General features: G+C 39.0%; 6 protein-coding genes across 30 annotated transcripts; 3 read left to right on the top strand and 3 right to left on the bottom strand.

Annotated features, from left to right (window-relative positions):
* Positions 1-37858: 37858 nt before the first annotated feature.
* Positions 37859-46850, top strand: LOC101173598 (ryncolin-1-like). Its single transcript, XM_011491937.3, has 9 exons — positions 37859-39225; positions 39447-39691; positions 41675-41890; positions 44097-44216; positions 44290-44404; positions 44485-44622; positions 44741-44957; positions 45039-45234; positions 45520-46850. Exons 2-9 carry the CDS (start codon positions 39533-39535, stop codon positions 45664-45666), a joined length of 1308 nt encoding a protein of 435 aa, XP_011490239.1. The 5' UTR covers positions 37859-39225; positions 39447-39532; the 3' UTR covers positions 45667-46850.
* A 1214-nt stretch (positions 46851-48064) lies between these two features.
* snx9 (sorting nexin 9) lies at positions 48065-64171 on the bottom strand. Of its 9 annotated transcripts, XM_011491931.3 has the most exons (21): positions 64070-64171; positions 63820-63962; positions 62199-62285; positions 61519-61593; positions 59697-59822; positions 58288-58365; positions 57482-57644; positions 57145-57174; positions 55361-55493; positions 55160-55247; positions 54880-55005; positions 54595-54712; positions 54384-54514; positions 53466-53569; positions 53282-53385; positions 53039-53116; positions 52855-52931; positions 50295-50384; positions 49389-49503; positions 49223-49314; positions 48065-49146 (listed from the first exon to the last, which is right to left on the bottom strand). In XM_011491931.3, exons 2-21 carry the CDS (start codon positions 63829-63831, stop codon positions 49099-49101), a joined length of 1875 nt encoding a protein of 624 aa, XP_011490233.1. In that variant the 5' UTR covers positions 63832-63962; positions 64070-64171; the 3' UTR covers positions 48065-49098. The 9 variants fall into 9 exon arrangements, with proteins under 9 accessions (XP_011490233.1, XP_011490232.1, XP_011490234.1 ...); XM_011491930.3 differs by having other exon boundaries at positions 63820-64144; XM_011491932.3 differs by having other exon boundaries at positions 55160-55244; positions 63820-64144.
* Positions 64172-67355: 3184 nt separating this feature from the next.
* On the bottom strand, positions 67356-74687 carry LOC101173354 (phospholipase ABHD3). Of its 4 annotated transcripts, none has more exons than XM_023953102.1 (10): positions 74423-74687; positions 74229-74340; positions 73904-74064; positions 73625-73807; positions 73496-73541; positions 72416-72528; positions 72158-72331; positions 72040-72088; positions 71793-71958; positions 67356-69525 (listed from the first exon to the last, which is right to left on the bottom strand). In XM_023953102.1, the coding sequence occupies exons 1-10, from the start codon at positions 74458-74460 to the stop codon at positions 69296-69298; spliced, it is 1272 nt and encodes a 423-aa protein (XP_023808870.1). In that variant the 5' UTR covers positions 74461-74687; the 3' UTR covers positions 67356-69295. The 4 variants fall into 4 exon arrangements, with proteins under 4 accessions (XP_023808870.1, XP_020570179.2, XP_004083914.2 ...); XM_020714520.2 differs by having other exon boundaries at positions 74229-74337; XM_004083866.4 differs by having other exon boundaries at positions 74229-74686.
* Positions 74688-81838: 7151 nt separating this feature from the next.
* On the top strand, positions 81839-98833 carry senp6 (SUMO1/sentrin specific peptidase 6). Of its 5 annotated transcripts, none has more exons than XM_023952739.1 (23): positions 81839-81974; positions 85098-85191; positions 86704-86761; positions 87052-87158; positions 88489-88641; positions 89197-89267; positions 89724-89815; positions 90075-90438; positions 91075-91316; positions 91399-91539; positions 92547-92580; positions 92709-92897; positions 92990-93183; positions 93276-93442; positions 94228-94344; positions 94431-94553; positions 94631-94723; positions 95394-95707; positions 95869-95954; positions 96048-96136; positions 96267-96335; positions 96823-96973; positions 98066-98833. In XM_023952739.1, the coding sequence occupies exons 1-23, from the start codon at positions 81944-81946 to the stop codon at positions 98297-98299; spliced, it is 3213 nt and encodes a 1070-aa protein (XP_023808507.1). In that variant the 5' UTR covers positions 81839-81943; the 3' UTR covers positions 98300-98833. The 5 variants fall into 5 exon arrangements, with proteins under 5 accessions (XP_023808507.1, XP_023808508.1, XP_023808506.1 ...); XM_023952740.1 differs by having other exon boundaries at positions 81840-81974; positions 88492-88641; XM_023952738.1 differs by having other exon boundaries at positions 81840-81974; positions 86695-86761; positions 88492-88641.
* Positions 98834-100725: 1892 nt separating this feature from the next.
* Positions 100726-230355, top strand: myo6 (myosin VI). 10 transcript variants are annotated; one of them, XM_011491913.3, is made up of 36 exons: positions 100726-101050; positions 118482-118616; positions 123180-123249; positions 124589-124662; positions 126573-126702; positions 127283-127388; positions 127621-127676; positions 127757-127854; positions 129791-129955; positions 135443-135523; positions 140554-140734; positions 147986-148130; positions 165718-165875; positions 166989-167080; positions 167850-167922; positions 175281-175408; positions 176139-176234; positions 176626-176805; positions 186201-186239; positions 186519-186612; positions 190754-190884; positions 190976-191053; positions 191813-191942; positions 194820-194910; positions 196844-196994; positions 197874-198082; positions 200493-200571; positions 208510-208670; positions 208915-208953; positions 210251-210286; positions 212072-212110; positions 213395-213498; positions 217814-217945; positions 221642-221668; positions 226106-226324; positions 228102-230355. In XM_011491913.3, the coding sequence occupies exons 2-36, from the start codon at positions 118500-118502 to the stop codon at positions 228299-228301; spliced, it is 3909 nt and encodes a 1302-aa protein (XP_011490215.1). In that variant the 5' UTR covers positions 100726-101050; positions 118482-118499; the 3' UTR covers positions 228302-230355. The 10 variants fall into 10 exon arrangements, with proteins under 10 accessions (XP_011490215.1, XP_011490214.1, XP_011490218.1 ...); XM_011491912.3 differs by having other exon boundaries at positions 226103-226324; XM_011491916.3 differs by lacking the exon at positions 212072-212110 and having other exon boundaries at positions 226103-226324.
* A 2006-nt stretch (positions 230356-232361) lies between these two features.
* Positions 232362-265284, bottom strand: LOC105357209 (interphotoreceptor matrix proteoglycan 2). Its single transcript, XM_011491911.3, has 17 exons — positions 264963-265284; positions 262151-262378; positions 260708-260874; positions 259686-259723; positions 258315-258361; positions 257830-257951; positions 251350-251499; positions 248816-248874; positions 248393-248413; positions 247465-247649; positions 245730-245776; positions 242541-245193; positions 241652-242283; positions 240939-241158; positions 239431-239638; positions 235306-235388; positions 232362-233241 (listed from the first exon to the last, which is right to left on the bottom strand). The coding sequence occupies exons 1-16, from the start codon at positions 265024-265026 to the stop codon at positions 235349-235351; spliced, it is 4881 nt and encodes a 1626-aa protein (XP_011490213.1). The 5' UTR covers positions 265027-265284; the 3' UTR covers positions 232362-233241; positions 235306-235348.
* Positions 265285-288358: the final 23074 nt, after the last annotated feature.

Genomic DNA, 288358 nt, shown 5'->3' with positions numbered 1-288358 from the left:
TTAACCACCGGTCTACAAAATGCTTGTAAAAAGAAAAATAACCTCTATGAAAAATTCTTAAAACAGAGGACAAGAGAAACTGAACAAAGATGTAAGTCATATAAAAATAAACTAACTGAAATGACACAGCACAGTAAAAAAGTGTACTTCAATAATCTACTGAATGAAAATAAAAACAACGTAAAGCGAGTTTGGGAAATATTAAATAACATCATTAAAAATGGGACAAAAAAACGAACATATCCAGATTACTTTACAGATGAGAAGGGTCAAAGCTATAACACCAATGAAGCAGCAAACGGCCTCAATAACTAATGTGTAAACGTGGGTCCAGAGTTGGCAGCAGAAATTCCAAAATGCAAAACCAGCAAAGACAATAATCCACCCATCGACAGGATCCCACACTCAATCTTTCTCTCTGATGTTAACGAAAATGAGCTGATATCAATTGTAAATAAATTCAAGTGTAATAAGTCAAAAGATTGTGAGGATATAGATATGAAGGTGGTGAAAAAATTAATTAATAGTATCTCTAAGCCTCTAACATACATAACTCATCATTACGAACTGGGAGATTCCCAAACCAAATGAAAATTGCAAAAGTGATTCCTATCTATAAGAGCGGAGACAAACACCAGTTTATAAACTATTGACCTGTTTCTCTTCTTCCACAATTCTCAAAAATTTTAGAAAAAATATTCAATGCTAAATCAGTTACATTTATTGATAAACATAACATTATAAATGAAAACCAATATGGTTTTAGAGAAAACAGATCAACCTTATTGGCTATCATTGATGCTGTGGAGGAAATCACAAATGCTCTCGACAAAAATAAATATGCAGCTGGAATTTTCATTGACTTAAAAAAAGCATTAGACACTCTCAATCATCCAGTTTATCATCCTACTTGATAAACTGGAAGTGTATGGGATAAGAGGACCAGCACTAACTTGGGTCAAAAGCTATTTAACGGGAAGAAAACAATTTTTCAAGATTGACGAATTTACATCAAAAACCAAAAACATAAGTTGTGGTGTCCCACAAGGATCAATTCTGGGCCTGCTGCTATTCAATATTTACATAAATGATATATTCAATGTTTCAAAGCTTATGAAACTCATATTATTTGCTGATGACACGAACATAAGAAAACGAAGGAGGCTACAAACTGAGGGAATGTTGGAACTTCAAGATCAAATTGATAAGAAGCACAAAGAAAAGTTTCTGTGTGTCGGTGTGTGGCACTAAACTTTTGAACGGGTTAAGTAATGAGCTAAAAAAATGTCCAAATATCCAAATATTCCAGAAAATGTATAAATAAACTCTGATTTCACAATATGAAGATAAGAGGATTTAAGGATCAACAGGTGTTTGAATAATTCCAAATACTTGTGTGAACATGACTGTGGTGAAATAATCAAAGCTCTTTTAATTAAACACCTAAGAGTGTTACATTATAATGTGCAATAATGATTACTGAAAGGTTTGAATTACAATCAATAAGCTATTGATTTTCTTTACTCGATCTGCAATGTGAAGTAATAATTACTGGTTTAATGTGAGCATGTGTCCTAATGATAATCAATGATTATTACAACGGTTAATCGTTACTGTTTACTGAAATCATGAATGAATGTTTTCTGAAGATAATCAATCATTATTAGATTAGACACTGGATTTTATTACTTGAAAAGAATCTATCGGATCAGAATCGGATTACAAAACTATGTAAAACTATCAAATGATTGAACTCAGTTGGGGTGGGATTATATAAGCTTGCTTCTTCCCACTCCTTTTCAAGCAATAAATCAAGCTCTACTTGACTTTAGTTAATGATCACTGTATTTAATTAAGCAAATGTGATTTAAGTGACGTTTTTGTTTTGTTTTATTTTCTGTCCTTTTAATCTATGCATTTCATCATTTCTGTAATGAGTTTGATAAATATATGTAATTTCTTTATTGCTTTGACTACAAAGCTTGAAATAAATCAATAAATCAAATCAAATCAAATCAAATCAAAGCCTTCACATTCAGAAACAGCTGTCTCCGACTTTTCATTACGTTCAGCCGGACGTTACACTGGTGTCAGAAGTCAAGCACGGGATTTTGCGGCTAGCTGGGTAAAGCTAATCCTGCGTGCGACATGGCCGTGCAGCGGGACAGGACCCGCGTTTGCCCGCAAAATAAAGGAGGACAAGGAGTATGGTGATTATGCGACTTGTCCTGGACGTGAAGCAGATTTTTTCTCCAAAGGCAGAATGAGTACGAAATTAACCTGAAAGAGGCAGGCAGGAGGCTGGCTTCAGAGGCTGGACTCGGTACACATGAAGCCCATAATGGCGCAGGCGCGAAAACGCTTTAGTGCCCTGAATCCAAATGTCAACAAAGATGGCGGCACTCTGTGCAACCACCTACAAAAGAAGACGCCTAATTACTCCGCTAAAGCCGACTGGGAAACCTTCTATGCCCAATTTGAAGTGTTAGCTCGGGCCGCGGGCTGGTCAGAGGACATTAAAGTGCTCCAGCTGGCCCTGTGCCTCACGGAGGAGGCCTCTCAGTGTCTGTTGCTGCTTAGTCCAGAAGAACGGGGTGACTTCAGGGCTTTGGTTGGAGCTCTGCAGCAACGTTTTGGACAGTTTAACCAGCCTGCTGTTTTGCACTCGGAGCTGGGAAAGCCAGCAGAGAGTGACAGATGATTTGCTACGGGTTTTGACCTCTGACATTGAAGCATAAGAGTGGCCTACCCTCACATTGCAGCTGCAGTCCAGTTTAGATGCAACTGGGCCATCCTAGTACCCTTCAAGAAGCCTTGGAGATAGGGCTGGAGAGAGAATTGGTTGGAGCTGCCGTGGAGAATAGTGATATTGGCTACAACCCGTCGCAAGGGCTGCGCAAAAGAAGACCCAGAGCCAGAGAAGCCAGTGTGAGTCCATGAGCTCACGGAACTGATCCGGGCTGTGGCTGTGCAGACTCCGCAAAGTAGCAACCGCCCTCGGCACGGTGCTCCTGTCTGCTGGGTGTGTGTGGCCAGAAGGGGCACATCAGCATGCAGTGCCCCAAGTGTGCTGACCATCAGGGAAACGGCCCAGGGTCCGTGTAGGACGGACGACACAGACCCATTCTTACATTTCCCGTGTGTGCACGGAAATTGAATGGGGGGACAGCGTCAGGGCAAGTCTTCCGTTTCAGGCTGTGTTTGTGGCGGACAGCAACCATTTAAGCTACGTTAAAGGCTTCACATTGGGAAAAAGCCGTCTCCGACTTTTCATTATCTCTAGCCGGACGTTACACTACCAAAATTGACCCAAATATTAAGGGGCATGACGGGGGCAAAGCTTTTTGCTGAGGGAGGCAGGTGCCTCTCCTTGCCCCCTGTAGCTCTGCCCCTGGGAAATCTGTTTATCACTTTGAAATTGGTCTTTTTTTAATCAGTATTTATACATTTTATCCTGACCTTTCCCTTAATTCCTGCTGTCAATTAGAAGGCTATTTCTCCAAAATGCACAAGATTTTGACTCAGAAACCATTATCTATTCATCCATCCATTATATGATGAATATTTTTTACATTTAATCGATATGCAGAAAGTAATGGATTGGTTGCATAATTTAAATGTTTTGGTTTTCATGATCGCCGCCTCTGCACAAGGACGTTTCTAGCAAACATAGTCAAAGTTTTTCTATTAAAGATAATGTAACCAGTCCGCTTCATCATAATCTGCAAACTATGTGACACTGATGTACACTTTTTTACAAAGTATTCACTAATCTTTTACTTGCGCATAAATAAAAGTGGCATCTCATTCATAACCCAAACATATTAAAATATGCCCCACACTTGCAGCTGCAGCTTCCAGTCTTCTGAAATCTTCCAGAAACACGTGAGAATATTCACATTCACTTTATGTTGGCTTTAGTTTTTGTTAGCTGGCTGTTCAGAGGAGGGTTGTATTTTTCCATCTCACATGATATGATCCGCATCTCAATACAAGGACCACAAATCAATAGATTTAACTAACTTTGTGGCAATACAATGCAGTCCCATTTTATTAACTTAAATGGATACAATCTTAATCAATATTATTAATTTGGCATTAAAACTATAAATTAAAATGCCTTTTAAAACTGATTGTTTTAAGCAACAAAGAAAAAAACTTATAGGACAGAACAGCTTCAAACATTTAAGATCTGACATTTTAGGTCTTTCAGACTGTTTCATTCTTTGTGGTTAAAAAATTGTGTCTTTAATTTGTTCAGATATTGTGTGGAGTGATGTGAATGAAGTGTTTTCGTATGTTTAGTAAACACAACACACATCGCTGACTTGGTAGAAGCGAGATTGTGATTGTTTGTCTTTTTGTTCGCATCACGCGTCCATAAAAAGACAAAAGGCAGTAGAAACACAACAGGAAGAGAAACGGACAAGTTCGACAGAAATCGATTATTCACTTCCCGACCGATTCTATACCTTTACAATCTTGTTTGTATCTGTGATTTTCAACCAAAACTGCTGTTACTTCCCGTGCTCCATCGAGTTTCCGACTGGTGTCTGTATCCTATACATCCCTGATGTTCAGAGGTGGAGGCCTATCATCTTACCTGCACAAAAACACAGGTGAGCTGGAGCTGGAGTCTGTCGCGGCAACTGTTGGACAAAGGTGGGGTACACCTTGAACAGGTCGCCAGTCTGTTGTTGGACACCAAAAACACCAAAAACAGTATTTTAATCAGAGTCAGAGTTCTTAAGTTAAGAAGCATCTTTAATCGCATTCAGCTTCATTCTGATGTTTATTCAATAAGCTGTCCTCCTTAAAGGTGCTCCACTAATCAAAACATTTTATGTTGTTTTTATCCAAGATAAATTAACTGAATCCACTGAAGCTTGCGTCTACAGACCCCATTCAATGAAAATTGTTGTGTTTTTGGTGTTTTTAACAGGTTCTTGTAGCATATATAGAAAATGTAATTGTGGTAAAACAGGGTGCGGATGAAAAAATATCATTTGAAAAAGCCTGTAGTTGTTACATAAAATCTACACTGAGTGTGCCAAAAGCTCCCTGCCCTGCTCCCTTCTGATGAATCCACTTGCAGACTAACAGATGTACGTCCTAGTTGTCCTTGTCTGAGCTGGAATCTGGATCAAAACTGTTCGGCTGGATATCCCCGATATTGTTTTCCATTTTTGTTGCACTGGTAATGTTAGGTTGGACGTGTGAGGGGCTGTAAGCTAGTGGGAGAGAGTGTGAACAAAGGGATGATGGGAAATGAAAGTAGGCTTACTCCCTGCAAACTCAGAGGTGACTTTCTGATGAACTAATGCTGCTCTGCAGAAACTATGTCCTAGAAAACAACACAGTTTTCTTTTTCGGCTAAAAAATGGCTAAATAAAAGAAAAATAACTCTTTTATAATAGAGAAAAGATTATCTGAGTGGGATTTCAAATTTCAACTGAAGCAACAGGCAGTAAATCCATTGACTTCCACAACCAAAAACACTCTTCTCCAACGTTTTCATAAATCCAAGAAGGTAGCATGTTTCTTTTACTAAGCAGAACAGCAGAGATACTTTCAAATTTCACTAAGCGCATGCTGCTGCTGCTGTAGCGCCCTCCTGTGGCCTGCTTAAGAAATAAGAATTTAACATTTTAACATTTGAGAGGATGTGAATGTTCTCTCATAGGAACAAAAGATCCAAAACTTTAACCTGCATTTCTTTGAAGTATTCGTGTTTGGATGGGAAAATATGCTTTGGTTAGATCTTTTTTTGTCATAAGCCCCTGATAATAATGATGCCAGGGTTACTTCAGCCTTCCTTTTGGTCTCTAATTGAATCTTTTCTGCCCTCAGCACTGCAAATGTTCTGTGAGTCACCGGCTGCAGCCAAGGCTCAAAGCACAATCAATTCACCCACATTTTAAAGACTTTAGATTTTTTCCTCCCACTATAATTTAAAGCTCTTTTTCGAGCACTTGTTCTTTTCAGTTTAGAACACCATGGGCTCATTTATGATCATTGAGAAAAGCTTTTTGCTGCACCGCTAATGTCAGGTTAATGAGGAGCTGTGAGCTAGCAGGTGTAAACACAAGAATGTCGGGAAGTGGGGACAGGCTTACTTCTTTGTCCACACCCTAAAGGTGAATTTCTAATGAACTCCTGCTACTCTACAGAAACTATGTCCTAGAAAATGAGACAGGTTTCTTTCATTTTGCCTAAAAATTGCATAAAAGTAATTAAAAGACCACTGGAAACACTCTTACAAAAGATGATTTGGAGTTGGACTTTTAGTCCTAGTGGTCTGAAAGGCCTCAACAGAACAAAGCATTTTGCTTAAACTCACAGAAAGAGCAGAAACCAGCATTTTTTTTATTTACTCAAAAGCACCTTGTAGAGGTTACAAACATTTCTCCTCATTCATTAAAAGTCTATTCATCCTTGCACTGCCTTTTTTGTCTTGTGAGCAGGTTTTTTGCTGCCTTGGGGTAACAATGAAGAACTTTGTCCTTGTTGCATTGATTTGGTGATTTTTCAACTGAACCCCTGAGGCTCTTTCAAACCTTTTTACTATTAGAAAGATTCAGTCAGATAAACAAAGTTGTAAAAAAAATATTTTTCTTTTTTTTCAAACAGTTAATTGGCTTAATTAGACTTAAGGGCCTTATTTATTCAAGCAGTGTTCGGGGTTTTTAACAGGACAAACAGGAAAGAGTTGAAAAGCCTAAAAGGATCATATTCATTTTTTTTCTGTTTGTCTTGTGTTTCTTAACTCCTGAACTGAATTGGTTCAGGAGTTAAGAAACACAAGACAATTTACAGCAGTACAGCATTGTTGTTTTTTTGTTTTGTAGGCATGTCGCTGCTGACAAACGAGTGCACTGGACTCCAGCCCCAAAACAGAAATGCAAATCTACAAAGGAAACAAGAATGAAAAGCTTTTGGTGACATTTGCACTTAGTTGACTTATCTATTTCTTTCTTTATTTATTTATCTATTTATCTATTTATATGTAATAGTTGGGGTTGCAGCTTTAACAAAATAGTTTCATCAGCCTGTTTGTAGTGTGTTCCTTCCACTGTTTCCACCTCTTTCTTTTTCTGATCATCTCCTCATTTTTCTTCAAATAGCTTTGAACCCATAAAGTCGTCTGTCTCCTACCAGAATGAGATTAACTTGTTAGGACATCTGTGTGTTTTAAATGGGCAGCTGCTCGTTCACTGACATCAAATTCCTGCATAAAGTATAGCAATGCTCTCCATTTACTTTTCTTGTGCTTTTGTTGCAACAGATAAAAACAAAAGCAACTGAATTATTTGTGTTTGATTCATGTTTTAGTATCTAAAAGTCTCTTTCTTTCCTTGAAACATTCATAGGAACTTTTTTTAGTGCCTCTAAGCTCTATATTGTTCTTTGTTATGAATCCGTTTACCTCTTCTTCACACATCATCATCAATGTCGAGTTAAGACCATTTATTTGTCTTTTCTCTGAAAAAGAATTATACTCCTTATTCCCATTATCGTCCTAAAGATTTGCATGGAATAGATGGAGCATACTTTTAGGCTACAATCAGAAATTTTTCCATGACATTGTTGTGTTAATGGACCATATTACTATGGCCATTTTCACTAATGGCACTGCAAAATGATAATGATGCTCCTTTAGAGTTTACCCTTCATCTGCAGGTTTTTACAAAAGGCTTTCTCAGGGAAAATTGGAGATGGAAAGTCTGAATGGTTTCAAGTCATCGTTTTGCATTATCCTCAAAACTCCACATACACGATAACGGCGTACATTTTTAGTAGATTAATGCTTACAATCTGTGTACCTCAAAAAATGTTATTTCATCAGCCTTTGTTATGTTTTTACTGATGCAAAGTTTTCCAAAACAATAAAACCGTGAAGGAAACAATGCTGGCAAAAATCCAAGACAAGATCCTGTGAAGCATCAGCAAACAAGAAATGCTTGAAGATTCATTTCATTATGCTTCTGTATAGGAACCATTTGCACTTGTCTGCAAGCTTGCATTGTAGAGACTCAGGGGATTAGCTAGTTAAAAATGAGTTTAATCTCTGCTCTCAACTCTGCTGATTCTACTCGAGTTGGCTCTACTGACTTTGCACTTTGTTCACCCTGCAAAAAAAAAACCAAAATCAATTGTTTCCTATTCAAAGAATTTGTAGCGTTTGAGGTCATTTCTTTGGCAACTTCCACTTGTGCAGAAATGTCGATCAATCAACTCCTCATCAAAAAAGTTAATTTAAAAAAATGATTTAAAAAAAAAAGACTTTCAATGTTAAAAAGTTTGTGTAAAGACAGCTGCATTAGCATCGTCGCCTGTCAGGCTTCAATGAATCCAATTAGTTGAAGTCTTTTTCTGGGCAGAGTTTTCATATCAGTCAGTGATTAAGTAGACGCTTATGTGGAAAAGCTTCCATATCTTGAGTTGGCCTCAGGCATCTCTGCCCGAGAGAGCCAAGCAGTCAGATGGAGTCAGCAGAGTTGAGGCAGATGCTCAAGGCAGTTTGGTTTTACACAAGGAGACTGCAGCTGTTTCAGTGACAGGAATGAGCAGTGTGACTGATTGAGTTTCTGCGAGTGTTTTGAAAAAAAAAAAAAGAACAGGCAAAAGAAGTTCATGAAGTGTCAGAGTCAGAGCGAGGAGCTGCAATGCCTGCAAGACCTCATGGAGTTTGTACTGCAGTTGCCACAGTAACGGTTCATCTGTAAAATGCAACATTTGACTGCATGTTCTGGATTTTTGCAGTTGTTCAGTTTAATCAGCAGCCATGTAACGTGCAATCCTTACAGGAAGAAACAACGATTGCAGTTCTTTTTGTGGGAGAAAAAAACAGATGAAAGCAAAATATCGGAACATTTTTTGTTATTTTTATGTGAAGATAAAAATGCCTTCTGGCCTGTGACAAAAATGATGATTGTGGCCTTTCCGTGAACGGCCACCTTAGGGGTTTGAGAGCTTGAGTGATCCCAGGAGCTAAGCTGTCAGGGTTTTTTGCCCCTGGTAGGGTCTCCATGGCAGACAGGTCCTGTGTGATGAGCCAGACAAAGAGCCGTTCAGAACCCAATTTTGAGAAGCACAAACAGAGACTCTGCTACCTCACTCACGTTGGCGCCACCTGGGAAAACTCTAGAGCCAGGACTGGGGTTGGGGCTTGCAGCACCTGGCGACCGGGGCTCCTCCCTTGGGCCCCAGTCAGGTTGAACCTAAAGAAACGACATGAGATCACTCTCCTTTGGGCCCACCACCTTTTGGAGAGCTCAGAAGGTGCTGGTGCAATGTGGTCCGGGTGCCTTCGCGGCCCAAACCATGATCATGGAATTAGGCTTTTGGGACATGGAACGTCACATCTCTGGAAGGGAAGGAGCCTGAGCTTGTGTGGGAGGTTGAGAGGTACCTGCGAGATATGGTTGGGCTCACCTCCACATGGAGCCTGGGCCCCGAAACTCACTCCTTCGAGAGGGATAAACAGGTACCGAGGGAGGCTGGAGTCTGAGTGGACCTTGTTATCCACCTCCATTGTCTCTCCTGCTGTTCGGAGCTGTGGTCACTAGGTCTCTGGTGCCTGTCACAGCAGAAACCCCCGAACCCGGTTGTGGACACAGGAAATAAGGGATGCCGTCAAGCTGAAGAAAGAGTTCGATCAAGTCTGACTGGCTTGTGGCACTCCAGAGGCAGCTGACAGCAGGAGCTTGGTGTGCAGAGCCGGCAGTAAGTCAGACCTGTTCCCGGTGCGTGTTGACCTCCGACATGGCTGCCCTTTATCACCGGTTCTGCTCATAGTCTTTACAGACAGAATTTCTAGGTGCAACCCAGACCTCCAGTATGCACTGGAGCAGGTCAGCACTGCTAAGTCTGAGGCCATGGTTTTTGACCCAGTGAAAGGTTATCCTCTCTGGGTTAGTGGAGTGCTGCTGCCCCAGGTGGAGGAGTTTAAATGTCTTGGGGTCTTGTTCACGATTGAGGCAAGATCGGAACGTGAGATTGACAGGCTCATGGGTGCGGCGTCAGCTGTAATGCGGTCGCTGTACTGGTCTGTTGTGGTGAAGAGAGAGGTGACTCAGATAGCAAAGCTCTCAATTTACTACTGAGTTTCAGGGTTTATTAAATAACAATAAAATTCTCTATGCTAAAGTAAACTGGGTGTATTTATGTGTCAGACGCTTGATTCACGTTTGTCTAAAAAAAGACAATCTTCTTCTACTTGGTCTTCTTACTGGTCTTCCAACCAGTAAAACCTGAAAGTTAAGGTGTCGTTCAAATATCTATCTTTTGTTGTGCTTGAACAGATCTGGGTAAGCTAGCATTTAGGTTTTTTTGTAGATTGATTTAAGTTCAATTTCATCTCAGAATGAGATTAAACCGCTGATAAAATCACAAACAGCAGTATGTGTAAACACTTTGTTAGCAAAGCTCAAATGATGTCTGATTGCTCTTTAGTTTTAACTGTGACTCCAGTGTTGGAGTTTATTTTCTTAACTCCATTTTCAGTTTAATTAAAGATGTATTACACTGTGGGTACAAAGGGTCCTGACATAGAGATGTTATGCAAGAGTACTTGACAAGGTTAGACTAAAAGCAGGCTCTTTTCATTCATTAATTATCAGAGTGAAAGTGCCTCTTGTCTCTGTAGAAATATTTTCTTGTAGGGATGGCATCATGTTAGATGTTTGGAGTTCTTATCTCTTATTTTCGTTAAGAAAAACTTGTTTGATTGTGTCTCACATGAAACTGCAGCCTTCAGCTAAACATGTCCATGCTGCCATTTTTTCTGATCCATTCCTGAATCCTTACCACACGTTTCTCTCAAAGCTCTCATTAGAATTTATGTTTGCTTCCTTTTTACCCTCCAGCTGGATCTTAAATATTGCCCCTCTGAACTAGTAACGGATGCTTTTCCACCTGGGTAAGAATTTAAAACTGTAGATCTCTTCGTGCTTGTTTTCTATCGAGCTGCAGCTCCAAAGTTAACAGAGCAACACAACAGTCATGTATGGTGACAAACTGATCAATACATATCGATCAGGGCAGCAATGTAAACACGACACCACAAACATTATTGCAAATTCTGATTTTATTGCCTCAAAAGCAGATCCTTTTCATACAAATGTATGTTTCTTGGGGGCGTTTTGGTTATCCTTTTATCTGCTATAGATGGTATGTTGAGGGTTTTGTATAAGAGTTCTAATAGAAAAATCCCTCAGAAGTCCACACTTGCTTCCAATTACTTGACTTTGTGGTTCCTCATTTCCCTTTGGAGACTTCAGCCCACAGCCGCCTCACTGCTCATTATCTCTGGAACCAGAGTGCCCTCTGAGGAATATACAGTTCCTGAATGTTGGCATCTGTATGCATGTGAACACTATCTCCCATTTTTCCAAATGCAGTTGTGAGGTAGAACTTATTCCAAAAAAGTAACGTGTATTTGTCAAACTTTTATGGTTAAAAAGTCTGTTAATGAAATTATGGACATCTATAAGGAGAAGAAAGTTGTTTTCCAACAAATGTGCTGCTACAAACCTCACATATTTAGAGCTGCTTCTCAAAACTCCCAGGTACAGCAGCATTCCTATTGTATAAAATACTGTCTAACACAGAGATCAGTGGGGATTTTGCTTACTCTTGCTCTCATGGGAGCATTCTCAATGAACGAGAAAAGAAAATCCAATTTCTTTGCTGCATCACAGCAGCTGAAAACTCAACTGGCTCCAAATATTCCAGCTCAACATTTATTGTTGCTAAAGTTCCCTTTATTAACTGTGGTTTTCTCCTGAAGTAGATTTATTTAATTAAGAACAACACACAAACTTAAAGTTCTTGGGGGTCAACTGTCCAGAGCAACAGAAAGAATGCAGGGAAGAGGTGAAGAGGAGAGTGCAATCGGATTAGAACAGGTGGAGGAAGGTGTCAGGTGTGATCAGTGCGAGCATGTGAAAAGTGTCTGCAAGAATGAAAGAAAAGGTGTAAAAGACTAAGGTGAGAGCAGCCATGTTGTTGGTTTACAGACAGCGGCTCTGGGAAAGAGACAGGAGGCAGAGGTGGAGGAAGCACAGATGAAGATGTTGAGGTTCTCTTTGTTCTCTTTGAATCCATCAAAGAGGCAGATCATGGTAGATGTTTTGGAGTTAAACTGTCAAATTAAGGTGGTTTAGAAACGTTCAGAGGATGGACAGTGGTTATGTTGGTAAAGGGATGCTGAGGTTGAAGCTACCAAAAATGAGCCCTAAATGTCATGGTTTCAGTTTGTTGTGTCTTGTTTTTCGTTTTAGTTCTTGTCCTGTCCTGTTTGGTTCTGTTTCCTGTTTTATTTTGAAAGGTTTCCTGTCTTGTCTTGTTTCTTGAGTTTTACTTCCTTTTGTCCCATCTGCCCTGATCGTGTTCACCTGTGTCTTGTCTGCCCTGTCTGTATTTAAGTCTTGTCTCTGCCTTCCTCCTGTGTTGGTCCATTACCCCTGTTATGGTGTTCATGCCTTGTTCCTTGTCCCTCGCCATGCCACAGTAAGTTTTAGTTTTGTTTTGTCATCCTGCTCTGCAGCGCTTTTGTTTCTATTAAACCCCTTGCCCTTGAACCGTGTGCCTCCGCCTCTGCATTCTGGGTCCTACCGGCTTTCGAGCCTCCTCACCGTGACACTAAATGAAGAGCAAAGAGGAAGTTCATGGATGCAGTTAAGTTAAAGGAAGATGCAGGGAGGATTGAATGGGGCCGGAGGATTTGATGTGGTGACCCATATAGGGAGCAAGAAAAAATCAAGAAAATGTTTTTCGTTTTTTTCCTAACTGTCTTTGAGATTAAAAGACCCATAGAAGAATCTCTATTTTAAAGTAAATTGAGCTTTTATTTTCTAAAGCTTTCTCTATTTTTAAAAACTTGTTTGATCATGAAAAGAAAAAAGGAGCAGTTGAGTGAACCCACAACACGCGTTCAAGTGGCCACTTCCAATGATTAGTTTATGTATGCATAAATACACATTTTGGACTTCTGCGTTCAAATTTCTCACACTCACACATCGCTATGAAAGGTTTCTAAGACCATTTTTGGGATCTACATACAAAACTCGCAGCAATTGAATGCGTGTTGCTAGTTAAACCAGAACTCGGATCTGGTAGCGACATTTGGATTAAAGGAAATGCCAACTGTTTGAAAACTAAGCATGGAGAAGAAATTAATAATAATAGTTTGTCCTCGGGCAGAATTCTATGACACCAAGCCTTTCACAGCTGTATTCATATAGGAATACAGCTGTGAAAGGAAAAGCCTGGAGCAAGATTCACCAGATTTTCACAGGTTTAACATTTTGCACCAAGCTTGTTCCCACCTGTAGTTGGTAGACGTGCTGGTAAACAAAGAAGAAGCCCATCTCTGCTTGTCCAGTGTGAATACCATGGGCCATTCAAGATCCCACGTTCAGCGCATTTAGTACGTTTAGCACGTCACATTTCCGGTGTGTCCGTAGCTCTGGAGAAACTCTTAACTGATCTAAACTTCTTTCAATGTACTCTGTATTTACTTGATAGCTACAATTAAATAAAAGACGCAAATGAAACAACACTGTTTTTAGAAGAGGCTATTAAAAGAATTGATCGATGCGCCTGTCTAACGTAGGGTAGTGAAACTCTCCAGTGTTTTGGTGCAATTTCAATTTGACAGTGTTCCAGTACAAAACAAACAAAAACAAAAGCAGCTTCTGCTATTTCTGATGAAAACATGTTGAATCCTGAGGGAAAGGTTGGATTTGTTGCAGGATTTTTCTGCTTCCGTAAAGCTGACCTGACAAAAGAACACCAGCTTCACGCGTGCATTTAAATTTGAAGCATATTGAACATGAATGGAACTCACTGACCTGCGTTTGCTCCTTAAATGTCTCCGACGAAGGCGTCACGGCAATAAGACTTCAACGATTGCGGTTGCAAAGGGTTGCCGGGCAACTGGATTGTTAATCCTCCTGGCTGCTGCAAAGACACACAACGTGAATTGAGTCTAATTGTAGGGAAGCTCTGCACAATGCATCTGTCATGCACTTTAAAAGGGAATACCCTCTCCTTCACTCCAAAGACTTAAAGCATTGATCCCAAGAGGATAGATACGTGTTGCCCAGTTGCTTTCCTGGAAGGGTCCTTCAGAAGAAGTAGAATTGCAAAACACTTAAACTATATAGGGCATTTGCTTGAGTGTAGGTTCTTTTCTTTTTACTAAAACTTTATAAAATAAGAGGTATTTTGGAGCATTAATGAAAGTAGCATGTAAATATCTATCTTTCTCAAGACCTTTTTATCCAGGCTTTTTTTTTTGCATATTCAAACTATTCCTAGGGTTTCATCTAGCCATGGGCCCGTGGAGGTGAGACAGATTGTTCACGCTGATATTTTTGGAAGCCTCTGCCTCACGGCGAGCTGTTGAACAAGAAATCTACTGAAAGTCACACTTACATGCTCTAACAAACGTTGCAGTGATGTCTCTTTCATTTTCAAAACTGGACGGCTGCGCAGACGTTTTGGTGGTAGCTGCAAAGACTCCTGTTCTGGAAGGTGTAGACATCTCTTCCTGTACCAGTTCCTATGTGAAATTAAAAATGCAAGTGGCGATCTACGGTCTGCAGTCACTAACCCGCCTGCCCTCACAGCTCCCTCCTGACCCGCCCTCACTGGCTGAGTGGTTGCTACATACCCCTCACTCTCCTCTTCTGCCCCCAACACAAATTTATGAAAAAGTTTTTAAATGTCAGCTGTCAGATGTTATACGGAATTCCTCCCATATTCGTGAGGCTTAGGGACTGGAGACGAATAAATTGTTTAACACAGCGAGTTTCTTTTCAGAGCAATAGACTAAATAAACTTTTTTAACACACATTAAGACTTTCACTCTGTCTCTCTGTGCCATTGATTGTAAAAACAATGGACGAATCGAGGTGTGATGTCACCCATAGAAAATGCCTAACCTCTAGCTCTCGTAAAATCAGGCAAATCCCTCACACTAGCTTCCTGAGTCATTACAACTATGGCAATGGCAACAGTAGTAGCCATAGATACAATGGCTAAGAGCAACTTGGACCAATCACTGTCAACTGGTTTCAACATGGCGGCGCCTGTTTCACGGTACTTCCTATTTGTGAGCAGGGAGGGGTTGAGCTGTCCATAAGTGTGAGCGGTGTGAGTGTCGGGCACGGCGCGTCAGTCCAGCAGCAGCATGTTGCTTCTATCGCCCGATTTCATCCATCATTCATTCATCCCAATGACAATTATTCAACGCAATTATCTTTTTCAACGTTTCAGGATCTTATCCTGCTTCTTCTGAGTCAGCCGATGCCATTTCTCCATGTAAGGGCACAAACTTCAGTTATAGCGGTTCAGAAACCGGTAGAACAAGCTGTTGCTTGGTGTGAAAAATTCTTTAGCAGCAAACAAGGAAGCCGACGGTCCGGTGTGCTCTTCATCTCCATTCCTCGGAAATTCCTGCAGCACCTTCCTCGGACACAAACGTCTCATACAAGCGTCTTGTGCTGAGTTTTTGTGATGAACCAGAGGAGTCACGTCAATGAAAAAGTCTGCGAATACCTGAAACCAAAAATATTGAAACGCAAATAAGCATATTTTTTTGTTCAGCGTAACCCTTGTGCTATCCTAGGCACTTTAACGTTGGGAGTTGGGTCATCTAGACCCCACTAGACAGTGCTCTGAACCTTTTTTCTTCAATGATTTGTGATCTTCACTGGTGTCCATGGATTACATGAAATCTTTCCACCTTTATCCACCTTTGTCATGGTAGGGAGAACACGTCATTGTAAGGGTGGGGTCATCTAAGATAGCACAAAGGAACACATAAAAGGATTGATGTATTATTTTTCACAATATTCCCGTGAAAAAATGTACAAGCAACAGGGCCATTTTTGCGAGCTCGCCACGCTCACGTTGGATTTTAAAATATTTTTTAAAAACGTATTTTAACTGGGTTCTGTGCGTCCAAATTTGGGTGAGCTTTTGAGTACATGGGGTAAAACTTTTGCTGAAAGGGGCAGTAAGAAAAAAGAATTTAGAATACAATTTGGTCCATGCAGTCCAGGACTGCTATGGGACATAAAAAGATTAGTTTAAAGGAAGGACCAGAAGCTTCCAACATTTTTAAGCTAGTAATATTATCGTCATGGTTACATTATCACAGAAACATCCAAGGAGGACAGAGGAATCTCAAATTTGAACACCTCGTTGAATATTTCTATTGTATTTTGATTAAATGACCTCAAACCACAAACCAAGAAAACACTATCCAACAATTTCTATTTAGAACATTATCTGTACAAAGGATTTAATTTGCTTTCCAGTTAGTGAAAGTGTACAGAAAAGAAGAATATTTGATAGAAAAGTGCAGGCCATGCTCCATTACACAGCAGTACAGTGATCTAGCATCAGCTGGCTCTCAGATCCTGGTTTAAAGGGCCTCCCGGTGATTGCTTGATGATGAGCAGGGACCCTGCAATCAAGGAGTAGCTGACCATGACCCGCTCGCACAAAGATAAACACAACACAGAAAAACAGAAGAAATGGACCTGAAAAACTTTTTTATATCGCTTTATTGCAGGATCTTAAAAAAGAAAGATGCTAGATTGTTATTTTAAGCTGCAATGAAAATGCATTGAAGTAAGAATTCACTCATCTTTTTTTTTTTTATCTAGAGCATTCTTGATTACGGCACAGCTTCTATTATTCCCAATTCTGATCCCAAGTTTAAAACTCAGCTTTAGAAGTGAGTCAGGAAGTTTTCCTTTAAAGCAATCTGACCATTAAGATTATCAAAAGTGTCTTAAAATCCTTTTGCTCTTCTTCCTAATCAAATGCTGCAAAACAAGGTTTGCATTGGTGCACAAATGCCAAAATAGAGAGAAAAAACAAGCTAAAAAAGACTAAACATCACTTATTATATAAGCTGTTTTTATTGAAAGCTTGTGGTTCATTTGAACAAAGAGTAGCTAAATGGAAGGGTAGATTTCCCGCAGTTTTCTTTGCAACAATAACTATTATTATGGCAAATATGAATAGCCAATAATTAAAGCAAAGGTCTAATAGGCTGAGGCAATGGAATCTGTTATTGTTCAAACACACCCGCTGTTCACAAGCACAAATTCCTCCTGTCATTATGCAAACATGAAAGAAAGCACATTTCTGTGTTGCAGTGGCAGCTCTAAATGAAAGAACCAGAGTGGGAGGATGTGCTTTTACATGGAGTGAGACCAGGAGGGTGGGGGTGAGGGTGGGGGGATTGTGGCGGTCCATTACTCTCTGTCAGTCATGAAACACCATGAGTCTGCAGCACCATGCAAACATCCATTCTCAGCTTCTTGTTCCTGCAGGATCTGCAGTGGGGTGGGGGGTGGGATGTAGTTCCCTTTACCATAAATGGATGGGTCGTTGCCATGGTTACCAGATCGTGTCAAGCAAGATGTAATTTGTGACTGCATCCTGTATTTATGACATCCAAAGTCATGTTCTCCAGCCTTGATACTGGTCGCACCCACATTTTTTTTTTCTTTTTATAACCCCCTGTGTTTCACTTCAGCAGTTGTTCTGCAGTTACACTGTGCGCTCACTTGGTGAAATGCATCATGGGTAGTCAGGCACACATTGCTCAGACAGCTTGTCTCATGATAGGTAATATTGTGACTGCAATGATCAAAAAGTCTTCAAACACTTAAGAGCTGATTTCCTTTAATCATATTTTTATTTCCTATTTTATTTCCTTTCCATTTCATTTTGTTTTCATTATTTATTGATGTAGCAAGTGAAAGCTGCTGTACCATTTTTCCTCCTTTTTCTTCTTTTTTTTCTTTTTATCTGAACTGCGAGATTTTAAAAATTTACCAGTAAAAATTGAATTAATACTTGAAAAGCAAAGATGAAGCCTAAACGATAAAGACATTCTTCTTTTTAAAGTTAATATGGCATCTGCACATTTTGGTGGATTTAGGATTTAAATTATAACTTCAGGCTTTTAGAACTCAAAGAGGAAGTCTTTTCTGTCATTTTTATTGTAGTTGCAGGTAAAATTCCTCCACTGGTGCAGCAGCATCCAGTCATCGGTGAACATCAGCAGTTGGCTTCCCCTGTCTACTTGTCATTCCTCTGTGCACCAAACAATGAATAGACAAGCTGACAGTCTGCTAGTTTATTTTTAGTGTGATTCATAGTTGTTCAGCTTAGTTTAGGTCTATAAATCTCTGTAACACTCTGACAGCAGGGACTGGGAGAAAACAGGGGAACTGAACACAATCACATGGGATCAGTGTCCTGCTTTTTCAGTGCATTTTCTTTCTGGTTCAGGTTCTGCGTCTACCTGGAGTTCAGCAGCAGGTTCACTCTTTGACACAATCTGCAGCACCTTATGCAGCTGTAGCATTGAAATTGATGTTTTTTTTAAGGGGGCTTTCATGATTACTGTTTAGTTTAATTTATTTCATTAGAAAATGATTCATTTTGTTTTAGTTTTACCATGAAGGGAATCTTCAAATTAGTTTTTTGGAGTATTAGCCTTTGTATGTTCAAGAGCTGCAGTAAAGGAAACGAGTTTTATCTTCACTTTTCGGCTCGTTGAAGCAGAGTTCAGCAAGAAGGCTGTCGGCTGGGGACTTTCTGGAGGGGTTTTTAATGCTCCAGACTCCCCAATGGCAGCAATTACAGAGCAAATGCAGTTACTTGTCTGCTGTAGAGATGGTGGATGAAGACGGGAGGACAAGGAAGACGGTATAAAACCCTCAAATACGCCTAGTTCAGTCTGAGAGGCTTCAAATGTGTATAAAATCATGCAGTTTCAGCCTTTCCATGCTGTGTTAATGAGCTGGTTGTTCATTGGCTCGCTCATATCCTGCAGAGAATCCACAGCTGCTAATTTACTGCTGTATTTAACATGAAAAACACTGAAATGTGATTAAAGGCACTCATTGTTTGATTACGTATTTTCACTGCCAACATGTAATTGTTTGAATCTTGATTGCATGGAATTTTAAAAGCAGGAGCTTTCTAATGAATACATTTCTCAATGTATTCATTTGAAAATAAATCAGAAATTTTACCAGAAGGGGATTTTCAAATTAATTGTTTGGAGAAAAATGCTTTTAAACTAAAGAACAAAAGTTTTTGTGATGTCAGAGTGAAGTCAAAGGGAAGTCTGCTGATAAATATGCTGTTATGTGCTCAGATTCCAGCTGTCCTCAGACAAAGGGGGGAAATTGTCTTCCGTGAACCCTTTGTTTACACTCTCACCCGCTAGCTTACAGCCCCAACTTAACATCATGGCGAGCAATTTTGGAGCAATCCAGCCTTCCAGTTTTGAGCTAGACGTCAGCTGAGACCATGAAAACAAAGCCGTACATGGATCTATTTGGCTGCAAGTGGATGCATCAGAATGGAGCAGCCTGCCCACATATTTTCTAACAAATCAGCTTGTTTTTCAACAGCATTTCTTCGTCTGTTCCTGATTCCTAACAATGCAATCAAAGTAATACTCAGAAATGCAGCTTTGTTCTTATTTTTCTTTATACATGTCCTCCATCATGAGAAAAATTCTACATGAACATGTCAAAAACACCAAAAACACAGGCTTCACTGGAGTGGGTCTTTAGGGAACTTTATTGAATAAGGATTATCTAAGCTTTTTCTACATTGAAAATTGTTCCCTAAATAATTCATAATTTCAAAGAAACTCTTGGAGTTTCCTCGGGTTAAACTAACTTGTATGTGAGATATAGCTGCGGCGCTTTGATAATAAATTAAATGTATTTTATAGGATTTTTTCCATGTGAAAGGTGTTATATTCAGACAAAGTTTTTTTTATTTTTTACTTCATACTCTTTTAAATAGTTGCGATAAATTGTCTCTGTTACAGTCTTGGGGTATAAAGGTTATATTGTATAAGGACATATGCATTGTGATACATATCCAGCCAGCCCCATTAAATACTCCTATCGGTTAATTGCAAACTGTCAGTCAAGACCAAAAGGCCCCTAACCTTTATGATGCATCCTCATCTTCCATTCCAAAATTTGATGCAAACTATTGCAGTTCTTCAAAGACTACTGGGGGCTGTTTTTTACAAGGGAACACATTGCCATTGATTCCCGACTACTCGTTGGGAAGGAGTGTTTTTTTGTTTGCTGTTTTGTCTTTCATAGATTTCAGATGTGTGAATTATTAGATTAGGGGGGGGGGGGGTTGATTGGCAGGTGAGACTCAACAAAACTCTCACTTTAATTTTGTCCCACCCACTCTGAGACTTCAATACTTGCAGGTTTTTTTATTTTTATTAAATACCTTTAATTCACTTATTTCCCAACCCTTACCGTGAGGCTAGTACCATTGATTTCTATGTTAAAAAAGGACAGAAACACACACACACACACACACAACCAAAGCAAGTCTGGTTTCAAGTATCCACCTATTCATCTATTTTCTAAACTCACTTTGGTTTCTGGAGTCATTTCCAGCCACTGATGGGCGAAGGTGGGGTATAAAAATGGATGGTGTGCCGTCCATCATATGACCACACACACATCCACATTCACACTAAGTGGAAAATTTAGGATCATCAATTAAAATTGGAAGCATAATTTTGACTGTGGGAGGAAACCAGAGTGTCTGGAGAACGCACGCACAGGGAGAGCATGCAAACTCCATAGAAAAGGCGCTAACCGCTACAGGTTTCAAAAATAATAATATTATTTATTATTCATTGGCTTATTAACGATTAATGACAGTTTTTGGGGTTAACTGGAAGACCAAAGGTTTTTGTTGGAAGGAAAAAACAAAATTAGATTTCAGATTCATACAACACTTTGTTTTCAGGTAAGTGCACGTTGTGTCCATAAAGAGCGTTTTATCAAAGTTCTGTTTTAACACATCAGAAACCCATCATTGACTGGTTATAGCACATCCAGCCAAACCCTCAGGATATCTTTCACTAAGTAAAAACTATGTATCCAACTTAAACTGCCAGTCTTGTCTGTTCTCTGTCACTCTGATCTGCTGCTTGGTATTGATGTGCAGCTCACCCAAAGAACCACTGATTCACAACAACAGCACAGAGAGAGTGTTTTTGTCACCATAATGTCTGCAAAACTCCAAAAAGGCATGCCAGCTTTGAACATGATTCTCTCAAAAAAAGTAGCACAGAGTTTAAAAACACCCCAAGGACTGTGTGCTGCATCTAACAATAAATAAATAAATAAAGCCTGGTGACTAAATCTGAAAATGGTATATAAAAAGAAAAAAGCTGTGCTGACACTGAAGTTTAGCTTTAGCTGCATTAAACATCCATGTTTTTCATTACAAACCACTTCACATCAAACTGCTTATTACATAGGACATTTCTGGGATGAAACTAGAGCCACAGCGAAGTCTGACGGTAAAGACTAATAACCCAAAGCCCTCTTGGTGTCCTTGATGTTGCCTTTTCGTCCAGTTTAGTTTAGGTTGTTTACAAAGCATCAGGTTACAGTACTGTTGACCTAAGCAACCCAACAGAGATCACAGGAAAAGCATCAAAGAAAAAGTCAAATTATTTCAGATTACAATTTATTTTTCAATCATATAAGGTTAGGATGATGAAACTAGAGCTGTAACAATAAGTATTAGTAACGATTCGATTCATATCATAATTTGTGGTTCCCGATTTGATTCCCTGTCGATTTTGGTTCATTGTGAAGAATCCGATTCACTGTCCTAAAATGGATCCAGGACATCTTTACCCAAAACTTCAACCAGTGTGACGCAGAGATAAAGACCTGGGGCCTCATTTATAAAACTTTGCGTAGGATTTGCGTCAGAAGTGGCGTACGGATGAAACATAGGACGTGCGTACGCACAGAAATATTCGGATTTATTAAACCGTGCGCACGCACATCCTACGCATCTTTCTCTTAATAAATCACAACCAATTCTAAATGCAGCGCAGCTTTTGCGGCGCCATGACACGCCCATAGTTGCCCATAAATAGTCCGTGAAACGCCCACAAATTAATATTCATGGCTTGCTAAATCTTGGCAAACACAGAGAGGAAATCAAAAAAACGTAACTTCACTCAATGTGAAGTAGAAGTTATCGTTGGCGAGGTGGAAAAGAGGATAAAACGTTGTTTGGAGGGCACAGTGTGGGTATTACTAATGCCGAAAAGGCACGTGAGCGGCAAACGGTGGCAGACGCCGTAAATGCTGTAGCCTCACAACCTCGGACCGTGGCCGAAATAAAAAAGAAATGAAAGAAATGATCGGACATCAAAGTCGAGGCAAAAAAACGTCTAGCGCTGCATCGGCAGAGTGTGTCCGCCACGGGTGGGGGAAAGGGGACACCGGAGCTGACCCCTCTTGATGAGAGAGTGGCGGCTATTGGGGAATCCCTATTAAGTCCCCCTCATCGGCGTCCCCCTCCGCCTCAGTCACCTCGGTGACTGAGGCGGAGGGGACGCCGACGCACCGGGTGACACAGGTAAGAGAAATAATTAAACTGAATGCAGTCAAGTCACATGTATGCAGGCTACACAATTACAGAATATTAATATAGAACAATTTTATTTTAGTTGCTGGGTGTTCCAGCGGGGCCAGTGGTTACGATGCTGAGCAGCCGTCTGGCCCCAGCGTCTCCACGGCACGCGGCTCTTAACCCTCCAGCAGTGGACGTGTCCTCACCGATGCAGTCCTTGAAATGCAGAGGGAAGTCAGTAGTTCAATCAGAGAGGTGGCCAAGGAGTTGGGCGAAATCAAGACTGCCCTGACTGAAATAAACTGCACGATGAGGGAATTCTTAAATAAATAATATTTTCCACGCCTTGTGTTGTTCTTTACAAGCGACGCATCACTTCCAAACGCTGGCGCACAGCAGCAGCATTTGGCTCAAATGCGTGGGGATGGGGTTCAGGGTCGGGGCCAACACAGCAATCGGCGCCAGGGGGTAGAGGCACATTTTTAAGCTGTGCCACATTGTGTAGCACAGCACATGCCAGCACGATTTGGCGCACACTGTCACTTTCACGTGTTTCTTCCATCTGCCGACGGTGTCGCCGTTTCTCATTTCACCCGTTTTTGTGCGTACGCCTGGGTCAGAGCTTGCGTGAAGGACTGCACATTTTCCCGTCAAGTTTGCTTTTTATAAATCTCAACTATTGCGTAGAGAGTGGCGTACGCCTTCTTTTGTGCGTACGCAACGTTTATAAATGAGGCCCCTGATCATGTTCCCTTTGGATTCTTTGGATGTGGAAAAACAACAGTGGGCTGAACTTTAGGAAACTAAAATGTGAATGGATTTGACATTCATTCTTATTTACTTGTTTGTACACATATTTCATTTACACTTGCTTATCTTGAAGAAATATAAGGAGTCTAGAAATTCGGCCACACTTAAGGACCAGGGGCCTCATTTATAAACGTTGCGTACGCACAAAAGAAGGCGTACGCCACTCTCTACGCAATAGTTGAGATTTATAAAAAGCAAACTTGACGGGAAAATGTGCGGTCCTCCACGCAAGCTCTGACCCAGGCGTACGCACAAAAACGGGTGAAATGAGAAACGGCGACACCGTCGGCAGATGGAAGAAACACGTCAAAGTGAAAATGACGATATTGCCTCTCAGAAATAACATGAAGACTTCACAAAGCAAGTCTTACAATTAACAGCCTACACAAACACCCGTTTGATCGATCAGCAGTGAAACAAACAAAAAAATCAAACGAAAATTACAACAGAAATTCAAATGAACACTTATTTGGAAAAAGAAAAGTGAAATATGTTCTGCAATATTGGCATGTTGTGCAATTCATCCTCATAAATAATATAGTTAACAGAACGAAATAATGTACAAAACTGATATTCTCGTCTGTGTGTCCGTCTGGCGGAGCAGATATAGGTGCGGGCGTGCGGACGGACGGACGGACGTACTAATTATCCACTGGGGAAAGTTGTTTTCATATTAAAACATTTCTTCATAAGCTATGGAATTATGGTATTCATGCATATGCCTTTAGTTTGTTTTATTTTTGATAAAACAATGTATGGCGTATGTCTCAACCATTCAGAAAGCAACAAGAAATTACATTTGCGCTGATCAATTTCCCTTTTCCACGTGGATTATTACCGACATCTGTAGCTTGTCAGATGTAATTAAATGGAGGGAAATAAAATGCCCCATCACAATGCGTAATGACGCACAATGGCTGATCTTACGCTCTTAGAAGATGTGGCAAATGGAAGAATTCGGAGTGAACGCATCTTTAGACAGCAAGAAGACGTGCTGGCAAATGAGGACGAGTGGCTTATGAGCCGGTTCTGACTTCCTCCAGCCGTCCTGTTGGACCTCTGCGGGCTTTTGGGCCCGGCGTTACAGAGGAGCACTCGGAGGAACCACGCGTGTCACCCGGTGCATCTGGCGCTCCGGTCCCCCCGGCGCATGCATCTGGCGCTCCGGTGTCCCCCCCCGCCGCCCCCCGATGGAGCGCTGTAGCCTCACAACCTCGAATGGTATGGTTGTGAGGCTACAGCATTTACGGCGTCCGCCACCGTTTGCCGCTCACGTGCCTTTTTGGCATTAGTAATGTCCACACTGTCCACAAACAACACTTTTCTCCTTTTTTCCACCTCGCCAACGATAACTTTTACTTTACGTTTTTTAAGTTACATTTTTTTGATTTCCTCTCGGTGTTTGCCATGGTTCCGCAATCAATGAATATTCATTTGTGGGCGTTTCACGGACTATTTATGGGCAACTATGGGCGTGTCATGAAGCCGCAAAAAGCTGCGCTGCATTTAGAATCGGTTGTGATTTATTAAGGGAAAGATGCGTAGGATGTGCGTGCGCACGGTTTTATAAATCCGAATATTTCTTTGCGTACGCACGTCCCATGTTTCATCCGTACGCTACTTCTGACGCAAATCCTACGCAAAGCTTTATAAATGAGGCCCCAGAACATTCTAGCACATTCATGGTCACATGACTTTGAAAAATTCAAAGTGTTTCCATTGGACTGGAATGATGGACTGATCAGTTTTGTGCTTTATGATGGTTTAGCTCAAATCGATTAACAATTTACCTCAGGCAGATCATTCTGGTTGGATTGTAGGAATAGAAATCGATTCATCGATTAATCGCTAAAACTCTACTTGGAACCTTAACCCTACTTTGACCTACTTTGATCACCAACCTGGTCACCATATGGACCTCATGAGTCGCCTGCTGGCCTGGTCTAAAAATAGCTCCTATTTACCAGTGAGCTTCATCATCTTTTTTTGCTGTATTTATTAAGTCGCACTTGCATTGGTGTGAAATGTACAATAATACTGTATAAAACAAGCACATTCATAAAAATGTGTTTCATATCTTCATATAAGTGAAGGCAAGGATGTGATTTATCCTGGAAAACATGCAATAAAAAGGCAAGAAAACACAGTGAATGGGGGGAAAGGAACTTTTCAACCATTTGAAAGATTCCTGCGTGGGTCTCTGTGTGGCAAAAGAAGAGCAGTCCAATGTTGAGAGACATTTCATTTCAGAACGTGTCAAGCAAGACAACATTCGAACTACCCTTCTGAGTGGAAAAACAAAGTTTTCTTTTATATAAATGTTGTCATCCACATCCAAGTTTTACTTGGCATAAAGTCACATACACTCTGGGTATTTGACTCAGGGAGGGGCTTCTTCTTTTTCTCTTCCTACAGTTTGCTAGCGCAGTGCAAATCTCACAAATCTTGCTTCAGGCTTTTTCCTTCACAGCTCTATTTCGATTTAAGAAAGACTTTGTGTCATAGAATTCAAATTTTTAATTTATCCTATATAATAATTTTCAAAACGGTTGGCACTTCCAAATAATCAAAAGAGACGCCATCCATGCGTCACAACCAAATACAAGTCCCTGATTGGTCAACGTTCAAGCTGGTTTAACTTTCAACATGCATTCATTGGCTGCGCATTTTGTACTTAGTGCCTAAAACCAGTTGTAGAAACGTGGGTGGCAACGCATGAGTGTAAGAGTTTTGAATGCAGAACCCCGAAACACGCATGTTTAGATAGACCTTTTGTTATTAGTCACTTGAACTCACATTGCAGAGGGCAGTGTGAACATAGCTTGAGGGCACCAGATACCCCTTTAGAATAGGTAAGCAAGAAAAGGACCAGTCTCTAAAACTAAAACCTGGTGGGGTTAGAAATCTCACTTCCTTAGCAATGCCTTACAGCTGCCTTTATGGATGAGTAGTACAGGCTGTCTGCGGGTGAAAAATAGAAAAATCTGTACGGAGTAGGCAGGTGGCCCACACAAAAATCTTAGGATCGTGGACTGCTAAATGAACCCATAGAGCGAAAATTATCTTTTTTTTTTCTATGGAAATGCTGCAAGTGACAAGTTGTGGTGAATACTTAAGTTAGAATCAAGTAGGAGAGACTGTGAGGGATTGAGCGGCCAAAAAAACAACTGGAGTTTATCAAAAAATAAAAGTTTAATTTTTCTAAAAAAACTACAAAAAAATGTAAATAATTTGCAAACTGGGCCCTTAAAAGAGGTCAACTCAGGCAACAAACTTAACTTTAACTGAACAGACTAAGTAACAGAACCAACTGACCTACCCAAAGACACAACAGGGGAACATATATAGTGGCTGATCAGACCACCTGACAAACATGGGGGGAAACTAACATGACTACACAGACATTTAACAAAGACTACACAGACAAGACACACAAAACTAGGGGAAAAGAAAAAACATCAAAAGTAGAATCAAATCTTATTTTCCAAGTCATGTATTGACTTACATTTTCTTTTTCCAGGTAAATGTTGATTTGATTTGAAATAAACTTGTTACTACTACTACTAGAACAAAATTCAAACAAAATGAATAATAACTCACAAAAGCAAAACAAATAAACATTAAAGAAGTCCATAGTTTCTCCTCTAAGAATCTTCTGTGGATGGCGCTTGCCCAATTGCCTGACTGGAGCATTTAAAGGCTGTGAGGACTTGACTTCCTCTTTTGTCGGTCACAGCACAGCTCCAGCAGCAGAACCTCAGCCACACCCATAGCGACCAGTAGCACCCTCAGAACTGGCAACTCAAAAACAGGTGACATTAATTAAACAAACCAAAATGAGTAAACGAAACAATATATGTACATGTCTGTGTTACCAATAAATACTGAAACCAAAGAATAAACGTATATTTAGACTAAAATAAAACGTGTGCATTTATTTAAGAATGAAGAATCTGAAATGATAAAATGAAAAAGAAAGTGTGCAGTTCTGGGGGGAGGTTACCGCCATATTGTTGTTGGTGTGGCATGGTATGCTGCCATCACAGAGACGCAGAAACGTCTTACAGATTTTTCATTTTTCAACCTCAACCTTCATGCATAACCTGCACACTCCATGCGTGTAGCATTTGCGCAGCCAGTAAGGCGCCAGTGTGTGAGCCTGATTAATGGCTGTAGTGAGACACAAGCACACTAAACAACAACAAAGTGTGCGTAACTTACATTACCCTTACAAACACTTCACTAATCACTTACCACATTTACAACAATGGTACGTTCCATTTTCATGAAGTCCCTTAAAAAAGAAAAACCCTATGATAGATCATGAGGTTTTTTTGTGTGAAAAATGTCATTAGAGTATTGATTCCCTTTCTAATGATCACACTAAGTTCACCTCAAAAGCCTTTTCTTATTCAGGAACTGATGGTTTGCCGCAGGCTGCTACCTTTCTCTTATGAATAAATTCATGTTCATTAACTTTTAATTTGAGCACTGCCTCTACCTGTAAATGAAACTGATTTAACATATTCAGCTCTTAAACATTTTTATTCTGCGCAGTTCAAAGAAACATGAGAGAGATGTCTTCTCTTTACTGAGAAGTGGAGGTCCAGGGATTCCTTGTCCTCTGGAGACACACAGCAGCTCAAAGGAGAGCAGGATGGACGTTTGCACCAGCCTGACAGAAAACTCAACAAACAGGCTGAACCTGCAGAGGACAGATGCTCGTTAGTGCAAGCATTATTTAAAATGCTGATTAGACCTAGCAATAAGCGTGAAGGTTTAATGGGAGTCCAATTAAAATGAAATACATTAGTTTGCATGCGGATGCTTTTTAAAACAATTCATGCAAGCAGTAAAATATGAAATACAGCGAATATCTCTCTGTAATTCCCAGGGTTCACATCTCTGCATCTTTCGGAGCAATGAGGTTTGCATGGGATCACAGGGATCACATAGTGATAAATGAATCAGGTTAAAGCTCCTCTCTAAGAATTTATCATTATGCTGCCCTCTGACCAATAAATGTCATTGCAGAAAGTAGAGGAAGTGACAAGCAGTGATTGATGCAGCATTGATTGACTGATAGAGAGGCTCAAGGGCTTTGAAGGCTTTCATGATTGGATCCGCCTTGGGAGACAGCTGATGGTTTTACACTAGAGAGGAACCACACAGGAACACAATCTGAGTGTTTTTCTTTCGTTAGTTTTTTAGATCAATCGCTGACTCTTTTTTTTTTCAAATGAAAACAAAAGGCAAAATGTATATTTTAAAATGATCTTAATAATCTCCTAAAGTGTAAAAACTCTGAAGTGTAAAGACCTTATTTTAAAGGAAGTGTTCATTTACACTTTTTACTTTTCATTATTTATACATATTTAATACTCATATTTTCTCCTTTCTGACAATTGGAAAAATATCTGGCCGTCTGTGATGACAGAAATATATGAAAGTCATACATATGTTTATTTAAAGTCACTCTAATCATCTTTTCATCTACTCTAAAGGCGTTCACGGTGGTCTCTTACATAAGAATGTGCTGTTTTTAGCCAAAATCATAAAATCTGTCTGTCTTTTTTTCTAGGACATAGTTTCTGCAGACCGGCAGTAGTTCATTAGAAATTCACCTCTGAGTTGTGGGCGGGACTGTTGGCACAGAATAAGCCCACCCCCCCTTCCTATCACCCATCTGTTTACACTCTTTCTCTCCTGCTAGCTTACAGCCCCTCACACCGCCAACCTAACATTATCGTTGCAAAATTCAAGCTATCCTGTCGTACCGTTTAGATCCAGATTCCAGCTCAGACGAGGAAAACAAAGATGTACATGGATCTGTTTGTCTGCAAGTGGAAGCATCAGAATGGAGCGGAGCAGGAAGTGAATTTTCTACGTCACAAATATGCTCTTTTTCACACCGCATTTTTTCGTCTGCTCCTGATTCACAACGATTTGAATAAAGAAATGCTTAGAAATACAATTTTATTTTTCGTTTTCTGTTTATATCTTTCCATCATGATAAAAAATACCACAAAAACATGGTAAAAACACTTTTTTTGGGGGTCTTAAACTTCCTCTACAGCAGTGTTTTTCAACCTTTTTTGAGCCACGGCACACTTTAACCTTGACAAAAATCCCGCGGCACACCAGCATCCCAAAAAAAAAAAAAAAAAGCAGAAACTCATAGTCTGTTTTGATCTACAGCCCCCCCCCCCCCCCCCCCCCAGCCCCCCGGCAATCTGACGTGCATTTTTGTGATAATTGCGGCAGAAAAAGCAGGAAGTTGCAGATGTTTTTCTAAAAGATGTAATAAAAGTTAAGTTACATACAAACTGTATGTTCGTTGTGTTTTCAAGACGCTGTCCCTTTAAGCCAATGCATCATGGGAGATGTAGTGTGAAAACTGCGACAAAACGGCAGAAAGACTCGCGTCTCTGAGCTTCATGGTTTTGTTAACTTGTTCCACGGTCTGATACCGGATTCTGTGGAAAGCTACACCGCTAAAGACGAGCTTTAGCTAGTGTTTTTGTCGGAACTGACTGAGTTATGAGCTAAATTGGAACAAGGAAGTGGAGACTTTAACCATTTCTGATTGGTCAGACTGATGACATGTGATTAAGCCTTCAAGAATGATTGGTGGAGTCGTGGAGACAGTAAAAGCTGCGGGACTTTTCCTTACACAGTTATAGCTGCAGCTATTTCGCGTTACCGTCATTCTTATCAAAATGTCTTTAATAGAATCAAATAAACACAACGAAAAAAGTATTTTATGATCGTTTATATTCCTAACTACTCAGTGTTTTATCAGGACCTGTTTGGATGAACAAAGAGCTGATTTCCTGGAGATGGTTAATGTTTTTAGATCAGTTAATGAGGGCAATTTTCCACGGCACACTTGACCATCTCCCACGGCACACTAGTGTGCCGCGGCACACTGGTTGAAAAACACTGCTCTACAGAGTGACCTTCTCATTTTGACATAAAATATAAACTCATCATCCTTTGTGTGTGCCTCTTTAGTGAACCGTGTTAATATCTTTTGTAGCTTTTTGGGTTGTGGAAACAAAACATGCAGGCTCAGATAGAGCACACACCCTCCCAGCCCCCACATAGAAACAATTCCATAGAGATTTTAACAAGAAACCCTTTTCCAAGTAGTGACAGCACTAAAAACCATCAATCTTTTGGGTCACTCGTCTACACCTTTATCTCAGTTTGGTCATAATGTGTCTTGCTTTACTCTTTCAAGGCTCGTTTATGCCTTTTATCCAATTTGGGTCAATTTTGTTTCTATCTTTAGTCTAATTGCATCTTTAGATTTTTCCTTTTGCTCTTGTTAGAATCTGGTAGCAATTAGTTTGGGTGATTTTGGATAAGGGCTCTGTAGATAACAGCTTGGTGGTGTTATTTGTCATGTTTTTTTTTCCTTATTTTTGGGATGCAATAATCTAGAGATTTATAAATGAGAAAAACATCTGGACGGATGGGGGGATTCGTTTTAGTGTTCAATATTCTGAGAATTAGGAAAGTTCAGTTTACATCAGCATAGTATACACGGTGTTTTGGGTTATACAGATACCTTATCTTGCTTTTTTGTAACCTCATAATATCTTGTGTTCGTGGAATCCCTGTGGAGTCCTTTTAATAATTTTCTTTAATTAGTTGTTTTTTTAAAGTCTTTAGATTAATAATCTTATTTATCTTTACTGCAGCTCAGAGAAGGTTTTCTACATTGCATCCTGCAGATTTCAGCTGGTTGTATTCAGATCAGATCTTTTTGGCTTGTTAACTACACAAGGTTATAGTGTGTATAGTGTAAGCTATTGTAAAAGGAAGTGAAAGAGAATAGTATCAAACAATCCTAAAGGAAAGCCAACTTCAAGTTTTCAGGAAAAGAGTGGGCTTTTTAAAAATGTTGAAATGAATGTTTACAGAAATTTGCTTTGAGCTCTAAATAAATAGAAAATAATTAAAAAATATTAATGCAAAAAAAGTGAACAGGAAGGATTAAAAATACCCCATGCATGCAACAAAGCACAGATTTTCACACCAACATTAACCTGGCAGCCTCTATTTTTAAACTTTAATTGGCACAGGATCCCTGTGAACAGCTGCAAGGACCATAACATCCAGCTTCACATCCTTTTCACTCCAATCACACCGTTCAGTGAGGTGACCTTTAGTAGTTCTGCAGGCAGCATGTTTTTCCTGTTCACACACAGCTTATAAAAAAATTCCAGTGATCTATTTGCACAGAATTTATACTTTTCTCTATTTGTTAAAAAACTATGCAAATAACACGCTGAGTTTTAGGGTTTACTGCTCAATGAGTGAACCAAAGACATTGTGATTTCTGCAACCGTAGCATTAGTGTTGCCTCCAGCACTTCAAACAAACAATAATGTGTAGACTGCGTCTGTCTTAGATTAATACCATTGAACCTGAAGTCTCTCCAGTTCATCAAATCATAAATTCATCATAATTTTACGTGAAAAGGCAAGCACCAACTTAGGGCTCAAACTTTTCTAAACAGCTTAGATTGGAAAGACACATAGGGGACTTCAGCATGCATTTTTTTGGAGATTAAAGATTTATGATGTCAATAAACATTTAATTCAATTCAATTCTGTTTTATTTATACATAATGTTACAACGTAGTTGTCGCTTCATACTGGTAATTGTACATTCATTCATTCATTCATTCATTCATTCATTCATTCATTCATTCATTCATTCATTCATTCATTCATTCATTCATTCATCTTTTATTCCCGTTTATTCCCTTTCGGGGTCACGGGGCTGCCGGGTTCTATCCCGACCACTTGTGGGCGACGGCAGGGGACATCCTGGACAGGTCGCCAGTCTGTCGCAGGGTAATTGTACAATAACATGAAATACTTCACAAAATACAAAAGGTAATTGCTAGGATTAACTAAACAAACTAAGTCAAACTGGGCATCCCCGCTCTTAGATTCTTCTCCGTAAGGAAAAACACCTTAAAAAAAAGGATTTCGGGGGGAAAAAAGAAGAAATCTCAGGGATGGCACAAGAAAGAGTTATCCTCTCTCAGGATGTTCCGGACCAGGACTCTTAGAGAAGAATTAGCTTATCTAACTCTACAACTACATGTTTAAATAGTGTAGCAGGTGGGCTTCATCAGGATGGAATTGAGGGACAGTTGGGGGTCCAAGACGAGCCAGAGGCCTACTAGCAACTAATTGTTATCGTCATAGAAATTTTATTCAAACATGTTAACAGTAAGTTATGGCAAATATAGCAAATGGTAATAATAATAACAATAATAAAAAAAATCTACATTTAAAGGATATCAATATTATTACAATATAGTATTAATCTAAATGGGAATGGCCAGCTTTATGAAACAACTTTCCCTCTGCGGAGAAACGTGTATAATGAATGTAATGAAAATTTTAATTATTCCCTCAAACTTCATTACAGTAGGTGAGGTAGGAGGAGCAATAAGTTAAATATTCTCTGGTTACTAGCTAGCCTTGCAATAGACTGTCCAATGGGTTAGCCTGTTAGCCTGTGTTAGCCAATAAAAAAGCCAGAGGCTGCGTTTGACTCAGCTGCCATTGCTCTCAACTATTAAAAGACTATGTAACTGACATTCAGTTGGAATTTATACCGAATTGATATGATTAAAATGCAAACTTCCAGTAAAATTAAATTCACCTGGAGAACACGAATATACACATATTGTGCACCCAAAGTGCCTTACAGTCACAGTCCCATTCATTCACACACTGCCAAGCACACTCTGCTGTCGAACACTGGCGCCAACCACCAGGAGCAACGTGGGGATCAGAATCTTGCCTAAGGACAAAATCTACTATTATTATGTCATGATGGCAAAACAAAAACATGCACTATAACCAATTAAAACGGGAACAGACACAAAGGCATGGCAGTGACCAGCTTAAAAACCAAACTATTAAATAGACCAACAAGTACTCAACTAACTGGAGGCATCCTAAATAACTGAAACCTGGTGTGCAAGAATCACAAGAACAGAAATCTGAACTACTAAACCCAATCAGAACTCAATGTATAACTTAAAAAAATATTTTAAATGAAATACAATTTTAAATAAAACAACTAAATCAATAAAAGCTTCACTTCAAATTATTAAAACTTTACAGAAAATCATTTAGAGTTTGATTTTTTTTATTACATACTGCACCTTCAATTAATTTAACTTTTGTAATTGGTTTCAATGTAAGTTTTATTTTACGTTGCCAAAGTTTTTACTTCCCTTTGAAAGCTCCTGAAGTTGTTTATGTGTGTGACATGTGATGTACAAAGCTGGCTTGTCTAAAGCTGATTCAGAAAATGGTCCTTTGTTTATCTGAAAGTGAACCTTGGTGCGTTTCAGTACAGTAGGACAGAAATGGTGTTGGAAGATTCCTATTAGTGTTCAGTTGTTTTTTCCTTCCCATCCAGTACAGTGTGAAAACAGACCAAACCAAATGTTTTAAATTTTCAAACATTTCCTTCTCAGTCATCCATCAAACTCCAGGTGTGAAAGCGCCCCAGGCTCACTTACCAAGTTTGAGTTTCAGTTTCAGTCAAATGAAGAGGAAAGAGCTGAAATCATGTTTTTATATTGAAATCTCTTCATGTTACTCAGTGACACACTTCCCAGTGACATGCTCGCTCCTTCACCTCCATCCCTGCCTCCTGTCAAACTGTCACGTTGCTCTGCCTCCGCTCCCTCTAGCTGTGATGGAAGCTTCCACTTTGCATCGTGACAATGATGTAACATTCTTTTTCCCATGATAAATTATTTAGAAAACTGCTGTACACAATGCCTCATTATGTTTCTAGTGACACATTGTTTCCCTAAAGGTTGCACCAACATGGAAAAAAATGCAAACGGTTTTATGTTTACTTCTGCTTTACTTCAGATGGCAGCTGAAGATGCAGATGGTATCACTGAGGTCAGTTTTCAGGGTTTCAGGTTGAGAATCTTTTCATCTAATTTGGGGTTTCGAGAAGCTGATAATTATCATATTTAGGTCCACTAATGATGATAATATTAATACATTTACACTAACCAGACACTTTATTGGGAACACTTTGCTAGGACCAGGTTGGACCTCCCTTTTGCCTTCAGAACCGCCTTGACCTTTGGTGGCATTGATTCAACAAGTTACTGGAAACATTCCTCAGACAGTTCTGTCCATATTGACATGACAGCATCAACAGTTGCTGCAGGATGGTCCCCACATCCCAAAGGTTATCTATTGGGTTGAGATCTGGTGACGGTGGAGACCATTTGAGTACAGTGAACTCGTTGAAACCAGTCTGAGATGATTCCAGCTTTAGGACATGGCTCCTTATCCTGCTGGAAGTACCATCAAAAGATGGTCCACTGTGGTCTAAAAGGATGGACATGGTCAGTAGGCTGTGGTGTTGGAACCATGCTCAACTGGTACTAAGAGGCTCAACGCTTGCTAAGAAAATATCCCCCTCACCATGACACCACCAGCCTGAACTGCTGACACAAGGCAGGATGGATCCATGCTTTGACGGAGACTCATCAGACATAACAAAGTTATTCCAATCTTCTTTTGACCCGTTTTGGTGAGTCTGTGAATTGTTGCCTCACTTTCCTGTCCTTAACTGACAGGAGTGGCACCCCATGAGGTCTTCTGCTGCTGTTGCCCATCTGCCTCAGTGTTGAGTGTTCAGAGATGCTCTGATTGGCTGATGAGAAATTTGCATTAATGAGCAGTTGGAGAGTGGTGGCTGTGTATTTAGTGCTACAATTAAGAATATACTCTCGGCTGGCCTGGGAATGCCTCGGGGTCCCCCCAGAGGAGCTGGAGGAAGTGGCCGGGGCGAGGGAAGTCTGGGCATCTCTGCTTAGACTGCTGCCCCAGCGACCCAGTCCCGGATAAGCTGAGGAAGATGGATGGATTAACCCTTGTGCTATCTTAGATGACCCCACCCTTACATTGATTTGTTCTCCCTACCATGACAAAGGTGGATAAAGGTGGAAAGATTTCATGTAATCCATGGACACCAGTGAAGATCACAAATCATTGAAGAAGAAAAGGTTCAGAGAACTGTCTAGTGGGTCTAGATGACCCAACTCCCAACGTTAAAGTGCCTAGGATAGCGCAAGGGTTACGAATACACTTTAAAATATCTACAATAAACTGAATTTCTGTTGGAATTATGGAAAGTAAGTAAAGAAAGAAGAAAGAAGTAAGACTGAGTAAATGCCCTTCGAAATCTGCAAATTTGGCTTTTTTACAGCTTATGTAGGCATTTATAATGAGGATTTGTATCCTCAGCAGATATAGATCCAGTATTACGTTTGTGAGACATCCTCACTGCAAAATTTCTACCGTATAACAAATTGGAACAATTACATAAATGAAGTCACGTTCTCTGATAAATGACTCTAATCTAGAAAAAGAGACACTGAGCATCTCTTCAGTTCTCATGAAATAGATGTTTTTAGGGGTATGCTCAGAAATGCCTGATTGTGGGATTGTTTTTTGTGATGAATTAAAATTCTAATGCACTTAAAAAGGTGTTATGCATGACATAGGCCCTTTACACCTATAAACAAACTAATTTAGTTGTTCCGGTTTTGAACATCTACATGTAAACCAAGCACAACACATTTTTTTCTTATCTTTTTTGTACTGAACATCTCAAGCGGTTTTAATGGTTTAATTTTTTTTTTGCACATGCTCATTAGAAAAAATATTAAATGATAAGAAAAGGTAAAAAATCTGACAACTAATGTGTTAAGAGCACAAGATTTCTCCCAGATGTAAAAACGTTTTGAATAAAGCTAATTTACATTTTCTAATATGTTATACTTAAATTAGTCCAGTTTTTTGTATTGCTTAGTAATTTGGGAGCAGTACCTGCAAAGACAACACTGAGATATTACATTGGTGAAATACTTTAAGTGATCACACAGAACAGTGTTAGGCTTTACATTTTGAAATCATTGTTAATGTAAAAATAGATTTTTTTAAATTAGCTAAATGTATTCAGATTATATTTAGAACATTTTAATACAAGAAAATAATAAATAAAAAGTGTTTGTATGGGGGTTTACATTAGACATAATTCATTCGTTCTATAAGATTTCTTGGAAACAACAAAATAAAATAGTGTTAGAAATACTGTTGCAAAAATCTCAGTCTTAATGACTTGTCAACTTGAGCACCAGAACCAGACTATGTCACAGTCTATCTAGTTGTGAGGCTTTGGTACAGTGTCAAAAACAGAAAATCTACCTCACTTCCAGGTACTCTGGGTTTCTGTTACTTTACTCTACATCCTCTCATCAATTAAGCCTTCCCTTTGAAACAATGACTAAATTGTCTGTCAATTCCTCTTAGCCTACCACCATCATATTTTTGCCTTTAAGTTCATGGATGGTTGTCCCTCTGCCCTTTTCCACCCAGTTCTCCACCTGGAGCAGTGTTTAGGTGTGATCTGGTCCCTAACATAGCATCCAGGATGGCTCTGGGGTTTATTAATCTATGGTCCAAGCTCATCCCAAGCTAAAATATCCAAATCCTTTTGTGAATAGAGTATTTCTTTCCTGTCTCGCTCCAACATGTATGTGCCATCCATGTCATTAATTTAGAAATAAAGAGGATTAGCCTTTTTTTTGTTTTTGGAGTGAAGGTTTGGCTTTGTGTCAAAAAAAGAAATATTGGTCTTATGGAAGCCAGTAACATCTGTCTTCAGTGGACTGAGGAAAAATAATGATCGCCTTAGGGATAATTCTCCTTAAACAAAGTAAATGTGTTTTTTTCTTAGTTTCTATGCGCTTGTGTTAAGGATGAGCTTTTAGGCAAACATCCAGAAATCTTATGCTGATTAAACCCCTCCCTCTCTTTTTTTCTTGATTGACCTTTGAGGCACTTTTTCTTTTATTGTGATTTTATATCTCAATATGTCATTGAGTTTAAAGGCTAATGTCATGAACCAGTCTGTTTTTTCGTTAATGACAACATTCTATCTCCACTTTGCCTTCAATAAAATAGTTCCTTAAAAGGAGTCAAAATCTTTTTACATTTGAAAACAATTTGTTTAAACATTAAGAAATTCAGCCACTGTGGTAAGAAAAGTGGCCTGACCAAAAATTCTTCTTTCAAGAAAGAATTCTAGTCACTAAGACATACTTTCTTAAACTAAGATAATTTTGCTAATGAGCAACTTTCTCGATAAGACAACTTATCTTTCAAAACAGAAAATAAGACAATCTTCCTTTACACAAAAGTCTTTTTTTTACCTTCTTGAGATTCAGTTTTTAACATCTTTATTACTCCATAAAGATACATAAAAACACAATTTTGACATGAACCTGGCTGTAATAACTATCAAAATGCACCAAATGTTTTTTGTTGAACATTTTCGTGACCAAAAAATCATGGGACCATGAAGCTAAAATCAACCAGTAACATTACAAAAATACTGTTCAAAAATAGTCATCTTTAATTTTAGTTTTTTTTTTTTTTTTACAAAAAAGAAATCAGTGGCAATAGTAAAAAAATAAAAGAGAATGAAAGTACAGTATATTTAACATATTTATTTGGTTTTTGTTTATGCATCAAATATTGCGTGAAGGATTTCTCAAAACTTCTAAAAATTCTGTATTTTGATGCCTTCAAAGAAAGCTGAAATAAAGATGCAGAAAAAAATCCTGCTACTTTATTTTTCTTAATACCTTTTGTTGGTAGACCCCATATGACATAATTTTGCTCATATTCATCCGGGTGTAATTTTGTATGATAATCTGATAATAGGCTGGTCAAACATTTCTAATAACAGTACACTAAAGAGTACTGTACAGCAAACCAGCGATGCTGACGTCTGTTTTGCAGTCAAAGGGCGCCATCCTGTGGCTTCACTCATTTACACAAACACGCCAGCTTTCAGTTTGACTGCAGTCATATAAAAACATTTGGATTTCCTCCACAGGAGTCAAAGGGCCTGCAAACTGCCAGAACGCTTTTGTATTCATTTAAAATTAATTTATAAGCCTTTTTCTTAACACACAAAAAAAGTATTTTTTTGAAAAAGAATGATTGCTGGATTGAATGTTATGTGTAAAAACTTTCCTTGGAGCCTTATTTTTTCGCTTTTGCTAAATGAATCCTCAAGTTGGTGTGATTAGTTTTTATCGTTTGATCGATCTGGTGATCCCTTTTAAAAGATATTTTCACGCTTTTTCCTGAAGCTCCTTTTCCCTCCATCCAACACATTTCCTATTTTGTTCACTTAGTTGAGAATCTTTTAGAATCTGTTCCACCGAAATTAACCAACATAAGCAGCAGAAGTTGCCCTTTTTTCTATACATTTCCCTGTTGGAACCTGCACGTTCTGCCACATGGCGTTCTCTAAAATGCAAAGCTCAGCTTGCATACTGTAATAGGATCAGCACCCCTCATTCTCCCATTTACACCAGCCTTCATTACCCCGAGCTTATAGCAGGATTACTGAGGCTGCAGGTGATGTTTATTTTCTGTTCCAGCTCCTGGGGATGTTTTGCTCTGCGCACCAAAAGCTGCAGTCCCCCATACTTTTAAAGGAAATTGTGCTTTTATCTTTTTTAATGTTGTAAAAGCTTTAAAAGAAGTCTGAAAGCACAGTTCAGAGAGTTTAACAAGCAAGCTAAAACTTAAGTTCTTCTGATTTTTTTGACATAGAAACAAGGATGACAAGAAAGTTGACCACATAGCTTCTCCATCCATCCTTCTTTCTGGCAGTGCTCCCCCCCTTTTCTGAGTGGAATCCTCTTAAAGGTGGATTATTAAGCTAAGATGTCTCCGCTGAGACTGAGAGATGCAGAGACGCAGCGAGGGAACGCTAGTGAAGACGAGCGAAGACAGCAGGACAATGGAGAAGACCCCTTGGCTTCATGCGGACCAAGGTGGAAGAGCTGGGGTGAGTGCCGCTCATTCACATGTTCCAGGTGTATTCACCCGGAACATAATACCTGTTTTGTATTATTGGCTTTTAGGGTTTGAAATAGGAGAAAATATAACAAAACTAGTTTTCAGTACATTTGAGATCAGAACAAAAGCATGTTAAACCTAAAGACTGTTGGAAAAATGTTGTAGAGTTGCAAGAAAATGTCCCTTTTTTTATTCGCTTCAACTTTGCAGTCAAAGCCAGAGCCTCACACTGTGAAACACGTATTCCTGAGTCTCCCTCCCCCTGTTGAAAACGAGGCGGGGACAGCCTAACCTTCATGACAGCAATGGGCTCTCTGACCCCAACCGACCCACGGAGTTGGAGCTCCGCTCTCTGCATCCTCTTCCTGCTGTTCCAAGAGGCCAAAGTGGACACCCTGGACGCTTCTACCACTCTCAATGGTGGGGGGTCCCAGTGTGGGGAGTACACAAACCAGGTACAACCTTAAAACTGTCAAATGGGAGCTCCACAGGTGGTAGAAATTTCCATTTAGTTTGATTTGTGCCTCAAAGCTTTAGAATTGACTTCAGTTATTTTAAACCTGAAGAACAAAGCTTTAAAGAGAAAGATGCTGCACATCAGTGCAAAGTCCTGCTTCACTGTGAGTTAGACTCTGGAGTTTGTGACTTAGTCAACAACTTTAAATGCTTATGCTTTTCCCCTTAACGTTTGTTTAAAAAAAAAGGATTCAATTCATGGGTTTCATGAATCAATGTTGCCCTTTTTTTTTGCTCATATCTTGCCAGGCAACACATAAGGAGAAAATAAAAACAACTAAAAACAAATGTATATGCATTTGGTTTAGCACTAATGCAACTGCCAGTTTGTGATGGCTCTACAACATGGAAATTCATCACAGTAATAATTAATTAATAAGCATGTAAAAATGATGCCACACCATAAAGCTCTAAGTGTATTTTATATTTGACATTGTCTGTCTGATGCAAATGTTTTAGCATAAGACACTCTTAATCCTGTTAAGAACCATTGCAACCAGGTAAGAGACAAGAATAAAGTTGTTTGTCGCTTCAAAAGGCAGAAGTGTCATCCATTTATCGGTAAAAACATAACAACTGGCATTTCAGTGAAACATCTGATATGCTAGATCATCGCCACAGACAGCTAAATGTGTCATAATGCATGCCAGAGAACAAATAGACTTTTTAAACCGCAGAGCATTTATCCACTTCTCCAAATTGCCAATAAAGCAGAAATAAAGAACTAGAAAGAAAGTTCCAGACGTTGGACCAACAATGTCCTGCTTCACTGTATTTTGTAGAGTGACTTTCAGTTTTGGATGAAGGTCAAAGGAACTTAATTAGTTGTTTTTTTTTAAATGGTTCTATTCACCCAAATTGATAATGATAAAAATACAAGATATACAAGGTTTGAACCAAATAGGTTTATCTGGGTTTCATCAGACCACAGAACATGGTTCCAGTAATCTATTGACTTCAGCAAACTGGTTCTGGGCTTTTTTTTGTGCATTGTGTTCAGAAAAGTCTTTCTTGTGGGATGACAGCCATGCAGACCAATTAGATGTAGTGTGTGGCATATGGTCCGAGCACTGACAGGCTCACCCCCCCCATTCCTCCAACCTTTGCAGTAATGCTTGGAGCATTCACACATATGTGTTTCAAAGGCCACCCTTGGATGTGACGCTGTGAGTTTGCGCTGAACTTCTTTGGCCGACCATGGCGAGGCCTGGTCCGAGTCAAAGCTGTCTGTTCAAACCGCTGGATGGTCTTGGCGACTGTGCCCCAGCACAGTTTCCGAGTGTTGGCCGTCTTCTTATATCCTAAGCCTATCCTATCCTATACTTTAATACTACATTTAAAACACCTGCTACCTATTGACACCTGAGACATTGTTACACTAAAGACTCACATGGCACTGGGGAAGGAAAATGCCTAAGTGTGCTTAGTTTAGACATTCTCACTAAGGGGGTGTACTCAGTTTTGTTGCCAGGGGTTTGGCTATTAATGTCTGTAATAATTTAAAGAAAATTTACATTTTCACTGCTCTACAAGATGAACACTAACTACTTGGGATTGTGACAAAAATTCATTTCTGCAGTGTGAAAAGAGATAAATAAATATCTGCAGAAATGTGAAGGGGGGGGAATCACTTTTGAGAGATTCTGTAGGTAAAAACCAACATTTCTTCCTAAAAATTATTTGTCCGGCTTGATAAAAAGCATTGTGTTTTAAAAAAATCAAGTTAAGATAAATTACTTTAAAAAAGATTTTTGGAGAAAGATTTGAAACGTTGAGGTCCTTGACTCTGTGTATATTATTATATACCAGTTTTTCCTCTACAAAGTCTGATTTTTTTTAAGTGTTTCTACATTTTCAAAAATCCCATTTAAGCTTTTGTTAGACTTTGAGGCATTTTCTGATCATTTCTTCTCATCTGACAGTTGACAGAGGATGGGATGTGTCGCCTAGAGGCCACCCTGCCTCAGCTGGATGAGAGGAGATGCCCTGATATGTTTCGCTGCACAGACGAGGTTTCCTACTGGCTCCACGAGAATGAGGAGAGGAAAGATCAGATTGTGGCGCTCAAAGAAACCATCTCCGAGCTGCAGGAGGATCTGAGGAACCACCGGCATCGCATCAAAGTCCTGGAACTTGAGGTGAGTCTGAAAACAGGATAAGTTTGTTTTTTCGGCCAGAGCAGGAAAGACACAACCTGAACTGCCATGTGCTCTGATGTGCTGCTTGCTCATCAAACTGGCTTCCATCCCGGCGTGTCCTTGACCTCAGTCTCTAACAGGATTACCATCCTCTCTTCCTCGTGTTTCCTCATGCGACCCGGGCAGCTGGCTTATGCAGAAAGAAATAGCTAGACTACATGTGTGCTCACATAGAAAATAACCTACGTAGTTCTGTGCCACAAACGAACCGTAACAAAAGAAGAAGAGTGTGTGGATGGGAAGAAAATTGTTATATTTCCTATCTGTGTAAAAAGCAATTAGGTTTCTTTAGTTTTTTTAGTCTATTCCAAGTCTTAAATCGGATTTTTAAAGAGCAATTTCTGACTCAATTATATATTTTAGGATTTGAAATATATTTATACTTGTTACAATTAAAAGGAATATTTTCCAAACATAATTTATTTTTTAAGTCTTTCCTTTACTGCAGTTTGGTTACCACTTCCCTGATGAGACTCATTTGTATACCGTCAATTCTGAATGGCAACATATTGTGGAAAAAAATACAAAAAATGGTACTTAAGTAAAACTACTGTTAAATTGACAATTAAACACTCAATAACAAGTTGGGGAAAGTAATTAAGTAAAAGTATTACAGAATCCTGTCAAACACTACTGCATGCTAAGTATGCAGAAATAGCAAGCTACTTTTTTAAAAATGTTATCCCTAAGGTGAGGGTCAAAACTCATGGAGAGGCTTCGTTCTGCCGTAACGGTCCTCGCCTGTGGAAAAGCCTACTGGAGAACCTCAGAGCCGCAGAGACCGTAGAGATTTTTAAGGAGAGATTCATGACCCACCTTTTTAATTTAGCTTTTAGTTGATCTCATCTGTTTGTTTATAGTTTTTTTTAATACATATTATTTTATTTATTTTATGCATTTATTTTATTCTCAATTTTACGTTTTTATATATGTCTTTCATTTTAGCATCTTTCTATGATTTTAGCCCCAGTCTGTCTAGCGGGGGTCTTTTCTGCCAGGGCTTGCCGGCTTAGTTGGTGGTTGTTGCCGTGGTCGTCGCCCTTGCTGGGGCGGCTGGAGTTTCACGTTGCAGCCTCATGGCTGTGGAGTGGACCCCTTAGCTGTCCCGGCCTGGGTGGGCTCTGTGGTAATGTTCCTGTGGCCGAGCTGGCTCCTGGTATAAAGAGATTTCCAAACATGGTTTCCTCACAGCAGAGCTGAGCCTTAATTTCTTTTAGAAGTTACTTTTATAAGTAGTCATTGTGTCTGGGGTCACTTGTTAACGGAGGGCAGTGGGAAGGGAGAAGGGTGGGTTTTTATGTTTTAAATGTAAACCGTTTCTAGTTGCGCAACCATGAGAAGTGCTTTTTTATACATAGTTTGATTTAATTTGATTTGAAAAACATTTATCAAGGATTTAAATCTAGATAATCAAATAAATTGAATTATTTTGGTTTTTAACCAATTAAGACATATAGAGGTGAAAACAACTGTTATAATGTTGACCTGCAAGGTAACAGTAACAGGCAAACTTGGGGTTTAATTTAGCATGACACACTCTTAAGACACCTTTGAGGTAAAAGGTTTTAGTTTTTACCAAATTTTAAACTTGACTCTCTTTCTCAATGTAAATTTTCTGCGTTTCACGCACAGCGGGACTTCATAGTTTTATAACATGCATATATTACATATACTGGTATCTATCTATCTATCTATCTATCTATCTATCTATCTATCTATCTATCTATCTATCTATCTATCTATCTATCTATCTATCTATCTATCTATCTATCTATCTATCTATCTATCTATCTATCTATCTATCTATCTATCCATCCATCCATCCATCCATCCATCCATCCATCCATCCATCCATCCATCCATCCATCCATCCATCCATCTATCTATCTATCTATCTATCTATCTATCTATCTATCTATCTATCTATCTATCTATCTATCTATCTATCTATCTATCTATACACACATATACATATTTAATTACATATATAATATATGTGTGTGTGCGTGTGTGTACCCCGTTTCTATATGATCTTTTTCAAATGGCATTTTTTCATCTGCGCCTGCAGAAAAATAAATAATTTCTGATTGTATTCTTGTTTTCCTAAATATAATATCAGGTTTTTTGGTGATTATTATTTTGTCAGAGTGAAGAGCGCCACCATCTGAACATCTCTCTGGAGCTGCATCTCCATGAGCTGGAGGTGCGTTATGCAGAGGCCACCTCCCTGCTGCACCTGCAGGGGACCCTCATCCTGGACCTGCAGGTGGGTTCCGACTTCTCAAATGGGATAGCTTGGATAGCTTGGAAGTCTTGTAACTGGTTCTTAACGTGTCTAGAACCAACTGCACAACCTAACCCTTGTTCTGGACAAGTTAAAAAGAAACCCCGGATGCTCCATTAATATTGTCCGCCCAAATCCTCTTCTGAATACCCAAGATGCTCTGCATCCAGGTATGGAGTCACATGATCACGTGTCAGCAGAGGGCGCCAAATATGTCGGTCCAGCTGAGTGTCTTCTGCTCTTCCCTCAGAGATCCAGCATGTGGGAGACTGTCCCATTGACTGTGCCTCCATCTACTTCAGCGGGGTGAGGAGATCAGGTCTCTACGCTGTGGTTCCATCCCTGTCAGGCCTGCCTGTGGACGTTTACTGTGACATGGACACGGAAGGTGAGGTGCACTAAGCTAATCATAAACAAGTCTTCTGTGTTCACAAGATTAATTGAGAGTCTCCAGCTTCTTTAAAAAGAATCTGTGCTGCATTTAGTGTGTCCTGGGCTCTCCACAGGTGGCGGGTGGACAGTGATCCAGCGGCGAGTTGACGGCTCGGTGAGCTTTAACCGTAACTGGAGGGATTACAGGGATGGATTTGGTGACCTGCACTCCGAGTTCTGGCTGGGAAACAACCACATACATGAACTGACCGCCCAGGGAGAGTACAGCCTCCGCATTGACCTGGAGGACTGGAACATCCAGCACAAATATGCCCTCTACCAGAGCTTCAGGTTCACACACATGGAAACTCTGTGATTGGACGTTTCTACAGAACTCCTAAAGACTTTTGCATGATCTTTCTGCCCGTGCAGGGTGGAGGATGAGGAGCATCAATACCGTCTTCACGTGTCTGGCTTCAGCGGCACAGTGCAAGACTCTTTCAGCTGGTACCATGACAAGCAGAGCTTCAGTACACCAGACAGTGGAAACATCTGTGCTGAGATCTCACATGGGGGCTGGTGGTACAACCAGTGTTTCTACACCAACCTAAACGGAGTCTACTACAGGGTAGGGTATGCCACACTTAAAGACCCACTCAAATAATCTTTTGATCTATTGTTAAATTGTTCCCAGTGGTCTTTTGATCATGATTATGCCGCTTTTATCCAAAGTTTAAAAAAATGTTTTTCCTTTTTTAAATTTTAAGATTAATTTTGTAATTAAATTTCCCCCATCATCAGAAAAATGCTGTAAGAAGATGTTAAAAGCACCAATTTCATCAGAGTGGGTCTTTAAACAAACTTAAAGAAAAAAAACAAAAAACTTTTTGTCTTATCCTTGTTTATCCTGCAGGGGGGCCATTACACTCCAAAGGGCCGGGGCCCACTTGGTCCTGATGGCATCGTTTGGTACTCCTGGAAAGACTCGGATTATTATTCTCTGCGCAAAGTCAGTATGATGATTCGACCACGCAGCTTCCAAACACGCCTGTCGCCCTGACAACAGCTGGGATGCATCTGCATTTTGTTACAGCATCAAGGATAAAACTGTGCAGCAGCGAGGAGCTTTCTTTTCTTGACATTGACTTAATAAAACTGGTCCTATAAGCTGTTACTGACTTTTCAAGACATACATTTTGTATTAAGAGTATTTTTGGAAACCTTTTTTCTCCAGTTATGGAAAAAATCTCATTTTGTACCTACTCCAATTTTTTTTCAAAGCTGGAAATGTTTTGGAAGCAGTGGCTGAATTTTTGTACTCCACAAAGACAAAGCTCCTCACCTGACACTCACATGTTTCTTTACAACTCCTTGTCAGTTCTGTTTAAATATTATTCACCCATAAATTTAACTGAAAGTAAAATTGCTTAAAGACAGAGCACCTTAGGTTCCCTTTTAAAACACTTAAAATCCGTTTTTCCCAAAGTTACCTCAACTATTGTGCTTCTTTTGTAGTCAAGTTGTACATTTTGTAATGGTGTTTTTGGAATATTTGTATTATAGATTTCAACAAATTCTAACTAATGAGCCAAAAAAATGTTTTTTAAATAATAAAGCAAATGTTTTGGAATCAATCAAACCAGTGCCTCTTTTAGATCCAAGAAACTACTTGAAACTTTAAATACTTAAAGTTTGAAAGCTATTTGGATGACCTAACATAGTAATGTATACTACAGTTAATAAACTTGTGGGCTGAGGCTGCAGAAAACCTTCAGGAAGATGGAAAATGGGTTTAAGGTCCAATCAAACATTAAATGTTGATCCTTAACTTTTCAGCACGGTGGTGGTAGTGTCATGGAGTTTTGTAGATGGACTTGCTTTTTCCAATCTAAATAACAGTCAGGTAGTTGCAGCTAAATGTTTGAACATAACACTATTTATGTTATTTCCCAAGAAACTTACGTTTTTTAGCGTTTTATGTTGCCAAAACATTTATCTTTAATATAAAACCCACAAAAATGAAATGTTTGTCCTGCATAGGAACAGCTAAAAATAAAATCAACTGTGAAACCCATTAACTCTTATCTATGTATTACCAATAAGTCTAATTAAAAGGCATCATTGTCTTAGAACAGTGTTGAGCAACATTTTGCTGTTTTAAGATTGTATATGCTTGACATAAACTAACTGTGCAATTAAAAAGATCAAAAAAAGATTTAAAAAATAAAACTGTTTTGTGAATCATTGTAATCATCCTCATTGTGGCCCGATATGACCTCTCTGAAACCAGAACTTCACCAAAAACAAACAAAGCCTAACTATTCAGGGTTTAACAGGTACCCGTCAATTCAAAAACGTGCATGTTTTTGCAGTTTGGTGTTAAAAAGGTTTCTAAAATTCAGTACAGTTTGGAATAGGCTAAAGTAGAGATAACTCATTTCGTATTTGATGAGATTATTTCCTGTTTTGCAGTTGTAATAGGATATGTATGCATCCTAGTACAACAATAATGCCATCTGATTGGATAGTTGGAGGCAGCATGCTGATTTGCTGGAGTTAGGAGTAAACACAGCGCTTCATTTGTGAAAAGGTTGTGCTTTCTATTTCTTTAAGTGTTTTTTTAACAAGTGATCAAATCATTTAAAAAAAAATTAGTTTACATTTATTTAAATCATTTTTTGTGCCCAAAAAGTATTTGACTGGGAAACGTGACTTTTGTAAAAGCAAAATCTATTCTTCAAAACGGACATATTTAAATATTTTTCGCACACATGAAAAATGTACATATTGTGTTCCAACTGCAATTAAAAAACAGCAACTTTATACATGAGGATCTTTTTTTCTGTGATAAAGTTTATTCACTTTATTATGAAATAACTACTTCACTGAGATGCCTCCCATTGGTTAAGGGAAGTGAACTTAAAGCCAGCTTCTTTCATTTTTAAGTCTACTTTAAACTTTAAGTCAGCAGAATCCAGTAACCGCTGTTCAACTTCAAATAACGTTCCAAGATCTTTATGTTGGTAGGTAAATTTTGAGAAATACATCTGACATTAGAATGTGCACAGTTGTGTGAAAGTGTCGACTGAAACCTTTCAGCTACCGTGAAGCAGAAACCACACGCCATGTGTTTGGAGATAAACAGCCAACTGGAGAATGCTGGGTCTTTCCGTTTGACAAAATGTCCTCGTCTGTGAACACATCCAGCTGCAGAGTGTGTGGTAAATGGACTCTTTCACTTCTGGCTGCAGGACCGCACAGAACGCACTTTAAAACGCTGATCTGTGGGCTCATTTTCATTCCCAGCCACATCTAGCAGGCCTGCGCCGCTGAATGAAGGCCTCAGTCTGAGGGAGTTGCTGCTTCACACAAAAATGACAACACAAACGACAGTCCTGTGAATACAAATCATTGTTTAATAAATCAAACAAAATTAGCTTCTCTGTCAGTGACCCCCCCCCCCCCCCCCCCCATAGCAAATACTTCTATACATAAAATATCTTATTCATAAGAAGCACTTTAACAGGTCAAAAAGCACACAGAACAAGTAAAGGGGATTAGAGGCTGATTGGAAACGGGGTGCTGCAGCACAAAAACAAACTTCACAAGTGACAAAATACATAAGTGACCACTCTGTTTACACCTTTGTCTTCAAAATAACCTGCTCAAAATAAAAAAAGAGTAAGATTTGAATTTTTGGGGGGGGGGGTCATAGGAAGATTATTATGAAAATCCTTAGATCTGATTCACCAACCATGTCAAAGGAGAAAACCCTCCAATGTGGACTTCATTTGTGATTCGTCACCTAAAACGTAAAGTTGCATAACATTGTACTAAATTTGAAATGTCAGTTTTCTGATCAGCAGGACGTGTGGCTGGCTCAGGAAAAAGGTGGAGCTTCCTGTTAGCCTTTGAGGAAGTGCGGGGCTGAAAGGGGGTGAGGCACTGCCAGCAGTGGACATGCGGAGGAAACGCATGGACTCTGTTCAGTCAGAGAAAGGCACCTCTGCTTCTGTGAACGTCAACAAGTTCACAGAGGCAGCTCAAAGACACATACAGTAAAGCTTTTATATAAAGTTAAGGCTTCCTATGTGAATCAAACTTCCGGCTGTTCCCCGACTACAGAAGGACGGCTTTGGTTTTGGATTAAAGTTACCAGTACTGACCAACATCCCTCCTTTCGTAGTTAAAAACAGCTAAATGTTGCCAGATAAAAGTCAGATGTAATGCTTTATTGTGGTGATAAACTGTGGCTCACTTCTTAGGATGGAGCCACTCAGAGGGTGTAAACTTCCTGTTTTAAACGTTGTGGATGTTGGACAGAGAAAAGCATTCATGAAATTCACGTGTCATATCCTGCAACCCAGCTCCAGGAGCTGCAACTGCTGATGGAAGAAGTTTAAATTAAAGAAGGGGGGAGCACAGAATGCCATCTATGCAAAAATGTTGCAGATGACGAACTTGCTTGAACTTCCTGTCTCGTAGTGCGCCTTCACATGGTAGTGAACTGACTGTGCGCATGCCTCAGCTTTGCAGCAATCTGGGGGGGTTCAGAGAATGGGTTTCATTAACTCTTTTTAAAGCACAAAGAAAGGACTTTTCCAAAAATACTGTACCGTCTCGTAGAACTTGACTTGCTCCTCCAGATACTGCTGCATGACCCTGTTGTAGTCGTAGATGCGGTTGCTATGGAAATGGTTCATCTCGGCTGTGACACAAACCCAAGAAAGTCAGAGAGGATCCACTTCACTAAGGGGATCTCAGGTTGAGGCAGCTGGATACCTTGCAAAGCATAAGACATGGTGCTGGCCCGTTTAGCCATGGTCACTTTGTCCTGAGCAGTGATTTTATTGGTGTTCACCAGCTTATCAGCCTCCTTCACTTTGTCAATGGCTGCCTGAAGAAAGAATAGTGGCAGAATCAAACTGAAGAGCAAAACCAGCGTCTTCCAGAGTCCATCAGTTCTTTGAGCGTGCAGTTCAGACCTCATTCTGTTAAATTGCAAACAAAACCACAACATTTGCTCCTTCTGAAGAGTTTTTTCCAGTCTGTCATGTGGTTTCCTCCCACAATTTTCTTTTAAATTCACTGCTTGAGCGCTGAAATCCACTTAACTGGCTGCTGTGTGACATTTCTGTTAAACATTTGTGTTGTTGTGCCCAGAAATGATGCAAAATACCCAACAGATACTAGAAACAAGGGCTTGAGTCACACTTAAGTATCACAGTGACTTAATTTTCAATAATTGCAGGCACAACTCCCAGGTTTTTCTTAATATTTCTTTACCTCTGGCACTGATGTCAGTTGTAACTTGCCGTTATTTTACATTTGTAGTTATGCAGCAAAATGTTATGCTTTAAAGTACCACAATTACAAGATTTGACAACAAAACTCTCATTTTAAATTTAGTTGACAGTGAGTAATTTAGGAGAACATGACAGAGTCACACAACTTTGACATTTAATCCAACAATCTTGGTTTAATCTTTCACATTTTCTGCTTTCATGTGAGTCTTAAATCCTTCCGGTAACCAGAGATTTAGCTGATTATTGGCGGTTTCTGTTTAAAACCTAAGTCTGCAGCCCATCTTTGAAAGACAAGTAAGAGTATTTGAGCAGAAAGTGTCATAAACTTGTATCAGTCTTGATTAATTGTTTTGTTGTTGCAATAACACAGAACAAGATCTACCTTATGGACTCCAATAGTGTCTGGAAAGCATCCGAGAAGACCCTTATACTCATTGTTGGTCTCCATTAGGAAGTGCAGATCCTTTTTGGGCTAAAAATGAAGCAAGCAAACACAAACAAGACAATGGAAATTGTGAAAAGGAAACACAAAATCTCCAACAAGAAAGTAAAAATAAGAACGGAAATTCTTAATTTAACTTCAAATCAGGAAACAACACAATCATCTTGATAAGTTGAGGCACATAGAGAGTAACTCGTCACTGTGACAAGAAGAATAGATTCAGATTAACCTTTGGGCAACGGAGACAACACTAGTTCTTGAACAACAGAATAAAAAGCTATTTAGCTTAAAAAAATCCCTTTTATTCTTCTATTTCTTGGTCTTTAGGTTTCTCAAGTAACCCCATGTCTGACCACTGCGTCTCCAACACTAAAATGCATCTTTCACTAACATGAATTGCAGCCAATAGATCTATCAGAGGACTGATGACAAAGAGCAGCACGAGCTTACCCGATGAACCATCCCTCTGAAAGCTGCTGAGAAACCAAAGACGCCAATAATTGTCAATATTACAAACATCAGACTCTAAGAAAATCAAACTTTATGAAGTTCCACGGCTCAGCATTGACAGACATGAACTCTTTGAGCACGGTTTAAAACAATTTCTATCTCATTTAATTACCACAAAGGAAGGCTTTATTCTATTTTGTTTTGTTAAGCTTTTAGTTGTATTTAAAGGCCCTATATCATGACATTCTTAAGTCTTTCAGAGTAGACTATATCCATGAAATATGAGTTGTTTTTAGTTCATTTCCCAACCCGGCAGTAAGACGACTTGAACTCTGAGGCTCCGCCTTCCTCTCTATGTGGGTGTCGCCCATTTCATGACGTCAACCTAGAGTCGGCCTCGGCAACGTGTCTCGCCCACGAAAAACAAACATCCAAACTTTTACAAAGATGGATCTTCATATTGTGTATATTTAAAATTAAAGCGTTGTGCCGATCACCGTTAGCTCAGTGGAGAAAGTGTGTCTGTTAGGCTGGGGGCGGTGCTGGCAGCAAAGACTCCTCCTGGAAAGGGCGGTTCTCATTGGACTACCTAACAATGTGAGAACCCACTTGTTTTCGTGGATTGAGAGGGGCTGGAGCTCAGAGACAAGTTTACAGAGGAATACTCAGAAATTGCACAACTGGATCAAAATATCGCTTTGGAGTCGTTTTGAGTGAAGAACAAACATTATAGTAATCTTAAAAGCTTTAAAAGTTTAATTTTAGTGGTATAGGCCTTTTAAAGCAAAATCTGGGTTCAAAAGGTCATTAAATCAGCAAAATGATGACAAATGCTCAACGTAATCAGGATGTGTAGAGATTCTTTTCACTAACAGATTACACTGCAGTCTAAAAAAAAGACCGTCAGCCCACAGACGTCAGGCAGGTCACATCCTGTGTAATGATTCAAAATAACCAAACAAGAAGAAAAAAATCACATCCGCTTTATTCATCTAAAGAATGAGGTTGTTGAATGGCAAAGAGGATTTTTGATCATGGGCATAACATTGAGGAGCAGGGGGGCAGCCTCTTCGCATTTTTTTTGTATTCTAACTTTCTTCTATTCAAATTTATAATTCCGCAAAGGTAACACCTCACACTCTTGTATGCATTTGTCTATAAATATGAATGCATCTGGTCTGTGGAAAGACAATGTTTCCTCACATGAACTCACAGAAGCACCAGTCAGACTGTTGGCAAGAACACAGAAATCCTGCTAGCATCATGCAAACATGCTAGCAATGATATGCTAACAGTTTAACTGGTTTAAGTACCACAAACCTTCAGGATGTACAATGGCAAAAATTTGGGTTCGGTGTAAATTACCATCACTATTAACTTATGATGGTTCCAAAGATGTAGCAGGCATGTGTGCAACCTATTGACTGTAAAGGAGAACTGGACTGAGTGACCCCTCCCCCAACGTGTTTCAAACAGGAAGTACCTGCTGGTTCCAAGAAGCCAAAACGCCATAGACGTCATCTTTTTTTATGTAGAGCAAGTTATTCAAGTTATAAACTAACCAATCAGATGCCTCCATGAAAGGATGCAGTGCCTGTGGGTCCCCATGTTATACGTTCAAAAGGTTTGATACATTTCATGTAGCTCACTTTTCTTCAAGTGGAAGAGGTGTGGACTTCCAAGATCACTCCTGACTGGTGACGGTGGTCGTCATAAAAAGAAGAAATGGGGACTAAATTGACTTTATTTTCTTGGAGCCAAAAGTAAGCAATTTTCTATGTGACATCACACTCCTTCTTCCAGTTCTCATATGCAGCCAATGGTGCAACCAAAAAAATGGGCAAGAAAACATTAAATTTGAGTTCCACTCTTGCCTGCTTGCCATCTCTGCAGTGACTACATAAGTAGCTTCTCCAACACTACCCATTGATAAAAAAAAATAAACTTTCAATATTGCTGACGGTGATGACAAACTGTTGCAGCTCCAAAGTGAATCTTAAAAAAATATATAAAATTCAGTTGGCAAATGCTCAAAAGCTTCAGAGCCCACCTGCTCTGCCACGATCTGAGCGATTTCCTCGTACGTCTTCCCTGCTGCCGTCATGGCATCGGTCAGAGTTGCCTCACCTACAGTAAAAAAACAAATAATGACATTAAGATTCCTTAGATTTTATAGCATGTGCTTCAGCTCTTTCCATGTCAGTTAGAAATGCTTGCGCGTTGGTGGTCCGTACCTTGGTACCCGCTGCTGGTGAAGACAGAGGAGAGGTTCTGGAAGGCTTTGCCGATTCTCTGGTACTCTTTTGGCAGGGCTGTTGAGGAGAGGGACTTCTTAAATAGACAAATATGAGAAGGAACTGTCCAAGTTGACACCATATCAAGCACAGTGCCAACCGAAACAGTAATTATGGCACAAAGTAAGGAAGTGGGATGTGTGTGTAAACACGTATTATTGTATCAGAGGATCGTGCACATACGTCCTGTACATCTCTTCCAGTGCTCGTTTCCCACTGTGAGGATCTCCTTCACGCCATCATCCATGGCTTTGGTAAACCTGCTGAACTGCTCACATTTCTGTTCTCTGTCAGTGCAAATCAGCATCTCGTAAACATCAGTGCAGCTTCTTCACCTTTTAAGGAGTCGAGGTTTGACTTGACTTACACCTCTGCAAGATCCAGGTCTGGAGCCTCAGCCTCTATTGTGGTAAAGATCATCACTCCAACCGTCTCATCCTTTTCTGCTTTTCTCTTCCCCATCTTCCAGTCCTGTGGCAAACAATTGATTTCATTCAGCACTCTTCCGGAGCTTTACTTACTGCTAACTGAAACAGCAGGGGTGTAACGATTAACCAATGCATTGATTTATCCAACCAGATGTCTGTCTGTAGCAAGTTGTTATTCGAATCAACCTACATCAATATGAAACTGATTCAAAAGGAAATAAATTGATCTATAATCGATCTTGGAAAATACCATTTGGATTGAAGTACAGCAGGTTTATTTCCATATTTTTATACCATAAAACCACAAAGTGGGCTGAACTTTAAGAAAGTAAAATGTGAATGGATTTGTCATTAAACCTTGTTTACTTGTGTACATATTTTATTTACACTTGTTTATCTTAAGGAATCTGGAAAGCATCACGATCACTGTTCAGTACCAGGTACTTCTCTCTGAGTCACACTGGTTGAAGTTTTGGCTAAAGATGGATTGATCTTAGGTCAGTGAACTGAATTGAACCGGATTGTTAAAATCGAACCGATATCAACTATGATATGAATCAAATCACTGTTAAAATACATTGTTACACCCCTGTTAAATATATCAATCTGCCTGCTGCAGCAAAGCCATTTCAAGACTTCATTCTTTTATTAACTAGTCAGGCTTATTTTGGCACCATTCAGTGCAGCTTACCGTAAGTGCTTTATTAGTATAATTGAATTCAAAAGAATCAACAGGAGCAGTTCTGATCAGCCTGTGGTTATGATGGTTATGAAGCGGAGGCACAGCAGAGCCAGCGCTTGTGTTCAGAGTGCGTTTTGGTGGAAGCACACACTTTAACAGGTCTGCTTCATCATACCTTCTCATCTTTGTAGGACAGGAAGAGCTGAAACACTTCACTGCTGGATACAACAGGGTGTCTGCACATTCTGGTCATCCAACCCTGCAACCGCTCCATTCGCATCTTAATGAACTCCTCCTCAAAACGGCCTGAAATTCATGAAGAGACGGTAGAAAATCAAAGCAGAGAAACTTACAGTCACTTTTGTGTGTGAAATTCCACAGCTCACCTGTAACTTGCTTGTCTGGTAAAGAAGGAATTGGGATGGCAGAGCCAAATTTATCCAGGAGCCTCTCATAGAGCCAATCAAAGTGCTTGTATCTGTGATTAACCGGCCGGTTTGTGGTCTGCAAACCAAAATCAGGGATTAAAACTTTGCCTAAAGGTATTAAAAGCAGCAAAACACATTTTCCCATTTGGCTTTCTTGCAGTTTCTCAGCTTAGAGAAGAGCCTAACTCCTTTTGGACGTGTGCAGCTTCACCTGACATCGTGGAAAGGCTTCTCTGTACTTACATTTGGTGTTATCTGGTACTCAATGTAGCTCTTGAGACCGTACATCTTTGAACCTTTCTTTGGATCCGCTACAATACAGTCAAGCTGGGCTTCTGGGTAAAACCAGACGGGACCAACCTCTCCCAACTGAGCAGGAAACACAAAAGATGACAGTCCAGCAACTCTGCATTCTGTGTCACACAGTGGATGAGATGCACTGCTTAAAAGGTTTCCTAATGATGTATGTTATTTATATTTTAAAAACAAAAAATAAAAGGTTATAAATAGGTATATAACTTACATAAATGGATATTTTCTCTTTGCCTTTGGCAGCTTGCTTGCAAAGGAGGAAGAGCTCTGGACCAGATTTGGAGAACCCTGGAAACCTGCTCATAATTTTAAAAAACACAACGGGTCCTGCTAAGTTTCTCCAACTTTTGCAGAGTGGGGGATCTTTCTTTTCACCGTTTAATTTATAAAACATTAAAGCCTGATCCCCTACTTGTTGAGAGATATTTTCATTGAAGAGGCATGCGTTCCACCCCTCTGAATTGCTCCACCTTCTCCTGGTTCTGAGTAACCGCTGGTGGACTTCATCTCATCCCATTCGTCGTCCCACTCATCATCTTCTGCCCCTGAGATCAAAGTTTTGTTTTGAACCATCAGAATTTACTCAATCTGTAAAAGTGATACTGATCGTTCCCGACATGCGTGACAATATTTCTGATAGTCACAAAAAAAGCTTTTCTTGAACCTAGTTTGTTTGTTTTTGATCAGGCAAGAACTTTTCTAGTTTTAATAAAGACAAAAGTACTTAAAAAAAGTTTGAATCCTTATGACTTTCCATGTCTGAATGCCAAATTTAAAGCAGCTCTGGTTAAAGGCCCAAAAACACAGACATGGACTCTAGATCTACAGCTCTGCAGGCAACATCATGCATTAGAAATATTTGTGTGCAAGTCTGATAACCAGACATTTACCCAACTTCAAATTCAAATTATGAATGTTAAATAATAAATAAATGGCAGTAGTACTTTAGACCTAGTTGCATCTCTTTAAAAGTTGTGGGTTTGCTTGATCAAAGTACATTTTTAAATGTAAGTGCTAAGTTTCCGCAAAATTAGACATTTTTTTCTCAGTTAAAAAAAAAAAAAGTTAAAGCCGCAGCTCAGACTTTCAGGAAAACTATTCTAACCCTCTATGAAGATGGGAAGAAGTGAGCACCATAACAATGATTTTGACGAGGTTTTGCTTCATCCCACCAGTAGCATTTTTAAAGCCTAAAATCTGCAGGGACATGCTGTATGATCAAAAAAGGAGCTAAACCACAATAATGCTCCATTTTTAAGATCCAAAGTGATGTGTTTGCATGAAACCATGCAGCAAGGGTTTAAATCTTCGTGGTTTCACGTATTTGAATATACTCAAAGCTCCAGACGCTTGTATGAGACTTCTGCGTCCGGAGGAGGAGCTACGGGGGGGCATGGAAAATATCCTGAAACGCTGAAGAACATAATCGCGCCGAAAATTATCATCCGGAGCAGGTGTTTAATATGAATGAAACCGGCCTCTTCTGGAAGAAGATGCCGTCTCGCACTTAACTGATGAAGGAGGAAACACAGGCTCCTGGCTTTAAGGAACAAAGTGACGGAGTGACACTTCTAATGTGTGTTATAAAGTACAGTCTAGTGCTCTGAATAATAAAAATAAAACACTTTATGGTGAGCAATATTCCAGTGTTCTATAATAAGAGCTTCACAAAGCATCAGAAATGTTTCTGAAGGGTTTTTGATGAGTAAGGATCGGTGACGGGCAGGGGTGTCTCTGGTCCCTCACCTTCACAATAATGGGAGGAATACTGTCAATGCAAACTTATGACACAAATGAACACTTGGACTCTGCTGCTTTTTAGAGCTGAAAATAAAAACCAATTAGTTTTTTTATCTCCAAAAGGTGATAATATTGTCACATTCAAGTTACAATAATGAACAATTTTCCTTTTAGATATATATTTGTTTTCATTATATAATGTGGCTTTAAAGGCTGCTTTTCAGCAGAGCTTCTCAGAAAGGTCTGATGCTGCACCCTCTCTTTTAAATGACAAAAAGTAAAGATGCAATCTGCATTTCCACCAATAAACACAGAGTTAATCCACTGTTAATGTCCCAGTTCACACTCATGCAGGACAACACAAGGTCAACTTTGCAGCAAAACTTCACAGAGTCAAAAGCACGTATTTACTGCCACAAAAACCACAAAAGCGTCAGCAGGCAACAAAACCGATACCTGTGTGATCAATAAGGTATGGGTAGATGTCTTTGTCAAAAAAGAAAAAAAAGGAAAAGGAAATGTTATTCTTTCAAGAAATCTAAAACTAACTAAGTGAGTTTGATCACTTTTCATTTATATAAAAACCACAATGCATTATGGTTCTTCATAAATGCTAGAAAGTATCAGTGTGGAGAGAAAGTGAGTTAAAGTCACTTCTCTTTAATTATGAATTATGCAGCATATTTTCTTTGTAACTTGTATATTTAATAAAGAATCAACACAGTTTCAAAGAAAAGACTTTGTAAATGCCATTTTTTGTCCTTTGTTGCTTTTGGATGCAGATGGTTTGTACCTGGGCCTTGGTAAGCCTGAGGGTGGCTGTGTGTCCCGGAGCTCCAGGGCTCTGGAGCGTTCCTTCCTGTCTGGTTCCCCTCAGCACTGGGTGCCCAGTTATTGTTGGAGCCCCTTGAGGGGTCTGAATTCCACACCGACCACGGATCATTGCCGTTACTAGCCTGGAAGAGACGCAGGGGAAACTGAAGAATAATGGCGGGGAGTGTGAGATGCTTTTTCCATCACAGAGCTGCCATCCAGAGAGATAAATCAGCTTGACGGTAAAGGGGAAATTCTGCTTCGTGGTGCATAAGACATGAAGAAAAAAATAAGATAACGCACATGTAGAATAAGAGGCACATGCTAACACACGGATGCCGCTGCTTCACGGTCTAATGGGCTTAGGTGGGGTGACAAGGCATGCTTGCTGAGCTGCAGACACAGACATGCAACAGAGAAAGTGCTCCTTCGGTGGTTCAAACTGGATTAACGGCATGAGCTGCTTACTGTAGAATTAGAGGTTTGACAGTAACAAACTGTATAATTCTAAACAAACATTCAGCTTCATTTATTATTTAACGCTCTGATGTTCTGTTGGGATGACTTTAGATTTGTCAATAGATCGTTTTAATGTTGGTGTTGATTGTTTAGCGTGGTGATTGTTGCAATCTGCTTGTGACAGTAGTGCAAAGTGAGATCATGCTGTCTGCAGGCAATGTGAAGAGTGTGGGGGGGGGTCACAGACTTTTTGACCAAAACCAGGTGAGGTGGGAGAGCCTTTGGGTCATGCGTTTGATCAGCCCACCACCTCGAAGTGGCAGTTACCTCCTCGGGGGCCAAAAGAATGGGGGGAACTGGGGTGTCAGTGGAGTCCAGCTGGGGGCTCAAACCCCCAGCATCTACCTTTTGAGGGAAAAAGAGGTGACATCATCACAAAGCGACGGCGGCAGTGCAGGTAAATAATGAGCAGTGGGCGGGTTAAAGGGATGGAGACCGAGCGCAAAGGAAAGAAATGGAGAGGTCAAGTGGAACGACACATCTTCTGCCTCAAATATAAATAAATAAAAGAGACGGTCTCGCTTATCCAGCAGCACACTCACTTCGGTGAAAATTCCCGTCTACTGAAACATATTTCTCCAGTTTTATTTTCACACTTCTGCAGCATTTGTACATGACGCAACTTCTGCGAACATTTTCTGCAGCAGCTGCTCTCGCTTCTTCATCTGTGCCATGCACTTCTGCTTTTCTCTTTTTAATAGTATCGCAGCTAAATTTGTGAGAAGATTAATTGGAACCTGACAGATGCTAATTGTGCCAACATCTCCTAGGAGGCTTTCGGCTTGTGAACTTTAAGGGGCCCAGCAGCGGCTGCGCTTGCTGAGGGTTCCGTCTCCCAGAAACTGCTGGTGTCCTCCTCAGTAGGGAGCCTCCTGACCTACAGCATGTCTGTCTGGTTCCCCAGCTGTAGAGCAGCTCAGAAGAAATCCCCCTGGAGAGCCATCAACTCTGCACTGAAGATCATTAGCTGCTCCCTCCAAACACAGGAAGAACTAAACCGAAAGCGGCACAGCTCCATAAAAGACACAACACAACCGGGACATAGTCTGTTTGAACTCGTACCATCAGGCAGACGCCACAAGGCCATCAGGTCAAGGACTGAAAAACAGCTTCAATACAACTGCAATCTCCAAACATATCACTTTGCTAAACTACCAATGCAAATATTATTGAGAAATATTTTCCATTTTATTACAGCTTCTTACTCTGCACAGTGTTTCCTCGCTATATCGCAGTTCACCTTTAGTGATCTTGGGGGTTTTCTTTCAGCACAGCTTTGCATTCTTTCTTTTTTTAATACAGTGCAGTATTTTCTGCGTCCTGATTGGCTCGTGATCTTGTCAATCAATCTTTTCTGTGCAGTCTCCCCTCCAGGAATTCGGCACATGCAGCTTGACAGATTACATATATCTTTATCGCGATCAGATCTTTCCTAACATTCTATAATCCTGGACCTATTTTTCTATGAAGGCTTGAACTTTGAGAGTTTAAACAAGAGAGAAAACATCTGGAATCCTGCTCTGTGAATTCCACCTTTCACTGGTTATTTAAAGAATGTATCCGTCCTGATAAACGAGGAAACGCTGTACTGAATGAAGCTCTGACCTTCGTTGTAAGCTGTACATTTTTTCAACCATTTAATCAGAAGGGAGACGCTTAACTTTAAAGTATGATACCTGTTTTGGTGCAGATGTTGATGTAGGTGCAAATTCATCGAAGAAAGAGAGGTCAGGGACTGCAGCATTTCCCACGTTTGCAGGAGGCGCAGCAGTTCCTGCTGTTCCAGAAAACTGATTACTGTACTGCAGGATAAAGCAAAGAGAAAAGAGCCAGAGTTAAACAACTATTCCACATATTCCACAATGATTTATTCATTTTTTATGGTTTATATTTCTGCAGTAGAGTGAACATCTGCTCAGCAGATCCCGGCTGTCTTTAAAGTAGAATACCACAGTTTTTTTGTGTATATTGTTAAAAAGTAGGAAGATAAAAAATCTATATCTGTACAATTTCTTACACTGCATTCTTAACAAACCCATTTGTTGAAAGTGTGTATGAGGTGTAAAAACAGACACTTCCTGTTCTGTTTCTGATGAAAGAGACAGAATCTAAACTGTGGACATTGCAGACTCCACTTTAGACCAGACTCTTTCTGAATGTTTAACGAGTGAATCATCTCCACATGGTGAAGTCATGTTTTCGGATGAAGTCAAATACACACACACACACACAAAACAATCCTGATCAGCAAATCCACAAAGGAGGAACATCCTGTTGAAGTTTCTTTTTTTTTCCAAGCTAGACACAGCACCAGAATGCAGACGTGTCCTTCTCTACCACGACAAAACTGAGACTCGCCGAGGTACCGATAAATGTGGAATGTTCAAAGATTGTTCAGGCTCTTATTATGATAGCACATATCCTTGACCTGAACAAAATAACGATCAGAAAGTTGGGGCGGCTGTGACGGAGTCATTTCATGAGACTTGAACATTTTGTCATTTTTTAGCAAAATGTTTCTACCTACATATATTCAAAGTCATTTGTTTATCTATCAGAACAAAACATTTCCCACTTCAGGCATTAGTTTACTCCATTAGTTTACTTTTATTACTGATCATTATTTTTACATGTGGCTACATTAATTTTTCAACACTGTTAGTATACTGTGAAAGCTCTCTGAATATTGTCATATTCACCAGATGTAGTATGTTCTTATTAAATCATTACAAACAGAAAATTGGCATTAACTACATGAAAGCATGCTGGTCATTTTTAGGAAAAAAAATAACATTCAATTCAGAATACTGAAACATTGATGTTGGTCAAAAAGGCCTGGCTGTCAGTCTCGGCTTTAATTCATGTTTTTAACAAACATTAAATGATAAAAAAACAAACAAAGAATAAATAATGTGTAACAATGTTGATGTTAAGGGGTTTGAAACAGTCGTTTTTTCCATCTTCATGCCATGTTACGTGTTGAGTTTGAAAAATCCAGTCACACAAACTAAAGGTGGAAGACTTCAGAGCTGGCACTTCCTGATGTATATGTAATTATGGATCATACCATTGGATTTAGCATGGGGGGGATCATTTGTGTTACAGGATTGAGGAGTTACTCATCCACAACAATAAAATGATGTTAATAATAATTAAACGTTAATTAAGACACTCAAAAAAACATTACCAGCAAAAGCTTTACATTAATATAAAAGTGTTGGTTGCTGTTCCTATAGTAAACTTTTATTAAGGTCATGAGGGACCTGACTAAATGGATGGCATTCAATGATAAAACTAAATTATCATTTCTCATTAAAACATATGATTTCATTAATAAAAAAAAAGTATTAAATGATGCATCTCAGTGTGTTTATAAATCAATTTAAATATAAAAGTTTGACAACCTGGCATATTAGGTGCAAACTGGGAAGGAAGAGGATCATTTCTATAGAACGAGTCAAATATCCTAAACAGACATTACTACACTGTCAGATTTACCTCAATGTAATCCTCGGGCACCAATCCAGTTTCCCCCCTGGAGTTCTGAGCTTCAATCCAGCCGCCTCCAATATTCTGAAACATGAAAACACAAGCATGAACTTCCTGAAACATGCAGGAAGGGAACTGGGAAAGGCGGGAACAGAGGAAAGTTTGTACAACTACATCTGACTTTTATTCTTTCAAGCATAAAAGAGTTGGCGTTGTACATGGAGCTAGTGAAATAATCAATGTGGGTTTGTTGCTCCTCAGACTGTTGACTTAGATGTAAAAAAAAAAAATCCTGCTTTCCTGATACATTTTGGAGCGAGTAAATGGAAGCAGCTTAGAAAACTATGTGGGTCAACCGCCAGTGATCTTTGAACTGCTGATAACCGACAGGGGTGACATCATGTTTGCTCAGCCTTTGTTTCCGACATTTATGAGACCATTTTCAAATTAAAATGACAGTCGTGTTGTTTAGTCTCTGTTTTGGTTTCAGTAACCACACTAAAGGAAAGTATTCGTAAACATAGAATGACATCACACGTGTTTGTTGAGGCGTATTCACCATGTTCCACAGAGGATGTAGTCTGTGTAAATGTTTAACCAGAGCGTTGTTTGTAATTGGGATGTCTTGTAAAAATATATACCTACATGTGGTGAAAGACAGAAAGAGACGTCAGGTCATTAGACTTTACCGCGTTTGTGACGGTGATCGTCTCGCCCTCCTTCACTGTCAGCTCAACGTTTCCAGGCTCCGCTGTGAAATCGTATAAAACCTGTGCCTGCCGTTAAAAAGGAGAAGTCAGGTTGACTAGGCAGTTCTTGGATAAAGTTTCTCAGAAAAAAACACATCAAAGAACAAAACAGTGACCTCTGTGATCACCCAACTGTTGTTAGGAGAAATAAGGGCACGGTGCAACAAGCCAGACTCGTTCTTCTGTTTAGGCTGCACTGAAAGAAGATCTAACCAAAGACGAGGAAAAACGGAACATTTTTAGCTTGTGCAAATGTGGGTGTGCAATAAAGGCATGCCAAAATCGTCTAAACAAACTGAGTTAATTCACATTTTTTTATGATTATACCACCTGCTATAGGTAAAGGGACAGACGAGTGTTACTGGAACTCTCAAAAATATTTGCTGACTCTATTTTTCTGTGAAGAGCATGAAAAACATACATGTACTTTATACAAAGAACTTTAAAAAATATTTTATCATTCAGAAAAATAGTAATTTAGTTATCCGCAAAACTTTAACCCCCCTGACAGAACATATGGATGCACACACGTGTAAGTACTTCTTTCTAAAGAAGACTAATAAGTAAGCTGATATTTCTCTTCTCATTTCAGATATTTCTAATGCAGAATTTAGATACCTAAAATAGGAAAAACCATTACCTGTTATGGCTCTAAAGTTTTGAAACTAGTGTAAGAAGTTCGTAAACATTCTGTTTCAGTAAATAATAAAGGTAGTTATTTACAGAAGCTGTAATTACTTTACCTGGCAAAGTATGGTTAATATATTATGGAAATACTAATAGCCTGCATAGAAATAATATGCAAAAGCTGTTAATCAAAACTTTAAGTGAAATGTAGCAATTGTGGACATTTTTTAAGAAGAAATAGGAGGTTGTGGGATTTAAAATATGATATAATAAGGAAATATTCTGGTTTAACTGCAAGTTTCATTCATTTTACCCTGTTGTTTTCTCATCTGCATGTTGAAAAAAAAAAGATTACACCCAAAGTTGCGCAATTGGACACTTATTGTTATTCTTATTATTTTGACATAAATTACTTGATAATAATTAAGACGATCGTTTTTCCAAACTTCTTAAGAAACTAAAGTTTGCAGAAAGATAAACATTACAGAAGTCTAAATAAAACTGTTAACCCGTTCGGGTAGAGTTGTTATTTTACAAACTAGCGAAGCTGACAGAGCCATTTTCAGACACTACAGCATGTCGACTACACTACCCAGAATTCCACAGGGAAAGCTGTGACCCGTAGTGGGGAGGTAGTAAAATGTCACAAGATACCTTTTTTATGAGGAATATTTTCCACATTTAACCCACAAAGTGGCTTTATATTTTACCCAAATACTTTTACCACAAACAGCCGTGACCCCTCTCCTTTACGGTTCAAAAGGAGGGCCTTTTGAGCGAAATGAACCGTGTGAAGCAAGAACTACGAAAACTACAACTTCTGACGTTACGAGCCGTCGGTGTTGTGCCAACTAATGGCAGCAAAAAGAAAACCTAAATGACACATTTAGAAAGCAAGGTCTTAAAAAAAGTCCATTAAAGTTGACGGACCTACCTTAAATGCCATAGTGACAGCATTGATCAGTCATTCCCACAACAGCCCGAGTAGTTTTCAAGACTGCTCCTCAGCCGGACATTTCTTCCCCGCTGTTTTTTTCCCAACTGAAGGCGTAAAAAACACAACGAGCGAACGTCCCGCTGGACATACGTCCCACAGCACACAATAACGTCAGATTAAAAACTTTAAAAAAGAAATAAATATAAAAGTGTGTGAGAGAAGTGACAGTACTACTTAAAATGAGTACCGAATTTGAAAGGCGTATTCAGCTGCTGACAGCGCGGAGGAAGGAATGACCTGTGACTGTGACGGAGCAAAACCGGAAGAGGGGTTCAGGTCTCACGCAGAGGTCCGATCTGCTCCCAAAACTACAAAATTACGCTTTACGGCAATTAGGCGCGACATCATGTTCACAATAAAAGTATTTTGACACTCAAAACATTTTTAACAATGAAAAATAAAACATAACTTGTTATAGATTAGCACCCAAAGTGGAAATAAATGAGGCAATTTATTATTAAAATTTAAAAAGTACTGGTGTGGCGAGAAACAAATTATTTCACTTTTTTTTAGCTTAATTTTTTTTGTATTTTCCACAAACAAACAAAATCATTAAAATGTGATTGATTTTTTTTACAGTTAACTATTGTTTTCTCCAATTATACTACTGGCAAATAAAAAAGCCAACACATTTCAGCATATTGAAATTTAAAATATGAGAATGTAAACAGTCTATCTATGTCATAAAGAACAAGAAGAAAACAAGAAAAAAATTAACTATTCTAAACACCCCCCAAAAAGAAATAGGATTATTATTATTATTATTATTATTATTATTATTATTATTATTATTATTAAATTCTTTTTTTTTATTCAGTCAGTTGCATGACTAAATGAACTCTACATATATATTCATACTGGCCTATAAAAAAGTCAGCAATTCTGTGACTATGTAGTTTGCAGTCAGCAAAATTAATATGCACATTTTCTATCTGAAATTCCAGATGCAGATGCTGCACCATGATTACACTTTTGGTCTTTAGTCCAATTGTAACAATCAGATGTTTGTAAACGTGGAAAAAGAGACCATACCATCTATGACTTTGAGAAGGATTTTGATACAGCAGCAATGTTCACATTTTGTAAAACAAGATTGATTTACAACACATGGGAAAACCTTCTGAACAGCAGATTTTTCATGCTAGCACCGCCCCCTGCTGTGCATAATGTGCTATTACAAGATCCACAATCATCACCTGCTGCATTTAACCAAACAAACAATTTTTTACCTCAAAATAATTAGCTAATACTTAATAAAAACATAAAAGTAGTCAACCTTGCTTAAATATGTCTTTAGTTAAAAAAGAAAAAGAAAAATGTAGAACATTTGCAACATTTTTTTATTAAAAGACGTAAATCTGTGTTTCTGTTTTTCTATTAACTTGTAAAGAACTCACAAAACAATAAGAAAATAAAAGCAGTAGTAAGAGGGCAACCACAAGAATAACATTCCTCCAATAATCCGATTGTTTTGGCTCATGTGGTGTTTAATAAATGAGAAGGTAACAAGTAAAGAGGCCAATAAGGGATACATTGGGACTTTAAGGTCTTCTTCCTCTTTACCTGCTGCTCAGATGTGAAATATCTGAACTCAGCAGCAGCTTTTCTGTGGACCGACTGACAACAGCTGAGAATGGAGCTGTCAGGGACTGTTCTCACTCTGAACTTTGGTGTGAAATCATCTTGTCTACCTGAAAAGAGTTCTTTGGAGATATTTTTTAAAACGTTCTGTCAGAAAGACAAAAAAACATAACTTCTTTTTTTGCTTTGTTTGTTTTGGTGGTATTGTCTGTCCTGATAAACGTTGTACGTCTAAGCATTTGTTCTAGTATCACCTGGATTCATCTGGCAGTGCAGGTGTGGCACTAGAGAGGCTGGTCGGTGCTTGGCAACTCCTCGTGCATTGTGCTCAGTTTGAAGAAGCCCCCCCTCTCATGTCTGCATATTTTCTTTCCCATCCTGCTGGCACTGAAGGAACCTCAGTTCTGAAATGGATCTAAAGGCTGATTCTTTTTCTCATTTACAATGTGTTGTGTGCACACGTAGTTAATCATTTAAATGCATGGACAAGCTTTTACCACATTAATTACATGTTATGACTTCATTTCTGTCTTATGCTTTGGGCCTCTTAAAGGCTATAGATAGAGCTGTCAGTTTGTTTTTACACAAAAACCCCCACTTTATTAGTTTCAATGTGAAAAAGAAAAGAAAAAACAACTTGTTTTACAGAAATCTATACAGAACATGTTGTGGACTGCTGTGTGTGTACGTTTTTTGTCTTAAGTCTGGTTTGTTGTTCCCGCTCATGCTGGTGTCTTGATTCATGCCGTCCTCTGCTGGAGAACAGCTGCAGCAACAGTCTTTCCTCTCATCAGGTCTGTTCTGAAGTCCATATCAAATGAGGGGGAAGTCATGCTTAATCACTTTGAGTCCCTTGGGTGTTACCGTGTTTGGTCAAAAGCCAGAAGACAGATGGACAGGAGGAAAGATCACCCAGCAAACATTAAACAGCACTCAGTCTTTCTGAGCTTCTAAAGTCACTTTAAAGCTCAATGCAATTCTTAAAAAATTGGCCTCAACAGCATGACATAAAAAGGAGAAACTTTGTTTTGGATGGTTAGATTTGTTAATCTGCAACAACAAAGTAGAAAAAATGTAAGAGGCAAAAAACCGTACAATAAAAATGCAATGTCATAAAAGTGACTCTTCTAGACCCACTCTAATGAAAATTGTGTCTTTAAAATGTTCTTGTGGCGTTTTTCTAATGGAGGACATAAATATTTTAAGATTCAAACTGAGTATTTCTTTTTTTTTTAAATCTTGTTGGATCAGGAGATGAAAACCTGCAGTTTAAAAAACTGCCATTTGCCACACACCAACTTTTTAGGGCAAAACTGCATAAAACTGTCTGCCTCAGAGGGGAAGAAACATCCCAGCTCCGCCTTTGATGATTCTGTCATTTCTTTTATGTTTCTGCACACAAATAAAGGTATTTGCATTTCACACAAACTTCTTCGGAGAGTCAGACTCCCAGCAGTGGTGGGAATTCATGTAAAGTGAACTAAGGCAGCTCACAGATTACATCTGCCAGAGTCGGAAACTGCCCGCTTGTTTCTATTTTTCCACACAGGAGTTTTTCCAGGCTCCTGAATGCATCTAAATGAGGTTTCAGGGTAAGCCTTGTGTCAGAGGGTGTGGGCCCATATTGTTCACAGTTAATTATTAATATCTCTCTGATTAATCAGTGACAATAATGACTGCGGGACGCTGAGATAAAAGGCTTTGGATATGTGGGAGCAGAGGAGAGAGTGGTGGCAGGCAGTGCATGAGTTCTGACATTTCCATCAGGATTCGCATGCATGCATTTTTCCAAACATGTCCCAGCTGGGATTACATGTAATTCTGAGTACACTAAAATATGAAGGCCTAGAAATTAAAATGGCTTTAATAACACACAACACAAATGACATAGCTAATGGAGGGGATAACACCAGTTTATTCAATAGAACTTTTTAAAACAGAAAATGTCAAAGTGCATGTTACTACCTCACAAAACACTGCTAGGTTCAAGAAAACATTCATTTTTGAGACATTTAGCACCCCTATCAGTCACAGGTAAAATACATTTGTCTGAAATATTTGCGTAAAATGGGTTTTAACAAGCATCATTTTACAGGTGTAACCTCAAAACTGAACAGTGGCACGCTAGTCTCAGCTAAAAATAACATAAATTACAAAAATGTGCTTAATCTGTTTAATTCTAACAAGAACTGCCAAACTTAGTGCATTAAAATAAGAGCTCTTCAAAGGTAAATCCTTCTTTGTTGAAATTAAAGTCAAGCTTATTTCCTGTATGGAACCCCAAATGTGCCACAATTTGCCTCCATTTTTAGAAGATTTAAATTGAAAACACGTTAGTTTCCACACAAAATCCTACGGGTTTTTGTGCAGCTCTAACTTGACACATCCATAGATGCTTTTTACATTCAATAGGAACCAAATAGGATTTTCTTTTCATTTATATTTAGTGTCACTTTTCTTATTTTCTTACTGACTCAGTGACTTTTTAAACTCAATTTGAAAGATTAAAGAGAAGCTTTTAGCTTTACTGAAACTAAACTACCAGAACATTTCAATGAAATGTTCTGGTAGTTTAGCTTCAGTAAAGCTACCAGAACATTTCAATGAAACCTCAGAGGCAAATGAAAGGTAAAACATTTCCCTCTATTTCCACATCTTCATCTGTTATGAGCTTCAAAAAAAGGCAAACAACAGGCAGATCATAAGATACAAAACAGATATTTTAAACAAAACTCATCAAGTTTAGATCAATTAAAACTTTGTGCTAAAACAAACTACAAAAGATTTTGGCAAATTCTCTTTGTAGTCTTTTACATTTAAGCTACAGTTTTAAATGGCGTAAGCTTCAGTACTTTAACTGTAAAGGCTTGCCTTGCAGTGCTCTGAGTTTTCTTGTTCGGTAAAGATTCTTTATACCATCTTGTGTTCTACAACAGCAAAGCTGCCAAATACCAAACAATTTAACAAGTATCTCAATATTTTTCTGTGCATTTGGTAAAGACTTGATTGTTAGATGAAGGAGATATTTATGCTTCTCCTGTGTGCAGAACAAACAAGCTGTTTTTAGACAAAAGCTCTGCTCTGCTGGTGCTTGATTTCTGTCACTTTATGCTTATTTCATGTGTGGATTTCTACATTCATATTTACTCATTTTGAGAGAGTAAATTTGATTATTTTGTGATTTTTTGGTTACATCATAAAAAATTTTAAAAGAAAAAGAGAAAATAACCGATTTTTTTATGCTTCATCTGCAGCTACAGCGCCCTCTGGTGTCTTGGGGGTGTTACTACAGCTGTTGCTGACATTCATTCATGGACGTCTGTGTGTGTGAACTCCATGTAGGGTAGGTGTGTAATCATTTTAAAGCATAGGGCTGTTCATGAGAAGACATGGTGGTTTTGGGCTCCTTCAAACTGACTGAGGCTTCATTAAATTTAGATTCTGCAACATTCTGCAAAATACAAACGCTGTGACAAAAAATAAACTAATAAGCAGCAATTTTCACTTGGAATCATAATAAATAAACAATAAATTACACAAATGGCCTGTTTCTATGCGATTTCAAACCATAATCTTCAAATATTTGTAATGTGTTTTCTGAGTGGAAAACAAGTTCAGGCGACTATTTTAGGGAAAAAAAACATACTTTTTAAAAAAATGTTTAAATTCCTGAAAGGTGCTACAGGGAATTTGAGAACCCCCACCAGAATGTTTTTTGTTGGCATTTTTGCTTTCCCCTCGCAAATCCTGGTAACAATTTAGCTTTATATTTATTTTGGGTAAATGATTGTCTGGGTTAAGAAATTATCTAGATTGAAGTTTTTTAGTTTTCTCAGGTCTTCATTTCTCCATAGCTACTTTTTTCCTGTTTCTCTTGGATGCCACATGCCCTCTGGAGGTCTCTGGGGTGCTCAAAAGCCGCATGAAAAAACTGGCCAAACAGGCGCTCCATGAAAGTTTCACCACGTGGAAACAATCCTTGCAGGAAGGCGATGTGTCCGCCGTGAGCCGTCACGAGCAGCGCGACGTTCGGCAGGGACTGGACGACGGAGACGGGAAAAGCTGTGAGAAGAAAGAAAGAACACTTAACCCAAACAGGAAAATCACCAATTTTATAAATCAGACAACATGAGGAAACACTATGCAGATATCAAGTTGAAATGACTTTTTCCAGAGGATCATTCTATTGATTATTGGCTTTTGCTAACTTGAGATGAAGAGTTGTATGTAAACCAAGTTGATCCTAAACTTCTTTAGACTGTAATCAAACATAAATCTGACTGAATGTGGTAGGAACTAACAAAAAAAGCATTGACCTACATTGTAGTAGCATGAAACTACGCAAAAACCTGCTAAAATGACAGCTTTTAAACTCCCTCACATGCAGCATGTGCGATTCTGGTGTCTGTTCCAACTGCACTAAAACAAATCCTGGGGAAGGTTTCATCGGGAGGAAATTTGGTGAGAATTCAGTCAAATATTTAGAAAATGAACAGAACGAATAAGCAGACAGAAAAAATGCATTGCTCAAACTTTCATTTTAGCTTAACGTTCTCAAAAAAGTTCAATTTGACTTTCTTAGTCACCTAATTTATGCATTTAACTTGTAAGGCTAAATAATGCTCTGCAGCTGATTAATGATGCAAAAATGGCAGAATGCAGCTCTGCAGCCCACATCTGACCATTGTTAGCATGTTTTACTTTGGTACTATATATTGTTACTATATTTTAAAGAGCCACTCCAATGAAAATAGCATTTTTGATGTTTTCAACATGTTCTTGTAGCATTTTGGCCAGCAGTGGGACTTATCCTCAGGAGTTACTTACTTGTAATCTTTGTCAACATCAATTGTCTCATACATATTCGTTATTTTCCCAATAACAACCAATTGCCTGTTAGTGGTTGTTTCCCACTACCAACCGCTAGAGGGCACTGTTGGTGTACGCATCAGTATTTGCTGATGACAGCAACAGAAGAAGAAGAAGAAGCGCCGTCGGGACGACAATTCATCAAACTGGGTTACAGAGACACAGAAGTGCCACTGAAGGCGCCGTCATTCAGCCGCAGCGCCTGCAGTACAGAAGGCAAGACGGCGGGAGCATCTAGTCTATAAACACCTTTTTGGACAAACATTGAGCAGCGAGTTTAAAGCTCATCTAAAGAGACAGCAGATGAGACTTTGACGCGTGAATGGCATTTGGTGTGAAAGCAGCATTATAACAGTCTTGGTGGATTTGCTCAAAATTGTTCCACTTTTCTCCCCAAAGAGTGACTTGTACTCCATAAAATAAAATATTAATTCATTCAAATCATCAAGATGAAAATATAAGAAACAAATGTTGAGACGGCGTTTTAAAAACCCACTCTGATGAAAAAGATGTTTGTCTTTAAAATGTTCTTGTGTAATTTTTCTCATGGTAAAGCACATACCGGTATATAAAAAGGAAATTCATCTTAAATTAGGATTTCTGAGTATTTTTTTATTAAAATCTTTGTGAATCAGGAGCAGAAGCAAAAAGTTTTTCTGCTCCGCTCCATTCTGATCATCCACTGTCAGACAAATAGATCCACATATGTCTTTGTTTTCCTGGTCTGAGCTGGAATCTGGATCTATACTGTACGACTGGATAGCTCCAATATTGTTCACAATTTTTATTGCTCCCATAATGTTAGCGTGTAAACAAAGGGTTGATGGGATATCAGAAGGGTTACTCTCCAATAAAAGTCCCGCCCACAACTCAGGAGAATTTCTAATAAACTACTGAAACTATGTCTTGTAAAAGAACAGATTTTTTTTTTTTATCTAAAAACAGCATAATCATAATAATAGATCTCTGGAAATGATTTTAAAGTAGATCCAAAGGTGATGAGAGTGGGCCCTTTAGGATAACTAGGATCCCTTACAAGCATGTATGATGAACATACTCTTACAGTTACATAGTCATATTTCATTGTACGTGGGAGCCGTGGGTCATGTGGTTTAATGGAGGGGAGTGGGAAGGGTGAAGGGTGGGTTGGGGTTTTTATTGTAATGTTGTGTGTTTACTGTTTTTAGTGTTAAAGCGCTTCGAGCTGCACAAAGTGCATGAGAAGCGCTATTTTATAAATAAAGTTTGATTTGATTTGATTTGATACATGTTCTCATAACTGACTCCTGACTTTCCACTGTCTTATTTATTAAACTCTAGGCTAAAAGCTCCCTGCAGCACCCCCTTCTGACTGAACATGGAAGCATGAAATGCAGAATTTCTCTGTCACCTTCAGTAAATCATGGAAAGGGTCACCGGCATTTTTGTGCCCACATCTGAACACAGTCTGATCCACTCACCGTTCTTAGGAGAAAACGGGTCGTCTGCTGCGTTCAGACACAGGATGGGTACTGCCGTCTGGGGGAGTTTCTTTCCTGGGCTGGCATCAAGGTAATAATCCACACAAGACTTGTAACCGAACACCACGGAGGTGAGGCGCTCGTCAAACTCCCGGATCGTCCTCGCCTGCAGGAGAGGACGGCACAAGATGGCAGAGAGGAAACACGCGTGTGTGACGACAGGATCTCTTCTAAATCCACATCTTACCTTCAAGACGTGGTCGACATCCACCACCTTCTCTAAAACCTTCCTGTGCCTGTGGGGGAAAAAAAAAAATGTAAATCCACGCATGACACCAGCTTTAAATGCACAGAAGGCGTCTGACCTGGAGACGGCGCGGCGCAGGCCATACGTGAGGTATGTGTTGAAGAGCAGCCAGTTGAGAGGTTTTTCCAAAGAGTTGGAGGAAACGATTGCATCCCAGGCCACAGAGATGGTGATTCCTGCCACCATTCCCGAATCCCCCCGCTTCCGGGCCAGGTAGTTCAACAAGATCATGCTACACAAGGGGGGGCGGGACAAAGTTAAAGATGGAGGAAGCTGAAAGGGAAATTTGAAATCAGATCTTCAGTAAACAACTCACCCTCCTAAAGACACACCAGCCCCGAGCAGAGGAGCATGAGGGTAAAGTCTCTTCACATGCTGGACCACACGCTCCAGATCTGAGGTGTTTGCAGCACAGTAGGTGACTGGAGTCTCCAGAAAAGGAGCCACACAAAAGAAAATGTGACCCACAACTTTTGTTTTTCTGTGGCAGACACTAATATGGTGAACTCCCAACAGACAGTGATATGCATATACCGGTATACTTGTTTCAATACATAAAAACTAAAAATGTTTTTAACCAGTGCCTGTCTTTCCAAACTGCTGCTTGAGCTGAGTGTCAGTTAAATAAAATAAACCTTTACCCCATACAATTAGGATTTTTCTTCTTCTTATAGTTTTTAATATTATGACTTATAAAAAGCTTTATGCAAACATGCAATGGGATATTCCGGCCACAAAAAATAAAAAGTGTACGATCATAAATTCCTTATATCATGAGAAAAGCGTATCATTTTGCAAGAATAAAGTCGCTATGTGGAAAAAAAAAAATCATAATTTTACAAGTACAATTTCATAATTTTACCAGAACAAACTTGTAAAATTATGAAGATAAATGTCAGAATTTTACAAGACCTAATACATACGGACACCATGTTTTTATTTATGAATAAAAAACGTCACACTTCACTTTTTTTTAAAAGTTTTCAAGAATTTGAAGAAGTCTCTGTACGCACAGGACTAGAGTAAAAACATCACAAAATGATTTTGTGACACCATATTTGTGTCTATTTTTATGATAATATCGTTTTTATAAATGTCAATTTCTATCAAATAAGAACTATATTGCACATTTTTGAGAACATAAAAGTGTGAGTGTGCTGGTTTTTTTTTGTTATGATTCTTATTTTAACTATTTGTCTTACTATTATTTATTATATAAAGCCCTTTGAGATGCTTTTTAGCAGAAGTGCTTTCTAAACAAATCTGAATATTTTTAACTGGTAATAGAAAAACAATGTAATTTGGCTTATTGTTTGTGTGTTTATCAAACATTAATTCTAGAAGAAATAACTAAACTATTAGGAATATTTGTGTTGTTGTTGCAGTGAAAACTTACCAACAACTCCTCCCCTGAAACTCCTCTGTTGTTGAACACCACACATCTAAACCAAATCAAAATAATAAAAGACATCGTGTAAAAGCTGCGTCTGCATTTCAGCCTCCACAGGTGAGGGGATCAGCTGACCTGTAGCCGTGGCGTGTGGCCTGAGTGACGGCATGCCGGACGTAGGACTGCTGGCTGTTTCCCGTCAGGCCCGGGAGGAGGAGCACCGTGGGCCGAGTGGAGGATTCTGGGTAGGTCGTGCTGGTCTGATTGTCCACCCAGTCCAGAGAGATCTGACCTCCATCCAGCGTACGGATCAACTCACTGAAAGGTGAAGGTGGAGGAACGGAGATCAGGTAACAGCAGTTGGAGAAGTAATCAGAATACAAAAAAAAAGAGAAAAAGAGAGTTTGCTTTTACTTGCGATAGGACACAGGCGGTTTGGTTTTGAGGAGTACACAGATGAGGGTTTGAAGCCGGCCCTCCCAGCACCATGGAGTGGGACTGAAGCACTCAGAGACCACAGGGCAGTGCTTGCGGAGGAAGGCACTGAAGGGCTGGCTGCAGATCAGGGCTGGTGGCTGAGGAGGAGAGGGATTTAGGGGCTTCTGCTCTTCTGAGTGATAAATGGTTTAGTCCCCACACATGATGTGAATTAAGATGGCTATAAAGTGGTTCTTGGTTGATTGCATTCAGTGGGGGGGAGGAGCCAGACGTGGGCAGTCGTTGCGTAACCTTGACTGACCTGACACCTGCGGCCCCACAGATAGTAGTAGAGCGCGCCAGTGACGGAGCAGAGGAACAGCATGGACGGTCTGGAGACCCCCTCCCACCACGTCATCCACAGCTCCGCACTGCTGAGGTACATGGCAGCCGTATGACGATCCGCTCCCACAGGCCGGGTTCCGCCGACGTGACAGGGAAAAAATATACACTCACAGAATCAAGAACGGAAATGTTATGGAACCTGCCTTCATTCCACCACCAGAAACTGCTCGGGATGTGTGCAGCTTCTCCTCTTCTCTGACATCAGCGTTTAGTTTTTAATTGCCGGCGTTTTGTCGCTGATGCCGCTTCCTCGTTCCAGCTCAGATGTTCAAAGTCCGCCTCGGCGCCTCCTCTAGTTTGCTCTCCTTCGCCTTTTCCTTCGGTCTTCATGGCTTCTTATCGGTTCTTCATGTGGATTACCGCCACCTTCTGCTAGCGGCTCCCAGCCGGAACTACAAGCTGCGCCTCAGCGCGCGGGGCCTTTAACATAGACGCTACGGAAAGCGAAACGCAACAAAACTTCGAAAAACGATTTTTAGATAAGAAAAATGCCCCTAATTTGGGATTAATAAATATGAATTAAATATTGCTAGACTTTAAAAAACACAGTTAAAATTGTTATAAATGTTTTAGGTTGAAATAACATAGTATTATGTCATTTAATAAATAAAAACATAATTAGGTACATATTTGAATCGGTTAGTTCAAAAAGGGGCCCAAGTCCAAGAGGTTTGGTTTTCCAGGAAATGATTTTAATTGCGTAGCTTAAAGGGAGGCTACACCAAATGATTAATACTTTACCCAGATTTAGCACCAGTTCATAGCTTACAAATGCTATAATATGAAGCACCTCACTTTGATCATTGCAGAGGACTAGCAAACTAAAGTCTCTGGACTTGGGCCCTTCTTGAATTAAACAGGGGCGCTGCCATATTGGATAACTAGTGCTGCCATCTATGGGATAAAGCAAAACCCATGCAAGAGAGGCCCAAGTCCAGGAATTTTGCGCTTAATGCATTTTAAATGTCAAGCATAGTCAATACAGTACAGCAGACTTTTTTTGCACATAATCAGATAGTTTTTCCCTTAAAGACCATAGAGCATATAATGTCTCTATTTTGAAAAGATTGTGGACTTGGGCCCCTTTCGAACTAACTGATTCATTTAACTGTTTGTTATGTTTTTTCCTGCACAACCCAGCAGGAGCTACTAAGTGGTTGTTGAAATTAGCAGCTTTTATTACATTTACATTTATTGAAAAATATCCCTGCATTAAAGAATATTGGTTTTTTTTGTTCCAAATGTTGGGATTGAATCATTACACAAATCAGTGACAATTTTAGTTAATCAATATCCTTTTTTAATTTATTATTTATTGGCATGAATATTTAGAGTATGGGGTATTAGGTCCCATGTTGTTTATAAATTAGCTTCATCATTGGTGTAATCACTATATTTTCTTCTTGTCTAAATCTTTTTAAATTTGCTCTCAGAATTTTACAGACAGTAAAATTGTTCAGAAAACATCTGTGCAGCATCTACTCTTCTACAATGTTTTTCTATGTAGTTATTTGACATATGTTTTAAAAAAGTATTTTAAAAAAAATAATAGGGGTGTAACGATTAATCGATCAATAGATCGAACTAGATCAATCTGTCTGAGGCAGAGTCGACTCGACCTACACCATTAAAAATAGCTTCAAAATGATATAAATTAATGATCAAATCATTATTGGAAAATAACATTTGTATTTGGCACAGTAGGTTAGTTAAGGAGGCAGAAATTGATGAATGTAGTGAAAGCAGGACATGAAGTTGTCAGAATATGGAGACAGAGCAAACAAAAGAAAGTTTATGTATTTTATACACTTTTACTCTAACACATTGAAATCTTTCTAATGTTCATTCTGTTTTTTGATTATAAAAGTTTAGCATCCTGCTAAAGCAGAAACTACTGCATTCAAGTCTGGTTCACTCCACAGTTGTCTATATTGCCGGTCTGCAGACTGGTACTGGATCACATGGTACTGGCCACAGAAATAAAAAACTCACATTATTTCCATTTTATTTGTTTTGTGATTCTGGGGGAACCTTCAAGTTAAGGGGAAATCTATCTATATGACATTTTAATGGGTCATACATAAAATGTAGTGTACAATATAAGTTTAAAGCGGCTGCAGATCTCTGAAAATTCAATGAAACAAAGTTTCTGGTTTGGAAAACTTGTTAAACAAGTAAGGATTTTCTTATTGCTAAATTAGAAACCCCCTCAAAGAAACTTTAGCACCAAAAACTTTTGCACCAAAGAGCCAATATTAAAGGACAAATCGAAACTATTGTTAATTTTTTTTCCTTAAAGGAAAATCTGAGCCTGAAGTGATTTGACTTAGTGCTAAAAGACCCACTCCAATGAAAATGGAGTTCACTTCCTCCCACCCCCTTTCAAGCAATCTTAGATTTCTTGTCTAAGTCAATGAGTTATATCGCTAGAGGAGACACACCCACTTGGGGAGCCTGGTGGCGGAGTGTGACGCCATCTTGGTGAGGTAGACGGTGCCCACATGACAATGCTTTCTATAGCCTTTAGTGGCATCTAAGTAGCTTTTATATAATTTATATATATTAATATATATGTATACATATATAAATATATATATATATATATATAACATCATTTGTTGTTGTTAAATAAGAGAAACAGTCAGCCTTAAAAGCTCAGACTTCAGTGAAAAATGCAAATAAAAAACATTACAAAGATTTTTTAGAAATAATTTCTAAACATTTAGAAGTTTTAGACTTCTTTGACATGTAATTTAAATTATTAAAAAAGCCCAACAATTAGTCAATAATAAGTCAAAAATAATAATAATAAATCAATTGAAGGTCAATACATAATAATAATAATAATAATAATAATAATAATATAAATAATAAGTCAACAATAAGTCCAAAAGTCAACAATAGATTTACCCTTAAAAAAACAGAACAATGATGGTACAGATTGTATGGTGCTGGGTTTCAAGCAAACAGTCTGGTCTCTTATCAAAATCTGTTTCCACAAAATGTTTTAAACATAGCCAGACTGCATTGCTAGTTGGTACCACAGTGATCCATCTGGGTTAGCTCTTTTTATTGCTAAGGCCCACTTTTTCCTTAAGTCTGAATCCATTGGAAACCTGCAAGAAAAGTTCAGTCACTGAGTCAGAAATGTATAAATCTATATTACTATAATAGCCTAGTCATAGTATACTGTTTATAGGTTTGACAAAATAAAGTTTACATTTATTCATTCATTCATTCATTTTCTTGACCGTTTTTCCCTTTCGGGGTCACGGGGCTGCCGGAGCCTATCCCGGCCACTTGTGGGCGAAGGCAGGGGACAACCTGGACAGGTCACCAGTCTGTCGCAGGGTAGAATGTCCACAAACACACACCCATTCACACTCACACTCACACCTGTGGACAATTTAGAGTTGCCAATTAACCTATGAAGCATGTTTACATTTTACATTTATGTCAACAGCAAATTATATGTACATCATGCAGCATGTTGATAAGAGCCCTGCAGCATTATGCACTTCACGTGTACTACTATTAAAAAAACAAAACAAAAAACATGTGTACTATTAATGAAGCCCCTGCAACTTTAAAACAATAGAATTATAGTACTTACCTGTGAAATGTTATGCCTTCCTCCTTCGTGGAAAATTTCTCCGATTTTGGCAGTTGAAACCCGCACAATGAACTGGCATTTTGCTCTGCAGCAGTAACTTGACCTCACCAAGATGGCGGTGCTCTCCTCCCATGAGGAACCACGTGATGGAACTCATTGGTCTAACTATCCTATGTTTCAAACATCTTTGTATGACTGCATAGCTGCTGATTGTATTGTTTTTTGCATTATTCTTGATTTGATTGCTTGAAATAAACCATTTCAAATCAAATCAAAGTGGCATTTTTTATGTTTTTAACAGGTTCTTGCAGACTCTTTCTGATGATAGAGGACATAGATTAGAAAATGAGCTTAAAATTGCATTTGTGAGTATTTCTTTATTCAAATTGTAAATCAGGAGCTAATGAAAAAATGCTGTTTGAAAAAGCTTGTAAGTGTGATGATGAAATTACAATGGCAAGACCAAAGCCCCCTGCTCTGCTCCATTCTGATGCATCCACTTGCAGACAAACAGATCCATGAACGGCTTTGGTTTCCTCGTCTGAGCTGGAATCTGGATCTAAACTGTACGGCTGGATAGCTCTGATATTGCTTGCCATTTTTGCTGCACTGTTGATGTTAGGTTGGGGGGAACATTTTATTTCTATAGCATCTTTCACAGAAAGAAGTCACAATATTTACAGACATTTTTAAACTGGATTTAATGAATGAAAATTTTTTTTCTCTTTTTATTTTTCCCACAATAGTTACGAGAATCCAGAAGCTTAGAAAACAAATACAAACTTTAGACTTAGTACAGTGAATCAATTCAAACGCACCGAAAATCTAGATTCTTGTAAGAAAAATCCCAATGTAAAACACATTGACAGTGCATTGTGGGACTTGTAGTTAAAATAGCAGTGCAAGTGTGCCAAAGATAATCACGCCAGGATTAGCCTTGAGTTTGACTAAGGTTTCCTACATCTTCACATTTATTGGTCGCTGAGTTGAAAGATGTTAGCAGCCAAAGCTTTTAACTTTATTGAAAACTTTTTGTAAGCGTTGTACTTTTTATTAAAGTTGTAATTCTTTTAAAATAAAGGTTTAGATTGAATAAAATCACAAAATTAGTTCCTAAAAATCTTTGTTAGGTTCAGACATTATAGAAAATACATACTATAAAATGATTAACAATCTTTATTTGCATCTAGTTCCTCTTTCCATGTAATGTGTTTTTGTGGTAGTTTAATCTTTTCTGAAGCTACACTATATCACCAAAGTACTGGCTCATCTATCAGGTGTATCATATCAAGCATTCAGTCATGCAGGCAGTTTTCACAAACACTTGTGAAAGAATGGGTTGCTCTCAGAAGTTCAGGAAATTCCAGCATGGATCTGTCACAGGATGCCACATGTGCAACAAATCCAGCGGTTAAATTTCCTGATCCTAAGTATTCCTCAGTCAACTGTCAGCTCTATCAGAACAAAATGGAAGAGTTTGGGAACAACAGCAACTCAGCCATGAAGTGGTAGACCATGTAAACTGACAGAGAGGGATCAGCGGATGCTGAAGCACAAAGTGCAAAGAGGTCACAGACTTTCTGCACTGTTAATTGAATCGGTTAGTTCGAAAGGGGCCCAAGTCCACAATTTTTTTAAATAGAGATATTATGTGTTCTATGGTCTTCAAGGGAAAAGCTATCTGATTATGTGCAAAAGTCTGTTGTACTGTATTGACTATGCTTGACACTTAAAATGCATTAAGTGCAAAATTCCTGGACTTGGGCCTCTCTTGCATGGGTTTTGCTTTATCCCATAGATGGCAGCACTGTTATCCAAAATGGCAGCGCCCCTGTTTAATTCAAGAAGGGCCCAAGTCCAGAGACTTTAGTTTGCTAGTCCTCTGAAATGATAAAAGTGAGGTGCTTCATATTATAGCATTTGTAAGCTATGAACTGGTGCTAAATCTGGGTAAAGTATTAATCATTTGGTGTAGCCTCCCTTCAAGCTATGCAATTAAAATCCTTTCCTGGAAAAACAAACCTATTGGACTTGGGCCTTACCTTCAGATTAACCCAAGTACAGAACGCAGAGAGCTTCATGGAAGCAGCTGCATCCAAGCCACACATCACCAAGTGCAATGCAAAGCGTTGAATGCAGTGGTGGAAAGCATGCCGCCACTGGACTCTAGAGCACTGGCGAGTCCAGTTCAGCCACACCAGACTCTGTCATCCATGTCTTTATGGACCTTTGCTTTGTGCACTGGTGCACAGTCATGTTGAAAGAGGAAGGGGCATCACCAAACTGTTCCCACAAGGGTGGGAGCACGGTATCATCCAAAATGTTTTGGTATCCTGAAGCTTTCAGAGTTCTTTTCACTGGAACTCAGGGACCAAGCCCAAGTCCTGAAAAGCAGCCCCACAGCATAATTCCCACATCCCACACCAAATTTCACACCTGGAGAATGCAGTCCAAAATGTTCCGTTGTCCTGGCAACCTCCAAACCCAGACTCATCCATCAGATTTCCAGATGTAAAAGCGTTATTCATCACTCCAGAGACGGCGTCTCCTGCACAGAGTCCTGACCTGAACCCCATAGAACACCATTGGTGTCTGAATACTATTTTAATATCCTATTCTTCAAAGGAATGAAATGACTGCCCTTTTTGCCCCGTTTTAAGCTCATGTTGAGCACTAAACCATTTATTCTCTTGAAAAAGTTTGAATAAAGGTTGCCACACATCTGAAAACTTGTTGAACTTCCATTTTTGGCTGATGATGTTACGCCGCTCTCTTGTCTGCGACCAGGTCCCCCACCATTAACCCTTGTGCTATCCTAGGCACTTTAACATTGGGAGTCGGGTCATCTGGACCCACTAGACAGGGCTCTGAACCTTTTTTCTTCAATGATTTGTGATCTTCACTGGTGTCCATGGATTACATGAAATCTTTCCACCTTTATCCACCTTTGTCATGGTAGGAAGAACACGTCAATCTAAGGGTGGGGTCATCTAAGATAGCACAAGGGTTAAAGTTTTTTATTTTTTTTTATTAGAGCTTCAAAAGATTACACACATATATGCACATGGATAGAACAGAAATAAATAAAACTGAAAAAATAAATGAAATAAAATTAGGGTTGTGGTCTAATACAAAGGTCATGCTATAATACTAGAGATTGTCATACAGCATGGTTTTTTCAATGACAGGTTTCTTGGATTTTTGTTTTTCGTAAACTTTAGTGATTTAAAATATAAACAGATCTCTTTATGGAATGAGTTAAATAATGGTCTGATTTCTAAGAAGCTGCTGTTGTAAAATAAACATTTCCCAGATTTTAATTAAACATTAAATGCTACATCAAATAATTTATCACCAAAAACTACTCTAAATAATACCTTTAAAAAAAATTTGTTTGTAATTGAATAAGGATACGGAACTTTGTACAGCACCGACAACAACAGTCTTCCTAAAATCTATTTACATTTAGACATTAAAAAAACAAATCATCAAATGTTTCTATATTGATCTCACAAAAAGAACTGTTATTTTCTCGAAAAAAAAAAACGCTACTTCCTCCCACATTGAACAAACACTGAAATTTAGACTGTTTCTCATGAATAAAATAACAAAAAAAATACAATAATATAATATATACATATATGTATTATATATTATACGTATATACAAATACACAATTATAAAATATATACACATATCTTCAAATACAACAAAAATCACATTATAACATTTTTTAACAATACCTTCTGTAGTCAACTTACATAAAACAACGAAGCGAAATAACGAGAATTAAATTTGAAATAAAATTACAATTTAGGATTAAAAATGATAAATTAATTATTTCCCAAAGAAATTTGGTTTAATTTGAGTTTTATTTTGAATTTGGGCTATGACATTTCCGGTAGTGACGTCTATTTCCGCTCTAAGGCAGAGGCGCTGGACTCCGCTTCATAGCGCCTCTTTGCTGTCTCAGTCGCTGATGAGCTAGGATTACATACGAGGCAGAACATGACATAAACATGGCCCACAATAGAAGCTTTTTCCTCGAAGGTAAGCTGTGACACTCTATCCCCAGCTTTGGGCCGGCCACACGCCGTTTTATCCGCCCGATTCCTGCTTTGCTGATGCAGGTTCTGGGTGTCCTGGTGTCAACGGTGATCGGTCCAAAATATGTGTGCATCCAAGTCTGCTAACGCTTGTTAGCCCCACATAGTTGACAATCCACTCCTTTCACACAGCAGAATTGGGGGGTAAAGTGAGCACTGCTGGAACGATGGTGGCTCTACAAGTTCCAGCCTGGAAAGGCACTGGAGATAGTGGCGAGGTGGTGCGGTTGGCTTTTAGGTAGATCCTCCCCTATGCTAGCCCGTGTATCGCTGACGTTAGCTGAGTTTGCAATGTGAGAGCTGGACGTAGCCAGCAGAAACGGGCCTTCCTGTAATTGCAACCAGCTAGCCACCAGAAAAACGCTCATCCAACGCAGAAAAATGCGCCAACATTCGCCCAACGGTCACAAAGAAGTGAAGACATGGACGTGACACCCGAGCAAGATGCTAACGACCAAGCTACACTTTTTTATAGCTTATTATGGTACCAAATGTAAACATTGGCAACTACTTGTTTTGCTGCGTTTTTGTTAACGATTTTTATATTTGAAACTTTTTTCTCAAAAGAATAATTCAATATAAATGACATCCAAACCTCTATGTATGTATCTGTTGTGGTTGGTTATGGATTCCAATTATGTCAAACACAACTTAAGATTTCTGAGCTAGCTTAAGAAGTTTCAGAACAGAAACTGAAGGGGTCAAAGTTGAAACCCATTGATTTTGATGAGGGCTGAACTTAGTTGAAGCGTGAATTTTCTTATTATATTAGCTGTAATGATGATTTGCTATAAAAGCTGTTTTTTTTTAAATCACTTTTTAGTGAGGGGCCAGGACACAAAACATGCCATATGGAAAAAGTTTGAGGAATTAAAACTTTCTAGGGTTTTTGATATTCTGGAATAGATGACCTCATCATTGTTCATTTCTAAAATAGAAAAAAAAGGCTCCTTCCCTAATAGTTTATTTTTCGAGTTTAATGTCTCTCATTTGAATTCCTTACTTTCTGCATATTAAATATTTTAATTCTTCCCTAAAGTTTTTCTTTCTCCTAAATTTAGACCAACTGAAAAACATGGGAAGACAAGATGATCACATTGTGAAAAAGAAAAACAGAAATGAGTCTGGTCATTATTATTTCAAACCCTGGAATTTGTTGTTTGCTTTTTCTTTTTAAAATAAAAAGCTTCTACTTATATAAAGATGAGTTTTGTATTTTGCAAAACTTTCAGGGCAGTCGTGATTAAAATGAGTCAATTGTGGGCATACTTTGTCGATGTAGTGGTTGCTCACGACAAATAGAGGATCGATTTAGAATGAGACCAGGAACTTGTGCAGTTAGTTGGCTCTTCAGACCAAATGGACCCTATGAAACTTGGGAGGAATAAAAAAATACCCCCCTTAGTTGTTCTAAACCAGACTGATGGATGGATTGAAGTAGCTGAAGAACGGAGCAAAAACCTGACGTTTCCATAGCAACTCGCTCTAGCATTTTTTTCTTTTTTATTCTTCCATACCTGATCCTATTTTTCCCCACCACAGTGTCTACTAACCCCTAACAGCAGCTGTGCAGCCATTATGCTAGAGGAGAAAAAGCCTTGGAGCTCAAAACTATGGTTTTGAAAACTGAAAAGGCTTTTAATGTCTTTGCTTCAGCAACAAACGTGCAATAGTAAAGGGGAAGTGGTTCCTGCAGAGAGGAGGTTTAAGTATTGTTTACCTGCTGAGCCTGCAGCCAGCCGGATGACCTGCATTAACGTGGTTATGCATGGGGGGGTCGTTGAGGTCACAGATGGAACAAACCCAGTAGCTCTTCCATGAAATTGTAACTATATTCTATAAAGCAGATGGGATTTTTTTTCCCCATTAGTTTGTGGCATCTTGCTGTGCAAATGTCCAGGAGTCGGCAACCTGAAGCTCTGGAGTTCTCTGGCTTTGAAGAAAAATGATAACAATAGATATAAATGTTTGTTTTTGTAGTTTGGGTTGAATTGTTTAATTTACCAAAGTTTTTTCATTGACGTTAGTTTAAGCAGAATTATGGTCAAAAGTTTAATCTATTGTCAGAGTGATTTATTCTTAGATTAGGCTTAAGACACAGTTCAGAGCAAAGTTCAAGTATATCTTTGTATTTAGGTAAAAAAATAATGAAAGAAGAAAAAAGGATGAAAGCTCTGTAATATCATCATGCCGTGTTTGACTCCACTTCTGACATTTATGTCAGCAGGAGGGTCTTTTTGACACGGGGTGTATTTTATTTTGAAAGGGACTTTTCTCTCTTGTTGCCAAAAGTAAAGGAAATTAAAATAGTTACTGATAGAAAAACACATCACATGTATAATTAAATGATTGTAAATCTTAAAAAGTTATATTCAGTGTATGAATGGCCATTAAAATATTAATATACATTTTACATCAGACATTCGCCTGACTCTGTAAACCGGCTTTTGTCCTCACTGCCCAGTTTGTGTGCGAGTTGCACTGTTGTGCAACATTTCTGTCCATTCCTGACCTCTGTCACACATCTGCCATGTGAAGCAGGAGGGGCCACCAGCTTGTTTACCTGAATTTGTGATCCCAGCTTCTGCTTTGACACGCAGAGAGAATCAGATCTCCTCAAGAGAATCTGTGGCTAACCAACAGATCGGATCTCTCTGCTGGTTTGGGAACTGCGTTGTGTCTTCCGGGGAATGGTGAATGGGGGTTTTAGCACCAAATTACACTTGTGCAATTAAACAATTATGAATCAAAGGTCTTTTAGTTTGTAAAATTAGTCATTTTTTTGGTTAAGAAATGTTTGGCATAGAATCGACCAAGCAGCTGATCAGCTATGTGCGTAACATTTAAATAACAAAATAAAAGCCCAGGATATTTGAAGTTTATTGCGGTGACACAAGTGTATATATATTTTTTTGCGGTTGCAGCTGTTTTTTCTTTTAACATTTCTGATTGTTGAAATGTTCGGCCCTCAAGCTTCTGTCAAATGATGGTTTGAGCTGATGCTTGTGTGTTTGTGTCCCTGCACTGATGTGAGTTTCTAACTCTGTGAGCTATTATTCAATTCAAGCCCTGGATAGATCAGAGACCAGGCGAGATGGAGGCTTCAAGCACAGCTGGAGCTTTTCTCCCCCTAGTGACAGTGACGAAGAAAAGCTAAACGAGTAAGCATCTTCTCCTGGCCTCCATTTCAGACGCTGCACCGCATCACTCTACCAGCACACATGCAGAGAAGACATGTCCTTCTGACACCTCTGTTATGGAGCAGAGGCTCTATGATCATTATCCTGCTTCTCTTTTCAAGTTCCACTCCGATCTTCTGCTGAAACGGCATTCCCGGTGGTCTCTTAATTATGCTGATGGTGTTTTTAGCCTAAATCAAAAAGCCTTTGCTGTTTTCTAGGACATAGTTTCTGCAGACCAGCAGGAGTTCTTTACTAATTGACCTCTGAGATGTGGATGGGACTGTTAGTGTGGAGCATGCGTGCCCTCATTTCCCATCATCCCTTTGTTTATACTCTCTCCCGCTAGCTTACAGCCCCTCACAATCTCAAAATAATATTAGCAGTACAAAACAAATGGTGAGCAGTATTGGAGCTATCCAGCCGTACAGTTTAGATCCAGATTCCAGCTCAGACGAGGAAAACAAAGACGTATATGGATCTATTTGTCTGACAGTGGATTATCAGAATGGAGTGGAGCAGGGAGCATTTTTTCTTCTGCTCCTGATTCACAAAGCTTTTAATAAAAAATACTCAGAAATCCAAATTTAAGATGAATTTTTTTTTAATATATGTCCTTTACCGTGAGAAAAATGACACGTGAACATGTTACAGACGAAACATCTTTTTCATCGGAGTGGGTCTTTACAACGTTTGTTTCTCTTACAGATTAAAATAGCTGGACTAAAACATGTAGCTGCAGTTTTAATAATCTATAAATTACAATCTGCATTTTCAGAACTGTACGACAATTTACAACGTTTAAGACTGAACTAGTATTCGCCGCAACACTGAAAACAAATTTAAAAAAGTTTAAAACCTCGAATCTAGCATGATGCAAAGAAAACAAAAAGAAATTCAGATCATGGCTTTTAATTTACTAAGAAGATGAGAAGCCAAAGGAAGCACCAAATAAGAGGGTGCAGTTAACATGCTTGAAGGTAATTTGCAGATTATTTTGTGTGTAGATTTGATGTTTCTTTTATGAAGTTTGAGATCGATTTGACTTTAAGTAGTCTTTTTTTTTGGTTTCCTCTTTTCCTCATTTTAGTCTTACCTCACCTCCAACTACAATCTAAATGTTTTAAATCCTTTTCTCCTTTTTGTAAATTATCTCCTTTCAATGCAGCTTTGAAGAAATTGGATTAGAAAAAAATGTTAACTCTCTTAGTGAACAGATTTATTAATTTTTTTTGGATAGAACTCTACCTAAAAATGGAATGTGGAAAATGTTAGTGTTTCTGGATGTTTTTTCAATTTACAGCTTTAGTTTTCAAGATTAAAAGCAAAATCAATAAAGTATTACAAGTATCGTAACCATGACCCAAAGTACTTGGGTTTAGATGATAAAAGGTGATTGTTTTTTCATAAAAATCCGCCGCACCAGATCAGATGCATGGAGCTGGAGTGCACTCTCATGACCTAGCTTTGTTCTTTTCCTTCTTGATCGGTCAGCGCGAGCGTGATCAGCGTGAAGGAGATGCAGCAGCCCACCTCCCCTGATGAGAAAAAGGTGAGTCTGTAGAGTTGGAGGCCGATGAAGCCAGGACACTCCAGTCTGTTGGATAAAACCTCTAGGGGTTCATTTGGGCGGCTACGGCTTGATATCATCTGTAAGGATGATGTCAGTTTGACCTTTTTTTGTGTTTTATAAAGCCCATGTTAGCAGGTGAATATTTAAACCACAAAACAAGTAAAACTCTCCATAACATTGTCTGAAAATAATATAGTCCCTCCTTTTTAAAGGAGGATTTGTTTCCTCTGAGATGACGTTTTTCTTAACACTTGAACATTTTGTTTTAGTCTCCATCTTTAAGGCACTTCAGTTCCTCCAACTCCATAAGAACCTACGAGAAGAGGACAAATAATCACATGAGGCCTCTGAACAAGCTGACTCCCAAAAGAATCAGGTATGTTTGTCTTTTTTCGGTTTCTAGATTCTCTCTTCAAGGAAGGTTTATCTCTTTTTTTTAAATTTAATTCTGTTTTCTTTTCTATAAAAACACTTGATGTGTAGCAAAGTAGCCTTGCCTGAATTGTCACAGCAGTTTTCAGTCATACAGTTAAAGTGAATAGGAAGTTACAGTTTCATCTTTCAGATCTCCGTCAGGTTACTCGATTTGGTTAGCTTTGGATCCGACGTGGTAAATAAAAAAATGCTTTCACTACCCAGGTTGCATTTCAGTGGGCGGCACATATGGTTTAACTGTGGGTTTATACAACAGTCCTGGCTGATTTGGGTTCAATAAAGTTGGTCAATCACTTTGATCGTCTCTCACATTGATTTATGAAAGCTGTGAAATAACATTCTGTACTTTTTAATGTACAAATTTATTATTTTACTGATCAAAGTTTCACTTTTGTGAAGGATAAATCACTAGATATGTGAAATTCTTTCCATAACCAATCAATATTGTTTTTTTGATTGGAAACTCAACAGTTACATTTGGTGTTTTTAACACGTTCTTGTTCATTTTTCTCACAATGGAGGATATTTATAAATAAAAGAATTTAAGATTAGAAGTGCATGTCTGAGTAAGTCCTGAAAGAAATACGCAAGAGTCTCCTTCTGCAGACTAGATCCATGTGCGTCTTTGTTTTCCTCGTCTGAGCTGGAAACTGGCTCTGATAGCTTTGATGTTGCTCGCCGTTTTTTTCTGCCACACTAATGTTAGCTTGGGGTCTTGAGGGGGCTGTAAGCTAGTGGGAGCGAGTCCAAGCAAAGTAATTATAGTGTATCAAATTCGGGTTACTTCTGCTTCAACAGTCCTGCTCACAACTCAGAGGTGATGTTCTAATGCAGTCCTGCCGCTCTGCAGAAACTATGTCCCAGAAAACAATACGTTTTTTTAAATAATGGCTAAAAACAACATAATCATAATTAAACACCACTGGGGAACAATTTTACAATAGACAAATATAGTTGGAGTGGGATTTTAATGGAATTGAGTTAAAGTGGAAACATATTTGTGAATTTTTTAAATCAGTGGAGTAGTTCTGCAGCAGTAGGTCCGGTGTGGGATTGTCCACGGGGTCCAATGTGATCCGTCTGGGCTGGAATATTATAGGGCTGGAATATTGGTGGGAACCACATTTTGACCTTTTTTTTTAGTCTACTTCCACCTCAAACACTTCTATGCTCGCATGTTGGCTGGGTAATATTTCAAATGTAATTGATTAGAGGTTTCATATTCAGTGTGTGTTGCGTAATCTTGAAACAAAAAATGGTCTTTGCTGCAGCAGTGATGTTCCGCTTGCAGCAGCAACGCCGTCTCCAACACACAACGGAGCAAGTTACTACGTCTTCACTCCACCTCCTCAAGGAATCTTTTTACAAGGCCGGCACTTTCAGCACGCTCAGCTGCCATCAGCTGTGAAGAAGCCCGTCCAAAGGTAAGACAGGCAGGCAGGAGATGAAAATAGCAGCCAAGGTTTAAAGCTGTGTGGGAGTGTTGCACTACTTTATTAAAATGTTGCTTCAGTTGCAGTACAAGTGAAACCTGGTTTCGTGCAGGCATTATATTTTTTTAGGATCAACCTAAAGTTTTATCCAAACCCACATTCAGGTTATGAGCTTTTGGTAAACTATTGGTGCATTATGGGTACTGTAGTCAGGAGCTCAGCAGAGTGTACTGTCCTTCAACATAATGAAAGGAAAAAGTGAGAGTATTGTTTGGTTTTCCAACTGAACAACGTAGTTAAAACCCAGTATTGGACTGTTTAGTTTCAATAATCTGGTGCAAATATACAAAATAGGCGTTCAATCTCCAACATTGCGCCTATAGTTTGAAAAAACATGATAGTTTGCATGTTCAGCAAAAGCTGGGTCAAAGTCAGTTTGGAAAAATGTTTTATTTTTTACCAGGAAAAGCAACATTTGATGCACAGTTTGAAATAAAACCAAAAAGGGTATTTGTCCTTTAAATAAATGCCTTTGTCTTTCTGCAGAAATGACTTTTCACCCTCACAGCAAAACGTAGAAGTGGACAGCATCGTCCTCACCTGCCAAGAGAGCCCAGGTAATACTAGAGCACATTTATGACAGCAAATGCATAAGAGCTGGTGGTTCACTTTGTGCACACTTCCTTCTTTACAGTTCATATATTATTTTATATTATTATCATAAGCATCAAAGACTCTTTTTTTAGGCTTCCCACTCTGACTGGTGTGATTTTTAGACATAAACTACTTTACTACGTCATAACTGAGAAAGGAAGATATTTGACAGATCAATAGGTTATAAGTGAATGAATAATAGACCCATTGTAAGCGCTTTGAGCAACAAGAAAAAGCTCTAATCCATTATTATAAAAAGGTTAATTTTTTAAAAGAACTTCCCTACATAGGCTTGTTAGTAAAAAAAACTCAGTTTGTACAGTTGGTGCAGCTTGTTTTAAATTTGGAAGCTCTATGGGAACCATTAGATTCTTCAGTTTCAGCATCTTTGTAAGAGGATTTTCTTTCCAACCTTTCAGAAGAGGAGACCTTAAATATAAAACGTCGAATCCTGCAGAGGAGGAAGCCGTTGGACGTCTCTAACTCTTCCACACCGGTCAAACAAGCAGAGGTAAAATGAGTCCTTATTTGTTGTTTTCTGTTCAGTTGGGTCAGTGTACAGTTACTGAATTGCAGCTAAATATTTGACACTTTCTCAGATCACATTTTGCTTTGTTGTTTAGAGGCAGAAATGTGTTCAGGCTCCATGACTAAACTGCACTGTTTGAAACAATGTGCCTATACTTTAATGAAGTTGGACAAATTCTGTGTTGTTTAGTGCTCAGACTGAAAATATCCTTAGCTAAACTGCGGTTCTTTTATTTTGACAGGCTCCACAGTCGACTGTCTACTATGCAGTGTGCCTGAAGTGCAACAAGCCAAGCGAGGACAGTACCAAGTGTCATAACTGCAGGAGCAGCGCATCACTAATCCCCAGTCAGCCGGCCACGTTGTCGTCTTTGACCCCCAGACCTCCAATAAGACCCCAAACCTCCCGCAGTCCGAACAGCCTTCAGCAGAGCTTTTGCAAACCGGGTACTACCATTAAGATACCCGGCGGGGAGGCCGTACCTGTGCGCGCCACGAGCATGCTGGGATCCCAGTTACCTTCAGATGACGGCGCGTCAGCTGTGTTGGGCAGGGCGTCGGGGAAGAGGACGGCGGCGGTGAAGCAGCACCAGCTCAATGATCCCAGTAAGTCAAGAGGAGAAACATCAGGGGTGTAACTTCTTTTTTTCCTTTGACCTAATAAACTGTGGAAGTTTTGTATGTAGAGTCAAACAATGTTGAAACTTTTGTCTCTGCTCTTTAATTTTTTTGTCTAGCCCTCATTTATTTCTGTTTTAGGATGTGTGAGGGGGATTTCTCTTAAAACTAAGGTTATGTTCTGCACTTTGATACTAATTTATATATATTATAAAGGCATTTTTCTAGGATTTAATCTACTATTTAGAAGCCTGTATTGTTCGGTGTCGAAGCACTTCAGGAAAAAGACAAAACACAAATCATCTAAAATCATCTTTTTATACAAACCTCTGTACTACGCAGAAACGATAAATTAGGATCTTTTTTTTTTCATTTTCACATGACACTAAATTAGTTTAGGTCACCCTTTTTAAACATAACATCTATGATTCTATGTGGCGTGTTTTGCCTTTATTATAAACAAAAAAAAAAACACGAAAAGAAGAACAGTTGCAACTCCTCATCAGAGTTCCTTTAAATGGTTTGAGTCAGAGAAACGGAAAGCAGAAAGGGTTAATAGGTCACTCCACTGGGAAAGGAAAAAGCAGGAATGTCTGTAAACACCATCTCTTCTGTTGTTTTAAGTCGTTCTTTCCAGCGACGAGGAGGAGGATGAGGCCGACAATGCCAGTACGGGAAGTGTCAACAGACTGGACAGTGTTTCTCCTCGGCCTGCTGACTCGGCACACTCTTCCCCGGTGCCTTCCGGGGGCAGGGGGGAGGCGGAGGTGAAGAGCACCGAAGCTCAGGAAGAGATCGGCTCAGAGTTCTTTGAAGATGTCAACATAAAGATCACAATACCACGGAGAGCCCGGATGAAGGATCAGGTGCGGAGCCACTTGATTAGTTTGAAAAGACTAGACTAGAAGAAAAGTTCCAAGCAGCTCCTTGTTTTTGTGGTTTTTACAGTTTGGAAATCAGCCCCCTGAGCAGCTTCCACCAAGAACCAAGAAGCCCAAAGTCGCATCAAACAGGTGCGACAGCATTATTCTGGAGTGCCGGAGCATAAGAATAGGAAGCCTGCGGAGGATGGTGAAAAAGCCTGTAGTTGTGAGTATTTTCATCATCTCAATAATAATTCTGAGGTGCCAGATTGAAACTGAAATAGGACTTTAAGATGTGAACTAGTGAATGGGGATGTCCCAATCCCATCAGAATGGGATGTTGCATCAGAGATCAGATATGTATTTTACTCTCATCATTATGATCAGCACTATACATTTCAAGCCTATTATCACCGATAAATACTCCACTAGAAGTGTGAATATCGTGAACGGATCACAACATTCTATTCTAGCGGAATACAGCACTAGTTTTAGCAGAAGGTAAAAGTGCAGGAGAATCGCAGATTCAGACTCAATAACTCTTTAAAAAAAACATTTTAGCTGACGGCAAGTTTCTCTTTTATTTTGCCCAAACTCAGACAAAAACCTACATTAAAAAATACACATTAACATTAACATTCTCTAAAAAGAGTTAAACAGAGAGACGAAAGTCTACAAAGTGTAAAGTTTTCTTAAAAACACTCAGAAATAATAACTTGGTTACATTGATGTGAGGTAGTCATGAATACACATCATCATGTACAACAACAACTTTGAAAGAATTCATTAAAAAAAATTAATGACTTAGGATCAAAAATGTTCAAGAGTTCTGACGCTACAGTCAGCAAACTTTCTCACAAGACTAATTATCACTATTATTACTAGTTAACAGTGAACTATATTTTCTAGTTGGTAGTTGCGCTATTTAAACTTGTTTGTTTAAGCTACTTCACAGAGGTTCACTATTTTAAGTGTTAAATGATAAAATAGGTTTAATAAAACAAAAATAGGAGTAAAGCTGATACCAGTCTGTCCTTACAGGAAAAGGAAACATCAGCAGTCATTTAGTCAACTCTTTGATGGTTTATATGCGTTTTTAAGCAAAAAAAAAAATACAAATAAATTTATGTTTTATATGTAGATGTATTGAACATGGAAATTTGTATTAGTGCGATGGTTTAAATACTACCGGTAGTCCCATGAATGAAGAAGTGTTTTTTCTTTTTCTTCTAGTTTTCTATTGACCACATTCAGCTAGAAACACAAGGTAAGCAGCATCATCGTTTTTATGTTTAAAGACTTTTGTTAAAATAGCTTTGAGGTATTTTATCAGAGTAGTGCAATAGATTAGTTTTGTGGGATTATGTCTAAGACATGTTGCTTGTGTACCATCAGGTCCGGTGAACGACAGCATAGAGAAGGTTTGCCTTCAGACGTCCGAGATCATTCTCTGCGAGTGGTGCTGTGTCCGGAAACTTCCCGTCTTGTTCTTTCAAACGACCCCGAAAGAGTGCCTCCGCCTGCGCACGCAGCTCAACATGTCCAAGGAGAATGGAGGCCATTGGTACGACTGCGACGGGAACGGTGAGTTCATCCCTGCGTCCACGCAAATCCACGTGCAGGATGGAGGTACACAGCTAGAAAGAGCAACGCTCTTCTAACTCTTCTTCCTGCAGCGTCAGACGAGAAGTATATTGTTCTGATCTTCGAGAACGGCCTAGCGTTGAAGGAACAGATTATCCTGGAGGACATTTTGACCGCGATAGGCACAACCAACAACCTCAGTGACTTCCCGACCAAATTGACGTTTGATGAGGCCAACGTTCGTCTGGTGAACTACAACAAATCATCGAGCCAGAAGAGCGAGAAGGTCGGTTTGTTAATTCCCTCATGTGATGAGATTCTCTGAGGTTTTTCAGTCTAAATATCTAATCATCTTTATTGCTGTCCTAAATCCTGCAGGAAAAATCCGTTCAAAACTCTCCCAACTTCACCCACGTTCCCTCTGTGTCGCCGGTAAGCATAGCTGGACGAACACGGATGGCCACCCGCCAGACCAGGTCTTACTTTGAGGATGAAGACGAAGACATGACTGACCTGCCTCCCTCTTTCTCTGGACCAATCGTGAAGTAAGTGACCTTTATGCCGTTGTGATTATGAAACTTTATTACCAAATCAGTTGCTTTAATAGAAATTTACCCTCTGCTTTGAAATATCGTCACTTTATGGAAGCTTGGGTATTGAATGAAAATCAGTGTTTCAAAGGCAAAACCATGTGGCACTTTATAATTAATGTTTCTGATTTATTAAGACTAAGGAAAATAGAAATATCCATCAAACTAAATCTGTCATCTAAAGATTTTGAAGGTTTTTTCTTTGTAACATAGTTGAATAGAAACTTAAACTGCAATTTTATGAAAGAGAGTACATAGCCTTGTGGAACGCCATAATTAACGATTTTGTTTGAAGAACATTCAAAAGGTTTGGGATGCCAGTTGTTTGTCTTTAGACACAAGTTTGTGTTTGAACAGCGAACAGTGTTCAGAACAGAAGATTAGATGTGGATCTAGATTCTCAGTCAACATTCCTAAAATAAGTTTTTTGGGAGTTTAATTAGTACAATTTCAAACACAGTAATAAAGAGCATTTAATGTGTTGTATTTTTACCCTCGAATCTAGAAAAGTCTAGTAAAGCTTATTTCCTGAACAGGCTGGGTATTGAGGAATTCCTCATCTTTTTTCTTATTTTTGACAATTTTGTTACACCGATACACAGAAAATTACATGTTTATGAATAGTGTGTTGTTTTTTTTTCCTGCCCTACTTTATGGTAAGAACCTGCAGGAAAAGTTGGAAGTAGGAATTCTGCAAGTCTGCAGTCCCACCACCACTCAGGTCAATGTTTGTCTTCCAGGTTAATGGTTTACCCTCCCCCTCCAGCCAAAGGTGGGATAACGGTAACTAACGAAGACCTCCACTGCCTTAATGATGGTGAATTCCTAAATGATGTTATCATAGACTTTTATTTAAAGTAAGTATGTGATGTGAAGCTGTACCGTTTGAAAAGTTTTCGTCTTAAATTGCCAGCCCTGACACAGTGTCGCTCTGCTCCGTCAGATATTTAGTTTTAGAGAAATTGAAAAAAGACGATGCACAAAGAATCCACGTGTTCAGCTCGTTTTTTTACAAAAGACTGAACCAGAGAGAGCGCAGGAACGCCACAGATACCACCAGCCTGCCGTGAGTGTCAACGTGGAAAGCTTTTATAGGCCGAACGGAAGGATTTTTACACAAACTAAATTCCTTTTTCTCCTCAGAATCCAGAAGAGAAAGCACAACAGGGTAAAGACGTGGACTCGACATGTGGATCTGTTCCAGAAGGACTTCATTTTTGTTCCCATTAATGAATCGTGAGTGAGATTATTCACTGACGCCTCATTTCTTTGCTGCTCCAACAAATGTTTCCCTAGGAGGCGGGTTTCACTGCCAAAGTACTGAATTTATTCCATTTTGAATCCACACTGCAGGGGAAAAGAGCCCATTTTTATTTATGTTTCTAGTTTGAATCCAAAACTTTTTTTTTTGTTTAAAAAAGAACATTAAAAAACGGTGAATAATTTAAGCCAAATTAAAATTTATAAAAGTAAAATTGTTCAATTTTGTTTTTAAAACAAACAGAAATCCCTGTTTTTCATAAAAAACATGGCCACCAAATAGCAATTAGTAAGTAAAGATCAATTCAATTTTTATATATATATATATATATATATTTCTAAAATTCATTCCTATCCACAATTATCTGATCATTTACCACAAAATCTAGTTTTGCTCATTTTTACTGTAGTCTTAAATGATTTCTTGTTTTGTACATGTCTTTAATGCAAATGCAATAAGATTGTTAGCTGATTAAAAATACAGGAATTCCTTCAACAGTTTTCTATTGTTCATAGACCTACCTGTTAAAATAATCCATGTATAGATTTTAAAAAGTTAAAAAATAAATATAAAACAGTTTTATTTTAGATTTGACAAAAAATGTACAAAGCTACAGTGACTGGTTCTTATGATCTTGTTCCTCAGAGCTCACTGGTACTTGGCAGTCATCTGCTTTCCGGGCCTTGAAGGTCCAGTGTTTGACAAGAACCCGCTTTACTGTGGCCCGACGCCAGCTTCCGGCTCAGTGGCGGACTTCCAGTCGGAGGACAGCATCCCAGACCACTGCCGGCCCCTGTCTCCAGATGGAGATTGCCTGGACAGCCCGTCAGAGTTCGAGTCCTCAGAGGCTCCGGGTGGGTCTGCAGAGGGTCAGAGCAACTTGAACCCGGAGAACTTTGCGGAGGACGCTCAGGAGTCGCTGGGCAACAGCCAGGCTGAACCCGAGCAGCACTACTCAAGTTAGTGACCCCGCCCCCTTTATTATCCAGAATGTTCTTCATTTTATCACAACCACTTTGCTTTAATGAGTAACCCTGCTTTAAGAAACAATATCCATGACTTTTAATCATTAAACAAACCTTGATTAGTTATGGGGAATTGCTTATCTTTGTCCCTTAAGGTGAGCTGCACAGAATCAGTCTATGCTATGGTTCAGGAAAAGAAGACGACACTTACACCTTCTCTGACGACCAAAGCTCCTGTCAGGTATTCTCCCTTTTTTCACTTTGTACATTTCATTTCATGCAGTCAGAGTTCCATCCAGTAAGTCAGTTGTTTTGTCTGCCTGTTTGTTTACAGGATGAGTGCAGTGAAGACGGCACTCTGGCTGAAGACGGAGTCCCCTCCGACGTCTCTAGTTTGGCCTCTAAACCAACAATCCTCAAACAGTTAGTAAATGCATTTTGGGCCTTTGACCTGCAGGGAGGGGGGACTGATGTTTTATGATTGGGGGGGTTGGGAGGTGCCTGATTTAGCAGGGATCTTTGCACCTGCTGTGATCGTTGTTTCTCTTTGCAGGCCTTGTATTCTCATCATGGACTCACTACGGGGTCCCACCAGGTCCACGGTGGTGAAAACTCTCCGAGAGTGAGTGTCTGCAGCTGCTCCCTCGCAGTGTGGTTTCACAGCTGGGCTCATCTTTAGAAGTAGTTGACGAGTTTACCCACTAGAACTGCTTCTGACAGCAAAGCAACATCATCTCTTACCTTAAGCACTTGAACAGATTACCCAGTTCTCAGCCATAGGGTTGGTAGTTCAATTCCTGGCCACCATATGTAAATTATTTTAAGGTACGACTCTAGACTATTGCCTCTGGCGAGTCAGGTTAGGCAACAAAGCTGATCCTGTATCAGTGTGAATTTGTTTGAATAAATAGATGGGTGTAAAAGTATCTGCTATTTATTTATTTATTGAAGCCCCTATTATTCTTCTACCATAAAAGGCAAAAGGATACAAAGTTGGCATCCTGGAAGTCAAAACAGAAAAATCTAGACTTGTTTTAAGATGGTTTTCTTTCCCTCGTTCACAGGAGTGCATATGAGAATGCTTGTGCCCATTTGTGTGTTCTCCTTAGGTACCTGGAGGTGGAGTGGGAGGTGCGCAAAGGCACCCAGCGAAGTTTTAGTAAGGAGGTGATGAAGGGCTCCAGTCCATGTGTGCCTCAGCAGGATAACTTCAGCGACTGTGGGGTCTACGTCCTGCAGTATGTGGAGAGCTTCTTCGAGGTCAGAACTTTCCCCAACCTGTTCTTTTTTTTGTTTGTTTTTTCAACCGTTTACACAATTAACAAGATGAACCTTTTTTTCAGTGTTTTTAGCATGTTTTTGTTGCAGTTTTATTAAGGACGGGGACACATTGGAAAAAAAAACAAGCTTATAAATGCATTTCTGAGTATTTCTTTATTCAAATTGTGGCGCAGTGGTTAGCGCTCTTGCCTCACAGCAAGAAGCCCCCCGGTACAAGTCCCGGCTAGGGGACCTGAACCAGAACATCAATGGGGGAGCTTTCTGTGTGGAGTTTGCATGTTCTCCCCGTGCATGCGTGGGTTCTCTCCGTGGATTTCGGCTTCCCCCCACTGTCCAAAATCATGCTTCATAGGTTAACTGGCAACTCTGAATTGTCCATAGGTGTGAGAGTGGGTGTGTGATTGTGGCCCTGTGACAGAATGACGACCTGTCCAGGGTGTCCCCTGCCTTCGCCCACAAGTGGCCGGGATAGGCTCCAGCAGCCCTGTGACCCCAAAAGGGAATAAACGGATTAAAAAATGAATGGATCAGATTAAAAAAAAAAAATTCAGTTTGAAAAAGATTCCAGGTAACAAAGAAGCTGCAATCGGCGGGTCACAAGCTCCCTGCTCTGCTTCATTCTGATGCATCCACTTGCAGACAAATGGATCCACATACGTCTTTGTTTTCCTCATCTGTGCTGGAATCGGAATCTAAACTATACAGCTGGATAGCTCCATGATTGCTCGCTGTTTTTGTTGCACTTCTAATGTTAGGTTGGGGGTGTGAGGGGCTAAGAGAGTGTAAAGCATGATGGGAAATTACTGCAGGCTTACTCCACACCAGCACAGTTCAGATTCAGAGGTGAATTTTTGTTCAATCCTGTCGCTCTGCAGCAACTATGTCCCAAAAAAACGACACAGATTGTATGATTTAGGCTAAAAACAGCATAATCATAATTAGAAGACCACTGGGAAAATCAATCAAAGATGATGATCAGAGCGGGACTTTAATGACCATTTCTTCAAATGTATTTTAGTTATAAATTGGAGTTGTGATGCATTCAAGAACAACTTTTCTTTTTTTTGTTAGAATCCCCCTCCCCGTTTCCATCTGCCCATGAACTTGTCCGAGTGGTTTCCTCAGCAGAGGATGAAGACGAAACGCGAGGAGATCAAAGAGCTGATCCTGACACTGCAGGAGCAACAGGAACTGAACTTGGAGTCAAAACAGGAGGGAACTCCTCTGGGCTCCTCTGAGGAGCCAGACGTTCAAGAGACTTCTGAATTAAAAGGAAAGGTGTCAAAGATGGTCATCAGCCCTTAAAATATCCACACCCCTCCATCACCATGGATGTTGCCCTCTGAGCCCCGCTTGGGCTGGACTGGATCATACGCTGCTGGTTTCACTCAACAACATTTCTCACGTGGTCTCTCGCTGCTTCCACAAGCAAACACATATTCATATTTGTATTAAAGACATAAAATGTAAATATGTTGGAGTTTTCTGCTGCCTTTGTAAAATACTGTTTTATGACTTCTCCATAAGTGACCCGTTAAGTTATATTCATAGATGTTCTGCTCTCTGAGAGGATCTGTGCAGAAGATACTGTTTCATTCTTTGCATTGTTGAGCATTATTTTGATGCTTTCGGGGTGTGTTGAGGAAGAGGAGAGGAAGAATAAAGAGAAAGAATGTTTGCATTTGTCCCTTAACACTCCATCTATCTGCAAGACAAAATAGAAAAGCTGTTTTAGGGATAAAAAAAACAGACTTTCAGCTAAGCGTTTAAGAAAATATAGTTGCTTACTTGTTGTCGATGGGAGGAATTTTCAACAATAAAACAAACTTCAATGCAAAAGTACTTTCTCTGCCTTTTTATTTGTCCATCATTGATAAAATCAAATATTTACATTCTATTAAGAACTTCTAGAGATTATTTCTTTAAACATCGATTTAGGCAAAACTTTTACACAGACATTCATTTTTTATGACCATTTTTATGAAGCATAACTAAAGTTTGTAGAATCCTGCTTGTGACTGGACGTGCTAATTTTTATGTGCATGTTTTTACATGCAAAACCATATTCAAAGCAGTTGTGTTGCAACTGGAAATGAAAATGTATTCCTCTGAAGTTAGGTGTCTAGGTTGGGTTGCATAAATTTCAATTTCTTTTTTGTTTTGTGATGTTAAATAAAAGGTGCTTTTTTTGCCTTGGAGATTCTTCATTGATGCTCTCATTGGCGTCACGTGTTTATTTTTCATAGGAACTCATCAGCTGCTTTGTAAAAAAAAATAATTTCCATGCTCGTGAATCAGCTTTAATGCTGGACAACAATATCAATTCATGTAACAAAAAAAATTTGTTTTTAGATTCAAATCGAAACTGTTAGGTTTGTGCAACCAGAATAAAGGTGAATTTTATCAGAAAGTGGGAGTGTCTATTTACAACTGACCTGTCCCTCTATTCACTGTAGAAAACTAAGACTTCAAGCAGTGTCATCAGGTTATGAATCAAATCTTAGATGTTGACGTTCCCTGTGAGAATGTTCTCACGATGAGTCCAAAGGCAAACAATATCTAACAGAAGAGAAACCTTTTTTTTGTTTTCTTTTATCCCAGAGTTAATTTTTCCCTCCAATGCAACTCTTTGTTCACAGCCGACAATTCTTCTTACAGGTATGAAAAAATACCTGTAATTCTCTTCATAATTGATGTTTTAGTTTCATCTTTGATAGAAAAAGAGATAAAAAAGGCTTGATAGGTATAGGTGGTAGTAACAAGTTACAGAATAGACACACATGGCCATAAACGGTGACAATCAGACCAAAAAAAGACCACAAATGAACATCATATATAAAACTATAGGGAAAAAAAGCAAAAAAGACCACTCCCCCAAACAACAATATTAATAATGTTGTAAAAAAACTTTAACTAAAGAGGAAAAACTACAAAAAAGAATAACAAACAGAAAAAAGACATACATGCTGATTTGTTGTTTTATATGCAGACACATAGGGGTTTTACTGTTAGTGTAGAGCAGAATTTTTTGTGTCTTGACCCTCTGCTGCTGTTGACCAGCAAGTGTTGTGAACCTGTGGAAAACTGGTTTTGGTTCTAGTTCATTTATTATGAAATGATCATCTCGTTGTCCAACAACCTTAGTGTTTGGAGTGTTGATATGTTGATCGTTAAAATATTTGTGGTTTCTAAACCCAGGAAATGCCAGAGTGGAAGTGGCTGACAGGAACTGTTTAACAGTTCATCAAAAAGACCAAAGCATTGATTTACATGCCTTAAAAAAATAGCAGAAACAGTCATAAGAGGCCAAAGTACAGCTGTGGTAAAAGTACAGAAAAACAAAAAAGACAAAGAAGTATTACCCACAAATTACAATCTCATAGTAGTGAAAAAGTTACAAAGAAATAAAACATAAAATTAAGAAAAGAGGAAGACCCTCAAAAAGGCTATCATTTGCTTTAAAGCTGTATGACATGTGATACAAAACAAATGAATATTGCATTTCAGAGTAAATCTTTTCATTAACACTAAAAAAAGACACAAAAATCCCCAAATGCATTAATATCATTAGGCAAACTGCTGCTAAATTTGTCCACAGATTTCCAAGAAACCTGCATGATATTTTTGCAGAAATGAGCCATAACACTGTGCGTCTAACTACAAACAGAATATGCAAACAAGATCACAATATTGGGACACATCCTGGACAGTCACTAAATGTGCATCCCCGCAGGTGGATGAAAGGGTTGTCCCACTTTTCCCCCATTGTAAAAGCTGAATTTGAGCATAGCGCCCCCTGTAGGAATTCTTCCACCGGGCAGTATATAAAGCCGCTGTGACGTCACGGGGCCCGTTCCCAGTGTTGCTGCGGGAGTGGGAGGCTGCTGGACGGGTGGAGTGTGGACCAGGCTGCTGGAGCTGAGATAAATCCCGTGGACACAGCCGGCTCGGCCTCAAGCTCTACTCTCTTTTTAGGGGGGATTTAATAGGAACAAGAAGTATATGTTTTTTTATACAAGCCAACTTTTGGAGTCCCAGGAGCTTCAAGAAGACGAGGTAGGTAGTACCGGTATGCGAACGGAGCGACTCCATGGGCGCGAGCCGACAGGCTGCAGCGTTCAGCGGCGTGCCGGTGCTATCAGCCCCGCAGTTCGGGAACCCGTCCGTCAGCGTCCCGGCCTCACTGAGCCTACAGCCGAACCGCCGACACCCCAATGCTCCCAGCCCCAGCCGGCTCCCTTACACGTTCATTTCGCTGGAGCAGAGTTTGCATTCGTTCGGCTTTGTTGTGGTGAGGGGGCTGACGCCCTCAAACGCACACATTTAAAGTTCTGGGGATGGAATGAAGGCAGGCGCGAGCGTTTTTACCTCGCGGAGGGCAGAGTCCGGCCGGCCGCGGTGGGAAGCTGCTGCCTGCCGCGGGGGGCTGCGGTGTTCTGTACCGATACGTCCGCTCCGAAGCCCGGCTGCGGCCTGCAGACTGCCGGCATACGATACGGCGGCTACTAAAGAGCCACTGGACCCGTTCTGCCCCGAAATGGCATGAACTGGTGGGGTTTCTAATTCTAATATTGCTTAAGCACTGATGGAAAAATGACGTTTGCTTCAGCAGAGAGACAGAAAACAAGCTGCAAGCTGTGTGTTGCATGATTATATAAGAGCTCTCATTGTTTTCATCCTGAGCTTCATGCTTATTGGTGTGAATCCCTGTCATTTGTCTTTTGCTGCTCATGGGTATTTTTCTGCTCTAAGCCTTCACACAACAAGAGATATGATTAGCTCACGTTTGAACTTCAGTATCAGAGCTGAAGTGGGTCTTCTTCAGCACATCCTCCTGTTGGGTGGAGGCCTCTCCAACTCCTGAATCCTGGACTTCTTGTTTATGGCTGAGTTGCCATAAAGTTCATGCACTTCCTTGTCCAATTGCCCCTCACATTGCAACTGGGGAGAACATCCAGAGGTTCTCAGTTCCTGAAATGGACCTGGACCACAGAGGAGGCTTTATAGGAACAGCATCAGGGATGCACAAGCTCATCGGGGTAGTTGCATCATGTCACAACAGGAAATGCCATGTATTGTAGGAAAGTTGGCCTTCCTGAGGCTCAGGATTCAGGTTCTGTTAAGGGAATTATTTTGTTGCTTAGTGGATTATTTGGATCATGCATAACTCAAGACTGGTGCTGAACTAGTTGTTAGTATTGATTAAATAACACTCATTTATGCCCTAAATAAGAATCAGAAGCTGAATTTAAATGGTTAATAGAGTATTGCAGTGGAACTTTTGCATTAAAACTGAACTACAGTTTCTAAAATAAATTGTGAAACAAGGCAGTAAAAAAGTAACCCTTACTCACTCAAATTCCTCCATTAAAAGTATTATTTCGACAGGAAGTACTTCATTGTGGCAAAAGGTTGACTGTTTTTTTTAGTGTAGTGCTTGAGGTCATTTTTTTATTGCTTTCTGGCAGTTTTGTTGCTTATTAACTTTTTTGCTGCAAACTACATACTTCCACTAGTATTTACATACTTCATTAACATACACTGTCCTTTGTGGAGCGCTTAAAGCAAAGAAGAACATGAATTAGCTGCTCTAATACTGTTAATATGTCAAATGCATTTCCTTACTTTTCTTGAGGAAGTATAAAGGCAAATAGGAAAGTTTATTGGGTACAAGGGGTGAATTGTTGCGTATAGAGGTTTATGAAACCATTAGAAATGATGTTCATAAGTGCTGGTGTGGACTTTGACACTTGAGCCTGCATGCTTTTTTCTATCTTCTCCTCCCTACAGAACGTAGACCCTCTCTGAGGTTTATAGTTACCTCCAGAAAACCATTTCCTTTTCAGTAGTTCCCCACTTTACTACTAGAATTTGTTGTAAGATCAACTCCAATAAAAATGTTGTTTTTGGTGTGTTTAACATGTTCTGTGTGGCATTTTTCTCATGATGGAGGACATATATTGGGAAAATTAAGATTAAAACTGTGAGTATTTCTTTATTCAAATAGTTGAGAATCAGGAGAGGAAGAATAAATGTCGCTTAAAAAAGCTTATGTTTGAACTACAGTCGGCCTGCTCCGCTCCATTCTGATGCATCCACTTGCCAACAAAAAGATCCATCTACATCTTTGTTTTACTCGTCTGAGCTGGAATCTTATGCAATACCATTTTAGTGTAAAGGTTGGTTTCTTGGTCTTTTATTCTTTAATTACTTTGCTGTATCAAAAAGAACTAGAGGCATTAGCAATGCAGCTTCTTGTTTCAGTCTTTTAGCTGGAAAAATGTAAAGAAATGTACATTTCAGTCCATTTTTCTTTGGTAGAAATGAACTTCTACTTTTACACGACAATGGAATGAAGGTGGAAAACGCAACTATAAATGCTAAAAATAAAAAAACAAAGATGACTCTGTTAAAGCAATTGGTTCAGAAATCTAACTCTATTGATTTAAACCACTTTAAAACCCACTTTTTGGTGTTTTTACCATGTTCTTGTGACATTTTTTTTTTGAAGATGGTGGATATATATACAGAAAATGAAGATTCAATACTGTGTTTCGGTGTATTTCTATAATCAAATTGTTTAAAGTCAAGAGCAAAGAAAAGCCATAAAAAAGCCTGTAGTTGTTACGTACAAACTACAACAGAGGTGATTTATTTTTATTTTTTTTGATCAATCCTGCTGCTCTGCAGGAACTATGTCCAAGAAAACAACAACACAGGTTTATTGATATTTCCTAAAATCTGCATAATTATAATTAAAAGACTACTTGGGAATGCTTTGAAAATGGACCTAAACATGATTAAAGTGGGTCTTTAACGATAAGGTTGTGAGAGAGCTTTACAAACACAGGAACCTGCTTGAATCTCAATTTTGCCTTGACACCAAAAAAGGAAGTACCGGTAGTCTGTTCTTTTGTAATGATATTATCCCTTTATTTCTTAGTAAAAAGAGGTACAGGTAATTTTCTAAATAGATATTTTTCATAGAATCAGTTGTTGTGCATTAGGTTTTATATCACAAATTGAAGCATTGATAAAGATGCCTGAGGACCCGACGGATCCTGTTTATGAATGACATGCTACATGAAAACAATGACCTACTGAAAGGCTTCTGGTTCTCCTGCATGTTTATCTCTGAAGTGGAGAGGATACAACGACTACTGTTATTTTTGCACAGCTGCCACAGAACATTACATGTCTAGTTAAGAATATGCAAAAAACAAACCAAAATGTAAAGTATGTTACAATGGTAAACAAAAACTAGCCTTATCTAAGCTCTTGTCCTCGCTAACATTTGGTCAGATGTCTATTCGTAGTTGTACCAATCTAGCTGTCGAGCCACACCTAACCTATACATCATGTTACCATGACGACCCACTTAATTAACAATATCTGGGTCCTATGCTCATATTTTTAGAGTACTGTAGATGCTGCCACTTTGAACCACACTTTAAAATTTTCCACAATAAAGGTTTTGACCAGGTTAATGGTCCAGTGGTAGAGTGTCCACCCCCCCAGACACCCAGTCATTGCAAAGACTTTAAATATGGGACTCCTTGCCTCCCTGCCTGACATTCTGCACTAAGGGGTTGGATTGTGGGGTAAACCACCAAATGGTTCCTGAAAGCAGTCTTGACTGTTACCCAGTGCCCACCCACCAGATGCACAAAATGTGGAGAAAAACTATCAAACACTCAGGTTTGTGACGACTAGTGGCACAATAACTTTATCTATTTGGTGTTAAGTTATGGAAAGTCTTCAGGTTTCTTTCTTTCTTGTATCTTGCTTATTGTTGCGTTGTGGGATCTCGTCATACATCAACTAATGGTGCATTTTGCTGCTTCTGTGAATGCTTACAGTAATCTCATGACCTGTATTTATTTATCTCTTCACCCTAATTACACCCAGTGTTAAAGCCTACACATCCGCCCTCTACAGTTGATACAACATAAACCAACATTTATATTATAAGGAGCAGTTGACAGTAAATAGGGTTCAGCTGTCTTAGAGTCACAGTTTGACCTTTTATGTCCTTCAGCTCCACCCTGTGGAGGCTTAACCTGGTCAGGTACTGCCCCAAACCATTTATTAGCAGCAGTGAACTGGGTTGAGATCTTTTGTAAGGTACCAATCCAAGATGAAACAATAAAACAGAGTAGCATCAACTTTCCCCTACCGACAGAGCAGGAAAGTTCAGACGTATCTCGTTTCTGATAGAGTTGCATTAATACTGCTCCCCCAGTCACCATCAGCCTTTGTAATTAGGGGAATGTGAGCTGAATTAGTCACGCCACACTGAGCAGACCTCTTGCTGTTGATGACGATGAGTATCGGCTTACAAGTTGTCTGTGAGCCCAGCTGCCACACTCCTGGGGTCTGGGGTCCTTGGGGGAGCTCAAACGTGTCGGTATTCCTTAGTTTGTTGTGCTTTGACTCAACGCTAAAATACCACCAGATTCCACAGGACAATCATAGCTTAAAGGCAAATGGACTGGGCTAAAGTTGAGGACTAGTTTTGAACAAACATAATTGAACCCTTGTGTCATCTCACATAGCGTAATTGAACAGGTTAACCTTTGTTTTACCTTTTGTTCCCACACCTCTGCTCAACTGAATGACATTTTGGTTATGGAATAAAGTTTTGAGGCCTTGATTTTGTTGTTTTTACTGCACCAATGTGACAATGCTTGTATTGATGTTGGTTAGAATTTGATTATTATTTTTTTTACTACTTTAAATCAAACTCCACAGTTCTGTCCAGGTTAGGGACAGGACTTGCTTGCTTGGTAGGGTAGCGGTTTAGGACTTTAGCCTGTGCCACAACTTGGACGTCATACGTCTGTGACCTGTCATTAAACGAAGCAAAGATGACCACATATTGAATAGAGGGCATTTAGGTGTATGAGGTCTTCTTTTCTTTGCACTAAAATCTTTATAATCTCATTTTTTTAATCCCTTCATGTCTGCGAATTTGCAACATTCCATTAAGTCCAGGATTCCACTTACGGTAATTTGGAATCACCTTGAATGGGAAAAATGTTGAAGAATTTTTTTATAAATATAGTTGGGGGGGAAAAAGGGTTAAACACCTCACCTTTCGTGTTTTTCCCCACAGACTGGCCGTGATGAGATCAGAAAAAAAGGTTTCCACTGCGACTGACTAAAAGGAATTGGGTGTTTGTGTACCTAAAATGGGTAGATCGCTGCTTTTTGAATGAGTTGATACAACAGTGAAAATGTTTTACTTATCAAGAACTAAAAAAGTCAACTTTAACTTGGCGGGATCAGGGTTAGTTGATTTCCTCTAAAAATAAAAGAACAGCTGTGAAACATCAAAGTACTGCTTGGTGTTTCTGTAGCTGACTGGTAATAAAGTTTATCACTTTATTTAAGCGTAAACTTGTAAAGTCTGATGAAAAGTTGGGTTAAGGTTGTGTTCCTGTGGTTTTTTTGTGTGTTTATTCTCTTGATTTAAAGTCTTTAAACTTCAAACACACAACATGACGCTAAATGGTAGCTTTATTCTGCTTTAATAAGCAGTTTTTGTATTGAAGGCACAGTTCTCCCATTGTCTTTGTGAGGCTGCCTAAGCCCAATTCAAAATGTAAAATGTGTGGAAGCCATGGTTGGAAAGCCGTCGTCATATTAGTGGAGTGACGAGGTTGTTACCATGACAACAGAAACGCCATCCATCCATTTGACGGGATCGCGTGCTATTGACCTTTGAAACTAAAAACCTGCCCACATGAAGTCACACCTAGTCTTTGCTTCATTCACCAGCGTCACTGTTTGAAATATAAGTTTATGAGGCTTTATTATGTGTGCTTCAGTATGGCATTATGGGAAAGTCGAAAAAAGGAGGCAGCTTCTGCCCGCTGTTCTTTCTGTTTAGTTTACCCAGAGGTAGACGAGGTGTATTTTTGTGGTTTTCTTGTTCAAGCAGGGCGTTGGCTTCCCGGACTTTGATCTGAGTGGAAGTCTCTCCAAAGGATCCACTATCAAAATAAAAGTATGGCTGCTCCCAAACTTTACCGAGAAACAAAGTGGCAGTTTTTGGCATTGATTGAGACTCGAAACAATTTTAAGGTGCGGCGTCTAAATACAACAGAATAAAAAATGACAAAGTCACCAAAAACAGGTATTCTGGTACGCTCTCTGGTATCTGCTAGGTTGCAACTATATTAGCAGTTTCCTCGTAACAATAAAAGCTTGTTAAAAGGCATATTCCGCTGACTAGGTTTGATCTTACTGTTGCATTAAAGCCATCTTTCCAGTAGACCTCCTGGTATTGTCTGGTTAATGCAGTTTTCTGTTTCAATGTTTTGAAGGCTCCTCTTCTGTCTCCTTACCAGCTCTTTTCTGCACAAAAGAACTTTCCAAAGACGTTTGTTTTCGCTGACTCTGCTATTTCGAGGTTTCCATTTATGTCTTGAGAATGTACCAGATGGCAGGTGAACGAGGCGAGCGACTTGACAAGTGATTCAAAGATGGACATGATGGAGAGACTCCAGTATTTTTCTTAAATAGAACTTCTATCAGAATTGGTACCAAGTGACCCACAGACCAGGACCAGCCCACAACCAGGGGACACCTGATCTAGAATCTCAATCCTGCATTTTGATTTTTATAAATGTTCTCACCTGATTAGCTAAGGGGAACTAAACATTTGTCCAACATGCATTTATAAAGTAAAGTGAAATGATTTGGATAAAAAAGGCCTATAGGAAAAATCCTCCGTTGGATTTTATTAAATCTTGTAAGCAAAATAAACGATCCTAGCTTTTGTTAATTTGGATAATTGTTGTTTAGTTAAAGGAAAGTATTGATAAAATTAAATGATATAATCCCGTACAAGAAAGAATTAACCTTTGATTAGTTTTACGGTTATTACCTCCTGCTTTTACTCTGTTCACCTATGATCACATTGCTTTTAAAGAGCCTTTTGTGTCCTCTGTCCTAATACTGTGTCTGTCCTTTCTTCTCCATTTTGTTGGTAATAGACCCAGATTTCATAAAAAGTCGTTTTATAATACCAGATGCCCTATTTTAATCCATGGTTCCTGGCAGTTAGGTGTAACAAGTTGTTATTGTCTGCAAGCTTGTTTGCATTTTAGGCCCTGACAGGTGTTTATTTTAGATATGCAAAATATGTAAAAGCTAATAAACAGTTTAAAAAAATGTACATAAATGTAAGTTGAACAATGCTGCTTTATAGAGAACCTTTGACTTCTGAGGTCAGGCATTTTTTTGACATCAACACAAACTTTGAATGAAATAACACAGTTTAGCCTGAACCTGGATGAATGATCAGCTGAACATAGAAAAGCCCAAACTTTCAACTCACCAAACTATCATAAAGAATTGACCCAAGCATGTTGGGCGAGGTTCACCTTATAACTGCTAAGGATGTTGGAACAACTAGGCAAATGCTGCCGTTTACATTTCCGTACAAAAAAAAAAGAGAGGGAAACTTTGCTATTTAAACTATTGTCTGTCATGAAAATGTACACTTGTGTAAGCTAGTTGGATAAATAAGGCCTTTGATCTGATTCCAATTTAGCTTTTTTTGCAGATCTTTGCACACATTTAGGTGCATCGTTGCTTCTTGTCTGGTATTTTTCGCTGCTGCTCTTCTGCTCCCATGGACCTGGTTGCTATGGCGACTTTCGCTGATAATTATTGTCATTCACAACGAGAGTTTTTAAGTTTTTTCTCCCTCTGTCTTTATCCAAACACTACATGTCCCTTTAGCTTTTTTTAAGTAAATGAGCCGATCCAACTCTTTTCCATTGACTGGAGCCATTGCCATGCTGGACACTTCCTGCTTTTAACGTCTGCTCAATGTCCTCGTGTGTCGAACCCACACAGGCTGTGAGGGAGCTGCTGTGGGATTACTGTCATGAAGATGGGAGACGGGAGGAAAGCAAATGTTTGTCTTTGCAAAACCTTGACTCACTCGATTGGTATTTTTAGTCGCATTGACATATAAAAGCAAAGGAAACGTCCTGCTGGTTTTGTACCTTCAGAGACTTCCAGAATCTCAGTCTTATCAGCCACCAACTGGAATCGTCTGCCCCTATTTTTATCTTTTTGTTCTTTAATTGGAAATATGTCAAGCTAAATAAAGTACCTTGTAGTCCTGGTTATAGTTTAACTATTTAGCCTCTATTTAAATGATAGTAAGTCATTTTTTCTGCAGAATTTAGGCCAAGTAAAGAAAAACTTTCTTTTAAATTTAGTTAAAATGCTGCAGGGTCTCTTGTTTTGGTTGTTCTGTTAACATCACAACTCGTATACAACCCTCCTGCATATTTTGAAGTGTTATTATCCTAATTAAAGGACAAATTATAGAACAAAAAAGGTGATTATAAATTAATTTTCCCTTTTTTTAACACTATAAAACAGAATTACACTTAAAAACATCCTGAAACAGGCAGGAGCTTGTAGTAGTCACAGTAAAACAGCATTTTAGAGCGCGTATGTGGAATGCTCATGACTGTCCATGTGTTTCTGACCTCTGTTTCCGTCTTAGTGCGCAGAATTTATTAGACTCTGTGAGGAGAGCTGCCGAGAGCGGCGAGCCCGGCGCTCTGACGGGGTCACCTGCGCTCTGACTCCTCTTGTAATGTACAACTTTTTAGCTGCCGGTGTAACATTTTATTGGAGTTAGACTTCGACATGAATAGCATGACACTTGTCAATTTTTAAACTGGATGAGAGCGAGTTTGTCAAAGATCAGCACTTCAGAAAGTCTGTACGTTTGCTGAAATGTTCAGGCGCAGGTTCCAGTCCAGTCCAACAGGCCGGGTCGACCCTTAAAGTTAACACTAAAAATAAAAAAGTCAGGACAAGCTATGGTTAAGAGGCCTTTACAAAGAATAAAAAAAAAAACATTTCCTAAGGATTTTTTTGCCTTATGCAATACCACTTTAGTGTGTTTTGGTTGGTTTCTTGGGCTTTTATTCTTTAATAACTTTGCTTAATCAAAAATAACTAGAGGCATTAGTAATGCAGCATCTTGTTTCAGTCTTTTAACTGGAAAAGTTTAAAGAAATGTACGTTTCAGTCAAATTTTCTTGGTAGAAATGCACGGCTCATAAATCTAACTATTGATTTAAACCACTTTAAAACCCACTTTTTTGGGTGTTTTCATCATGTTCTTGTGACATTTTTCTGAAAATGGAGGACATGGAAACAGAAAAATAAGATTCAAAACTGCATTTCTGTGTATTTCTATAATCAAACTGTTTAGAATCAAGAAATTTGAAAAAGCCTTTACTTGTTACGTACAAACTACAGGTCAGAAGCTTCCCGCTCTGCCTCATTCTGATGCATTCACTTGTAGACGATTACATCCATGTACGCTTTTGTTTTTCTCGTCTCAGCTGGTATCAAAGCTGTGACTGGATAACTGATATTGCTCGCCATTTTTGTAGCACTGTTGATGTTTGGTTGGGTGGGGGTGTAAGGGGGACGAGAGAGTGTAAAGCATGATGGGAAATGAACGCAGGCTTACTCCACACCAACAGTCCTGACCATATCTCAGAGGGGACTTTTATTTTTTTGTTTAATCAAACCTGCTGCTCTGCAGAGACTATGTCCTATAAAACAACACAGGTTTATTAATATTTCCTACAGAAGCATAATTATAATTAAAAGACCGCTGGGAATGCTTTGAAAATGGATCTAGTTGATTAAGGTTGGACTTTGAAGTTTCCAAAGAGTCTAGTACCTTTTAATACAAGACAGAAAAGGTAGAAATGACACAGCACTTTAATTTCTAGCATTCCAGTGATTTTAAATGTCTCCACTTGCATTTGTACCGATTGCGTCAGTGTGAGAACCATTTTTGACTCCAAACGAATCATCTTTTTCTTTTTGTAGTTTGGGTGAAGACAAAAAGACAAAAGCTGGCGCTTCTTGAACACACCTTGCTCAAACTCGTCTGATTTGTAGGTGCGGCTGCAGCCTAAAACTTGTTGCCAGGTCTACAGGACAACGATAAACAATAATGCTGACTTCTGGAAAACGGTAGTTTTTACTAAAACTGACTTCACCCAACGTTGTCTGCCATGTTTATATCATACAATCACTTCTTCTGTTGCAGCTAATCTACATTTGTTAAAGTAAAAGTTGAATTAACGTAACAATTTAGCTAATATATATATATATATATATATATATATATATATATATATATATATACATATACATATATATATATATATATACACATATACATATATATATATATATACATATATATATATATATGTATATATGTATATATATGTATGTGTATATATATATATATATATATATATGTATATATGTATATATATGTATGTGTATATATATATATATGTATGTATATATATATGTATATATATATATATGTGTGAGATCAGGTCCAAGGTTGTTCGTTTGTCTAGTTAGCTCTCAGCTGTAAAGACGCCTTTGAATGACTAGCATTATCTCATTTACTGCTTACAGGAAGGCTGTAAAGTTCTGCAACAACTTTGGTTAAGCAGAAAAAATCCACTGGGATACTTTAATCTTTCACTGAAGCCTCTTTTATTGGTGTTGCTCAATAGTGAAGCTGTGCTGGAGGTGATGTGTGCAGGTTTCATGTATGTAGCGATGAAGTCAAGTCTGATCTAGCCTTTTCGTATTCCTGAAGCCCATCTGCTGCAGCCTAATGAAGACATTGAAATGTTTATTTAGAGAATTATACGGGTTTAATAACCAGATTTTCTGCAATTGAACCGTTTTTACCTCACAAAACACGTTGAGGGGATCTGGAGTGTTCAATTCTAATACATTTTGAAAATATTTAGGTTGTTTTGTGGATGTTAGCTTCCTGGTAATTTGTGTCCACCACTGCACTGCTTATGGTTAGGATCAGGGTTTATGTCGACTTGCCTAAAGATTATTCAAGAATTGTGGAAAAGTTTTGCAGCAGCCAAATTATCAATGGGAGTGTAAACAAAACAGTCGCATGTAGCAGTGGAATGCTAACCCTATAACCAAATAAAGTAAAATCTTGGGTCACATTTTTTTCTTTTCTTAAACAATAAACTTTACCCAACATGGTATATTGTAAATGTATAAAATCAAAAGGTTCTTACATAAAGATGAAAAAATATATATATATTTTTACTACAAGTACTGAGCTAAAAATGTCAAGCAAATGGGGATAAAAGGAGTCAGGTGGGAGTGGTTTAATCTAACCCTTAAACTCTGGAGATGCTTCCAGCAACACGTAAATAACACAGGCTGGAGTTAAAGCTCCAATGTTGAAGGGATTGGTTCAATAACAGTTGAAGGCAAAAAAAAAAACATGAAAGTGGGTTAAAAAAAAGTCCTAAGAACTAATTTGGGGTTGGCGACCCACTAACGTATCCTCTTAGTTTGAGTCCGCCAATGTTATTTACATTACCGTTATTATTGTGGCCGTTTGAGCAAACTCAAAGTAAACATACAAAATGGAAAATGTCAAGAAAAATGTTGGCTGCTTGACATCGTTGTCATAATTAGTTTGTACATACTGTTTTCTTTAATAAAGAAGCAAGCTAGCAACGTCACGGCTCCCAGGTGGGTTTTGCTGACATCCAATAGCAACAAACTGCTGCTGTCCTGCAGCTTCAGGAGCTGCCAGGCTGCTCTGATAAAAGATGCTCTGCATCCAGCAAGGGGGGGGGGACTTTAATATCCTTAATTGATTCTGTTTGTCTGCTAGTGCAAACCTCAGTGCTGCACTGTTGAAAGGTAATTATTTTAAGTTCCCTCGGAAAACTCAGCCGTTATTGAATTTGCAGTTTGGCTGGAGGCCTCATGGGAACGAGCAGCTGTAATTTGTTTCTCAATGGCCACAGTTGTGCGGATGAAGGAATCTCAGATCTGTGTCTATTGAGGGATTTTTTTCTCTTAGCAGTCCAACAACTTTGATGGTTAATATTACAAATGCGGTTTGAACATACATAGATTTTGATTGGGGGACAAATTTCTTGAAGATCCACTCGGCTGAAAATAGTGTTTTATGTGTTTTTAACGTGTTCTTTTAGCGTTTTTGTCACGATGGAGGACGGATATAAAGAAAATCACGATTAACACAGTGTTTCTCAGTATTTTTTTTCCCACTCAAATCATGGTTAATGAGGAGCAGACCAAAAAAATGCCATTGAAAACGATCGTATTTGTTACGTCGAATATACGCTGGGCGGGCCACAAGCTCCCTGCTCTGCTCCATTCATCTGAGCTGGAATATGTATGGCTGGAAAACTCCAACATTGGTCGACTTTTTTTGTTTCTGCAGAGAGTGCCCCCCCCCCCCCCCCCCACACACACACACACACAATTCAGAGCATATCTGAGTTGTTTCTGCGGAAACTATGTCCTAGAAAACGACATGTTTTTTGATTTTGCAGCAAAAAAATTGCATTTCATCATTAAAAGACCACTTTGAACACTTTTACAATAGATAAGATGATTAGAGTGGGACTCTAAGAAATTAACAAAACAAAATGAACCTAAAGTAACTTTACAAGTTTAACTTGACTAAATCAATTTGATAAGCAGCTTAAAGTTTTCATAATTACTATTAAAGTTAAAGTTAAAAGTCCCATTAGTAGTTAAAGTCCTAGGTGTTTGAAATTTGTTCTCTGCATTTAACCCATCCCCTGGGGGAGCGGTGAGCTGCGCTCGGGAACCATTTGGTGGTTTAAACCCCCAATCCAACCCCTTAATGCTGAGTGTCAAGCAGGGAGGCATTGGGTCCCAGTTTTAGAGTCTTTTGAATGACTCTGATGTGAACTCACAACCTTTTAGTCACAGGGTGGACACTCTACCACGAGGCCACTCAGTTGGTAACTACTGTAAATAATATATAGATTGGCTGGCTATGGTTTTTCTATGATTGCCACTACTATATATTACCTTTTGTTATATATTGTTAAATTTTGCTGTACTTACAAGATTCAGATTTTTTTTTTGGCTCTTCATATTTAGCGTATGTGTTTTAGTTTCTTTGAGGTGAAAGTATTTTTCAATTAAAAATAGTTTTCAAACATGGAATAAATAACTTCTTGGAATATCAGCAACTTAAATCAAGTATTACTAAAAAATTTAAATACAGAGACAACGATTTAAAGCTACCAGATGTAGTTACCACTCTGATCAATTTCTCAATGAATAAAACTCTCTCCAAAATATACAAACTTTTATGTAATTTAGATAATAACATTTCACTTCCGACAACAAAATGGGATGCGGATTTGAGCATCAGCACAGATGGAAGCTTTTGGTCAGAACTTTGTCTAAACACCTTTAAACTGACAAAAAGTCCAAATCTGCAGCTAATCCATTTTAAAACCCTTCACAGAATTTACTACACTGGACAGAGGATGTTCAAGATGGGTCTCAGCAACTCAGACATTTGTCAGCACTGTGACAGTAATCTACCCGACAATTACATGCATGCACTGTGGTTCTGCACGCCTGTCCAGGCTCTCTGGCAGCAGGTATGTGCCGATTTATCAGTCTGGCTTAAGGTTTCAATCACAGCTTCACCGTCACTTTGTGTGCTTGGTGACATGAGTGCCATCGATGTAGAAGGAGGATTAGGCTCTATCATTTTCATAACTCTTTGCATTGCTAAAAAAACTATTTTAATAAATTGGAAAAGCAAGAAAAATATAAATATAAGTCAACACAGAAATCTGCTGCTTGATCAGATCAGCTTGGAAAAAATGTCAGCCCAAGGTTCAAGTAACTTTGAAAGAATTCGGTCTCTCTGGTCTCCCATAGCTGACTCCATGACTTAGGGGATGGGGGGGCCTGGTCGTCGCTGCTCCTTGCCCTTCTGCCGTGGGCTGGGGTGGGGGCCGGGGCCTCCGGTGCCTGGCGGGGGGTGGTGGGGCGCTGCGTGGTCCTCTGGGCTTGGGTGTGGGGGTGCGTGGTGGGGGGGTGGGGTGGTGTTCTGGCTTGGCTTGGGGGGGTGGTCCCTTTGCCTGTGCTGGGGGGGGTTGGCGGGGGGCGCTGCTGGGGGGGGGGGCCCAGCGGCACTGGATGGGCTTCCCATCTACGCCTGGGGCTGGGATCAGCCCTTCCCTGGCTCTGGGGCGGGACGGGACAACCCTCTTGGGGCCCCCGGGCGCTCTGGGTGTCATCCGCTTCGGCTGCGGGGTCTGGGGTGGGGTGGGGTGGGGGGTCTTGTCGGCCCGGTCCGGTGGGGGGGCATTCTGGGGGAGGGGGGGGGCCGCTATTGGTACGGGGCAGGGGGGGTTGACGGGTCGGGGTCTCCGCTGAGGCCATCGGCGGTTTCCCCGGCCGGTTGGCTGCCTCGGTCCCGTCGAGGCCTGACCAGAGCTCTTCTAGGGCCGGCGTTTGGGGGTGGGGGCCTGGGCTTGCTCCGGGGGGGGCCGGCGCTTTCTGGCTCCTCTCCCTCTGTGTGGGGTGGGTGGTGCTGGGCCTGGGGTGTCGGCGCCTCCGGGGGTGGGGCCCCTGGGCTGGGTGGGCCTGGCCCCCTTGCTGGGGGGGGGGGCGGGGGACAGCTGTTTGACCACCGGGGGACAGTCTACCAGCTGTCCCCAATTTACCCCCTTCCTCATATAACCTCATAATAGGGTGAGGGGGTGGGGGGATTAGCCTGCGATGAGCCTTGGGGGGGGGGGTTTACTAGGCAGTGGCCCCCCCTCCTATGGTTGCCGTATGGAGTGGTCCCCCCCTCTTTCGGTTTTATTTGCACCTTAGACATGTAGGGCCCTTGGTAGGGGGGGTGCTTGGACATCACTGCCAGCAAGCAGCAGATGTCCTCCTAGCACCCTACCCGCCAATTTTAACCGCACCTTAGACATTTAGGGCCCCTTGGTGGGGAGGGTGAGGGGACATCACTGTGAGTAATCAGGAGATGTCCCCTTAGTGCCCTACCCGCCAATTTTAACTGCACCCCCCTTAGTACACACACCCCTCCCCCCTCAATATATACATCCCAACATAAACACACACACATGCACACACACACCCTCTTAAACACACATATACGCACACACATTTTGCAAGGAAGGTGGGACCTAGGACCATCTGTCCCCTGCCTCTTCCCTGGTGGGGGGTACGGGCCCCTTTGCAGCGGCGGCCGTGTCCCCGGGGTGCCGGCTTCCTGGGCCCGGCGGTGCTCTCTCCGCGCGGTGGGGGGGTTCACATTACATCTGAGCCGGGGGTGTTGGTGTCCCTGGGGGGTGGGTTCTGGTCCTTGCTCCTGAGCGCTGGGCCCCGCCTAACTTCCAACTGTGGCCGAGCCTGGTCGGGCCATATTTACAACACCCCTTGTGGGCCCTCTTTTTTCCCCGGGGTTCCCCCCTCCTGGGCGGGGGCGGCGGGCCCCTGCCTTGCTCCTCCCTGGACCAACCGTGGGCCGGGCGGATGGCTGCCTGGAGTGCGGGGCGGGTCTCCCTTGGGGGGTCCTGGCTCGTACCTGGGGTTGGGGCGGGGGGATGCCCGGAACTCCTGGGTGGTGGTGGGGTGCTCGTCTGGGGCTGTGGGCGTCCCTCTCCGGTGGGGCCCTGCGTTGGGCTCTCCCGGCGCGGCGGGGGGGCTGTTCTCCTGGTTGGGCTGGGGCGGCGCTCTCTTTCCCTCTGTGCCTCCCTGCTCTCTGGCTCTGGGGGGCCTTGCGGCGGTCCTGCTGGCCCTGGCCTGGGTGGCGGGCTTGGTCGCCCGGGCGGCGGTTGTTCCCTGCCGGTTTCCGTGTGGCGTGGGGGGGATTCCGGCTGCCGCTGCTGCTGCGGTGGGGGTCTTGGGGTGGGGATGGCTGGGCGCTCTCCTTCCTTCTTTACACATTCCACCATCCATATTAGAAGAACATGAGCACTCACCTGAGCACGGGTGTTGGCTCACCTTTGCACTGGCGGTTTGCGTGACTGAATGACTGAAATGTTTCACACTAGTTGGTTTTAAGGCATAAGTATGCGTGTGAGCACTATCTGTTTTGTGTACATGTCGACAGATGGACATTTTTGCAACTAGCAGGTGTGTTTGACACTTGGGTGTGTGTGTGGACAGGCTCCGCCCTTTTTGTACTGCATTTGAGCCTTACCATGGTGATTAACAACCAGTAAACTTGTTGCTCTCTTGTCTTATCCCCCTTCCCCTCCTACTATCACCCTCCTTCCCCCCCTCTTTCTAACGTCCCTCTCTCTTCTTCCCCTCTTTCCTTTTCCGTCCGGTCCAACACCAAAGATCTTCAAACATGTTTGAAATTAATAAAGTTTGGCCTCAATTACAAAAGGGGTTTATTCAGACATACCTTTGGTTTGTCTGAAGATTAATAACCCCTCTTGTTAAAGTAAAATATGTCCAACACAAGAGGCCCTCAGCTCTCATCTGTTTGCCCAGCTGTTGGACAGGACAAGGTTAAAAAAAAAAAAAAAAAAAAAAAATAGTTTTCATGTAAATGTCATGTGCATTGATTCTGGGTTTAATTGCCAAACCTCAACAGTAGAGGTTTGTTGGCAGTTACATAGTTTTGTGCCCAATGGCTTTGCCACATTATTAAATATCATTGTTACGGAAATGTTTTTCCACTCCAATAATCAAATAAAATTGCATCTCATGTGCCTTGCTTTGTGCCAGCAGAGGTAGTTTATCCCTCGAGAGAACAACCCTCTTTCTGTAACCGTAGTAACACGATCCACTGCTGTTTTGACTCTGAAACGGTGTGGTCTGTCTTCTAGCCGCCACAGAGCCCTGGAGAGTTGAACACACGGTGAATCCTGTTTATTCCTTTCCTATTATATTTTTTTAGGCATTTTGCAAGAAATAGAAATTAAATATTCTATTAAATCAAAATGCTTTGATGCATTTAAAGTTTAAAAAATAAAATAAAATCAGAGTGTCCATACTCTACAATGAATTAGTGGAATATATATCTTTATTTTCAGACTGTGATACACTTGCAGTAGAAATTAGATTAACAGCAAATACCAGGGAAATAAATTGCATGTAAGGACACAACCCTTTTTAAAACAGGAACTTATTTTTTTCAGTTTTAGCAGTACATTTATTGTGAAAATCTTGTGGAGTCTGTAGCCTTTGTTAAGCAGAAATGATGGCGTTGTTAACCCTTGTGCTATCCTAGGCACGTTAACATTGGGAGTTGGGTCATCTAGACCCACTAGACAGTGCTCTGAACCTTTTTTCTTCAGTGATTTGTGATCTTCACTGGTGTCCATGGATTACATGAAATCTTTCCACCTTTATCCACCTTTGTCATGGTAGAGAGAACACGTCAATGTAAGGCTGGGCTCATCTAAGATAGCACAAGGGTTACAGAAGCTACAATGACAGAAGCCCTTTGTAAATAAAAACGATCTGCATGGAGTTTGATTCTGCCACAGTTTTAAGAAATAGCTACACTACCTCAACTTTAGAGTTTCTGATAGCCCCATCCCACAAAACAGCATTTCTCTAAGTGTTTCTTCTATTTTTTCCCCAGAGCTTTCACTGAAGTGCAATGGAGGATGGGAAGCCAGTGTGGGCTCCCCACCCAACGGATGGGTTCCAGCTGGGAACCATAGTGGACATCGGATCGGACAGCCTCACCATCGAACCTCTGAAACAGAAGGGAAAGGTACAGTTGATGCATGTGGTTAGGCCTGCACAATAAACCCCAAATTATCGTCATCAGCCTGTGAGACATTCGTGTTTCACAAGACCGCTTAAACTGCAACAAATGGTTCACTTAAATGTCCACACACATGCTTGAAATATCTCATGGCAGTTTGAAGTATTTAATGAATCAAATTGAGCCCTTTACACATTCTACCAATTGGATGGACCCCTTTTACGTCATTGACCAATCGAATTGAGCCTTTTATGTTAAATGCCTGCCTTCTATGTAGACGAGGGTCATTTGGAATATAGTTTACGTTATTCTGACTTTTCTTTAAACAAAAATGGTGCAGTGAAATGAAAATATTCATAGGTTGCAAATACTATTGTCATCACACTATTGATCACTATCGCATATCGCAGGTTTTCCTCACATCGTGAGGAAACGTGATTAAGTTACATGTTTTTTCCACAACATGTTTTATACTCTACAACTGCTGAAACAATAAAGCACCAGGACTTTAAAAAAATACCCTCCAGACTGCCCCCGTCTAATGTATTCAGGTACATTTAGTGACTGATCAAGTGGCTTCTCTCAGCAAGACAAGTACTTATTTTGCTCTTTCCATGTCCTGGAAGTTCACTTTTCCACTGAATAATGTCCTATATCGGCTCTGGCAAAGCTTTTAATGTCACCATTAGTGTGGGAGGCAGCACAGCTTCCTGCCTGACAGCCTTTGAACTTTTCCACGTAAAGGCTGCACTTCCAGTCTTTTCTTTGAAAGATGTTCCTCTGTTTACTGTCAGCTAATAAAGCACGGTGCTGCCGTGGTTCAATGCCACTGTGTGTCTCAGGGTGACTTTGTGTTTGCTCTGTCGAATCGTACCTAAAAGGGAAAGTGCATTGATTCTAATTTGTACAAGCCTTTTCCGCCTGCTCTCCTGAATCTGAATTACAGCCTGTCTCCTCATACAGCTGGTGTCGCTGACTATTAGCAGTTTCTGCAGCAGTTTCACCACAGTCTTTTAGTGGCAATGCAGCTGTTTAAACAGTCTTATTATATTCCTGCACTCATGATCACAGACCGCTTTAAACACCCATTCCAATAAAAATTGTGTTTTTGGTGCTTTTAACATGATCTTGTGGTATTTGTCTCACGATGGAGTACATCTGTAACGAAAATTAAGTGAAAAGAGGCACTTCTGAGCATTTCTTTATTCAAATTATTGTGAATCAGAAGCAAACAAAAAATGTACAGTTTGAAAAAGCCTGTAGCTGTGATGTAAGTGCTACAGTCAGTGTGCGGATGTGTCCACTTGCAGACAAATGGATCCATGTACGTCTTTGTTTTCCTGAGCTGAAATCTGGATCCCAACTGTACGACTGAATAGATCTGAAATTTCTTGCCTTTTTTGTTGCACTGCTAATGTTAAGTTGGAGTTGTAAACCAGCGGTAGAGAGTGTAAATAAGCCACGGTTACATGCGCAAAATATCTTGATCGGATCAATGGTCAGATTAAAATCCAACCGTGTACATGGGATCAGAAAAACTTTTTCCGATTAGAACGAACGTTCACATGGTCACACTTTCGGTTGGAATAAATCAGTTGCACATGCGCAGTAGTGTTGAAAATACTGGAAGAGGAAATGAGTCCTGTTGTAAACAAACCTAGCTGCCACATACATTCATGCAGCAGCTCCGTAATATACGAGACGATCTTCCAAACATGCTTTTATTAATGTTATGAATATTATGAAGCGCCTGTTTGCTCATCATTTTATTTTTAATCTGTGTGGTCATTGCTTTTTTTTGTGGAAGAACGGAGCTGGAAGAAGTCAGGACTAAGAGAGGCTAACATGCGCTAACAACATTAGCCTTGTTGGATGAACACAAAATGCATGCGGGAAATGCTGCAATCTGCATCTTGGCTGCACATAAATTGTGGGAATAACATCAGCCTTTATTTAGTCGGGACACGACTGGAAACACAAATCCACGTGATTGTTTGAACGGTCTCTGAGGACTGAGCGGCATTTCTGCTTTGAAAAGCTCACACACCGCCCCAAAGCCGCTGTGTGACATGGTTCTACTGACTCCGGCAGCTGCTAACCCAGAGCGGCTGGACGCATCGCAGTCCGAAGTCTTCCACATGTAACAAAACAAAACGCACACGTAACAAAGCATCCTCCCTTCCCCTCAAACACAAAGTTATAAATCCGGCTGCTCTGCTCAGAGACACCGGCACCTGAGCCCGGACCGGGCAGGGTCCAGACGTCAAGGGGTACGAAGCGCCCCCTCGTGAGGGGTGTAAGAGAGGGGAGAGGCGAAAAGCCAACGCGGCAAGGGCGGAGCGGCGCTTCTCCCCGGGCGTTCGCAGAGCACCCGGTCGGTCCTGTTTGCGCTCCAAAGCTTTCTCTCAGCGAAACACCGTCTATGCATGATGTAAACCAGAGCAGAAGTGACACACGATCGGAATGAACCGTTTACATGAACAACGATCGGATCAACCATCGGCATAACCCACCTATCTCGATCGGAAAAAGACCGAACAAATCTGATCGGGGCAGAGTATTCCAAACGGCGTGTTTACATGACGCATTTTCCTTGCGATCAGGCTTTCTTTCCGAATACTTTTGCCCATGTAAACGCAGCTTATGAAGAAAGGTGAGAATTCAGGGCAGGCTTACTCCCTTTCAACTGTCCCACCCACAACTCAGTTGTCCTAATGAACTCCTGCTGCTCTGCAGAAACTATGTCCTAGAAAACGACACAGGTTTATTGATTTAGGCTAAAATCATACCAATTAAAGATCCACTGGGAACTCTTTGAACATAGATCATGATTAGGACTTTAAGGAAGAACATTTCCAAACACTTGGTCATCTCTATAACGCTGAGCATTTTTGTGTTAGCACCATGAAATGAAGTGTCATGGTACATAAAGTTGCATTTTGCAGACATTTTATGTCTTTAAGGTGAAACTTCCCTACCAAAAGATTCTGCTTTGTGTGTTTTTCTTTGTTTTTTTTTTGGTGGTAGATGTTTTGTCAGAGCTAAATGTTTATAAAGGACTTTATGTGAGAGGAGGCTGTCCATCTGCAGTAGGGTTTTATTGTTTTATTGAATCCTGTAATAGTGTGAAGAAATAAAAACAAAGTCCAGTTTATGCGGCTGCAGCCACTTTGTGCCAGTGTCTTACCTAGTGCTGTGTCACATGCGGAGGAGGATGCTCTTTCAAAATAAAAGCAGAGTCTTTGTCCTTTTGAGGTGACCTTAAAGGTAAAAATATATGAATGAACTTTAGAGCTTCGTTTTGATATAAAGGTCAGTAAAATGCTTTACTGGCAGTAAGTAAAGTACATAATGAAGCTGCTCCTCATGTAAAAGTCACTTTTTCCCGTCTCAGATTATTAGTCTTGCATCATGTCTTCCGTTTTTCCTCACGTGGCTTTTTTACATAGAAAAACCATTTCGTTTTCAGAGACCATTAGGAAAATACAACAACTGGAATGAATAAGAGGACTGTACGTCACCTCAGCACTGCAGCCTTTGGGGCTCAGAGGCCAGTTAAAAAGGCCTGGAAAAAAACAACCTTAAGCCTCTAGCAGCAACTTTTTGTTTTTTAAGTCATAGAAATGCATCGCAGCCCTGCGTTCAAAAACTCTGGGGTCACATGTCCTCCTAAACCCTTCAGAATGAGCTCAGCTTGAAGAATGTGAGCTGCTGAAAACCAGAGCAGCAAAGAGTTCAGTCAATGCAGATTATGGAAGAAACTGCTGCACTTCAGCTCAATGTTGTTCTTCCTACCAAAAACGTCTGTTAAATGTCAAAAGCTTAGCAACCGATGAATTACAAAATACAGGCATGAACCTTAAGTTTACAGAACATTTTGCTGCAACCTAAAACGTATGGAGTTGTGTGTGGATTGTTACTATAAGGAAATATCGGATTGGTCCAAAACGAAACAGACTTGTTGGTGAATAGAGAAATAGATTTTTGTTTTGAGCTCATCGTACATTACGTTATCTAAAAATGTCAAACTTTTTGCTTTATTTTTTAAAGATGAGCTTTCTTTTAAAATGATAGATTATGGAAGGTAAAAAACAGGAAAAGTAAAATAAAATTTATTGTAGAGCAATAATTCTTTTTATGGCTTTTTAAAAAAAAATTCCCCTTTAGATTCAAACTACATAAATAGATCATTTTAATCAGTTGGTTGGATTCAATGTTTTTTTTTAATCAAACATTTATGGTAAGTAAATGGAAAGTAGTGAACTGTTTTACTTTGTATGTGTTTCATCCATTACAGTGATTTTATTAAGTTGGATGTTTTGCTCAAAGACACAATGACTGCTCTGGAGTTTGAACCCTCAGCAGGCTTTTTGGAGGGCTGTTAGCTAGAACCACATCACAGGGCCACAAAGAGGACCTCTAAAAAAAAGAATAGATTTTTTAAAATTTTTCTCATGATAGAAGTAAAAACCAAAACTACAACTCAAAATCATCAGACTTTCCTTCTCAACATTTGCATTCACATGTGATATTTTCATGGATGTTTCATGATCATTTCTTTCTTCCCAGACTTTTTTGGCTCCGATAAACCAAGTCTTCCCCGCTGAGGATGAAGTCGACAAACACGTGGAGGATAACTGTGAGACCTGTCACACTCTTTCTCTCTCACCATGTTATTGAGGATAAATCATATATACATGCATTACATATATATACAGTACTGTGCAAAGATTTTTGGGCAGCTGTGAAGAAAGGCTGCAAACCAAGAATCCTTTCAAAATTAGATGTTTGTTTTCAGAATCCTTTCTTTTCATTAAAATGCAGCGAATGACCAAAAGAGTCATCAATATTTGGCATGAGCGCCCTTTCCCTTCAGAACTGCATCAGTTCTTCTGGTTCCCTCGCTCCCAGTTGATGAAGGAACTCAGCTGGTGGGTTGTTTCCAAACTAACCTCAGATCTTCTGTGGATGGGGGCTCAATCTTCTGCCTCTTTGTGAAGTCCCAGACACACAACGTGATGTTGACATCAGGGTTATGTGTGGACCGTGCCATCCTGTTTCCGCTGAAGGGATTTCTTAATGACTTAATGACTGTTCGGGTTTGTACACATACGCCTCATAGATGGTTTCTGTGTGATGGAAAAGTATCTGCCGGTACTTCTCAGTTCCGAGAACACCATTTCAACTCCATTTGTGTGCCCGAAATGCTCAAGAAACCTCCAACCATGCTTCACTGGCGCCTACAGTTTTTGATTATTGCATCGCTCTCCAGTTCTGCTACAGACTATTACTAAAAATTGGAAGTCATCAATCCAGTGTACAGCATCCCTGTGTTTTCCTGCATACTTGAGTTGCTCGGTCTTGTTTCTATTTTAAGATGTCTGTCTTTTTATCTGCACCTCTTCCATGAAGACACTTCTGGTGATGATTTCATGGGTAGTAGATGGGTTTACCTGGCTGCCACTGGTTTCTGTCTGTTCAGAACTGATAGAACTGCTGAATATCTACTGATAAGCATCTGCTCCCCTAATTTCTTTGGCCGACCGCTACGTCTACAATCCTCAATGCTTCTCTCTGCTTTTGCAGATGCCTCGATTCCTGTTGCTGTGCTCAATCTTTCCATGATATGAAGCTATCTTTCATAGCCCCACCTTGGTAGTAAAGTTGGACTGTTTCTTACCCAGTTTGAAGCCTCCTACACTGCTTTTTTAGTTTCAGTTCATGACTGAGTTTCAACCTACATGTGGCATTGATGATTATCAGCACTAGTTTGGAATAAATAGTTGATCAACCTTGTGAACCTGTAAGACATGGATCGGACAGTCAAACCTGTAAGACATTGACCTTTATAAATGAATAAAAAAACAAAACAATCATTAGTTTTGTTTCTTAAAGGATTCTTCACCTGCCTAAACTTTTTGCACGGTGCTCTATAAATTATTAAAGATGCAACCTCATTGTGTGTTTGTGCTCCTCAGGCTCTCTCATGTACTTGAATGAAGCCACTTTGCTCAACAACATTCGAGTGAGATACAGCAAAGACAAGATTTATGTAAGTGCTGCTTTTGGAAAGATTTTATAACAAACTTACATTTATTTGTTTAAAACGATTCTAACTTTGTCCAAATAGAGTATTTATAAACTCTTGTTAGCTATTTAAAATGACTTTTTTCTGTTGTTGCATGTTTTCTGAACGGAAAAAAGGATTTAATTATTTCACTTCTCTGTCAGATTTTTTTTGCTGCTGCAGCTTTTACAGTATCACCAGTTTAAAATGATCTGAGTATTTACTTTTCAGCCCTTGTGCTTAGGGTTTATAAGCATACTTTGCATGTTATGTATGACCATCCAACCATCTCCTGTCCAGAACAGCAGTTTCAGCCGGGTGTCAGCAGCTTGTGTTTTTCAGCCGTAAAATCATCGTCTTCACAAAAATAGAGCTGCTCTGTCACAAACCTGAGTACCCAGCACCCAGGTGTGTGTTGCCCTGAAGGGCCGCAGCTGAGGTCAACGTGGACAGGAGTGGATGAACACTGACATCTAGTGTCCATTCAGGGTAGTGCGCTGCTAAACTGAATTGCCATTTTTTTCTCCGAACCCCTACTTCAGGGGTGGGCAATTCCAGGCCTCGAGGGCCGGTGTGTCTGCATGATTTCCAGATAGTCTTGCCCTACTCATGACTGATTACTTGGTTCAGGTGTGTCCAGCCAATAATCTTGCCCTACTCATGGCTGATTACCTGGTTCAGGTGTGTCCAGCCAATTAGAACATGCCAGAGCAGGGTATGCTGGAAAACATGCAGGAATGCGGCCCTCAGTGCCCACCTCTGCCCTACTTGATTTTGTTTCTTCAAAGAAACGAGATGAAGGAAAAGATGAGATGAGACAGTCGACCTTGGTTAAGGTTGACACATTTTAACAATATCTGTGGCACAATTAAATCATGAAAGCCGCTTCCCCCCCATTCATCTATTTTTCAGAACAGGAGAATTTAACTAATTTGTAAGATCTTGTATATTGATTGAATTAAATAAAGATGTTGGGTTTAGAAGCCTTTTAGAGAAGGGATATCATTACTTTAATGACTTCAATGTCTCTTATGTGGTGTTTAATGGATTTAAGAGTTTAAAGACTCCAATGAAAACTGTATTTTTGGTGTTTTAAACATCTTGCTGAAATTTGTCATGATTCCTCATATATAAGGAAAAGAAATTTATACGTCACAAATACAATCTTTTTCAAACTGCATCTTTTCGTCTCCTCCTGATTCACAACGATTTGAATGAAGAAATGCTCTTAATTGCGTAATACTCTTGATTAGGCCTGATCAATAAATCTCAAATTTAGCGTTATTGCGATATTAAGCTGCGCAATACGCATATTGCAAAAGTTGCCGAAAGTTGAGATAAACGGTAACCTTAAATGTGCTAAAACAATCTTAAGGCAACTTAAAGTATTTAACAAATCAAATAAATCCTTTAGCATTTGACAAATTGGATGGGGCCCCCCCCAACTATGTAGATTAGGGTCAATGTGTAATTTAAGTTATGTTGACTGTTTATTTAAATTAAACTGTTGCATTAAAAAGGAAATTATGTATTTAGTTGTTTTACTTTTTGTTCATGTGTCACAATTTACATCGTCATTGCAATATTGATCACTAATATCGCAAAGCACAGGTTTTACTTATATCCTGCAGCCCTACTCTTAATAATCTTCATTTTCCTAATCTGTCCTTCGTCATGAGAAAAATGCCACAAGAACATGTTAAAAACACCAAAAACAGCATTTTCATTAAAGTGAGTCTTCAAAGAGAAAAAAACTGTCTGATTTAGGAGTTCTATGGTCTTCAACGTTAAACCGTTTTTATTATTTACTAAAACATTCAAAACTTGAATAAGCTTTATTAAGCTCTGGAATACATTTTTATCACCTGTTGTCTTTGTTTTTCCTCCTCTACCAGACGTTTGTAGCCAACATTTTGATCGCCATCAATCCATACTATGATATCCCAAAGCTTTACTCACCAGAAACCATCAAACAGTACCGGGGGCGGTCTTTGGGGACGCTGCCGCCACACGTCTATGCCATCGGTGGGTAAACCTACGTTCCCCTTTAGGTTTGAACAAGAAACGAGTTGTCGTTTCTTGTTTGTTGCCCTGCAGGCTTGAGCATAATCTCTTCAAATACTTTCATGACAAATCTGTCTTTTTCAGTCTTCTGTTCTAACTGGACTCTTTGTGTGACCATAGTTGTTAAACTCTGCATGTTTTCACCAAATCTATTTTGTTCTGAGTCAGGCTGAGTGTTTTTCTGTGATGATAAAGAAAAAATTAAACATTTCTAGTGTTGAATTATTTTCTTTGAATGTTTGATAAAAATCCTCTTGAAAACAAACCAAAATTTCTTTCTATTTTTTAATCTTTTTTGAAGCATTGATGCGTCTACATAAGATGACTCTGTACTTTGGTATTTTTTGATAAAAGTAAATCCGTCTTTATTTCTTTTTTGTTCTTTTTGATCTGTCCTCCAGTTCAGCTTGGGTCCTCTCCAGGACCTTTGTAGTTATTAAAGTTTGGCGTTCGATATCTCTGTGATTATTGGGGTCAGCTTTGTGCCTTTGAGGCAGAGAACTGTAATCTACCAGCCTAACCCGTCTGTGTGCCGTTTCAGCCGATAAGGCATACAGGGACATGAAGGTCCTGAAGATGAGCCAGTCCATCATCGTCTCAGGAGAGTCCGGCGCCGGCAAGACCGAAAACACCAAGTTTGTACTCAGGTGTGACCAAGATTTCTGCAGTTTTACAAAAATATGTCTTTACATTTAGCTTTTAGCTGCATTTTTCCTTCAAATTAGTTTTTAAAAAAGTTTAGATTATAGTGTGCATTTCAAAATGAAACTCCTTTTCAAGCCCAGCTTATGAAGTCTTTCTAACACAAGACAAAATCAGATTGGACATTTGCTAAATTGATTTCTGGAAAACAGAACAATGACTCTCCTGGTCTTTCAGGTACTTGACAACCTCGTATGGAACAGGCCAGGATATAGATGAGAGGATAGTGGAAGGTAATCATTTCGTTCTCCTCTTCAGCTTGTTTCATCTCCTGCTTTTTTTGTTTTGTGACTCGACTCTCTCCTCTCTGCAGCTAACCCCTTGTTGGAGGCTTTCGGGAATGCAAAAACCGTTCGGAACAACAACAGCAGTCGTTTCGGGAAGTTTGTGGAAATTCATTTCAATGAGAAGGTGCTTCCACGTGTTTTTAGTAGAGTTGTAGGTGGAAAGTTGTGAATTAAAAACGATACCCTGTGGCTCGACTTTGAGAGCTAAATCTGTTTTTTTGTTTACAGAACTGCTTTTATTTTGACAGAAAACCCTTTTTTATTGCCCTTGGAGTGTTCCCCTTAGGGGACGACACAGCGAGTCATCCACCTCCATCTATTCCTCTCCTCTGCATCCTCCTGGCTTTGCCCCTCATGTAGTGAAGGAGTCGGGCTGAGTCGCTCATCTTCAGGACCTTCAGGCCTATAGGAAGACCGCATTCTTTCTTAGTGGTCTTCCTTTAAGCCTCTTTCCTTGTAGTTCCTCACAACGTGTCCAAACATCTCAACCTGCTTCGCTGCATTTAACATCACACCTTCATCTTCCAACCTCAGAGTCATCACCTTTTCCCTTAACCTACAGAAGACTTTGAGCAAACTCCTCTTTCAAAACTTGACCCTGCTCCAAAAATCCATAAGCTTTGCTCTCTTTAGTGTTCTCTGTCAAAGTTTCCTACATTCAAAGTTACTCTAAGGGTCTGCCACCTTTAAAGCTAAATGAGCCATTAGGGCCAGTTTCTTGTTGAGCCAAAAAGTCCCACGTCACTATTTAGACAAAGGAAAAAAAAACTTAATTTTTTTGTGGCCATTAGACCATTTGTTTATAAAATGTAGCCTTTAAATATTTACATTAATTGGATTAAAATAGTGTTACATTTTATTATTATTTTTTTGACAGCAGCACATACAAATTCTTAATTCTCTAAAATACAGCCTGTTTCAAATAAGATCCTTCTGCTGCAGCAGATTTAATTGAATAAAAAATGCTATAAAGTCAAATCAAACATGGTATTTTCTATCATCTCCTTTTACCATCAAATATAAACAAGATAACATTGGGAGGATTTAATTTCTTCAAAGAAAAACAACACAACCTATAGGTTATTTGTTAATGCAATTAACTTTGCCCTCCTAACAGCATCTGGATTTTGTGCTTTAGGTTTATTCTAGTAATAAACCTCTCTGACTATCCTTTTGCTCAGTCATCTGACATGTTTTAAATCTAAACAATGACAAAACTAAAAACAAATTAACCAAATTTACCAAACCAATACTTATTTAAACCGTTAGCATTTTTTTTCCAAGTCAAAGAACCACAAGGGAGGAATAAAAGAGCGGCATGTGGCTCCGGAGCTTTGGGTTGCAAACCCTTGCCCTACACTCCTGCCTTTCCTCTTCTTTCTTTGCCTAAGAACACGCCTTCCTCCTCTCCTTTGGCCAACAGTGTTTCCATTTCCATCAGCACCCTTTAGGTCAACAGCTCCAAGGTTATTGTTCCATTACCCATTCTGCTGATTAATTTGGCTTCGTTTTTTCCCTCTGTGCCCCTCATCAGGCATCTCCACTGCCCTGCTTCTTTTGCAGCGTACCCTGCTATAGTAATGGCTGATCAGCTGGATTGAGTGGGCCCAGTTTCTGATTGACTGAGCGCACCTGATCCAGGTGATTAGTATTTACTGAAGCAGGCTTAGCTGCAAAACAAGCGGGGTTGGGGGCCACAAGGTCTGGACTATGGACGGGTGCTCAGAACTATTCTGCCCCCTTGAGCCACCTCAGAAACTTGCAAAAAAATACAATTTTATGTGAACCCAGATTTCCAGCAGGTGCTCTTTTGTCTTGGTCTCTGCTGACCAGCATGGAATCAGTAAACATGTTCATTTCAGTGTATGATCAAAATTCTCTTGGCTCCATTGTTTTAATTACCTTGCCTTTGTTTTTTAGTCTTTCAAAGCTCTGTTTGTTTTGATCTAGTTTTTTTTAAGACTGCTCAATAGGTCTGAGATATGGAGTATAGCTGTAGGGAGCAAAGATAACTGAATGTGAGGACTGAAAGGGTTTATTGTTGCTGTGCTTCTCATCAGAACGCTGTCGTGGGCGGCTTTGTTTCTCACTACCTGCTGGAAAAGTCCAGGATATGCAGACAAGGCCCCGAGGAGAGAAACTACCACATCTTCTACCGCCTGTGTGCTGGAGCTTCTGAAGACATCAGACAGAAGTTCCACCTCAGCTCACCGGACACTTTCAGGGTACGAACAGTCCGACTCTGCTGTATGGCACACCAATGAGAGGTCCATATTTCATTGTGCTTTAAAGAAACTAGACAGACTTTCTTCCTTGTGATTTTTACCACAAAAGCATCAGACAAACCCTGTCGAGCTTTGAATTGTCAAGTGCAGATGGTGTTATGACAGTCGTGGACACTAGAGGGCAGCACCATCTCAAGAAGAGCCTCACTCTAATTCACTTCAATTTTATTTGTATAGCCCAAATTCACAACAGTCGTCTCAATGGGCTTCGTACCGGTAATTGTAAAGTAAAATACAATCAAAAATTCTAAATGCATAGAATTCAATGGAATAATACAAAACTGTAACTAATCAGACTAAACTAAATGGACATCCCTGCCCTTAGACCTTCCTTCGCGGTAAGGAAAAACCCCTAAAAAAAAGAAAAACAGATTCCGGAAAAAACGAAGAAACCTCAGGGTTGTCCGCATGGAGAGATCCTCCCCCAGGACGAACAGGCGATTTACCAGAACTCATAGAGAACTATTAATAACTTATCTAACACTACAACTGCATATTTAAAATCCAGCAAATGATCTTCATCCAGATGAAGTTGGGGGACGGCTGGGGGCGCGAGACAAGCTGAAGACGGGATCCACAGCCAGGTGTAGGAGCAGTAGTAGATGCAAGCCAGAGACGAGGTTCTTGGTCAGCTACAGGAGCACAGATGAGCCAACTGGAATCTGGAAGCACTCCCACTCCCCAGGAGGAGAGACCTAAATGATAAATAAATGATCAAGAATAGAGGAGAGAAGGAGAGTAGAAGTAGGCGAGAATAGAGGACAGAACCGCAGTGCACCATAGCTACCCCAGCTTCTAACTTCTAGCAGCCTAGTGACAACTTTATTGTTAAGTTTAATTTAAAAAAAATAACAGTACGGTAAATAATCTCTGAACACTAGCTAGTCTGACAATAAGCCTGTCCAAAGAGGAATGTTTTCAGTCTAACTTTGAATGTTAGAACTATGTCGGCCTTTCTTACATGAGCTGGGAGTTTATTCCATAAGACAGGGGCTTGGTGGCTAAACGCTCTACCTCCAACTGTACTTTTACTAATTCTAGGAACCACAAGCAGTCCTGCATTTTGAGAGCAAAGTGTTCTGTTTGGATGGTAAGGGACTATGAGGTCTTTGATATAGGATGGGGCCATTCCATGTATGGCCTTATAGGTTAGCAGGAGGGTCTTGAACTTAATTCTATAATCAACTGGGAGCCAGAGAAGTGAAACCAACACAGGAGTGATGTGATCTCTTCTGTTAGTTCCTGCTAACAATCTAGCTGCTGCATTCTGAACAAGCTGGAGATTTCTTAAGGAACTCTTAGGACACGCTGCTAACAAAGAGTTACAGTAATCCAGTCTAGACGTAACAAATGCATGGATGAGTTTTTCAGCATCACTCTTAGAAAGTATATTTCTGATCTTAGCAATATTCCGCAGGTGAAAAATTACAGTTCTACACGCCTGAGATATGTGAGCCTTAAATGATAAATCCTGGTCAAATAAAACCTCAAGGTTTCTAACTGTGGAATTGGAGGTTGCACTTACACCATCCAGGGAGACTATCTGATCAGACAGAGCATCTCTGAGGTTTTTAGGACCTAGTATAAAGACCTCAGTTTCTTCTGGGTTCAAGAGGAGGTAATTAATTGTCATCCAGGTCTTGATGTCTTTTATGCAGGAATTCAGTTTCTCTATATTGTCATTCTGGTCAGGTTTAATGGATAAATACAGCTGCGTATCGTCAGCATAACAATGAAAATTAATGCTGTGTTTCCTGATTATATTTCCTAGGGGTAGCATATAAAGCGTAAACAGGATGGATCCTAAAACTGAGCCCTGTGGGACTCCGTAGTTAACTCGAGTGCGATGAGAGGACTGTCCATTTACATGAACAGACTGGTACCTATCGGATAGATAGGATTCAACCCTACTGGAGAGCAGATCCTCTGATCCCTATGTCATGCTCTAACCTTTGGAGTACCTTGGAGCACTATCAACCTTTAGGTTGATAGTGCTCCAAGGTACTATCAACCTAAAGGTACTATCAACTATCAACTAGGTTGATAGTGTCAAAGACTGCACTGAGGTCTAACAGGACCAGGGTATGGAAAGTATTCCCTTTTCTGAGGCCAGTAATAAGTCATTAGAGACTCTAACTAGTGCAGTTGCCGTGCTGTGGTGAGGTTTAAACCCAGACTGAAAGTCTTCAAAGTGGCTGTTGTCCTGTAGGTGGCGGTAAAGCTGCTTACCAGTTGCTCACATTCTGTTTGGGTTTCTACCTGTGCTGAAAGGAGAATGTTGGAGGATTAAAGGTTTACCTTCAGGTTTGTTGAGAAATTCTCAGTAATTGCAGGATTTGAAAGAACCCCGAACTCCGTTGCTGGCTGTTCCTCACATGAAGCTCGGAATATAGATTTTTACTTGTCTGGCGAGTTGACATCAGAGCTTTAAAGTTTAATCTCTAAATGTGCTGAGAGTTCATATAAAAACGTAGAAAACAGTTTTCTGCAGGTTCAAGGTGTTATTGGATCACACAGCAAAGTAAAATCTAAAATCGGGACCCTAACCGGCTTTCTTTGGTCTGCTGTGACGCTCCTATTTCTTTTCATCTGCTGCGATGAAAGCAAAAAAAAAATCCTCTGGGAGTTTTCTTTTACAGACCTTCCATTGGCAGCCCCTCCTTTCAGAATTTGTTCTCACCTGTGCTTTAAAGTGCTGACGCTTGCTCTGCTGGTGTTCCCCCGGAGCTTATCACACCTCTTGCCGTTACTTCAGTGGCATTTAACGACATCACATATCTGCAGTTCTCCCTGCTGGGTTAGAAACAGATTTATTGAGTTCTCCAATAATTGTTTTCAAGGCTCGAGCTTGACAGAAATCATTAACTCTGAGTCTCACCTGATTAAAAAATGAGGACGGAGCTGAGAGGGTTTATTTAAGGTGATTTCAGTTATTTATTTTTTACATGTCTTCATAAAACTGGAACAACGTTCTATTTAATAATATTAGGCAAGAGAGACAAAGAGCTTCAAAGACGAGGAGGGAGATTCAGGACAAGAAATTTAGAAAAAAGAAAATTAGAGCTTTAACTCCCATCATCTTTTGAGCTGTTGTAAAACCGTTCCCAGTGGTCTAAGAATCAAGATTATGCCGTTGTTTTAGTCAAAAATCTTTAAAAAACTGTTGTTTTCTAGGACATAGTTGCTGCAGAGCGACAGGAGTTCATTAGAAATTCACCTGAGATTTGAGCAGGAGTGTTGGTGCTGAGCAACCAAGCCCCCCTCCCCCCCCCCACAATGCTGAGAGCTTGGAGGAGGGAGCTTGTGTATTTTCAATGTCACAAATATGATCTTTTTCAAACTGCATTTTTTTCATTTGCTCCTGTATTTTAACATTTTAAATGAAGAAATACTCAGAAATGCAATTTCGAACTGAATTTTTTTGTCCTACATCATCTGCAAATTGCTACAAGGACACCAAAAATACAATTTTCATTGGAGTGTGTCTTTAAAAGACTCAAAGGTGAAGAGCAAAAACAGCAGCTGATGAAGAACAGGAGTAAAATGAACCAAGGGAGGTTTAAAACCAGCACAAAAAAATAGAAATTAGCAAAAGAATTCCTAATAAGACATAAACAGAGGAAACTAAATACAAACGGGTAAAAGGAAAGGAGAAAGGACACATGGGAGGGGAAGAAAACAATATGGTTCAGAACATTAAAAAAGCCACATGCAGCAGATTACATTAGAGGGAGAAGGGTCTTAAAAGAAGGGTAATGTTTAAAAAAAACATGGACAGCTTAAAATAAAAGATCCCGATTTAAATAAAAATGAAATAAAACAAGGGTAACATAAAAAAATAGATACATGCCTCTAGAAACAACTGGTATGACAGAGACCGGAAGACAAATATACTTAACATAAATCGTTACAAACACAGCAGCCGCCAGACCAACATCCTGGATTTAAAAGATTGTGTTTAAAACTGATGTTGTTAGGTCAGCGGAAAAGTATTTATGGGGGGTAAAGAAATGTGTGGCCCTGCCCTCTTCAGGTTGATTCACAAGGGTTTAGTTTATTTATCTCTTTAGTTTCAGCAGCAGAGCTTAGATTGCGAAACGGGGAAAACAATGAAAGGGATGAAAACAAAAGAAGTAAAAAGAAGAATGCATGACATCTGGAATCTGCCATGGAGAGATGGAGGGCTGACTGAGCATGAAATCCTCGCCGAGGCTTTGCGGCGTAATGAAAGCTTTTGTTTCTGTCCATCTGTTCCAGTCGGCCAATTCAGACGTCCCGTTTCCATATTCTTCTCGCATCCTAGGGAGGCACCTGGGAGTTTGGCCTCTTATTTTCCTGCATTCTGTAGGGGAGGCCAGCTGGTGGAAAACCATTAAAAGTGGTACAGAATCAATTACAAATGCGGCAGTCTGGCTTTCCATGCAAATACAAATGGACTTGGTGGTTCCCAAAGTGCTGAAGCCAAAAAAAACAAAAAACGGTTGCAGGTCTCTCTGTCGGCCAACAGAAACCACCTGAAATGCCACTTTGTTTTTCTTCACATGGAATCTTATTAAGATAAGAATAAAAAAATCTTAATATCCACAGAGAAGCTGCAACTTCACCTCCATTCCTACCGTTTGGTTCCTTGCTTTGTAAAATGAGGGCATTAGTAGGATTTCGGGGGCTTAAAATTGACTGCTGATTAGATCATTACATGATAATCGTTGCTTTTTTATTTTTAGGGAAAACTGTTGAATGTTGCTCAAAGCTGCTGTCAGACGTTCCTAATTTTCATGCTGACAGCCATTTTTGAGTTTAACAATTGAAATTCAAAACCAGCTGCCAATTACCAGAAAAAACCTGATTCTCTGACCGCATAATAACTCATAGTGAGAATGTTTGGCCTGGAGCTCAAACCCTGCAGAGGTAATCATCTTTTGTCAAAGGGACTGCAGGTTTTTAATGAACTTTAGAGTTTTTCATAAGTGATGGAAACTGTTTTGGTTGGTGCTTTTTAAATAAAATGTTATAGGTTCATAGTAACCCTTGTTCAATCCTAGGCACTTTAACATTGGGAGTGGGGTCATCTAGACCCACTAGACAGTGCGCGGAATCTTTTTTCTTCAATGATTTGTGATCCTCACTGGTGTCCATGGATTACATGAAATCTTTCCACCTTTATCCACCTTTGTCATGGTAGGGAGAACACGTCAATGTAAAGGTGGAGTCATAGGATAGGACACTTTTTTCCTTGACATTTTCTAGCTTCTCTAACCAAATTTTGGGCTGTCATGCATATTCTCCACAACTCTACATTTGGCCATTCTCTTTCTTTTATCTGATTTAAGACATTTTTCACCATAAACTATTAGGATGAGGCTTTTGTTTGGAGTTGATGATTTATTTTTCCATTTCTGCTTTGTGCTCTCTTCGACTCTTTTGCAGTACCTGAACAGAGGATGCACTCGCTACTTTGCCTCCAAGGACACGAACGACCACATTCTGCAGAATCGCAAGAGCTCAGAGGTACAGTATGAACCTTGTCCTTTCATTTACCCAATGGATTTCAGGGACGTCTTTCACTACGTGACACATATTTTGACAAAATTCCAATCTAACCACTTAAAAAATGTTTTTAATGTTTCTATTCTACAAAGCGACATCTTTAAAAGTTCAGTTTTAAGGCATCAGAGACTGAGATAATCAAATCTGCTTTCTTGTTATTTAAATAAATTACAATACAAACTGGGGGGAAAATGAAAGGTTTAATTACCCCATGGGCTGTAAGAAAGGAAACATTTACTCTGCAAACCCCATTAGCTCCTGTTTAACCACAGTCAGCAGATTTGCTGCGATTCACCGCCTCCAGCTTCTGTGTCTTTGCAGTTTCTGCCTCACATTTGCAGCCCATCCTCTCTGAACAGTGCTGGCCCTTCAGAGAGCAAATCATAAACACTTAAGTTCATCGTTGTAATGCAATGAAACATTTCAGTGACTTGAATTTGACAATCTGTGAGGAAAGATCAATACAAGGGTAGGTTTGCAGAGCACAATGGCAATAAAAGGTAGGAATGTAACGACCTGAAAATTGTTCTGTTTTATCCTAGTCTTTAAATCCATACTATGGGGGTTTGGGGATTCTAGAGGTTTTAAGTGTTGTTCACAACAATTGAACAAATCTAAAGAGCATCAACTAAAAAAAAAATGGTACAGTGCAAAATTATTCTGCTCAACTAAACCAGATTCTGTTGAAATTGTAATCCATGATCCCAAAAATACTTGTAGCATTGCAAAATTTTGAAAATCCTTTGAATTGGTTTCATCTGACCCTGCTTTTACACATACATAATATAGTTTTTCTATTTCTTTTTTATGGCTTCAAATTTACAAATCTAACACAAGTCATTTAAAATACATTTCCTTCGACTTTTTCGTTTTTTTTAGTACTTTTATAAGTTCAGAAGTGAGATAAAATCAAAAGAAAACTGACATAAAGAGCTGCCAAAAGCAGGACTTGAGCAGTGCTGCTAAAATGTCCTCATAAGAAAACAAACCCATGGGTAATTTTCTTGTTTTCGTCATTTAAACAGTTAATAGATCTGCACACCTTCAGCTCAATCAGGTCACATTTGAAAAAACACTGAACCACTTAGTCTAAGCAGTTGGTGCTAATTTTAAAAATCCCTCTTTCAATGCTGTCACTCAGGGTCATTTTTTTAAACAGAAACTTGATTTTTTTTCATGTATTTGTCGACACTTGAGGTGAAAAATGTTTCACCTCAAGTGTCCAAAAAGGAAAAGCCAGAGAAGTGTTTTGGTGCTTGTAAAAGCTTGCTCTTTTCCTGCCACATCGCAGATGCAAACCTCATTAACATCCTTTCAGCAGCAAAAGAGCTTTTGGAGTTTTAAGCAGCACTGTTTTTCCTTCTGTTGATTTTTAGTTTTAGTTTTTTTGTAGTTCTTTCTGCCAATCAGCTCTGCATTTATAATCTACTCATTTTTACATTCTCATCATCAAATGGCAAACATTTTAATTAGCAGAAAGCCCTAGAGCTGCATCACAACACTAATTGAGTGCATTCATTTCAGGAGGAGAAAGAAAATGTGAAAGAAGACCTGTTTTTTTATATTTTAATTTTTAGTTTTAATTTAGCATCTGTTTAATTATGCACAAATATTCCATTACTGTTTGTCTATTTGACATTTACTGCTATTCAGCAGTGTTATTTATTAGATCCATTGAAAGGCAAATGGACAATAGATTTCTGCTGAGCTGTAATAGATTAATAGTCTTGCAAGTTGAGTAATATTTTCACACAATCTTTTGCCTTTGCTAAAGAGTTAAAAAGGTGGGAAATCCCCACATTCAGATGAAATGGTCCAGTCCTTAAAAAAAACAAAAAACAAAAACAAAGGGCTCATTGCATTCATGCAAACTATCATAGTCATTAATGTCTTTTTTAAACAACTTAATTATTGGTTAAAGTTTTCTATTGCAATAATTTTACTTCTTTTTTTCCAACCTTGAACAAAGTGAAGTTTAGTTGAAAACAAGTATCAGAAGGCAACTTGTTTGTAATCCTAAACATCTTCTATGGGATTCTTTAATCAACTTCCAACCCCTTGACCCCCCCCCCCCCTTTTTTTATTACTTTTTATACTAATGTCCCCCATCCCACTCTCCCTTTCTCTTTTATCTGGTCCAAAAAGAAATGCATAAAAATATAATAAAATTAGAGTTTAGCATCAAATATAAAATGGGTTGTGTGTCCATAACTATATACCCACTATTGTAATGGTAACATTTGTCAAACACAAGAGGCCCTCAGCTCTTATCTGTTTGCTCCCCGCGAGATAAAAAAACCCTAAAAAGTACTTGGAGTCCAGGACAAATGAAGTAACCTCTTGGGGGTTTGTTACACAATTAACTGTGTTACAATTTACAATGTAAAATTATCAACGAGGCAGTCTTCTAAAAAAAAAAAAAAAAACCCAATCAAGACCCTGAACTTGCTCAGGATTTAACAGTTACAGGATAATCGATGGATAATCTTGTGCTATACAGGAGCCGCCTCTTATCAACCCCATAGTTAATGGACTTTTTGCCTAAAAATCTTTGCTCATCTCTTTTAATCCATAAAAGTATGTGCCCAACCTAGAATCACACATTAAAAAACTCAAATAGTCTTGTCATTTTATCCTGGAACATTTAGTTTCTTTTATTTACTGGAGCCTTTTAGGTCTTTGTATTGGTTCAACATTTTTCTGAGGTAATTATGGGCTCAAATAAATAAAAGGAAAGGAAAAGGAAGTGTATTTTTTTTGTAAAGTTCCTGTAAAGTTTTGTAGTTTTCTTTTTCCAGAACTTACTAGAAGTGTTGAATGAGACTGGGATACTTTTATGTAAACAGCGGTGAATTTTGCAGTCATTGAGAACTGACTGACTTGTAATTTTACTGGTAGTCTTTTTTTTTTTCCAGCATCAGTTGCCATGGTGACACACCGTGGGAAGAAATAAGCCAGCTTTGTAAACCTAAGAATGTGAAGTCGGACCTTCTGAGACATGAACTCAGCTGTGTGGTCCAGTCCTTGCTTGTATTCCCAGATGCTGTAATCACTGATGAATCATGTGTTGTATGTCTCCTCATGGCTTCATCTCATGTCACACAGGATAACCAGGTGATTTGGTGCTTTTGATTTTAAGAGGATGTGGGGTTCACATTCTCTATTTTTGGGCTCTTTGCATGCTTTTGGGGCTTTGTTTCCTACAGGTTTCTGCTATGTGGAAAATGGTTAACTTCTTTTTATTTTAGATTGTCGCTGTACATTTTTATACACGCTTATTGATCTGTTACGACTTGGCTCCTCCAATTTTTAAATACCATAGTTGGTTAAAATGGTCTAAATTGGAAATCCTTGATGACGTGGTGAATAAAAATTACACTTTATCCGATTGAATCATATAAAAGCAGAAATTGGTTTCTTAACAGAAATGGTTGCTCCTTCAGTACCTAAACAATCGCAAAACCACACTGTTCAAACATTAAAAAAAAACAAAAACCAGATTCAGGAAGCCATGGTTACCGGCCAACACCCAAGCCCCTTCTGTAGGGAGGGGCTTTGGCACAGGAGACGGTGAACTGGATAGACTGAAGCGTATGGGCTCAAATAAAACATCCTTTTTTTCTGAAAGATTCCATTAGGAACATATTTTTTAATTGGTGTGAATCATTTTTTTAAAGTAAGCACTGGCAGTTGTGTCTTATTGCAATCGTAGATTACAACGCTTTCAATTAAAAACTGATCTCAGGAAAAAGGATCAACCATGTAAACGTTGTGTAGATATTTGCTTTTAATTAAAGAGATCAAGCGGAATTTCTGTCTGAAAGGAATTACACTGGAATGTACACAGTGTGTCAAACATTTACAGTCCCTGCTGAGAATTTAGTACCGAATCTATTAAAAAGAAGACTTAATATGGAGTCAAAATGTATGTAACAGCAAAAAAAAAAAAAAAAAAAAAAGAAAAAGTGGAAACTTTAAGAAAGTCTTTGAGCTTTTCAGCAAATCTTTTTGAAATGTTAATAGACATTGACCCAAGAAGTGAAAGCGTGTTGGGGACAACCTCCTTTAAACGGTTCATGCAGGATTGCTTTCATAAATGATTCTTTTCAGGGCAACATTGATACACTGATAACATTTTCTCCCACGCTCTCAATTCAATATTCAAAATTTTCTGGTGTCTTAGTGCAGATTCTGCTCTTTTATCTCAATTTACATTGATTTTTTTTTAATTTCTTCTGTAACTGAAAACCTTCAGCTGAGAAAGTCTGCAGGAATGAATTCAACCTTTGGCTGTAGTCAATTAAATCTGTTGAATTGGCTCCAGCAATCCACCTTTTGAAGCGACTGTGAGCCTCCAGCTGCAGATTTGGTTTAATGCACCCTGTGAAAAAGCTGCAAATACTACAATAAGAATAAGATTTAATAGTGGAACCAACATGGTCGAAGAGCTCATTTTCTTAATCCCATCACACAGAGTGGCTTGGCATTTAGTTTAGCAGTCACTTATCATCAGACCGACATTCTTGGGCAGATTTTCAGGTGTGTGTTTGCTTGTTCTGTCGTTTCTGCCTCTTTTCTGCTGCAGACTCCTATTTCCCCCCCTCCCCCCCATTTTCTGCTTCCAATTAAATGTGATTTCCTGACTATCTGCAGATTTTCCAACACTGCGTTAAAGGCAGGCTCATGAGTTAAGGTTTTGAATGGCAGATGGATGAAGCAAAACAACAAAACCTCTACAAAAAAATCTTTCTCATTGGCCTCACCTTCGCAGCTGCAGAGATATAAAAACGGAACATGTGAAATAAAAAAAACTGTTTAAAGTAATAGAGGATAAAAAGTAAAGCTGACATTAACTTAAAAGGCCTTGAAAAGATATTTAAAAAAAATTGCATCGGGTTTATGCAAAGAAGGCAGATAAATAAGCGTTAGAATGAATTTTCAAGGAGAAGGCATTTTAAATGTCATCTACTTATACCCTTGTGGCTCCTCAGCACACAAAGTGTGGCCCTTTGAAGGACCCACTGCTGGACGACCACGGCGACTTCAACAGGATGTGCGTCGCCATGAAGAAGATCGGCCTGGACGACACGGAGAAGCTGGATCTGTTCAAAGTGGTGGCGGGCGTGCTGCACCTGGGAAACATCGACTTTGAGGAGGCTGGCAGCACCTCAGGTGAGGCCAAAGAAGCATCTGGGAAATGTTTGTCAGATAGTCGGCCTTTTATTGGCATTTCTGTTCAAATTGTTCCGCAAGTTTATCCTAGATATAAAGTTTGTCTAAAAAGTTGTACAAATTAAGCAAAACAAAAAAAAAGATAAAGTTTTCTATCATTTTTCCTAAGTACCTAAGCATCTTTATATTTTGAAGTGAGTTTCAGGGTCTTCTAACTTTTGTGATTTAAGTAAATAATAGATTTTTTGAGCAGGCTCTGTGAAAAGATTTGGAATCAGAGTTTAACAATCCTGAGACCTTGTTGATTATTTTGTTAAAAAATTGCTTTTTTTCACTTTAATTTTCTGTTTTGTATTTTCTAACGACTTCCTTCGAGGAGGTTGGCCTTCCTGTCAGTCACGTTACATTCTTTTATCTGTTACAAACTTTTATCTGTATGTCTTTTTTGAAGAGAAACATTCCTAGTTTTCTTCAAAAATGTTTAAAGGATCGATAAAAACCGTTTTAATGAATTTAAAGATGAGTAAAAATGCAGAGCACTAGTTGACTTGTTTTACAATTCAACTCTGTAAATCTACAAATTTTATAAAGAGCAACAACAGAATATAAAGTTGTTTTTCCATCTTCTTCAGCGAAATATGAAGCAAATACTTAGAAGTAAAGGTTATGTGAGAATGCTTTATTGTCAAACAAGTGTGTCTTATAACTTAAAAGACAAAGAAAAGTGTGGAAATTGTGTGTCCTTTTAAACAAAAAGCTCAAAGCCGCATTCCATAATCCTTCTTTGCTGATTCCACCAATCTTGTGAAGTCTTTACAACGCAAACCATGTGATAAATGAGGCAACACTGTATTCTGTTGTTAAAAGTAAAAACCATGTTAAAAGAGAGATGTTCCTTTTTCTATGGAGTCAATACAGTCTCAATCAGAAATGCACACCACCTGTTACACAAATACACACTAAATGTTTCACACAAATGTGCACGCTGTGTTTCACAAAAACACAATTGTTAATTTCTAAATAATGTATTGTGTTTTTGTGCAACACAGCGTGCACATTTGTGTGAAACATTTAGTGTGTATTTGTGTGTTGTGTGAAGCACAACGTGTGCATTTCCAAATTAACATTGCACGTTTGCGTAAAGTTACAGTTGTGAATCATAGCGTGTGTATTTGTGAACCAGGTTGTGTGCATTTCTGATTATTAAGACTGAATAAACTCCATATTTTTCTGTCTGCAAAAAAATACAACATGAGCGAAACGAGCTGCTCACTTCATCCTAAAGACCCACTTTGATTAAAAAAAACCAACTTCTTTTGGTGTTTTTTTTAAACATGTTCTTGTAGTATTTTTCTGATGATGGAGGACACACATAAAGAAAACTAAGCTTAAAACTGCATTTCTTAGCGTTACTTTATTCAGATCGTTCTGAATCAGGAGCAGATGAAAAAACAGGCTGAAAAATATCTTATTTGTGACGAAGAAAAAACACTGGGCGCGCCACAAGCTCCCTGCACTTGCAGACAAATGGATCCATTAACGTCTTTGTTTTTCTGGCCAGAGCTGGCATCTGGCTTTAAACGGCTGGAAAGCTCGCTAGCCGGTTTTGTTGCACTAGCTAGCGGGAGAGCGCTTAAACAGATGGGGTGATGGGAAGTGTGGGCTGGATTGCTCCACACCAACGGTCCTGCCAAACAGCTAAGAGGTGAATTTCTGTTAAACTTCTGGTGCTCTGCAGAAATTTTCTTAGAAAACAAAGCCCCCCCCCCCATTTTAGCTAATGATGGCAAATCCTAATTAAAAGACCACTGGGAACACTGGGAAAATAGATTGGAGTAAGACTTTTAACTTTTCACTATTTCTTACCACAAAACATAAATAAAATGTGTCCAAAATTTGATGTATGTTTATTATAAAGCATCCAAACTTGTGCTGCTTCTTTAAAATGATCCCTGATCATTACTTTAAGACCAGTAACTGTGTTTTTTTAAAAGGAGGTACAACCTTTTTAAACTTAGTTGTCATGCACTTTTCTCTAACATGCCCCATCCCTGCTAATTCTAAGTTCAGTCGATCAACTTTAGCTCAAACTGATTAAAGTAGTTGAGGGCTGGTCCAACACGGGCCGTCATTTATCATCAACTCAAACCGACAATGACGAAGTGCAGATTTCAGATGGGATCCCGGCAGCGCTCCGTAATTTGATTTGTTCCCTACCAGAGAGTTTTCGTCTTACGGGGGGGGGGGGAATCCTCTACTCCAAAACAGCACAGATTTGGCTCCTTTGAGGCAGACGCCATTTTAATGTCACCCTTCAATACCCGCGCGGTGATTGATTGCTGCAATATTCAGCCTCATCTTCCTCCTCCTCACCTTGGTGTCATTGTGATCAATGCTTCCATCACACGATGAGAATTTGACACAGGTTTTGTGAGTTATATTGCGTTGCCCGTAATTTTTAGGCGCCGTCAAAGCCCAACGGAATCCCGACTGAAACGGAAGACTTTGATGTCTTGATCTCGCCTCTTTAAAGGGAAATCATCGATGACAAAGTTATACAAGCCGCGCTGTTATTATTCAAGCCAGTATATCAAGTCTCTGTTTAAAGAGGTGTAGCTGGATGGGGGGGTTGCTCGCTCCACATCTCAAAGTAAAGCCTCCGGGGAAGCTCAGCTGATGGTTTGAAGTTCCCCATGAAGACCTCTGAGTGCATCTTCATCATTTTCTGCCTCTGCAGAAAAGAGCTGGCTCGGCTGACATCCTGTTAAACCAGCTGCCTCGCACAGCAGGTCTCCTCTCACCCATGAGGCATTCCGCCTCCACCCTGAAGCTACTTGGATAGAGGTCCTTTATGAAAAGTGAAAAAAACAACAACAACCCACTAATCTTATTTTTTTGGTATTTAAACTACAAACGAAAGCCACAAAACGAGGATAAAGATGGTGGATGTGAAGCTGTTGTGTCAAATGTTGCCACCTGATGGCTGATCCATTATGTTCACTAGAATCCTTAAGTCACATGCATTAGGACTCATTAGGAGTTGTCATTTGCCAACACTAAAGATTCACTCCAGCTCTTGCCTAAAGTAGGAAAAAAAGTTAAAGTTTCAAATCTATGTTAAACATCCCATATTCTTTATATTTTATTTAGACTGCATACATTGTTTGCAGTTGCCTTTAAAGGCCTAGTTTTGCTCTGTGCAGGATAACTGTAAGGATCATTTACTCTGAGGCTGGATGATCGTACCTTCTGTGCACTCTGAAGACGGTCTTTCCCACCTCCTCACAAGGAAAGCGCACTTTTCCCAGATTTCTATCAGCACTTGAATGCCACATGCATTTCTGGATCTGTGCTTTGTCAGACATCCCCTCTAATTGAGTTCAATTTGGGGCAAATGTTGGTTTTCTGAGAAAAAAAGCTAAATGTGTAAAATATTTACACGTTTTGGTTTTATACGCATTTGTAATTCATTAAAATTCCGATTATTTTTTTAGTTTTTCTTTTTTGTTAAGTTGAGCTTGGATTACTCTTTTTTTATTTTTAACTTGTTCTGTCCAACGGCTTGGATTACTCTTCTGATCATGTAGGAGTGTGTTCAGGGATGAAATCACCTCATCTTTGTTTGAACGTTCCCATGTGTCGTTTGCTGCACTTCATGCTTGCAGAGATGAATGATTGGCTGTGCAGAGCGACACAGCTCTGCAATCACGTACCGTGACGCACACACATGTGCAGCGTTTGAACTTGTGATGAAATGGCTCCGGACAGCCGTGCGCGTGGCCGTTCATCTTCATCATGGTTACAGGCCGCTGTAGAAATTTCAGCGCCCGGGTTTGCTTTCTGTCTGGGAAAGTGTGAAATCGCAATGACGTGCAGACGTAAAACGACAATGACTCCCTAAACTTTGGCCCACAAGAAGGATTAGATATTAAAAATCACTTCTGAATTACACACCGCACCTACTTAGATTCCAAGATCGTGCCGAGCGAGTCTTCAGCAGTTTAATGACTTCAAGGAGGGGAGCTGTGAGAGGCAAAATGGACAGAGCAGAGCTCTGACTTGGCGTCAAATGCTGCTGTTTTGTCAAAGCGAAAGCAATTAATCGATTTGCCAAGTTCCTCATTTTCCCTCTTGCACCTGCTGCCAGTTTGTGGGCCAGAGATGTGATAATTACCTCTGTGCTGCCTTCATTTCCAGTCTCCTAAACATATGTTTTTTTCCTCTGCTTTGTTTTTGGCCTTTTTGAATTTTAGCTGCTTATTTTCCCCTTTTTTTTTTTTAAACTGTAGAAACAAGTTATTAAAAAAAATCAACCTAAAATTGAATTAGCTTTTTTCTTTTCTTTTTTTACTTGAAGTTATATAAAAAGACTCTACCGGTGTCTGTTCTTTTGAAGACGGCACAAAAAACACACACAAACAAAATAACTAGTGTGTGACTTTAACGCCAAGCAGAGAAGTGTAGAACAAAACGAGGGTTCCAGGAGAGAGAAGGCTGGTAAAACATCCCACAGGATGATCAGCCGGACCAGAGCATCCATTATTCAAGAGACTTGCTTCTGCTCATTTCAGCACTTTGGACATTACAAAATTCTCCCTCCTGTTGTGCATAAAAAGGCAGAATTTCCTGATCTCGAGCTGAAATGTCTTTCAAGTGCAAACATCTGTCTGATAGTGAAGCTTAATTTAATGTGGCTTACAGTCTTTGGCTCAGCTCTAACAGATTTTGGCTCTCTTGTCATCATCCTCCTGATATTGATTTCTAATGAGGTAAGCTCCATTCTGGAGGTATTGATTGTGGACACTGATCAAAGAAATCCATTTAATGTTGTGTAGTGTTGCACTACCAGCTGCCAATACGTGTTTACAGTTATTTACGCAGAGATTAAACTGTGGAACGCTCCCCTTGAGGATGATGACCTCCTCATGAAAAGCGGATGAAGATGGCTGCTGCAGCCGCTCACTCCCTTTCATGTGGGCTTTTCTTTCTTGTTCACTAGTGTTCCCTTGTAAATAACTTCATGTGTAACCTTTGGGTCATGTGGATTTGCTTTTCAGTTCAGCATCTCTGAACAGCATAGTCTCAAAGCTTCATACAGCTGTTTTATTTTGCCCAGAAACAGGATGGATTTTGCTCTCGGGGGAAAGTGTTTAAGCACTGTTGCAGATGCGTGCGGCTTCTAAATCTTTTAAATGTAAGTTCTTTGCATGAAACTATAAGGAAGGAGCACAGTGGCTTTTTGAGATGGTTGCACTGCTGTGTGGACTGTCTCCCTTCTTGTTAGTTTTAAAAACCCAGAGGATCTATTTACTCGCATACATAACGGATCTGGAGCTTCCCATTTCTTATAATGCTAGTATACGTGTCAGGCGTCGAGGTCGCCCTAGCACACCTGCCTGAGTTCTCGTACCTGTTCTACATCCAATTAGTCTGCCTTTATTAGTCCATCACACCCTCTAGCCATTGTCGGTTCGTCTGTTTTTCCCTATGGAAGAAACCATTTTCTGCTGGTTGAAGCCAAGCCAATCCAAGCCAAGCACAACCAAGCCGTGCAAGACCAAGCCAAGCACAACCAAGCAAAGCAAGATCAAGCTTAGCCAAGCCAAGCAAGCCCTTACCAAGCCAAGCTCAAAAAGCCAAGCTGTGTCAAGCCTCGTCTGTTTCATGCTGGATTCATCCCCTCTTCACCATCAAAGTAGATCTCTGGATCTATTGCCAGTTGTCTCTCCTGAAGATTAACCATCCTCTTTTCAATAAACTGCTAACCTTATTCCTGTCTGCATTTGGGTCCAGTTTATTCCAAACCTGACAATATGTGCACATCTACAACTGAAGCTTTGGTTATTTTCCTTATTGTTGGAGACCCATTCCAATGAAAATAGTCTTTTTAGTGTTTTTAACATGTCCTTGTGCCATTTTTCTGAAGATGGAGGACATATATAAAGAACATTCTACTTAAAGTAACATTTCCAACTACTTCCCTTTTCAAATCATTGTGAATCAGGAGCAAACAAAGTATGGTGTTTTAACAAAAAAACAAAGAAAAAAAAGCTTTTTGCCATAATGTCTGTGCATGAAGAGAAGGGCTACAAGCTTCCTGCTCCATTCTGATGCATCTTCTTACAGACAAATAGATCCATGTACTAGTGTTTGTTTTCCTCGTCTGAGCCGGCGTCTGGATCAGAACTGTATGGTAGGATAGCTCCAATATTGCTCACTGTTTTTGTTAAACCGGTAATGTTGGGTTGGGGTTGTGAGGCGCTGTAAGCTAGCAGGACAGAGTAAAAACAGATGTATGATGGAACTAGAGGCCGCCTTACTCCGCGCCAACAGTCCCGCCCACAACTCTGAGTGGGATTTCTAATGAACTCCTGCCACTCTGCAGAAGCAGTCTTAGAAAATGACAGGTTTATTCATTTGGTCTAAAAAAACGGCATTATCATAATTGAAAGACCACTGAGAACAATTTTAAAATGGATAAAAAGTGGGACTTTAACTTTTGAAAACCTCCATACATCAAGAATTTATCGAAAAGTTAGCAAATGTTTGAAAACTCAAATCACGAGAAAACAAATTAATAACCAAAGAAGCACACATTCTAAACTCTCCCCCCAACAATTATAAATATGTGTAGATCAGTCTTACACAGCCAGTGTTGCTTCTTCCAAAAGTTTTGGTTCAATTAAGTTGATTTCTTTACTTTTGATTGTGTTCCATTCTGCAACTGTACCTTCGGTGTCTGATAACATCCACCACCCTAGATAAAAGCTCATCTGTATTCTATATTAGTGAATGCTTGGAAAGGAAAGCATAGTCTGCACTCCAAACTTCAGCTATCTGCTGCACTGCTTACACAACCATCAAACCAAACAAGGAGTCTTATAGCAGGCTCAATCATCTGATCACTGTTGTGTTGCTGGTTTTGTTGCCTTTAAAATTGGTTTTCTCGCTGCTATTTGAAGATAACAGCATGAGAAATTGCATGTGCAGCTTTTTCTTTATCTGGAGTTGCATCCTGACATTCTGTCACTCCACATGTTTTATTGATTTGGGGAAACAGTCTGCAAGTCAGTATGTATAGATTACAATTTTTACCCTCATGTAAGTGTTCAGGATAAATAAACTAAAGTCATTTGTCCCAACATAGCTTCATGTTTTTTCCATCACTCACTCAATCCTGCATTAAAGCAGTTTTTCCTTTCTGAAATGGGAGTGCCTGCCTGAGTTTTTCCCCTGTCTGTTGTCTTACAGGCGGCTGTACCATCAAAAACCAGTCGAGTAAGACGCTGGAGTGCTGTGCAGAGCTTCTGGGCCTGGAAGAGGAGGATTTGAGAGTCAGTCTCACCACCAGAGCGATGGTCACAACAGCAGGGGGCGTCAAAGGAACTGCCATCAAGTAAGCAGCAAGCCCTCCTTTACATTCAACTGCTAATACTGCCCAACTAAACCTGTCTTTACGCTGGGGTTGTGCTTTAAAAATGCAGGGTATTAAATGGTGGAGACGATGGTAAAGTTAATCGTGGTGAGACCATTTTGTTGAAGTGCTTCAAGCTGAAATGAGTCAGACTGCAGGTGTTACTGCACCTTCATTCCAGCCTCATTCTTAACATTGTTGGTGTCAAAAAATAAAACTATTTTTAGGAATGCCTTTAAAACATGGCTGAATAGAAGGGAATCAATTTGTAAACAAAACGAAAACAAACATTATGTATTTTCCCCTCATATATTCATATTTTTACATAACTAATGCATCTTAAAGTCTCACTCTGATCATCTTTTAATTTAGTGGCCCTAGGGAAACTTCGGCCCGCCCATTTAGTTGGCGTTTCACACCTGAGAGCTATTTCAAGCTGCAGGTTTTTATATGTCCTGATTCATCCCTGATTTGCACACGTGGTTTGCCAGATCCCCTTTCTGACACAACTCTGTATTTTCAAGGCGCAGCCAGGAGGGTCTCGCATATAGACGAAATGTGCAAGTGTGAATACACCTTAAGTGACCTGATTGGGACCAAACGGGAACAGAGAAGGAACCATTTTCTGCCAACAAACGTCTGAACTTCAAACCGTTTGTTCAGAATTGCTCCAGTAATGTATGTTAACAGTTATAGTTCAGGGTAACTAAAGAGCAATCTGAGGCCCACCTTTATGTGCAGAGAAATGATGAGTGCAATAAAGAATACTGCGGCTTTTTGCCGTGGAGGGCTATAACAAATCCATGCTAATAATCTACAGATTACAGCCCAAACACATGCAGGATGACAGAATGACTTATTAGAGTTTCAATTCTCCGTTGCTCTGGTTCAAAATGCTGGAACTTCCAGGTCTGAGGAAGCCAGCTCACACACGCCTCAGTAACAGACGGCTGATGTATTGCTTGTCTTGTTATCGCTGTCCAGGGAGCTGACATTTAAATATACAGAAAAGGGAAGCAATCCTCAGAGAAGCGGTGGCAGACTTTGTTTGGCGACGTTGAAACAGCTGGATGATTTGCTTCATCATCATATTGGCCTGAGCTGTGCCAGATCGTATCGGAACTGCTTTGGCCTGCGTCTAATGTTTTATTAAAAGTGTGGAGCCATCTGGACAAGCCTGGATTTTGGAACGAGTTCCATGTGAAAGTCAAACGGTTGTTCAAATGTTGCTGGGAGCTTGTTGTCTCCTGTTCTAACAGTTAATTGAAGCTGGCAGGGGCTCCCTTGACCGCCTCTTACACACCCACACTAAAGTAAGTGAGTGCTCCCCTAAATTTCCCAGAAGGCCTCAGAAATGGCACTGTGACATTCTCTTATCTGTGTAGAAGTTTGGGCGTGGAGAAACGGGTCGCCGGGATACTTGTGCACAATTGAAAGTGGATAAATAAAAGCTATTCTACTTAAATCTTCGTGACATGTTTTTATGATTTACGGATTTGTTTTACTGAACCAGATATTTGTCAAAATAGGGAAGTGTGCAAAAAAAGAAAGACGCCTATTTTTATGGAGCCTTTTACTACTTAAAGCAAGCGAGATATAGGAGCAAAGATGGCCTGAACTGAAGGAAAGAAAATGCTTTCATGGTTGAGACTCCGCCTTGAAGGTTGGGTTGGGGGGATTTACCCTTCAAATGGTTCTAGCATATGACTGAGACGCCAACCTACTGCTCACTCTGGAGGGTAGCAGCCAGTGGCATCAAACTTTCAAGCACAGAGGTGGGAGGACACTAATGTGGGCTTTTGACTTTTAAAGTAGGACCTGCTATTTTTGTAGGATTTTTTTTCTTTTTTTAATGACAGAAGAAATATTCTACTGTTGAGACTTTAGTTTAGAGTAGCAACAGAATCACACTTGTACCACAAAATGAACATTCTACAAGAGATCTTGTTGTGGCTTCAAAATGACGAGCTTGATCTTGCCTCAGAATAGATCCCGCATTACGACCCTAGCATGTGTTACAAGTATTCTTTTATTTCCCTTTGAGCTTTCATGTGACTTTTCTGCTGTCTTCTTAAAAATAGGACAAAAAACAAAGTTTTTTCATTAAATCTGGAGGACTAAGGATTTTATGATTTTATGTGAACTTTACATACAAACTTTAGAACATTTGTGAATACTTCTATAGAAAATATTTGTCACTTTTAAGATTCCAAAAGTACATTTCACATCATTTTTAGTTTATTTGCAAAAGTTGGATTGTAGATGAATCATGTTGGAAATGTGAAACTCTGAAATCATGTTATGTAACACAAAGTAAAAGTTGACATTATAGAAGAAACTCTCATTAGTTTAATAAATTGTGTTATATGGGGCTGGAATATGAAAGAATGAATAATATTCACACCATTAAGGCTTCATTATAAGAGGTTGACCTTTAATGACCAAACTCGCCAAGATAAATGCAACATATGAATGATCAATTTAAAATGGAGTCAAGTTTTAACATATGAAAATGTCAGTCGTGATATAATTGTCAGCGGCTCACAATATAGGATAATCACCGAGAGGAGGAGAAAAAAATGTTACCAACACGCTTATTGCCAGATTTTCCTCTCCGTGTCCCTAGAGGCCTCTAATGTGAATGGAATTCATGTGGAGGAGAGTGACCTTTACACTGTGCTGCAGCTCGAATTATAGCCCAAATTATGCTCATAATCCCCCCTCAAATTTTTTGAATAGCCCTGATTTAGACATGGGGGTAGGCGAGATGAATCTGAAGACATAGCTGTATTGGTCGGGGGCCTTATTTTCATTTTGTGCTGTTAAGATGCTCGTATTCAAAAGATTTCATATATGAGAAGTCTGCATGTAAAGTAACCTGACATATGGCGCTCAATGTAACCCAGCTACTTGTGCGCTTGAGTCATTAAAGCCATCTGTGAGCTTTTAGGCACTTTTTGGCGACTTCATTTATTTGCTTTACTGAAGTCAAAGACCCTCGTCAAACACATAGAGCACAGAATTGCTTTTTTTTTGACTCTTTAATCAATTTGTTTAGCTCTGCTTTATACTCTGTTCAATTTCTATACGATGCTATGATTTGTTAGTCTGTAATTATGATTTGGGTGTTTCTAACATGCTTTTGTGGCAATTTTCAGATGAAGGACATGTATAAGAAAACTAAGATTAAAATTGCATTACTGAATATTTCTCTATTCAAATTGTTAATCATAAAAAAAAGCCTGTTTGTGACGTAGAAAATGCGCTGGACGAGCCTCAGCTCCATCCTGATGCATCCACTTATAGACATATTGATCCACGTACATCTTTGTTTTCCTCGTCTGAATTGGAATCTGGATCAAAACTGGACGACTGGATAACTCCAATATTGCTCAGCATTTTTGTTGAACTGCTAATGTCAGGTTGGGGTTGTGAGAAGCTAAACCAGGGGTCTTTCCGGAAATCCTGCCTTATCTGCTGCTGATTACCTGGATCAGGTGTTTTTAGCCAACACAAAGCTTCAATGGCGCCCTGCCAACAGCTCAGAGGTGACTTTCTAATGAACCCCTGCTGCTCTGCAGGGTCTATGTCCTAGAAAGCAACAGGTTTTTATTTTTATTTTAGTTTGGCTAAAATCTGCATAATCATAATTAAAAGACCTCTGGGAACACTTTTACAATAGATCATAAGATGATCGGAGCGGGTCTTTGAACGAATAAATTATTCTTTTTTGGGGGGGATAAAAAAATGCATAGACAAAGGTTCACAGCAGGCAATAGTTTGCCTGAAAGCAGCACGAGGCACAAGAGCTTTAGTTTAACGGCTTATGGAGAGCCACAGATCCGCCTCCATTTATTTCTTTGCGTGCCACGTTTATTTGAATGCTGTGCCAGAATAACAGGAATCAAGTGGAGAGGGACAAATGTCTGAGAGCTGCAGGACATGTGTGAGAACAGTTTTAATGCCATGAAGACGACTTCTTTTTTTTTTTTTTTTGATTTTTTTATGCTTCCTGTCTTGGTGTCACCACAGTTTCACACAGTGCAGAGATAAGCAGCTGATCCCACCCACAGTGAGGGGGTGTTATCTGCAGGAGAAAATAAAATGGACCATAGCCACGAAGGCAAAATGCCATAAATGGTCACAAATCCATCTGTAGTGAAGAAATAAAGCAACAAAAAAAAAAAGAAAACCAAAATGCCAGACTTCAGCAGCCTGTTCCTATAAAGATATTGGTAAAAAGAAGTTGAAACTTTTTGTGATTTTGAAACTTCATCAAGTCCCTTTAGGTTTTCCCAGCTCCTCAGAATGCCGTGACCAGACTGGGCTTACAGTCGTCATAATATTATTAGCTATATGGAAGGAAGGGACTTCAAATCAAAAGTGATCCCAACATATTTTATCTCCCTCTTTATGACTTCACCTAATGCTGGACTGGAAGATTACCTGTTAAATGTGACAAGAGGATTGTCTGCACACACGTTGACCTTAAACATGGTGTGTCAGACAATTTTAAGCCTGTCACACCGAAGAAGGTTTCCTCTTTCATCTGAGGAGAAATGGGCATGTGTGGAGAAGTAAAAAGCTTCTTCCTGCTGCTCTTTGCCTCATGTTGGCTTCCCTTTCCTTAGCTGTAGTCTGTAGAATCTCTGTCGTCTTCTTCTTATTATGTTTTTTCTTTTAATTTGTGAGTTTTTCCCAGATAAAGTGAACTCTACAAACTGTAATGGACCCGAACAAATCCCAGAACTCTGACTTATCAGAATCTAAAATGGGAGTGTGGTTATTAATGGTTGGAAGTGGCAGAACACAATCAAAGTGAACAGTGGATAAAAATAAATGTTCCTCACAGATACATCTTAAAGCTGATAGAAGAAACAAACAAACAAGCAAAAAAAAAACTCTCCACCAACAGAAAAACTTTTATGTCTGCTCAAAAACATCAGGAACATTCCGCCTCCCTATGAAGAGCGTTGTTTCACGGGACGGAGGAGGTTTTCAGCATTTCCTTTAGGGAATACTCGGAAACTGCTTGGATGTTTTTCAAAGCAACAACTAGCTCAGCTACAGCGTGCTTTGATGGGCTTTCTGCATCTGCTTTGTATGCCACTCTTTGCTGATTTGCTGCACTAATCAGCACACATCAGAGGGTATACATTAATATGTACGGGTAATTCGTTTTATAATGAATACCTTTTAGCCTATCTGCATGAGAACTTCTTTGAACCACTAGCCAGATGGTGACAAATGCACTTTGTCCAGGAAAATCTGACTCAAATGACTCCGATAATTTACCTGTCCATCTAGAATGTGGGCAATGGTTGTTTCTACTAGGAAAGAATAACACGTTGTAATTCTTAGTGGGTTTAATAGGATATTAATTTGTCATTGTTTCCTGAAAAGTGAAGCAAGCTACAGATTTTTATACTCGTATATTTTAGGTTAAAAAAGTCGAGAGAAAAAATCTCTTTGAACTTTTTTTTAAGTTTGGATGATGAGGAGTGATCTTTCCAGCTCCAATGCTTTGGGTCATTTGGTTGGCATGCTTATTCCCCACAGAGCTAAGAGGCGCTGTGAATCCAAATTGTTCAGAGATCGCTTTTATCCTATGATGAAACATTCCTACCCGGATGGAAAGAGCCTCTTCAGGGATGAGAGCCTCAATACAGCAAGCATGAGGGCTCCTTTAATGGTTTGATAAAAATGTAAATGATGTTGAGCTAATGTGCTTCTAGGTCACTGGATCTCAATCCAGACATGTGAGAATTTTATATTTCAACTGGAATTGTTTTCTTTGGGTTTTTTTGCATGTGAAATGTTAAACACACCATAAAAAATGAAATTACTGGTAGGAGACAGTTTTTTTTTGTAAAAGTGATGAGCTGGTTTAAATGAGTTTCCTTTGGTATCATGTGGTGCTACATTTAACAATTTAATCATCAAGAAGAGGACTCCTGTTTCTCTTATTAGAATAAAACTGTTTAAATCGAAGTATTATAAAATATTAACACCTGATGGAAAATTAGTTTTGTTGTAGCTATCTAGTAATATATTACAAAGACAGGTGGAGGCTAATATGTAAGGCATAATTGCAGATGAGGCAATGCACACCCGGATACCATGGTCCGGGTGTGCATTATCATACATAGCTTAAATATTCTGTATCGCTGCGCTGGCTTCTCTAAAACAAACTTTAGCTTCATCATCTGGACGAAAACAAGCGGCAAGATGTGAACCTTCTCTCTGAACTGATGGTTTATTTAACCCACTGGGACAATCGGCATATATATATATATATATATATATATATATATATATATATATATATATATATATATATATATATATGGAAATGATGTTTTTGGTTGTTTTGCTATTTTTTCATTTATCGCATGTTATATCGTCATGGCAATATTGACCACTATTATTGACCACTATTACTTTTATTTATATATATATATATATATATAAAAATATGGCTTTCCTTTGCTGCTCCAGTCGAGTTCATTGCTGCACCAAAATAGTCTAAAGTACAAAAACTTTACTGAAATCAAGGGCTGCACGTTATGAGGAAACCCCCGTGATAATAGTGGTCAATATTGCGATGACGAAATAACATGCGATAAATGAAAAAATAGCAAAACAACCAAAAACATCATTTCCATTTCACTGCAACAGTTTAAATAAGAGTCAAAATAACTTAAATTATACTCCAAATGACCCGCATCTACATAGGAGGCCAACATCTACCATAAAGAGCTCCATCCGGTTGGTCAACAATGTAAAGGCGTCCATCCGGTTGGTCAAATGCATCAGTGGATTTATTTGATTCATTAAATATTTCAAGCTGCCACAAGATTGATTTAGCACATTTAAAGTAACCATTTATTGTTATTTTCAACGTCTTTTGCGATATGCATATATAATTGATTGTGGAGGCCTGCTGAATATTTATTTCTTTTGTAAGTGAATATTTATTTCTTTTGTAAGTGTATAAGCGGGATAATGGCCTTCGAGGTGAGCATTATCAGAAATGGACTTGTGAAAGCAACCATGCGACGTGAAGGCTTCTGCGTTGTGCTTTAATCTGATAATGGACACTTCGTCGGCCGTTATCCCTTACGTAACGGACATCTCGGAAACCTGAACCATGATGATTGCCATCTTCATGGCTTTGTAAACATGAGGATTCAAAAAAAGCCATATCCACGGTGGTGGTGGGGTGCTCGTCTGGGGCTGTGGGCGTCCTTCTCCGGTGGGGCCCTGCGTTGGGCTCTTCCGGCGCGGCGGGGGGGCTGCTTTCCTGGCTGGGCTGGGGCGGCGCTCTCTTTCCCTCTGCGCCTCCCTGCTCTCTGGCTCTGGGGGCCTCGCGGCGGTCCTGCTGGCCCTGGCCTGGGTGACGGTCTTGGTCGCCCGGGGGGCGGTTGTTCCCTGCCTGTTCCCGTGTGGCGTTGGGGGAATTCCGGCTGCTGCTGCGGCGGGGGTCTGGTTGTGGGGGTGGCTGGGCGCTCCTCCTCCTTCTTTTCACATTCCACCATCCATTTTAGAAGAACATAAACACTCACTTGAGCACAGGTGTTAGCTCACCTTTGCACTAATAGTTTGCATGATTGAATGAATGAAAGATTTCACACTAGTTGGTTTAAAGGCATAGGTATGCGTTCGTGAACACTATCTGTTTTGTGTACATGTTGACATGTGAACATTTTTTGCAGCTAGCAGGTGTGTTGATAATATTTGAGTGTGTGTGGACAGGCCCCGCCCTTTTTGTACTACATTTGAACCGTACCGTAATGATAAACAACCAGTAAACCTGTCTGCTCTATGCTGCTTCATGGTCTTACCCCCCCCCCCCCCCTCTCACTATCACCCCCCCCCCCCCCTCTGACATCCCTCCTCTTCTTCTTCCCTTCTTTCCTTTTCCAACACCAAAGATTTTCAATCATGGTTGAAATGAATAAAGTTTGGCCTCAATTACAAAAGGGGTTTATTCAGACATACCTTTGGTTTGTCTGAAGATTAATAACCCCTCTTGTTAAAGTAAAATATGTCCAACACAAGAGGCCCTCAGCTCTCATCTGCCTGCCTAGCTGTTGGACAGGACAAGATAAAAAAAAAAAGCCATATTCATGGATCTATTCCATGTTCACTTAAAATGAACAAAAACATCTTGTTTCCCTTGGCCAACAAATGTTCATTTTGTTGATGATGAAACTCAATGTTTCTCTGAAGTCTGCTCTAAAAAGTTTAAGATAAGACTAAAATATCCCTCTCTTACTGCTGTCCTGGGTGTACAACCTCTTGGTCTCATAAAATGCTGTCTGTTTTTGAGATACTCGATTCTCTGAGCGATTGTTGAAGCATTGATCTCTGGTTTTTGGGAAGTCTCGAACAGTAGTGCAGGCGGAGCCATTTTCAAAGCTCTGGAGAAATCAAGAACATGGCCTCAACAGCGCTTCCTGCTTTGGCCAGATAAGAGTGGAGTTGCCGAAGCAGGCTGATAATAGTGTCATTAAATCACCCTTCAGGACAGTAAATAAACTGCAGTCGAGAGGTGCTTACCTGCTTGCAGAGTGGAGCTCAATAATAGTCTTTTTAGGTCTGCAAGGATTTGGGATCCTAAGGTACTCAGGAAAAAGTTATTGGGGTGCTCTGTAATCCTACATATTTGAATGTTGAAGCTCAGAGCTCGATCTTCTCAACAGAACTTGGGCAAATGGAAAATGTTTTATTTTAACATTTTTTCCCCTCTTGCAGATTTACACCAAACTATATATCTATATATATCTATATCTATATCTATATATATCTATATATATATATATATATATATATATATATATATATATATATATATATATATATATATATATATATATTGGGATATTGTTTTCTTTGGTTTTCTAACGGCACAGTAAGAGTTCAGATGATTCAGTTTCCAATGGATAGAATAAAAACAAAAAAACCCATTATGTTGTGTCAACATTTAAACTCTTGACTTTGTTAGTGGTGAGAAAAAGAAGTCATTGTGGCAAAGTTTTCCGTCTGCCAGTCTTAAAAACAAACTTCCTTGCCCCATTTGCTGATCTCACACAATCAGAATCCCATTCATTATTCACAAGGCTTCTTATTAAATTGAGCTTTCCTCATTCCAGTGTCAAAAAGTCAGGTCACCATGGCTCATGCTGACAAAATATAGTTGCATGAATCCAATGTATAATGAACTCGCAAAAGCAATCTAGTCTGAACTGCCTAATTACAAGCCACGGAACTGACTCCTGGTGTCATGAGTGGCCTCTGTAACCTTTGACGGTTTAAAAGCTGAATGAGAGTTGGTCCGTTTCTGCGGCAGAGAAGTCAGACGTCTCACTTTTGTTAACAAGATAATTATTGTTCCCCGCAGAAGTCAGACAAGCTTGCAAAAGTTACTCCGTTAACAGCAGACTCTTGCTAACATCCATGCTGTTGTCCTAGCAACGGCACAGAAAAATAGGTGGCTTATTCAAATTTTTCATGTTTTTTGTTGTAAACATCCCTTTGGTGTCACAGAATTCCTGGATATCGATGGGCTTCAAATACTTTTACTTTGAGATAGAAAGCAGTAGCATACTGAAACTTTTTAAAATTACCGGAAGACACTGACCTGTATGTTGTCAAGAGCCTTTATGGCCTCATTTCCATTAGCAGTTTCGCTTCGACTCACCATTAGTCAGCTCGGTCTCATTGGTTTTATCGCACTCTCAGTTCAACCAGAGTCTTGGCGTGCCAGTTGTAGCAAGGTAAAAGACTCATTTCCTGTTAGAGAAAAGGTTAGGAAAATGATGCAAACTTTATTTCATAACACAATTCGGTAGTCTGGGTTGGTCGTTGGTTCAAGTCCTCAGTAATGCTACTCACAACAGACCCCATTTATAAATAAAAGGCTAAAAACAACACAAAATCACACACAAATTGTGTGGTTGTGGCCCTGTATCAAGAATTGATTTCCTCATGAAGAAGTATTTTAGGTATTTTTCATAGGACCTTTGGTGGTTCAGTCTAATAATCCGAAAAATTTTTTATCGTTACAATTTAAATTTGTAATGAGATTGGAGCAGCTAAACTCGAAAATAGGACATCAATTGTGAAAGGTGTCAAAGATGAGAGGTGCTTCCATTGTACAAATATGCTGTCGTACAAAGATACAATTGTGCTTATATGCAATTTATAAATGGTAAGGGTAGCAGTCATGTATAGAAATACCAGGGTAAAGAGCAGTAACGACTCAAGTCACATGTCCAGAGTCTGTGTTGTTGAGTGGAGTGTGTTTTTGTTTAAAGTTATTGCTTGTGGAGAAAAGCTTTTCCTCAGCTTGGTAGCTTTTGTCTTGATGGACCAGCTTTCGCTCCGTGTGGGTGCAGCCCATTTCCATACATCCACCTAGAGTTGGCCTCGGCAGCGTGTCTGCGTTTTGCAAAGATGGATGTGCATATTGTGCATATTAAAGGAAAGCGATTGTGCCAAACACAACTAGCTCTGTGTAGAAAGTGGGTGTGTCTGTTAGCCTGAAGGCGGTGCTGGCAGTGCAGACTCTTCCTGGAAGGGGCTGTTCCTCACTTTATGACATCACAATGTGAGAACCCGCTCGTTTTGGTGTGTTGGGAGGGGCTGGTGCTCAGAGAGCAGGTTTTTAGAGGAATATTTAGAAATGTGTGAACGGATCCCCTATATGTGGTCAGTAAGGGGATCAGTTCACACACCTCTCTAACGCTTAGAGTGTGGTGTAAGGGCACCGTATGATAGCATCACCCATAAGTGCGTGTAACGTTATATTTTATAACACACATACTACATGCACGACAATCGTACATTCTGTTTTTACGACATTAAGAGGAACTGCAAGACACGCCTACGGTCACCTAGAGATCAGGCCGCTATAGTCTATAGGCTCCAACAACCCAAAAACTTGCAGCATCCATATGAGTCAACTCCCCTTATGGGTGCATGTAACTAAGGCGTAAGGTTTAAATCATCTTAAGTGTCCATAGAATCTATTTTCTGCCCGTTTATAAAGCTGAAAGATGGGGCAAATCCCTTAATCCTTCTGGTATTAAGTAATTCAATTTGGATCAAGGTTTGGGTTTAAAATGAGTTGGTTTTATCTTAATGCTGCCATAAAAATTCATCTAGCATGTTTTCTCCAACACCAGTTCTAATTCTAATAAGTAATTCTATCAAAAGTTTGTTTTTTCTTGTAAAGTTTTTTTTTTGCTACATCTAAATGGATAGTTTCTTAAATCTTCTCTGTATTGATCTCTTAAAACTTTGAACAAACCCATGAGAGGAAAACCTGACCAAAACAGCTTTAACTCTTTGTCAGTCTTTTGCTTGGGGTTTTCTGCAAGCAAAAGCTACTGTGCAGTTCTGTAGTTTTCTTTATTTTGCTCCTGGTGAGACTTTCTTCTATGTCAACTTGAGAAAAAGAATTAAGCACAAAAGAAACTTTAAAGAAACAACCATATTCAAATTCCATCTATTCACAATACCAAATAAATCAGTTGGATATGTAGAAAATTGTGTGTTAGATCTGGGTGATGCTTTTTTCTTTTCTGTTTTTTTCCTGATGTAAAATTCATGAATGAGTTTTTAGTTGCATATCAAACAAAAACTCTGAAGGGCTTCAGAAAGCCTAAAGAACTATTGCTTTAGTTTAGAGCATTTTAAATAATTGCAGAGAATTCTGGATCCCTAAGTGAAAGTATAAAGAAAAAATGGCAGTGGGGGGCCGGGCATTACACACCTGGGCCACCTGGGTCTTAACCATTTTAAGATGCAGAGATGAGATTTGTATTCCATATTGAAAATTCCTCTAGCCACAAAAATGACCTCTAAATAAACTCAAACAAAACTATAAACAAATCTTGTTATGGAACTACAGCCAGCAAAAAACAATGAAAATAACCACATGAATTTGGAATTTTATTTATTATGATATTTATCATTTCACTCATCCAAAAATCAGATTATTTGAAGAAAAAATCCATCCTCCTCTCTTTCCTCACAAACAGTTGGATCACCCTGTCATGAAGATTATGGCGCTTCAGTTCCATCAAGAAGTCCTTTTCTATTCCATCAAGGCCAGTGCGGAGAGCCAAGTCTGTCAGTTGTGTTTCTGCGTAGGTTTCAATTCGCTTTAGAGCCGAAAATGTCCACTCGACAGATGCAGTGGAAAAATCTGTACCTATCCTTCTGATGAAGGAAGTCGAAGAGATCAGTGGGAGATTTTCCAGCAAAATCCTCCATGGCGTAGATTACAGTCAACTTTGTTTTTAACAGAGAAGACTAAAAAAGTGCTCTGCGACTCTGTGTCACAAAGGACAGCTGAAATGCGATTGGTTAAATGCTCCAATGTGAAAATACGTCTGTCTGGAAGCAGCATAACCATCATAAACAGAATAAAAGGAAATGGACAGACCATTTGGAATGATTTCATGAGCATGCATGGACAAAATATAATTATGATATGAGGATTCAGATATTTTATTAGGCCTTCACAGAAGGCCCTGAAGGCCCTGACGGCCCACCACTGAAATAAAGTTACCTCAAAAGTTTTGCTCCTAATATGAAAAAACAACTACCGGTAACTCTATATTTGTTACTCTCCATGTGTGGTTTGTTTTTAAAAAAGATCCTTTTCCACATTTACTGCTGGAAAAGCTGAAGACTCACCACAAAGGAAAAGTGCATAGCGCCTTGGTCTAAATGCCACAAAAAGGAAAAGCTCCTTAAAGATATGTGGTGGAGGCATATTCAAACACAGAGTACCTACCGTAGGTTCGTTAGAGACAAAAGAGTGAATGAGTGGGATGAAAGCAGGAAGGGAAAGACATTATTGGAACCATCAAAAACTGTGACCGTGACAAATCAGGTCAACAGTTAACAGCTTGTGGAAATCTTCTTAATTGAAGCTGGAGGACAGGAAAATCAGTTATGGCTTTAAGTGAAATAGCAACTTGACTTTTATATTTAAAGGGTTCAGTTTAAAGTCTTTTCCCTCAACATGGTGACTTTAAGGTCAGAGCAAAGCAGCGGCAGCAGACCAGCGGGTGTTTACAGTAAGCACGATTGACACACAACGCAGCACGAGAGTCGTTTCAAAGATGGAGAGGAAGGGGTGGGAAGAAGAAACGACATCTCACTCCTTGGGTCTCATGGGGAATACATATGAGGCTCCTCACACGGTTTCAGCCCTGATGGTGTGCCCGCCGTGCTTTGAGCTTGTGAGTTTCAGAGTAGGAAGGCCTCGGGATCCCTTTTAAACCTCTTGACTGCGGCTCTCCAGAGAGGCACTGCTGCCTGTATAAATTAAACATGGCATGTGGTGCAAAAAAAGACAGGGGTGAAGGTCAAGTGGTATTGGAGCGATAACGGGGGATAAGCTAGATTGTAAAAATCGCTCTGTGCTTGTTAACTTAGTTTATCTGCTGGAAAGCTTTATGCTTACATTTTTCTATACTGCTCACTGCTGCAAATCTGTGAGATGTGTAAATTCTAATAGAAGTGAAAAATAACATTCATCAGAGAGCTTTCCACAGCCTGCACCTGCGGATACTAGAGTTTTAGATCCAAATAGGGGGAGTGTTTTAAAAAATGTGACACTCTAAATCGTGCCACCAAGTGTGTGCCTGATTCTGCTCATGAATACAGCTGTTTATGCTGTGGAAATAGGAAGTCGGCTGCAACGTAACGATTATCTTTACGCTGTGTTTACTGGGAAATGTTTGTCCCTGGCGTATAAATGTTGCTGTGAAATTGTCCATCAGAGGAAACAGTTTTTTTGAGACCACATGGCTCTCTTCATAACAGAGGAGCATTAGGCTCCCCGAAACACAAAACAGCCTGATTCCTGACAGAGCATTTGAAATTTAGAGTAATAACCCTAAAATCTTGTTCAATAAAAGAATATATAAAAACTATTTATCTACGTTTTTACATTTACTGGAGGGAGATGCAACAGAGTTAAAAAAAATTGATTCTGGAGCTTAAATTCAAAACACTAAAGGATTTCCTCTCATTTATTCACTGTTTTTCATAGATGATAAATTTAAAATGGAAACTAACCTCAATGTCTGATAAAGAGATTTATCCTATTCTAAGTTTAGGAGAGGACAGCAATTCTACTGTTTTAGTTTGGGAGCTTCCGAAGAACCAATGTCGGCCGGGTCAAATTCGTGCTTCGTTTTATCATCTAATATGGCATTACTTAACATAAAGCACCGTGTGCTGGGCAGACAATCCAATTTCCAATCTCTGTGGACTCTGGTGCGGTTGACCATTTTCTCTGCACCCCAAGTGCCTTCACTGACCCCACAAATCTTTTTATAGCTTCTTCAGTTGGCTTGTTAACTTTTCTAAAGTCTTGCTGTGGCCTCCAGGCTGCAGCTTTGTCCCAAATGATCCTCTCAGAAATGTGCTTTTCATGACTGGCGCCTTCTAGCACCTGCTGAACCTCTGAGCTCAACCAAGTGCTCATTAGACCACACCTGTTTATTATTTTTTACTCTAAACAACTTTAGTTTGGAAAATGAGAAGTTGGGTCATTTCGTTGCTCTATATAGATTTTGTTTACATTCTCTCTAAATGGCCAGGCAACCTGGCCCTCAGCCTTCTACTTAAACTATGTACAGCAGTTCTTCTCTGTAACCCAGCAAGGAGTTGAGGTCTGCTTGAAGAACCAGACCTGAGAGCCATTTGTCCACCCTAAATCTGCGCAAAATGAAATACCTGGCAGTAGAGCCAGGTCCGTCTAAGCCCATTTCAGGTACATCCAAAGTGAAACTGGTATTTAAAATGAAATCCTTAGTCATAGATTACCCCTTTAACACCAGATGTCACAGGTGACCCCTAAATTACGCACGTACCTTGACTTACTCTGTAACTTTTCGACCGTTTATGCGATTAGTGTGAATCGGCTGATTCTGAGGCAGAGAAAAGTAGCCTTCGTTTTGGTGCAAAGCTGCTTCTTAGAGACCGAATCAGCTAACTCTCATTAATTTTCTCAACACCTAACTACTGATATGCATATTGCATATTAAGGCTACTTTTCTCTGCTTCTGAACCTGCTGGAATTACTTTTTTTGCATAAACGGTTGTAAAGTTACGGCAGTTAAAAGAATGTCAACACGAGAGCTAAAGTTCCTGTTGTAAAGGGTTCAAATCTTTTAAGCTTGTATTTTTTGGTAATTTCAATGGTTATGGCTTGAAAAAGAAAAAAATCTGGTGTCTCAATAATTCTAAGAATTGTGAAAAATTCAGTGTAAAAAGCTCATGATTAGCGAATTACCCAAAATGTCAGCATAAGCTTCTTGTGCCTTTATATGGTTCATTAGTCTGGCTCAGTAGGTTACACAATTGACATCTTCATAAAGTCATTTTTTAACAAGCTGATTGTTCACAGAGTTCTGTATCCTAGAATATTTATAAACAATTGAGTGAAATCCATTCTTGAATTGGGACAGTATCTCAAGGCTCAGTCAGTGCATCAAGACCTTCCACATACCCAGACAAATGAATACTAGACATGGGCTACAAATGCTCCCGTGCTCATGTGAAACCGCTTGATTCTAGGAAATGTTAAAATGTTAGAAGCTGATCATTTGGGTATTAGGATCCCAGAGTCTGAAGGAAAGGTTGATGTTGCTTAAAGTCCAGTGTGAAGCGTCCACACACTGGCCTACTGTGTTTCCATGAAGTCAACAATCAATGCAAAAACCAGAAAAACTCCAGAGTAACTGATGGTACCCTCTGCTAAAAAAAAGAAAAGAAAAGCTGGTTTTACTGATCTGATATTCACATTTTTAGAGACACTACATTTTATGTTTTATATGGGTTGTTTTTTTATCAAAATAACACCAATTAAAGGCTTTGAATATTTAATTACTTGAATTGATTCCATATAAAATACTTTTTTCACATTTTGAGTTTACGGCCGAAAGATATAGAACTTGTTTTTACAACAATTCTACATGTTTAAGATTCAACTTTAAATCCCTACCGTGTTTATGACTTGTTCTGCCAATGTTTTTCTGCTACATTATCTCCTTGGAATTCATTTGCAAGTGATGAGCATAGGTGCTGATGCACAAGAACCCATACATGTTAAAGCTCCTCTGCAGCTTTGCCCGAGCTGCAGCATATGTTACAATCAGATGGGAATGCAAATGGAGTACAGGTGTAGAAATCAATCCCAGATTGCAGCGTTAGGTGGTCTGCCCTTCGCGGAGTAGGTCGTCATATCCCAGGATAATGTGTTCGAAAAATGCCACAAAGGCACCTGCAGGAAGCAGACGTTTCTATTTCTCCCTGATATGTGGTTTAGAAAGGTGTGCAGAGGATAGTTTGTCAGTCTGAGAGGTAGAAGGGTGACGGTGGGAAAGGAAGTCCTTATATGCGGCTCTAGGTGTCTGAATAACCTCTTCCAGAGCTGTTTTTCATTTTTTCAGTAGAGGTTACTGCAGTCGTGAGAGTTTAGAGGTGATGCCCGCTTATAAACTTCTGCTTCACAGCAGATGAATGCGCACAGATCCACAGCCTTTCTCCACAGGTGTTGAGCCATTTACCTAAAGTAATTACAGTACCTCCACTGGGCTAATTGGCACTTTGGGTTCCGTCATGTATTGTGGCTACCCTCTCATACCCGATTGCCTTTTTTTTTTGACAATTCATAACCCAATTCTCAGCCTAGGGTGTCAGGAAATGCGTTTAACTGACCTGATCAGAGGATTTAATCTCAAATCAACTGATTTTTAACTAAATCTGTTTATTTACCTGCAAAAAAATGGAATCTTTTTGTAATCTGCCCACACATAAGAAAGCAGAGTGCATTTGTGCACTAGCTTTAAAAGATGAGGCATTATCGCTCCACTTTGATGACATAAAAGCTCGTCACATTTTATGTGCTAGAATGGATCTGAAATCCTTATCTAGTGTGAGCTTGTATGGTATAATCACTGAGATGCAGTGGGCGTGTTTCTTGGTCGTCCGGGTTTTGATTCTGAACATCCTAAACTGCATATTTATCTTATTTTCTGCTATAGAAAAATAAGGAAAGAAAAAAAATGCATGGAAGAAAGGTACAGATGTAAGCCTGGTTTTCTCTTGTTTTTTTGTTTTAAAGGAAAATCTTGCAGTTTAACATCCAGTAATCTTAAATATATTTATTTGCAATGTCCTTGGAAATGTATCTCATTTAAATATCAGAAAAGTAATGTTTTGTTTATCAGTGTTTTCTATGAGGAGGAAAACAGCTTTAATGCCTCTATTACATCATATTGAGGTATATATATCTTTAAAGGCATTGCATTGGTTTAAGTGGATTTTGATGTGTAATATTCTTAGTATTGTTGTGTATTAGTCGATTTTATTCATTATGTGGTCAAAATATCCCCCCCCCAACAAATGTTTGCGTGTATCTTAGAACTTCTATGTCCCAGCAGTCCAAATCAACTACACATATTCATTCATGTTTAGAAATTAAACAATCCTCATCTCATAAATAACCTTTGTCCGTTTGTCCTTGTCTTCTTCCCAGAGTTCCCCTCAAAGTCGAGCAGGCTAACAACGCTCGAGATGCCTTGGCCAAAGCCGTATACAGCCACCTGTTTGACCACGTGGTGACCAGAGTTAACCAGTGCTTCCCCTTTGCCTCCTCCACCAACTTTATTGGCGTCTTGGACATCGCTGGCTTTGGTCAGTACTGAGCCACACTTTACATTCTTTAGTAACTGTACGTTCTATTGGACTTTTTTGAAGCTTTAGTGCTAAACAAGCTGTTAGCCTTGACAAAAAGGACTGGTTTGGTTTTGTATAAATAATCGATGGTGTCACTGTTTGCCTTAAGGTTTTATATTTTTTCTTTTAAATGGATAAACATAAATCCTGTATAAAACCACGGGTATCGTTTGTACACCCTCTTCAATAATATTTGTTATGCTAATCATGTACCTGTCTGTGTGCACAAGTCATTTGAGATAAAATCTCCCATCATTAATGTATGAATATACTTAAAACCTGTAAATAACTGTGCAGACTATTTAGTGGTGTGTGTTTGTGAGAACTAAGTCATGTAATTTACTTTACATGACTTTTATTACACTATGTTTTGACCTTGTATTATGGACTGCCCCCTCACCCATCTTAACCCCATATCCCTCCTCTCTAACATCCCACTCTCCTTTCTTTTCCCGTCCGGTTCGACAAGGAATGCATATAAATATAATTATCATAAATAAAGCTTAGACTCAAATACAAAAGGGGTTTATACAAATATCAACACTGTATGAAGACCCCTAAACCCCTATCGTAACAGTAAAATCTGTCTGACACAAGAGGCCTTCAGCTCTGATCTGCTTACCCAGCTGTTGGACAGAAGTTAAAACAGAGAAAAAGTATGATCTACAACCCTAATTATATACAGTTCATAGGTACCTTCATATTTCTGTGAATGAAAGATCTTCAGACCTACTTTTTACTACAAAGCTATTGTTTGAAAAACTTGATGACAATAAGAAAATCATATTTTGTTTGTATTTGAATGAGTCTGATGCTGACTTTTAGGACACCACATCATTACCTTGTGCTTTGTAAAAGAATTCAATATTCCCATTATAGTGAACCTAATATGGATAACATGATGACTCACAGATAACATACATGCAGTAACTGTCTTGTACAACCACTTTCAGACCGTTGGCTTTGCTTTAATATTGACTGCACACAAAGGTGATGTTGTTCAGTGTGTTAAACATGCATTTCCTTATGGATAACCTTTGACTTTTCCCTGCTGCATCTTGTGTTTTTCAGAATACTTCGAACACAACAGCTTCGAGCAGTTCTGCATCAATTACTGTAATGAGAAACTGCAGCAGTTTTTCAATGAGCGCATTCTAAAGGAGGTGAGAGCCGCCGTCACTCTGCTGGATTCACTTTTTAAACAAGGAGCGTGTTTCAAAATAAGCTATAGTAAGAAAAAAGTAATTGTTACTGCCTTTATGTTCAAATAAAAACCAACATATTTTTTGGAGGCTGCATCATTTCTCTAATAATTTTAGAATCTGTCTACCTTTACAGTGAGACTTTAAAGCAGTCTATTTTTCTTTTTTAGTTTTGTAAATGTTTTTTATATTTTAAATTGTAATGCCCTGCGTATTACCTTTCCAAGTGAAGGTCTATATACAAAAAAAAAACTAGAGTATATAAGTTTAACTGTTCAGTCTTTAGGTTCAATATCATTTAAATTTTTTTAATTTTTGCAAAGATGTTAAAAAAATGACTATTGGATTTCAACTGCATTCAGAAGTGCATCTAGACGTCAGACGAAGGCCACTGTGAAGTACTTTCCATTGTGTTGGAGTTTATTTTATCATTCTTTAAGAAAAGTCTCGATTGAAATAGTCTCATTGACATTTTCACATTTGAAAAAATTGTTTGCCAAACATCTGTTAACAGTGAAAGCTGTAACCTTTGAGATGCTCTTTTTTTTTTTTCTTCCCGCCAACAAAAAGGAAGTTGTAAGAGCCGAAAACCTGGCCAAGTACCGCTCGTTAGAGAGCCAGAATGCCCTCCAGAGGACACAGGAATCATCCTTGTTCTCATTAGACCCTTCTGTGCATGCCGTGAATATCTTAATGGTTTCTCATTAGAAATGTCTGGAATGCCTTGCAGGAACAAGAGTTGTACCAGAGGGAGGGGCTCGGAGTCAACGAGGTTCACTATGTCGACAATCAGGACTGCATAGGTATGAGCCCACTCATGATTCAGCACCTGAGATTGCTCATTCAGAACAGCGGAAGTTGCTTTTCTTTCATACTTCTGCACACTTCATGGTGTCCCCCTGCAAAGGGGTTTATTTTCCTCAAAGGAGGCTCATTCAACCTGCAAGATCTGTGAAGAAAGCTGTGAAACATGCAAAGCTGCTTAGAATATGATCCATAGCACATCTGATGTTTACCAAATACTGGGCTGTAAGGTAAAGCTACTCTTAAAAGACAAGTGGATGGTGCGTGGTTTATTGAATCAAAATTACTGACATTTTTTATTTGAAAAACATTAAGCACAATTGGGGAAGATTTAAACTTTTTCTGTAAAAACAACATGCAAAACAAAAAGTTTTCGATTTGTTTTTAAAAGTCTTGCGCTGACACATTTTCCCCACTCCATGTCATAAAAAAACCTCAAAGCCATATCCCCACGGAATTCATGAAACCATTGCTGCAGGAAATGCTAACTTGATTGTGAGGTTATTAACAGTGGAACAGCTACAGCGCAAAATAATGAACATCCAATACAATGATAGATTTTCAATTCAGGACTAAAGTTGACATTTTTCACCCTGGCTTCACATGCAGGGCATGACTTAACCTTTCAGAGAATGATGCTTTTTTTTCACCTTCCATGCTTTTTGGCTTTAGTGCTGTGCTTTTATTCATACACTGTTGGAAAAACAGAGAGAGCTCTATTTCTGTTCTTCACACGTGATGTGATAGCATTCTTTACAAGAAACTGCCACAAACTCTCCTGACTGTTACTTTTTGTTTCAATTAGCTACTTCAGTTTAAATCCCTATTTCCCCATTTTTACTCCCTCCTCGGCTCATCCCATCTCCTAGAACCCGACAATGTGGTTAAAATATCCAAATTAGTCAATGAATTGTCATTATATATCATGGGTATTTAGAACTTCATGCTGTTTATAAGCTTTTGAGATGTGTCTGCATGGATGCACAGAGGTTTGCAAAAGCTTTTTTCCTGAAGAGAGCTCTCACTGCACATAAATCACACAAAATGAATAAGATGTTCTCCAATCAAAACTCTCGTTGTTTAGATGGAGCAACAGGTTGTGATTTTGTTGGACAATATCTGTACTTTTAATTCAGTGTTATAAGAACTTACATTTATTTGGGACACAAAAATCTTCAGTAGAACCTTAATTAAAGTCTCACTCGATCATCTTTTGATCTATTGCAAAAGTTTACCCAGTGGTCTATCAATTAAAATTATGCTGTTTTTAACCAAGAAAAAGAAACTGTCGTTTTCTAGAACAGTTTGTGCAGAGCGGTTATAGTTGTGGACGGGATTCTTGGTGCTGAGCAACCCTGCCCCCCACTTCCCCTCCCCGTTGTTGAGAGCTCTCTGCTCACAACAACCCCAATCTAACATTGGTGGTGCAAAGGAAATGGTGAGCAGTATTGGAGCTATCCAGCCACACAGTTTTGAGACAAATGCCAGCTCAGACCAGAACAACAAAGACGTACATTGATGTTTGTCTGCGATACATCAGAATGGAGCAGAGCAGAGAGGTTGTGGCCCACCCAGTGTAATTTCTACATCACAACTACAAATGTCATTATTTTCCTCTGCGTTTTAATTAAATAAAAATGCAATTTAAGCTCAATTTTCTTTGTCATCCATCATCAGAAAAATGACACAAGTACATGTTAAAAATGCCAAAAACAAAATTTTCATCTGTGTGGGTCTGTAAGATGGAGTGAGCAGCTAGTTTTACTCATGATGCATTTTTTTTACCAGACAGTAAAGGGACATGTCTCTATTAAAACTGTTTTTACTTTTAAAAACAGAATACAGTGTCCCCTTATTTATCGGAGAGGTTACATCACCCCATCAGAATGGGTCTTAAATCATTTTTTGTGTGTTTATTACACTCTGGTCCTTTTCATCAGCCATCTTTTCCTAGGTGTGGTTTGTTGAAAGTTTATGGTCTAGTTCTGTTTAATCTTTTTAAAGTACTCACTAATCTTACTGTGATTTTCCTTTATTTTGTTTTCTTTCTTTTTTTTTTCACAAATGTGTACAAATGTCTTCTTATTTGACAGTGAACTAAAGGTTTTACATTTGGATTCATGGGTCCATATCAACTTCTTCCATTCCTCAATAGTTCAGTGCTTTATAACCCTTGTGCTATCCTAGGCACTTTAACATTGGGAGTTGGGTCATCTAGACCCACTAGACAGTGCGCTGAACCTTTTTTCCTCAACGATTTGTGATCTTCAATGGTGTCCATGGATTACATGAAATCTTTCCACCTTTATCCACCTTTGTCATGGTAGGGAGAACACGTCAAAGTAAGGGTGGGGTCATCTAAGATAGCACAAGGGTTAAACACTGACCGTCTTAGCTAACACTTAAATGTTCTAACGCGTCATGTCAACCCTATAGCTCTAAGTCCTCTCTTTATGTTTGCTTACAAAGACCACCATGAAGCTATTCTTGAAGCTGTCGTTCTCCAAGCCCCTGTTAACTTCCAGAAATGTGTCCTTTGATTCAGTTGTTTCCTGGGATCTGCCAGAACTCTTTCCGTCTGTTTTCTCCAGTTTCTCAGCATTATTGATGAATGAGACTGAATTCCTCAATACCTCAACTTTCTTTGTAATTTCTCAGTAATGAATATATGAACTGTATGTACCCTTCATTCTGCACCCTGCTTTGACTCTAGTAGACATAAATAGCATAAAAAGTTATAGTTCTTGGCTCATTAGACATATAAAATGTATGTAGTTCTACCCATTTTTAAAGTTCTTGAGCATGCCTGCGGTTTTGCTGGGCCCATCTTTGTATTTGCAAAGCCAGTTTTAGGCACATCGTTTTCATTATGATCACAAACACTCCCAGCGCTTTTCAGTACATTTACAAGGGATGAGCTACAGCACGCAGTTGGCTATTGACTTTAATGTGCTGCTGGCGCACATGCTTTCAGTCTTTCATGAGCGCCACCTCTCTGCAGATTGACCTCTGGGCCTCGGCGCGTTTCATGGACACACCAAGTGAAAAGGCAGAGTGATGAAGCCCTGGAGCATTTTAACTTGTGTCCTCTCTGAAATATGTCTTCATTACTCCATAAGCACGCAGAGAGATGGATGTCAGGCGATTAGAGGTGAATAAGGTTAATTATGCTTTTTGCATTGAAATCCCATCAATAATAGACGCTTTCCTACAGTGGAGTTGAACAGGCTCAGAGTTTCTCTGCTTGTGGAGGTTAGATCAAATGAATTTGCTTGTTTGTTTTTTTGTCCATTCGGTTGAATAATTTGTAAGGAATCACGGCCATCTGTAGGTTACTGAATGAAGAAGAGCTCCATTAACGGTTGGAACATGAAAGTAGGTTTTACTGCATCTCCGACAGGTAGATTGGCGAAAAGATTGATTGGAAAATGAAAGACATGAGGTTTTCTCCTGGGAATCGTATTGAAGCTGGAAGCTGCCTCAACTGTGTTCAGGCTTCACTTGGCCTAGTTTCAATGGAGCTGTGAGAGCATTTGCGAGTGGCTGCAAGTTGGTATATTCCAGGAGACGTAACTGGAGAAAACATTGTGTTGTCAAGAAATGTAATCATGGCCTGTGGAGGAACTTTTGTTAGTTTTATTGTCAAACACTTGAATTAAATGTGAGACACAGAATGAATGCTACAAAGAAAATATAAAAAAAGAAATAAGCATAGTACTAAATAGTATTCAGATTAAAGGGTAAGTAAGCACAGAGTAGTCTGGTGATATCTTCAGGGTAGGGTTGGGTGATATGGCCTTAAAATAAAATCTCCGATTTAATTTTTTTAATTCGATTTCCGATCCCCCCCCCACACACACACACACACACACACTTAAGGAAAGCAATAAGTACAAACGGCAGAAAACTTAAAGCAGATTTTGCTTTTATTTAATCAAACACAAGACAAATGTAACTCCCCACTTCTGGGATGAATAATAAATAAATGAACACACTCTTGGAATCAAAGTTCCAGCTGTGTTTTCAGTCACACTTTGTTGTCTAGACTAAAAGGAGACAAACATTCAGCTTGAGAGTTGCACCGTTTTCTAAAGGATTAACAATACAGCTCATATCTGGGGTCTAAGGTTTTATTCAATTAATAAACTCTGTCATCTCCACGGTATACATGGGTACCATATCATTGGCTATATGCAAAGCGCCTGCTTCGGTGATTGGAGTCACGGTCAACTGCAAACCCCGCCGCTGAACACAAAATCCCCGGCGGCCATGTCGCAACTGAATACAATTCATGATTACAACGCAGTATTCTTTATTAACAGATAACAGTAACTACCGTATTTTCCGGACTATAAGTCGCTCCGGAGTATAAGTCGCACCAGCCCAAAAATGCATTATAAAGTAGAAAAAAACACAGATAAGTCGCACTGGACTATAAGTCGCATTTTGACGGAAAATTTATTTGACAAAATCTGAGACCAAGAACTAATAACTTTATTCATTTATTATATTTAGAACTAATAACTTAATTCATTTGATCGATTCTTCGCCCAGACTTAATTCAGGGTGTCTTTGGAAACCTCAAACAATAATCACCTGAACCCAGACTAATACACAGATAACATGTTATCTCTGCAGCTGCTTAGAAAAGGAGAAACGGTCGTAAAGTCATTGCTGTTCTTTTCCACGTGTCAGAAACCAAACACAAACAAGACACTGTCTGAAGTATTTCAGTCTTTTTTGGGCATTTTGTATTTAATTTAGTCAAGTTCAGGTTTATGCACTGACTTTAAAGTCCCACTCTGATCACCATCCAGCAGGATGCTAAAAAGCTTCTTCCCGCAAGCTGTGAGGCTGCTGAATGGTCTGTCCTCCTCATGCATTCATGCTATCACAAACTCCACCCTGCAATAAGATCAAAGGATTACCCCCCCCCCCCCCATACAACCCGAAGACACAATACACAGACTCTAGTAGCCCCCCTCCCCATAAACAAGAACTGCTGTTATGCACATAGTCACTTTCTCGCTGAATGCTGGTCTCTATTCTATTCTACTCTATTTTATTTTATATTTACATTTACATTTTTAATCTTTATTTATTCACTTAATTCTTTATCCATCTTATTTTTTATTCTAGGATTTCTCTTACTGCTATTTTTATTATTGGTTTTTTGCACTGTCATGCTAGTGAGAAACAACATCTCGTCTCACCCGTGTATTTCTTCGCAAATAATGTGTGTGAAATGAGAATAAATCTTGAGTCTTTTGATTCCAAGTTGTCTTTCAATTACGATCATGATGTTTTTAGCTCAAATACAAGACCAAAACATTTTTTTTGTGGGGCATAGTTTCTGCAGAGCGGCAGCAGTTCATTAGAACTTTGTCTCGGAGTTCTGGGTGGAACTGTGGCATGGAGCAACCCCAACCCCCCTTCCCCTCCCTATTGCTAAGAACTCAGAGCAGGGAGCTTGTGGGCCGCCCAGTGTATTTTCTACTTCACAAATGAGATCTTTTTCAAATAGCATTGTTTTTTCTGCTCCTGACTCACAAAGATTTAAATAAAAAAAATACTCAAACTCAATTTTAAGCTTATTTCTTTTCTTTTTTCTTCTTCTAATAATTTCTTCTTTTTTTAATAAACAGTATGTTTTCCATCATCAGAAAAATGGCACAAGAACTTGTTAAAAAACACACCAAAAACACAATTTTTATCAGAGTGGATCTTTAATAATGCAAGGACAGAAAATTCTTAGAAAGTAGTTGAATTCTTCCTAGCAGAGGTTGATGAAATGGTTTCTGTAGAAACTCGCAACACAACTGAAGAATGACTTGGTTTTTCCTACTCTTGCTGTCAGCTTTATAGCAGAGTTAGACCCAATCAGTAAGAGGAAGAGATAGATTGAGCTTTGGGATCATAAGGAGGCAGTGCAGATGGAATAGAGACATCTTTTTTTTTTAAATATATATGAGGTTTGAGTCTTGGATTACAGGGAATTCAGCAGCAGCCACAGAGAGACGCATGAAAAAAATAAAAAAAAACAACCCACCACAACCGTATTTGTTTTAGTAGAGGCAAATACCAAAGCCATCATAAAGCAGCACAGCGTTTACAACTGGGGGGCGGCTGCAGATTATTTTTCTTATGAGGACAGAGAACATTGAATCCACACCCCTGAGCCATCCCTGAAGGAATCTTTCAGAATAAGATGTGGTTTGTGACTACAGGCACTACTCACAATTCATTAGTTATTGAATGTAAAAGTAATTCTTGGTGTGTGTGTGTGTTGGATTGTAGCAGGCGCTGGTAGTTGGAAGCTTCATATGTGTTCCTGGAAGTCCTCCTTCATTAACATGATGTCTTTGGGTAATTCTATTATAAAGGTATAATGCTCCTGCTGTGTAGAGACTTCTCTAATCACAGAGGGTTTGTTGTTTTTCTTGATTGAGTGGAGCGCCTTTATTAGTTTTGCTTCCCATTTCTTCCCATCCTAATCACTTCAGTTTTTAATAAATCAAAAATAATGCACAAGTTCTTCTGAAGCTACAGCTGAAACAAAAATGACTAAGACCTTAAGTTTTCAGAAAATAGATGCAGTATTGTTGGTAATATTTTTTTTTAAAAACAGCCCCAATCCCCCGTATTTCTTAAGTCTGAATCTTTTGTGGCTCTTTTTTTGCTGGCAAATCTAAAAAGATGTGGAAAAAATCATTTAATCCTGAAGTAGTTGGGAGCGGCTGTGGAACAGTGGTAGGGCGGTCGACCCATGATCGTAAAATGCAGGTTCGATTCCCGCCTTGCACGCCAATGAGTCGATGTGTCCTTGGGCAAGACACTGAACTCTACCTTGCCGCCCAACAGTGTGTGAATGTGTGTGTGACTGGGTCTGTGACTGTAAAGCGCTTTGGGCCTTGTAGGTAGAAAAGCGCTATATACACCATTTAGTGTTTTGTTGTTTTTTTGCCTAAGTATTTTGTCATAGTAGTTTTTTGTGTTTTTTTTATAGTGGATGTCGTAAAGAGATACTCGTTCAAACAAGCTCTATCATTCGTTTACTCTTATAGACTACAATTTGGAGATAACTTTTTTCTTTTGTAAAGCATCATAAGAAATGTTCTTTGCAGATTTTCTCTAATTGTGTCCCTCTTTCTCACTCAGATTTACTTTCCTTTTATTTATCATCAATGAGTTCAATATTTTTTGCCCTAATAATTAAATAAACTTCTTTTAGGCTTTGATAATTAAAGAAGAAGAAAAAAGCGACCCTTTGCGTTTTGTTTATTCAGCTTTTTGTTTTTGAGGTTTTTAGTGTCAGGTGCTCTGCATTTTCTCAGTGCTATTGGGCTTTTTTTTTCAGACCTTGTGGAGGCAAAGGTGGTCGGCATTCTGGATATTCTGGACGAAGAAAATCGCCTACCTCAACCCAGCGACCAGCACTTTACTGAAACCGTTCATAACAAGCACAAGGATCATTTCCGCTTGACTGTGAGTTCCTAGCTTTATTTACAGTAGTGTCAAGGTAGAGCAAGTAGACCTAATGTTCCCATAAAATCTCTAGTTTTTTATTTGTTTGATCATTCTAACAACTCCTGCAATCACCAAAAGATTTATCTGTCATTTATCTTGAGTTTTTGCCTTCAAGCCGCATAGAGAAATTACTGATGTTTAGCCTGGCAGCCGGCAGGCGGCACAGAAAATGAGACTCTACTTCCCCTGAATATTTTTAGGTTAAAAACTTGTAACATTTATATGACAGCTTTCATGCTGCTTAATGGTTTTGAAGTGCCTAAAGTGGATTTGACTTATAAGACATAAAGGGAGCTCGTGAAATGGAAATCATACAAGGGGGTACTCTAAAAAAGTACTGCAGTACTTATTTGTACTCAGACTACCCAATTTATCTGGTTTAGGTGGTATCTTTACATATTTTACTTCTGTTTAATAACCTTAACATTTGTTTATCATCATAATCTCGATTTTGTTTGATTCTTAAATTGACTGAGTAAATCATGACATAAAACTGATAAGTATCTTATGTTTTTTTGTTTTTCTTATTTCCTTCAGCTTTGCCGGGTTATTAAAATTCATGCCAGAAATTGACGACATATTGACACCTTAAATTGGGATGCCTTAATATACATTTCCAGCTGCCGCTGCTGAGGTACAACACAGGGAATTAGTTCCAACTGTGCTCTTGTGTGTTTGTGTCCCTCAGATACCCAGGAAGTCTAAGCTTACCGTCCACAGGAACGTGAGGGATGATGAGGGATTTATCATCAGACACTTTGCAGGAGCTGTGTGCTATGAAACGGTGCGTCGACAGAACACTCAATTCTTTCTGTTTTTGAAATGGATGTGACGGTTTCTTTCTTGGATCACTGGAGTTTAGAGGAAACACCTGTAAGCGTGAAATGAAATACCAGCTCTTGTTAGATTAGACAGGCAAACGGGGCCTCTTCTGCTCTGAGTTTTCAATAAACCTGGACTTTGGGAGACTTGGTTGTTTGCGTCTTTTGAAAGATTAAAGGGTTATACTCCTAGAAATGAAAGGTTTCCTCAAAACTTGAATATTTAAATTTTTTACTTTGCAAATTAAGTTCTGAAAATTGTGTTTTAGAAATATTTTAAACTTTTTTTTTTTTTTACACAAATAAATCGTCAAATGACACCTGATTACACGTTTCGACATCTTCTTTGCTCAGACCAAGTTTGTGGAGAAGAACAATGATGCTCTCCATATGTCTCTGGAGTGTCTGATCAGCGAGTCCAAGGACCGCTTCATTCGACAGTTGTTTGAGAACTCCAACAACAGCAAAGATGTCAAGAACGTCAAGCAGAAGGCTGGAAAACTTGGCTTCATCAGTGTTGGGAACAAGTTTAAGGTAAGCTGGAAAACGTATATGTTCAGTGTTGCTGTTAGTCTCATCAAAATCTAGAAACAAAGAGTTCCAGACAGACATTCAAAAGGGGAGAAAAATCTAAAAAGGGCTAACTGTTATAATGGCTAAAACCTGAATTTTATACAGCCGAATAATATCCATTTTTTGCTACTTCTACGTCATTGTAGTATAATTTGATGGCGATGAAGAAAAACTAGAGTAATAAGTGAAAATGAATCATTTAGTCTAAAAACAAGGTTTTAAATCTTTGCAAGAATCAAATAATTGGAATGCGTCATTTGCTCTGTGGGACATTTATGAAACTATTTTGAAACCAGGAGTGTGGAACAACTGTTAAAGACAAAATCAATCAAGTTTTTAATTTTTTTTTTTTGTTAAAATATCACATTTAAATATTTCTTATTTGTAAATATCTTGTAAAATTGTGAATCCCACGATACATTGTAGAAAATGTTGGTAGAAAGTTAGGAGTAAGTTTGCGCATCTTCTACTCAGTCATTGGAAGAAAAGCTGAGTGGATCTAACAGGAGGCAGCACGAGGTGGCAGAAGGTCTTTACTTATTTATATTAGCAGCTGTGAACATTTTGTGTGTGATGGCAATTTGTATGCGCAGTGTCGCTCGGTGAGATGCTGAAAACAAGGACTGATTTTCGGAAGCCTGCCTCGTGCGTCAGATGGGGGAGTGTGTCTGAGAGTGAGCTCCTGTCTCTGCGGTGCATCATAGAGGGGGTGGGATGGCTTCTGGGTGCCGGCAAACACTTCAATGACCTTCTGTTCCTCACTCAGTCAGACATCTCCCGCTTCTGTGCACTGACTTTTTGAAGTCATTTCTAAGCGTGTCAGTATCTTTTGTTCCATATATTCTCCCCCAAAAAACCTTTGTGCAGTTCATCTTTTTCTCGTTGCTTTAAATGTACTACTTATTGTTTTTCTAGATTACATAATAATACAACTGAAGAATCGACCTCTGAGCAACCTCAGCAGTTAGAGGTGACCTTGACGGCGGGATTTTTGTTTTGTATGTTCAGAAATGTTCTTTTTGTTGCATCTTTTAGGTCTGTCAACGCTGAGGTTTAATTCCAAGAAGCTGATTGCAATGTTAAATATTCAACAGTTCCCAGGAAACTTGAGCTTGTTAAGACCCCTAATTGCTTATTATTTATCTGTTCACATTCCTCAGCTGCACGTCACCTTGCAGAACTCCCAAACACGTCGCCTCACCTCATTAAAGCGCAGGGCTCTGCTGGATTCATCTGGACAAAACTGGCATTTATGCATCTCTTATTTTGAAAGGGATGTCACCGAATGACTTTTATTTAAAGAGAACGGTCTGAATGAGTCAAAATAAATAAATAAATGATAGATGGACGAGAAAAAAAATGTGCATTTAAATGAAAAAATCTATTCTGCCTTTATGTCCAACAGTTTCAGGGGAAATTGTGAAAACGCAATTTCAGTTCCAAACCGGAGACTGTTTGGCATTTCAATGCTTTCCAGCATTATGTTTATTACAACAAAATGCATTTTTTCTGTTAAAAATAACTTCATTCTGGAAAACAAAAATGACTGCTTATTATGAGTATATTTAAGACACAGATAGCAGTAACAGTAGTGTTTCTTCCTTCTTTGTTACTCATCAAGCTGTTTACTTTCTTTGCATAATTGTTAATGATGCCGCTAGATAATAAATGCGTATAAATATAATATAGATATACAATTGAGAGACATTTGTATTAGCGCGACTTTTGTTTTTCTGGTGTTTGATAGAACAGCTGTTTACATAGAAAGACGGCTAGATTTTCTAAGGTCCCCATGAAATAAAATATATTACAATTTAAATCATCGTAGTAGGTTTAGGGGCTGTCATCTGGACTTAATTTTTTAAAGTTAGAAGACGTTTCACCTCTTATCCAAGAGGCTTTGTCAATTCTGAATTAGCTGGTAAAAGCTGTTATTTTTTTCGCTCATGGAGGAGGAGTCCGACCTGAAACTGGATGGTATTGTCAACTTAGCCTACATGGTTTCGGGTCGTTAAGAGTTCTTTGTCCACAGCTGGTGGTTGGGGAGCCAGTGACTCCCTCCCCAAACTGGTCATATCTGTCAGCTGTTAACGACCCAGGTAGAACTGGTTCGATTTGTTTGGGTTTCCGAAGACTGCCGTAGATGGATGGAAGAATAAACCTGAGACCAAGTGGTTTGTGGCCTTCGGGTGGAGACTCGCACTGCAGACTCGGGTCCACTTGGGTTGGCTCTACGATTTTGGTAAAGCCGTTTGTGTAGAGGTTGTTTGGTTTCTCTTATATACTGTTCATTGCAGTTCTCTTTGCAGTGGATAGCGTACGCAACATTACTCTGTTTGTAGCTAGGAAATTTGTCCTTTGGATGAACCATTTTTTGTCTGAGAGTATTTACAGGTTTGAGATGAACTGGGATGTTATGTTGTCTGAAAATCCTTTTTAGATTTTTGGTACAGGCCTGAGATATGAGGAATTGAAATACTGTTCCCTTTTGACTGTTGCTCCTTCTTGTCTTGTTTTTTTGTATGTTGGGATATCCACAGGTGTGGAGGGCTTGACGGATATGTTCTTCTTTCTTCTTTCCGTCAGAGTTTGTGGGCACCTCCTGGGCTCTGTGTTGTAATGTCCTCATGACGCCTAGTTTGTGCTGTAAAGGGTGATTTGAATAAAATGACAGTTACTGATCTGTGTGAGTAGGTTTCCTGTACACTTCAACCTGGAGCTGTCTGTCATCTCCAATTATCACTGCACAGTCTACAAGGCTAGGGTGTTCTCCTTTGTGTCTTCCCTGGTGAACTTGATGTTCTTGTCGACTGCGTTGACATGATCCGTGAAAGCCTTCACTTCCTGGATTTTGATCTTGACCCAAGTGTCGTCCACATATCTGAACCAGTGGCTTGGAGTAGTACCTGGAATCGAGTCCAGGGCTCTTCTCTCGACTTCTTCCATGTACAAGTTGGCCACAATGGGCGAGATTGGACAGCCCATAGCACAGCTGGGCCTCTGCCTGTAGACGTTTACCCTGAACTGGAAAGTGTGGAGTTGAGGCACACTTCCAGCAGTTCGCAGATGTGATCTGGTGTCAGATTTGTTCTGTCTTGTAACTTAGAGTCCTGCAGTAATCTCTTGCTCACTGAAATCACTGCCTCGGTGGTGGGAATGCAGATAAAGAGGGAAGTTACATCATAAGACATCATCGTCTCGTCAGAATCCAGCTGAAGATGTTTGACTTTGTTTGCAAAATCTTGTGAATTCCTGACGTGATGCCATGTGTTGCCAACCACAGGGGCCAAAATAGTAGCCAAGTGTTTAGCCATGTTGTAAGTTATTGAGTCAATGCTGCTGACAATGGGCCTCAGTGGTATTCCTTCCTTGTGGATTTTTGGGAGGCCATAGATGCAGGGAATGGTATTACCCGGGTACAGTCTGTAATATAGTGGCTTGTCGATGACTTGATCTCTCTCCAGTCTTTGTAGGCTGACTATAACCTTTTCTTGTACCCGCTGGTTGGGTCTCCTCTCAGTGCTTCATATGTGGTAGTGTCACTAAGTAGGTTGTTAACTTTGGCTTCATAGTCCACAGCATTCAGGATCACAGTACATCTCCCCTTATCCGCTGGTAAAATGTTGATACTGTGGTCCTTCTCCAGAGCTGTCAAGGCCTTTCTTTCATCTAAGGAAAGATTGAAAGGTGGTGGTTTGGCACTGGACAGTGCCTGAGTTGTTGACAGCTGAAAGAGATGACCAGTTTGGGGAGGGAGTCACTGGCTCCCCAACCCCCAGCTGAGGACAAAGGACTCTTAACGACCCGAAACCATGTAGGCCAAGTTGACAATTCCATCCAGTTTCAGGTCTGACTCCTCCTCCATGAGCGCATATAAACCAGCTCTTTTACCAGCTAATTCAGAATTGACAAAGCCTCTTGAATAGGAGGGGAAACGTCTTCTAACTTTAAAAACTAAGTCCAAATGACAGCCCGAAACCTACTACTACGATGGAATCAACCTGGAGAATGAGAGTCATTACTATTTAAAATGAAAACTGAACCCAAATGATTACAAAAAACATAGCTAAATAACTTTAAAAAGAGCAAAAACTATTAAAAGGTTACCAAAATGGGCCTAAACAAACAGCTCAAAATGTTATAAGTTGCCACTATATAAATGTAAAAAAATTAGTGTTGTTAAAAATATGTCCGGGGCATTTATATGAAATAAATAAATGATCCCTTTCTCTTCACTAAGCATAACATTTCTTAAATTTGCTCAGGCTTTCCAGCTTCATGTCTCAGTCAGGATCAGATCACATTTATGAGTGTAATTTGGCTCAATTCACTTTTTATTTTTTTGTTACAATTAAAACACCTTTATGCCACTTACTATTGTATGTTCCATTTGTAATGGCATGGTTTGTCTCTAAAGTCACAGTAAAAATAAAGGGTTTTTAATGTGTACTTTAGCTAATGGCATTTGAATGACAAACCACTGATTCATAAATTAAGTATTTACGCTAACCAACTTGTCGTGGGGTTACATTACAACTTAATTAGGGAACTGGTTTACAAAATGAATAAACAATTACATTTCTGTTCATCTGGTTGCTTGCTTTTAACCAAAACATTTTATTTTTCTAAACTCTGGTTACTGTTTTGCTAATCTATGGGACATATGCTTTTCATTTTTACAGCAACGTTTTCCCATCTTAATTCTTGAACCTGAGCCACCTGAATTATGTGTTCTGAGGTACCGACAAAACCGGTCGTTAAGTGTGGTGCTGCAGTCATTAATGGCCTTTTTTTGGTCTCACATCTCATTGTATTTCCTTTAAGGCCTTTACTTTTCTTTCAAACAAATATGTCTGTTTTACCATAAAACATGGAGCCAGTCTAAAGAAAGACAAATGTTCTTGTGCAGGGTGTTTATTTGCACAGCAGTATGATTGTGCTGATTGTAAAGCCATCCCTGATGTTGCGGTCTACATCCGTCTGATTAAGATGGAGGTGGAGCCTGTAAGAGAAGAAGTGTAGGAGAATCCTTAAGCATCTGCATAGCTGAGATACACTGAAGATGATGAGAAATTAGTTCATTCAGTGTGTTGTTTATACTTTATTTCCCTGAGCTGCAGCTCCCCTCCATCTCCTAGCGGAATTCCAGCATGGAGTCCGCCTCAGGCAGGGATGGGTCTTGATTGAGTTCTTATTACCTGGGAGATCGGTAGTGTTTTCATCCTCGCTGTGGTGCTCCTCCTCTTCTGTTTGAGCGATTCTTCTCCTGTGATTCTGACTATTATTACGGCTCAAAAAAGTGGGTTAAGATCCGGAAAGACGAGCTGAAAGGTTAGAAGACAAGACTTAAGAGAAACTGAACCTGAAGAATGAATGGAGACCGTCAATTGTGGAGGTGCTCCATTGTTTCCATTGAGTGGACTAGAAGCGCTTTTGAAAATGGATCAAAAGATGATCAGAGTGAGTCTATGAAGGAAGGACAGAACATTTATCCTTCTTTTTGTTAAAAAAAATTTGTGAATACACAAAACCAAAATTATCAATTGTGCTGTAAATGACACTCAAGTTGATCAAATTGGGTAAAAACTGCCACGACTCTATTGTGCTTAGTCGTGGAGTTACACTTTCATTGATCCTCTGCTCTGAGTTTTTAGCTCTGTTACAGAAGTGAAGGTATGCAATGTGAGCACAGACTGAAGCAGCCCAACACTGACATGATTTAAACAGATGTGACACATCTGGCTGTGAATGCTTAACGGGTAGAGGTTCGCAATGGATTTCATGATTTCTCTAAAAGTCCAACCCATTTTTCAACTTTAGGAGAAAAATTGAAATATTAATTTTCAATTTCAAAATCTTGTCATTCATATCATGACCTAAAGTCAAAACAAAACAAAAAAAGAAAATTACTGCATAGGAATTACTAAAAGTTAAAAGAAGCAGAAAGACCATAAATGCCCCTTTTTCTTTCCTTTTTCTTCATCTAGTTATTTCTTGTAGTTTTTTCCCCAGAAGAAAACCACATCAGCTCAGAGTTAATGGAAGTCGCTGAGCAGAGCAGAGACTGGACATGTGGGGAAAGCAAAGAAGAAAATGCAAATTTAGTCTGAAAGTTAATTACGTTTTGGCTACAGTCCTCTGTGAAACGACCCCTTGGTTACAACGCTTAAATTATTAGCATTATTAAGCAGTTGGAGTGTCAAATAACACCCTCGTCTTCTTATGTTCTTTTTATTTTTGCGAGTCCAAGATTAAACAAAATGATCTAATTTCCTCATCTACAAACAATAACCCCTCCCAAAAATATATTCGATTAAGTACAAGTTTGGTGTTTGGAGATTAGAAGCTGTTTTTTGGATTTTATTAAATGCTATTAACACCATCTCTGCGTGAAATTCGATTTGCTTTAATGAATGTGTTAATCTGCTGTTTGTCATCAACAGCTTTCTTTTACATTTTAGTGATTACTGTGACTCTGGAGATAGAAAGGAATGGTGGTGTGTCTGTCACTTTCATGGAGCTTTAATTAGCTTTTGGCTTCATCTGAAGCTGAAATATACCATTAAAATGTTTTTTATACTTTATGTGCCCAAGACAAGAAGGGAAATTCATGTAAAAAGAAAAAAAAAAGAAATTAACTAATTTTAAAATGAAGTTATTTAAATGTTTAACTGTTGGATATTATTCAATTATATAAACATAAATGTTAGAAATATTTGAGATGGAGTAGATAAATATTAGAAATTATTATATACTAATGATACTCGTCTTTTAATCTAAGTCAGTTAAAGGAAGATAAAGTAATAAACTAAGCTTTGCCTTTTAGTTGAACTCAATCTTAGAATAAATGGCAACAACCAAACACGACTCCTCAACTCAAAGATTTGCCAGTTAACTCAGTTATATCCCATATTCATCAGTTATCTTTTACAGTGATGGGGATCACAGATCTCCAAATGCTAGCTGGTATCTTGGCTAAAAAATGTGAGGCTCTTCTGAAGGTGCAAGGCATTGGTCGCCTGATCCCTTAGCTGCTCCCAGTGAACCACGTCAAACAACATCATCGGCTCTGTCTTATCTACCCTGTGCAATAACCGATCATATGATCATCCTGTGCAATATTTTGGAATGTATGTGTGTATATTGTGTATATAGGTGTTTATACTTACTCCATAGTCTTTTCTTTTATATACTGCTCTCTGTTCCTGTACTGCTGCCGTAATAAGGAAATTTCCCCATCGTGGGACTAATAAAGGAATATCTTATCTTATCTTATCTCTTATCCAAGAAGCAACACTTTGACTTTCTGTGGAGATTAAATTGAAGTCAGGCCAGTGTCTAAGTGCTTGTATACTCCAATCTAAAAGAGCTTACAACAGAAAATGACAAACCCACACAATGGATTCCAACCTTATTTTATTTTAGGTTTGATTTAATGGCAATGACCTCTAGTATGGCAGTATTTATTTGATAAAATGCATCATTTTATTTTCTATTTGAATTCAGAAGTGCGCCCAAATGGGTTAGGGTCTAACAATTCAAAAGTTCCCGTCATGGCCTTCCATTTTTATTGGTCGTCTTCCAAACACTATCAAACTAGTTTTCTGGTCGTTTTAAAGGGGGATGTCATATCTAACCAAAAGTGTGACAATCATTGAGCTGACCCAATGATTGCTGGTTCTTATAAGCCCAAAACAAAGTGGTTGAGCACAAGAGCACACATTTGCCAAAAAGAGCTGTAACATTTTTTTCCACAGGGGTTGGATGGGTAACAGGTTAATGTCAGTAAATTATCAACCTTGCAAAGAAATTTGGCAAATGTAACAAAGTTTTTACTGCCATGCAATCTAATTTTGATAAACAGACTTGGTTTGAATAGTTGCCCTGTAAAGTGGAGTCGAGTGACTGTTTACTGTGGTTTAAAATATGTCAGCAGTGTGTTTTCTGCAGTAAAGCTAATCATATGATGTACTCAAATATCCAATAAAATATTGAAAAAGAGAAACCTTCCTCATCTGTGTTTGTAATAGTGGTAGTGGAAGTAAAAGAAGAGAATGCAGCTCTTCTTTGAGCCATGTCGGTCAAGTGGCTTTAACCAAAATGTGCTCTTCTGTCACCATAGTAACCACATCATTTCAGGCTATCATATATAGATGTTTGCTGGGATGTCCCTAAAAGCAGGAGACTGCAAACAATAGTTTATGTTGTTAGGCATTATGACAACAACAAGTGTACCTGGTATCCCATACAGATCTGAACAAACACATACTTTAATTGGAGAGATGCAGCCAAGGAGAAAGAAACATAGATCTATTTTTGAACAAATAAATGTTTGTAAAAAAAAAAAAAAAAGCAGGAGAGAAAACTAAATAAGAGCTTTCAGAAACGATTATTTGATTTTCTTTTTTGACTCAATGTTGCCTGCATAGTGAAAGGACTTCAGGTTTTTGGTTTCCTCTACTTGTCTGCCTCTGCAGCATTCTTATCTCCAAACTTTATGGTGTCGGATTATTCCTTCCTGTCTCAAACAATGAGTCAGAACCCAACTCGAACCGCAGGGTCAGGAAAAAAAAAAAAAGTACCCCTGAACTTTAGCTGTGTTTCCACAGTCATTGGGACTCGACCCTTCAGGTGCTTAATTCTGATGAGCTGATCCAGGTCTAACATTACACATGGCAGAAATAAGGTTGGAGTTTGAATGCTCCTCATAATTCAAGATTTATAGTTTTCTCCCCTGAACTCCTTGAAAAACATTTATTAATGCATCTTTATTTATAAATATCGTGTATAATATATAATATGATTTAGTTGATTTGCTTAGCAGTGCCGTTTTCAAAGAACTCCCAGGCAAAATCAATTTTATTATAATATTCTCTTCTAAAAATATTGAACAAAGGAGGGAAGCTTGGAAAAGATGTGCTAACCCAACAGCTGTTCATGTTAGATGCGTTTTGAGTCTGAGTGAACAATAAACAGGTCAGTAAGATGACTAATAAGCACACACATTTCAAGGGAAAGCTTTCAGCTTCAAAGAATAGATATATCTAGAAAAAAGCTCCTAGTGTCCAACGTGAACCTGAACGATGATTATTATCAGCTCCCCAGGAAGCAAAATAAATGCAGAGGCACTGAGGACTGTTGCACAGTACTGGATGTAATTTAAATGAAAAATCCTCCTTAGTGTTATCTTTTTGTTCCTCATATCTGCCGTTGCATTGCACAGCAGGGACTTGCCTTCATGCAGAATCGTGATATTTTCATTTGAATGCCAAACTGTGATTGTGCTCCCCGAGCGTATTTGATAAAAATGGTAATGTCAGGGTCCCCTTATTTCTTCTTTTTTTGTTCTTTTGCAGACCCAGCTGAATATCCTCCTGGAAAAGCTCCGCAGCACGGTCAGTGTTTGTTCCTATGCTGTTTCACTCTGACAGTTTCACGCGTTCAGCCCCACAGCTGCAGAAACCCGCCATCTCGCTCTGTGCGTCTCATGAGACAAACACACAGTTTTCCATTTCGCCCTGGGATGCAAGATTCATTGTGCCCCTTGTTTGATGTGAACGATATCATGAATTGCTCATGCAGGTTGTGGTTCCTGCTGTCAGCGTAATGACTCATGTTTCTGTTTGTTTCTCTGTCATGTTTGAGCTTTCTCTCCCCTCTTCTCTTTCCTCCAGGGCTCCAGTTTTGTTCGCTGCATTAAACCAAACCTGAAGATGGTCAGTCACCAGTTTGAAGGAGCTCAGATTCTCTCGCAGCTGCAGTGCTCTGGTCAGTTCTTTGTTTTTAATAATGTCAATAAAAACCCACTCCGATCATCTTTCAAACTATTGTGAAAGGGTTCCCAGCGGTTTTTTTTAATTATGATTATGGCGCTTTTAGCCAAAATAAAAGGAGTTTTCTAGGACATAGTTACTGTAGAGCAGCGGGTTAAACAGAAATCCACCTGAGTCATGGGCGGGACTGTTGGCACAAAATAAGCCGGCCCCCTTCCTATCATCCATCTGTCTTAAGTGCTCCCCCGCTAGCATACAGCCCCTCACACCCCCTAACCTTACATTACCAGTGCAACAAAAATAGTGAGCAATATTGGTGCTGGGCGTGGTGGTTATTGCTCTCACCTCACAGCAAGAAGGCCCTGGTTTGAATCCCGGCAGGGACATTTCTGTGAGAAGTTTGCAAGTTCTCCCTGTGCATGTGAGTTTCTCCAGTTCTGCTGTCATACAGTTTAGATTCAGATTCCAGCTCGGACGGCATTTTCCAGTTGCTCCTGATTCACAACAATTTGTATAAAGAAATACTCAGAAATAGAATTTTAAGCTTAATTACCTTTACAGTATATATGTCCTCCATCATGGAGGGTAAATGGCCACAAGAACATTTTAAAAACACCATCTTGATTGGATTAGGTCTCTAAAACATACTCAAAGTTTGACCAATCAAAGCTTTTTTAGCTTATGAAGCACAATAACACAACAGCACCAATACTTCCCTTTTTTGTTCAAATTCTTTAAAAGTTAGAAACCATTACATTCTGGCACAGCAGTTTCTGTAAGCAATTATTACCAAATAATAAACTCTAAGAGCTAATTAGGTGAGTTTTTTTTTTTTTAAAGACACATTTTCTCTGTCAAATAGGAATATAGGCGGTAGACTTTATTCTGACTAAGATGAACTCTCTTAGTTACAGAAGATTAAGTGATTTTTTTTTTGGATGGTTTGGGCAAACTCACAGCCCTGCATCCGGCTTTCAATCCACTGGATTGCTGTTATTATTCCTCTCATGCACCGGATGGGCATTGTCTTAACAAAAAAGCTTCACAAATTGTCGCATAAAAGGCAGGCGGCACAGGGAAAGGGTTGCATGTATCCAATCAACCAGAAAAAAAGCTTGCAAATTGCTGTAGTGTTGCAGCTAAAAACAAACTGGTAATAATACAAGGCTGTTCGTCATTCACCATAAATTCAAATCTGAAAGACAAACAAACATTGAATTATATCCTATCATTTTCTCGTCACTCAATCCACAGTAACTGAGTGTAAAGAGCCTAAATCTGTCTGTCACTTGTCAGAAAGTCTCTGTGGATTACAGACACGGGAAGGAGGCAAAACTGTACTTTTTCACAATATAAAAGTAAGACGTTACATATTCACCTTATTCATTCAACAGGGAGATCTCACTCTGAGTCACCTGGATCTTTTTAATGAAAATACAGAGCCCAAGTGACACTGTAGTTCCAAATGCTTTCTGATCCTAAACTTATTAATTTTTACTTTTACCAAGTTTTACATAAAAGATGGTTTCTGAGAAAAACCAGGACTGACATTCTGAGATCACATCAAGCAAAGGCCAAAAAAGACTGAATTTTTTCTACATTTTACGTTTAAAAAAAAACGTGATGTGGACCACGTGATAACACATGTCAAGTTGTCAGGTGAGTTGCAGATTGAACAGAATCCTGACAGAAATGTCACTGCACTCTCCTTCGTAGCCACCAGCAGAAATATCTGCTACAGTTTGAGTGCTTCAGCGACCATTTAGAATGTATTATTAGACGGCCAACCATTAGTCAAACAGCAGTAAGCTTTAGCTCTTCTCTGACAGCTGAGTGCCGCCTTTCAATGAGATTGCTGTCCTTCTGTCAATCTAAAATCCTGTTTCAAAAAAACAAACAAAAAAAAACAGTCGGCTTATGAATGAGCTTTAGACCTGTTGTTTTTTCGTGTACCTGCAGAAATTTAGGTAGGTCTAAAACTTTATTACACATCAACTTACAATTTTATGCAAAAAAATAAACTGGCGTGTGCTTGCTTTTAATTTGAAAAGTTACACATGGAGTCACTTACTTTGCTGCAAAGTTTTTGCAAACATTCCAATTTCTCTTCAATCTGCATGTCTGTGTGCAGCAAATGTTCTGTATCCACCTCTGTGCTGAGGGAATGCACATAAACCGACCTTTAAAAATAACCGTAAATACGCATCATTGGACAACTGCAGTCACCCAATCGTGTCTGTTCTGCGTGCTAAGAATGTAGTTTCCTAAGCTTTGCATTCAAACTCCTTAGGAACCCTGGAGAACTGAACTTAATTCCGTAAGGAACTTGTCTGTAGGTGTTACTCCACAGACAGTACAAACATATACACGTTAATGCAGCCCAACACATCAGTCTCTGCTCATAAAATCATGAATAAAAGTATATCTTCAAAGGTTTAAAGCTCCGCTGTGAGCCAGAGTCGGGGAGAATTCCTTAGAGGAGACGATGCGGAAGCAAAGATGTACTTCTGATCAACAAGAACGTGTCATGTTTGCTCAGTTTGTTTGCTCCAAGCAACAATGTTCCACCTACCACTGGAATAAAGAAAACAAGTACCCAACAGGTTTAGTGGTTTAGTAGGTTTGTGGACGATTTTAGCTTAAAAAAAAAACACTGGTTCACAGAATATATCGCTCTGAAAAAAGTTTCAATTTTTTTTTTACTGTGATAATTTGTTTATAAATGAATTTAGGCATAAAAATAACTATTTAAAGACTTATCAATAGGTGAGAAAACATGTTCTGAATACTATTTAGAGAAAGTTAAAAAAATTACGTAATCTAGTTGAAATTGGTTTTATTGGGCCATTATAAGGTTAGTCTCATTTAGAAATTATATTTTTCTGGGGATTTTCTTAAATATTTATGGGTAGGTTGCTTAAAGACCCACCTCTGATCGTTTTTTGACTTTGCCGCTTTTAGCCAAAATAAAACAATGTGTCGTTTTCTTGGACATAGTTTCTGCAGAGCGGCTGTAGTTTATTAGAAATTTCACTCTTTGTAGGAAAGACTGTTGATGCAGAGCAACCCCTCCCCCTTTCCAATCACCCATAACTGAGCTCTCTGTTTACACGCTCTCCCACTAGCTTACAGCCCCTCACACCCCCACCCTAATTTTATCAGTACAACAAAAATGGCGAGCAGTATTGGAGGGAAGCAAAGATGTTCATGGATTTATTTGTCTGCAAGTGGATGCGTCAGAATGGAAACTGCATTTTTTCGTCTGCTCTTGATTCACAATGATTTGAAATACTCAGTAATACTTTTTTTCAGCTGGATTTCCTTTTTATATGTTGTCCATCCGTCACTCATCATGCCACAAGAACATGTTAGAAATCACCAAAAACACCATTTTCATCAGAGTGGGTCTTTAAGTTATTAAGGAGCAACATGTTTGCATTAAATAACGAGAATTTCTTTCCCACCACCAACAAATGTGTTTCTAATTTTATAAAGTTGCAGTTGCATTAATCTGACCCTTTAAGTGTTCACAAGTGGCTCACTTAGAAAACTACAGTGGTTTTTCTTTTGGACAATGTGCTTCTTAATGGCTAAATGTTAATTTGAGAACTACCAACGTTTCACAATGAAAAATCAATGCAAAGATGATAAAAAAAATTAAAAGGTAACTTATACTAATGAAAAGCAAATATCCTATTCTGTCCAGAAGACAAGACACGGAGGAGAATGCTTGACAAACTCCACAGCCAATCAGGATGCAGAGAACAGTTGGAAAAAAAAAAGAATACGCTGAAAACAAAATCTGCAAAAATCGTGAGACGATATAGCGAGGGAACACTGAACATGATTTACTTCTTCCATTTGTTTGAATCTATTTTGGTCACACTACCGCCCCCGCAGGTGGAGGACTGAATTACGGTACCATTGCTGTAGACAGTAACCTTAAGTGGCAAACAAATATATAATATTTGCTCTTATTCATCAGCTCTCACTTCAGGACAAGTGGAATCGGAAGCCATCCTTTAATTTCTCACCTTTTATGTCTTAATTCAATGCAGCTGATCTATTAGCCTGTTAGGTTTGGTTTCTTCAAATTGTTTTACCTGTTTCTTTACCTGCCTTTTTAATGTTTGAAGGTATGGTATCGGTGCTGGACTTGATGCAGGGTGGCTTCCCCTCCAGAGCTCCTTTCCATGAGCTCTACAACATGTACCAGAAGTACATGCCACCCAAACTCACCCGCCTTGACCCACGCCTCTTCTGCAAGGTTAGTCCTTTGATCCTCACCGTCAGCCTGGAGTTCTTATAACACTATTGCCACTATTGTATTTCCACACGCCTTTATGTCTGTATTGCAGGCTTTGTTTAAAGCCCTGGGACTAGATGAGAATGACTTCAAATTCGGCTTGACCCGAGTGTTTTTCCGCCCAGGCAAGGTGAGACTTTTTGAAAAACTGTTCTGTTCCTCCAACACTGCTTAATAGAAGCATTGTTCACTGAAAGGAACATAATGGATCCAGAGGTAAGTGCATTAGTCATTTTGGCTGCAGAGGTGAGGTGAGATTTACAAGAAAACCAGAGCCAACAGATGGTGGGCTTTCATTGTACGACCAGATCAATAATTCATCACATTTGGGTTGGATGAATGAGGGAACTTTATGTTGTTGCAGCAGACTTCAGTAAACACTGCAGGAACACCCACTGACTCCTTTTAAATATAGTCCTGTGTTGTCAATTATTGTCTTCATGCCTCACAATATAAATGCTTTCCACCTTAAACAATTGTTTATTTTTATAATAAAACTTTCTGTGGTCTTGATCATAAATTTTAGCTTGTAACAATCCTGTCTGCATCTGTTTATCACCCATCCATTCCAAAATGTAAGATTTTTTCTTTTTATCCTCATTGGTCAAATTTGTATTGTTCATACTTTTATAAAATGCATTGATTTGTACTCTTTACCTGGTAACCATACCGGGAGTTTATAAAGTTTATAAACTTTGTCATAGATGAAGAGAAATCATCACTACATTTTCGTTTCTTTTATCCAAAATATGATCGGAGATTGAGTTTTGTGGATGATTTAAATAAACAAGGTGAACTTGGAATATTTATGAGGCTTTCATTTCTTGCAAGGACCAAACCTAAACTATTGCTAGGTTTCAGATGCATTCACAGCTCTCTTTTGGTTCAGTTTGCAGAGTTTGACCAGATCATGAAGTCTGACCCGGATCACCTGGCAGAGCTGGTGAAGAAGGTCAACAAGTGGCTCATCCACAGCCGCTGGAAGAAGGTCCAGTGGTGCGCTCTGTCCGTCATTAAGTGTAAGCAGCACGCCGTCTCACCGGCAGAGGAAGCTCATGTGCAGCAGAGGAAAAATAAGGAACAGAACAGACTCATAAAAGTTTATGCTCATTAAATGTAACAAAAAAACAATATTTAGGGTGTGTTTATCACAAATTTTCTTGGCCCCTCACAAACTTCTAACTGTATGTATTTGTTTTTGCTGCTATACTGCTGGAAACCATGGTAACCACAGGGACTACATTTCAGGCTGAATAGATAATACTCAAATAATTTTTTTGTGCATTCTTCTTCTGCTGTCAAACTTTACTAGTTTCAGAGCAATCTGTCATGAGCTCTTAGCTCAATAAACGCCCCCTCCCTTCCAAAAAAAGAAAAAAAAATGTTTTCACTTTTGTAAAAACTGGATTTGAATTTCCTTCGGGAGATTCTGAAATCCCCCAACAATCACAGACTTTTCATTTAAAGTTTAATTAAGAGTAATTGAGGGGTATCCCTGGAAAGATTATGGAGGCCCAAATCAAAAAATCTTTAGTTTGACACACAATCATCAAAATCTGCCTGTGCTGCCAAAAATTCAGGCCAAGTGTTAAACACTTTATAATTAATCAAATTAAGGTGTAATAGGAGAATTATGTACATGGATCAACTTCATCAAAAAATGCTGATAAATCCCCAAAGGAGTCTTTGTGCTCCTCTGATTCGTGGTCAGATTTGCGATAAGAAGTGAAGCTCAGGTGGAATCTAAAAATATTTCAAACAAGGCTTGTGGCAGTGTGGAGGAAGAGGAGGGAATAAAGTGCAAAAGAAGTAGCACTTTAAATAGCATTTGTGCAAGTGAAAACCCAAATGGCTCCAAGCCTTCATTAAGTGAAATACTCGCTACTTTTCTGACAACACAGCCTTCCATGTAACGCGTTTTAAAATGTCCTTAAAGACCCATTGTGATGAAAAAGGTGTTTCTAGTGTTTTTAATATTTTGTTGTGGCATATTTCTGGTGATGGAGGGCATGTATATAAAGAATGTTAGGATTGAAATTCCATTTCTAAGTATTTCTGCATTAAAGTCAGTTTGAATCAGTATCAGACGAAAAAACAATTTTTTGATAAAAGATTGCATTTGTTACGTAGAAAATATGTTGGGCGGTCCACAAGCTCCCTGCTCATTTTAACAAAGCTTTAATAATAATAAAAATAATAATAATAATAATACATTTTATTTAGAAATGCGCTTTACATTTTGGGTAAAATCTCAAAGCGTTTTCATTTCTTCTCTGGTGTTTCTTGGACATTTCTAAAATGTATATATTTAATTATCTTTAACAACATCTGCTCTGGGTTCATAAATGCCATCGGATTGTACCAAAGTTTATTTTGACTTATTCGATTTAGAAAATCACATTTTTTGTGTGTGTTTTACGCAAATTGGGTGCAGCACAAATAAAATGCATAAAAGAAATAGTAGTTTAATTTTAAAAACCCGTATTTTCCGGACTATAAGTCGCTCCGGAGTATAAGTCTCATTTTGACGGGAAATTTACTTGACAAAATCTGAGACCATGAACTAATAACTTGCACATCCTCATATGACACAATCACAGCAGAATGTTTATCTCATAATTTCACAGTAATTCTTTCTCATACTTATTTATTTATTCCTTTCATGAAGCATCATTGGCCAACTAATACTCTGTTTTCATCCTGTATTTGTAGAAACAGTTGTAATTTTTATTGCATTTCTGAATCTATGAAATCATTGGAAAATAGAATATTTTGTTGTTAGCCTTCAAGATCTTACTGTAAAAAAAGGTTTGCTGATTCTCTGAGTCACTTAACATCCTCTTAACACTTAACATACCTCATACATCAAATTGACCCAGGAACATCATCTCTGTTCCTCACAAATGAACATAACAGGAGGGTTAACAATGTATTTATTTCAATTTATTTCTAATATAAGTCGCTGCGGAGTATAAGTAGCACCCCTTTCCAAACTATGAAAAAAAAGGGCGATTTATAGTCCGGAAAGTACAGTAGATTAAGAACTGATGATTAAAAAATGTATGTCAACAAGCAGACGAAAAAAGAGATCCTTTGTTCCAAATGAAAACTGAGATCAAATACTCACCAAAGCAGCTACCGTATATATTTATGGTTCTTTAGTCTGATGACCATTTAGTTTAAGCAAGTTTACGTTTGGGTCCTGGCTTTCCCACTCTGCTGGTGGATGTTAAATGTCATGCATGGATGGGAGCAAACAGCTGATTGAAGCATTTTCTCAGTGTAGAACATCATGTGTTTTTCTATTGCAAATGTAGACCAGGTGGGAAATGTGACTTTCCGCTCCACCAGGTGCTTCACCTGAAGCAGGTCCACAATATTTTTGAATCAGCCAGTTTCCTCTTAGCTCAGTAAATGTCATCAATTCATCATCTTGTTATTGATGGTGGAGAAGTTAGATATTCTGAGGTCATAACCAGATGAAATGAGTTTGGCAGGGAGTAGAGATGTTATCGATTCCTGTCGCTATTTATCTTTCACGCTTCGTTTCTTCCTTCCAACCCCCACCCCGCTTTAATTTTCTCCATTCAATTCAAAGTTGCTTCAGTGGCAGGACAGAAAAATCATCTGCGTTGTCAAAAGGAGGTGGGAGGGCGATATAAATGATAGCTGGGCTCAGATGGGGGCCGTCTGTCTGTGGTCTGAATCAGCCAAACTTCAATCCTGGTCTATGTTGCATTAGTCCACACCCAAGGTCCAAAGACACACCATCAATAAAGCATGTTGCCTAAAGCTCAGCAAAATTTGTGCACTTTTCAAACCTAAATTGTTTAATCTTGCTTCTTTGTTTTGTTTTTTGGTCTTACAGACTCACATTTTTTCTTCCCGTTTTTCAGTGAAAAACAAGATCCTTTACCGGGCCACCGCCTGCATCACCATCCAAAAGACAGTCCGGATGTGGCTCTGTAAGAGGAAGCACAAACCTCGGTTGGTGCCTTTTCATCTCGTCATCATTATCTTCTATTAGTTACCATGTCAACATTGTAACCTTCTGTTGACCAGTATCCGCAGCCTTCAACCTTTCATTTCCATGTTTTAATGTTCCTTCACACAACCCTCCTCCTTGTCATTTGCAATCATCTTTGTATTTTCCTCCTCTTCTTCATTTCCTGTCTTTTTCCCATCTCCATTGTCCTGCATACACATTTATCCTTGGAGGCAATCACCTGGTTACACTCACAGCTCCATCTACTTCACATGATGTGCTGATTATATACAGACAGGTGGGAGCAGGTGAGGAGGAAGATGAAAGAGGGGCCTCTGTCCTCTGCAGGGCAGACGATGTCCACTCGTACACACTGTGGGACTGTGTGGGTGTACTGAGATGCGGTGGGGTGTGTGATTACCTGGGCTGGGAGGAGTGCTGATGACTCGAGGGGAGTTTGGATAGAAATTGAGATTTAGTGAAGCAACACAGTGAAGTGACAGATGGGAACGGAGCTGTCAAAAGTTAGTTTGCTGCTTGAAACTGCTGTCTGGGATCTCAAGCATCCCTGTTGATGTAACGGAACGGGGACTTTGAACTTCTTTCACGATTATCCAAATAGATAACAGCAAAAGTTGTAATTATTTCCAATAATTATGACAACTGAGATTATCATGGGGGGGGGTCGCCACTCTTTGAAAAGGATCAGCACATAAAGCTGCAACATTGTTAACCCTTGTGCTATCCTAGGCACTTTAACATTGGGAGTTGGGTCATCTAGACCCACTAGACAGTGCTCTGAACCTTTTTCTTTCAATGATTTGTGATCTTCACTGGTGTCCATGGATTACATGAAATCTTTCCACCTTTATCCACCTTTGTCATGGTAGGGAGAACACGTCAATGTAAGGGTGGGGTCCTCTAAGATAACACAAGGGTTAAGCTAAGAATCAGGGAGTGAGCTTCTTACCACCTGTCCTGCCTCACTGCCGTTTCCCTGTAAGTTAATGCCTCTGAACATTGAACATGAACATCAACTCCTGAGTGGTTTGGTTTTTATAGACAGAGGAAGTTAAGCTTTTGCTTTGTCATTTCAGTTTTTCCTAACAATAGTTGGATGTTTTGAATTAGCTAGAAATAGCTATTGTAATACAAAGAATATCTAAGAGCCAACAAATCCAGTATTTAGACTGTACAGAGTTAACTGATGCTTGACATAGCAAATAAATGTGTTGTAAGTAACCTTTAAATGCTTTAAAATGGGAGAAATTTAAATATTGGAACCGTTCTGTCACTTGAAGTTAACACGGTGTCCTCTTTATTATAAGGACATCCTTAAAAAAACAAAAAAAAATAATATGCTTGATATATTTTAATTTAAACTTTTTGGCAAACAAAAGGTTTCTAGCAAAAATTGGCTGTACTTACGAGGTTATCATATTTCAATACATTTGTGTCAAAAATGGAGCAAATACATAAAGTAAAGTAAATGGGTTTTTGTTGCTCTGGTGTTTTAGAGATGGAGACAAATGGAATCTGTTTGAAAAGAAGTTAGTGTTAAAAAAATTGCCAATAGAGCTAGTAGAATTTGTCTTGGAAAGATTTCTTAAAACAAAATTTGATGAGTCATTTTTAGGCATATAGCTTAGATAATTGGAAGTACGATGTCTAAAAAAAGTAGTCAAAGTAGGTACATTTCCATACAAACATATATCCTTACACAAGAAATCTTAAGTGCTGGAACAGTCCAGCTATTCTTATTTCCAGACCCTTTTAAAAAGTTAGTTTTATATTATATTAGGCATAAAAATAAAGTCAAAACAGACCAAAATACTTGGTGATATTCAGTGTTTTTGCAGTGTTGATGTAAAAAGCCTCAGTAATTCCGGTGAAACGTCCTCCTTCCATGAAAACATGTTATATTTTATGTTTCAGTATTGATGGGCTGGTCAAGGTGCGCAGCGTGAAGAACAGGATGAGCCGCTTCAACGAGGTGGTGGCCGGCCTGAAGGAGGGCAAACAGGAGATGAGCAAGCAGATCATGGAGCTTGATGCCGCCATCGACAGCCTGATCGCCAAAATAAAGGTGGGAAAGCTGCTGCTGAGCTACTTCCTGCGCCTCTGCAAAGCCGTTCGTTTCCCGCCTTGAGACACCCGATGGGGGAAGTAGTTTTGATTGAAAATGCCATCGTTGTGACAAAAGTACCAATTACTCTGGCAAAGTGATTGACAGCTTGACATTAAACCACATGCTGGAGCAGTTTGATTGACAGGTACTTTAATAAGACTCTGCATAGCAAAACTGGGACACATGGGATTTTTCAAATATTTGAAATCCAGGTTCTAATCTTTTTTTTTTTTTTTTATGTTCAGTCTTTTTTTTTTCTTTTTAATGGAATGGCTGACATGAGAAATTATAGTTCTGAACGTTTCCCCTTTAAACTGATGGATCGCCAGGGCCCCTCGATTTATTATCGTAAAGTTATTTGCTTTTGATCTGTATTAAGTTTTCACTGACATCACATTTGTCCTTCTCAGAGATAATCCCCCCCTACCCTTTCAAATTTTGTTGTTAAGTAAGTGACAGTTGAAGGAGAAAGGCTGTGGTGAAAGCAGATGCTCATGAATAATAATCCGGCGTGACACTGCAACATGCTTCCCTCTCCAGGTTTCCACCTCCTCCCTGCGTGTTTGTGTCAGATGACAGGTGAACAGTCAGTTACTGTGAGAACCTCAAGAATATTTCATCAAAGTTTGACTTGTTGAGGCAAAGTGAAAGATTTGAAAAATAAAGGCTCCTTTTGTTTTTAACCTGCCTAGCTTTAAATCAGCACTTCGTATAGTCTGATTTCCAAAGTTCCACCACAAAGCTCCTAAAAGAAGGACGCCTGTTGTGTACCAGTTGTGCTTGGACTCCAAAGATGCTCATAACGAGGATTTAGCTCAGCATTTTTGTTTTTTCTAGAGCACCATCATGTCCCGGATTGACATTGACCACGAGTACAAGTCTCTTGTGACCCGGTCGGAGCACCTGCTGACAGCTTTGCAGAACAAGAAGAAGGAGGAGGAGGAGCGCGAACGGTTGCGACGCATCCAGGAGGAGATGGAGAAGGAGAGGAAGAGGAGGGAGAAGGAAGAACAGCGTCGCAAGCAAGAGGAGGAGGAGAGGCGACTGTGAGTAAAGGAGTAGGAGGGAGTCCGTTTCTCTCTGCTGTTCTGAGGCTTGCTGCAAGCAGTGAACAAACAGCCCAGTTAGAATTTACAAAATGAAAGTGTTGCTACAAACCTTTTTTTTTATGAAGCTTTTAAAGTGTTATGCAACGAGGTAGTTCTTACATGTTGCTCTTTTTATTTACTGCTCATGTGTCCCAGAGGTGCAAATAAATGATCAGAGACTCTGAGATTTGAGCAAAGACAAACCCATCAAAATATTTTAAATTTGTAAGAAGACTTAAGCCTGTCCTCAAACTAATAACAAGTTGGATTTAGTACCTTTTAATGACTATGAAATGACACATGTTTAGAGAGGCTTTTGATAACGTTAAAATGAGGATTTAAGCTCAGGGTTTTTGAAGTTCGCTACTTTCTGCTAATTAGATATTGTATTAAAAACAGCCTAAACATTTTTTTTGACATTAAACGCATTACTCTAAACTCCAGGCTATTTTTACATGCTTGACTATTGGTGTTTATTAACATTTTTACTAAAGTTTGCCCTAAAGAGCTCATCATTTCCTATTTAAAAAAGTCACATGCCAAAAAGGCCTTCAATCTGTTTAAATGTAATTTTATAATAAATAAATTTGTAGTTCTGACTCTAAAAAATGTTTTACGTGGTTTTCTGTAAAGTATATTCACTTTTATGCTAATGAAAGGGATGTAACAGTGGAAAAAATGAGTTCCAAAACCAGGTGAAAGACAAACATGATGTATCACATATAGAGAGTTGTGATTATAAAACACTTCAGATAAAATTTGAAAAGATTACAAAATAAATTCTTTGGGATGATTGTGTTGAAGGTCTGGCTCCTTGAATTAAGAAGCTACGGTTAGGCTAACGATGTCTGTACCGTAAAGGACATATAATAATAAATAGTTGCAATCAGCGTGCCAATGAGCTGTTTAATTGGATCATTACGCTTCAGCATAGAATTAAAATAATACGCTTTTCTGCTGAAATACCACACAAAGAAGAAGGACAAGAATCTTTGCTTCGTATCTGCCATCTCTCCTTTAAAAGCCTTCCTTTATTTTCTAAATGTCAGATCAGAAAGGAAGGTTCCTGGATTCATCGCACGTTGCTAAAAGGTACATGGAAACCTTTAATTTCCTGCTCAGGTGGCGATGGCCTGTTATTCGCTCATTCTTGCCCCTGCAGCACTCCTCCCCGCTTTCGGCTGCATGGAAAGTCTCTAGAAGGACTTATGAGTCATTTTGTCTGTCACCTGCTAATATAACATATTAAAGATGACAGTCCAGATTTTATGGCTCACTTTTGTTTCACTTTATTCTCCTTCAATGGCAGTTCTGAACTCCCAGGACACGCCTGAAGGTCACAGGCTGACGGTCATGACAGCAGAAGGGGGTTGGCATTCTCATCATACACAGAACATTAGAGCCTCCTCATAAAGTCTAGAGTAATGCTTTTCTTTTTTTAAAATTATTTTCTTGTTTTTACCAGCATTTTTTCATGGATCTGCGGCTGCACTCTTCCCATTGTTGCTGTAAAAGTCCGCCAGTTGCGCCAGTTTTCACATCTGAGGCTTGAAATACCTGAAACGTGGCAGAGCGCCGCGCTGTTCCTGTTCTTTGTGGATGGCATTTCCTTTTTACTGCAGCTTGCACCATGCGCAGCACCACAATAACCTTCAATTCCTCAATGACCACCAGTACAAACTGGCTCTGGTTCAAGGTTCAAATGTCAACATGTCAGTGCACAGATAGTGAGGAAAATGCAGCATGTGACAAACATAGAAAAGTTCTTTTTCTCCTTTTTTGGGGGGTTTATTTTAGCCTTAGAAAAGAATATTTGTTGATTAATCCAACACATTTATAGTTTTTCTTTTAACATTATCAAACACTTTCAATATTAATACACATTTTGAATTAAAAAGATACAAACTTGTTTCTCTTTTAATCATGTTTGTGTAAGTCTTTCAGTCTTGACAGAATATTTGTTGATTATTTCAACACATTAATAATATTTAAAGAAAAAACTATTGAACAATTTAAAAAAAAGTTTAATTGAAAAGATGAAAAGTTGTGTTTTTTAAATAATATTTTTAGTCTGAGAGGATTATTTGTTGATTAGTTCAACAGATTAATTGTTTTTTTCTTGAAATCTTAGTAAGCACTTTCAATATAAATATACATTTACCTAAAAAAGATTTTAAAATGTTTTTTTTTGTCTTTTTTTTTTAGTCTTTAGTTGTTTTTTTCTTTCAACTTTTTCAAAGAACAAAAAAGTAGAGAATCTTCCTGGAATTGATCAGCTTCAACACCGTCTTAGCTCAGCTCTTTTCTTTGGTTTCTTTTTGTGCCCTGCTGTTCTTTTTCTCATGGCGTCTTTGTCTTCTCTCCTCAGAAAAGCAGAGATGGAGCTGAAGAGGAAGCAGGAAGAGGAGGAGAGGAAGAAAAGAGAAGAGGAGGAGAAACGATTGCAGGTGGGCGTCTCTCTGCAGGCCGGCTGCAGACAGAAGCTTCTACTTGACCTTCATTGTTTAGCCCCACTGGCTGTTTGCAGATGGTGTCCAGGATGGATACAAACTCTGAGAAGTTTGATAGAGAATCGTGATTCAACATAGCAAAGTCAGCTGTAAAGTTGACCTTCTTTTGGATGTCTGTGTCTTTGTGTGTAGAAAAGGGGCTTTGTTTGCGATTTTTATTTATCAAAATGTTTTTTGTAAAAATCAAGATACTGACTTTTCAAAAGGTGTGTGAGATATTTTGATTTTGAAAGCAAAATAAAAGCAATACAATTTTTAAAAACTCTTCTCAAATGCCAAAAATCCACATCTAATTCCCCGCCATTTGTTATTTTTTTATTTAATTTTTTTTCATTGGTGCTATTAGTGGAAATTTTGAGAGGCTTCTGGTTGTGCTAGCTTTTATTTTGGCTGCTTTGACCTCAACATAATTGCATTCATCATCATCAGCAGCAGCAGAATGAAAAAGGATGCATTTGTTCCGCCGCCAAAATAAAAGTTTCTTCACAGTTTTCAACACAAAAGATTTAAGTTATCCCATCTTTTTTTAACTTCCAAAGAGCCAGACTCTTTTATAGTCTTTTACGCATGTCTTGTTTAATAGCTCTTCAAACCTCCCACTGACATTTGATTCATATTTCTCTCATTTAAGCCCCAACACCGAACCATTTTCAGTGAATGCATAATGGAGGCTCCCAAGTCAAGGCATGAACCCGAATAAATGCAGATGACAGGGAGCAGCCAGCATCTTTTGCCATCCTCCACGCTAAATTACCTTCTTGTACGAGTTTTATAATCCTCTCTTTGTTTCAGCTGACAGCTCTCTTGTTGGGGGCTTGTTTCCTGTAAATCAGCCAGGTGCAACAGCTCATTAAGGTCTGTCAGCGCTCTCTTTCTACCCCAGCCTCATTTGCATACATAGACTTGTGCAGGAATTTGATTAAGGTTTAGAAGGTGATTCCAAATGACTTTTCCCTGTTCGTTTTTTCCCCCCATCTATTTCATATGAAACATATGATAATTAGAACAATTTATTTACACATTACGTTCTAATCCTGAATGTCTGGCTTTTATGTAAAATAGTGCTGTTCGTGTGATTCTTTTTTTTTTTACTAGTTGCTTCTCAAATGCTCTGGTAGCTCATGTCTGTTTGTTAATCTGTGTGCCATACAGTCATGATATTTGCAGAGTTTCGTGTTGGCTGAGTTCAGCCTGTCTGTTGCCGTGGTGACCGTTTCCTCTGGTTCCTGCTGCAGATCAGTGACAGATTTTAGATTGGAATTGCTGGACAGGGGGAGCGGGGGTCCTAGGACACAGGCTGGGTTGATTGACCTACACTTTTATCTGCTTCTTGTATTTATGATTCCTAAAAACTAATTTAGTGTTAGAAAGACATGTTTTTCATCTCAATCTGCTGATCTGATACAGGAAGTGACTCGCACAGATACTGTGTGCGAGATTATTCACATGTCTTGCAAATGTTGCCTTAGTTACTTTGATTCTATCAGCAAATATCCTTTTAGAAGAAACACAGGTGTCTCTTAAACATAAAAAAGGGGCATCAGTGTGCCATGACCTCCTCTTTATATTTAAAAAGTATGTGACTTGTCCATGATTGTTTATGCTCTCTGCAAGCTATCGACTTTTATGAAAAAGTCTGACCTTCTTTACTATTCTAAATAGTCAAAGTGGTTTTATACCATCCTCATGACCCTAAACTGTTGGGACAGGTGTTTTGATTAACCCAACAGGTGAAAATCTGCAGCTCTCTGAGGCCCTGCAGAGCCTCAGAAAATATCTAATATCTAAGACGTTCCCCACAGTTTCACAATGTATGTGGTCCGAAGCCAAGAGTGACTGGCCAGGAGGATAATGAGAGAAATGGAAAAAAATCAAAGATTCATCCTCAAGGCCATCCTTTTGCTGCAGGCAGCAACTCAAGGCAGACGAGGCGAACTGTTGGACATGGATGGACACGGATAACATACACCAGTTTTTTTTACTGATCTGCCTCACCTTAAAAGTTGGCATCTACTTTGACAGTTATGGGTTAATGGAAAATCGATATAACATTTTAATGGTTCATACACTGGCGCTCAAATAAAGTTTAAACCAGCTTCAGGTATTTAACAGAGGATAAAGATAAACTTTACCCTCAAAAGTTAAGAGAAACTGAAGGCTAAAGAAAAAAAAATGTCAGTCTTGTATAGGCTGGACTGTGAAAATATTGTCAGTCATTAAACTGGCTCATAGCCTAAAAAGGTCTAATCTGTGTCAAAAGTATCATGTGGAGATATCTGTTTAAATAAAAAGCAACCTAATTTTTTTAACGCAGAGATAAAACCATAGAGAATCACCAAAAACAACCATGATGGTTGTGGAGTGCAAAGATAATGTCTGTAGCTCTGCTACACCACTTTTTGTTTCACTTTACTCTCATTGAGTTTGAAGGTTTCAGCAAAGCGGGATTTAAATTGTGTGAATCAAGTCGACTCTTCAATCCAAAAACCCTCCTGCAGCCACATTCATGCTGCTTATAGCTTCCTTTGAAAACTAAAATGTCTCCCTGATGCGCAAAAAATCCCCTTAAAATGTGTTTTCTGCTGATGAGATGTTTCAAACACCCCTGTCTGATTTAAAAATGTCCTTGATGTTACTGCAGAAACAACAGGCGCCGTGTTTGGGAGATTATATTTCAGACAGTTGTGTTTACCTGCTGGAACAATCTTTGAAAGGTACCTGTATGACTGCTTCAAACTTTTGGGGTTCAGACTTTTCCCTCGTGCTGTGATGAACCACTGTGAGGCGCATCATAACCTATTCTGCTCACATCTGATTTATTTCCGCTTTTTGGTACAAAAAATAAGCTATTGTATATAAAAAATTATGGATATAATGAAAAATAACTCTAACCCAAAGGGGGAATGAGATTAAAATCTTTCAAAATGAAATAAACCACAGCAAAGAGGAATAAAAACAGGAAATAAAAAAATTATAAAAGTTTTTCTTTAATGAAATATATTGTTGACTTAAGGTGGAGTCGTATAATTCAGTATTACTTTGAGTGAGATGCTGTTTGGGGGTCATGTTTCAAAGAAAACACCTTTTTAATGGTTTTTTTTTCTGATTGCAATCTTTTTTTTTACATTTATAGACTTTATTTGGTTTTAAAAAAGACAAATTTATCATTTGTGCTTGATTAAATATATCTAAAGATTCAAATCTAACAAACAAAAGCCTCTATGTAATAATAGACCGTAGTGGGAGACAGCACTTGTAGCCTATAGACAGTTTTGATTATGAATTTAAAGGCAAGTTACTTGATTTCTTTGCATTTAGCTGTGATTATACTGTAATATAACTGCCATCCCCTAGTGCAAAAAATGTGGTTGTGCAGAAACCAAATCAGAATGGTTGTTTCAAAAAGCCTGCAGCTACACACAAAAATACTGAGAAATGCCTAATCTGTTACTAAACTGTCCTCTTTTTTTTTTATTTTTAATTTCGACATTGAGACCATGCACATCCCCCTCTCGGTGTGGCACAGATCCATGAGGCGTGAACCCCCGTCCTGTCTCATCTCCTTTTTCCTTTCTTGTTCTGGTGCTCTGTCTGTTTTCGTCTTGTCTCTTATAAAAGCCGGTTAATGCCGGGTTTACACCTGTTACCTGTTCTGCTATTACACCCGTTAGGAGTTTAAGATCCTCAAAAGTTTGGCTCATGGCTTCGCAGTCCAGAACAAGGAGCCCAGAATTAACACAATAAAGTCACACCTCGTCACTAGTACGTGAGTTTATTGAGTTTGTATTTTACCTTGCAGCTTTTCTTGTCCAGCATCACCGTAATGTAATCTCTGAACATCTAAAAGCAGTTCTAAAGTCATGGGGTATTTTGGTGCAGGAGATTCATCTGCTTTTATATATATATATATATATATATATATATATATATATATATAATATATATATATATATATATATATATATATATATATATATATATATATATATATATATATATATATATATATATATATATATATATATATATATAAAAAGTGGGATTTATTTCCATCTCGGAAGCAGGCAGCCTTTGTAAGCTGGGCTGAGCTTTTTTTTATCAGCTGAGTTGAGTCCACTTTGAATATTTTGGCCTGATCAGGAAGAAAAATGGTACAAGACCAAATGACCTATTGAACATTTATGTTTGAAATGCTGAAGTGGAAAATGCTGGGTATAAACAAATCCGTCCATCAGATTGTGAAGTTTTAGAAGCAAAAAGGGCAACAAAGACTTTTATTTCAGTCAAAAAAAGATCCAAACCGATAAAAACTTATATGTTATAGCATAAAACTTCAAAATTTGTTGTGGAAACGAGCACTGACTGAAATATTGCTTATATCAGTGATGAAAGTCTTCCGGGAATTCCCGGAAATCCGGGTTTTTGAGCAAACCGAACGTACTTTCCGGGAAATAAAGACCTGATCTCTACGGACAAATCGCTTTCCGGATTAAAAAATGGTCTGAAATCAGCTAATTTTAGCTTTATTTTCTATATTTCTCCGCAGATCGCTTCCTCTATGGTCGTGGCCATCTCTCGTCTTCCCGGCCTAATTGACCAATGACGGGACGTTTTAGTTGCTTTCGGATGCGTCGACGGGTCTGATTGGCTCTGTCTGCACCACGTGGTCAGCGTGACTCGCTTCCCTAGAGACCAAAACTAGCGGACCCACGCTAAATTTTCACAAACACATCTGAAGAGTTTGCGATCAAATTTGTGTTAAAATAATGGCAGGCATCGTCATTATTGAGCGTGGTCACGACCTCAGTTGTGAGAAGACGATAAAAAACAAATTGAAGTGGTCTTGGCTGGAAAAAAAAGATTTTTAAGGTAGTGTAGGTCAAATACTTTTTTGTGTAAAATAATCTCAAAACCACATTTTGAAATAATTTCAATTTTAGTTTTGAGTTTCAGTTTTTATTTTGAATACATTTCTTTACCTAATTTATTTGTATTTCCTAATTACCATGATTTAGTTCAGTATAGTTGACATTAATTATAAGTATTTGATGGTTTGGACCCGCACTCCCTTAAAAAATAATGTTTACAATGTTTAGTTTAGTTTGTATGTTTGTTTTGATATTTCCCGGATTACTTAGTATTGGTGTTAAAGAATTGATGTATTATGTTATAGAATTATAGTTTAAAGCAGATCCCATATTTTGATGTAATTATAGTTTGAGAAAACAGTGCAAGTGGATGTTGTACATCAGTCATTTCTAAAGCAGAAATAATGTATAAATAACTGAGGTATTTTCATAGAATATCATAGTTACTGGTGTTCTTTTTGCCATTTGGGGCTTTGATGTTACTATATTTTAGCAATTGTATGTTTTGCAGCTTTAAGGAAAAGCGTAGATTGTAGGATTGTGTTACTTTGAGCAATTTTCCAAATTCTTTTTTAGTACCAGCAAGTCCTTAATGGAGAGTCAAACTAGGGGTTTGAATGACAAATCATGATGCTCCAATTAGTCTTAGTTTCTTGATAAAGAAGTGAAAACCTAGTTGCCAGAATGCACCAGAATGCATCTAAGACCACGTATTTTTCCAAAATTTCGCTCTGTGCCCGCCATATCGCTCAAAGAAAAGTTCAGGGATTTTTTCCTTGCCTGACTTTCATCACTGTTATATGAAGAGTTAAATCTAAGCTCTATAAGAATCCATGGTCCTCTGACCTGCTGCTTGTAACATTTTCTCCTATTGTTTGTCCAATGACGAGCCTCTACAAAGCTTTCCTGAATGATATGCCAAAAAAAAAAATCAATTCTATTCAATAAAAACAAAATAAACAAAAGAAGGGGATTGCATAGACTGGAAATCAGCCTGAAAATAAGATTTTGTTTCTTTGATTGCTGCTTTGACGTGTGACTTGCTCCGTGGCCTCTCTGGGTTATATTCTAACACAGCAATCAGCGGTTAAGGTGGAGGTGATAAAATGGTATTTTGCTTACAAGGCGTCCTGGAAAATTGTGACTTTGTATGCCTGTTGACCTAAGAAGAGTGTATCTAACGTTGTGGATATTTAAACTATAGGATTCACTGGATAGCTGTTGCTTCTGCTGGCTTGACATCAGCTCATAAAACTATGGAGAAAAAAAATAGAAAGAAAATCACAGTTTATGGTTTTTAGAAACTTAACCTTTAACTATATCTGGCTGAAAGCAGAAAAGCAAAAACAGATTCCAATCAATTCTTTACTAGCCGCTGCAATGCTGCAGGGTTCACTGCTGTGATGCGCAACTTTTTGCCCCCCCCAAAAAGAGATCAACTTTGTTGCTTCACGTTTCACTCAGACTAGACAGAACTGCAATTAGATGTCTGATTGTTGCACTATTGAAGTATTTCTCAAATTCAGTGGGACAGCGAATGCTGATGAGGGAAAATGTGCTTTTCCAGGGAAGTACCTAGGAAGTGTCTGACTATTTACATTTCCTTAGAGTACTCTGTGGGTTTGCACCATCTGCTAGAGCTTATTTTTTATGACTCTGCACATTTGAGGTAGTGGCTGTTTTTACATCCCCATCAAGCTTGATGGTGAAGAAAAAAACGTCGGACTTGGCTGAGACCATCATAGTCCTTTAAGATGAATTACAGGACAAAACTTGAATTTTCTACACAGTTAAGCTGCTAGTGGACACAGGTGAGACATCCTTATGCATTTTTATTACTTGAATCCTGCAGATTAGTTCAAATTAAGAGCTTTTCTTCAAAGTCAGTTCAAAGTTTAAATTATACAGCCAGGACCATAGATATTTGGAGAGAGACACATTTTTCTCTAATTTAGTTTCTGTACATTACCACGGTGAATTTTAAATAAAAAAAACTTGAAGTGCAGACTGTCAGCTTTTATTTCATGGGTTGAACAAAAAGATTGCATAAAAATGTGAAAAACTAAAGCATTTTTTAAGCACAATCCCTTCATTTTCATGGGCTCGTAAGTAATTGGACAATTGAAATAACTGAAAACAAAATGGTCATTACTAATATTTAGTTGAAAACCCTTTGTTGGCTATGACAGCCTGAAGTCTTGAACTCATGGACATCACCAGATGCTGGGTTTTCTCCTTCTGAATGCTCTGCCAGGCCTTTACTGCAGCGGCTTTCAGTTGCTGTTTGTCTGGAGCAATTTCTGGCATGTTTTTTTCTGTTTTCTTAGCTTAACCCTTGTGCTATCTTAGATCCCACCCTTACATTGACATGTTCTTCCTACCATGACAAAGGTGGATAAAGGTGGAAAGATTTCATGTAATCCATGGACACCAGTGAAGATCACAAATCATTGAAGAAAAAAGGTTCAGAGTACTGTCTAGTGGGTCTAGATGACCCAACGTTAAAGTGCCTAGGATAGCACAAGGGTTAATGATGGCTCCTTTCACCTGCATGGAAAGCTCCTTTGACCGCATGTTGTCTGTTCACAGCAAAATCTTTAAAATGCAAGCACGGGTCCTCTAATCAACTCCAGCCCTTTTATCTGCTTCACTCATAATGACATAGCAAGGGAATTGCCCACACCTGCCCATGCAATAGCATGGAAGTCAATTGTCCAATTACTTATGAGCCCATTATTTAAAATTCACTGTGGTAATGGACAGAAACAAAATTAGAAAGAATGTGTCTCTGTCCAAATATTTATGGTCCTGACTGTATGTTAGCAAATGCACGTTTCTAAAGCAGAAAAGCATACATTTTTAGCATACTCCTGTAGATATTTAGGTGAAGTCAAGCGATGAACTGAGCTGCAACAATCCTCTTCTGGTCATGGGCGTGTGCTGGAAGTAGAGGAGTGAGGTATTCTTTAGCTGAATCTAAGTTGTCTTGATTTGTGTTTGTTCTTAGATGGAGATGGAGCTGCAGCTGCAGGCTGAGCAGGAGGTGGAGGCGGCCCGGCAGGCCATCCTGGAGCAGGAGCGGAGGGACAGGGAGCTGGCGCTGAGGATCGCCCAGAGCGAGGCTGAGCTGATCCCCGAAGAGACGCCCAACGACTTTGGGCTGCGCAGGTGAGCTGCACGACTGCGCTGCAGGGCTGCATCACAAAGCTTTCGGCTCTGTAGCAGCAGATGTCACAGAAATTGTGTTTTTAATGGTCAGACACGAAAGGAATTTCAACATTAAAGTTTTAAAAAGCACACTTTGTGAACATTTTAAAACATTTTCCTCTGTTGAGAAACAAGGGACTATCAAAGCCTTATTTAGGTTGTGTTTAGCCATTGTCTCATTTTATCTTTTTTTTTGTCCTCATAGTAATGACTCCTCAGTTCCATCATCCCCAGAGAGATCAGCGTAAGATCCGTCGACTCCACCCGTTAATTTTACCTCACAATCCCTCCACCCTCCCCCAAGTTGATTAGGAAAACGAAACAACCCCTGCATGCTGTAACAATCCGCTCGCCCTGCTCGCTACTGAAGCCTTATAACCACTAACTGCAGACTTTTTATCTTATTTTATTTTCATAGACAACGTGTCTCATTTTTGTTTTGGCAATTCATTTTTTGAAAATTTGATTACAAGCACAGCCATGCTTGTAACCCCTAAAGGAAGCAACTGAAAAGAGAAAAAAAAAAACAAATTTAAACTTAAAATGATCCTAAAATGTTTTAAACTTCTTTTTGATAAAGGTCTCAAAACAGCCAATGAGGTTTTACGCTACGTTCACACCGGGCATTTGATGCACATTCAAAAATGTGCTAAACACGGGTTCTTGAACGCACGTGTTCACACTGGACAAATAGGGAGGGGCTTCTTCTTCTATTTCTACTGTTTAGTGCATGTACAGTTGAAAGAGGCTTGGTGTGAAATGTCAAAGTTGTGAAAATCTGGGGAATTTTGCTCCAGGCTCTTTCTGTCACAGATCTATTTCGATATATGAAAGACTTGGTGTCATAGAACTCCAGCCGGGCACAAACTGAAAAGATTAAAGTCTCCTCCATGATCCAATTTCAAACGGCTGCTACTTCCACGGTCACTACCAAATCAGAGTCCCTGATTGGTCAAAGTTCAACCTGCTTTTACTTTCATTACACACGTTCAATGGCTGCGGTTTGTACATAGACCGTGAAAATGGTTTTAAAAACTTGCATGGTGACGTGTGAGCGCGAGAATGAAGAAGCCCAAAACGTACATAAATGCATGTTTACATTGACTTTTCATTAGAAGTAGCTGTTTGAATGCCCATTTGTTGTGAACGTAGCATCAGAGGGATACTCTGTTCTCTCAGGTTTAAAGGTCTCATCTTAATCTGTTAGTTTTCTCTATAATTGTGGACAATTACTTTAAGTTAAATTTTACTGTAAACAAATACCTTAAAGTTAAATATTTATGAAGTGAACCTTCAGTTCTTTACTCTTTTTAAAAAACCAAAATAGGTGGTTCATAAGTGATCTATTAAAGCTGATTTTTAATTATTGTGATTTTAAATCAGATTATTAGATCTACTCCATTAGGTTCTAATCAGATTTAATCAGTAGAATCAATTCTTGATGAGTCATGAGGGGAAGGAATCACAGTTCCCGTCATGATTGGTTTTGTCGTGTCTTTCATTGCCACATCACTTTACTATCTTTTATTTTTTGTTCACAGTGGCGCTGCAACTGCAAAATTCAAGAACTTGACCATGTAGGTTCCCTCTAACACTAACACTAAGCTCTACACCTGCAGGACTCTGTGGGGAATACTTTAGTGCATCGGTAATAAATCAGCCGCGCTTCACCAGTTCAGCTCAGGATTACTGCAGTGAAACAGTTTAGCGGTCTTTCCTGAGAAGCTCCCAGTGTTTCGGTTCGTCATCAGCACCCTTCCCTTCACACACATGGTGCATCTGAGAGTGGAAAAATGGAGTTTCACAGAGTGAGTCAGCTGTTAAAGTGGCCACATTACCCTCTTATGCATGTTTGAGGGTGCTGAGTGGTGCATCACAGCATTTTTACCCTGCAGTGGGTTCCACTTTTCAGCACTTTTCTCCCATTACTTTCAAAGGTACAAACATCGCTTTGTTTCTAAACTGCTAAAAGAATTCATGGACAGTTTGAGAACTGAATGACTTTCTGATTGATAGCTAAATCTTCACACGTGCAGGAAAAAGCTAGTTTATTCTTCAAATTTTCAGAAATTCTCATTGACACATTTGACCTTTTCTTTTGTCGTCTTTTCTTTAAAGAATTCGACATACTTATCATTCTTCTCCATCAAGATTTCCCATCTTCCTGCTCGATTACTCCAGTCTTAATTGAGTTTTGCCTTATTTTCTTTTTTATTCTGTTCTGTGAAAATGAAGTTTATATAGTGGTAATTGGCTTTAGCAAGTGTGTTTTCATGCAAGGAAACTATATCAGTTTGGATTACGTTTCACGGCCAATAAATCCTTTTTCCTTTAATCTTGGCCTACTCATTGTCATTCAAGGATAGCCTAGTAAACGTTGATAATTATTAGGTTTCTTCAGCCTGTGTGGCGCATAAGAACCCAAACAATTGGCAAAGACTTTTCTTGCTGTTGTGTTTTTGGATTTCTGCTGTTGACCTCCTTCTCTGAAGTACTCTGAAGAAGTCTCACATTGAGATGATATCTCTACACGTGTTGAGGGTTTGTAGTGCTGACTCCATTCATACCTATAAATTGATTATTAAGAATGATGGTCTGGGCTGGACAAAGCTAGTATTCAGGTAAAAGGATGACTGTACCAGTGACAGCTGAAAGTTGGACAGCAGAAGGATTGATGACGTTGATTTATTGCACCATTTTTTTAGATGAACCCTCCGCTCAGTGTGTGGAGGGAGTGTTCATGGTCGGACATGGTCGACCTGAACACTCATGGTGTTCATGGTCGAACATGAAATAACATGGTCGAATTATGAAATAATTGGTGGGAAAAAGTGAAACGATACCATAAGCTGAAGAAACATGAGGGGAAACTTTAAACAAGCACACAGTTTTATTTATTGCCAGATTAATTTCTTAGACAATTTTACATGAAGAAAAAATAGATAAAAGTATTTCCAATTAATAGAAAAAATAAAAATACATTTTATTTTACTTTATTTTTATTCCACCTCTAATTATTACCAATGGTGGCTTTTTAAAGTAAATAACTTAGTAGACAAACGTCCACTCTTGGATTTGTCCAATCAGATTTCAGCTTTCAATCAATTTTTGCTCAAAGTTTTTTCTCTATTTTGACTCCTAATTTATTCAGTTTGATCAAGAGTTTGTCAGAGTTTATAACAAAACAAAATGTATTCTTCTGTTTGCAGAATCTGGCATTAGTTTTAAAAATGTACAACTTGTTTTTTTTACTTAATGTACAGTTTTGTTTTTGTTTTTATTTATTTATTTTTTTTATGATCTTTTTTCATAATAACTGTCCAAATACCAACATTGTAATATTGAAACCGTCATGCTTTTAGGGAAGAAATGGCGAAGGAAATGTCTGAACTTCTGGCTCGGTGGGTAAAAACCGTCCGTCTCAACCAAATGTCAACAAAATCAGACATTTCATTCTTTCTGATTCCAAACTATTACAATAACAACATATATCAAATACAATAAATAAGTCATTATTTTATCATGTCAAAAAATGATTTTTTCCAATATTTTTGTTGTTGTTGATTCTCTGAAAAAGTTGATTTTCAGATTAACTCTTTTTCCATGTTCTCTTTGTTCTGCTGACCTTCACAGAAGAAGTCCCTGAATTTTAAAATGTCACTCAAGCTTAGCTCTTTTCTTCTTCAGTTCATCTGTTCGTTAAACTTCCCTACAGTGTTGACCACAGATTACTCAAAACAAGATTATATTTGAGTATCTAGTTATCAAAACTGAGTATTTCTCAGTTAAGTTAACTACATAATCTGAAAAGGTGGGGCAATCGCTGACTGCTACTTTACAAGTAAACAAAAGGAGGTGCACCTTAACTTGCAGATGGAAGTTAGTTGAGATTTAAGAGGAGGTGGGAGTTCAAATCCATCTTTTGCTTAGTTTCTTCTCAGGTTTTTGTCTACATAAGTGTGGAGGTCGGCCAAAAGAAATAAACTTCGATCTATATTGCTTTTCCATAATCTGAAAGTCTAAATTAATTGACCTCGTTGATTTGGCCTTCAGTAATCCTGCTCAAAGCCTGTTAGGAGCCGCACATTTCAAACTGTCCAAAGATTGTTCATGATTTAACCAACAGACCTGAGACAGACTCCCCCGGCGGCTCTTCTAGACTACCTGGCGACTGTAACAGCATGCATTTTAATGATGTCCTCCAACCCTGTAGATGTGTTATAGCAGCTTCTCCCTCTCACAGCGATGCCGTTTTCTGACCCCCCTCTCCCAAATCTTCCTTTCTTTTATCCTGATTTTTATACCAGACCTGTGGCTACAGCAATGCAACTTTGCCTCACCGTGTGAGGTTGTGTCCCACTTTTTGTGTTAAACTTGGGTGAAGTTTACTGTACAAGTGTGTTCTCCTGTTTTAGCTGCATAGATGCTAAAGCATGAGATTGGAGGATTGCTTTTCAGAGATGGTTACTTTTGTGATTTAGCCATTATGTGAAATAAAACTCTAGTCTTTAAGGCTTTTCTGCAAATAACTATTAAGATTGCACCCTCAGTAAACTCCACCCTTGCAAATCCCAAATGACTTGATAAGCTCATCCCCTCAGAGCTCCTGCTGCCTGCACCCACCATTTCCAGCTGCAGCTCTATTCCTTTAAATTCCTGCGTCCTTGTTCTGTCCCGTATATTAGAGGTCCACAGGTCCAGGCGACCAAGGCGGCTGCCGGCACCAAGAAGTACGAGCTGAGCAAGTGGAAGTACGCAGAGTTGCGGGATGCCATCAACACCTCATGTGGTGAGTATACACTGGATGTTTAATTTGTCACAGCGCCACATGAATCAGAGACAAGCTGACCCCCTGCTGTAAATCTCAAACCTGGGGCGTGAGGGTTCTCTGGAATTTATCCTGAAGCATCCTTTAATCGAAATACAGCTTTGAACAAGAGCTTAGGTGACAAAAACCAGCTTCAAACTACCAGAAGGTTGCTGCTATCACCTTAATAATATCAAATTGGTCTAAACACCCAACAAATACTGAAATATTCCCGTTCTCTTGGTTTTGTCTGAAATCCATGTTCCTGAGTTCCCTTTGATACAGAAAAGATATTGAAAGTATTTTTGTGTTCAGAAAAAGTTGAACTCTTTGACAAAATCTTTCTGATTAACCTTTTTCCAACTTTTACACCACCCAGTTTAATGTCTGGGGCGGATCTTATGGCCACTTCTGTCAAGAATAGCAGAGTTTCTGTCCAAGCAGAACAGGAACACGGCTCTTTACTCTGTCAGCTCTGTGAGATGATACAATGATACAAGACACTGTTTAACAGGAATCAGAATGACGGCCTTGGAACAAAGAAAATCTGCATTTATAGGAAAACATATTTGGTACATGACGTGCAGGTTTTATAAAATTATAAACTAGAATGCAAAGTAATGTTTAGAATATTTTGATATACTTCAAATCAAAAATAAGTGTGTAGGTTCCTCCATACCACTCTGGCTTTATAAAGATTGCTATATCGTCCACCTCACTATGTCATCATCTCTCCACTTTACAAATCCTTTACCCCACCTCTGCTTTCAACTTTTATGCTCCAAAACTTTGGAACTCTCTCCCACCTGATGCATAACAGACTTTTTAATCCATTTTCAAATCACAACTTAAAAAACTTGTCTGTTTCAAGCATTTCCAGTGGTCTTTTACTCGTGATTATGTTATTTTTTCAGGTAAAATAAAAGGGCCTGTGTCGTTTTCTTGGACATAGTTCGTGCAGTAGAAATTTCCCTTTATGTTGTGGGTGGGACTGTTTGGGTGGAGCCCCCACCCCTTCTCCTCACCCATAACTGAGTTATCTGTTTACACACACTCTCGCTAGCTCACAGCCCCTCACAACTGACAAAATTGGAGCTATCCAGCTTTTTGAGCCAGATTCCAGTTCAGACGAGGTAAATGAAGGCATGCATGGATCTGTCTACAAATGGATGCAGCATGGAGTCGAGCAGGAGCTTTTCCAGCGTATTTTCTACATCACAAATACGATCTTTTTGAACATGCATTTTTTTCGTCTGCTCCTGATTCACAATTTGTTTGAAAAAAATACTCAGAACTGCCATTTTGAGCTTAATTGTCTTTTTTATGTGTCCTCCATCATAAATATAAATGCCTCAAAAACATGTTAAAAAACCATTTTCCTTGGACTGGGTCTTTAAGGAATTTACCTTTCAAAAACATTTAAGAAAAAGCATTAAGTTGTTATTGAAAAAGAAGAATAGAAATAGGACAACAGGATGAGAATCAAAGAAAAGTGTTATGGAAGAAGAAACTAAGGATGGAGATAAAATAAGTTGAGGGGCAATGGAACAAAGTCTACCCACTTTCATTTCTCAGCAAAAGTATATTGTATGCAGTAATAATTGAACAGCTGGAATTATGCAATTTGAGTCCATTTAATCCTACTTCTAAGAAGTGACACCCCAACATTAGTGACCATTCCAAGAAAATAAGCCTCTGATTTTACATGCGATACAGTCGATATAATTATTGCTTTGTGCTTGGCTGCACAGATATTCATCCTGAAGCAGGCTTTCTGCCGCAAACGGCACAAAGTTTAAACAGCTAAAAGGAAAACATTCACATATTAGTGCTAAATTGTGATGAATTTTGTTTACCCGCGCAGGGCGGGGCTTGCAGCTTCACACATTCACACTCTTAGCAGACATGAGACTGATGTGATCACATCTGCTTCTGCAGAGCCATAAAATCCAACATTACAGTCATTTCTATGATAGAATGCCGTTCTACTTTCATTACTAAGCTGTAAATAAGGACAAACTACACATGAGCAACACAAAATGGGACATTTTTAGTGTTTATCAAAAAAGTTTAGTTGCATCAACTTCAAAAAATATCTTCATCACTCACTCCTTTGTAGAAGAAAAATATTTTTGTGCTTAATTCATAGATTTTTAAAGATTCTTTCTTGTTCTAGCTGTTACAGCATGCTACACTAAAATGTCTACATTACTACGTGTTTATAGCAACAATCGTAGCAACATTGACATGTTTTGTTCAGTAAATGAGATGGTATTTTGATTCTGCAAAGAATCAAAATACCATCTAAACTTTGACCATCAACTGTGGCTTTTTGCATTGATCTTTGGATAATGCTGCTGTCACACTACACAAATTTAAAACACCTTCTACTCCACATTGAACTGTTGGATTGGAGCAGTTTTTCTAAAATATTTTTTGGTTCTATTTGTATCTCCATTGATTTTTTTTGGTTTTGTTTTTATTTTTACAAAGCCTAAAAGGGTCTCAATAAGCCACTCAAAGAATCCAAAAGAAGTATCGAACCAAGCTGTAAGATTTTTATTTTTTACAATTTTTATAGGCCAGTTTGTCCACATTTTGCCACTTTATTTGAATAAACTTTAAAAGTTACCAAGAAATGAAAGCAAATACTTTTACTCAGAATCCCACGGATTTTGGCCATAGTTGACCATGCATCTCCAGCCTCACCAACTTAAATTACACTTTTAGATTTAAAAGGCAAGTTAGTATAAATAAAGTTCATCTTCCAATAAAAAAGGAGTTCATACAAATATACACCCTGTGTATCAGAAGACCTCACTTTCCTTTCCTTGTGGAGAAAATACTTTATCTTATTGATGGGTCCCCTACCCCCCAAGTAAAAATGCTTAAAGCTGTTCAGTCTTTTTTTAACTAAACAAACTCGAGCATTAGTTCTGTAAAACAAGCCTGTGAACCTTTTCATTCTTTTCTTGCCTTTTTGCAAAATAATCAGAGACTCTAGAGAATTCCCCCTTTTCATGATAGCAGCAGAGAAACAAAGCTTACTGACACTCAGTTAGTTTTCAATCATTTTATTGGGATTTTTAGCTTCTATCTAAATTATTATTACGCTTCTTTTTCTCATCACAGACTTGCTGCCTTCAAATCCTAATTATTTTTTTTTATTTAGCAAAGCACTTAGAGTGCATTAAGCATCTTATTGCACAGTGTTGGCCCCTCGCACTGCAGATGGCAAATTGAATGTTTTTTCTCTTTTCTTCCATATAAAGACAATTACATGAATCACTCTGATAAGGAGTGATGTCTTACTGCTGCAGAACACGTCGCTCTGTGTGTGTGTGTGTGTGTGTGGCTTTCCGTTGATTGTGTTTGGAAATTAATCAGCTGTTGCAGAGATCTGGTTAACAGGGTTCCACAAATACTGCTCTCAGCACTAAATGTGTTTATAGTTTAACAGTTTATTAATTTCAGTTAATTGAAAACAAATTTGCACCATTAGATCAAAAAATATGTGCTTTTGAGGTTACAAGCCAGAATCAAGCTGGGAGTGTTTGGAGTCTAAAGAGAGAGTTTCAGAATAAAGACAAAGTGGAAGAATCAAAATACAGTAAGCCAACTTTAGCTCACCTGTTTAACAAGACCCACTCAGATGTTTTAAATAATATTGTTTTGGCATTTTCCTGAAGATGGAGGACATAAGTAAAGAAAATTAAGATTCAAGTCGCAGTGTTTCTTTTTTTTCCAAATTGTTGTGAATCAGGAGCAGATCAGAAAATATTTGAGTAGCTGTGAGACACCGGCTACAGTCGGCGGGCCACCAGCTCCCGGCTCCGCTCCATTCTGATGCATCCACTTGCAGACAAATGGATCCATGTACGACTTTGTTGTCCTCGTCTGAACTAACATCTGGCTCAAAAGTGTACGGCTGGATTGATCCGATGTTGTTCACCATGTTTTTTTGCACCCATAATGTTAGGGTGTGCTATCTGAGTGGCTCTAAGCTAGCAGGAGAGCGTGTAAACAAAGAGATCATGGGAAATCAGGGAAGGCTTACTCTGCGCAAACAGTCCTGACGACAACTCAGAGGTGAATTTGTAATGAACTCCTGCAGAAATTATGTCCTAGAAAACGACCCAGGTTTTATGATTTTGGCTAAAATCAGCATAATAATAAATAAAAGACCACTGGGAACACTTTTACAATAGATAAAAAGATGATCAGAGTGGGAATGTGTAAATGTAGATCTTTCAGATCTTCTACAAACTTTGTTCAGACCGGTATTCCTTGTTTGCAGACATCGAGCTGCTGGCTGCCTGCAGGGAGGAATTCCACCGCCGGCTCAAAGTGTACCACGCCTGGAAGGCAAAGAACAAGAAGAGGAACACTGAGTCGGACCAGCGAGCCCCTAAATCTGTCACAGACTATGGTATGTCGAGAACCGCAGAGTTAATCAGCAGTTTTCTCAGTTCTTCCATGCTTCTAGCTGTCTGATTCACTCTTGTACTCCATACATAGGAGTTTGAGATGTGATGCGGCACGTTCTTTTTATTTTTATAATGCCCCATGAATGTCTTTATGAAAACAACAGAGAGAAACAAATGTAATCTTGTCAAATCAGATGTCTGAGGCTGCTTGCAGCTGGATTCATTCATACAGCGCTCTCACTCACGCATATAAATGTCCAAATCAAAAAAAAAAAATGGATCCATGACTGCTATCTTCCTGACGCGATGAAGCTCTATAGTGACGACCTGCTCAGGTTCTCTTTTACTTTCTCGCGTTTTGTCAGTTTTCAATGACACAAGAAACAAATGGACTATGTCTCACCTTTCTGTGTAGTCATGACAACAAAGAGCTCTTGCACGGAGCCATCTATTGTGTTACTTTGCTCCGACTGCTGATGGGACTGCACGCACACTGTCAGCTTTCCTCACAGTCGCCCTTGTGACGGCTGCAGATCCCGTCCTGTTGCTCATGGACAGCAGTTAACACGGGCTGTACAGGAAGTCTGTGCGCGCGTACCTGTCAGCAGCCTGACAGGCAGCAGTTGTCTGAGAGGGAATCTCATCCCCTGTCTTTCAATTTTACATATTTTTACAGCTAGCCATGAAATACTGGCAAAGTCAAACAAAACATGTTGTGGAAGCTGTCCCAAGGCCCTTCGAGAACAGTGCAAAAGTCATCAATGCGCAAACTTTAATTATAATCTTATCAATTTTATTTTTCATTTAAAGAAATGTAAATTCTGTTTTTCTGATCGTTTTGTAATTAAGTGGCCAAAGGTTTGAGTCATTCTCTGAACTCTGTGCCCTTTTGAGTTATCTTTGAGTTTCCGAACTTTGCGCGTCAATCGAATCCACAATTGCGCGCTCTAGTTCGTACTAATGTAGGCTGATATTGCTTGCGACTATCCGCGATAACTGTGATGAACTTCTGAGTGCCGTTTCTACTATTCAAGCCTCACGATTGTCTCCAGCATTCTTTTTTCAACACACCTTGATCATCCACTTCCTGCGAATGTGCAAGTCCATTAAAGGCAAAAGGGGGAAGTGGTGTGTTCGACTACTAAACAGAGGCAGGCAATACAAATAAAAAAAACAGGGCAAACTGCATTCTCTAGTGCTGCAAGATGTGAGATTTAAGATTGATCTTTCCAGAAACTTGATCTAAATGTTTGCTCTCTCTGTGAATCTGTGTCTGTGAATGAAGTTAGGTATTTTTTGACTTCTTTAATTAATTTAAAAAAGATGGCTCCGGCCTCACATACTCTAATTGCTTGACATAAATTCAGGGTAAATGATGCGATTTGCAAGCGGTTGCACTACGGGCAGTGAGGGATGATGTCATCAGTAGGTGTCACATTTCCCAGCGATCGGGATGATTCTGCTCCGATGGCCCTGCAACCAGAGCAACTCCAAGTCGCTTTGAGGTATAAAGTGACCTTTAGGCACAAAATCCCCCAAATTATTAGAAATTAATTTGTGCTTCACTTCTCCATGATTAAATTTCTAAAACTTCTCAAAACAAATTCTGCCAGTTCTTTGGTAATCACCTGACCTTTGTGTAATGCCACTTATGGTTTGTTTTAGAGTTTTTACACTTAGGTGACAGTCTTAGTTGGTGATTTAAAGTAGAGTGAAGGTTTTTTTTTAATACTTAAGCTAACTGCAAGCTCATTTGGCTTCATAATCTCAACAAAAACCCAATACTATTAAATATTTATACTTTTACAGAACTGTTAGACATTTCCATTTGTTTGTTCAACTCTTTTGCTTTCTATTGTTCTAAATGTGAAGATAATGGTTTAAAACGATATTTAATCTCTCTCATGAATCATTTTTAAAGGCTTTACCATGAGAAAAAAAATCCCCCCAGCCAGCGTTTCTGCAGAAGCATGAAATAAAGATGATCCCATCTTTTATTCTAAAAGCTGCAGACAAAATGATGGTGCATGTCAGTTATTTGTTCAATAAAAAAAAACATCTAAACATTACAGTCTGTTAGAAGTCTGCCATCCAGTAAAATAAAATTCAGCTTGAGGCTTAAAGTGGGGCTTAAAGAACAGGGATTTATAGAAGTCTGACCTTCAAAATGCGTGTGAAGATGAATCAAGAACAAAGGAGTTTTTCAAAGAGCTCAGATAAATGCGTCATCTGGCTGACTGTGAATTGGTGGAATACAAATTCTCTGGAAACCCTTGAAGTGTGCAGCTTATCTGGAAAAAACCCACAAGGATCTAGAATGGAGACTGGGCTGTACAAAGAGGCGGTCCTGAAAGACTCTGCAGGGCTGATCAATTGTAATGTGAGATATTTGTTGCCAATGCACAAGAGCGTCACAGCAGATAACAACAAAGGTTTTTGGAGAATCCACACTCGCAGGTTGAAAAGAAAACCGCTTTTGTCCTGTAAAAATCTCTAAGACGTTTCAGGCAAATCTCAACCTTTTAATTTGGATGTTTCACTACTTTTCTATTTCTGATATCCTTTACAGATACATTTTAAACCCCTAATGAATGGAAAACTGCAGAAAATATTGCTATTCATACTTAAAATCGAAAACACAAATAATTTATTTTTTCTGTTGCAGGTATAGTTATTCTGACAGAGCAAAACTTATTTCTTCTGAAATGTTTGTTTATTTCAGTAATCTTGTATATCCTGTTCTGCAAAAAAGGGAAACATTAAAAAAAGCTACATTTATAGCATGTTTTGTATAATTACCCTATAAAACCATTATTGTATGAATATTTTATTCTGGCATGTTGGAATCTAGAGATTTATTTATTGTTTATGTTGTTTTATTATCTTATTTTCTTCCTTGCAGACTCAGCTTTTTAAAAAAGTTAATCTCATTTTTTTCTATTACTACCAGCTAAAAATTTTGGTTAAAATACATATATAAATATATAATTCTAAATTAAAGACATTTTGAAAAAAAAGCAGACAAGCTGAATATGTTTAAACTGACAACTACGTGTAATAAAGAAAAAAGCCTTTTTGGTTTCTACTTTTATAATTTATGCTAATCTTAAAATAAATGTGATGCAACACATTTTTATTCACTTATTGCTTTTAGTTTTATTGCCCTCCACTGGGACACTGTCTAGACTGAAGGCAGGGCTGATGCAAGACAAAAGTTCCACCTTAAGTTTTAGCCTAGGTTACAATCTATCTGTCAGTTTATTTTTACATCAATGTTTTAGACCTTCACCAGTGAAGCCCAGGAGTTCAGAACCTTCTAGACAAAAAAAACCCATAAAGAGATATGTTTATCCGAGATGAAGGTTTCAGCCGCTGTGTGACACCTAGAGATAAGATGGTATCGGGCGTTCATACTTGCGCTGCAGAAAAATACAGAAACTCACCAGAGGGATCCTTGGAAGCCTTCATTGTCTACTTGAAAGTTTTTCCCCACATTTTCTCTGACTGACAGCTCTTTAAAAAAATGTTCTTGTCCCCAGGTCTGCACCTCTCAAATTCCAGTAAAAGCAAAAAAAAAACATGAAATCTAAATCTAAATTCAAGTTTCAACGTTTATTCTGTGCCTCACATGTTCATGTCTGATAGAGGAAGCACTTCATCTGTCTTACTTTTGTATAACCTGGCATGTTTACTTTCAGATCATGCACCTCCTGTGAAAAAAGCATGTAAGTGCTTCTCTGGTGTGTAACGCTACTAACACCTCCCCTCACACCTTTATTAACCCCCCCCCCATTTCTTGGTGTGGAAATGTTAGAATGGTGCTGCACTCCATCCCCTCCTGACGTAGTCGAGAGAAAAAGCAGAGAGGAGCTATTCATGCTTTCATCCAGAAATAGATCAAGCTCAACCCTTTTTCTTTTTTTTTGCACCCTCAAGATCTTTATTAGTGGACCAGTTTTCCTCATTGCACAAAAAGCTAAATTAGAGCAATAATTGTGATGGATCCATGTTCCACAGAAGACCTGAGGGACCCACGGATCTCAGAAGTCATGAGATAGACTCCAGGTTAAAGACCCACTCTGATTAAAATGGTGTTTTGAACATGTTCTTGTAGCATTTCCGATGATGGAGGACATGTATATAAAAAAATTAAGCTCAAAATTGCATTTCTGAGTAAAAAAAGGCCGTATATGTGATGTAGAAAAAACGCTGGGCTACATAGTTGCATAGTGGATATGGATCACCTTCATGGTGGTAATCCATCATTTCATATTGATGGCCAAACTATTAGGAGAGTGGCTTCGGGTGAAGTGGCCTCCAATCGAGGCCTTGGAGTAACCTTAGTTTTCCTTTATCTGAAAAACAAACGCAGACGTCGTCCGACTCTTCGCCATGTCTGGGTTCACCAGATAAACTAAGTTCATGCGTCCAAAGGGGGATTAAGGTGGCCACACATTTTGTACGTAGAGGCCAAAAATGGGCTTAACACATTTGAGGCCATTTGTTTAGAGCCCATTTTTGAGCTGTACACATTTTGTGAGTAGAGCTGTATGAACAAAATGGTTGTAAAAACTTGCATAGCTACACACAAACGCAAGACTTTTAAACACGAAGCCCGAAACGTGTATTTTTGCGGGTTTGCACACACTTTATTGCTGAGGGTGGTGTTAAACATAGCTTTAGCCTTGCGGAGGGAAAAGGGGGCGGGGTGTGGTCGCACCAACGATCCCGCCCACAGCTCAGAAGCAGATTTCTGAGAAAATACTGCCGCTCTGCAGAAACTATGTCCTTGAAAAAGACACAGGTATTTTTTTATTTTGGCTAAAAACGGCATAAGCATAATTAAAAGACTACTTGGAACGATTTCAAAATAGATTAAAAGATGATCGGAGTGGGACTTTACTGGAGTAAAGTATATTATTGTTCTCTCCCCTTTGTCGTGTCTCACATCTCCAAAGAAAGTCTACTGACAAATGATAAGACTAGTTCAGTCAAGTCAACATCTTTGTGTTGCGGTTTAAGCTCTAATATTTTTACTTTTTCGATCAACTTTAGACCGCAAACACACCTGACCCCCACATGAAATCACCTTACATACTTTAGCAGCCTTAAACCTGGAGCTACCTCCAGCAGCTGTAAACGGTGAAAGAGGTGTGCAGTGAAGTTCTGGTGCTTCTCTGGTTAATGCTTTTTTTCTTCGGGGATGCTCTGAGTGTTCATGTTTAAGGGAGCTTTCTGAGAGTTGCTGCTTGGTTTGGAGGGCAAGTGTTTGGGGTTCTGTCGGACTGTAGCTGGTGATGGGCTTTGTTGCTCTTAAATGGATGTTAATGTTTGTATGTATTCACTGAGCAAAGCTCATATTGAAACCAGGTGTTAAAAAATAGTTCTTCAACTGTGTTTTGCTCAAGTCAATTACAAAACAAAACGATGTGCTGAAAGGCTGACCTGAACGCATTTGATTGAAGCAGCCTCAAATAGGGAGGCTTCTTCAGCCTTTAGATCCTGACTCTGTGCTGCACTTTGTAGAGTTAAAGCTGATTACTTTGTTCCACTCGACTTTGCTGAGAGCCGCAGAAACACCTGCTGTGCTTCCTGTCTCGCTGGTTTCCCCTCCTGTCAGCAGCGCTGCTGTGATCTCCGCTGACCCTCCCACAGCTCTAACAGCAGGACTCTGACTCCACTTCAGGGAAACGGGTCATTATTCAGAACTGATCTGTGAACAGCAGAGCAGGGCTTAATGTTTACATGCAGTGATGGGAAATGTGCCCAATCATCTTTGATGTGTAAAAGGAAAACCGCCTTCAGGTAAGGCTTTATGTTAAAGTCCTTGCTGCAAGCCCTCAAAAATGAGACCCTTTTAAGCTTTACAAGATGGATTAGAGACAACACAGTAAAGAAGTGATTAGCTGCTCTTCTTGACTTGTAGTTTCCTTAAAGCAGCCGGAGTTTCTTCTAGTCTTTCAAAGTGGTTGTAATTGAATTCTGCAGGCTTTCTAGAAGACTGTTTTCTTTGGAAAAACTGCACCCATAGAATCCAAACTTAGCACAGAAATGTTATTTAGAGTTGTCTTAAATTGTTGTAAAAGTTGCTATTTTGGTGAAATCTGTTCAAGATAGAATAAAACCTTGACGTAAAAACCTAAAATAATATAAAAAGTAGAATGGTAGCTCTAAAATGTAAAGCATTTGCTGCTAACATGTGACATGAATTAAGTTAGGAGGATTTTTTAGCTTGGGCGCTGAAATTGGTCCTTTCCAACTCATCCCAAAATCCATTTGACAGTCAGAGCTCCGTGAGTGCCAGTCAGTTTATGCAAAACTAAAACCATTCATTTCTTTATGAGGTACCATAATCTTTTAATTGAATTGAGCCTTTCCCTAACTGTTAGAGAGAACGTGTTATAGAGGGGAAGAAGCCTACAGCTCAGCGCATGAAAGCAGCTTCACACCATTATGTCCTCCTCATCAAACCTGGCATGATGTAGTCAGACAAACTTCTTACCTGGGTGCACGGATGCAAGCATGCAGCTGCTGATGCCTTAGTCACAACTGCCCTTATGAGTGGATATGGGTTGCAAAATAACTGGCAAACTGGTACGGGGCATACAGGTGGCCCGCAGGTAAAATGAGGTCTGTGAAACCGTAGAGCAAAAATGTTCATGCACGTTCTTTTCTGGGAGCATGCTGCAGACGACAGGTCGTAGCAAACATTTACACAAACATCCCTAAATCCTGCACGCTGCACAAGGGGTTTGTTAGTGCTGTTCATGTGATAAGTGTGCGCTCTTCGGGTGCAGCCTGATCGAGCTTAGGAAATTAGACAATCATTTTGTCTGTCCTGCAGACATCATTTGAGCTCTTGCATGTCACCTGCACACCCAGTGTGCTCAGTAAGGAGCCAGTACCTGCACCTTACTAGAGACTAGAACATCACTTTTTTGTCATAAGAGCGCACACCTTACATTATCCTTACAAATAACCCTTTAAGGTGGCCAAACAAGCCTCAAGGGAACTGCAGGACACACCTGAGCTCTTCTTTAGAGCAGACACTCCTCTGTACGACCCTCCAAGGGCCCGGACAACCCAAAAACCCTCAGGACCCATACAGGTCAACCCTCGTACGGGTGCATGTGACTAAGGCTTTAGCTATGGAAATCCACGCCATGAAGCTCCCATTACAGTCTTTATAATTTAGTTCTGTCTGATCTATCAGTAATTAAATCATAGTTGCTGGCTTTTGTGCAGCTTGACAATTGTGATTATCCAATGTGCTTTGGATCTTCAGGCAATTTTATTACAGCTCAAATGTCCCAAAAACAGGCTACATAGTTGAATCTTACTTTTGTGTACTGCTAATGCTGGATGAAACCAAGGATTTAAACCCAGATTAGTACAGTCAAGTCGATCAATCTTCAAACCAATGTGTTTCTTACTTAAAAGTCCCTTTGTGTGGATTTCTGAGACCTGTTTGATATTTTTTTATTTTTTTTAATTTAATACAAGGACCCTAACATAAAGCCTTACTCACTTCCCTGATGAGACAAAGAACTTTCCAGCTTGGCTATGTCAGCTGGAACTCCGTATCCCATGTTTAGTTTGTGGCTTTACCTCTTCAAATAAATAAGAAATGTTCCTGTGCAGTCACCTGTGTTTCACCTGCTCCAAAATCATTTATCTAGGCTCAGAGGTGTTTCTTCCTAATTAAAAATAGTGAGATGTAAGCTGAGCAATGAGGAAAATCGAAATGTAGGGACTGTAGTAGTGGTGGATTTACGTGGACTTTGCAGAGTTTTGGGGAGTTTCTGATGCCCCCCCATGTGAACTTCAACCTCCTAAGCAAGGCATCAAGTTTTCCTGATCATTTTTCTGAAGGTGAGTTTGGGGGTGAGGATGTGACACTACTGAAGCTGTTGCTGAGTCATCAGTTCGTCACCCAAACCATTTGGTTTGATCAACGGACGCATACAAAAGTTCTGACCCCAAAAAAACAGATATTTATGTATTATTTACTTAAAAATCTTTCAACAGGTAGAATAGCGTTTGGGTGAACACATTTGGGTGAACAGGAACAACTACATTTCCCAATAAGGCTGCATGGAAACACCCTCGCTGGCTCTTCTCTTGGAGAAACGTGTCTCACTCCGTTTTTGTCCAAAAAGCAGCTCAACAGAACTCGGCCCCGCCCATCCCAGCACGGCAGCATGAAGTGGCAATGAACCGGCAGCAGCGCTTTTTCCGCATCCCGTTCATCCGGCCAGGCGACCAGTACAAAGATCCCCATAGCAAGAAGAAGGGCTGGTGGTATGCACACTTCGATGGGCCCTGGATCGCCAGGCAGATGGAGCTGCATCCTGAAAAACAACCCATCATACTGGTGGCAGGTCAGTGGGCTACGAGGCAGGAGAAATGCAAATGTTTGGAAAACAATTTAGATTTTGCTCCCAAGTTTTTGACCTAAGAAACTTAAACTAGGCCTGCACGATATACCGCAAATTTATCGTTATTGCGATATAAAGCGGTGCACTATGCATATCACGAAAGACAGTAAAAAATTGCAAAAAAAGGTTACCTTAAATGAGCTAAAACAATCTTATTGCAACTTGAAGCATTTAACAAATCAATTAAATCCCTTTATGCATTTGACCAATCAGATGCCCTATGTCTGATCGCGTCCTATGTTGACGAGGGTCATTTGGAGTACAATTTTTAAACTGTTGCAATGAAATGGAAATTATGTTTTTAGTTGTTTTGCTATTTGTTTATATACCACAAGTTATATCGTTATCGTAATATTTATGACTTATATCGCTTATCGCTAGTTTTCCTCATATCGTGCATCCCTAACCTAAACATACAAAAAATAACTTAATCAAATAACTGTGTTTAGTTATGATGTATGTGCATAAATAACAATGGTTCTTTGTATAGAAACTGCATAAACGTAAAGTACAAAAATATAAATAACTCTTTTTATGCTAAATATCTCTAACTTCATGTCGTCTCATCTCTTCATGATTCAGTTTGCTGGTGAGAATTTGTCTCACTGGTGTAACAGCTGTAAATGTGGTTGGTTTTCGGACCAAATTTGTTTAGTCATTTGTTCAAAGTGAGCCGCTTCTGTTCAACCGAGCTTGAAAACAAGAAAATCTCCAGTTTCAAACATTTAACACAAAATCTTCGGCCAAAAAGCTTGTTTTGCTGTTTGGGCTTATCCGGTTTAGTAAGTAGAGTTTAGGGAAGTGTGGACTAAAAGTGTCATCATTCCAAAGGAGGTTCAGTTGTGTGTGGATGAACTGGTACCTCCCCCTCATTCCTCGACCAGGATTTGCTGAAAGTCTTCCAGCAGAGTCGTGTTTGCCACTGGGGCACCACTAGCAAGTCTGAAAAGAAGCCACAAGTGCTGAAACTTGTTGAGTTTCTGACTGCTGACAGGCCTTTTTTCATCACATCCGCTCAAATTCTGGCTCCATTCTGCGTTTAGCAGCCAGTTTTCAGTCCCGTCTGATTGGCAGCATGCCGTTTTACATTGCAAACCTGTACAGTTAATCTGCAAAAACAGGAAGAAGAAAGGGTCTTCTTGCTGCTCTTGGAATGCCAACTTGAGGTGATGTCGCTGACATCCTCGTCACATGAACGTCAGTCTGGACAGGCCTTCCATGATTTTCTCCATATAATACCACGACTAGAACAGCGGGTCATAGTTGGGTCAACACACGTCATCATCCAGATCAATCAAACATGCTCACAGGTCCCGACAACCAGGCGGATGAATGTCAGGCCTGTGAGCACCAGGAGCACAAACCAAGAGTCAGAGCAACAATCTTTCTCTCAAATGAGTTTCTTTTTAGATATACAACACTTTAAAGAAGAAATAAACAGATCTTGCAATTTGTTGAAGTCCTAGCAAATTGTTTATTTATTTATTTTAAATCTGCAGTTTTTCTTTGTTTCCTAAGTATATTTAGAACAAAAACTTGGAAATTTAGACCACTACCTTGTAAAATTGCATTTAGCTGACAAGCACGACTATCTACATGGGGAATAGAAAAAACAGATGTAGAGTGTAAATGGGTAAACGCTGTTTAGTAAAATAGCATGTTTGTATCTGAAAGAGCAAATAAAAACTGCAGGAAGCCTCTGTGGTTGTTTCTCTCTCAGGCAAAGACGACATGGAGATGTGCGAGCTGAGCCTGGAGGAGACGGGCCTGTCCAGGAAGAGGGGTGCTGAGATTCTCCCTCGACAGTTCGAGGAGATCTGGGAGCGCTGCGGCGGCATCCAGTACCTCCGCAGCGCCATCGAGAACCGGCAAGCGCGCCCCACCTATGCCACGGCCATGCTGCAGAGCCTGTTGAAATGACACGCGGGGGGCGTGGGGCGTGGTGCGGCAGCCAAAAGGGACGCGCTGCGTGACACGGACAGCGTGAGCGCTCTGACTGCAGGGCGTTCAACATTTAGCACCGTTTCTTTTAACTTTTCTTCTCCTTAATCTTTTTTTTTTTTTTGTCGTTCTTGCTGGTTTGCAGTTCCTTGATGGTTTCAAGGCGGGAAAGCTTTGAACCCCTATGCAGGCAAAAAAAAAGAAGAAAATTACACTGCATGATCACATCCAGTTTTCCAAGGAATTCAGTTCTTTTAAACATCTCTGCAAGTCTAGCTATGAGGCCTTAATGCAACTTTAACAGGGTTCGATTTAAAAGAAAAAGTAGGACATCATGTTCAAAGCTGCCTCCTCTAACCAGAAAACGTGTCATTTTTTCTTTTGTAATTATGCATTCCTGATGATTGCTCTGACGTCTCACTTCCATCTTAACATCTAGCTGGTCACCCTGCTAAGACTTAAAGCCTGTTGTTTACATTTTCTTCATGTGGTCTTTACAGGGCGGGAAACTTGCACAAGGAGTAGACAGCTCTCACTGTGAGTCAGTGAAGCACGAGTGGAAGAATATTCCAGTTTTGATTAAGTCCAATCTTGATTTTTTGTTTTGTTTTTGCCATTCGTCTTTCCAGCTGAAAGTAACTCGGGACCTTGTTGATCTGCTCACTTTGTGATTCCTTTTCTCATTCCGTGTGAATTAAATGAGTTTAATGAGAATGCTCCAAACTGACACCTGATGTTGCTCTGGGTTTTTATTTTCAACTGGAAATACTCTGCGGATAGTTTCAGCGTTCATACGGAGGAACAGAATATGTAAAATGAATATGCAAATGCTAATGTCAAAACCGTTGCAGCAAAGAAATCCCCGTTCCTCAACCATCTCTGCCATTGTTTGTCAGTGCAGTGAACTTCTAGGAAAGTGTGCATATTTTGCATAAACAAAATATGAATGAGGACGAATTCCAGTTTGGAAATCTCGTCTCAGGCTCCTTCTCTGTCAAAAGTGTTTTCTATTCGACACGTTCAGTATGTGAAATATGAAATCTACAAGTTTTGCTCTGTTGTTCAGGCATCGTAACAAGAAGCAATAAACTGTGCAAACTGGAACTGCAGGCTTTGCTTGTTGTGTAAATGAACAGCGGTATGTTTGGAAGCAGCCATTCCTCTGGAATCTCTCTCTCTGAAGATCCACAGAAGAAAAACAATCAGTTTGTGTCGAAAGCCGCATCAGCATTTTTCACAGCTTTTGAGCGTTTAGGCATGAAACTGACCACCGCCGTCTTTCTGCTGAAGGATGTGAGCCGATTTCTTCACTTTTTCTCTGGCTGCACGTTTGTCATCTGTGAGCAGGGATTGTTTTTTTGTTTTTTTTGTTCTCAACTGCAGGAATTTAGAAAGACTTGCTTTCCTTATAAGTAAAAAAAAAATACATTAAACGTCTATTTATTTATCATAATTTTTCCCCGCTAAATCATTTCAAGGTCACATTTTTTCTTTAGCCTCGTCTAAAGCAGATCTTCAGTGAGAAAGCTGAAGGTTTTATGGAAACAAACAATAAAAAAAGCATTTTTCTAAGAAAGTGTCAGAAGAAAGAACAGCTTTCTTTGCTGCAGCAGGAAACCTCTCAGTCAATCCAGAGAGATTTCCCTTTAGTCCATTCCAGCTGGGATTCATCCCTCATTTGAACTGAAATCCATCCCTTTCCGTTCGTCTCTCAACGTTCCAAAGATTCAGGAGTGATGCCACCAAGACCAAAATCTGTTCAAGTTCAGACAGATTGTGTTGGAAGTTGCTTCAGTGTCTGACTTGCATCGTCTGCACACCTTTGACTGGATGACGTAAATGAATCTTTTTGCATGTTAAAGCAGAGTATGAAGGGGCTTATTTACGTTTTTGTTGGTGTTTACCACCAGAGTGACAAGCTGTAAAACATCCCTGCTAGAAAACGTCGCAACCATTCCTCGGAAAGCACTGCCTTTGTTCATTGTCACTTTTCTAACGCTGATCATAAATAAATGAATTTCATGTTTCACCCACTTCTCTCTGCTCTTCTTCAAACTTCTACAATGCTGCAGGCAAAAATCAGCTCTCCATAAAACTAAAAGAAAAACTCTGGGTTGATTTCTTTTTTTTATTCAGTACAGCTAATAATTATGAAACACATTAACACTTTTGGAAAAAAAAAAAAAAAAGGTCCACATTACAGTCACTGGTTCTCCCAGAGCAGCAATAATAAACATGAGTACATTAGTTGACACAGAGAGAACAGCGACATGTTATTTACATAAAGTGAACAACAGTTACAGCGTTGGAATCTATTAACATACAAAGTGGCTGATTTTGCTAAACGGCTCTTGACCTTAGAAAAAGTTCAGGAGTGCAAAGTAAAAGCTGATCTAATAATGTGCCTCTAGTTAAGTCGTATTATGTAAATACAAAAATTACAACAGTTTGGTGGCAAATGCAGCCTTTGATCATGTTGAAAGGGAGTTAAGATTCTCTACAAAGTGTGACTGAACTTTGACCTTTCTTCTGGATTTGACTGGGTCATTGAAATGATGTGAATTAATCAAGTATGCTTGAACTCAATCTAGAAGGTGGAGAATTTGGTGCTTGACTGCAAAATGTAAAAGTTCGAAACGAACAGCTTTGGTCCTAAGCTTCATGCGGAGCTGATGAAGATGATCAGAACTGCTGTGTATCATTCATCATCTCCAGCCTGTGCATGATTGTCAGAAAACCTTTGGAAGTATAAAGTGTTTGCTTGGTTTTGCATTTGTTCATAACACTTGTTGGTCTAATATTGTGGAACCCATTTTAAACTAAAAGATTAACTTCTAGCTGAATGTCAAACCAGACATGTAGCTATGTTCACGCTGCCTTCAGCAATGCGGCTTTAGGTGACCACTGTGTAAGCACCCATTTTGGGATTCCATGCTCAAAACTCTTGTGGTTATGAGGACTGCACATGTTTAAGATGGTTTTTTGGCTATATGTGAAAAGTTAAACCAGGTTGAATTTTGACCCATCAGGGACGTGGCTTTGGTAGAAGAATTGCCAACCGTTAGAAAATTGTTCATGAAGGAGAAGTTTCTAAATTCAGTTTGTGCCCGGCTGGAATTCTGACACCCAAGTCTTTGATTAATCGGAATAAAGCTGTAAAAGGAAAAGCCTGGAGCAAAATTCACCAGATTTGAACTGCTACGACATTTCACACAAAAGCTCTTCCATCCGTAGGTGATGGACATGCTCTAGACTGTAGAAAAAGAAAGAAGTCCCTCCCTGCTTGTGCTGTGTGAACACCGTGGGCTAAATGCACGTTCAAGAGGTGCGTTCAGTGCGTCCTGGAACAAACATCACGTCCGATGGCTCAGTAGCTTTAGACACGGCTAAGATTTTAAAAAATGTTAATGACTTTAGTTGATTAAAACTTAACACTGTTTTGATAATTGATTTTCAACTTTTTCTTTTTACTTTTAGAAACCTTTGCTCATTTTACCAAAACAGATTTTATTGTCTTTATTGTAACTTTTTTAACAAAACCTTTTCATCCAAAACAGTTTCAAATTAAGATGATTTGAAAAAAAAATTACATTCAGATAAACTAAATAAAAAAAAAAAAAAAAGATTCTTGTTTGGTGAGAATTGAGAGCTGGTAGTCTAGGGTTTTATCCATTAATCCGTTCTTTGTGCCTTAAGTGTCTTCATTTTGACAAAAGTTGGAAAACTCTTACTTAAGTGTTATCGGTGGCATGTCCATCTTTTCTAATAGCATAAGCGCGGCAGACACAGGCTTTTCAAACGGAAAGAAAAAAGTGATAGAACCCCTTGGGTTTATGTCATGGACATTTTCTTTAGTGACGAAGAACAAACATGGTAAAAAAAATAAAAATAAAAAAAAGACTGGAAAGGAAGGGAAGAGTGAGAAATGTTGAACTCAGGTGTTTCCTTTGGATCCGTTTGTTAAAAAAACCAAACCATCTTCAATAGTGAAATCTAAGGCGGTTGGAGGAAAAGGACAGAGCTTCAAGCAAAAGGACGGCTGAAGAAATTTCAGACAGGAGAAACAGTTCATGGTCAGCCTTAAATGAAAACAAGTGTTGCATAGCAGAGTGAGAATGTAAAGTGTCGTAGCGGTCGCACGGTGTTGGACAGCACATCGAAGAGCGCCTGTCTCTGCCTTCTGCCATGAGGTGGAGGCAGGGATGCACATTGATCTGTGGAGCTGCAGAGACGCTGGACAAACGGAAGCTAACAAGCAAAACACAGGAGAGGTAGGGTAGTGGTATGGGACAGATCACTTCAGAGCTGAACATAGAGCACACTTTGATAGGAGGAACAGCCACATCAGAGAAGAAAAACGGTTGCAGTTTAAAGACAAACAGGAATTTTAAATCCACTGTTTTTTTTGTGTGTCTGAATACCAAAGGATGGCAAGAAACGATTGAAATTTTCATAAATACCCATAAAATAAAAGCGGTTCTGATTTCGAAAGAAAAAAAAATGAAACCATAAGATTTTCTTATAATTTGGGAGGCCATTTACAAAAAAAAACTCCTAATGAAAGGTGTTTCTCTTCCACATTTAAGAGGCCTATTCAACTTTTTCTGACATAGTACATACACTGTTTTCTACAAACACACAATCAGCAAAACTGTACAAAACAGTCCAGAGTCGATGAATAGAAACCTGATTGATGCATCCCAGTCATTAGCTGCAGACGCTGGCAGTTTCTCCAGATGGAAAGTCTGTCCTCTGGTATGAAGTCTAAAAAGTTTCAAAACAAACGTATTTTCTTTTTTTTCTTTTTTTTTTTTCATAAACTGCCTCCGTTCCACCAATCCCAGATTTTTTTCTTGGTCTTTCGGTGAGTGAAGCCTTTGAAGATCTTGACTTTCTTTGTCCACGTTCCATTTCAGAGTCTGCAGAGACACAAATGGTGAGAAAAGTTTTATTTTTTTGGTGAATTTTCTAAAACATGACCATATGCTTAAAAACTTTAAAGATGAAGAGATCTTAGTTAAGTTTTTACTGGAGCATTGATTTTGTAAATGGGTAAAATGAAACCAAACTAAAACTCAACATCCCAGAAATAAAAGTTTAATTCTGCAGAAATGTTCAAATGGTTTAATAAGTTAATGGGCTATCTGACTTTATTATAGTGTTTAGGCTCAAACCATTGACTGTATTAAATGAGAACTGGACTGAATGAGTTTGGCGTCAACCATAGAAAACTGTTTACTCTCAGCTCCAATGAGATGAAGTCATTTCAGTCGCCATATTTTGCAATAATAACGCCACCATTTTGGAACCAGACATCTTCAGTACGCAGTGGTTGGTTCGAGTTGGTCTGAGTCTATGTTTCTATGGCAACCACTCTCACCAATCAGGGGTGAGCCTTTTAGAAGTCCACACACCCCTACCACTCGAAAGCGGGCTCGGCAGAATCTGTCAATCACTTCGAACATTCAGCATGAGACCAGATCCTTTTATTGAGGCATCTGACAGGTCAGTTTATAACTTGAACAAAAGGAAAAATTTCAGTGAAAAAAATGTCAACTTAGCAAGAACATGGTAAAAAAATCAAAAAGTAGAGAAGAAGGATTACTGTTGAAAATGTAATAACTCAGTAACAGCTATTTATTTCTCTATAAACTTGGAATTTTTGGAGCCAGTTGGTACTTCCTGTTTGGAACGCCAGGGAGGCGGAGTCACTCAGTCCAGTTCTAAATGGTTAAAATCTAAAAACAAAAAAAAAAACCCATCAAGATCAGCTAAAAATTACAGCAAAAATATTTAGCTGCCAGATTCTGATTATAAAATTCAAAGATATTTTTTAACATGCGTCTGATTTTTTATTTAAGCTTGCAGAGAGTGAATTGTCTCAAATCTTTAATGGAATTGCAGACCTTCTGTCTTGTGTCCCAGCTTTAAAAACATCCAAACATAAACGCACAAAAACCTGAACACAGGAAAAAAACAAAAGGTTTGGATCCCTGAGACTAAATCTACAAAACATGTTTTGAAATATAAAACACCAGCTTTATCAAGTCATGCTCCTCCATAACAGACATCTGATAAATGTAAAGAAGCATGAGACTGGATGTATTTCTCTTCCCATTTTAAACCCAAACCTAACTCTCATCCTTCAGCTGAACTGCAGCTGCTAGGATTAGAAAAGAAATGCATCTTGATATGTTGTCCTAACAGCTACAAACTGTTTATGGCAAAGATGATTTAGAAAAGATGCATTCTGGAGAAAAACTGTTGGGACACAAGGCTGAAAACGAGCTTTAATGAAGGTGCCAACACAGTTTTGTTGTTGTTTTTTCGGTGTGTGCTCATGTTTCTGCTGCTTGCTGTGTCCCCTTAAACAGATTCAGCCCTTAACGTCACCTCCCTCTCATTGTCTCAGCCTCTCTGTCTACAAATAGTGACCCTGGAGCCTACGGCACCAACACAACAAAGAATTTCTGTGCAAACCCAGGTGGCAAATGCGACCCAGGCATGCATTTCATCTTCCCTTTCAGAAGGCGGCGTTTGTTTTTGAGAAGCAGGAGCAGGTGACGGGGCTTGAGTTTTCCCCCTGCAGCTTGGCGGTGACTCAGACCCCAAACGAGGATCACCTAGAGGCAGACTAATCACCTTTCAGTTGAGACCGCCGAAGCTGTTGTTGTTCAGTCCTCCTCCATCCTTTGGGAGGTTTAATTACTCACCATCAGCTGTGTGTCTGTTTCAACACAGAAAGCATTAAACTAATTTGGGCTCAGACTGACAGCCCGGATTAGAGTGCAGCAATTCGTTTAGATAAAATAATCACAGCGGATAATGGCGTTCACAGGTGTTTGTGTTGGAAATTAATCTCACCTTCATCAGCTCTAATTTACACTGGGAGTGTGCGCGTCTTTTCTTGAAGTAACACATGAGTGGACATGTGAAATTTAATCACAGCATCGTCTCAATAAATCTGCCTAACGCTCAGCTACCTTTTATTGTGCTCTCAGGTGCGGTCCCATCCAGAATCATTTCTTAAAAGGCCAGGCCAGGATATGTTAAGCCTCCTTTGTGTCTGTAAGGATAAAAAAGGATGAAAACAGGACAGAAAGCAAAACCTTTACTTGCAAATGCTTCAGCCTTTTAGGGTTTTCTGTGCAAATCATCCTCTGATGCTTTACTGTTAACAGTGGTAGCTTCAAAATAGGAAAGAAAATAAAACAAATTTCTAGAAAGTTGTAAAATATCTGTCCATTCATAATCCAGAACAAGAAATCTTATATATTACATGAAGATATCAAAATCTAGAAACAAGGAGTTCCACACAAGCTTTCAGAAAGAGAAATATAAGCTAAAAAAGTTAATACTTCAGATTAAATTTTAAGTAGCTCAATAATAGGTATTTTTTGTTGCTGCTTTTGCACAAAAGGTTTGTATTTTATAATTTTTAATGTATCTTGTAGCTGATGCAGTCACAAAAAACTAGTGTAATAAATGAAAATTAGTCATTTTAGAAAGAAATGTGACAAAATGAGAATACAGGCTTAGTACAAGTTAGTCCATCTTACTTATTCTTCCATTGAATCTGCATTTTTTTCCCCAAAATTATGATAATGACTGCCAGACTAACTTTATCCAACTTGAAAATAAAATCCTAAAAAATTAACTAGAAATTACTGAGAAACTTGAGTTGTTTTTTTTTTATCTTAAATTAAGCTTTTTGTATTGTCAAAAGTATCAAGCGAAATAAAATGACTTTAAGTCTGTTTAATAATAATTTCCTTTTTTTTTTAACCTCCTGAGTCTCAATGAGACAAAATATTCTTGACTGTGCTGATTTTGAAAAGCAAAGAGTAGTCAAAGCATTTAGAACAGCGTCAAACTGGGTCAAAGTTGTGGATTGTCTAAAATTTTAAATAGGAATTTAATAGTTTGAAGTGTAAAAGAACATTTTTTTGCTCTAATTTCTGCAAAAATGAGTTCCTTGTGCTTTTCCTAAAGCCTAAAGACCCAGATTTAGAACCTCTGTATTCTTACAAATCCAGAGAAGGACACCACATTATGGAAAGAGCAGCGTTTAACAAGAATGCAAAGACATTCACCTGACAAAAGAAAAAGTTTTAGTTGGCTTTACTTTACTTGGAAAAGTGTCAGTAAAGATCAGTCTTTTGGCAGCAGCTAGGAGAAGAAGTTAAAACCCTTTCAGCTGTGTCTGATTATTCTGCCAGCAGACTGAGAACAGCCTGTCACCATCACTGTTCTGTTCTAAACTCCAGGTTCCAGTCCTACAAAGCTCTGTCAACTCCGCTGTGATGACAGCAGAATTCAGTCCACGCCCAAACTTTAGATTTTTGTTTTCAAGCCTTCTTTCATGACCCATTTCTCTTTTTTCCATGGATGAACTAGCGTGAACTATTATAAAGCAAAGCATTCTTAGATGGCAAACCCTCTTTATTCAAAAAGAAGCCCGTCAGTTGAATGAGACGTTTGCAAGTGATCAGAACTCCTCCAATCTCCCAGCATGCCGTTTTCCAAACCACAAACATTGAAATAAATGTGTTAGGGCAACACTCAGAAGAGTCACAGTCCAATAAAATCCTCTTTAAAAAGAAGAAAGCTCAGGTCATGAAAATTTAGTGTCCAGAAGAGCGAGGCGATAAGAAAAAAATCCTTTTCTTTTCAGGGCTTTTTTGATTAACAAGTGTCCAAATATGTCTGGAAAGATGTCTGTGCTTCTTCCAGCTGGCTGCCGTGTTGTCATGCAGCTAAATGAGATTAGGGGAAACGTGCAGCTCCACAGCATTCGCCTGCTGAGTTGTGTTCAGTATTTACTGCTGTTTTCTCTTTTACGGGCCTGCATTTAGCCTGATGGTTGCTGGATTAGACCAAACAAGGTTCAGTGTTAATGAAATGTGGCAAATCCAAGATGAATTCAACCCTCACAGGCCGTGTTTCCGTCGTCCACACGAGACTGGGAGAAAAGCCGCCAGCGAAGAACGTGGCGTTTGCTCAGGCTGCTTCTATGTTGAACTGAGCGGATAGTCAAGTACTGTGTCCAGTTTAACTTTGGTTGGCTGAAAACCAGACAATAAACAGTGTTTTCTTTATTCAGTTCTCCTTATGTCGCTTTGGAAACATATTTATTCCTGTTTACCTAAACAGATTACACAGAGGAGATTCAATCCTGAAAGCAGGTCTACACTATAGAATGGGGTGTGCAGTGAGACTTCATCAATAAGAAAATCAATAAATGTGTAAATTATGATCAGTTTTATTTTATGATAAAAGAGAATGACTAAAAATACCACTGAAAACTCTGAACTGCATACATATGTGGTGGAATTATATGCTTTTTGTACACAAACTAACATTCTGTAGAGTTTTGAAAAGCTGAAACTCAAACAGAGGAATAAATGGAACTTGAATGAATTAATTCAGCTTTGTGTTTGCGGCTTTGCAAATGCATCATCAAAATTCACCGCATATAAAATCATCTCTGTGGAATTTGTGGTCAAAAGCTTGGGTTTAAAATGAAAAATGAAAGTGTTGCTAATATGAGTAAAGCAACGGACACAACGGGCATGTGATGTGACGCGTGTTCAGTAAACCGCTAAATGCGGGTTCTTGAATGTCTGTTTAGCCTATGGTGTTCACACTGGAAGAGCAGGGAGGGGCTTCCTCTACTTTTTTTGTTTTTTACTGTTTACTAGTACATGTCCCCCACCTACAGATGGAAGAGGCTTGCCAGGAAAGGTTGAAGTGGTGCAAATCTTTTTCTTTCACAGCTCTATTAAGAGTTGTCTAGAAGTCTATAAGACTTGGTGTTATATGATTCCGTAATTATTCGTTTCTCCTCAATGATCAATATTCCAACGGTTGGCACTTCGGTGAAGTAAAAGGGGACGCCGTCCTTATGTCATTACCAAATTCAAGTCCCTGATTGGTCAAAGTTCAACTGGTTTAACTTGCAGCACACATTCAATGGCCACGCGCTTTGTACTTAGACCCATAAAGAACGACCTTAAAAACTTTCACGGTGAAACGAGTGAAGCCGAGAGTTAAGAATGCTGAAGCTCAAAACACACATTTATCCCTTGTGCTATCTTAGATGACCCCACCCTTGCATTGACGTGTTATTCCTACCATGACAAAGGTGGATAAAGGTGGAAAGATTTCATGTAATCCATGGACACCAGTGAGGTTCACAAATCATTGAAGACAAAAGCTTCAGAGCACTGTCTAGTGGGTCTAGATGACCCAACTCCCAATGGTAAAGTGCCTAGGATAGCACAAGGGTTACACACGTTTATATACACTTTTCATTTAAAAGTAGAAGTGTGAACGCAGCTTTGCTTCCATCCATCCATCCCTCCATCCCTCCATCTTCTTTCGTTCATCCGGGACCGGGTTGTGGGAGCAGCAGTCTAAGCAAAGGTGCTCAGACTTCCCTCTCCCCGGCCACATCCTCCAGCTCCTCGGGGGGGGACCCTAGACGTTCCCAGGCCAGCCGGGAGACATAGTCTCTCCAGCGGGTCTACCCTGGGGCCTCCGCCAAGGGGGACATACCCGGAACACCTCCCCAGGGAGGCGTCCAGGAGGCATCCGGTCTAGATGCCCGAGCCACCTCAACTGGCTCCTCTCGATGTGGAGGAGCAGCGGTTCTACTCCGAGTTCTAGCTTTACTTCCTTTAGTAGCTTTACTTGGTGAAAAACCAAAGCAGAATCACCAAAAGGGGAGTTGATTTGTATAAAATCAAGTTTTCTCCAAAAGAACCTAAAGAATAGTTTGATACACCTTTCAAATTGAAAGCGTTTTAGTTTTCTTTCCTGATCTGATTAAACCTTTAAGCTGTGGCAGTTTTAAAATCAGACTTGTGATTGCTTGTTAAAACATTTTAAAAATATTACATTCCTAAAAAAATGTTTTTTTTTTAAACCTCACAGTTTAACCTGCAATATTTCTGAGATTTCTAGTATATTTGACCACGTTGAAATGTAGTAAACTACATGTTTTTGTAAAAATCTTTGTTTGCCACTAGTTTGTTCTGCTTCTCTTGAACAAACTTGAGCCTACACTTCAGCTGGTGTCTGATAATCAAAGCTTTGCATTGACTTACCTGCACAAGGCTCCTTGTCCTGGGACTATTTCACACTCTCCATCTCTGCAGTAGTCCGGTTGGAGGACACACACGCTCTGGCAGGGTAGGCCGTCCACCGACAGAAAGCCCGGCTGGCAGTGACACTCTGCCTCCTTCGTCCGCCGGTTGACTGTGCAGCGAGAAAACTCGTCGCAGGCAAGGAACTTGCAGGGATCAGCTTCATCAGCTGAGTGGAGAAGGTCAAAGAAAAGAAGTCTATCAGCATCAGCATTTTTGAGGACCAAAGCCAGGTTCACAGATGTTACACATTTAGAGACTAAATTACAATTACTTGTTTAAAAGAGTTGTAAGAAAAAAGCATCTTCTCTTAAAGATAACAGTGTAAGTTTCTAAAGCTGCTTTTTGTACAACAAAAAACAAACATGAAGATATTTAAAGCCTGGAATTTCTGGTCTGGGCCGGAAAGCTCAGATGCAGGTGGTTAGCATTGGGTTGGGGAAAGGTACCAGCTTTTACTGCTCTTCCTAAGGGTTGTTCTTTTTTATATCTCTTATTTTTTGTATTATTGGGGCTTGCTCACTATGTTTGCATTTGTAATCAAGGTATTTTAGGCATACGAGGTGTACCTTTATCCGATTTTAGGGAAAAAATTCATTTACATGAACAAAAAGAAAATCAAAGATTTTGTGAATGAACCAGCCTCAAAGGCAAATTTCACCTCTAAAAAATCTTGAGCAGACTGAATTGAGTGGGCCAAGTTCTCAGAAGTTAAATATGAACCATGGCTATATTCAACTCCTGCAACTTAAGGATAACATGCATCAGCAAGTTTTCATAAAGTTAAAAAAATGGGGGCATGAGAGTGTTGGGGGCATTAAATAATCCTTTAATCTGTTTTAATAGCACTCCCAGTGGTCTTTTAATTATGATGTTTTTTTGGACAGTTTCTGCAGAGTGGCAGGAGTTCATTTGAAAGTCGCCTCTCAGTTGTGGGCGGGACTGTTGGCACCCCGCCCCTTTTTTCCTTAGCCGTTGCGCAGTGGAGCTGGGAACTTATAGCTCCGGAGTTACAATGATTTAAATAAAGAAATACTCTGAAATGCTATTTTAAGCTTGGTTTTTTTTTCTACATATGTCTCCTCCATCACCAGAGAAATACCACAGGAACAAGTTAAAAACACCAAAAACACAATTTTCATCATAGTAGGTCTTTAAGGAACATAAATATGGCGGAACCTAAACAAATATAGCACACATTCAAATACTTTACTGTATTCTAAAGGCCTTTTCTTATTTATTTATTTCATAGTTTTGTTGGTAGCAATGTCACATAAGCCATCACATGGTTCTGGACTAATAAAATGAACCAAAAATTGTATTAAATTCATATTTTAAACAACAAAAATGAATCCTTTTAAGTTCTAATAATCCACAAATAGAGGCTGCAGCTCCTCCCTCTGTCCAGGACTTTTGGTCAAAACGTCTTATTAAACTTGGAGAAATGGTTCTTTTTTGAGTGACTGTACCCGGTTCTATGTCCAAGGAGCGGGTGTCTATCTGGATGTGCAGTTTCCTGGCAGCGGACAAGCAAAAGTCCTGGAGCACACAGTGGACAGCCTCTGTGATGTTGTACGGCACAGACTTGGTGAATTTCATCTTGCTGTTGACAACAACGCTGCCCTTCCTGAAGTTGAGAATCTCCAATTTCTTGAAGCCAGTTAGATTTGCCTGCAAGTACGGCAGCAGCTGCAAATGGAAGCAGAAGGTTGGGTGAGGGCTTTAAATTCCTCGAGGGAGTCAAGAAAAGTGACAGCTGATTCAACAACATTAACCATATGTCTTCAAACAATAAATGTAGCTTTTATTCATTAAACTACAGAACTTATTCATTTAAAAACAGTGAGAGATATGATATATTTAACTAGAATTCTAAGATTAAAAAAAAAAACAGCATTAAAGAGTTAAAATGACAACAGAAACTCCAGCATAGACAATATGTTTTTTTACAGAAAGTCAATTTGACATTTTCTTTCTTTTCACTGCAGGTTCAACACTTTAAACAGGACTTGTATTTTTTCTAAAATAGAAAGGAAAGTTTTATTTTCACTTCAATGCTCTGGGTTGCATACAACATTTAGAAGTGCATCCCCAATTGGAACAGTACCTCTACTGTGCTTTTGTGTTACTGTAATACACCTATTTTCTGTGTATATAGGCATATATACTTAATAGTACTCACTACATCCAGGAAAGTGGTTTCCAGGGATTTGTACTCGGATGACGTCTTGTTGAAGAGGTCTTCAGAAAAGTCCAGGTTGGTGACACGCAGACTGAAGAACACCACAAGTTCCCGACCGTGGCTGGCGGTGGTCATTGAGGGTGTGGTAATATACTTCACAGGAGGTGGGGATGTGCTGCGTTCCTCCCCTCCTAGAGTGAAACCACTTCCCATATCCCACAGCTCGTTTGCGTCCAAACCTGGCTGGCTTCTATGGTCCAGTTCCTCCGAAAGAAGCCAAATTGGTTCATCAACCTCTACATCCACACTATCTGGTGGGCTGGAGTGGCTCTCTGTTAGTTCTTCCCTTGGCTCTTCAAAGACTTCACTAAAAGTGATGGTAAGTGGCTCATGTTGCTCCACCTCAACCTTTGGCTCAGTTTCATCCCCTCCTGTGAACACGTCCATAGAATGTGTGGATTTCTCTGCTACCTCAAAGAGTCCAGGGTCTACAGTTGGCCCTGAAAGCTGCCCTTTGGATGCACCAGCAGGCGCTGTGAGGGGGGTTTCTGGAGCTCTTGTAGCTGCCAGACTAATGTCTTCATCTGTTTCCATCTCCCTTGGTAATCCTCCTGTGTCCTTTTTTTCTGAAACTGTTCTCAAAACAAGAGACACAATTGAGTTGGAAGTCCAAAGGCATTCAAATATTCCATTGTGTACAATCTTAGCCTAATAGTATAAATTGAAAAGTAATATTTTGTTGAAAAATTCTGAAACAATCTACAATTCCTTTAAAAGCCTTGCCTAATTAAGAAACATTTAATTATTTTGGTATTTAATATTTTGGAGCTGTATTTTATCAGTCATCGTCAGGTCCTTTCTTTTCAAAAGGCATCAGACTCTCTCTTACCTGTGCTTGTAGTTGCTTCAAAGTCATCACTCTTGGTTGTTTTTGCTGTCGTAAAGGCACTGCGGTCACTCTCCACCTGGATTTTTTCGCCATCCTCCTCCTCCTTGGTGTAAACGATTGGATACTCAAAGTCAGGCGCCTCTATTCTTTCCTCAGACAATGGGTCATGCGCTATGATGGGTATGTTATCCTCCTCCTTTGCTGGATGTGTGAGTGGATCTTTGATAACTTGAACAGAATCTCTGCCCATTAGAGGATCCTCCAAGTTATCTAAAGTGTGAAAGATTTTGATTGATTCTGCAGGTGGCTCAGTAATGTCCTGTTTGGGTCCTGTTTCAACAATCCCAACATTGCCATCATCCGGGAGGGTCTTTGAAACATCAGCTCCCTCTAAGATTTCAACAACTAGACCTTCTTTGGATTCTGCTTCAGGCTCTACAGGTAACTCTCTCAGTGTTGGTAAGATGTCAACTCTGTCTTTGTCTGGATCAAGTTCTGAATTTGGCTTTAGACTATCTGATGCTGGAATTGGTGGCTCTAAAGGTTCCCCAAGCTCCTCATCTGGTTTAAGATCCACAGGTGTTTTCACTTGTGGAGGTTGAACTGCAGGCACCTGAGGTGCTTCTAATTCCTTCTTAGGTTCTGGTGAGGGAACAAACATAAACTCGTCCTCCTCTTCCCTTGTTCCAGGGATCCCTTCTTTTTTCTCCTTGGTTTCATCCCTTTCCTGTCCTAGCTTAGACTCTGGTTTTGATTTCATGTCTGTCACTGTTTCAAAAACTTTCTCCACTGGGGCTGGAACTGTAAAGCCATCGTCCTCTTTTGAAGGTTGAGACGTGTCCTCGATTGCTTTAGTGCCATAGTCATAAACCTCTGGCACAGGTTCTTCCACCTCAGAAAGTCCCTCATCTGTAATTCCACCTGGTTCTGGTCCCATCCCTGCTGATTCAACTCCAGTTTCTTCTAAATCCTCAGGTACCATTTCTTCAGGCACTTCAGGAACTTCAAGTAATGTTTCTTCAGAAACTTTAGGAAGTGTTTCATTAGAAACCTCAGGTGATAAATCTTTAGAAACTTCTAGTAGCATTTCATCCGGAACCTCAGGTGGGTTTTCCTCAGAAATGCCAGGTGTTGGTTCTTCAAGAACCACTTCATGAGAGACTTCAGGCACTTCATGCACAGACACTTCAAGTGGTGTTTCTTGAGAAACTTCAGGTAGCAAGACTTCTAAAACTCTATCTGTAGTTTTTGTAGACGTTTCAGGCACTGGACCTGCTTTTGAACTCTCCGTAACGTCTGGAATTGTTATCTCTATAACACTCTCTTGAACTGTTTCTTCTTCTTCTGCTGTTAATTCAACAGTTCCTTCTTTCTCTGCACCTTTGAGGAAAATGTCATGTAACGTGTCATTCAGTGATGTCTTTGTATCCATTTTTTCTTCCTCAAAATCTACAACTTGTTCTGAAATATCAAGATCCTTTTCCCTTCCTTCTTGTCCTAAGATTTCCTGAGCTCCTTTATCTGCTTCTAAGACCACAGTCGATTCCTTCTCAGACTCAGAAACTTGAACAATTTCTTTATCTGGTACTAAAGGCTGAGTTATTTCACTTTCTTCCTCCTTGTCTGACTCAGTTTTTATACCAGATATCTCAGATAAATCTTTGTCTGAAGCTTCCTTTGCGTCTTTCTCAGCTTCTGACATTTTCTCCTCTTTGTCTAGTTTTGAAATTCCAGTTACATTTACTGGTTGTAAAACTTCCTCTCTGTCTTTACTTGGTTCTAAGACTTCAACTAATCCTTCATCTGGCTCACTGCTCTTAATTTCAGGTTGTGGAGCATCAATATCTTCCAGTGGCTCAAGAACTTCAGTTTGATCGAGTTTTGGCTGCAAAACCCCAAACGATTCATCAGTGGTGACTTCAACCTTCTCGTCTGGTACAAGTTCAGATTTGGTTTCTAAATCTGTAAAATCCTTTGAATCAATTTCTAAAACATCACTAGGTTTATACAGCTCTGGAACTTCTAAATATATCTTCTCTCCATTTGGAAGCAAGTTAATGTTTTCATCCTCCTTGAGGGTTGCAATTGGCTGTGTGGGTGTCTGGCCTGTGAAGATGGCATCAATCGGTTCCTGTTGAAGTGTAGTTGTGGTTGCCGAAATTGTAGTGGCAAACTGATCAATATCCAAACTTAGACTATCTCCTTCTTTATCAGGAAGATGCAGGTCTTCCTCTAATATCAGGTTAGGAGACAGAGTGACAAATGGAGCATCTGTCTGCAATTCAAGAATTGCAGGAGAGGTTGGAATGTAGTCACGTACAAGTTCACCAGTTTCATTGTGATGAATGGTTTCAATCTCATGTGTAATGATGAGCAATTCGTCTTCCTCTCGTTCTTGACCTGGTGGCTTGGGATCACCGACAGAAATTACCCTGTACTCATCCTGGGTGTCGATGGTAGGAGGGCGGAGTTTGCTGCTTGTTGTCGGCCAACTACTTTGACTTGCTGTCTCTTCATACTCAACAGCTGTGGAATCCAGCAAAGTCACAAGATCGCTTCCTTTCTCCTTGGTGGTAAGTGGAACCAGCAGCTGAGGCTTTTCTGTCTGTGGCTCGTCAACCACAACTTCAAGCTCATTATGGGAGTCACTAGGCTGGGAGAGATTAAGACAAAAAACATATGCTTGGTAAGGACTGGTTTATACTTCATAGCGATCAGCCATTGCATCAATCGTATTGGGTCCCTACCGCAATAGTGTGTTCTATATCCTACAAACGTGAAAATGTTGTGTTTTTTTATTTTTCGGAATTTAGAATAAAATGTCTAACCCCTTACTGTGTTTAGAATGCAGTTTTAGCTACCTTTTTCTTTTTTTTAATCCTGGGAAGTGAATAGGGGTTGGAAGTTCAGGTTGAATGGTGTAATAAGCACACAATTGTACTACGGGGTTAAAACTACAATCGTGGATGATTTCAACAGCTTGTGTCACATTTTGCAGAAATCAGGGTGATTCCCTTCCAATGACCTTGTGACCAATGCGACCCAAGCGATTACTAATGACTAAGAAGTATTAACCAGCCCTACATTTTAGGGATATCTGAACATTTGATGTTTGATGCATTAATTAAGAGAGTATTGGAAAAAAACAACATTTGGAAAACAATTTGTAGTATCTGTCCAGTCTCTTACCTTGGTTGGTTTAACAGCGGAGATGGTCAGTGATGGCAGGGTTTCTTCTGTTCAGAAAAAAATGAATTTTTAGAATGGGAAACTTTAGGAAAACACCTCATTAGGTAAAAGTGGTCAACCTAGCAAACCTAATTAAACAACAAATAAATACACAAAACACACGTCATCATACTGCTCATAAAAGACATGACTTAAGTGTTTTGGAGGTATTGGGTGAGCACTTTTTGTTATGACAAACAGAAGTGATGTTGGTACCATTGGAAAAACACTTAGACCTCTGGTGTGGATGGACCTTAAATGAAGGTTACATGGACAGTATCAGACATCATGGTATAGAGGAAGAAGTTAAACCAATTTAAGGTCACCCTCAAACATAAAATTTCCAATTGTTTTCTTTGTAACTGAGCTGAATTGTTTGATTCCAAATAGTAATGAATACTATGTCAGCTGGCGTCTGGGGTCTATACCTGGGGTCTATATTAAGACTTCTAAATCCTTTCACTGTATTGTCCTTGGCTGGCTTTTAACTAACTGGACGATTGATGAGCTAATTTCAAAGATTCATGCAATGCCAAGCTTCAACTTGTTAGCTTTTACCCTGAATTAAAAGAACAGCCCAGACTGCATTAGTAAACTCTTCAATTGCCTCTTCATTGCCTCTGAATGGTCTCATTGGGGAACATGACATGATGTCTTTTGTTATCCTGATGATCTCGTCTTAAATGATCCTAACAGCCTGAGCAAAGTCATCCATTCCAGGAATGAGGAGCTTGTCTTGGAGGTATTAAGACTTTAATGTCAAGCACATTTAACTTGCAAACTTTGGTTAAAGTCTGTCTATGAAGACTCTCATTCATCCAGGTTGATTCCACCATTGTAGTAGGTTTAAGGGCTGTCATCTGGACTTAGTTTTTAAAGTTAGAAGATGTTTCACCTCTTATCCAAGAGGCTTTCTCAATTCTGAAGTAGCTGGTAAAAGTTTGGTTAAAGTTGTTTCCATTAAAAGTGTTTTTGATATTCTACCTCTGGAGGATTTTACCTTAAATAAAAATTGTACTGTGGTAAATCTTAATTGCCAAATAGATCTCTAGAAAGGAATTTGTTTACTTGTGTATTATTGTCACTGTTAAAACATCCCTCTCCAGAGTAATGACAAACCACGGTCCATACACTGATTCCATCCAAGCTCGATTACAAAAAGTTGTAACCAGATATCCAGGAACACTCAAAAGATCTTGAAATGCTCCTGCCAAATTACTAACATGTATGGCAAAGTGGGATCAGGCTTTTATTCTGACACCTTGTAAATGTTTCTGTAAATGTGTTTTTTTATTTATTTATTTCTTCTACTTATAAACTCTTGACTGTCTGAGTCTGGGTTATGCTACTGATCTGATTGGTCAGTACAGACCTAAATACCTCTCCCCTTCAGAAAGGACATTTGGTCCCCTTGTTCCTCTTCCCTAAACTTATTGTGACCATATGTACCCAGTGTCTACTCCTTATTGCTGAACCTTATAACTTATGCATTGCATTTATGCATCCATGAGTAATTTAAAATTTACCAAATATTTCATCCTTTAAGATTTTGCACTAGTTTTTTGGGCACTTTGTCATTTTTATTCTTCTTTTTGTTGATCACACTCATTTAGCCATTTGAATGAAGATCCAAAATGTCTGTCAGAACAGTGAGCAGAAGGAAGGAGAAGTCTCAGAAGGGATGTTACCACGATACCTGGATAGAAGTTCAGTGAGTCCAGGTTGACCGGTAGAGATGCCTCTTCACGCAAAGCCTTAGTCACTATTTCCCTGAGTAAAGAATCAGCTGAGGACTCTGGTGTACCCGTATTCATCTCCAAGGTTATTCGAGGGGAATTGTTCTCAAATATAAGAGAATAATGTACAGAGATTCCTCCCGGCCTGTGAAAAGCGGAACGGTCACAGACTCTGAAGCACATAACACATGTTTAAAGTTGTTTGTTCAAGTTGTCATGTAAACATCACCATATAGTCGCTTCACTCCAAGCTAAGTAACTTTTTTTATGTTCAGTGAATACATCGGGCAGTTAAGCCATCAGTCTTTAAGAAAATTGAAACTTGTTAAAAACAACAACAGGCAATGCTCAACCTAAACCAAAGCATAAAAAAACTGGAGTCCTCAATGAAAAACAAGTTCAGTTTAAAAATGAATACATTCATTTAAAAACAAACTTGTGTCTGTTGTTGTTTTTGTGGAAATGCTCGTGTCAGCCTGAGAGAAAGCCGTGAATCCTTCATAGATTAGAGGACAAGCTCCCGCTGAGGCCTTGGCTACATGTTATTGGCCATGACAGCACTAGAATCCACAGGGGAGTCTAATTATTGGAGGGTGCTGTCCAACAATTACTGCCTCCACACATCTCCACGCTGTTCTGCACACCTGCTTTATCTAATGCTGAAAAGAATGTGATCCAGCAAACTTGGAAAAAAATCCAAAACAAACCAGGACAAGATTGATGGAAACCAGCCTCCTAACAATGCCCCATTTAGTCAATAAGCCTAACTAACTTTGGGAATATTTAGGGCTGAACCATTATTGCCTGTGAATCAAACAAGGACCTACATTAGCAGATCTGTAAACTACACACAGGGCCATTAGAAAGCTTCTCCATTCTGTCACTTACCCATCTGAGTCCTGTGTCTCGCTTGTATTGGAAAAGAATAAAGTATTAAAGCAGGAAATGAAAGTGTTACAGGAGAAATCATGATCAAAATAAGTGTTCTAATGCAAAACGATACAGTAGAGGCGTGCAGCTGAAACCAATTCTACCATTATTTCCCATGCCTTCTTTATTGAGATAAGACAAAGGATAAAAAAAGCAACTTTTTTCATTTTTGTTTAGTCAGACGTTGCACAAAACATTTGCTTATTATCTGGTCAAATCTTAATGTTGGTCGCTAATTCATTCAAATGAATGTAGATAGTCAACTTATTTAATGGTGGAAAAAAAGTCACTGCGGAAACCTTTGCTACTGAGGCAACTGACCATTTATTTGCTCTATAGTTTATATCCTTGTCAACTTGAACTTATGGATCATGTTCTTACCTAATTCCTACAACACTGATTGCCTTGAACCCAGGAAGTTTGTCGAAAACATGCAGCATCTGTAAAAGAAAAATGACTTAAATATGATCGATGTCACAGAGGAGCTCGCTCATCATCATTACTCCTCTCCCATAGCAGAGGCTAATGTAATTAACTCTCAGCTGCCAAACGGGAGCTTCTTAGTTAGCTGTCAATGAGTCAGAGTAAAAAAAGGATCGCATGAATGGGAAACGCTCATTGATATCTATCTTTGGTCAAGCTAAGCCCACAGACACTCTTATGACATAATCGTCTTTAAGGAACTAAGGCTCTAGCAGGTAACATCCTGTTAAGAATCGCGTGTGACTCTAAATGATCTGAGTACCTCTGAGTTAGGCGCTGACACGGAGATGCATGATTTCTTCAAATAACTCCTATTGTGGAGTCGGAGAGAAGGAAGGAAATCTTCAGCAGACATGTTTAAATCTTCTCTCTTTCTTTGGGTACGACCTTTGTGCCCTGGGGTTTAAGCTGCTTTACCATCAGCCTGAGCCTGTGAGTTAGCAGCAGCTTGATACGGTGGCAAGATGGAGAAAAGTAGGAAGGAGTTGCCTTACTGTGTATGACATCTGTACTGCACTTATTGATTCTTCAATAAGACACAAAAAAGATGAGTACGGGTGATTGTGCAACAATTCTTTAACACTGAGTACGGTATACTACATATTTCTCAATGTAAAGACTGTTTGTGCCTTAATGGGTGAGGATACGGGCACACCGGGCATATTACCGATGTTGAAAAAGGTGCTAACTATGGGTTCTTGATATGGTGTTCACACTGGACAAATAGGAAGGGGCTTCTTCTTTTTCTACTGTTTACTAACGCATTTGACATTTTACACATTGGTGTAAAATTGGTGCAAGTCCAGCTAGCTTTTCCTTTCACAGCTCTATCCTGATATATGAAAGAGTCATAAAATTCCATCCAGGCACAAACCGCAGTTATTAATGTCTCCTCTATGATCAGTTTTTAAACTGCTGAATGTCCATGAATGAAAAGGGACCCCATCCATACGTCACTACAAAATCCCTGATTGGTCAAAGTTTGACTTGGTTCAACTTTCAAAGTGCATTCAGTGTATGTAGAGCCCGAAAACGATTGAACGTGCGTTGTTGAGGGTGGTGTGAATGTAGCTTTAATAGTTCAGTTTATCTGTGACGTAATTGCAGAACTGGATTATATAGTTGTATAATATAAATTGGTACAAAAAATGCAAAGTTGTTTTTTTATATATTCGTCTTAAATAAAATATCTGGTTAAATCCTCTTTTTTTAATTCATGGACATAATGCATTTGTTTGCCTTATTATTATATATTAAATTTGTGATGACTTGGTAGTTAAATACCAGTTATTGGCATCACTTTGCATTAAAGTGCAATGAAAGCAATTAAAGAGGTTTTTTTTTTTACTGTCAGTGTTTAGCACAGTTTGAACTAATATAGTCATTAGTAACTAATACAAATTGGCTTATAACTCCAAACTATGCGCAGATAAATGAACATTTTTTTCATCCAAATTTCTTTCTGCTTTTTTATAAGTTTTAATACACACAATATTCAATCATTTTAGACCTACTCAAGTTTTTTAATTAACCACCTAATATTTTCTTCTATATTTTTTATTATTCTGCTGGGAAGATGTTTAAATTTTGCCTGAATGATACTTTTCCTTATTTTTTTTACCTCAAACCAATAACTTTTAGTCCTTTGTGGCTCTTACCTGTTCACTTGTTAATAAGAATCTAACCTTTTTCTTTAGTAATAAATGAGATTGAACCTTTTGGTCAGTTGTTTTCAAATTGTGAAATGACCTCTGGTGTCATTTTACCAGCAAGGCCAAAATAAAATCCTATATTGCTGCCCTTTGCACTCTGGGATGCGGACAACAAGAGGTTAACCAAAAAGGACATACGAACTGGGAGATACCTCTTATTTTTGAAAATAAAATGTCATGTTGAAACATTACCTTTGGACAGGCTCAGAATGAAAACCTGTGTGAAGGAAATAATATTCTATTTGTTTCTGCTCTGCAGCATTAATGCTGCTCACTGCATTTTCAATTAACACTTCAACCAGAGTGGAAAGCCATGAACACAACAGAAGCACAATGCTCTCCTGCACTTGTTATCAGCATCATGTAGATCATTTTTATTAGAGCCTACAAAATAAGTAACTTCATTCTTTGCTGTAAAGGCACAAGGATGTCAAGTGAGTCAGTGACCACCAGATTTATGTAATCTAAATAAAAAAAAACAAGGCTACCTGATATAGTGTCATTAACTGACAGGAATCTAGAATTAAAATCTGCTGTGACTAGAAATGGCAAAAAAACAACAACATGGAACTATTGTACCAAAATAAGCTCCTTTTTCAGCAGCTAGAACTTGAAGAGTGTAATTTTAAAGTGGACATATTTAGGGGAAGATCAAGGATTTTATACAAACTGTGTGACATAAAATGTTCAAAAAAGTAGAAAGCTGGAAAAAAGTCCCACCTGGTCCTGCAGATGCTGAGCCAGGTCAATGTACTGAGGCGAGTCTGGGTCATCCAGGAGCTCCCTGTAGCCCGGATCCACCAGATCAATGCTGAACTCCACAATATGTTCCGGCGGACTCTCAGGGACCACGTTGGGAAGCTCAGTGTCCTGGAGAGCAACAGAGAACATTTGGTCTCTAGGTGACAGCTAGAAGCAGCAGCTATGGTCAGCTTCCTGTCGACGAGGAGCCTGGGGTCAAAAAGTGGCAGCGTTTCTGTTTGGTGTGATGAATGTTTTGCTGCAACACTTCAGCATCAATCAAGGTCAAAAGAAAGGCCATGCTTGTGCACACAAGTAGGTCATAAATAGAACAGTTAACTCTGTGTGCCCCTTAAAAAGGCCAACAAGTTCTTATACGAACCAACCCCAGTGACAGACTAAATCTGCACGTTGATGGAAGCAGCCTGGGCTCAAAGAATTGAGGGCAATAAGGGGGAATTACCAGTGTCTTTGTGTACTTTGTGCCATAGTTTTTTTTATTTAATTAAAAAAAGTGGTTTAAAAGCTTTAAAAAAAAATCAGACATTACTGCAAGATTCTCAGTCGTCCAAAGAAATGAGAAAACTGTTGTCTCTTTCTTATTTTTTAAGTCCTAAAATAAGAGAAATTGCTAAGGTGTAGCCAAGAAATTCCAAAGCCATTTGAAGTTTGTTTTCAAGGTTACGTTTCAGTGTATGCCTGACAAATGCACAGCTCAACTTACTGGCACCTGTTAGGCTTACAAACAGGTAAGAGAGAAACGGCCGGTGATAGTCACACTTAACCCTTGTGCTATCCTAAGCACTTTAACATTGGGAGTGGGGTCATCTAGACCCACTAGACAGTGCTCTGAACCTTTTTTCTTCAATGATTTGTGATCTTCACTGGTGTCCATGGATTACATAAAATCTTTCCACCTTTATCCACCTTTGTCATGGTAGGAAGAACAAGTCAATGTAAGGGTGGGGTCATCTAAGATAGCACAAGGGTTAAAGAAGAAATGGGATTGAAGTACCAATTGAGCATGGTTACAACTTCCCTGAGCATTGCTGCTGACCATGTCCATCCCTTTTTGACCACCATGTACCTTCTTCTGATGGCTACTTCCAGCAGGATAAGGCGCCATGTCATAAAGCTGGAATCATCTCAGACAGGTTTCTCAAACATGACAGGAAGTTCACTGGACTCAAAAGGTCTCCACAGTCACCAGATCTCAACCGAATAGAGAACCTTTGGGATGTGGTGGAACAAGAGATTGGCATCATGGATGTACAGCCGACAAATCGGCAGCAACTGTGTGATGCTGTCATTTCAAAATGGACCAAACTGTTTCCAGTACCTTGTTAAATCTATGCCATCAAGGATGAATATATTTAGTTTAGTTTGACACACAACTGGAAAGCAGCTTGAAAAATAATGTGGACCTGGGAAGGTTCAATTAAAGATGTGCCAACTTCAAATCCCCCCAACAACAACACATGTTTTTTCTGAAACTTTTCTGATTTTCTTGGGCCAATTTTGACCAATTCTACATAAATGACAGCTTTCATAAGCGTTTTTTGTTTGTATTTCCATTTACAAAACATGGAAGGCAGGGATGATGTTGAGAGCTCAGGTTTATTTATTTTGGAGAGCTCTAAAGCATCGGTAAAGGTAAACGTCTCTATGTCTGGTTTAGTGACATCATTCAGAGGTTCTCCAAGTACAGTGAGGTTCACTAAAGCTAGTCAGAATGATGGATGCTTTTAGCGGTACCTCTGTCTCTCTGTCACCCAGCTGACAACTTGCTGTCCTGCATTAGTCCGAGGAAGAAAAAACAAAAACTCTCTGGACCTTTCATTAGTCTTGATGGAAAAAGAAAAAAATAAAGTTCAAGAGGTCAACGATCAGATTGGTCACTCAGTCCAGTCGTCGTATACAGTCAATGATTGTGCTGCATGACCTGTGATTGCGTCTGTAGACTCACATAATATTAAAACTGACCGCCCCAGCCACGGTAATCGCGTTCAGTGTGAACGCAGCTTCATTTTAAGTTATGTTCATAACAAAAAAAAAGGGTTAAAAGTTTTCTTGTTTCTCCCAGCGTGTTTGGATTCACTTTATTTTTGTCCAGCGCTGCTTGTCATCAGATAATGGTGAAATCCTCAAAGTGCACGCACTGTCACTCATTCCTATTGGAAGCAAAACAAAACAGTGGGGGGACACACCCCTGAGGGAAGCTCTTGGAAGATAAAAGGGAGACAGATAAAACACATATGACTTTTATCTCTTCTCACCTGTCAGTTGCACTAAATAAACCAGCTAATGCTATAATAACCCCACGTCAGTGCTGTCAAAACTGAAGAAACCTATGACATAAAATTTAAAAATCACCTCAGATAACACACTGTATAGATAAAAGTACTTCTCTGAATTATGGGGGTTTTAACTTTACTTAATTTTGAGGCTTTTATTGAGTCGTCAACAGATCCACCTTTGCATAAGAGAGCTTTTCTTCTGACATCAAATTGCATTTGATGACTTTATTCCTCCCATTAACTTCCCCAGTCTGATTTCTTTTATAGTTGAGCCACTTTTTTTTGTAACACAGCCCACTGAGATCCAACCACAATCAGTTGATTAAGCACATGAGAAAGGACCTTCATGAAAAAGGTTTTATGGTCTTTTTCATCACCTCTGATTGAGACTTCTGTTTACTGCCAATTCATTTTCATGCACTGGTAAATAGAAAAAAACCCAGTTAGGCCAGAATCTAATCTACTGTATTTTCATTTCCTACTAATATTCCTTTGCTTTTCTGTAAAAAGAAAACACAACAACATTCATGTGTGAAGAGATCCAGAACAAAAAACAAAAAATTAAAATAAAATAAAATAATTTTTCTTTAAAAATTTAAAAACAATACAAGGGTAGATGTATTAAAATAAAAACGTCAATGTTAAATGACATAAAAATTGATTATTTAGTACTCTGGATTAAACATGAGGGTAGGATCTGTTTGTTCTGGTTTGAACATCTTGCTGTCCATCTTGGTTTGACGCGTCGCGTCGAAATCTGTTCGACCAATGAGAACGGCCCTTTTGCACACGTGTCTGGAGCCTCTGAAGTTACAGTAAAACACAACTTGGGGGCGCTCAAACACAAAACTGCCTTGCTGAGCACACATACCAGCGAAGAAGATAGACGCTGAGTTGCATCTACACAGCCGCGAAGAGATAATGATGGACATTCTAAAATATCCCCGAACCAAGCACCAGTTGGAGCTACTGGTGCTTGAAATATTCATGTTTTCTTTGTATGATTCTGACAAGCGCGTAAATACTTGTTCTCTTCTTCTGAGTGAAAACCGACTTTAAGAATCGTAAAGTTGCGCAGCGCCACCTTGTGTACAGGAGTATTTCTGTTTTACATTAAGCGCCATCTAATGTCAGGGAATGAAATTGCATGTTCACTCGGCTCATCGTTAGCGAGCCTGGGTGTGAACACAAAAAACGTGGCGAAAAACGCTGGCGAATAACGCCTGGCGAACATTTGCCCCAGTGTGTACGGGCCTTAACGCTTGCTTTAGTTGTTTGTTTTTGTTGTAAACAAGGTTGGGAGTTAAACAAGTATACGCTAGCGTGGCGAATTTGTAGCATGTCATAAACAAGTTCAAGGATTACTGATTGCAGTTAATAAAGTCTGACTGACTTATCTTTGACAAAAGTGGGACAACACATCATCATTGACAGTGCGCCTTATAATCCACTGTGAGATTTCTTGACTAATGCTACAGTCACAAATATGTACAACTGCCACCGTGCGATGGGAAAGGCACTGGCAGATTTTTTGAGAATCATTGGCATGGCCATGAATGCAGACAGTAGGTAGGCAGGCGTCAGTCAGTCAGGCGGGGGTGATGCCATTATGAAATCAGGCGACAGCTAAGCGGCCACAGAGCGGTGGCACCTGATCGCCAGCTGGCAGCATCTCTGATTGGATGATCTGTAAATGTCTCCAGATATATCAAGTGCCGCCAGCCGCCCAGTAGCCCAGCGGTTCATAAAAACCAGGCCATTCTGCACTACTGGTCATTGGCAACTCAGATTTTTAGCACACATTATAATCTTGTCAATTTTTTTCATTTTTAGACAACATGCCTCCAAAGAAACCCACCAAGGGCAAGAAAACGAAGGTCCAAGTGGTCCAACCACAGTAGGTGTCTTCATCGGATGAAGACACAGGAGCAGGGGGGTGGCTGGAGGGGGCTGTCTGAAATCAGCCGATCATCAGACCATTTTGGGGACCTTGAAGACCCTCATATCAGTCAATTATCACCTGGCTCCCGCCTGTCATTGGACTGCCACCTTGCGACCTCCAAATGTGTCTTGGCGCCACTAACCGATATCCGGTCCTTGTAAAATTTGAACCTTCTCTTAAAACCTCTACGGTCACTGCACGGCGTGTAAAAATGCATCTGCTGCCTCTCATTTACAAATGCCGCAACGCGACCACCTGCCAATTTTGTTGAATACCTTGCATTGAGGTTGCAGCAGGGTGGCATTTTGGGATATGTGACCATATGTACAGCAACTTTTAAAAAAAAACTTAGCATCAACTTCATACAATGTTAGTTTTTTCCCACATGAACAAAAATTCACTTATTCACTGCCAACCCCAGCATCTGCTGTCATCACTCTTGAAACGATCTGTTACACTGCGGCGAACATACAAGATGCTCAGATTGAATCTGAAAGCAGGAACAGAAGCAGCTGAGCTGCTGGTAAATAAGTTCAGCAGGTAAACCGTCACTCACAGCTTGTGAGCTGTTAGCAAAACGGCACACACAAAACACAGATACTGTACCTTCCTGCGAATAATAGAAGGTCATGCATCATTCAATGTCTAACCGCACACTAACAAACTTGAATATTTTTGGAAGGTTTTTGCACAGCTGGCTTTCTGAAGGCACTTGCAGAGTCATAGTCTTAATTCAGTGAAGCAATCGATTTCTGTTGATCCCAAAGCTTTTTATAAAGGTGAATGTGAAACAATAAAAACTTGCTAAAGGTCAGAAAAAAACTTACTTTTCTTTCTAAAATTTTTTCCCAACACTTTTTTGTGGCAATACCTCATACCCATGAGTCAGTTCTTGTCATTCCCACAAGTAGCCTACAGGGCTGTTCTGATTTTGGTTTTTCTTGTCATAAGAAAAGGCTTCAGGTAATCAACTATATTAACCCTTGTGCTATCCTAGGCAGTGGGGTCATCTAGACCCACTAGACAGTGCTCTGAAGCTTTTTTCTTCAATGATTTGTGATCTTCACTGGTGTCCATGGATTACATGAAATCTTTCCACCTTTATCCACCTTTGTCATGGTAGGGAGAACACGTCAATGTAAGATCGGGTCAACTGGACCCCATAGGATAGCACAAGGGTTAAGTGAAACAAAAATAAAAAACCTAACCTAAATAAATGTTTTTTTCTAATTCTCACATTCTAAGAAAAAAGCTTCTAAATCAGGATAGGTGTGAATTACAAAATCCTGAAGACTTTTGATCAATTGGAATATTTGGAAACCTCATTTTTAACTAATAAACAAATTGAAATAACTGTGTTAAACAAAAATAGTACAAAGATCCCTCATAGTGACAAAAAATGCAACATCTTTTTATTACATCAACTCTAAGGTCACTGAGATGTTTTCTAGAAGATGGCAATTTAAAAATCTCCACATCAACACCAAATCCCATTAGGAGTCCTAGATGACGAATGCTGAAGGTTAAAGTCCCACTCCATTCATCTTTTGATCTATTTTCAAAGTGCTCCCAGTGGTATTTTAGTTGTGATCATGCCATTTTTAGCCAAAACTAAAAAAATCTGTCATTTCTTCAACAACGTTTCAGCAGAGCGGCAGGAGTTCATCAGAAATCCACCTCTGAATTGTGGGCAGGACTGTTGGCATGGAAGTAACTCTCCGTTGATATCCCATCATTCCTTTGTTTACACTGTCTCCCTCTAGCTTACTGCCACTCACAATCCCAACCTAACATTAAGGCTGCAACAAAAATGGTGAGCAATATCTGAGCTATCCAGCCATACAGTTTTAAGGCCAGATTCCAGTTCAGATGAGGAAAACAAAAGACGTACATGGATTAATTGGTCTGCAAGTGGAGCATCAGAATGGAGCAGAGCAAGGAGACTTTGGCCCGCCCATTTCAGTTGCTGCATCACAACCATTACAACTTTAATGAAGAAATAATAGGAATAGTCATTGATACCTTCAACTCCAAAGCCTTCAAATACCTGTTTGATAACGTGCCATTATTTTTCACATACATGATGCCAGTATTTTTTTTAAATGCACTTGAGATTTTGACAATTACTCATTTCATAGTCTAGATTTTTTAATTTAAGTCAGTTACTGTGTTTTAATCAAGCCACAAGCACAAACTATTTCCAAGTTTTAATGTTCGCACCTCTTGGAGCACCGCAGTAGACTGGGTGTGGTTAAGGGCAGGGCTTGGAATGAAAGAGGGTGTGTCCCTAATGGTGACAAATTCCGGTGCTGCTGTCAGGGCCGTGGGCTGGGTCGGCAGACCTAAAGCATCATGGGAGAAACTTTGGTTACAGTGTACCTGAACCACAGTACAATACGTCAAACAAGATGTCATGAGGAGACTTAAACTTGGGGTGATAAAACAGGAAAAAGCAACAAGTTTAAAGCTAAATCAAAACATTTTCTTCCTCCTTTGAGATAATAAAACATATTCTAAACCTATTTATTTAAAATAAAACATTATTTGCTCTATTTTCTGTACACTAAATTACTAGTCACAGTGTAGTATAAGTCAGATAATGCGATAGTTACAGAATAAATATGAAAAAGAAAACAGTAAATTAAAGTAGAAAAAAACCCACAAAAGCAGGAGTATAAAAATCAAAGCTGTAAAAAAAGTGGTACCTGTGGTTTGAGGGAAACTTTGGGTTGTTGGGGGAGTCACCACAACTCTGTAGAGGAGGAATAATGTGCAAGAAGTTCACCAAAAAATCTCTACAAAGAATAACACCATTTAACCCTTTAAAAAATACTCAGTATGCAGCTTCAAAACATTTAAATACGTCTGAATTATTCAAAAACATAGAAAAAGTATCATCTTCAGTTTGGTAAAACCCTTCCAACAATTCTCTTATTGATCAGTGCAGCCGTGTGTTTCTTTTTAACGTTAACTTTGTTCTGGGAAAACAACCATCAGAATCGGTGAAATGAAGCTGTAAATTTCCCCCAGCTCACATCTGGACAGAAACACCTTGTGCTTGTTTGCCAATTGGGTTTTAGAGCAACTTAAGGCAGATCAGCAAAAGTTTTGTGTCAAATCATTCGTTCTTTCCATTTACTGTTAAAATCTACCGTAGTTGGTGGTCTAGGTAATTTTTATAACTCTTATTTCCACAATGATCATCTTTTGGTCTATTGTAAAATTGCCCATGTGGTCTTTTAATTATGATTTTGCCATTAAAGCCAAAACAATAAAAACATAGATTCTGCAGAGCGTCAGGAGTTCATCAGAAATTTGGCTCTGAGTTGTGAGTGGGACCGTGGGAACGTGGGTGCGGAGACTCTCGCCCCCCCCTTCATCATCCATAACTTCTTTGTTAACACACTCTCCTGCCACCTTATAGCCCCCGACACTCCCACCTTAACATTAGTGGGAGTGGGAGCAATATCTGAGCTATCCAGGCGTACAGTTTAGATCCAGATTCCAGCTCAGTCAGGGAAAACATACATGGATCTATTGTCTGCAAGTGGATGCATCAGAATGGAGCGGAGAAGAGATCTTATGGCCCACCCAGTGTATTTTTTGCGTTACAAATGTGTTTTTCAAATGGCTTTTTTCTCATTTGCTCCAGATTCACAAGAATTCAAACAGATAAATACTCAAACATGCAAATCTAAGCAAATTTTTATTCATATATGTCCTCTTTTATCAGAAAAAAGCCACAAAAACATGTTAACACTAAAAATCATGATTTTCATTGGCGAGGGTCTTTAAAAAAATATTAAATATTATGATAAAGAATAGCTGTAGAAAAAGTTATCATTCCATTTGATTTGAAGCTGATTTTTTGAATATATTTGGAGTCTCTTTTTCTGATCCACAAGTTATATGTACATTGTGTGCTTTATTACCAAATGCAAGACACTAAAACAAAAAAAGTTGAACAGTTTTTTCTCTAAAAAGATATATAATTGGAAGAGATCTTTAAAGTTAAAAGAGCAGCTTATAGACCTATAAAGTAGCAACATGCAATATAAAACAAAATCACTTCTTACTGTGATGGAGGCTTTCTGTTTCTGAGACGGTTGATCCTCTGTAAACAAAAATCCAAATGATCAGTCAGTCCCTGTCGGTGCTGCAGAACAAACTCTTTCCCTCTCCATGGTTTCATCACCTTTGTGAAAATGAGCTACCTCATAATTTTGTTTGTGATAATGATGCAGACTGTCAGAGACTGCTGTTCACATTTCTGGGTATTTTTACTTAGAAAGATCAGGAATCTGAAAGTGGGGGAACATTTGCAAACTACCTGCTGTTTCTCACATTTATGGGTTTTACTAATCTAAGATTGTAACATTTTTTAAATCTACAAAGAAATATAAAAAACTGGGACAGTAAAAAGACAAATTCCATGAAATTCAATTAATGGCCAAATCACCCTGTTAGTTGGTGAAGTTATTGAAACCTTATTTCATTTATTTTTTTCAAACAGCAATATTGCACGCCGCATAAATAGCTCCCACACAGTTCAACAATTACATGCAAATTTTTTTGTGGTGAAATATTTTCAATTTCCTGATGTTAAATGAGTTTGTGTGGTGCTTACAGCACAGAGACAAAACAGTATGTAACCACATCTCTTTTGCAATTCGCTCTTATTGCCCTGTGAAATGCTACTGAAATGCAACAGGACATCAATGGTCCAATGATGGTAAAAATGGTTTCTCCTTTGAATTTTGCTGTCCAACCGTAGCTTCTATTTTTGTAAGCAAATCATTTTGCCTAAAGCTTTTAAACCCCTTCGCTTTTTTCTTAAAAAAATAAGATTAAAGTATAAAATTAAAAATACTTTTCATGCTTTCACTTGGTAAAAAGCCTTTTTAAATAATCATTATTATTCTGTAGTTAAGAAGCAAAACATCCAGATTATTTACAATTTTTGCAGAATTTTTTAATTGAAGTTTGTAAAATATTTAAGCATATAATAAAAGTCTAACATTGTCCCAAACATGGTTTATTTTCAATTTTCAGGTAAAACTTGCATTCCTGTGTCAACAGTTTCCTCTAGTTGTCTTACACTTCGAATCATGCTGTTGTGCTCTTCGGAAGCGCTAAAGTTTTTGGCGAGGTCAGAGATGCAGAGTGACTCCTGCTGACAGGCGTGAACCCATCTCTGGTACTCGGAGGTGCCAGGGATTCTGTCAAAAAAGATCCTGAACGCCTCCCACACAGCCTCCTGACACACTAGCAAGACAAACACACAAACACTGCCTCTTGAATGCACAACAACTGTTTTTTTTTAAAGCCAGTTAAGGACTGAAAGTGTATTAGCAGGTCATCATCATCACATAAGCAAGACTTTCTTAATTTACTGCTTCTTTTTTTGTTTACTGTGATAGCAAACATGACATTTCCAATGACTTTTTTAAGACAAAGGCTAATAAAGAAGATTATCTATTTCATCCAGAAAAAAATTGAAATACATATTTAGGGTGACGCCTTTTAAAAATACAAACATATAGGACACTGAAGAGAAATAATAGTATAAAAGTTAAAAAAATATGTAACTTAAACAACTTAGCCAGAATAATATGATGTTAAATGTTTAAAATTTAAAAGCTCTTGTAGAGCTGCACTCTACAAAAAAATCTATCTATCCATCTATCTATCTATCTATCTATCTATCTATCTATCTATCTATCTATCTATCTATCTATCTATCTATCTATCTATCTATCTATCTATCTATCTATCTATCTATCTATCTATCTATCTATCTATCTATCTATCTATCTATCTATCTATCTATCTATCTATCTATCTATCTATCTATCTATCTATCTATCTATCTATCTATCTATCTATCTATCTATCTATCTATCTATCTATCTATCTATCTATCTATCTATCTATCTATCTATCTATCTATCTATCTGTTAGCCATTTCCTCCTCAACTCCACTACTTCTTTTTTTAAATCTAAATATTTAACATTATAATGATAAATCAAGTTTGCCAGTTCATTTGTTTCTAGGGAAAACTATTAGGGAAAAGTTCTGAAAATGTAACTTTAATTTTTCAGGTGATTGAGAGTGTTCATTTATATTGCCTCCAGTTATTTTGTTTTTCATGTTGATTCAGTTGATTTAGCTTATTTAGATGAAGCTTTCTGTGCCGCTACATCATTTCAAAAGATGATCAAGTTAATGCGCTGACAGACTTTTTAAAGCTTTCTGTTATAGATTTACAAAAAAATATTTTAGAACATATTAGTGTACAAATCTACCATTTACATTTAAATGTACCAAATAAGATGTTGTGGGTTATAAAATAATTATTTTGTCAATTAAAAAAAAAACCTTTTTAACATTTTTGTAATTTTGAAACTTTATTAACTTTAACAATAGCTGAATGACAGCAGGTTTACTTGCTGAACATCACCTGTTAAACCTGAGAAGACACTGCAAAAGTCCTGACAGGTGAAGCAAAATCTAAGAGGTCATAAGAATAAAAATGTGTACCTCGAAGTTGATAGTAAGCCTGGTGGCTGGCAAGAATTTCCTCCAAACCTTCCTGAGGGCAGATCCTCACTCCGGAGTGTAAAAACACAGACCGCTTGGGTCGACGTCGGATGAGTTCTGAACCTGAACCTTCATGGTGCGCTGACATCTTTAGGAGATCTGACAGGCGGGTCGACCCTGCGGTCTTCAACTTTAACCCGGGGTCTAGGGAGACACCGCCACGTGAGCCTAGAACACATAAAGAAGACGTGTCAGGGTCGAAACACAGAGCTGCTGCAAGGACCTGGTCACATTCAAATCCCCAGCATTTGTTTGGAGCAGCAGATGGGTTGTGTTTACTACAAAGAGCAGCAAAGCTAGTGGGACGAGATTTACGCAACAAACTGTAAACACGAGCAGTCTGCTCCTTCTAACGGCAAAAACTAACAGCAGTCGGCTGTTTGGAGATATACTTGGGCTGGGAATCAAAAGTTTATTACTTTATAACACATAAAGACAATGAGATGCAGTTTTTCACATTAAAATAATCCTATAGTTAAGCGGCTAAGAAACAGCACATTCAGAGAGTTGAATCAGCAAAAAAAGAAAATTTGCGACAAAAACATGGAAAATAAAAAGAATATGGCACTCTATGTCCTACAAATAATCTAAATGAAACAAAAGTATTCAACTACTGAAAACAATATGTGGTCATTTTAATAGACTCATGTATTAGTAAATGAATAGCTTTTAGTCAAAAGTCTCCTTTTAACCCTTGTGCTATCTTAGATGACCACACCCTTACATTGACGTGTTTGTCCTATCATGACAAAGGTGAATAAAAGTGGAAAGATTTCATGTAATCCATGGACACCAGTGAAGATCTCAAATCATTGAAGAAAAAAGGTTCAGAGCACTGTCTAGTGGGTCTAGATGACCCAACTCCCAATGGTAAAGTGCCTAGGACAGCACAAGGGTTACAATGTTAAAGGAAATGCATTATTATAGTTGTAAATCAGGGTTTTAGTTAGCATTCTTTTCCCTGATTCCTTTCAAAATATTCACTTTTCAAATATACGGGCATTATACTGGTACTATAGTGGGAAAAAAGCTGCTAATGCACACAGATGTGAAATACATCAGATTTTCCTGAAACTTTTTAATGAAATTTTCTTCATATGAACTTTTTTATTGTTTGTTCACAAAGCATTACATTTCCAGACTCCATATTATCCCCCCCCCCCTTCCCCAAACTGTTAATCACAAAAAAGAAAAAATGAGAAAACATGGATGTCATTTGTAAGCACCAGCAGTGCTGCATTTGGAATAAACGGAAATTTCCATTCCACGCTTCAGAGGAATGCACACACAACACAGACATATATGATCAGACCCAAAACAAAGAAAGGGGAACTCTGCACTTCAGAACTTCTTTGATCTAGACATCAGAGTTCAGATTTAGCCTTTGATTTTGTTGGCAGAAACTCTTTGACTCCAGAGATTTTAAAAGTACCAGTTATTATAACTAAAATAAAATAACTGAACAATACTAAGATGTCAAAAAAAGTCCTTGTATTCTAATAAATGAGTGACTTGAAAGTTTGCAGTTGGGTGCAACCCATAACTCTAAAGCAGTTTGGTGATTTGTCTGTTGGAAGATCACGTTACAAAACAGTTGTTGAGCACATAGTTAAGAAACCATAACAATATACCAGACAAATTCTTAGTAATCTTATGAGGAGTTTCATCCTCTGGAGCAATTCTGGTTCTGAGAAAGCAGATTTGTGTTTTGTCTAATAAAACCTTCAAATAATTGAGGTTATGAACCCATCAGACCAATTTAATTATCATTTTATTAAGTTCGAAGCAGAAAATTGTCTAGTGCTCCTTTTTATAGCATGAGCAAACACATATTTTGAGTCTACGTATTATTGGCAGTTAAAAAATCTAGTGGTATACATTTCCCAGCACAGCATGTGCTTAAAAACAAGCACATCTAATAGAGTTTATTTAAAATGCGCTGTTTGTTTCCATGCGTTCTCTGTTTTACCTTGAATCTTAAGCAGAGTGGAGCGATTGTGTTCTGTGTGGCATCGAACTTGTACTTTTCAGGGCTGACTCTCCCTCCTTAAACCCACTCAAACTAAAAAATAAAAAAAAATCACTGGCTGCACTTGAAAGGTGCTTGCAATAAAAAGCATCCGCTAAACACCACTTCCCTGCATTAATGTGCTCCATCAAACAATTCAGAAAACATAGTCTTCCACAAAAAACATGTCGTGCACAAAAAGGGCTCTCAATTGGATGTTAGCTTTGTTGTTTTCTGTTAAAATCTTTAAAAACACATTGTTTGTGATTGCTGGTAAAACTCGAATAATCACCCAATCTTCGTGTTGTGGTTTTAGTTTTTCCTTACAAGCAAATGTGGAAAGAGCTGTAATTTCAACTGTCAAACTGTCAGGAAGCTGGCAACAAAAGCACCAAGCCTGGCATTTTAAATTGGAGACCCTTTTGCACATATTCATGACCAGCCATGAAAATCGAACACTTCTAGCTGCAGCCTTCAAGCCATGCTACTCTATTACTAATTTTGATTGCTTTTATGTGTCTTCAGGTGTGTCCGACTCCCTAATGTTAAACAGCAGGGCACTTATGCAATCGTAATAGGCTTTGCCATACATTGTGACCAAATTTAGTGCATGTATATTTAGTTCCAACCACTAAATCCTTGTGCAGAATTCCTTTCTCTTTTATCGTTTTTAAAAAAATGAAAGCACTGACTTTTAAAGTTTCATTTTAATCCATAAAGCTTTACAAACACAACAGAGGTTACCTTTTATACCAGCTGCCTGTGAAGCAATAGTGCAAAGCAGAATAAATCCAACTGCCCCAAACATTTTGTTTGTAGATGAGATTCCAAAATGTAAACATAAAAGTAAATCCAGCGGTGGGAAAGGGGTCTCAAACTCAGGTGGGGCTCATGGATGGCGGTTGATGTCGCATTGGAGACAGCAGCTCACTCAGGGCCACGGATCCGCAGCAGAAATGCAGCCGTGCAAATTCCGGTTGATGAGTCTGGCGATGAGGGAGAGGAAAACTTCAGCACCAGTGGGGAAACCTGGGCTGACGGAAACTAGAAGTGTGGCAAGAGTGACAAAGTGAAAAAAAGTGGGCACTGTTTCTGGAATAATCTGTTTATCTACTACTCAGACATAATCCTGCTTTACCTCGTGGCCCTCACAGCGCAGACGTCATCCTGTTAGTGGCTTTCTGGGGGCATCTGTCAACCACACTGGCCAGTCTGCACAGCACACCCCCTTCTGGTCCAGACGGACACTTTGCACCAATGCAGCACCATGTTCTCGTTCTTAGACAACACTGAAAAGGATGAAGCAGCACGTGCTAAACCTCTGGTCTGACTGGTGCAAGCAGAACATGTCAGTCTGAACTAAAATAGACCAGTTCTTTTTTTTCCCCTTTTTTATTTTTTGGAACCATGTATGCTGACAGTATTTCACGTTTCATTTAGTTTACTATCTCTAGACTTTGTCGTATCGTTCTCTAGCTGAACAGCTTTTAAAGATAAATGCACGCTTCATTGCTTGACAAACTGTAACATTGCAGTCTGGCTTTGAGGAATAAAGGAATACTTAAGACCTCTGTTCAGATGTTTTTGTAAATCCAATACATCCAAATGCTTATGCCATCTTATCGCTAAGTCGTTCAGTCAATTTCAACCAAATGATTTCTATTACAGAAAAAACTAAATAAACAAACAGCAAAAGTATTTGCGTGTTCTGTGTATTTTCCCTAAGAAATAACTTAAGTACATCAACCTCAATGAACTAAATGTAAAAAACTGCTTTCGACCCTGACTGTATAAGGGAACTGGGGGGGGGGGGGGGGGTGACATCACCCATATAAAATGCCTTACTTATTGCTGTAGTTCAACTCAATACTTTGTTATAACCTCTTTGTTGGCAACAACAGCAGAGAAACATTTTCTGTAAGTCTTCTCGTGGTTTTCATTAGGTATGGATGCAACTCAGACTTTGTCCTTCAAACACGATTGATAGAGTTCTTACCCAAAAGTTGCAGTTAGTTTTATCTGACCACAGGACATTCTCCCAATCCTCTTTGGATCCTCCAAATACTAGCAAACTTTAAACAGTCTGCACATGTACTGGTTTATCAGGCGGAAACATCTGGCTCTGCAGGATTTGAGTCCCTGGCAGTTAGTGTGTTACTGATGGTAGCCATTATTACTTTGGTCCCAGCTCTCTGCAGGTCATTCACTAGGTCTCGCATGTGACTCTGGGAGTTTTGCTCACTGTTCATGTGATCATTTTGACCCCACAGGGTGAGATCTTGCGGGGAGCCTCAAATGGAGAGAGATTATCAGTGGTCTTGTTTGTCTTCCATGTCTAATAGTTGATTTCTTTACACCAAGCTGCTTATCCATTGCAGATCCAGTCTTCCCAGCCTGGTGCAGGTCAACAATTTGGTTTCTGGTGTCCTTAGACAGCTCTTTGGTCTTGGTCATAGTGGAGTTTGGAGTGTGACTGTTTGAGGTTGTGGACAGGTGTGTTTAAACAGATGCCATTAATACAGGTAACGAGTGACGGACAGAGGATCCTCTTACAGAAGAAGTTACAGGTCTGTGAGAGCCAGAAATCTGGCTTGTCTATTATTGACCAAATACTTTTTTCCCCCACAATTATTTACAAATAAATTGTTTTAAAATCAGACAATCTGATTGATCTAGTTTTTGTTTTCTCATTTTGTCTCTCATAGTTGAGGTCTACCTATGATGAAAATTACAGACCTCTCTCATCTTTTAAAATGGGAGAATTTGCACAATCGGTGGCTGACTAAATGCTCTTTTGCCCCACTGTATATATATTTCCAAATCTGCTACCTTTTTAGCTGCCTGCTGGAATGTTTTTCATAATTCCAGATGTCAATGTTTCTGTGTTTTAATGTTTCTCCCTGCTGTCCTTCGTTTATGCTTGTATTTACTTCTCTAATTGCCTTGCACCTGTTTCACATTAGGCAATTACTGTTAGTTACCACACAGGCTCATTAGTTTTCCCTGTTCATTAATGAAGAAGCTGAGAACTCTCATCCTGGTTCTCTTCACATCCTCCTGCTGCAAAAATACCCCAAAGAAATGAAGTTGCCTTGCACTCAATTTGTACGATTCCTCCTTGGCAACATTTTATTTTAAATTAATGCAAAATGATTATGCGTCTCGTTTTGTTCTTCAGTCTCTGTGTTTTCACCAAGATCTAAATCATACAACACATTAAAAGCTAAACAACAATGTAGTGGTCCACGTGTTCCTTTACTATTACTCACCACTTTAAAGCTATAGTTACATCGATAGTGGCAAATGAGTGTGCTAAAAAAATGAAAGGAAATATATTCTGACAGTGTTAGATAGATTGCTTCATGATGTGGTGGGGGTGACTGTAGCTCAGTCAGCTGAGCTGCCATTTGTCAATCAGTGGTTCAAATCCAAGGCTTGTTAGTTATTGTGTCCTCAGGCAAAGTGCTTAACCCCCCCCCCCCCCCATGCCTTGTTGTAAGCTGTAAGTCAATTTTGATAAAAGCATCTGCTAAATGTAAATGGGCAAAAATACACCCAACACATTTGAGACACATAGCATATAGATGTTCCAGACTCCACAGAGAAACAAAAGGTGGTAATTGCATAACGTGCTCTGCAGCTTTAACCACCTTCTTGAGGTCTCATTAACGTTTCCTTAGAGATGTGTTAGTCATTTTTTAATTAAAGCACTTTTTTGGATGTCATAAAATAAGATTAAAAATGCTTTAATGACTAGCAGATTCAGAAGTAAAATAAAGACTTAAAATTAAATGTCTGCCAACATTAGTGGTATGTTAATTGAAGCTTGTTTTGTGTGATTTTTATCATTTTTTCTTAATGGAAAAAATAGAAATAACTTAACTTTAAAGAGTTAAGAGTAAAGTTTATTAAAAAAAATATTTACCATTAGACATGAATCCATTTAAGAGCTAAGTTTACATTCAATTTCTTATAACTTTATTTATCTTTTCTTTGGTTTAACCTTTGTGTTTTAAAGGTTAATCTTTTTTAGTTGTATAAAATTTGGATCAGCAGGTTTAATCTGTTTTAAATTATTAATCAATTGTCAGAAAGGAAAGTGTTGCTACTTTAATTTATTATCAATAAAATACTTTCAAAATTCCCTTAACTGAAGGAAAAAATTCCAGTTTTTGTCGAAATGAAGCGACCATACAATTTTAATCACGTTTTGTAACTGTACAGTGGTATAAAAAAATCCAGAATATTTGTTTTCCTTTTATTAGAGAATAATATAGTCCATAAATACCGACGATCAGCATTGTGGAATCTTTTACTTCATTGGCTTTTTAAAACTTTAAACAAGAAATTATTAAGAAATCTGTGGCTTGACTTGTAAACCAAAAGTTATTTATTTATTTATTTATTTATTTATATATATATATATATATATATATATATATATATATATATATATATATATATATATATATATATATATATATATATATATATATATATATATATATATATATATATATATATATATATATATATTTATTTGCAAGAAATGGAATTTAGCCAATTTTTAACCATTTTTCCCTTAACGAAAGAAACCTGAACAACGTCCATTGGAGTTTTAGGATCGGCAGAGTTATGGGAGATGTCTCAACAGGAGGTCCAGCCATCAGATCCCTTCCCACATAGACAGTGTTGTTTTTCATGGTTGATCCTCTTCAGATGGAGAATTGGGGGAAAGTTAAAGTCCGCCTGCGGCTCAGCTAAAGCTCAGACATCTGCAAAATTGACTGTTTTGAGGAAGCCGGCAAAACAACTTTTAGATGTACCAACTAGTGCTGTCGTGCGATTAAATTATCTGAGCAATTATTCCTTATGATCTGTAATGAATTCTAAATTAATCTGAATTATTCTATTTTTAATCTAATTTAATAATTTGCCATTAAAAAGCCCAATTTTGGGGTATTTTCATTGAGTTTTTGACATTTCCGTGCAGTAAAAGATCAAAATACAACAAAAAAAAGAAATTATTTTTAATTATGACATACTTCCAGCCTTTACTTTTACACCACCAAGGGGAATTTTCTTTTCAATTTCAAAAAGCTAAGAAAAAAAAGTATTCGGTCCAGAGTGCTCTGATTTAACACCAAAATCCAGTAGGAACCCTCTGTAGCAATTTAAAAAATATTGACCACAAACTTTTTGTTAATACTATAATACATATGTTGACATGCATTATTCCACTGTTTATCATGACAGTAAGACAGTACAAAAGACATGAGTGATTTTGCAGTGTGCTTTAACCTGTTTGGAGAATTTGATCATTTTGAAGGTAGACAACGCATTGCCCCGTGTATCAAATAGTCTATTTATGAGAGATGATTAAAGCCTAAACAAAAACAAGATTAATTTTATATTTATTTATCTCAGAAGTGGCCTTGATATAAGGAAAATAATGTCCTTCGAAGTGTCCATTAGTAGAAATAAATGAACTTTGCAGAAGTAACCGTCTGACTTGATCAGGCCCCTTGTGTCGACATTTTATTTTTTGTTAACAGAAACCTCGTTGGGCACTATCCCCTTAATCTCCTATATAACAGATAATCTTAGAGATTAAAAATTAGATGAAAGTAATTTAAAACAAAACAACAGCAAAAAAAACCTCTGTAATTAACTAATTGCAGTTAACGCGATAATGTGACACCCCGTAACAAAAAGCCTTTTAGTGTTGTAATATGTAGAAGTTGTTAGACTGCTTTGAAAGCCCCTGTTGTAACAGAGGATTTCAACACATCAGCAGTCTCCAGGGTTTTCTGTGACACACTTAGTGTTCCACTTGTTTTTTTTTTCTTTCTTTCTTGATACTTCACAGTACATTGAAACCTCTCCGGAAAGGGGGACTTAAACTGTGAAAATCCTTTAATATAATCCCTTTCAAACATTCATTCCAACAGCAAACTTCTGCACATTTGATCTCCAACCTCCAAATGGATTAAAATGTCACAAAAAATCACTTACTGTTGATTTAAAGGTATTTTTTTGAAAGATAATTTATTTTTGTATAAGTTTTAGGGTGTTAGAGCATAACTTTACAAATTTGAAATGTAACTATTTTTTTCTTTTGGAGAACCCTCACAATAATGAAACTGAGACTGGAGTGGCAGATAATCCATTTAACTCAGTCTGTCAAGCATCACTGTTTAACCTTTCACCTCTGAAAATAATCCCTGCAGACAGACACTCCACCCCCACCACCAGACATCTGCTAAACAACAACAACAACAACAAAGAATTCCTGCTTGTGCTCCACACTGAGAGGGCTGTGTTTAACAAACTGGCTAAAAGTTGAGTAAAGTAATATAAATAACAATGTAAATTTTTCTTTTTTAAAAATTTATTCTTACCCCTTTGTGAAATTTTGAAAATATTTAACCTTTAGCAAAGCCACCAAAAACTATAATTACAGTAATTTACTTTTTTAGAAATAGAAAAAAGAAAAGAATAAAATAATTTCCCATTTATAGCAAATAAACTATGGTCTGAAACAAGAACCTTCCCTTTTTGATTAAAGTGATGTCAGGTCTGTTTTAGATTTTTAGGCATAGTTGATGTTCATTTAATAATAGAATTATATTTTTGTGTACTTATGAAAAACAAATAAAATATATCTGAAATGAAAAAAACAACAACAACAGAGTACCTCCAGTGTATTACTGCAAACCTGAGCCTTTTAGAAAGCCTAGACTGCCTTGAAGGCCTCCAGGCCCCAGAGAATTTTTATGTAGGTAAAGAATAAATAAACAAAAAAACAGGCTCAAATAATAAAGTGCAACTAAATTTTAACAATTTGTGTTTGATAAGGTACGTTTTGTTTGTTTAAAAGTCTTACCAGAATTTAAAGGTTGTGTTTTTAAGAATTTTGGATGAACAAAAACATTCAGAAAATTATGCAATTATTTAACTTAAACACTCGCCGATAAAATTTAGTTTCTAAAACAACAAAAGTTAACTAATATTTGGTATAGTTAAATTAGTTTTCTGCTTTAAAAAAAAACACGTTGAAGGCTAACTCTGTACATTTTCTTTAAAGGGGGCGGAGCTACTGGGGGCAGTGCTTAAACCCCATTATCATTATTAACAAAGGTTAGGAAATAACAAGCTTCTTTAAGCAGAAAAATGTTCTAGCTCCGCCCCCAATTTTAGTACAATTTGTGGTTCATTTGGTCTTCCTGGATGATACTGGGTGTGGAATCGAATTGTCCTTTTGCCCTATGTTATCGTGCACACTGCAAGTCAAAACAGACAAGAGTGGGATTAAAAAATAATCAGTCTACGGGAAGAGGAAGGCTCCTTAACTTCTAATTCCATGACCTTGTTGTGGGGAAGAATCAGACATAATCACGCCTCTCGTGAAACGCTGCAAAAATGAATACAAAAGCGATTGTGTTCACAAAACCCATGAAGCCTTAGGGGTTTTGACAGGAAACCAGGACTTCAGTGGGCTGAGCTGTCACGGCAGCTGCATGCTTCCTCTGCTGCTGCTGCCCTAACTCCCATGATGCAGCCTGTATTACATGTTGTCAGAACAACTGGTGCTCGAATAACAAATATGTTTCCTCATTCTGAAGGAAAAGAGGATTTTAAGAGAAAAGGCTGCTCAGGGAGTAAACACAGTAGAACTCGGTCCACATATTTTGTTCAAGAAATTTGTAAAGTAATGTATTAAAAACGAGTAAATTTTTAAAATACTAAGTCCATGCTTGCAAACCAGCAGGTGGCTGAAAACCTCTGTAATTCCATTCAATAGCAATTGTTCCTACGATCCAGACAGAATGATGACATTTCCACAAACGAGCTCCAGAATGTGGGAAATCTGTGTTGTGTGCTCGTAATAGTGACACACTAACGGGTGCTGGCCCACTGTCTTCGTATTCAAACCATCTCAGTTGGATGACACAGATTTCTTGTTAATATGGTTCAACAGAATTTCCTTTTTTCAAGAGATCCAGAGAAAAAACACAAATCAGGCAATACAGTGACTCACTGCAACTTTGCACATCAATTTTCGCAATGAACATATAATGTTCTAGTCCAGGCGGGCTAGAACTACAGGACTACAATACTACAGGAGCCATTTGGCTCAGTTTCTTACCGACCAAAACCCAGTGAAAGCTGCAAACTTTAGAAAAATATACACTATTCATGTTTTCCTGGTCATTAAACTATTCATTTATACTGTTAAATATAATAACAGTTTCATATTTAAATGATATTACTTTAAACAGCAGCACATACAAGTTCCTTTCAAAATAAAAGTACATCCTGCGTCAAAAAGGATACCACTGATGTAGATTTGCAATAACAAGAAATTTGCTTCTGAACAGCAACAAGACATAAACTAAGAATTTGAGTTTAAACTGATACTAGTAATAAAACACTTTGATGATAAATGAAACCTTTTACCATCATTCTGCTTAGTTATCTGACGAAGGAATGGAAAGCTCTCAATGCCTCTTGATTTAGTGTAATGTCAGCAGTGGTTATTAAAGAGACAATTCATTTTTACTCATATAAGATCCCCTCCATTTAAACGTGTAAAAATAAATGACAAATCCTATTTAACAATTCTATATTTTGTTCAAATTCTTATTGTTTTTCTTCAAAACCAGAGAGCAACATTGGAGGAATAAAAGAGCAGCATGTGGCTCCGGAGCTACAGGTTACAGACCCCTGATCTTGTCAAATGAATCACTTACAGGCCAAAGGCCTTATTCTAGTCAGTTAAAAGGATCAGCGCCACAGGCTCAAAAGAAAAGCACAGTGGGCAATAGGCTTTGTCTCTGAAGCAAACAAGCCCACAGAGCCTTGGTCATGGGTGGAATCCTTCATTTTGCATTCAACAAGTATCTCCTGGACAGCATATCTGCCCCCGAACTCTTAAGTAACTGGAATGTGAGATGCTTTCAGAGGCGGCAGGTGCGCGGGGCTTTACACTATCAGTGTCAGCGTGTTCAGGATGGATCTCACTACTGTCTTTGCCTTGTCCTGGCTAATAAAACAGTGGATAACGGCTAAGAATGGCTAAGAATAGAAACAAGAAAACTGAACTAAAAGGAGGGAGGAGGCTAAGGAGAAACTAGGTGCAGCTATTTTCGTACAGAAACCTGTTAACACTGCTGTGGATACAAAATAGGGAGAAAGAAAGCACAAAATCAGGCATTTTGGGAGAAAATATGTTTCCTGTGCATCAGTATTCTTTCTAGGGACCTTGCAGGAAAATTGATTTTTTTTAAATGTAAAAATGCCATTAATGTCATGTGGTGGAGGCTCGAGAGCCGGTAGGACCCAGGCGCAGAGACGGGAGGCAAACGGGTTCAAGGGCAAGGGGTTTAATTATAACAAAAAGCGCTGCAGAGCAGGATGACAAAACAAAAACTCACTGTGGCGGGGCATGAAACATGGCATGAACGGACGAAGACACATGAAGACGTTAAACACACGACCAGAAGTTAATGGACCAGCACAGGAGGAAGGCAGAGACAGAACTTATAAACAGACAGGGCAGACAAGACACAGGTGAACACAATCAGGGCAGATGGGGACCAAAGGAAGTAAAACTCAAGAAACAAGACAAGACAGGAAACCTTTCAAAATAAAACAGGAAACAGAACTTAACCATGACAGAACAAGACAGAAAGCAAAAACCAATACAAAAGAAACTCAAACCATGACAATTAAGACTTCCCTGTTTTTGATCCTCTAAGATACTGTTTTGAGGCTTTAATTAATTTCAATTTAATAAAGTTTTTCTGTTGTAAACATACACATAACTTTAAGCGTTCTTAAATAATTACCATATTTTCCACACTTTACACCGCACCACATTCTGAGTGGACTATTTTCAGACCTATGTCATATTAAATGAGACAATAGTCAGAGAGAATTCTGTGCGTCAGTCAAACTTTATCATCTACAATCAAAGTAATTCTAGAATCTTTTATGAAACGCTACACGTTAGCGTCACCTATAACAACCAACCTTGTTGTAACACGTGAATAACAGGCTGACATTTTGATGGGGTGCTGTGTGCCTCTCAAAAGCAGAATAACTCCATATATCAGGTGCTCCAGATCATAAGGTGCACTGTCATTTTATGAGGAAAATTATGGCTTTTGAATGTATCTTTTATGTCTTAAACTACAACAAAAAAAAATCTTGTGAGAATTCTTTACGTTTTGAGATTTGATATGGACGCTTGACGTTTGCCATGCTCTTAGGGATCCCTGCACTAAATATTACTTAGTGGTCCTGTGAGTAAACATGTCATTCAGAGAAACTGTAAAAGCTTATCACATAAAGCCAATTAAGCTGCAATTGAGACTGCACGCTGTATCTTTAGCACGTAATTTGCAATTTAAGTGCTGCATAGTTAGAGTTTTAAATAATTAACATGACAATAAATCGTCTTTGGGCCTTATCAGCATGCTCGCATCGAGCCAGACAAAGTCGGAATGAAGCCGACTCATTCTAATAAAGATTAGTTTTGCAGGGAGAATGAAGATGAGCAAAGAGGCACCAAACATACAGTTTTAATTATGGGGAGATGAGTCTCTAAACGGAGAAAGTTTTTTAAATTTGGTTTTATCCCCCCCCCCCCCCCCTATATTTCTTGAAGTTCCACTCCAATCATCTTTTGAGCCACTTTAATAGCATTTCCAGTTGTCTTTTAATTCAGATTATGGTGTTTTCAGCCTAAATAATAATAAACAAACTGCCTAATTTTCTGGGACATACACCATATTACCAACAGTACTGTATTGGCTCACCCATCCAAATGATCAAAATCAGGTGTCCTAATCACTTGGCCTGATGTATAAAATCAAGCAGTCAGTCATGCAGACAGTTTTTACAAACATTTGTGAAAGAATGGGCCGCTCTCAGGAGCTCAGTGGATTCCAGCGTGGAACTGTCATAGGACAGTGTGCAACAAATCCAGCGGTTTCCTTGCTCCTAAATATTCCACAGTCAAGTGTCAGCTCTATCAGAAAAAATGGAAGAATTTGGGAACAGCAGCAACTCAGCCATGAAGTGGTAGACCATGTAAACTAAATAAACTATGTTCTTCAGCGGATGCATAGTGCAAAGAGGTCACCGACTTTCTGCTCAGTCAGTGGCTACAGAGCTCCAGACTTCATGTGACATTCAGATTAGCCCAAGTAAAGAAACACAGAGAGCTACATGGAATGTTTTCCCGTGGCCGAGCAGCTGCATCCAAGCCACACATCACCAAGTGCAATGCAAAGCGTCGATGCAGTGGTGGAAAGCACGCTGCCACTGGACTCTAGAGCAGGGGAGACATGTTTTCTGGAGTGATGAATCACACTTTATCATCTGGAAATCTGATGAATGAGTCTGGATTTGAAGGTTGCCAGGACAACGGTACATTTTGGACTGCATTGTCCGGGTGTGAAATTTGGTGGAGGAGGAATTATGGTGTGGGTTATTTTTTAGGACTTTGGCTTGATCCCTGAGTTCCAGTGAAAGGAACTCTGTAAGCTTCAGGACACCAAAACATTTTGGACAATTCCAACCTCCCAACCTTGTGGGAACAGTTTGGAACGAACCCCTTCCTCTTCCAACATGACTGTGCACCAGTGCACAAAGCAAGAACCATAAAGACATGGATGACAGAGTCTGGTGTGGATGGACTTGACTGGCCTGCACAGAGTCCTGGCCTGTACCCCATAGAACCCCTTTGGGATGAATTAGAGCAGAGACTGAGAGCCAGGCCTTCTCCACCAACATCAGTGTGTGACCTCACCAATACACTTTTGGGAGAATGTTCAAAATTCCTAGAAACTCTCCTCAACCTTGTAGACAGTCTTCCCAGAAGAGTTGAAGGTGTAAAAGCTGCAAAAGGTGGACCAACATCATATTGAACTCTATGGGTTAGGAATGGGATGGCACTCCAGTTCATAAGTGAGTCAACGCAGGTGAGCCAATACTTTTGGCAATATAGTTTCTTTAGGGCGACAGTAGTTCATTAGAGATTTGCCTTTAAATTGTGGGCGGGACTATTTGCACAGATGAACCCTGTCCCCCTTCCTCTTGCTGATGGCCCACCCAGTCCATTTTCTACATCACAAATAAGCTCTTTTTCACACAGCATTTTTTTTCATATGCTCCTGTTTCACAACAGTTTTAAAAAATGTAATTTTAATCTTAATTTTCTTTCTATATGTCCTCCATCATGCCACAAAGCATGGCCCAGCTGGCGGACCTGAAACAGAACACCAGTGGGGGACCTCTCTGTGTGGATGTTCTCCCCATGCATATGTGGGTTCTCTCCGGGGTCTGCAGCTTCCTCCCACTGTCCAAAAACATGCTTCATAGGTCAATTGGCAACGCTAAAATGTGAGTGTGAATGGGTGTGTGATTGTGACCCTGCGACAGACTGGCGAAATGTCCAGGGTGTCCCCTGCCTTCGCCTACAAGTGGCCGGGATAGGCTCCGGCAGCCCTGTGATCCTGAAAGGGATAAAATGGCAGAAGATGAATAAAATGAATGTCCTCCATCATTAGAAAAATGCCACAAGAACATATTAAAAACACCCAGAAAATTATTGAAAAAAATTATTTAATTTTTTCTTTTTACTGACAGCTGTCAAGGTTTCATAGAACAATGTTTCCTTCTCTCATCATTCTCAGTTGTCGCTCAGTACTCCAATTGTCCGCAATCATTTTTTCCCCCAAACTTTATTTGTTTTATGCAGAAATTGTACAAAATCTCCATTAAATCACAGACACCAGTCGAAATAAAGGTACTTTTGCCAAACTTCTTTTTTTAAATAAAATAAAAGAGCTGAAAACAAAACAAAAACAACAAAAAGCAAGAGAAAGAGAAAAATAAAAAGGAGACACACAAAACTGCACCAACCCACTATATTAAAGCTTTAGAAAATATAACAGATTCCAACTATTGTAACTTAACACATACCCAGATTTCTCAGAAGAGTAAATTAAAATAAGCAAGACGTAAAAAGGTGCTGATGCTCATTTTTAAAACTACTGTATTAACAATACACTGTATGATCCTGCCCACTCCAGTTCTTCTCTGACAGGAAGTCATACAAAAGGGGCGCGTATGCCGCACGCGGCATGCTAGCTTAAAACTTTATACAGGCTCTGTAACACATTTTACACTCACATTTTTCTCATACATACCTGGTAATAAACAAACAGAAAACAATACACTGTATGATCTTGCCCACTCCAGTTCCTATTCAAACAAAACAAACCAAAATTTAAGCTTTAACAGTGAATCCCCATAATATATCTCCTAAACCATCAATCCCTTTTAATCATCACATCACAAGTTAGAGACAAATATTGCTGTAGTTATACAAATAAAAATTAAAACCAGAAAGGACAATAAACAATGGGATGGATTGGGATAATTAAATTATTTTAGGATGATGGCACCCACCTCTCTGACCGGAAGTCATACAAAAGGGGTGGGGAACAGTAGCCTGTGGAATATATAGTGGGAGTCAAAAGAAGAAGAAGAAGAAGAAGAAAGGAAGGAGGGGCTATGACTAGGAGTGTGCTATTATAAAATAAGAAAAGGGCTGTCCCGGTTACATAAAGATTCAAAAACATGTCTTTCTTAAAAGTTACATTCTTGCAGGGAATAAATCCTTCCTCAGACTGCAGAGCACTAAGGTTGCGTAAATGTGAAGTTCATTGTGAATACAATTCTGCATACATGTCACTCATGGTCAGATTTACAGGGGTAGTAATTCAGAGGTCTAAGGATTACAGAGCAGACTGTCCCAGTTAGACTTTGTTACTTTTAGTAGAGGGGAAAAAATTAGGTCACTATAAACTCATGGTAAATATAAAATCGTGCCAGGGGAACAAAACGTATATTTGATTTCACTTACTTTATCATTTCGAGATTAGGATTTTGGTTACTCCAACTGATCATTTTGTTATGTCCTAAATAACTTGAAAACAAAGTCTTATGTAAACCAACGTAAAACAGACCCATTTTAGCATGGAAACACAAAAACCCCATTCAAATAGTTGTGGTCTCTTGGTTTATTTTACATCAATTACAGTAAAAACTTCATTATGCTTTGTCTACAACATCTGTGTATCCTGAAATACTTGACTAATATTGGTTCAAGCCACAAAAAAATTTCTCAAAATTTACAAGAAAACTGGGTAAAATTTTTCTGATGAAGTCCAAACCTCTGCTGGACTGAGATCCTGTAGTAAAGCTACAAAATAATAGTATTAACATTTTAAAAAAAAGCTATGGTAAAAAGATAAAAACAACTACAGACAGGCTAAAGTTCAGGAACCAAATTGGTTTTGTGTACGTGTTTGCTTGGTAAACATTTTCTTTCTACAAGTCCTGAGAATTTTACCAGAAACACAATAATTATTTCGTAAAATCTTAAGTATTTTTGCTGTGCTTCAGTCATATTTATCAAATTTTACATACTATCTCTTCCTTTATACCTAAACGTTTTAGGCCTATATATTATAAATACAAATATATAAATATAATATAAATACATTCAATGCCCATTAATTAAAGATACCTCTCCAACTTTTGGTTAACTCTGATTTCTAATCAGCCAATCATATGGCAGCAACTCGACGCATTTAGGCATGTTGATAATGTGAATACAATCTGCTGCAGTTCAAACCGAGGATCAGAATGAGTAAGAAAGGTGATTGAAGTGACTTTAAACATGGCATGGTTATATCCAGAATTTGCCATCAACAACATAAAGGGATGCATCCATCCTGCCTTGTATCAGTGGTTCAGGGTGGTGGTGGTGTCACGGTGTGGGGCACACTTTTTTGGCACATTTCGGGCCCCTTAGTACCAGTTGAGTATGGTTCAAATGCCACAGCCTGCCTGAGTATTGTTGCTGACCATGTCCATCCCTTTCTGACCAGCGTGTACCATCTTCTGATGGCTACTTCCAGCAGGATAAGGCGCCATGTCATAAAGCTGGAATCATCTCAGACTGGCTTCTTGAACATGACAATGAGTTCACTGGACTCAATTGGTCTCCACAGTCACCAGATCTCAACCCAATAGAGAACCTTTGGGATGTGGTGGAACAGGAGACTAGCATCATGGATGTTGAATCTATGACACCAAGGATTAGGGCAGTTCTGAAGACAATAGGGGTCCAACCCAGTGTTCCTAATAAAGTGGTGTAAAGAGTTTACACATATTTATTCATAGTACCTTGAAAAGTAACTATGCTTTTATGAACAATTTTCTTTCTTGTAGGAAGAGTTGAGCAGAAATTTTGTAATTTTGTAATTTGCACAGCCATCTTGAAGAAAAGCCACAGATGGAACAAAGAGAAATCCTACGTATCTTGTAAAACAAGCTTTAGAAGGTCAAACTGACCCTTTCTCTGGATAAAACTACAGGGGGGGCACAGGTCAAACAAGACATTCAATTCACTTTAGGGTTTTTGTCCATACATTTATTAAGACTTTTTAAGACAGGAGGACAGATCAGGAGCATCTATCTTTAGGACCGGGGCAGGAGCACTGTCCTTGTCCTCTTTTTGTGCCACTTTGAGTAAACTAAAATACATGTTTTAGGTGACTCTAGCCTCTTAAGCCTCTCAGAGTCACTACATTAGCGGATTAAAACAGATTTTAGTACAGCATTTGAGTCTTTGTTTTCCCTTGTGTTCTACGAGAAGTCAAGGTGAGGAAATAAAGTCGCAGACACTGGAATAAAACTGAGTAGAGGTATAAATTGGTGGTTTGTCAAATTTTATCTGGTTTACGAATAAACACACAAAACTGCTGTAATAACCTTTACAAATGTGACAGGTCTATTGCTCTACTGTTGGGACAAAGTCAAGGAGGTCATGCAAGGGAACATGAATAATGAATAGCTAATATGTCAAAGTATGGAACGGGAGGAATTTTTTCGCCCTCACCTTGACAAATAACGAGGAGGCCAAGACAAATGAGTGAGCATAATTCATTGCACACGAAAAAATGCACACACTCTCATTTATACACACACCCACATCACAAAGTCCTTTGTCCAACGCTTCTCCATTCAACTTTGCCCAAAATTTCCACGTTAGGAACTCTGAACAGAGCATGAGCAAGAAATATGGAAACTTTAGATGTTTTTGTGTGTTTGCTTAAAACTAGATTTATAACATTAATCTCCGTAAGTCTTGCTTGTGTAACCGGATCACTGCAGCGTTGTGTTTGAGGGAGTCAAAAGATGTCGGGACACAGCAGCACCCTTGGAGACCACCTCCGTTTGAATAATCTATTGCGGATCTCTCCCGCTGGACGATAAAACAGAAAGGGGAGAGGGAAAGCAAGCGGCAAACTTATAAAGGGAAAACCAGCGAAGAAGAACACATTGAGGAGGGGTTACCAACCCAACACTGAATACAGGGGGGAAAGAAATTTACGGACCGCCAATATTTTGTGTGATTAAAACAAACAGATCTCGTCCCGTTAAATATGCAAATATTTATTTTTCATAATAAATAACGCTGTTGCTAAAATCTAGTGATAACTTGCAGCTGTCAGTCGTAAAAAAGAATTCACTGCTACCCTTGTAAATCCAGCATAGTTGTTTTTTTTTTGTTTTGTTTTAATTGAAATGTCAACACAAGCATGTTTTATTGTGTCTTCTCAAAATGAACTGTCATTTACAAGAAATATTGAATGTTTTTGCAGGTCAAGGGTAATTGCAGAGCAGGACAGGGGGAAGTAGCTGTCTCCCTAGCTCTTTCAGTCCTTTTCTCTATAATTCCCTGTGGCCTGCCACAGGATTCAGTTTACAGTTAACTAACATAAGACCAGGAATAATCTCATTAAAAATTACAAGCTCTAATTTTGGAGCATTCATTAACACAACTCAAAATGCAACAACTTTGCAGACACGTTCTACAAAGTGCCTGCAAAGTTTGTTCCCCCATGTAATCCCACCTCCACCTTAAACGTCTCTGATACCCCTACAGCACATCTCACCACTGTCTTACAGCCCTCACACATGTCCTGCACTGCTCCAACATACTTCTCTGTCATTCTACCTCATACAACACCACAGTTCCTCTCTGGGCATCTTGTCATGAGGTTTTTCCAAATCGATAATGATACAATGTAGCTTTTCCTGATCTTTTCTTTATTTCTCTAAAGCAGCGATCCCCAAGTTTTTTAGCGCCATGGACCGGTTTGATGTCAGACAAAAGTTTCTCGCACCAGCCTTTAAGATGTGGCGGACAAAGACGGGATAAGACGAACTCTGAGCTTTTATTTTGACACACATGACATTTTACATCGCGCAGATGTCATCATCCTCTCCCCTTCCCACACTCATGGTGTAAGAAAGAAGTACTGTCTATTAAATGGAGCTTTCTTTTTTTTGGAAGTTGAAGGCTCCTCTTCTGTTTCCTGGCTGGGCCTTTTCCCCTTGGAAAAAAAACTTTCCAAAGACGTTTGTTTTTTACTCATTTTGCTAGCACTTGGGTTTTATTTTAGCAGTAACTTATCACGTGACCGATATGAGCGGCTTGGCCTGCGTGAAGAGTGACATAGACGGATGTAGCAGATGTAGCAGAGAAATGTTTCATAATAAAACATTTTTCAGATTCCGAAATAAATAAAACGGAAGTAATGTAAGTTATTTATCTTTTCTGTGCGGCCCGGTACCAAATGACCCACGGACTTGTATTGGTCCGCGGCCCGGGGGCTGGGGACCGCTGCTCTAAAACATCCTCAAAGCAAAGATTGTATGGCTCATCAGCTTTATTCCGCTGTAGTTGCCACAACTCTGCTTTTTTAAGAATAAGGGAGATCGCTTATTCTTAAAAATGGGCACCATCACACTTTTCATCCATTCCTCAGGCATCTTCTCACTCTCTAAGATCCTCTTGAACAGCAGAGTAAACTCCACTGCCATCTCTTCTAGATACTTCCATGCCTCCACAGGTATAGCATCAGGATCAAAATACCTTTCCACTCTTTATTGTTTTCAATACCCCCCTCACTTCGCCCTTACTAATCTTTGTTACCTCCTGCTCCACAACAGCCGGTTCTTCTAATCTTTGTTCTCTCTCATTTTCTTCATTCATCAACCCTTCAAAGTATTCTTTCCATCTTTTCAACATTTTAGGCTATCAGATTTGCAACCTAGTCTAATTAAAACTATTTTTTTTATCCTTTAGGGCATTATAATGTTTTTATTAGCTTTTTTTCCACAAATGCTGCTACTTTTTGGATTATTTTTATTAGGGCAAAGAAACAATACGTATTTTATTATACCATTTTAGCATCAATCAAGAATGTTTTGTCATTTTTTTCAGCTTTTTTATGTGGAAGCATGTAGCACTTAATACGTTTTTTTAGTATTATTTTTTTTATGCTTAATCAAAGGGTGGATGAATGCAGTGGTGGCTGCAAACTGAAGTATTTCCTTTATGAAGTATGAAAGTTGAATTAAAGGCAAAGAGCATTAAGATTTAATCTGTCTTAGTTGAGATAATTTTATCATGCTAAGTTATTGCTACAAAAAACTCAATTCAGATGTAAATATTCATTAGACATGTGAATAAATAAAAGAGAACATCAATGCTTTGGCTGCCATTAAGCCATGGCAGTTACTCTGAGTGTGGGTCTAATTATTATGCAGATTTGACTAACCCTTGTGCTATCCTAGGCTCTTTAACATTGGGAGTTGGGTCATCTAGACCCACTAGACAGTGCTCTGAACCTTTTTTCTTCAATGATTTGTGAACCTCACTGGTGTCCATGGATTACATGAAATCTTTCTACCTTTATCCACCTTTGTCATGGTAGGGAGAACTCGTCAATGTAAAGGCCCGTACACACCGGGACGAATAATTGCCAGCGTTTTTCGCCACGTTTTTTGTGTTCACACCCAGGCGATTTTCGCTGACGATGAGCCGAGCGAACATGCAATTTCATTCCCTGACATTAGATGGCGCTTAATGTAAAACAGAAATACTCCCGGGAGACCCCTGCTTCAGAAAATTTCCTTTAAAAAAAAACAGCAGTGTTTTTAAATGTTAAGTTTCTGTACACAAGGTGGCGCTGCGCAACTTTACGCTTCTTAAAGTCGCTTTTCACTCAGAAGAAGAGAGCAAGTATTTTCGCGCTTGTCAGAATCATACAAAGAAAACATGAATATTTCAAGCACCAGTTGCTCCAACTGGTGCTTGGTTCGGGGATATTTTAGAATGTCCGTCATTATTTCTTCGCGGCTGTGTAGACGCTACTTTGCGTCTATCTTCTTCGCTGGTATGTGTGCTCAGAAAGGCAGTTTTGTGTTTGAGCGCCCCCAAGTTGTGTTTTACTGTAACTTCAGAAGCTCCAGACACGTGAGCAAAAGCGCCATTCTCATTGGTCGTATAGTTTGCGACGCGACGCGTCAAACCAAAAAAACGGGCCCAAGGCGTTTTTTAAAAAGTGACGCTTTGACGCGTGGCATTTTTTCGCGTCGGTGTGCACATTCACATTGGCGCCCTTTGTTTAGTCACGAGGCGTTAAACGTCGGTGAATATCGAAATTCATCCCGGTGTGTACGGGCCTTAAGGGGGGCTATCTAAGATAGCACAAGGGTTAAAGATGCCGAAATTATAAATTCTACAATAAACAGGTATGCTGAAAAATGACTGATTACTGCAGTGGAAGACAAAATATGTGTCTCTCATGTTGTGGGCAGTGGGACATTTTTAATGTTAAGGCAGGATTTTAGGTGAAAACATTCCAGTATCTGATCTTCTAAAATATACGAGTGCTTTGGTAAAATTGTAAATGGCGTAGACTTATATGCTGTTTTCCTAAGAATAATATTGGTATAATGAAACATGACAAATACCTGCAGAAATACTTTTTGCATTGACTTCCTATACCACAGAAAAACATTTTTTTTGTTCTTCCCTGAATCAAAATTTGTATAAAAACGCAAATAATAATAATAAAAAATGTGCAGTAAATTAGTAGGTAATTTGTGAAAGGCAACATGAGTGTCGACTAAAAAGAATGAAACTGCTTAGTTTCATGAAGGTTACATGTCAAGATTTTCATTTTTGGACCATGTTGTTATTAAGTTTAATTTTGGACATTTTTCATTCCAGTCTGGAAAAAAATAATGCATTCATTGATATTTTATTCAGATCCATGGAAGTTCTCCTACTTCGTCCAGTTTTTCAGTGTAAAATGATATCCGTGTTTAATGGAATTTTAAGTTTTAAACGTCCTGCCAAACTTGTCAGCTGCTGCTGGGCTGCGTCACACCCAAATTCATTTACCACAGTTTTTTGCTGAGCAGAGCTCTGAACATTTTTCCCGTTTATCGCTTTTAAAGTCAGCAGAAAACATGTTAGCTGCAGTGTGATGACACAGAACACTCAGAGGGCACCCCAGAGCACTTTTCAGCAGTTTTTTTTTTACTTGATGATACATTTTCAACAAAAAAACACATCAAAGGTTAGACAGTTTGATTGATTGTTGTCATCTTTGTCAAAGTTTTCCTTTTGTCTCATAACTGTTTTTGGCATTATAGGAGTGAGATAAGCTTCTATGGCAATCCTAAAATGCAAGCAAAAATTCAAATCATGCTTTTTTGATTTCTTATCAGTTTTGGAGTCTGATAGGGAATTTATTTTATAGTATTTTTTTAGAGTACAATGTTGCATCAACACAGGATGCCATTCGAGCATCAAGTTTAAATGTCAAATCAATTTACAAACACGTTCCGATGTCCTGCGATATGATTTGGGCGTCGGGTGAGGTGCACCTCGATTCAGGTACTCAGCTTTGGGCACATGATGTTTACAGTGACGTGATCAGTGGGTTGAAAAATAAATCCAATATGGCTGCTCAATGCAAGGATTTTCGTCCTTAACCCTTGTGCTAACTTAGATGACCCCACCCTTACATTGACGTGTTCTCCCTACCATGACAAAGGTGGATAAAGCTGGAAAGATTTCATGTAATCCATGGACACAAGTGAGGTTCACAAATCATTGAAGAAAAAAGGTTCAGCGCACTGTCTAGTGGGTCTAGATGACCCAACTCCCAATGTTAAAGGGCCTAGGATAGGACAAGGGTTATCATCATCAATGTTTTCTATGATGTGGCAAAGACTGAAGTCCAGCAAAATGTTATCAGTTGCTCCGTGGTCGGGGTATCATGGCGTCAAGAGCGGGCGCTGAGAAGTTAACTTGATGCTTGTCATACTAAATAAATAAATGAATAAATAAATTGATGAATGATATGAGATAAAATTATGTTGTATAAGCATGTCTTTTTCGGTCCCTTAATAAGTTACTTTTTCCATCCATTTCTTGTACTTGGAATTGGTACTTTTATGAATAAAATGACTCTCTAAGTTTTAGTTTCTGCTTTGATTTGGCAGAATCTCTCCTGCTTACATTTAGGTCCACCTCCTGCCTCCCTCCCCAACGTTGGGATTTCATTTTTTTTTCTGTCTAACTTTAATTAAATTTGTTCCTTTAGTGGTTTTGTTATGGCTCAGTGCTTTCAATCTTGGTGTTCAGTTTTTCTTGTTCCACCTTATAGTTGTTGATTACATCTCAGCCATTAACAAACCCATAGCTTTAGGCCATTGTGCTTTCTGTCTTTGCTATGTCTATGACTCCTTTTTGGTTGATTGCTCTATTCCCCATTGCATGTTTTCATAGGAGGAGGGCAGAGTGATATGAAAATTGATTACAGTTGTGAATTTATTTTCATTGAAAATTAATTTAATAGATGTACATTTCATTTGAAAGTCTGAAACTTTTATTTTTACTAGTTTCACCAACAAAATCCATGGATTTCTGAAGGAAACAATTTAATATGGACCTCAGCTGCTGACAGTATAGCTGTGTGACCCAGATTCACCTCTGAAAAGTGATGAAGCTGGAAAACTGAATAAAGCTGCAAAACACTATTTGGAGTTTGGCTTTTTCATCCTAAACAAAATCTAGAAACGACACAAAGTTGCATTGAAAAGGTCACATGGAGCTGTACCAAGCCTAAACTGATACTAAGATGATCGGCCATCTGGGTCCTGTGTCTATGTTGTTATGTTGGCACGTTTGGAAATGCTTTTCTGCATGCTTAAAAAAATAGTAAAAAAGGTAAATAGATGGTAGTACAAAGTTGGATCACATTTTCGTAAATAATTAAAATAATTTGGACTTTTTCAATAACCCTTACATTTGGGCGTATTGAAGGCTGCTCTGAAGCTTAATTTTTAAAAGTCAGCATAAAACCTAAAAATGTGCATAAACAGGAATTCTAGAGACAAATATGATCTCTGTAAAAACAGTTTTCCACTAGACTGCATGTTCTTTTCTTTGATTCATTTTTTGAAGTTCTTGGCCTGCAAATTGAAAATTGGTTTGATGGTTGTCACAGAACAATTCTGCTCTTCATTAGTTAAAGAAATAGACTGTCAGTAAAGTCTACTTGTTAAGTAATTCTTTTTTTTCTTTGGTGCTACTTAATGTGTGATAAAAAAGAAAGAAAGAATAACTTAAAACTGCGTCTATTTCCTGCTAAAATGTGTTTCATGAAGGGGATTCAAGGGCAGGAGAACATGTTTTATGCTCTCTAAGAAACCAGAATGTATGACTACTGTCTCTTAAAACCAGAAATTATAAGGTCCATTAAAATTCAATTTTATGTGTATTAGTGCTAATAGACATAATCCCCACAGATATCAGCCAACCAACCACTGCAGTAGGTCTATAATCAGAAGTGCCAACAAGCAGGTGTTCATCATGCAACTCATGTGTACCTAAGTACCTCGATGGTTTGGACTGTGTAACGGGTTTCTGTTTTTCCAATAATGAATATGGATGTTTTTTGACCAATGGAATTTCAATAATTAGATACTCCACAAAACAAATGAAAAAGGACCGACAGCCTTCATTATCATTTCATTTCTGCAGTGGAAGTAGAACAGTTGGACTTTAATGCTGCATTCACACTGGGGAAGTGACGCACTAAACACACATTTTTTAATGTGTGTTTAGCCTGTGGTGTTCACACCGGAGAAGCAGGGGTTTCTTCCTCTTTTGCTACTGTTTACCAGTGCATGTCCGCCACAGACATTGGAAGAGTTTGGTACGAAATGTCAAAGTGGTGCAAATCACGCAGCAAGGCCAAGTGGCCCCATATGGTTTAAATGTGGGCAGAAAATGTGGGCCCAGAATAGGTATGTCCGCAGTTTCCATAGTTGCCCCACCTGTTGCCCCACCAGCTAGCTCTGCCGGCCCCTGGGTGGCGCCACTTGCTTGCTCTGCCTGACCCTGGGCGGTGAAGCTCGCTTCCTTGTCCAGCAGGCAACTGGCTCGCATAGCCCACTAAGTGCCCACTTAAGCCAAAGTGAATGAACCCATTCGGGGCCCACATTTTCTGCCCACCTTCAAACCATATCGGGGGCACTTGGGCTTGTTTTTTTTTTTGATTTTGATTTTGAAATGGTTTATTTCAAGCAATCAAATAGAAATAATACACAAAAGCAATATAATCATCAGTTATACATTCATACAGTAACTAATCAAACTTAGGATAATTAGACATAATTAATAAATATTGCTTGAAAGGGAGTGGAAGGAAGCGAACTTATATAATCCCACCCCGTTATACTGTAACCATTTTATTACATGATTTATCAATATCCGGTTCCTAGGTTTTATCAGACAGAATTAACAATCATAAGGTATCAATAAAGCAGATGCCAAAGATGAATTACTTAAGTACTACGTCAAAAATAACTATTTTAGAAATCAACATGGCAAATGCAGCATCTGAAATATATGCAAATTATGTTAATTTTAAAAGTCATTCATATGCTTTAAAACATAATACTATATCAGTAAAATAGACACAACACTGTTACAGGAATTTTCATAGCAAAATTTCATCAAGTATCAAAAGTTAAAAACATGTGCAAAATTATGCTACATTAGGAAAGATTTTTGAATCAATTTATCAATTTTAGGAGCTAGTGAAGTAATATCATCAAAAGTCAATCAATTTAACAATTTTCAAAAGTGATTAATCATTTGTTTTACTCTTTTTATATATTTT

This window comes from Oryzias latipes, chromosome 24 (genome assembly GCF_002234675.1).
Source record: "Oryzias latipes chromosome 24, ASM223467v1".
Classification (NCBI taxonomy): Eukaryota; Metazoa; Chordata; class Actinopteri; order Beloniformes; family Adrianichthyidae; genus Oryzias; species Oryzias latipes.
This window is presented reverse-complemented; position numbering and strand designations above follow the sequence as displayed.

Bases quoted from the DNA above. Each gene is read 5' to 3' on its own strand.
- LOC101173598 (XM_011491937.3), top strand. From the start codon at position 39,533: ATGACAGCAATGGGCTCTCTGACCCCAACCGACCCACGGAGTTGGAGC. The intron at 44,405-44,484 runs GTATGGAGTCAC...CTCTTCCCTCAG, and splicing joins CCAAGATGCTCTGCATCCAG to AGATCCAGCATGTGGGAGAC. The intron at 44,623-44,740 runs GTGAGGTGCACT...GGCTCTCCACAG, and splicing joins CTGTGACATGGACACGGAAG to GTGGCGGGTGGACAGTGATC.
- snx9 (XM_011491931.3), bottom strand. The intron at 55,006-55,159 runs GTAAGTTATATA...TTTCCTGCTCAG, and splicing joins AAGAGAAAATATCCATTTAT to TTGGGAGAGGTTGGTCCCGT. The intron at 54,515-54,594 runs GTGAGCTGTGGA...CATGAATTTCAG, and splicing joins ACCAGACAAGCAAGTTACAG to GCCGTTTTGAGGAGGAGTTC.
- LOC101173354 (XM_023953102.1), bottom strand. From the start codon at position 74,460: ATGAAGGCAGGTTCCATAACATTTCCGTTCTTGATTCT. The intron at 73,808-73,903 runs GTAAAAGCAAAC...TTCACCTTTCAG, and splicing joins CCGCCTGTGTCCTATCGCAA to TGAGTTGATCCGTACGCTGG. The intron at 73,542-73,624 runs GTCAGCTGATCC...GATTTGGTTTAG, and splicing joins GCCACACGCCACGGCTACAG to ATGTGTGGTGTTCAACAACA.
- senp6 (XM_023952737.1), top strand. From the start codon at position 81,944: ATGGCCCACAATAGAAGCTTTTTCCTCGAAG. The intron at 91,317-91,398 runs GTGCGGAGCCAC...TGGTTTTTACAG, and splicing joins GAGCCCGGATGAAGGATCAG to TTTGGAAATCAGCCCCCTGA. The intron at 93,443-94,227 runs GTAAGTGACCTT...TTTGTCTTCCAG, and splicing joins TTCTCTGGACCAATCGTGAA to GTTAATGGTTTACCCTCCCC.
- myo6 (XM_011491912.3), top strand. From the start codon at position 118,500: ATGGAGGATGGGAAGCCAGTGTGGGCTCCCCACCCAACGGATGGGTTC. The intron at 167,081-167,849 runs GTGAGAGCCGCC...AATGCCTTGCAG, and splicing joins ATGAGCGCATTCTAAAGGAG to GAACAAGAGTTGTACCAGAG. The intron at 191,943-194,819 runs GTAAGCAGCACG...CCCGTTTTTCAG, and splicing joins CGCTCTGTCCGTCATTAAGT to TGAAAAACAAGATCCTTTAC.
- LOC105357209 (XM_011491911.3), bottom strand. From the start codon at position 265,026: ATGTTTGGGGCAGTTGGATTTATTCTGCTTTGCACTATTGCTTCACAG. The intron at 245,777-247,464 runs GTATCGTGGTAA...TTTTCTGAACAG, and splicing joins CTCACTGAACTTCTATCCAG to AAGAAACCCTGCCATCACTG. The intron at 242,284-242,540 runs GTAAGAGAGAGT...TTTTGAGAACAG, and splicing joins TGAAGCAACTACAAGCACAG to TTTCAGAAAAAAAGGACACA.